The sequence below is a fragment of the Martes martes genome (genome assembly GCF_963455335.1).
Source record: "Martes martes genome assembly, contig: SUPER_18_unloc_1, whole genome shotgun sequence".
NCBI lineage: Eukaryota > Metazoa > Chordata > Mammalia > Carnivora > Mustelidae > Martes > Martes martes.
In genome coordinates, this window is record NW_027666704.1 from 2,462,984 (window position 1) to 2,667,647 (window position 204,664).

The 204,664-nt window shown below is 44.6% G+C and overlaps 5 protein-coding genes, 1 long non-coding RNA gene and 1 pseudogene across 9 annotated transcripts; 3 read left to right on the forward strand and 4 right to left on the reverse strand.

Annotated features, from left to right (window-relative positions):
- Positions 1-5,272: 5,272 nt before the first annotated feature.
- On the reverse strand, positions 5,273-63,279 carry VWA3A (von Willebrand factor A domain containing 3A; the record flags this gene model as incomplete). Its single annotated transcript, XM_080831697.1, is given in 34 exon segments — positions 5,273-5,324; positions 5,514-5,611; positions 7,345-7,468; positions 8,261-8,412; positions 8,842-8,986; positions 9,696-9,840; positions 13,237-13,345; positions 14,297-14,434; positions 15,284-15,381; positions 15,907-16,017; positions 16,735-16,825; positions 18,368-18,520; positions 21,298-21,368; positions 25,343-25,538; positions 26,200-26,344; positions 26,538-26,612; positions 32,455-32,574; positions 34,089-34,183; positions 34,608-34,688; positions 35,797-35,900; positions 36,011-36,146; positions 36,408-36,439; positions 36,442-36,460; positions 38,404-38,529; positions 40,187-40,252; positions 40,487-40,595; positions 40,902-41,027; positions 43,714-43,820; positions 45,187-45,285; positions 49,458-49,512; positions 51,529-51,606; positions 51,700-51,824; positions 56,493-56,613; positions 63,272-63,279. Coding segments are annotated over 34 exon segments (3,510 nt in total).
- A 3,711-nt stretch (positions 63,280-66,990) lies between these two features.
- MOSMO (modulator of smoothened) lies at positions 66,991-129,626 on the reverse strand. 2 transcript variants are annotated; one of them, XM_080831708.1, is made up of 3 exons: positions 129,324-129,510; positions 79,400-79,612; positions 66,991-67,048 (listed from the first exon to the last, which is right to left on the reverse strand). In XM_080831708.1, exons 1-3 carry the CDS (start codon positions 129,427-129,429, stop codon positions 67,035-67,037), a joined length of 333 nt encoding a protein of 110 aa, XP_080687834.1. In that variant the 5' UTR covers positions 129,430-129,510; the 3' UTR covers positions 66,991-67,034. The 2 variants fall into 2 exon arrangements, with proteins under 2 accessions (XP_080687834.1, XP_080687833.1); XM_080831707.1 differs by lacking the exon at positions 66,991-67,048 and adding an exon at positions 73,064-73,878 and having other exon boundaries at positions 129,324-129,626.
- Positions 129,627-132,702: 3,076 nt separating this feature from the next.
- On the forward strand, positions 132,703-148,412 carry PDZD9 (PDZ domain containing 9; the record flags this gene model as incomplete). The annotated part of the gene is made up of 4 exons (XM_080831698.1): positions 132,703-132,733; positions 137,683-137,898; positions 142,709-142,898; positions 147,791-148,412. The coding sequence occupies 4 exons, from the start codon at positions 132,703-132,705 to the stop codon at positions 148,410-148,412; spliced, it is 1,059 nt and encodes a 352-aa protein (XP_080687824.1).
- Positions 148,413-149,251: 839 nt separating this feature from the next.
- UQCRC2 (ubiquinol-cytochrome c reductase core protein 2) lies at positions 149,252-175,248 on the reverse strand. 2 transcript variants are annotated; one of them, XR_013968471.1, is made up of 14 exons: positions 174,639-174,777; positions 171,452-171,535; positions 171,204-171,353; positions 170,907-170,971; positions 169,269-169,325; positions 168,904-169,028; positions 166,731-166,828; positions 163,787-163,844; positions 161,169-161,264; positions 160,657-160,856; positions 157,098-157,178; positions 154,681-154,757; positions 150,861-151,036; positions 149,252-149,527 (listed from the first exon to the last, which is right to left on the reverse strand). XR_013968471.1 is itself a non-coding variant. In XM_080831717.1 (14 exons), the coding sequence occupies exons 1-14, from the start codon at positions 174,669-174,671 to the stop codon at positions 149,444-149,446; spliced, it is 1,362 nt and encodes a 453-aa protein (XP_080687843.1). In that variant the 5' UTR covers positions 174,672-175,248; the 3' UTR covers positions 149,252-149,443. The 2 variants fall into 2 exon arrangements, 1 of the variants encoding a protein (XP_080687843.1); XM_080831717.1 differs by having other exon boundaries at positions 150,861-151,014; positions 174,639-175,248.
- A 12,928-nt stretch (positions 175,249-188,176) lies between these two features.
- On the forward strand, positions 188,177-192,529 carry LOC308359845 (thyroid receptor-interacting protein 11-like; the record flags this gene model as incomplete). Its single annotated transcript, XM_080831699.1, has 1 exon — positions 188,177-192,529. One exon carries the CDS (start codon positions 188,177-188,179, stop codon positions 192,527-192,529), a length of 4,353 nt encoding a protein of 1,450 aa, XP_080687825.1.
- A 2,160-nt stretch (positions 192,530-194,689) lies between these two features.
- LOC308359866 lies at positions 194,690-201,399 on the forward strand. The gene is made up of 9 exons (XR_013968472.1): positions 194,690-194,806; positions 195,137-195,316; positions 197,107-197,453; positions 197,995-198,174; positions 198,415-198,537; positions 199,097-199,211; positions 199,571-199,628; positions 199,729-199,896; positions 201,104-201,399. It is a non-coding gene; the product is annotated as an uncharacterized lncRNA (long non-coding RNA).
- Positions 201,400-201,463: 64 nt separating this feature from the next.
- Positions 201,464-202,697, reverse strand: LOC308359846 (nuclear receptor subfamily 2 group F member 6-like; annotated as a pseudogene). Its single transcript has one exon. The product of its transcript is annotated as a nuclear receptor subfamily 2 group F member 6-like (transcript).
- Between the last annotated feature and the right edge of the window lie 1,967 nt (positions 202,698-204,664).

Sequence of the window (204,664 nt, forward strand, 5' to 3'; positions counted from 1 at the left end):
GTGACTGGGAAGATGGGGAGGGAGGGCCTCCTGGAGAAAGAGAGGGAAGGTAGAGGAGGGAGAGGAGGATGAGGAGGAGAGAAGGAGAAATCGAGGGAGGAGAGGAGGATGAGGAATCCACATGGGATCCCAAAGGGCTCTGTGCTCAGAAACCGGCACTCGATTCCAAGTGTCGTATGGCCTCTACCCCGAAAGCTGCTGCCTCCGGTTCTCCCGGGCCCACCCGCTCTGCAGGGTGCTGGCACTACAGGTCTGTCCAAGCCCTCTGCTGGCTTCAGGGTCAGATGTGTGAACCCTGAGGTCCCTCACCGAGGGTCCTGCTGTCCTCACTCCAGACTCTAAATGAGCCAGGCTGTCAGTCACTGTCACCACCATCGTCTCACCCCCACTCCATGCCCACCCCCATTCCACCTGAGGACAAGGTGGGCACCAGGGGCCAGATCATCATCATCGCCAGTAATCATGGCAGCAACGGTGTCTGGGGGGCCAGCCATTGGCCAGGCCCTGTGGATAGAGACAGGTGTCTCTGCCCTGCATCATGCCTACTGGGTATAGAAAAGAACGGGCACCGAGTGACTGAGTGATGAGCTCCGTGGTTGTTGCTGGTGGTGTCATGAGGCAGGGACCCTGACAGCTATAGGGACTCTTACCTTTTAGTCTCCGTTGTCACTGCCCTGTTCTTCAAAGTTGCAGGTGAGGGACCCGGCCCCATCCTGCACGAACACTGGCACTCATGGGTTTAACAGTGGGGAGACACACCAAATCTGAGTCTAATTCCCCGGTAGAGAGGGGAGAGGAGGCAGCCCCACAGCAGAGCCCTCCTCTACTCAGGACTCTGTTCTGGGGACAGGTCTCTGGGACCAGAGCCATCTTCCTAGCCTGTGCGGATGCTTTTTTTGTGTGACCAACACTGGGTGTGCCCTTAGGCAAAATCCTTAAAACCTCACTGCACCTCGGTGTCCACAGCTGTAAAATGGACCCAAACAATCCTGGCTGCTCCCTCCGCCTCACGGGGTGGTCATCAAAGACCACATGCCAGAGCCCTTGGCAAACCACCGGAAAGTCTGCTCCACGAGGGCCTCGTTCACTGCAGCACCTGGAACAGTGCTGGTGCCCTGCAGGTGGGAAGCCGCTGCTGATTGCTAAGAGCTCTTGTGCACCTGGGACCACCGGGCTGACCCCAGCCGCGACGGCACGGTATTCTCCTGGCAGTTCTGTGCACTAGAGGCTACTGTTCCCATCACCCAGAGCTGGAAACTGGGGCTCAGAGAACATTCACGAACTTTGATGGGATCTCAATAAATGGGTCGGCCTGGATCCAGGTCACTGGGGATCCAAAGTGGGGTTTGGTGAAAGGAACTGGGAAAGGGGCGTCAGGGATCTACCCTGTCCATATTGCCTCGCGGGGACGGGCAGGAGAGGGTGCTCTACACTCAGAGAGCAACCCGGCCCCGCAGCTCCCGCTGTGTCCTCTGGGGACCCCCAGCCCGCCTCGCCCCCTGCCTCCGCGGCTCCCGCAGCCCCCGCGGCGCTCACCCGGCCAGGCTCCAGCGGCGCTGCGTGCTCGCGGCGCTACGCCCACCGTCTCCGTGCGGAGCCCGCGCGCAGGTGGCGGCCGCCTCCCGGGGCGGAGCCGGGCGGGGCGGGGCGGGGCTCCGGGACCGCCCCGCGCCCGCCCCGCCCCGCCCTTTCCCCGCCTCCAGCTCCCGGCTAGAGAACGGGCGCGTTGTCTGGGACAGCGGCAGCAGGATCTCACGGAGAGGAAACTGAGGCTGGCAAACAGGGAGGGGGCACAGGGGACCTAGCTGCTGGTGGGGAAAGGACGCAAAGCCCCTGCGGGCCAGGCCTATCCTGCCGCACAGTGGTCCTAGAACCCCAAGAAACAATGTTTCTTTACCCCTTCCCCTTCCGTCTGTTTACAACACAGTAGTTATGTTGCATTGCGTACCTGCCCCACCCCCACCAAATTAACGTGTTGAAATCCTACCCCCCAATCTGTACCTCAGAGTGTGACCTTGGAAACAGGCATTGCAGATGTGATTAAAAATAAGGTCATAGAGAGCAGGGCCTAGTCCAATAGGACATGTCCTCATGGAAGTTGGAAATGCGGGCACAGACGTGCACGCAGGGAGAGCATCCCACGGAGATCGGAGTTATGCAGCCACAAGGCAAGGAAGTCCAAGAAGCCCGGAGGGAGGCCTGTCACAGACTCAACCGAGCGCCTGCGGAGGGACCGGAGGGACCGGGGGCCTGGCGGGACCTTGACTTCAGCCTCTCCAACTGGAGACGGCCCGTTCCTGGTGTTTCACGCCGGTTGGTGTGTGGTACTTTGCCATGACAACACCAGCAAAGCAAGACAAACCCCAGAGGCCATTTTCTCTGTGTCTGTAGAGGTGACACAGAAGGGCGGCTACCCGAGGCAGTGACCAGACCGAGATTCACTGAGGCAGGGGCTGCGGTCACTGCTGCCTCCCTGGGCCCAGCAAGGAGACCGGCCAAAGCTGCCACTTGTCAAGCCTCAGTGAACCGTGGTTTGCTTGTTTGTTTGTTTTAAATAACTGATGAATTTTTACTTTCTTCTTGAAGATCTAGAACATTCCCTGCACCCCAGATGTCCCCCCTATGCCCCTCACGGCAGGCTAACCACTATTCTGACTTCTATTGACAAGAGTTTTGCCTGTTCTTGAACGCGATGTAAATGGAATTGCACACTGTGTACTCCTCTTTTGCCAGCCTGACATTGTTCATAAGATTGAGGCATCTTGTTGAATGAAAAAGATAAATATCCTAAATATTTCACATTTTTTAAATTGTGGTATGGAAATGTACATGGTACAAAAGTCTCACAAATGTATCAGACTGTACAGATATATCACAATGTATTTGTCCACTCTACCAGTGGTGGACATCTAGGTTTCCAATTTTTCGTTCTTATGAAAAAATAATATGAAAAATGTTTGGTTCTTATGAATAGTCTCCTATAAATCTTTTTTATTTTTATTTATTTATTTATTTTTAAAGATTTTATTTATTTATTTGACAGAGACAGAGAGATCCCAAGTAGGCAGAGAGGCAGGCGGGGGGTGGTGATGGAGGAAGCAGACTCCCCGCCAAGCAGAGAGGCCGATACGGGGCTCGATCTCAGGACCCCAAGATCATGACCCAAGCCGAAGGCAGAGGCTTTAACCCACTGAGCCACCCAGGTACCCCTATTAAAAAAAGATTTTATTTATTTGACGGAGAGAGCTCACGTAAGCAGGGGGAGGGGCAGAGGGAGAAGCAGACTCCCCACTGAGCAGGGAGCCTGATACCCTGGGATCATTACCTGAGCCCAAGGCAGACACTGAACCCACTGAGCGACCCAGCCACACCTCCTGTATGTCTTCTACGGAATACAGGCATCTGTTTCTCTTGGAGTGGAATTTCTGGACCATTAGAGTAGGTATACAGTTTTCCTTCAGTAAAAACTGTCTCACAGGTTTACAAAGCGGTTGAAACAATTCACACCTCTCCCCCACAGCAATGCATGAGAGTTCTAGTTGCTCCGTATCTTGATAGTGTCAGTCTTTTTACTTTTTGCCATTCTGGTGGGTGTACAGTGGTATCTCATGGTGGTTTTAATCAGCATTTCACTGATGGGTAAGGCTGCTGAGCACCTTTTCATATACCTATTGTCCATTTGTACCTGTTTGTTTTGTCCATTTAAAAGAATTAGGATATTTATCTTTTTCTTATTATCTATTTTTATGTTTTTATTATATAAATATAAAACATATTCTTATATATAAGAATATACTTATATTCTTATATAAACATACTTATTTCTTATATAAAGAACTTTTGGAGTTCTTCATATATTCCGCATATGAATCTTTTTCATCTTTTTTTACAAGATTTTATTTATTTATTTGAGCGAGAGAAAGAGAGATAGTGAGAGAGAGGCCAAGCAGGGAGGAGAGGGAGAAGCAGGCTCCTCGCTGAGCAGGGAACCCGATATGGGGCTCAATCTCAGGACTCTGGTATTATGACCTGAGCCAAAAGCAGATGCTTAACCGACTGAGCCACCTGGGCGCCCCTGCATAGGAATCTTTTTTTTTTTCTCATAGGAATCTTTTAATAAAATTCTATATCACCAAAAATGTACACACACACATAGATGAACCAATCATCACTTCAGCTTAAAACTCATTTGGATTATAATTTAATTAAATTCAAGCCATTTTTTTTGTCTCAGGAGTGACCCCAGACCACATAATACATGACATATTCGTTTCAAATGTACACAGCAGGGCTGGGCCCAGCAGACCCAGCCTGGTTTCACCTGCTGGAGCAGAGCACTCTCTCTCTGCCCTTGGCTCCAGAGCAGACCTACAATCTAGTTCGGTTGAACAGGTAAGGGGGCAGGTGGGAAGCTCCACTTGTTTCTTCTCCCAAGATGGGCTGAGGCTGAATCTGCACCCACCCCCTCACCATGGACCAGGGTGGTTGGAAGCACAGAGTGAGGGCTCAGAGTAAAAGAACACGCTCTGGCTGGTTTCTAGAGCTGGGCTTCCACAACCAAGCAGGATGCTCACATTTACTCCATTGGCCCCATGGTAGGTCCTGGGGACCTAGAGATGGTTATAGGACACCAGCCTCATCCTGGGAGCACACAGTCAAGAAAAGTGGGCAGGGAAGCAAGGATGCATGACATGGAGTGCTGGGTGTAATCAGTGGTCAGTGTCATGGCTACGAAAAGGGATGTTTGGCCAGGACACAATGGAAGGAAGGCGGGAGGGTCCCAGCTCTTGGTGGGTCTCAGGGGCATCTTCACAGTGGGGCTGATGCCATTTGAGCTGTGTCTTCCTTGATGAGCTGGAGTCACCGGGCAGAGGGTGGTGAGAGGGCGTTCCAGGCAGGGCGTGATGCAGAGCTTCCCGGGGAGTGACAGTTCTGTGGCTGGAGTTTAGGGGGTGTTGGAGAGAGGGCAGGAAAATCAGGGTGGACCCAGGATGACAGAGCTTTCCTTCCCTCAGCTTCCCGGGAGCCCTAGCACCTGGGATCATGTTTCCTGGGCACGAATGCTGGGTTACAGCTTTCCCAGGGCCGATGTATGCTCATTGAGTGAGTGAGTATTTGTGAGTATTTGTAGGCTGGTCTTTCTGTATAGAGGAATCATTTCTGGTCCCCCTCCCCCATAGCCATTACTATGAAACAGGACATGCTGTCTGGCCCTTGGAGGATACGTACAAGACAGAGAGGCTATCATCTCCTCTTACCTGAGAACACTTGTCTAAAGAGGAGTAACATTTGGTTCTATGTTGTTTTTCTTCTGGATTTGGGACCTAGTGGACAAGAGATGAAGAAAGATGGCCCCCTTGATGCCCAGATTTCTGGGCCTGGTGAGCAGAAGCAGGATAGGAGCTCTTGGAGGAAGGCTCCCATAACCAGGGGGCACCTGGTCTCGAGGAGGCCTGGGGTCTGGGTGGGCTGGAGCCACGAGGCAGGTGGGAGGGGTTGCTCAAAGGGCATACCTGAAGGACTGGGCCTTCCAGAGGAATCTTCTGGCCTTGGTGATCTCCTGGGCCAATCTCCTTAAATCATCTCCTTCAAACGGTGGCAACACAGGATCCTTGGAAAGGGGAAATGAACGTGAAGTTAGATCCATTAAATGACTGGATGCAACCTGAAAATCCAAAATCTCAGCAGAAAAATTTTAGAGTTAATCAAATGTGGCCTTCTACCCAAGGCAGGAAATCCATAGGCTTTGGGTTACATACCTCCAGGGACAAAGAGCTCACCACCTGCCAAGGCAGTCATTCTGCAAATGGGACACTTTGAGATAAGGTGTGTGAGGGTCCGTGCCGGGAATGGGTGGGCAGTGGCAACCCGAGATGCTCCCTGAACTTCACTGAAGTCAGCCCCTCTCTTCCCAGCAGAACGGAAGTGGTACCCGCTCCTTACGGCACTGTTACCTGGTGAAATCTGTTCTTCCCTTTCCCTAGTCCTCCTAGTAAAACCAAGCTTCGCAGACATGCTTTTGTCATTATGTCAACCAATGGAATTCTAGAGGCTAGGGTTAAAGACACAAATTCTCACGATCAGCAAGAGAACGTAAGGAAGAGATGAAACCATGTCTGCCCTCGGCGGCAAGAGCAGAACGATCCCCTTCCGCATCCCGAAACTATTCAAAGACTCTGATTTGTGGAGGCATTAATCTGAAGACCCTCGCAATATTGTCAATTTGTTTTCCTGTGTTGTAAGGACATGGGTGAATATTTACTACTTTGACTTGTTCTATTCTCTGAACTATTTGTAATGTTTGTCCCTAGAAGAGGTACTTGAACAAAGGAGTCACGCAAAGCACTGACTCCAAAAATTATGTCATGTCCTGGGAGATGTACTTTAGCCACCAAAAAGAAATTTGAGGTTCTGGTTGTCTTACTTGATCATTTGTTGCCCTGAAAATGTTATAACTGACAGCACCATGTTCCTAAAAGGTAGAAACATGTGCATAACTTTTCAGTCTGGTCAGGAGAGAATGGTGGGTCGTCTCCCCTTATCGCACATGCGTGATGGAAACCGTGACTGTACTAGATTTACTACTTCAATCATTTGAGTATCTGTTTCAGTGACCTGAACACTGGAAGACAGAAATAGGCAGGATTCAAAGCACAGATATTAACAGTGTGGGCGTCCGGGCTCTGGCTTCACCATTTGCCACATCCTTAGGTGTGTTCCTCCTCCTTGCTGAGCCTATTTATTCATCTGTTTAATGGGTATAGTATTGGTTGAGAGGATTGAAAAGGGTAGCCTCTATAAAGCAATGACTATGCACAAAATAAGTGCTCAGTGAACGTGAACTTTTCTGTTATTTTTTTTAAAGATTGAATTAATTAATTAAATTTTATTTTATTTTTTTTTAAGATCTTATTTATTTGACAGAGAGAGACACAGCAAGGGAGGAACACAAGCAATGGGAGAGGGAGAGAGAGAAGCAGGCTCCCTGCCGAGCAGGGAGCCCGATGTAGGGCTCGATCCGGGGATCCCGGGATCATGACCTGAGCCAGAATCGAGACTCAGCCCAACTGACTGAGCCACTCAGGCACCCCAGAACCGCTCTATTATTAAACAAACCTCCGTGCCCTGCTTCTTCCCACCCTGAGGAGAGCCAGCCTAGAGGAAGAGCAGCAGGGAGGCAGAAGCCCTTCTAGCCGGTACTTCCTGGTCTCACAAGAGAAGCAGAGATCTTTCCAGTTAAGGGGCAGCGGCGGGGGGGGGGGTGGCGGGGGGGAGAAACCCACCTCTGTGGACATTATATTGAGACATTTGAACAGACTCAGCTCCGTGGCTCCGCAAACCTACCCTTTCGTCCACGAAGCCCTTGGTCAATAGGCCGTGGATTCTGAGGAGTGTGTCCTCGTCAACGGGGCAGTGGTAGCGGCCCCCCGTGAGGGCAGCCAGGTTTCTCAGGAAGTCAGCCGCTGTCCTAGTCGGGAGAACAGAGGGGCTGGGACCAAGCCCGCTGACAGCCAGGCAAACTCTCTGCAGCGTCCCCGGCCTATGGGGAGCTCAAGTCTGTGGGGCAGCCTCGGGCCTGGAGGCTCTGTGCCCTTGAGAACAGTCAGCATCACAGGTCCAGCCCCTGTCAGTTTATGGGCAGCGGCGGTGGCCGCAGGAAGTGGACTGACTGCTGTCACCGGTGAGCAGGGAAACACACGGCCAGCACACGGTCCTTACTCTAGCTGGTGCCTGCTCCCCCGGGTTAGGCCTGGTGGGGACACGGGTGTGACCTTCATGGAGCACGTGGTCTAGACAGAGCTCGAACACGTACCCAAGTCACCACAGTTTTGCCAGTAACATTAAAGTCTTTTTCCAAAGAAGCAGAATCTCTCTGGTCTGACCCATGTTCCTCTACAGTGATGGTTTACAAAAACAACCATCACAACGCTACTTTAAGCTCTTTGCCCCTCAACATTCACCAGGGGGCTCCTGAGAAAGATCAGGATGGAGAAGACCGCGCGCGCCCGTGGGAATCGGCACGCGACCGCTTCCAGACTGGAGAGAGTCAGGAGTTGGGTTCTCGGATGTGGACAGAGGGCTTTACTCTGGCATAGCACCCGCCGGGGCCCTTCTCTTTTCTCACTTACAGCTTGGGGCCCAGGAGAGAGATCAGGGTCTAAGGGGGGGCCCTGGATGGGGCGAGTCGCTCAGACCTTGGCCCTCACACACACAACCCTGGGAGAGGAACACCCCTCGGACCCGGCTCCTTCCTGCCTACCTGCCTGAGCGGTTCAGGGAAATGGTGTGGATTTTCACATCTCTTTTCTCCTTGAGTCTCTGGACTTCACTCAGAATAAGGCTGCAGCTTGTATCTGGCTTCCCGTCAGTCAGGAGGTACAATCCTTCCACATCATGAAAACTGAAAGCTTTCTGAAAGAGGGCGCACAAACAGATGGTCTGGCTCAGGGACAGGTGCTCACCGGGAAAGGCCAAAACCAGCTGCCTGCTGTGTGTCTGACTGGATCCCACTGGCTCGTCCATGAAGAGCGAGAGGACATCCCCCCCACCCCTCACATGTCCACAGACCAAGGAGGCTGCCAAGGTTTAGGAGAAAGGGCACAGCCCACTTCCTGGCTGGTTAACCCCAGCGAGTCCCTTAACCTCTCTGAGCCTCTGTGTCTTCATCTAGCGTGAGAACAAGAATCCCTTTCTTCCTCAGCTGTTCCGAAGTTGAAATAAGGTAGCACTTATTGGATCTAAAAGTGCTCTTTGTAATTTGAAAGCCTCAGGCTGTATCCGTATAGGGGGTGAGGGTATTTCTGTTTGGCTGCTGGGGTTGGGCTCCGTGGGAGGACTTGCCAGTAATGCTTGCAGGATGGAGGTGCCCCCCTGAGCGCCCAGGTGGGTCACCCACTGCATGGCCTCGTGGCATGCCGCATCGGTGGTCTCCACCAGAGTGTCCCGCCACAGTCGCAGGTCCTCCGCAAAGCTGAGCAGGTTGAAGCTGGGGAGGTGGGGGGCAGAGAGGTGGTGAAAGGGAGTAGCTAGAAGATGGCTGGCTGAAGTAACCCCGAGGACAGCGTCAGGCCCCTTCAGCGGGCTCCGGGGCCCCTCAGGGAGAAGGAGGAGACCACACACACCGAAGATTCCCGATGCAGACCGAAATAGACTAACTTCCCACCTCAGCCCTTTGCAGCATAGGCGATCTCTGGCGCATTACTTAGCCTCTCTAAATCCTCATCTCCTTTTCTGAAAAATGGGGATAATACCGACAGTACCTCGTCGGGGCGCGTGGGGGCGCTGTGAGGATTGAAGGAAACCATGCCTGGAAAGTGCTTGGCGTGTGGGAAGTGCTCAGTTAAGTGTTCAGTCTTATTAATAAGAAGGCAAGAATGAGTCCCAGCCTAGGAGAGTCTCCTGCAGTCTCCTAGCGCCCACCTCTCTGCTTAGAGAAAACAAACAACCCCAAACGCCCCCTCTCTTAAAAAAATCAAGTTCAGCTGAAATCCACAATTCAAGGCCACCTGGTGGTTCGTTGGCGCTGCTTGCAATGGTCCCCTGGCTCGAGATGGATTTCTAAAGGCTGCTTTACCTCTGCAACAGGGTGTGGTGGTCTTTACTGCTCAAACAAGCTGGGCCTCCAGGCCTCGTGAAGGGTGAAGAGGGAAGCCCCACGAACTGGCCCCCCACCCACTCACGCCCCTGCCTCTCACCTGTCGCAGCGCTTCCGCAGCTGCTCCCAAATCAGCAGGATCAGCTCCGTCTTCACCTGCTGCAGGGCGGGGCCCACAGACCCCGACGTGTCCACTAGGATGCACACTCGGCTCTCCAAAACGGCGCCAAACAGTCGGCGGCTCCCTGCTCCGAGGTGGGGCAGAGGCAGGGAAGGAGTGAGGGGACGCTCCCTCTCTGCCTTCCCAGGGTGATTTTTCTCACAGCAGCCGTCAAATACCAGGTCTGCCAAATATGCTTGTTGCCTGACTGATCACCGATCAGATGTCAGCCCCCTGGGAGATGGCCTTGGTGGTGGTGCTGGTGGGCCGTCAGTTGTCCAGGGCAGAGCCGGTCAGTGGTGTGGGCTTTGGGAGGTCAAGGTTTTAGCTCTGGCTTTGCCCGTGAGCTGTGATCACTTGCACAAGTGGTTATAATTGCTCTGGTCTTGGGGTGCCTGGGAGGCTCAGTCGGTTGAGCGTCTGCCTTCAGCTCGGGTCATGATCTCAGGGTCCTGGGATCAAGCCCCACATTGGGCTCCCTGCTCAGCAGGAGTCTGCTTCTGCCTCTCCCTCTGCTCCTCCTTCCTGCGCGTGCTCTCTCTCTCTCAAATAAATAAAAAATCTTTAAAAAAAATTGCTCTGGCCTTGAGTTTCCTCATCGCTACAGTTAAGCCATGGGACAAAGTAGTGTCACAGTATCGTTTGGAGCTGGAAAAGATGTTACAGAGTGTGGAGTCCCTTAGCAGGTCAACAGAAATCAGTAGAGCCTGGCACTGTGCCCTCATGGAGCTGAGAGTGGGGCAAGGAAGACACATGTTAGATCAACAGTTATGGCTTCGGACAGTGTCTGGAGCACATCCTGGGGAGAATCTGAACTCTGTGGGTGAGCTACCCCTGTAGGAGGAGCGGTAGCGAGCGGAGGAAAGAGGTGGAGGTGTGGAGGGAACAGCCTGGGAAAGCCTGAGCCGGAGAGGGGGAGGAGAGCATGGCGTGCTCCAGGACCCAGAGAAAGCCCATGTGGGCAATCAGGACCATTGGGATGGAGAGACCCGCAGGGAGAGGGACAAGAGGTGAAGCTGGTGACGTGGTGAAAGGACTTGGGATTCATCCCAAGGGGAAAGAGAGGGCCATTGGCTGGCCAGGGTCACACAGACCGGTGGTGAGGGCTGACACTCATACCCACATCCTCTGACCCGCACTTCGGTCAGGCAGCTGCTAGCCCTACCCTCCTGGCCCCAGGGCTAAATATGGAAGGTCACCCAGGGGAAAGCCGGAGGGACAGCTGACAATGCATGCAGCCTCCTCCAGTCACACCTCAGGGACTTCATTGGAGGCAGCAGTGGAAACAATGGAAAAACTGCCACAGAAAAGACAGGCTGCTCTCCAGGAAAAGGTGGACAGAGCTGGCTGGACCCCAGCCCAGGAATCCGCCTCGACTCCTCTGGGCTGTTCTCTGGCAACCCTCATGTCAGCATGAGGACAAAAGGGAGCCATCCTGAGGCATGGGAGACGTTCCATGAGGATGGCTGGCCATCCATCCATCCGAGGGACCTCCAACCACATCCCCCGTAGGAGCTGGATGGTGGAAACACAGGGCCAGTCCCCAAGCCCTGTGGTTTTTGCCTCCGCAATCTCTCTGATTCTGCCTCCGTCATCCATCTCCGTCATCCCCACTTCTTCCAGCGGGCTCTAGTCCCTCACCTTCCCTTAGCTGTCCTACTACGAGGTTACCTGATTCCACTCCATCCCCTCAACAGTTGCACATGGCAACCAGCGGGATCACTGCCCACGTTAACTTGATCACTTTCCCCTGATTCACAACATTTAGTGGCTTCCAACTGCTCTTAGGACAAAAGACTAATTCCGGGCATGGCCTCGTCTCTCTGGGATGGTCTCACCCTAACTCTCACTCTCAGCTACACCAACTTCCTTTTTTTTTTTTTTTTTAATTTATGTAGAAAGAGAGAGCGTATGTGTAAGCAGGGAGAGGGGCAAAGAGGAGAAGAGAGGGCAAAGAGGGAGAGATTCTCAAGCAGACTCCTCACTGAGCATGGAGCCCAGTGTGAGGCTCGATCTCACCACCCTGAGATCATGACCTGAGCCGAAATCAAGAGTCTGATGCTTAACCAATGGAGCCACCAGGCGCCCCTCACATTAGCTTCCTTTTAGTCTTTGTGTTCAACATCCCTTCACTAACTGCCTCCCTAGCACCTCAGACATGCCTATCTTTCCTCTCTTTGCCCAGCTAACATCTACTCATTCTTCAGATCTTGGCTGAAATATCACCTCCTCAGGAAAGCCCTCCATGATTTTCCTGTCCAGGCCCGTTGCCCCCTTAGAGGCTCACCCTGCACCATGCCCATCTCCTCTCTATGCATCACTCTTGTGACATTAGACTTATTTGTGAGACTCTTTGGTTAACATCTACCTCCTAAACCATATGCTCCATGAGTTCAGGGGCTGTGTTGGGTGTCGCCTTCCACCATCTCCCCAGGGCCTGACAGGAGAGCAGCCATACTGGTTGAATAATGAATGAATGAGTGAATAAGTGAAATAGCCCTGGGTTTTGAAGTGTTGGTGGAGTTTGAAGTATTAGGTGGCATTGGGGTGCGCACCTGTGTGTGCGGTGGGGACTCCGTTCACGGCACGGAAGGCGGAAGGAGCAGCAGCCTCACTAGTCTTCACACCCTTTCCAGCAGTGAACATGCATTGGGATTGGAGAGAGGCACGCGACCTCTTTGTCCCATGTCAGCCTCTGACCCGACAACTACACCTGGAGCTGGCAGCCCCCTCCAGGGGCTTTGGGAAGCACAGTCATCGCTCTACTCCACTGCACATGGTCTGTTTTACCAAGTTCTATTGCAGAGGACTGGACCTAATGAATTCGCACAGGATCCTGAGGGCCTCCCCCTAGCGACCTCTATAAAAGGTTTCCTGTTTGCTTTGCCTGTTGTCCCAGGAACCGTCCAGGCCCCAAAGCTTCAACGCCCCCCTGTCCAGCTCGAGCTATCTACCTGGCCTCTCGGACTTGCTGCTTCTGGCCATCTCTCGATCCCCAGCCCACCCTTCTCTAGGGTGTGAGCCTGGCTCTTCTGGGCCAGCCCTCCTGTTTGCCTGCCCTGAAGGGGCCTTGGTGCTCTTTGTAAAGAGCAAGGGGACTCTTCTCTCTCAGGACCCCCTCCCATAACTACCTTCGTTGACCCCTGTGGGGTCCAGTCAATACTGAATTGAGCCTCTTGAGGGTGAGCACCTCGGTCACATCCAGGAAGGCAAGAGGGTGGGGCACGTGGCCTTGCAGGATGGGCCTGGACAGGCCTGCATTCTCTCTGGTGCCCTTTGACCCACGCTCCTCCCTGACATCCGGCAGCTTGCCTGACCTCGGAACCCAGAAATCATGTTGTACCTGGATGACCCTCCTGGCCTCACCCCTGACCTGACAGTTTGTGCACCTGGCCTGGGAAGGACTTGCCCTGGTCCCTGGGGTTGAACGTGCGCTTCCCCTCATGCCCCTCCCACCCTCCAGGACAGCAGGCAGGCTCACCCGACAGCAGCCACTGCAGCCTCTGGACATAGCGCCTCATCACCTTCTCTAGGCACGTGATGTACGCTTCCATTTCCCTGGGCGTCCAGTGGATGTGTCTCACTATCCCCTGGATCAAGGCAAGCCAAGGCAGATGGCCCTCCGTCAGCTACGTCTTCATAACCCCATCATCCCCGTGAATGGTTCAGTCAGGTGTGGTTAATAATTTCTAAAACATCTATTAGGCATTATATATTTACTTATAGGCTTTTTTCTTTGATCAAACTACCAGATTTATCATTCTAAAAGGAGAAGGGGAGTTGGGATGATGGTTTTGTGCCAAATATGGTCACTGTGATAATAAAAAACATAGCATCTCTAAATTTTAAATTAGAAAACCCTTAATGGTAGGACAAGAAGTCCATAAATGTCAAACTAAAAGATGACCACAGACAGAGAAGGGGACAGACAGTATGATGAAACTCCCATAAAATCTTTCTGGTGAATAATTTTGAACTCGGTGGCTACTTCTGGCTTTCTAGTTTCCCCTACTGTTGATAATGTCATATCAAATGGCAAGGGTAGAAATAGAAAACGCAGTCTTCTAAAGAAAGAACATATGATTTGTTTTTCATTTGTACCAAACTTCCTTGTTCCAGTGTCAAAACAAAGAAAAAAAAAAAAACAACAACAAACTACAAACTAGAGAATACCGTCACCTCACCCCTGGGGTGGAGAGGGGAAGGAAGCCCCCAGCCCCTGCCATCCTGATAGAACCATCAGCAGAATTGCGGTACAGACTTCTAGTGAGCTCTTCTCAGCTACTGTTTCCAATTCCTATGCTGTGGAGCGTCTAGCTCTAGGGGGGCGGGGGCGGGCCCTCCCCTGGTTGACTTTTCCTCCAATGGGATCTGCATTTTCCATTTGCGGAGAGCCATCCCACTTTGTGGATAGAAGCAGGAAGAGAGGCTGTGGCCCAGACATGCACATGGAGTTCCCCCCAACACACTGGCCCGTTTGTGGCTGGTCACAGGGAGAGGGTGGGAGAAAGGAAATGAGAGCAACAAAACCCACAACTCACGTTGATTTCTATGCTGGGCAGGATGCTGCAGTATTTGGCTGACACCAGCCCCTGGACTGACTTCTGATGAGTACAGCTGGGACCCATGTATCTGGAGATTTCCATATTCAGTTTTTTTAGCCCATAATTTGCTACCCACTTGAGAATAAAGGAAAGAACTATTATCTTGGGTAATAGAGGCTTAAATGAATGATGGTCTGATTCATCTATTAAAACCCTGTGTTTGAAATCTGTCTCGTGCTTAAAATGTGGGGTTCTCAGGTCCTCACCGAGCATCCGTGGCATGTGGATTCCTTCCCCTGCACTGGGGAGAGATGCACAAGAAATACAGGACTGGGGAACACAATTTACTGAGCATCCGCTACTTCTAAGTCTGGTGGATGTTCCTGGTTCCCCAGGATCTATTTCAAGCTTCTCCCACAAAATTCCAGTGGAAAGTCATGATCGGTTTGAAGTTCAGGCTCTAAACCAATGAGGATAACCTCAGTCTCTTTGTCTCCGTAAGAGATACAACGATGGGCAGGCTCACCGCCATCAAGCATGGCTCCGGCATTGGCCCCACCAGAACCAAGCTCAGATGTTTAAAGAATGGCTGTGGGGAGAAAGATGTTCTACCTCCAGGTTAGGGACAAGAAGGGGGATTTCTGCTGCTTGCAACCAAAAGACGGATGCCACTAAGTGATCTACACAACATATACTTCAACAGTCGTCAATTCTATCGGAGAGGAACAACTGTCTTCATTTTTACAAGTGAGGACACAGAGATTGAGTGTAGCTAAATGACTTGCCCAAGGTCACCCAGCTAGGAAGTGGCAGGCCCAGGTTTCAAACGCAGGTCTACTTAACTCTTTCCCCACCTGCCACATTAAGCAGTCATTGTAAGCAGGGTTGTCCCCACTTCCAAGTACGTCCATCTTCCTAGAAGTGGAAGGTTGGTGGAAGGAATTATTGCCTGAGGGACATGTGCTGGTGCTGAGGGCCTCGTACCTCTTGGCTTGAGCAAACTGTATCCTTCCTGGGCAACTGGATGGACGTGCTAACCCTTCGTATGCCCCTTCCTTGAGGGTACTTCTTGTACACGGAGCCTAGGAGAAACGCGGAGGTTACCCTGTCTGCCTCCCCTCCCTCCACTCTTCTTCTTCTCCTCTCCCCACTTTGGCTTGTTAATTTCTCTGTCAATCAAGTCAGCTGGAAAATTCCTTAGGGGCAATTTGCTGAAGGGTAGAAGGGAGACTGTCAGGGGTATCAGGGGAAGCAGACTGTAACCTCCCCTCTCCACACCTCAGTGAATCATTACTAGGATTTGTACCATTTCACAGTAATCAAGGGCGGAGCCGTAGGGACCTGAGGACACTCATCTCCACTCCCTTCCCAATTTCCCCATCAGCCTGAGAGTGGAGGACACGTCCTCTGATGGATGGGGGGTGAGTAGTGTCAAGAATTTGCATGCCCCCTTCCCCAGGCTGGGCGACCTGAGTGGCTTGAGGGTAGGCACTGCTGCCCACATCCTGGGACAGCTGGAGGGGGTCTCCCTCCCACGGGGCCTGCTGACCCTACAGTTCCTACAGGGCGACAGAGCTGTTCAGACATTGGTGTAGTCTCCAACTCACCCACGTTATTCCCTGATTCTGTATAAAAAAGGGAGAGCGAGGTCTCTGCTTCCCTCCATGTGGTCTTTCTCCTCCGTTTTGCAGTCCCTTCTCTCACGGGCCGGGCTGCCGCTAGGGGACAAGAGGCCGGTCGGCTGGAGCAGTCCCGTGGGGTCACCCGGCGATGCTGTCCAGCTTTGTCTTGGAGACCTGTCGATTCCAGCTGTGCTGTGCCCTCAAACCTGGGCACCAAGATGGCTTGGAGGTCCTTTGGGATGACCCCAAGCCTTCTGGTCTCCCCTGGAGCAGCAGTAGCTGCAGTGGCTGTTTACCCAGCACCGATGTATCCCAGGCGGGGTGCTAAGAGCTTTCTGGACCCCTGTCTCATTTTGGCCTCCCAGTGCCCCAGGTTACAGATGAGGTAAGGGGGACTCAGAGTCCGTCAGGGCAGAGCCAAGATTCTACCCAGGTCTTACTGACTCCACTGCTCTGCTCGGGACCATTCTGCCAGGTCTCTGACCTTGGAAATAAGATACATGGCCTTGGTGCTATGAGCTGAATACTTTAGGAAACATACGGATGCCTGTCACGACCAGCTGGCCCTGGTCATTGTCCGTAGCCCCTCTGGGCCTACATGTCTTTATCAGTAAAACGGGGAACGGAGAGATGAGCTGTCCCACGGGAGGAATTGTTGTAAGCTTTCGATGGGACAGTCTTAGCGGAAGGGCTGGCCCGTGGTCAAGACTCAGGATCATCCATCACGTCAGTGACTCCTAACTAATTCCTCCTCCGCCGGGCCCGCCACCCCTCCCCCCACCGGCCGGGAGCTCAGTGGCCGCCAGGCCTCACCTGGTGGGATACCTGCTCTGCTGCCAGGGGGCCGCCAAGTCAGAGTGTGCAGAGGGGAGCTCTTCTCTCTGTCAGGGTCATCTTTAAGGCTCTAGAAAACAGGTAGTCTTTCCCATCAGTGGCCTGATCTCCGTGACAGGCCCAGACTGTGTGCGGCTCACTCCCATCCCAGGGGCTGCATGTCCAGGAGGCTCTGTCCACACAGGCACTTTCCTCATTCAAAGAACTCACCAGGTTCCAGGAGCCAGCCCGGAGACCTCGCCTTCCCCGGACTTCCCAAATTCTGGGATGAAACCCCAGTCTCAACCTGACCATTAGGAACCTGTGAAGGGAGGGGCCGCTGGGAGCAGAATCTCAAACATGTTGGTCCCATCTCCTGCTGCAGATGTAGACGAGGACTGAGGGTTTTGAGGTTTAAAAAAAAAAAGTGTATGCATGTGTGTGGGGTGTGTGTATACATGCGTGTGTGTGTGTGTGTGTGTGCACGTGTGTGTGTTTACTAACAGCGAGGGAGACATGCTAGGATGGCCATGGGATTTGCCAGAATTTTCTTTAGTTACCTGCCCTTCTTCCTGCTGGACCGGGATTTCGGGGCCTCCAGCATAATAAACAACCACTCAGGTAAGTTCCATGGCCTATTGGGCACGTCTGTTCTAAGGGAGGAGTTCTTCCTCCCTGGGACAAGGGGAAAGTGACGATGGTTGAACAAAATCACCTGGGGCCCTGGACCAGCTCACATGGCTGGGCGAGCTGTTGTGGAAAAGGCCTGGTTGCTGGCCCCCTGAGGGAGCCCCCAGCCCTGTTTCCAGGAGGCTTTTTGGAGGCCCTGGTACGGCCTGAGCCTCTTCCCGCTGAACCAGCTCAGGCGGTAGCCCCCAAGACTCTCGGGTTTCATCCCAGAATTTGCCTCAGGGCTGGCCCCTGGGACCTGGTAGAGTTCTTTGAATGAGATGGCAGTAAGCTACACGGGATCCAAATGGATTCCCTCATCCTGCAAATGCGCTGTGTTCACAAGGACCTGTGGGTCAGGGATGTGCTGAAGGGCTCCGGATATCTGCCTGTCGGCTTCCAAGCATTGGAGTCGGGGTCCTCGGAGGTCCCTCTGGTTTCTGTAGTGCGGTGGACATTTTACAAGACAGATGTGACAGGCTGTGATGGGGATAAGGCCCGAGCAGGCACGGGCCCACCCTCAGGGCCCTCGGGGTCCCTGCCAAGCCTCAGGCAGCAGGAGCCCATTATGTACCCTAATACCCTAGTTCCTTTGCCCCTGAGACCCCCTTCTGGATGAGTCCTCCTGCCTTACAGCCGTCAGATGTCTCAGTGGGTGCCAATTCCATGGAGTCCTGACTACCGGCTAGGGAACAAGCTGAGGTAGCCAGGGAGAGTCACAGGTGGATGGCGAGGAGGCCGGTGATACCCCCAGGGCTGAGAAGCAGGTCCCCCAGAGGAGCTCCTCTCCCATAAAGTAAGGGCCGGAGGTACTCTGGGGACGCTCACCCCTGAACACCCTGCCTCCACCCCTGCTGGGCCTGGGGCTTGGGGGCCTGGCCCAGGCCATGTCAAGATCTAGGAAAGACCAGGAGACAAGGTGGCAACAAAGTCCTCTGTGTGTAATTAGGGAGGGGAGTCAAACCATTCTGGCCACTGAGGCAGCTGCAGGTTTGGAAGAAAAGACTTTCTTGGGCTGACTTCTTTGCTTGACTATCTTCGGCTTTTCCTTCAGGAGAACTGCACTTTCCAGTTCTTTTCCAGACTGTTTCTTCAGGGAAGACACCAGTAAGGCACACTGCAAGGGGAGATTGGGAGGGTGAGCAGCACGCCCGCCATGGTGTGCCTCCAAGCAGGTGACACCCCTACACACACACACACACACACACACACACACACACAGCAGGACAGACTGGGTCCACTGGGGCCTCTGGACTCCTCTTTCTATCCCTAGAATGGCTCCTGGGGCTGAGAGCACAAGGGATCAATCCTATTAATAATAAGCCCCATGTATTATTGGGACGTCTCAGGCACTGAGCTAGTCAATGCCTGGGGGTCTCAAACCCTCTTGCCAACAAGGCATGCCAACTATGCTTTTAGGGCAAGGGCTATCTTAGCCCCATTTTAGAGATGAGGAACCCAAAGCTCCATGAGTTTAAGGGACATGCCCAAGGCCACACTACTCATATGTAGAGGACCTTCAATTCAAACCCAGGTGTGTCTGGTTCCAAGACAGAGCTTTCCATACTCAGACCCAGCGCCACATACGCCCATTAGCTCCCCACATCCCTGGGGCCGATATTGGCAGAATAACGTTTAACACCTGGTGCCTTTTGCCAACACATTTCTCTACTGCCTGAAAGCTGCCCCAGGGATTCTCCAAGCAAATGAAGACACCATTTGAATGTAAATCACATCCTAGGAAGGGTGGGTTGAACCGTTACTGCCCATGAACACTTTATGAATGTTTGTCAGATGAGGGAACAGACTAAGGTGCACTTGAGAAGGAGTAAAAAAAAAAAGCACCAAAGAAGCGTCCCTCCAGGGAGGGCAGCTGTGGCATGGCTGGGGAGCCACAGATAAGCCATGGAGGCCGTGGAGGGAGTGAACCCGAAGCTATGGCCCTGCCCTCCCAGGAGCTCACGCTGTGGTCAGGGGGATGTCGCCCTGCAGTTGGCCGCAATGAAAATGCCGAGTCAGGCTGAGTCTCCTTCATGGGCTCTTCCTCCCTCTCGACCTTGACCGTGACCCCCTTCATGCTATGTGTCTACCCCCATGGCTGCTCCACATCTACCTCCAGCCCCTAACTTTCCCCCCTGTCTTAAGGACCCCCACTGGTCAGCTCCCAAGCCCCACAAACTCACCTCTGTCCCAGGCCCACCCTGCCGCATCCCGACAGGATCCTCTCCTGTTATCTCTCTCTCGGTCAATGGCAGCTCTGTCTACCAGGTCTCCCAGCAAGGAACTTGGGAGTTACTCTGGAATTCTTCCTCCTTCCTCTTCCTCTTCCTTCCCATGCTTTCCATCGCCATAAATTTGGCCAATTCTTCCATTAAGTTCTCATGTCCATTTCCTCATCCCTGTCCTCGTGGCTCCTGACACAACCTGGCCCCTTTCTACCCCTCTCATCTCGACAGCATTCTCTGAGGAAGTAACATTTTAGTGAGTCTTGAATGATAAAGAGCAACCTGGGAGGGGACGGCAGGCACAGACGCCCCAAGCAGAGGAATGAGTTTGGGAATGAGCTCCCACATTCAAGGACCTCCAAGGAGGCAAGGATACTAGCACACAGACCTTAACCATGACTTGTAGGAAACTCCCATCTTTCATCCAAAGCCTTGGGTGACAGCGGATCAAGACATGGGGAGGGAAGCAGATAGGGGATGAGTCGTGTCCCCCAGAAAAATGTGTGGTAGTCCAAAACCCCTCTACATGTGAACGTGACCTTCCTTGGAAATGGGGTCTTTGTAAATGTAATTAAGATGTAAGTTAATGAGGTTATATTGGAGAAGGGTGTGCCCTTAATCCAAAAGGATTGGAGTCCCTGCAAGAGAACAGATGCAGACACACACCGGGGAGGGGAGCCTGTTGAAGGTGGAGGCAGAGGGGCGCCTGGGTGGCTCAGTGGGTTAAGCCTCTGCCTTCAGCTCAGGTCATGATCTCAGGGTCCTGGAAGCAAGTACCCCCCACCACCCGCCTACTTGTGATCTCTCTCTCTCTGTCAAATAAGAAATAAAATTAAAAAAAAAAAGGTGGAGGCAGAACTGGGGGCTGTGTTGCCACCGCCAAGGTATGCCAAGGATTGCTGGTGACAAGCACTCTGTCCTTGCCTAGACTGTAGTTGGTCTCTGAGAGCTCTTCTTGACTCAGCCTTGACTCTGGCCTATTAAACCAAGTTTTAGCAAAGAATCCCGTTAAGCCTGTTTGGCAAGAATCCCCCTACCCTTAATATCTAATTAAGTTCCTCTTAGTAAATTTCTGTCCACTGACCCTTTTGCTATATTGGCTATAAGTTGGCTATAAACCCTTAGCTATCTTGGCTGTATTCAGAGCTGAATTCCATCTCTCTCCTCTACTGTAGTGGTCTCAGATAAAGTCTCCCTTCCTATTTTTAACAAGCACCCCGTGCAATTTTTTATTTTTTTTTTTAAAGATTTTATTTATTTATTTGTCAGAGAGAGTGAGCACAGGCAGACAGAGAGGCAGGCAGAGGCAGAGGGAGAAGCAGGCTCCCTGCTGAGCAAGGAGCCCGATGTGGGACTCGATCCCAGGACGCTGGGATCATGACCTGAGCCGAAGGCAGCCGCTTAACCAACTGAGCCACCCAGGCGTCCCGCGTGCAATTTTTTAAAACACCAGCCAGCACCTGAAGCTCGAAAGGGGTAGGGAGGGATTCTTCCTGGAGCCCTCAGAGGGAGCATGGCCTCTCTGACACCTTGAGTTTAGACTTCTGGCCTCTGAAATTGAGAGGACAGATCTCTCTTGCTTTAAGCCGCCTAGTTTGTGGTCCTTTATACGGCAGCCCCAAGACAATACTAGAGAAGGACAGTCATTTGCTCCCCATCTAAGGCCTACCTTTTGGGAGTAGTTGAGAGCCTTTTCCATCTCAGACATGATGGCGTTGATGTCATCGCTTTCGTAAATACCTAGACACAAAGCACACCGTGAGCATGGAGAAGGCGTGTAGATCCCGGCAAGCGTCCACATCTGTACACAGCAGGGTTGTGTGGAGGTGACCTGAGCTGACCAGCCCCACCCCCATGCCATCCGGTGGTGAAGGCGATGGGCAGGTACAGCACGGCTCCCAGCAGGGGCACTGGCCCAGCCAACCTCTCACCCAGAGGAAGGATGAATTCAGAGCGACGGTCCTGCTATTCCAGTGAATAAAAGTGAATAAAAAGACCCATCTTTGTATTATTTGAAGTATCTAGTGTCTGCAGGGAATATTGCCGACTTATTTGAGAGGGACTGGACTATAACGACTAAGAAGACAGCTTCTGAAGTTGGCCTGCGTTCAACTCCTGGTTCCACCTCTTACTACCTGTATGTTTTGGGCTCTTTGTCTCAGCTTTCTCATCTGTAAAATGGGGATAATAGTAACCCACTTCATAGGGTTATCGTGAGGAACGAATAACAATATATGTAACATGCTTGGAACCATGTCTCGCTTGTAATAACTGTTCTAGACAGTGTGCTATTATTAGTACTAGTCACCAACGATAACTTGAATGTGTATGTCTAGCACTTTCCATGGGAAGAGCTGGGTAACAGGGGCTGCAGAGTTCCAGCCCTGGCTATGCCACTAATTTTTTTTTTTTTTAAGATTTTATTTATTTATTTGTCAGAGAGAGAGAGAGTGAGTGAGCACAGGCAGACAGAGTGGCAGAGGGAGAAACAGGCTCCCTGCAGAGCAAGGAGCCCGATGTGGGACTCGATCCCCGGACGCTGGGATCATGACCTGAGCCGCTTAACCCACTGAGCCACCCAGGCGTCCCGGCTATGCCACTAATTTTATAAGCACAGGTAACTCATGTCCCTGGGAGTCATTTCTTCGTTTGTAAACCAGAGAAGGTGGAATGTACTAGTGCGTCCTGAACCTCAGTCTCTGCTGTATCCTAACAACGTGGGGGAACTTCACCATTTCCCCTTACCTGCATACCACCTAAACCATTATCTCCTTTATATATATTTTATCAAGTTACTTAAAAGCATATGTATTATTGATGTATGTTAGTTTCATGTGTACAACATAACGACTGGACTTTTGCATATACTGTGAAATGATCACTATAATGTCTATCTAACACTTTTTTTTAAGACTTTTTTTTTGTTAAGATTATTTATTTATTTATTTGACAGACGGAGATCACAAGTAGGCAGAGAGGCAGGCAGAGAGAGAGAGGAGGAAGCAGGCTCCCCGCCAAGCAGAGAGCCCCACTCGGGGCTTGATCCCAGGATCCTGGGATAATGACCTGAGCTGACGGCAGAAGCTTAACCCACTGAGCCACCCAGGTGCCCCTCTATCTAACATATTTAAAAGTATATTTTAAAAAAGAAAACTTAAAAAAAATAAATAAAATAAATAAAAAAGAAAACTTAAGGGGGACTGGGTGGCTCAGTGGACTAAGCATCTGATTCTTTTTTTTTTTTTTTAAGATTTTATTTATTTATTTGACACAGAGAGAGAGAGAGATCACAAGCAGGCAGAGAGGCAGGCGGGGGTGGGGGGAGCAGGCTCCCCGCCAAGCAGTGAGCCCGATGTGGGGCTCAATCCCAGGACCCTGAGATCATGACCCAAGCCGAAGGTAGAGGCTTAACCCACTGAGCCACCCAGGCATCCCTAAGCATCTGATGCTTGATTTAAGCTCAGGTCTTGACCTCAGGGTCATGAGTTCAAGCCTTGCATTGGGCTCTACTCTGGGCATGAGCCTACTTAAAAAAAAAAAAAAAAAGTAAATAAATAAAAATTTGTAAAAATAATAAATACATTTTAAAAAGAAAAAAGTAAATTCATGTCACTTCTGACAGTAGAGAGTTAATGCCTTTTTTTTTAAAACTTTTATTTATTTTTAAGTAGGCTCTAGGTCCAATGTGGGGCTTGAACTCATGACCCTAAAATCAAGGGTCACATGCTCTACTGAGTCAGGCAGGCCCCCCCATAAAGTTAACCCCCCTTTTTTTAAAAGATATATTTATTATTTGAGAGGAAAGAGAGAGAGAGTGCGAGGGGAGGTGGAGGAGGGGCGGAGAGAGAGAGAGAACCTCTTTGCACGGCTCAGTCTCACAACCCTGAGATCATGCCCTGAGCTGAAACCAAGAGTCAGTTGCATAACTGACTGAGACACCCAGGTGTCCCAAAGTTAGCACTTTTTAATGAAATGTTAAAATAAGCAAATAACTCTTTAGGGGAGAAAAAAATAACCCAAACTTCTTCTCTATTCTCTTAGATTTCTCCAGCTGGGCGAATAAAACTGACAAAGACAGATTAACAAGGGAAAAACAGAATATCTTAACATGGGCAGCAGGCACACAGGCAGGAGAAACTCAGTAATTCAGAGGGTATGATTGGAAGATGGGGCCTATATGGTGTCTTAGCCAAGGAAAGCTTGGGGCACCAGGGTGGCTCAGTTGGTTAGGCATCTGCTTTCAGCTCAGGGTCCTAGGATTGAGTCTTGCATCGGGCTCCCTGCTTAGTGGGGAGTCTGCTTCTCCCTCTACCCTTCCCCCCTTATCGTGATCTCTCTCACTCTCAAATAAATAAAATCTTAAAAAAAAAAAAAAAAAACAACCAGGGGCACCTGGGTGGCTCAGTGGGTTAAAGCCTCTGCCTTCGGCTCAGGTCATGAAACCAGGGTCCTGGGATTGAGCCCCACATCGGGCTCTCCACTCAGCGGGGAGCCTGCTTCCCCCGCTCTCTTTGCCTGCCTCTCTGCCTGCTTGTGATCTCTGTCTGTCAAATAAATAAATAAATAATCTAAAAAAAAAAAAAAAACAAACCCCAAAAACAAAAACCAAGGACAGCTCCTTTGCAGGGAAGTGACAGGACAAAGGGAAGGGGGTTAGGCTCTTAGGGGCAGCCGACTATGGGAAGGCAAATATAGGGAGGGAACTGAGGGATGATGGACCTTGTTTTAGTAAGGTTTGTGGTCTCCCGTGTTTCTCCTCCTCCTCCTGACACGAGAGGGAGACACCTAAGATGGAAATTTATGTTCTGCTTTTAGGCAGATGCGGGTGGAAGGAGGGAGGAGAACTGCTTCACTCTTTTCTCAGTTTTGAGCTCAACCTAATCCTTCTGGCACAGTGGCGTGTTTTGGGGTGTTATGTTCTGATTCCCTACAACTATTGCAATAAAAGAAATCATTGCTTTGTGTTCCATGTTCACCTGTCTTGCCAACCTCCTGCTGTTAACATATCACCTTCTGGGAAGTGCTAAATTAAGGCACACTCAAGGCCCCTCCAGCTGTGACATTCTAAAATATTTTTAAGTCAGGACACCTGGTCCATAAGGCGAGCTACCCTTGATCTTGGGGTTGTGAGTTCAATCCCCACATTGGGCATAGAGCTTACTTAAAAAATAAATAAATAAAATCATTTAAAGTAGGTTTCCTTTTTTTTTTTTCTTTTTTACTTTAAAAAATTGTGGTAAACTATTCTTAACCTAAAATGTACCGTTTGAACCCCCCTTTTTTATTTTTTGAAGATTTATTTATTTATTTTAGAGAGAGAGAGAGAGAGAGAGAGCATGAGCAGGAGGAGCAGACGGGGAGGGAGAGAGAATCTCATGCCGACTCTGTGCTAAGCGTGGAGCCCAAGGCGGGGCTCGATCTCACAACTCTGAGATCAGGACTTGAGCAGGAACCTAGAGTGAGATGTTTAACCGACGGTGCCACCCAGGCGGCCCCCATTTGGACCACATTTGAAGTGTGCAATTCAGTGCCATTAAGTACGTTCACATCATTGTGTGGCCCTCATCACCACCCGTCTCCAGAATAGGGGCTCTGGAGATTTCCGAGTGGGGTGTTTCCCATGCCCCTCGTCTGGAACACATCCACAGCCCAGGGAGCTATGTTGGTACCTTCTGGAAGGATGGAGGTGGGGGGGCCTCCCTACCCTCACGCACCTGTGTCTCCGAACCAGTGGAAGCGCCCAGCAGTAGCCCGGGTGACCTCCCGGTAGGCGGCGGCTGTGTCAGTGCGGCTGGCATAGTGGGGCGGGGGCGTGAGGTCCATCTGAGGCTCGCCCACGTAGAAGAGACACACGTTCAGCTGGAGGTCGCAGCCCCCACAGGCCTCAGCCATGTAGGCGCTGAGCAGGGGCTGTAGGGAGAGAGAGGGCCGGAGGGCCCCCGTGGCTGAGGGCTCCTGGAGGGGCTGCTCTCAGGTCCGAGGAGCCTAATCCTTCCTCTTTCCTCGGGGCCTGTGGGCTGCCTCGTCTAATATGTGGCACCAAGGAAAGAAAGGTAACTGGGGTTGGGCCACCGTTTCTCTGTCTTTATAGGGCACGGCTGGGGAGCGGACCCGAGAGCCTGCCAGAAGCATGGACATCTCCCAGGAGCTTGCGAGGAAGGCAGACTCTCAGGTCCCAGGCCAGGCCTTCCAGAACAGGATCTGCATCTTTTTTTTTTTTTTTTTTAAGATTTTATTTATTTATTTATTTATTTGACAGACAGAAATCACAAGTAGGCAGAGAGGCAGAGAGAGGGAGAGAGAGAAGGAAGCAGGCCCCCCGCTGAGCAGAAAGCCCAATATGGGGCTCGATCCCAGGACCCTGGGACCACGACCCGAGCCGAAGGCAGAGGCTTTAACCCACTGAGCCACCCAGGCGCCCCCAGGATCTGCATCTTAATAACACCCCCAGGTAGCTCTTCTGCACATTGACGTCTAGTTTGGAGAATCAGGCTGGAGAAATCTATTGCTAGGCATCCATCGAGGGGAAGATGCAGAGTTGCAAAGGATGCCCGGGACAAGGCCTACTCACCATGTCCTGGTCAGGGATGCCCCCCGTGAAGAGGTAGATGCCCTGGGACTGGTACTTGTTTTTGTCCTTGAAGTCCACTTCCACGGCCTTCCGAAGGGCGCTGAGGACATTCCGGCTTCCCTGACACCGGAGGCTCAGTGCCCACCTGGGAGGCAAGGCGGGCCAGCTGAGGGGGGTGGGCAGCTGAGGGAGGCCAGCTGAGAGGGCCCAGCTGAGGGAGGCCGGCCCGAGACCCCAGAGGGGGAGGGTGGGGATTCTGCCAGAGAGAGGGACAGAGCAAACGGCACCACAGAGGCTGCCCTCAGACACAGCAGGAGCAGTCTCGGACGGTCACCTACCGCCAGGCACTTTGTAGGTTTTCATGGCTCACGGCAACCATCTCAGGCCTCCAGCTTTCAATTGTACTTCCAAATCTTGGGAGGGAAGGAAAGAGGACGTGTTCTTAAGGGAGAGATGTATCCATGCTACACCCCAGGTCTTTGGGATCCCCAGGCTTTTAGGGGGACAAAATTCTGATGACACCTCAAAATGTTAGGATGTCACTGGCCTGGGCCAGCCACAAGATTTCCTTGCTAGTCATGATGTGTCACAGTACATTTGCAGTGCGAGCGGAGCTGGGGGTCTCAAGACTCAGAGCCAGGAACAGCTCTGGCCAGATTTCTGACTTCCCCACCCCTCAAAGGAGGGAGTCACTGGCCCATTTTAAATTCCCCTAGAACTGATTCAGCTGCACAACTCAGTTTTTTCACTCTGTCTGTACTATAGTTTTTTGTTTGTTTGTTTTTTATGATTTTACAGATTTATTTGAGAGAGAGCACGCACACGAGCCAGGGAAGGCAAAGAGAACAGGGAGAGGGAGAAGCAGACCCCCTGCTGAGCAGGGAGCCCGCCATGGGGCTCGATCCCAGGACCCTGAGATCACGACCGAGCTAAAGTCAGATGCCTAACTGATAGCCACCTAGGTGCCCTTATAGTTTTTAATTAATAAAAAAAACAAAAACAAAAACAAAAACAAAAAAAAAACAAAAAAAGCCCGCATTATCTCATTTCCCTATGAGATAGAATTTAAATCCTTGAAAAGAGGACTGTTCCTCTTTATCAAAGAAAGGGTGTCCCCTCTCTGGCTCAAGATGAATTCGTCCACCTGGCCTTCTAAGACTCTGCCCACAGATACCTCCTCCCCCCCCCACATCCCCTACTGCTCTCTACTCCCCTCTGCCCCACTGTCTCTGCACATGTTTAAGTCTGTCCATTCTTAAAAATAACTTCCTCTTTCTTCCAGGGTCCACTCCATTAGCCACTTCTCTTTCCCGTGTCCGGACCAGCTCACTGGAAACAATGTCCCACCACCTCCTCAGCTTCTCCTTCCTCCGAAACCCACAGCAGTCAAGCGTCTGGTAGCTTCTCTGGCAAATATTAACAATGACCTCCTTCCCCTTCTCAGGAAAATATCTACCGTAGTTGGATAATAAGTCTTCTATGACAGTTTGATAAAAATTCTAACAACATCCAGAGGGTAAACATTCCTCCAATTTTATTCCCCAGAAAAAGTTCTGTTAACTTTATATTCTTTTGGATTAAAAAAAAAAAAAGAAAGTATAGGGGCGCCTGGGCAGTTGGTAGAGCATCATGTCATCACCAACACCGGGCAGTGTTGTTATTTTGAAACTTTTTTTTTTTTGAAGATTTTATTTATTTATTTGACAGACAGAGGTTACAAGTAGGCAAGAGAGGCAGGCAGAGAGAGAGAGGAGGAAGCAGGCTCTCTGCAGAGCAGAGAGCCCGATGTGGGGCTCGATTTCAGGACCCTGGGATCATGACCTGAGCTGAAAACAGAGGCTTTAACCCACTGGGCCACCCAGGCGCCCCTTATTTTGAAACTTTTAAATATTCGGTTGCCAAATTGAATTGCAAAAAAAAATTATATTTCTGTTTTGTTATCTGTGAACTCTACTGCTAAATTTAGTGGATTCCTTTGTTCTTCCCCTTTTGTTTTGCTTCTGCAGCATCAGACTCTGTTCCTCTCTGAGCTGTGGCTTCTTGAACCATCCACTCCTCATTTTTCTCCCCCCTCTCTGGCTGCCCCTCTCTCCTGTTCCTGCGGTGTCTCCCTTCCTCTGCCCCCTCCAGACATCAGAGCCTTGCCAGTTCTGCCTGCAGTTGTCTTCTCCTCCCTTCCCGTCTCCACAGGTACGCTTCACGCCCTTCTCAACCACACAACCAGAATGCCGGTGGCTCTGAAACTTGTATTTCCTGACAAGAATTCCTCACTGGGCTCCCTACAGCTCTAGAAACTCCTCTTGGAAATCTCCAGTTCTACAGGATTAAAATCAACTTCTTCCAAGATCTGTTCCCTTTGAGACATCTTCTCTTCACTGTTCTCACATCCTACAGCCAAATGCTAACCCGTGTTGTGGATTCTAGCTCTCCAACACCTCTCACGCATCCCTTCTTCCATTGCCATGGCCGCTCAAGCCTAGTCCCCGCTAGTGCAGACCGCTGAGCGGTCCCAATGGCCTCCATCCCTCCAGGGTCACCTCCCTTCAATACGTCCTTCACGCCATGACTGAGCGTTCAAGATCTGATCATGTTATTGCCTTGCTTCAAATCCTCTGATGCCTATATGTCCTATAGCATAAAAGCTCACATCCTATACATATAAACCCTCCATCATCTGTTTTATTTTGATATGTACCATCTCTCTTTCTCACCTATTGAACTCCCTGATAGTCCCCCAAAGTTCCAGAGTCTGTGTCCCATAGCTCCAACACCTCTGTGCCCCACTGCCTCTATCATTCCCCTGTGCTAGGTAAACACCTACTCATTTGGCAAGAGTCAGTGAAAGGATCACCTCCTTTGTGGAGATTTTTTCTTTTCTTTCTTTCTTTCTTTCTTTCTTTCTTTCTTTCTTTCTTTCTTTTTTTTTTAGATTTTATTTACTTATTTGAGAAAGAGAGAGTGAGCAAGCATGGGTCAGTGGGGGAGGGACAGAGGGGAACAACAGAGGGAGAGAGAGAATCTTAAGCAAGTTCCGCACCCAGCGTGGAGCCCGAGGCAGGGCTCTATCTCACGACCTTGAGATCATAACCTGAGCCAAAACCAAGAGTCAGATGCCTAACCAGCTGAGCCACCTGGGTGCCCCTGTGAAGACTTTCTGACCTCCCTGTGCTCAGGCAGGATAGTCTGATCCCGCCTTCTGCCTACTTCTGCAGAAAGCAGTTAAAAACCCTTATTTCTTAACAGGCCTGTCTCCCTCTAGTAGGCCCTACACTCACTGAGGACAGGTACTGTGTGTACTCACTTCCGTATCCCCCGTGCAGTGATTGGTACGTGGCAGGCTTCAATAAAAGTTCATTGAATGAATTAATGGATGGGTAAATGAATGAAAACATTGCCGAAAATATTTCTCTAAGCATTGTTTTTTTCTGTAGAATATGTCCGAAAAAGATGAGACTCTGGTACAGAATAATATTTGATATTAACTGCTAACTTAATAGTTTTAAAATACTCCCTATTTGATATGAAGTAGTCTAAAAATGTATAGTCTGGGGTGCGCGGGTGGCACAGTTGGTGGAGTGTTTGACTCGCGGCTTCAGCTCAGGTCATGATCCTGGGGTCATGAGATCAAGCCCCGTGTCGGGTTCTGTGCTCAGTGGGGAGTCTGCTTGAGATTCTCTCTCCCTCTCCCTCCATCCCTCCCCACACTCATACTCTCTCTAAAATAAATAAATAATTTTAAAAAATGTTTTTATTTATTTATTTAAGAGAGAGAGTGAGAGAGAGCACAGCACAGTCTGGGAAGAGAGGCAGAGGGAGAGGGAGAGGAAGAAGCAAGCCCCCCACTGAGCAGGGAGCCCAACGTGGAGCTTGATCCCAGGACCCTGGGATCATGACCTGAGCTGAAGGCAGACACTCAACCGACTGAGCTACAAATAAATAAATAAATCTTTATTGTTTATTTATTTTTATAGATGCCCCAAATAAATAAATCTTATAAGTGGGTTCCTTTTCTTTCTTCCCTAGTTTGTGGAAAAGGCATGCCATTAGAATATAAAACTGGGGTGCCTGGGTGGCTCAGTGGGTTAAAGCCTCTGCCTTCGACTTGGGTCATGATCTCAGGGTCCTGGGATCGAGCCCTGCATCGGGCTTTCTGCTCCGTGGGGAGCCTGCTTCCTCCTCTCTCTCTGCCTGCCTTTCTGCCTACTTGTGATCTCTGTCAAATAAATAAATGAAATCTTTAAAAAAAAATGAATATATAAAGCTATATATATTTAAATTATAGGTAACTATATACAAGTTATATATAACTATATATAGTACATGATTTAAATACATGATATATAATTATATATAATTTAAATAAATATATAGTTATATAATTTTTTAATTTTTCCATGAAATTTATTTAAAATCTGGTAAAAAAGAGGAACTAAGAAAACCATAGGCGTGTTGCACAGGTATCAGTAATACATTTTATATAAAATTCTAGCAAATAAAATTCAGCAATCATAATTCCATGACTGACAGATTATTACTGGCTAAATATCACCAAGACCTGAGGTGATGATGCAAGAGGGTTGTGATCACCAATGCCTCACAGAAATCATGAAGATATGGATTAGATACATTATGATACATTCTTTATATATTCTTATTATAGATATGTGTGGGTATATATACATACACATACACATACATTATATACATTATTTAATTAAGATTTTATTTTTAAGTAATCTCTACATCCAACGTGGGGCTTGAACTCATAACCCCAAGATCCAGAGTCGCATGTTCCCCTGACTGAGCCACCCAGATGCCCCTGTTAGATATGATTTTTAATATATATATTCTAGTGGGGCGCCTGGGTGGCTCAGTGGGTTAAGCCTCTGCCTCCAGCTCAGGTCATGATCTCAGGGTCCTGGGATCAGCCCTGCATCGGGCTCTCTGCTCTGCAGGGAGCCTGCTTCCCACCACCACCCCCGCCTGCCTCTCTGCCTACTTGTGATCTCTCTCTCTGTCAAATGAATAAATAAAATCTTTAAAAAAAAAATATATATATATATATATATTCTAGGGGCGCCTGGGTAGCTCAGTTGGTTAAGCGACTGCCTTCGGCTCAGGTCATGACACTGGAGTCCCAGGATCGAGTCCCGCATCAGGATCCCTGCTCAGCAGGGAGTCTTCTTCTCCTGCTGACCTCTCTCCTCTCATGCTCTCTCTCTCTCATTCTCTCTCTCAAATAAATAAACAATCTTAAAAAAAAATAAAATATATATTCTATATGCAACACTTTATTTTAAACATATGTACCAAGTTATTTAATATATATCCTTTAAATATATATAATTTATATATATTTTATAGTAAAACATAACTTATATATATATAAATCCATATAATTGCATTTGGAATTGGAATCTTTTTTTTTTTGTAAGATTTTATTTACTGGGGTGCCTGGGTGGCTCAGTGGGTTAAAGCCTCTAATTTCGGCTCAGGTCGTGATCTCGGAGTCCTGGGATCGAGCCCCACATCGGGCTCTCTGCTCCGCAGGGAGCCTGCTTCCTCCCGTCTCTATGCCTGCCTCTCTGCCTACTTGTGATCTCTGTCTGTCAAATAAATAAATAAAATCTTTAAAAAAATATAAAAAATTAAAAAAAAGATTTTATTTACTTATTTGACAGACAGAGATCACAAGTAGGCAGAGAGGCAGGCAGAGAGAGAGGAGGAAGCAGGCTCCCCGCTGAGCTGAGAACCCGATGAGAACCCGAGGCTCGATCCCAGGACCCTGAGATCATGACCCAAGTTGAAGGCAGAGGCTTTAACCCACTGAGCCACCCAGGTGGTCCTGGAATTGGAATCTTAAATGTTCGACATACTGCGGCTTGCTAGTCCTGAACTGGGACCTAACACTGGGGCATACCCAGGGGCCCTTCCTTCACTCTTTTGTGTTCATCAGCTCAGAATCCAAGTGGGGCAATGGGCTGAGTTACTTTATCTTGGCTGATCGAGCAGCGTGTTTGGGGGCCACTTATCACCTTCGCCCCAGTGGGACTGTCCTGCAGCCATTTAATTATTCAATACCCCAAACAAGATGACTCGAGTCAGATAAACTGATGGCCATCCTGGGACGCTGGGTGCTGGTGAGATGTCATCTAGCTACCTGCCAGGAACCTCCGCCCTGCGATGGCATGATGGCACGGAGCACACGCGACCCCTGCCCCCAGCACCCCCTCCCCCTGGGAGCTGGGAGCTTACGCGATGATGTTGAAGCAGTCTTTGTTGGACAACTGCTCCTCCAGCAGAAGCCGCAGGGAGTGCTGGATATGAATAATGTACATGGAATTGGTCACAGAGATATCCAGCAGTATAACCACCCTAAAAAGAAACACAAGCTTTACAAGGAGAACTGAATCTCTCAGATAATGTTTGTTTTGTTCCATTTTACTATTTAAAGTTTTTTCCAGGGGAGTTTTCGCATGCCAGACTCAACAGCTGGCCAAAATCTTCTCTGTGGTGTGAGGTCAACGGGAGTGGGTTTACAATGGTAGACGAAGGGGGTCGTGGAAGCTTCTCTCCCCAGGGGCTTCTGGTGTGGAGTGAAGTCACATGGCAGAGATAGTTTAAGGGCCAGGGGGCTGCCTAGAATGATTTTCACACACCCCCCCTGTTTTAAAGCACCAGCATTCACTATTATCATAGCCTGGGGGCTCAGGGAGGGAAACAGAAACAAGGTAAGGAAATGAGGGGGAACTGGGTGTATCTGGGCCTCTGGGGAAAGAAATGTATCTTTTCGTTTCTTCTCTCTCTTTTAAGATCCCTAGTCCCATTTGGCCTTCTGTCTATGTCAAATCAATTCCCAGCTCCACCCTCCACTCTCATTTTGAGACAGCAAGTATGGTTCCATTTATTTAAAATTTTTTTAAGCATATGTGCTACCAAAGGGAGCACGAGACAGCAATGATCAATGGCAGAAGAAAATCCACTGGATTTAGAGTCAGAAGATCTTGGTTCAGGTCCCACTTCCTGTGTGACTTAGGCAAGTCACAAAACCTCTCTGATCCTTGGCCTGTTCAACTATGAACTATTCATAATGAGGCTCCTCACAGGGTTGCTTTGAGAATTAAATGGTAGAATAGTATGGTGCTTTGTACGTGGAAATGCATCCAATAAGGTATGGAATTGTCAGGATGCTATGAACGGCTCCAGTTCTTTCTCCCTGCTCAGGATCCAGCACGTCCCCTCACAACAGCGCCCTGATTTCTGTTTGGAAAACTCCTCTGCCTCCGTCAGTCCTTTTGATTTGGGTGGAACAGACCCACCCCAAGCTTGAAGGGTGGGCATTTGACATCAGGCAGTTAGAACATCCTACCTCCCAGACCAAAAAGAATAGCTCCTAGACAGGTCCTGCCCCAAGCCCTGGGAGCGCTAACTTGGTAGAAGGTAAGTGCGGAGCTCAGGTGGCTACCCTGCTATGAGGAAGGGAAAGCCTGCCTGACAACAGAGCCAACAGCGAAGGAGGCGGAGCTGAGAGATGGAGATACATTCTTGACATGCACGAACTCCTGGATGGAGCCGTGCCTGAAGACGGCTATCAAATCTATTTGAGAATTTTCAGTTACCTTCAGCCAGACCTCCCTGTTTTATTTAAGCCAATTGGCATTTAGTTTCGGTTGCTTTTTAACTGAAAGAATCACGAGTAACACAATGATGACAGCATTGATATTGATGATGGTAGTTGTGACTTTTTCCTCAAGGGTTCTGTTGAGTGATTGTTGATCCTTAATCTAAGGGATGGTTTCTGATGCTACTAAGAGGGAATTCATGAGTTGGATAAGTGCTTATGTCACACACGGGACTCACAAAGGACAAGAACACTTGAGAGAAGGTACCTTTTTTCGCAGACCGTGCCCCAGATTCTTCGGCTGGCCAGGGAGAGCCACTCGATCCGTCTCTCATATGTCCGAAGAGCTCTGCTGAGCTGTTTCTGCAACAGAAACATGGGCCACACAGAGTGAGCAACAGACCAAAGAGGATGGCCGGTTAAGGGGTCTGTGGGGGAAGGTTGGCTTCTGAGGATGGGGCCATGGGTATCCAGGCAGTATAAACATTCCACTGAATCCTGGGTGAATCTGTCACAAGACCAGGAAGACAACAGTCCACATATGTCATTGCCTGGAATGGGAGAGGAAGTAGATCTTGCCCCCCAAAGATTACAGACTTCTGTTTGTTTGACAGGTCCCTGCCTGGGGGGCAGGTGCAGAAAGCTCCAGAGGCACCTGGAGGCAGAGCACAGTCTGTTTATAAGAGGGAGTTTGGTCAATGGCTTGCTGTCTCCACATTCCATGGCACCTTCCACCTGTCCCCTCTTCCCAAACCCCATACACTGACCAACTGGACCCATTACTAACCTGGTACTCATAGAGGAAGGGCGGGTCCACGTGAACATTCTTCACTGTCCCGTCATGCCATTCAAATTGTACCATTGCCTTCTGCACTCAGGTGTGGCCAGGATGGGCAGCAGGTGAACAGAGCACATACGGGGAAGGATTATAATTTTAATTGGGGCACTGGGCTCTCCAAATCAGATGCGTGGGAGGGAAATGGGCTTCGAGCACATCTGGGGTCAGGTTATGCCTCCCTGGTCATGGCAGCAGGAGGCCTTGAGGACCGTGGTCGCCTGACGGCAAGCCAGGCTGCCTTCTGGGGAGGGTCTTCCAAACATCAGAGTCTTGATATAAGATACAGTTGGTTTTGGAGTAGCAGAGTCAGGAGACCTTCAAACATACTGGCCATGGATTCTTAGGGTTTGAGAACCCGGATAAACCTTCATGGACACTTGGATAATCTAGTTTCTCATCTTCCACTAAGTTGTCATAGCCACCCACCACGTCACTCATCAGTCTGCTGCTACGATTACCCGTCCCTGTTCTCTTTGGTTCTTCCATCTTTCCGTTGAGCTCTCTCTTCACCTATTAATGCCCACCTTCCATTTCTCCATCTTTCCGTCCTTTTCTATTCTATTCTGTCATTGATCCTTCCATTTTTTTCCCTCTCCATAGTTCCATATGTTTATGTTTCCATCCTTCCTTCCGCCCAGTCAGCTGTCTGGGAGACATTCATTGGCTGCTTGCTTGTACTAGATACTAGGGATACAAGTTTGGAGAAGAGAGTTTGTCCTTTTAAAGGCTCCTACTCTGGTGGGGGTTTAGACATGCAATAAGTACACACGTTAACACATTATAGGAGCTAGGACAGGTACCAGGTACAGTGAGGACACAAGGGGAGTGAGTGTGTTCAGAGTGCATGGAGGAAAACCTTCAAGGAGGAGGTGACTTGCTCCCTTATCCCTGATTGCTCCCTCTTGCCCCATCTTCCAGAGTTCAGTTTCAATCTTTGCAAAACAGCCGTTAGACTAGATGTGATGAGAGTTCTAGAAAGTTCGAGAAGGTTCTGGAAAGCTTGCATCCCACTCCAAACCCTCAGACCCAGGCTCCTTGTGTTCTGACTTATGACTCTCCTTTCCTGAATTTTTAAGAAGGGAAAGGTCACAGAGGAGCCCCCTGCAGAAGACCAGAAAGAACTCTGAATTTGAGTTACCTCATGGATAGTTGAAGAGACGGTTTTCTGGAGAATGGGCACAAATTCCTCCACAGGAGAGAATGCATTGGGTGCCAGAACCTGATAAAGGCTTAGCTTTTTGGCTGTAAAAATAAACAGTGGGGGTTTGAGATACAGCTCTGAAAGGCCCAGAGGGGTTATGCCTTTTCATCAGTCACCTGAGTCCTGGGTTCTGCCCTCTTTGGGGACTTACCTTTTAGGCCATTGCTCTTTAGCCATTCTGCAGAAGTCTTGTCCAAGTTTGGGAACTCAATTGTGAGGGGACCCTCATGCTTTGGGGGTTTAGGCAAGAGACCTGTGAGTGGCCCTTTTGCAATCTCTGTGGAAATCTAAATTAAATTTAAAAGCCCTTATTACAAAATCATATTTTAGAGTTGAGAAGTCCTTAGTCTCCCCAGCCCACCCAGTTCCCCTAAATGGAGCATCCGAAAACATGACCTGGTAAATTAAAGGCAATTCTGCCGTCCCCTCCCACCACCCCCATCCCCTTCTCTGGAGGTCGCTGAAATTTCCAGGGTAAGAAGGAGATGTCCCCAGCAACCTGCTTCCTCTTTGATTTGTCCGTCCTCCTGCCCCTTCCCCACCCTTACCATCAAGATCAGCACTTTGGGCTCCGAGATGGTGGTGGCCTCTCCATGAACTCCTTACTTTTGAAGTAAAAAGTAACTCCTACACCAGATCATTTCAGGAGCCCTGGTCTAGCCCAGCCTTCCCTCACCCACACGTACAAACTGAAAGCCTGAGGTTCTGAGATGTTAAATCGTACCTCACATTTAAATAAGACAGAGAACAGCAATACCCAAATTTTAGACATTTGAGTACCTCTTTCATGAATTTTTCTGTATCTGAGTACCACTGTACTATTATTTAGAATTTTAAAAAATATTTTATTTTTGTTTTTAAAGATTTTTTGTATTTGAGAGAGAGAGAGAGAGAGAGAGAGAGAGAGAAAGAATGGGGGGAGAAGCAGAGGGAGAGGGAGAAGCAGACTCTGTGCTGAGTAGAGAACCCAATACAGGGCCCGATCCCATGACCCTGAGATCATGATATGAACTGAAATCCAGAGCCAGATGCTCAACTGACTGAGCTACCCAACTGCCCCTGAAGATTTTACATTTTTTCTAAAGATTTTATTTATTTATTTGACACACACAGAGAGATCACAAGTAAGCAGAGAGGCAGGCAGAGAGAGAGGGGGAAGCAGGCTCCCCACCGAGCAGGGAGCCTGATGCGGGGCTTGATCCCAGGACTCTGAGACCATGACCTGAGCTGAAGGCAGAGGCTTAACCCACTGAGCCACACAGGTGCCCCAAAGATTTTACTTTTAAGTAGTCTCTACACCTAACATGGAGCTTGAACTCAAAAATCCAAGATCAAGAGTTGCATGCTTCACTGACTGAGCCAGCCAGGCACACCTAGAATTTTTTAAAAAAATAAATCAAATATGGGGTTGTCTGGCTGGCTCAGGTGGTAGAGCATGTGACTCTTGATCTTGGAGTTGAGAGTTCAAGGCCCACGTTGGATATAGAGAATACTTAAAAAAAAAAACCAAAATCTTTAGGCATGCTTAGGTGGGCCAGTTGGTTAAGCAACCAACTCTTGATTTTGGCTCAGGTCATGATCTCAGGGTCATGAGATTAAGTCCCACGTTGAGCTTTGTGCAGGGTGTGGAGCCTGCTTAAGATTCTTTCCCTTTCCTTCTGCCCCTCCCCCCTCACAGACACACTCTCTCTCAAATAAATAAATAAATCTTTTAAAATAAATAAATAAATAAAATCTTTAAAAAAATAGCCCAAATGTGCAACAGTAAAGCTTAATTGTTAATTTAATTTTAAAAACTGACTTCCTTTTTTGTACTCAAATAATTTTAGAAAGATGTATTACTACCATAATGAGCTAGTTTTAAATACACAACATTAAAAAAATTAATCCATGCACCACTTTGTAACTGGCAAGCAAACCATGACTGATACATGCATTGCATTGTGGGAAACTCCTGGCTGAGGTTTTGACATCAGAATGACCCCAGGTTCAATTCAAACTATCTGTCTCTGTCTCTGGGATCTGAAGCAAATTATTTAGTCCTCTGACTTCAGATTACTCATCAGTAAAATAGGGGTAATAATATATCTACAGCAGACTGTTGCTGTTATGCTAAAATAAGGCATTTAAAGAATTAAGCATTGTGCCTCTTAGAATGAGCACTCAGTCAATTCATCGTCTTGTTTTAATATAAACAAATGAAGCCCTGGGTGGCAAAGACCATCTTCAAGATGGCCCACGCCGTGGGGCTGAGGCGTTCATCCTTCTCCGAACTGGGGGGCAGGGAGGGGACAGTGGGAGGTGGGCGGGGTGGGAGGAGCCTGCCGGCCTGTCTCTGAAATACATTTTTCAGTCAGAAAATCCATCAGGATCCTTTGGCAGAGTGGAAGGCTCACCCAGCTCTGCGCTGTGGGGACAGCGGAGGGCACGGCCTTGCCTTCTCTGTCAGCGCACGGGGGCCTCGGTAGCTGCGCTCTCAGAGAGACGGGTGAGAAAGGAGGATCCAGTGAGGCCAGTTCCAGAATCTTCACCTACACCACCTACCTCCTTCATCATGCTGGTTAGTTCCTCACAGGGGGTCCTGTGGCGCAAGGCTTGGATGTGGCCCAGGAGGCTCTGGGCTTTCTGGATTTCTGCCAGCAGCCGGTCGGTGTCCCAGCTAGTGTAGACCTGGGGGTAGGAGGAGCAATCAGCCACTAGAGGTCACTTGGCTTCTAGCAGGAAACGGCAAGCAGCCATGTCATTTCCTAAAGCTGAGTGGTGGGTTGGTTACAACCAACTTTATAAACTAGGGTCCCTGTGCTGGATAGAGCTGCAAACTTGGTGTGTTCTATTTCTACAGTATTGCCCTGCAGTGTTATTAAATAACTGAAGGGTTTTCTAACCTTAAAGATACAGAGGGGCAGCTGGGTGGCTCAGTGGGTTAAGGCTCTGCCTTCGGCTCAGGTCATGATCCCAGGGTCCTAGGATCAAGCCCCGCATCGGGCTCTTCGCTCAGTGGGGAGCCTGCTTCCTCCTCTCTCTCTGCCTGCTTCTCTGCCTACTTGTAATCTCTGTCTGTCAAATAAATAAATAAAATCTTAAAAAAAAAAGATTTCTCTTTTTTATGGTTTTTTTATTTTAGAGAGGGAGAAGGAGAGCATGCGTGAGCAGGGGGAGGGGCAAAGGGAAAGGGAGAGGGTAAGCAGACTGCTTACCAGCAGGGAGCCCAATGCCAGGCTGGATCCCATGACCCTGAGGTCATGACTTGAGCCGACACCAAGAGTCAGACTCTTAACCGACTGAGCCACCCAGGCACCCCTACAATAAAAGATTTCTTAAATCAGCCAGTTTCATTCATTTACCGTACCTTCCTAGCCCCTGTGATCTGTGGCCTCAGCAGAGTCTGGGAAATGGTGTTACCAGAAGGGAAGTAACCGAGGAGAAAGTTGTCTGACCTTGGCTCCTGGTGCGAAATGCTAGACTTTGTGACACTTGAACCCTGTGAGATGCAGACATTCATTGGCTTAAGGCTATTCATGGTTACAGGCAAGACACATCCTGCGAGCTTTGGAATCTCAGTCTGCCAATGGCTCCACACAAACATTTGCTGATCGTTACCTCCATCGTGGACACAGGGTGTCCCAGGTATGCTATGATTACCTGGGACAAGGACACTAATGGGTGGATTGGTACAGAATCGATGGTTCATTCAGAATTGACTACAGCGGGTCCTCTGCAGTAGCAGGGATGTCTTGGTGGAAGACCAGAGGCAACTGTTTCAGACTCAGCTTTGGTGGGAGCAGAGGTGGGGGCAGAGCCCATGTTGGTGACGACAGCTGGATAGAGATTCAGGATTCTACCACCGAGGTTTTAAAAGGACTCTAGGCTTGGGGCACCTGGGTGGCTCAGTGGGTTAAAGCCTCTGCCTTTGGCTCAGGTCACGATCCCAGGGTCCTGGGATCGAGCCCCGCATCTGGCTCTCAGCTCAGCAGGGAGCCTGGTTCCCTCTCTCTCTCTGCCTGCCTCTCTGCCTACTTGTGATCTCTGTCTGTCAAATAAATAAATAAAATCTTTAAAAATAAATAAATAAAAGGACTCTAGGCTCACTGGTGTGCAATCCACTCATCGTGCACGCTCAGCAAAGGATCTCCTGTGACTTCATGCTGTCCCCGTTCTTCCCATATTCATCTTCGCCTGATTATACTTGTGCAAATCCATTGAATATGGCAGTGAGGAGGGGAAGCAAGTACATAGTGTGGTCTGTCCTGGCCCAGGTCCTCCAGGCACAGCCTTGGAGGCAGGCAGGGAGGGAGGAGAGGGGACGCGTGTTGGCAGAAGGGCTTACCTCTGTTTCTGGGCTGTAGCAGTGGTAGTAGCCTCCAAGAGCTTCTGCAAGGTTCTTTAGGACAGCCTGTGGGGATAGTGACAGGGTCAGCATCCTCACTGGGGCAATGCCAGTACTCCCATAAGCTACTCCTTGACTGAACCTCCCAACTGCCCAAAGGAAGAAGCAGGTACAAGGGGAGTCATATTCTGGTCCACAGCTTGGTGGTGGTGGGCTATCCATGCATGGAGCCTCCAAGATGGCCCAGCTAGATCCCTACGGCCAATCCAAGGGAAATGTTGGGGAATCCCTGGTACTTACAAGGGGGACTTGATTGTTGCATTTGTAGGTGATGATGTGGGTGATGAGGTCCCTTCCCATGGTGGACTGTTGGATGTAGTTAGACAGAATTTCAGAAGGCTGATCTGGGCTGGGGAGAAGACAGAAGACGAAAAGGGGGTACCCCAGGTCAGATCACTTTGAGGACATTCCAGAGAAAATGGAAATATCTACCAAATCTAACTGACCACATGTGCGTCCCAGGTCACTTGTGGAAGATGCAAGGTGGAGTGGACTGCAGGCCTGGTCTGACCTGGGTGCCCTGCCCAACACCTGTGGACGGTGACCTGTGAACAAACTCTTTCTCTCAAGCCTGTGTGTAGAGCTCTGCTTGATGGTCTTTGGTTCTCCAGCCCCCTTCATGTGGTCTGTTACCCACATAGGTAATGAGACCTACCAGCTTCTCATGATGGTCACCAGAGAATTCAGCTCCTTCAGGGTGAAGATCTTCCTCAGGGCCTGTAGCAAATTGCTGCCTCCCTCAGGCTGCAGCTTCTTCACCCAGAGCTTGAGTTCCTGGAGGCTGAGGAGACAAATACCCAATCACAGTGCTCTTCCGAGGTGCCAGGCCCAGGGCAAACATGAGCTCATTTTAGACTAACAATAATTCTTTTTTTTTTTTTCAAGATTTAATTTGTTTATTTGAGAAAGAGAGAGAGAGCAGGAGCAGGGGCAGAGGGAGAGGGAGAAGCAGACTCCCACTGAGCAGGGAGCCTGATGTGGGGCTCCATCCCAGGACCCTGAGATCATGACCTGAGCCAAAGGCAGATGCTCAACCGACTGAGCCACCCAGGCTCCCCAGACTAACAGTAATTCTTGAGGGGAATACCTTTCTTCCAATTTTATAGATAAGCAAACGGAGTTCGGACTTGCCCAAGGTGATACTGTAAGCAACTGGCCAATTCCAGGATTTCAAACCAGGCCGGACTCTAGCGACCCTGCTATCAGAGGTTCTTGGCTAAGCTCCTTCTCTGCACCCTAAGCCACCATACACTCCCCCAAATGCTGAGTTAACCCCCCGACCTCAAGAGGGCTCCTGGAGGAGGCACCTTGGCTGTGTGTCTGCCTCTCGAGTGGGCTGGGATACACCCTAAGCTAAGAGGCAAAGCGACTTCATGCAGCGCTTCCTTGATGAAATACCTCCCACACTACCAGCGAAAGAGTTCTCTTTCCACTTGTCTTTCCTTCTGACAGAGAAAATAAAAATAAAGATTAAAAAAAAAAAATCTCAGCTTGTTGCCAGTAAGTCTGTTTTTCGTTACGACAACCTTTCGGGCTCCCTTCCACACAAAGGGAGAGCAGATCCCAGGCCGACTGTCGTCTCCAGGCTGATAGGTTTCAAGTTGGAATTTGATATCATTGTTTTATTTGCTTTCATTGTATTTATTGTGATGGCTGCATTCTCACTACGGCAAGTGATACGAGCTTCTTGTTATGGTTCTGATCGTTTCCTTCAATTATACATGTAGAGTTGATGTTTTCTTTTTTTTTTTTTTTTTAAGATTTTATTTATTTGTTTGTCAGAGAGAGAGAGAGAGCGTGCACAAGCAGGCAGAAGCAGAGAGAGAAGCAGGCTCCCTACTGAGCAAGGAGCCTGATGCGGGACTCTATCCCAGGACCCTAGGATCATGACCTGAGCTGAAGGCAGTGGCTTAACCCACTGAGCCACTCAGGTGTCCCTAGAGTTGATGTTTTAAAACAGTACAGGTGGGGGTGCCTGGGTGGCTCAGTTGGTTGAGCGGCTGACTCTTGTTTTCAGCTCAGGTCATGGTCTCGGAGTCCTGGAATCGAGCCCCAGTTCAGGCTCCATGCTCAGCAGGGAGTCTGTCTGCTTGAGGACTCTCTCTCTCCCTCTACTTCCCCCCACCACTCATGCTCACTCTCTCTATCTCTAAAATAAATAAATAAATCTGGAAAAAACAAAAACAAAAACAAAACAAAACCACAACAAAATAGTACATGTGGCAGAGATATGACCCAAATGACAAATGGCCTCTAGGAATGACTGAAGTGAGAAGCTCTTGCCTGTAACCTCATGGTGACTCCTAGGTCTGACATCCTGGAGATTGGGGTCTAACAGGAGCAGAAACCACAGCAAAAAAACCACTTTCCTCACCGAGGACCTGCCACCTGCCAGATCCTTATACTTCACCTCCTGTCCACAGGAGCTGAGTGATGGTTAGGTATCCCTGGCCTCACTCGGGTAAGGAGAGTTCAAGGATGGGTCAAGGCCACCCAGTAACTGTCAGAGCAGGACGCAGAGCCAGCGCTGTTGGAGCTGGGCCCTTCTCTAGCCAGAAGGGCTCCTCTTTACAGCCAGTGCTGAACCAAGGGACCTCCATCCCAGAAATGCATACAGGGTTTTTTCCTAAGAATCTACTCTGGGCTTTGGTAGCCAATCTGGGCTCTGCCACTCTGGGCAAGCGCCCTAACCTGAGTCCCAGTTTTTTCATAAGCAAAATGGGGAAAAGAATCCTATTACATGTGCTGGCATAAGAATTAAATAAGATAGCACATGAAAAATGCTTAGCGTGGCACCAAACACCTGGTGGGCGGTTAAGGATATTTTCTTCATGGAAAAGAAATTTTTAGTTACTGGAATATGTAGAAATTGTTACACATCTTCTCTCTGCCCCCCATAACTCCCCCCCAAAACCCCACAAACTAGAGACTTCCAAATAAAGGACTAGTTAAATCACAGAACATGTACATAGTGGAATACTATACAGCCATTAACAAGGAATGAGGCGGATCTGTGTGGACTGAGGGGGAAGACATTCAAATCAAGGGCAAAGGGCAAGAGAGTGTAATGCATTTCTGTTTCTGTCTCAGTAAAAGAGGATAAACATACCGATGAACGTACATGACACACTGTGGAAATAGGGAGAAGAAACAGATATTGGGAGGTGAGAGAGAGACTCTGCTTACTTGCACGTTCATACCGTGTGGATTTTTAAAGATGCATTATTTTCAAAATAACATAACTCTCTTCGCTAGCTGACTAGAGAAAAATGGGGCCTTGCGGTTTTCTTGTGTTTTCATTTTGTGGGTGGCTCGCAAGGGCGGCCACTTTGCTGAAGGTTACGGATCCCCATGTCTCCACTTTGTGAGCTGTCTCTTTGTATTCACACACCTGTTGGGGTCTCAGATCTGTACTGTACTCATTCAAGAAACACACCATCGTGGGCCGAGGCCGGGAGGTCACTCACGTGGAGGAGCTGACTTCCACCGGGTCTGGCCAGAGGGCGCTGGCGGTGGAGCCGAAGGACAGGACATACAGCTTCTCCTTGTGGCTCAGCTGCTCCTCAACAAGGCTCTGGCAGACAAAGGGACATATTGGTTCCCGGAGCCGCGGGCCACGTGGAGCCTGGCTTCACTCCTCACATTGGGGCTGGCTCCTGGGGACTGGGGTGTCAGTCATGCTGGGACAGGGTAGCTTAGTGGCCCCAAGCCAACATTTGCTTCCTGCCCACTGAGTGTACCCTGGTGACCCACGGTGGCCTGTGTTGTGGGGGTGGGCAGGGAGCCTGCAGCCTGGCAGACCGCCCTCGGAGATCGTGCCCTCACTCCATCCCAGTGACCGGGGACTGATGTCTTCTGGACCAGCTCCTCAGGGCTGCCACACACTTGGGTCATTGACTAGGAGTGGGGATGAGCCTCTTGGCTACTCTCTCAGGCTGTGCTACAGTTGGACCCTTCACAGTGGCATCCAGGGAGGAGGTTGGGGGCCGGGGTTTCTCTCCACAGCACAGGAGATGGGGATGCCACAGTGGGCACAACGCCAGCCTATGTGATGCTTTTGAGCTGCAGCCGATGACTATCCAACGTGACATAGCTCCTTGTCTTCTTCCTGGCTAGGTAGAACTTCAGCTGTCCATCACCAACACGGACCTTGCCCTGGCTAATATGAGACCAAGCCCACCTGGGGGATCTTTAGAAACTCAGCCCTGAGGACTTGTCACGAAGCACCGTTACCTGACATCTGCTGAGACCAGGAATGGGGGGACAAGTCTGGATGACTCGCCCATGTTGAGCCCTGTGAAGGGTCTGAATGACTGTATCCAGAGCTCTAGGGGTTCCCATAAGAAAAGAGCCATCCCTACATCAGTGCACAGAGGTTACAGAGGTTTTCTTTTCTGAGCACTTAATTTGTGCGAACTCATCCCATCCTATGGCAGCCCTGGCAGGTGGCCACTGTTGTCACCTGCATTTTACAAATGAGTTAACTGAGGCACCAAGAGATTAGGCAGCAGGGTCACAGCCCAGAAGTGGTAAAGGTGGCTGGGACTTGAGGCTAGTCATCTGCCTCCAGTGTTCTTGGCTTCTTTGTTGTGGACATGCCAAGGAAAACAAAACAGGCCCTGGGTCCAGAAAAGGCCAGGAGGCCAGTGCCAGGCTGTGCTGGAAACAGTCCTCTTTCCGGGAGCTGGGGGCTCTTGCGGCAAAGTCTAGTTAGTAGGGACTATTGTGGTGAGAATACTAGAAGCTCACACAGGAACTGAAAATGAACTTGACATATTTCCTTAACGGTAGGTGCTAATTAAGTGTGAACCATTCTTTGCAAAACACCCCATTTTGCAGTTGCTAGAAACAAAGCCGGTCCACAAAGCTCGCAAAGGGGAGGGTGTGTGTATGTGAGGGGGTGGTGGTGTTTCAGGTACTTCGCTGCCTGAGAAACTTACCAGGAAGTCATTTTGGAACTCCTCTTTCTGAGAGCCACTGCTGACGGCTGACACATCAATGACAATGCCAACTCTGGCTCCCTTGATGAGGCCAAATACCTAAAACCAAAGAGGGCAGTGGGAGCAACCAGCACAGCCCTGCGCTTCCCTTAAAGCGTGATGTGGAATGTGATGTGGAAGTTGGGACACACCCCTGACCTCAAAAATCAGCAGAAGGCAGGCCCATTTTACAGAGGGAAAAGCAAAACCCGATGTCCTGACTTCAGTTCTGGGCATTACCTGCTCCTAAAACCTATTCTTTTTTTTTTTTTTTTAAAGATTTTATTTATTTATTAGACAGAGATCACAAGTAGGCAGAGAGGCAGGCAGAGAGAGAGTGCGAAGCAGGCTCCCTGCTGAGCAGAGAGCCCGATGTGGGGCTTGATCCCAGGACCCTGGGATCACAACCTGAGCCAAAGGCAGAGGCTTTAACCCACTGAGCCACCCAGGGACCCCACTAAAACCTATTATTTACAAGGTTTTTTTTCCCCTTAATATTTACCATCCACCCTTATAAAGTAAGCCATGTCCATTAAAGAAAATTCAGAGACCACAGGAAAGCATCCTTCATAAGACATAAAGTTCACTGTCTAATTACATCAGCTGATTTTATTCCATTTCCTCTATCTCCTTATTTGTTTTCCACCCACTCTACCAATCAAAGGCAGATGTGTCAAGCTTGCCGGCTGCCACGGTATTTCTGTGAGTTTCTAATTCTGTGTCTAACAGCGAGCATGTTCTCCATGCCGACGCGGTCTCCCTCTGCCGAGGACTGTTCATCCTCCTACAGCTGCATCGTGAACTGGGATTTGCAGCGACGGATGGTTCTCTAGGGGCTGTGGGTGCCATCTGATGCTTTTTGCCTTAAATCCCCCTTTACTGTATGCCCAATTTTCCTGCTCAATTCATTTCTTTATGCTCACAGAGGGGTATTTTATCTCTCTCACACCTCAACATTCCCTATCTAGGCTCCCCCAACAGGTGATCTTGCCTCCAATTTCACTAAGAGAAACAAGGCAGAGTTTTGTTTTTTAAATCTTTTCAGGCAGAATCTATTAACCTGCCCGCCTCTTTGCCCACACACTTGGCCTTTCCCCTCTGTTAACAATGTATCTATAGCAACTACCTAAGCTCTAAGGCCAACCCTTTGACTCCCATTAAGGGCTCTTCTCTTGCCAAACAGGGACTTTGCTACTGTAATCATCTCTTCTCCTGGACCACCAGATCCTCCTTATCTACTGTGCTGTTTCCATCACCACACAAATTACAAGATACTATTGCCCATCTGAAAAAGGAAATAAACCTATCAGGACCCCACCCCTCCTTCCTGCTCCCCAACCTCATTTCTCTGCTTCCCGTTTTAGCTTACCCCTCATTTCTCTGTGAGAGAAATGAGAGCAAGGTTCTCACCTCCCCACTCCCCCGAAGCTACATTTGTCAAGGGGATCAATGACCTCTTGCCAAACCCAATGGTCAGATGTAAGTTCTCCACGTGTACTAATTCTGAGTAGTATAGGACACCCTTTGGCTGTGTCGAGGATGTAACAAGTTGAAGCTCTTAATAAGGACACATGTCTTTCAGAACATCACGTTTTCCTGGTTTCTCACCTACTTGCTGGCCAGTCCTTCTCACCCTCCCCCACCTCCTCCCCAAGTCTGCATTGTGGAACGTGCTGGGAACTTGTTAGATGCAAAAATCTCGAGTCCCACCCCAGATCTGCCCAATAAGAGTCTGCATTTTAACAAAATTCCTCTCCCTACCGCCCCTACCACCAAAAGGGATTTGGCTGCCATAAAAGTTTGAGAAGTACAGGGCTAGAGCTCCCTCTTCCTTTTCCTTCCTTATCTACACCAGGATTTGTCAACCCCTCATCTACTGACATATGGAGCTGGGTGATCCTCTGTTGTGGGGAGCTGACCAGTGCACGGTGTCCCTGGCAATCTTCCCTCTCAGTCTTGACAACTGAACATTTCTGCAGACATTGCCAAATGTCCCCTGGTGGGCAAAATCGCAACCCCCGCCCCAGTTAAGAAGCCCTGTTCTGCATTCATTCCCTAAATGATCTCATGTGTCTCGAGGATTTGAATACTATTTGCACACTGATGTGCAGTGTCCATGTGCAGGCAGGGCTCTCTGGCAGCTCCAAACATACGAATTCAATTGCTGGCTCCTTGTCTCTGCCCAGATGGCTGTAAACCTCTCAGACTTCATATGGTGAAACCCAGACATCCTATTTTCCTCTTCCCACCTGGCCCTCTTGTGCATGGCATTCAACAGACCCCGGCACTTTGGCCGCAAACCCGTGCAATCCATCAGCTGTCCTGCAGGCTGCACCTTCAAGCCACACCCTGAATCCACCATCTCTCATCCCATTCACCCTAGCTTTTGAGCCTAAGTCACCACTGTCCGTACCTGGCCTTTGTTCCCTATAGTCAATTTATGAAGCAGCCACAGTGATCTTTTTGGAAAAGCCTCACCTGTGGAATGAGATCTGAACTCTGCAAGGCCATTCCTGATTCTAGCCTCATCTCCACCCCCTTCGCCATATGGCTCACTCTATGCTCACTACACTGGCCTGCTTGCGGCTTCTAGAACATGCCAAGCTTGTTCCTGTCTTAGAGCCTTGGCATTTGCTGTGTCTTCTGCCTGGAATGTTCTCTCCTAGATCTCTACATGGGAGTGCCCTCACTTCCTTCAGGTGTCTTCACAAATGTCTTCTTCTTGACCATTCTAAATAGCCCTCCTTCTGGTGGGCCTGGTGGGGGGTGGGACTCAGTCAGTTACATGTCTGCCCTTGGCCAGGGTCATGATCTCCAGGTCCCGGGATCGAGTTCCTCGGAGACTGCTTCTCCCTCTCTCTCTCTCCCCGGCTCATGCTCCTTCTCACTCTCACTCTCTCAAATAAATAAATAAAATCATAAAAATTAAAAAAAAAAAAACAGCCCGCCATCTATCCTACTCTCTATTCTCTTACCCTGCTTTATTTTTCTTTACAGCTATCACTAACTTGACCTGACATATGATTTGCTAATTACTCCTTGTCTGTCCTCCCGCACTGGACTATAATCTCCACGAAGGTGGGACCTTCCCATTGGTTGTGTTTCTAGTCCTCGATCTGGGACTGGGGCCTGATGTGTAGTAGTCGTCCAATCAATATTTGTTGAATTCATGACCCAAACGAACGCTGAGGACTCCCAGGACATTTCCAATCCTCAGGGGCCAAAAGGAGTTCAAATCTGGGGCCAGTTCTATTCCTTTTAAAAATGTACAGAAACTGCCTTTAGAGCTTTTATAATTGAAAACATTCATTCTCTTAAGCTTAGTCATTGGAATTCTAGACATTTATCCTGTAACCGGTAAGTAACCGGGTAAGTTCATAAGAGGGAATTGGAGCCTGGCAATGCCAGATATTCTCATTTTTCAAGAGAGAGCTAAAAACAGACATAAACATGAAACACCAGAATTTTAAATCTTGGCAACTAACTCGAGAAATATTTTAAACTATGAGGGCCAAGAAAAACATGGCCATGGGCCAGATTTGCCAGCACGCCCCTCGTTTATAAGCCCTGCTTTTCTCCTCCATAAATATGGAAACAGACACCCAGAGAAGTGAGGCCACTTGCTGACGGGGCCTTGCTGACAGTAGTTGGGAAGTGGGCCCAGGGATGGCCTGTCCATCACCCCAGACTGCATAAGCACCCAGAGGACCCATGAGTTGGTTTAAGAGTGATTTCTTCTTTGGGATCTAGTCTGGGCTGGTTTCATGTCTCCTCTGTGGCTTCATCAGGAAAGGGTACAGTGGGGCATGTGGGTGGCTCAATCAGTTTGGCATCTGACTCTTGGTTTCAGCTCAGGCCATGATCTCAGGGTCATGAGATCCACCCCCACCCTCTTTCCGGCTCCACACTCATGGCGGAGTCTGCTCGAGATTCTCTCTCCCTCGCCCTCTGCTCCTCCCGTTCATGTGCCCTCTCTCTCTCTAAAATAAATAAATAAATCTTTAAAAAAAGAAAGAAAGAAAAGGAATAAAACCAATCCAGAGGAAAGCAGAGCCCAGAGACAAAGAGATGACATCATCTGAGCCCATGGATACAGCTGTGTTTGGGTTTTAGGTCTAGAAATTCCTTTTTTAGCTTAAGCCAGCTGAAGTTGGAGGTCCGTCGTTTGCAACTGAAAGAACTGTGACAGGCATGAGTAAAAGGGGTTGGAGAATGAAATCCCTGTGTCTTACCTTCCTGCTGTTTTCTGTGAGCCACTGGATTCTCTGCTGATAGAGTTCCACAGCCCTGTCAAAACACCAGAACCGCTCATCAGCCAGGGTCAGTTTCATCACTGAGCGACAGTCACTGACATGCATGGGAGGAAGGTGTGGATGGGACCTGGGGGTAATGTCTTTCTCTTCTCAAATCCGTGTCTCCTTAGGTGAGCCTTCCGAGTCACCTGGAGATGATCAAAAATGTCCGTGGAGGAAGTTCAGCACCAGGTTCTCAGGGGACTGAGTAACCAAAAAAAAAAAAAACCAAAACCCTCAGTTTCCAAAATGTGGTTGCGGGAACGTGTTTAACTTGCCTTATTGCAAACCATCCCAAAAACTGGATGGAGACAGCATGTAACAGGTGCTCAAGTTCAGGACTCATCACTTAAATTCAACTGACTTGCCCTCGTTGAGGGTGGGTGGGATTTGGGAACCTATACAAAAGGGCAAGCAAGACCTTTGGATGTGAAACCAGGGGGCAGTGGGTGGTGGGTAGAGTTTTAAGGTATACGTGAGTATGAATAGAGCTGAGAGTATGAGCTTCATAATGGGGTGTGCTGGTCTTTGCGATCCAGCTCTCCCATTTACTAGCTGCGTGACTTCTGACAGGTGTGGTAACCTCTCTGAACTTCTAACATAAAGATAATACCAGGGAGGGAACCTGGGTGGCTCAGTGGGTTAAAGCCTCTGCTTTCGGCTCAGGTCATGATCCCAGGGTCCTGGGATCGAGTCCCACATCGGGCTCTCTGCTCGACAGGGAGCCTGCTTCCTCTTCTCTCTCTGCCTGCCTCTCTGCCTACTTGTGATCTCTGTCTGTCAAATAAATAAATAAAAAAATCTTTAAAAAAAAAAAAAAAGATAATACCAGGGATCTACCCAAGTCAATTTGCAAAAAGGCAGTTTGCTGAAACCCAGTTCCCTGAAAATCAATTTGAATTAATGGAATGGACTTGAACATTCCTTAACGTGCTTGATTCATAATTAAAACCAATCAACCAAAATATTGCACAATTCTTTAAGAACCTGTTTAAACCTTCACACCTGATAAAAATTGCTATAAAAGTTACAGTTAAGGGGTGCCTGGGTAGCTCAGTTGGTTAAGCACCTGCCTTTGGCTCAGGTCATGATCCCAGGGTCCTGGGACTGAGGCTCAAAGGCTCCCTGCTCAGCAGGGAGTCTGCTCCCTCTCACTCTCCCTCTGTGCTCTCTCTCTCTCAAATAAATAAATAAAATCCTTAAAAAGAAGTTAGAGTTAAAATGTTTGATAAATCTGGCAAATCGGTCAGTTATCCATTGAACTTTGGATATTCAGCTTGAGAGTGATATTATATTTCCAGTTGCTGTGAGGATTAAACAAGATAATGCATTCAGGCCTTAGTAGAATTTCTGACACATTAATAAATGACAGGTATTATTATTAGAGCCTTTTAAGAAACCTCAGGCAAACAGTGATCCTGGGTCAGAGATGGCTACATCGGGGATGGAATGTGTATATATGCTCAGAAAATCTGGTTTGGGAGTAGGCAGCCTGCATATTTTTCATATACATTTGCAAAATCTGTCATTGAAAGTGGTCACTGAACTATTACATCTCAGATGAAGGTATGAGGTTTTATGTGCTCACCCAAAGGGCCCACGGATTTTAAAAGGCTGAGAAAAACCGGTATGGTCCAATCTCTTCATTTGAGGAAAGAGGCCATTAGGACCAGAGGTGGGAGGGACCTGCCCAAGAACCCAGAGATTGTTGTCGGAAAAAAGTTATTTTTTTAAAGATTTTATTATTTATTTATTTGAGAGAGAGAGAGAGAGAGAGTTGGGGGAGGGGCACAGAGGGAGAAGGAGAGAGAGAGAATCTCAAGCAGACTCCATGGATGCGGGGCTTGATCTCATGACCATGAGATGTGACCTTGATCTCATGTGGCCTTGAGATCACAACCAGAGCCGAAATCAAGAGCTGGATGCTTACGGCCTGAGCCCCCCATGGGCCCCTGAACAAAGTTACTTTCAGGCTGCTGAAATGAGGAAATTCTTGAGCTCTCATACTTACTCAGAAAGCTTGGATTCGAACTCGCGGACGATCTGGGTAGAGAAGTGCACTTTCCTCGTGATATTGCTGCCCTCCTCCCTGAAGAAGCAAAGTCTTAAGAAGGGGGTCTCTGGGGCCTGGGAGCAGGGTGTGGCCAGGCTTGGGGGGTGAAGGGAATGGCGTCAGACTCACAGCACGGCGGTGCCCCGGCTAAGCAGGTCAGCCAAGGTGAGTCTCTCAAACTGTAAACTGCGCGTTGAAAGCCAGTCTTCCGAGTCCTCCCAAGCCGAGGGTTGGGTCTCGTCTCCCTGCAGCCTCTATGAGACAGAGCCAGAGTCAAACACAAAAGTGGGGAAAGGGAGGGCAAGGCTGAGGACGCCCTCGGTCCCCTCCACACAGATGCCCGTGGGCTGCCAACTCCAACAGGTCCTTCCTGAACACAGTCCGTTCAAGAACTCACCTGGCTGAGGGAACTGAGGAATGGGGAGGCCTGCGTCCTGGGCCAGTTGCTCTGGAAATACCCATTCTCATCCCTCACCTCATCCCCGGTGTGCGGCTAGACAGTTCAAGGGTCACTCACATCCTGCCTTGGGCGAGACTGAATATATGGTGGCCAGACCATAGAGGACAACAGGACTCCAACCCATGGCCTCGATAGCAACCAGTCCATGAAATCAAACCACAACTGTAGCAACTGGCCCAGAATGGTCCAGACTTGGACAAGGATTGCCAGTTTTCCTATTTTTTTTTTATCCCACATCCAGCTCAGGACCCACCAGAGAAGGCTAAATATGCCCTCAAAACCAATCTAGGAGACGCCTGGCTTCCAGTTAGCCCACCTCCAGCCTCCTCCTGCCAACACTGCCCTTCTGGGCACACCTAAAGCTTCCCCCCACCTTTTTTTTAAAAAAGATTTTATTTATTTATTTATTTATTTATTTGTCAGAGAGAGAGAGAGAGAGAGAGAGCATGCACAAGCAGGCAGAGGTGGAGAGAGAAGCAGGCTCCTTGCCGAGCAAGGAGCCCAATGTGGGACTCGATCCCAGAACCCTGGGATCATGACCTGAGCTGAAGACAGTGGCTTAACTGACTGAGCCACCCAGGCGTCCCATTCCCCCTTCTCACTATAAAGCTTTCCTGATCCCTGCCTTTGAGTCTCTGCCAAACACAAGTGAAGGTGGCTGACTCCCTTGCTGGTGCAAATGCTCAGTAAATTGCCTCTGTTCTCATTTGGGGGCTCTTTATTTCCACACTTCCATTTTCTGTATCTTGCTATGAGTTCTGCCTTGCTATCAGTCTGGTGGGTCCTCGACAAACATTTGTTGGCTGACGGAGGCGGGAATGGGTTCATCCTGTCTAGTCCAGAGACCAGAAACAGGAGCAGCAGGTAAAATATTTTAAATATAGAATTTCCTCGCCATCACAGGAATCTGGCCAGGAAAAGGACTGTGCCCCCCTTGCTTATACCGGGTGACACCTGTGTCACTTACACAGTACCAAGTTCCAAATCTGGGTGGTGGATTTGGCGGTGAAGCCGAAGTCATTCGTGGCAAGCATTCAACATTGGGGTTGCTTTCAGGGAGCCAGAAGGTAAAGAAAGCTGACTGGAGGCTCTGAGCCCACTTGGTCTTGATCAACTCTCCTGGAGGCTGGCATTTCTTCCTCCCCACAGGGGGTGTTTCTGAGCCCTTCTATGAAGCAGCTGCTGTCACTGGTGCTAGGTCTACACTGTGAACAAGATAGAAATGTTCTTGGGCGCCTGGGTGGCTCCGTCGGTTAAGCGACTGCCTTCAGCTCGGGTCATGATCCCGGAGTCCTGGGATCAAGTCCCGCATCGGGCTCCCAACTCCACGGGGAGTCTGCTTCTCCCTCTCACCTTCTCCTCGCTCATGCTCTCTCTCACTGTCTCTCTCTCAAATAAATAAATAAAATCTTTAAAAAAAAAAAGATAGAAATGTTCTTGCCTTCTTGGACCTTATGTTCTGGCGTGGGTAGGTAGAGAATAGAGATGAAACCAGGGTGTATAATTTCAGAAAGGAACTGTTCCAGGAAGAGCATGGAGCGGGGAAATGTGACAGAGAGAGAGTAGGTTGGAGATGGGGTGGTCACTTCCTCAGGGTGGAGGGGAGGGGGTTTGGTCAGAGAAGGCCGCTGTGAGCCGAAATCTAGAGGTGAAGAAGCCGGCCCCATGCATAGCTGGGGAATGCTCATTCCAGGTAGAGGCGTGGAGCAGGGAAGGGGTCACAGTGTTTGTAGAGCGGAAAGGTGGCCACGGAGGTTGGAGTGTGGGATGTGACACGAGAAGGGGCTGGGAAGGTGTGCGAGGCGTGGTTTGGGTTGGGCTTCCAGCACAATCCCTGTGCGATATACCTAGGATGTATATGTTGCCAGAATTGGCCGTGACTCCCTCTGGGTGTGGTAGGGCATCACGAGGGAGGCCAGCTGATGGGAAGTGCCCCTACAGCACCATCTGATGGCTGGGGAATGGGCCTGTCCACCGTTTAACCTACCAGGACCCCCATCTCTATTAGAGATGGCTGCGCCATTCCCGGGTGCCTGCTTGAACCCACGTGGGGACTCCTTGGGCTTGTATCTATCAGGGCTTTCATGGTAGTGGAGCGGTGGACAAGGAGTTGAACACTCTGCAGGTAGCTGATTGTGCTCCACTAGGCAGGGTAGAGGACACGGGAAGAAGAAAATTCCAGAGAAGAGCAGGAGAGAAGAAAGGAGCACTGTAGGTGGGGTTCTCCACTTGCTTTGTGATGCTGGGCAGGTCAGTGGGGCTCTTTTTTCATCTGTAGAATGGGCATGTGAAGCTATAGCAAAACAGAGCCTTGAGTGTAGCTGCGCTAACAGATCCCAGCACTGATCTGCATCTCCCCCTCAATGAACATGAAATGCTGCTATAGTCCAGCTAGATACTATTGTATGCCCTCGGTTCTGTGTCTAAGGCCCGCTCACTGCCCTGTTCCAAAAGGAGATAGCAAGCCCTAAAGAAGTGTGAACAACACTGAGAGCAACACTTAAACGGAATCTATTATGTGTCAAGCACTGTCCGTATATTAACTCATTTAGTTCTACAAAGTCAGTTCCGTCATTACCCCATTTTACTGACAAGGAAACTGAGGCACAGAGACTTTAAGTCATTTCTCCAAAGTCACGCAGCTGGTAAGTGGTATGGCTGGGATTCAAACCCAAGCTACATAGCTCACGTGAGCACCAAATTATGACTATCTTCACGAAGGACTGAGGGGGAACTGACTAAAAAGATAACTTTCTCATAGGATCTTATGCTAATTAATTCCTGCCCTTAAACAGCACCGCCTAAAAATTCATCGTCCCCATCTCGCACTGAGGGAAACGGTGCTTTATATCATATGAACACTAGAGGTCACTCTCTTCATCTTTCAGGTCTTAACAGACTCCCTGGTTGATAATTCCGTGCACTGTAGACTGATAATTCACCTTTCTTCCATTTTACTTGTATTTGCAATGATCCATCGTGTTTCAGTATGACGGATAGACAGGGTACATTTTGACCATAGGGCACACTGGTTACATACTAAGGTATGTGCTCTACAGAGAGAGGAGGAAGATCTCCGTGTTAGAACAATCCTTTCTCTCTTTCCCACTGCTATTCATTTCTGACATAAAGGAGGTCCCAGCTGTGGCTGGTAAGGGGATGAGTGGTCCTTGTCCACCTGGGAACTCACCCACTTGATATGAAATTACATGAAGTGAAGAATCGCATTATCAACAACCGAAGTCATTGGAACAATCCCCCAGACTCTCAAGACTATTGACATTTCCTCATTTTCTTTTAATTAATTTAAGTAATTTAATTAAAATTACTTTCCTAAAGTATTTCCCAAAATACTTTCCAAGTATTAGCGCGAATACTTGAGGAAAGTCCAACAGGACCATTTTCCTGAGTTTTTGATTGCCGGCATTAAAACTGTATTGTTTTTGGGGCGCCTGGGTGGCTCAGTGGGTTAAAGCCACGGCCTTTGGCTCAGGTCATGATCCCAGCATCCTGGGATCGAGCCCCGCATCGCTCCGCGGAGAGCCTACTTCCTCCCTTCTCTCTCTGCCTGCCTCTCTGCCTACTTGTGATCTGTCAGGTGAATAGATAAAATCTTAAAAAAAAAAAAAAACAAAAAACTGTATTGTTTTTGACCGATTGTCATCTCAAAGACATCATCTTTAAACTCTCAGGTAGATTAGGTAGGTGATTTTAGACCAGGCCTGCACCTAACTACTCCTGATGACAGTAGTTTCTATGGTGCAGTGAATTCTGTGGTCTAGACCACTCACCCACTGTCCGGTTCACGGACACATGGAAAGGAAGCCTAAAGCCACCGTTCTGGTTATTCTTCGAAGTTAATTCTCTTGCCGCAATGCTCTTGCTCTGATAGCACTCCCTGAAACTGATTTTTGGATCTAGGTTTTAGGGAATCCTAAAAGAAAGACAAATCTCAGAAAGGGGAATTTTAGAATTACATTCCCTAGTCTTCAGGCTTTGATAACACAGTCTTCATATACTCCTGAATGTTTCCTGATATGGCCAAGAAGGCAATAAGATTTCTATAAACAGCATAGAGATTCCTATCATTTCGAAAGGCAAAGGATTAGAGATGAATGCTTAACTAATAGTTTTCTATCCCGAGATCCTACGTGAAGAAAGAAACACCCAGAGTGGGGTGCCTGGGTGGCTCAGTCCCTTAAGTGTCTGACTTTGGCTCGGGTCATGATTTCAGGGTCCTGGGACAGAGCCTTGTGCCTGGATCCCTGTTCAATGGGAAGTCTGCTTCTCGCTCTGCTCTTCCCTGCTGTCCCCCCTCTCTCTCTCACACACACACACACTCTCACATAAATAAATTTTTAAAAAAGAAAGAAAAAGAAACACCCCAAGTTTAAACATTCCACATTCCCTGACTATGATTTGTAAGCACTGTGACTCAGTTAAAGCACTATGTCGTATTTACCAGTAAGTCCTGTGTCTGGTTAACATGTGTCACCAGTAGTCCATTGTCTGGATTTTGGCCACGTCCACAAAGGTCCTTCTGGTCCAGTCGGTTCTTTGGATCTTTGTCATTGTTTCTCTTCCTACAAAACACACAGTGAGTGACTGATCAGTGTCCCAGCACTAGACATTGCCTCCACATTTCTAGGGTCTCCAGAGCGATTTATTTATTTATTTGACAGAGAGAGGGACACAGTGAGAAAGGGAACACAAGCAGGGGGAGTAGGAGAGGAGGAAGCAGGCTCCCTGCTGAGCAGGAAGTTGGATGCGGGGGTGGGGGGGGCGGGGCTTGATCCCAGGACCCCGGGATTATGACCTGAGACCAAGGCAACCGCTTAAGGACTGGCCCACCCAGGCACCCCTCCAGAGCCATTTTTATCTCTGTGTGGTAGCTGGGAAGGGTTCCTGTAGAGTCCTGATAATAGGTGGACTCCAGGTTCTTAAGACATTTTATTCTATCATTCTTGTAGTGAGAAAACGGAAGTCCTCGGGCATGAGCTGATGCCACGACCATTTATCCAGTCTTGCTTCGAGGCAGCTATTTCCCCCCTCAACGACCTGCAACAAAATGTTGGCATTGTCTTCATTTGAAAAATCGGAGAGGATGCTTACCAGTGATCTTCCAGAAACGTATTATCTTGGAAGACAGGACTAGTATGTGTAGCCATTATTAAAACACCCAAAGCTTATTTCCTAGGGAGAAAAGGAACACCAGAGAAGAGAAAGATAAATGCAGCACAGAGACAACAGCTTTGGGGGCTATCTACAGTCAACTCAACTCTTCTGTCATTCATTCATTCATTCATTCATTCATTCATTCATTCAGTAATGCTTATCAATTATGCCAGGTGGTGAGGATATGATGGTGAACAAGGGAACAGAGGCTTCTCAACTTTAGCATTTTTGACATTTTGGACAGGGTCAGTCTTGGTTGGGAGGCTGTCCTGTGCATTGTGGGATCCCTGGCCTCCACCCGCTAGATGCCAGTGGCATTCCTGCCTCCCAGGTCGTGACAACCAAAAATGTCTCTAGACATGGCCTAACGTCTCCTGGGGGCCACAGTCGTCCCCAGTTGAGAATCACTGAGGTAGAGCTCACAGTCTAGAAGGGGAAGACGGATGTTGAAAAATTAAATTTAGTATCTATAGAAATTGTGGCAAGTGCTAAGAAGGACGTGAACAGGATGCTCTGCTGGAGAGTAATCAGGAAAGGGATCTGTTTTGCATAGCTGAGGTGGTCAGCTGCAGGCTTGACCTTGAGCTTTGACCTACGCGAAGGACAGAAAGGAGGTGGCTGTGTTAAGAGTATGGTGAAGGTTGGGCTGCTCGGAGATGGCAAGGAGTGATCATAAGGATTTTAAGAAGGGGGAGAGGAGGGAAAAGTACTGAAAGGAGGTTGAATTCTTTTCTTTGTGAATGACATCTGCCCTCAACAGGGACCTTCTTCTTGCCTCTCTGCTGGCTCCTTCCTGGTCTCCCTTCCAGGCTCATTCTCCTCTACCCGAGCACTTTAAGTTGGTACTCCTCAAGGCTAATTTATGCCATCTCTACCCTTCTCTCTCTATCTTCTCTTCCTAGGCAGTCTTATCCTTCCCTTGTCCCTGGCCTCAGCTGTCATGTACACACATTGATGACTCCCAGTGGCATATCAAAAATCCAGACCTCCCACTCTGATCGCAGACCGTGTTCATCAACACTGGATATTTCCATCCAGAGTACCTCAAACTCAGTATGTCCAAGACTTGAATTCATATTCTCTACAAATCTATCCTCTTTTCAGGGTTTTCTAGCTTAGAGAAAACAGGCAGTTTCCATCTACTTGTATGAGTCAGAAACCTAGGAATTATTCCCGATAGGTTATTCCCATATCTAATCCATCACCTAATCTTGTTAATTTTCTCACTCTCCAACCTGTCCACATATCTGTCTCCAGTGACATTCTCTGTCCAGGCCACTGTCATCTCTGCCATAGACAATTGCAGCAGACCCTAACTCCCTGGATTCCCCAAATTCCCTCAGACCCTTCAGATCCAGTCTGTTCTCACTGAAGCCAGAGTGATCTTTCAAAAATACAAACCCAACGTCACACCTCCTCTTCTCCCTCCTGCTTCAAACTATTCAAAGGCTTCCTTTCATTTCTAGGATGAAGACTAAAATTCCTATGATGGCATTTGAGGTCTTGCACGATTTGGGTGCTGCCGACCCACTTCTTCAGCTTTCCCTCTTTTCCCCTGCTCCCCCATTCTGTGTTCCATGAGCCCTCCCTTCAATTCCTGGAATGGTAAACATTTCCTTTAACCACAGGGCCTTTTCACATGCTGTCTTTGCTCTGGAACATCCCCTCCCCCTCTCCCAACTTATTCTTGATAATTCAGCCTAAATGTCACTTTCGCTGGGGGCTCTTCTTCACCCTCTCACCGTATTTCAGGTTCCTTTAGTGTTATGTAAACTCTCAGAGAACTTGAGGATACTTCAGGATACTTTTAACTCAGAATGATACATTCTTTAGTGTGATTTTTAAAAATTGTTGTCTCTCTCCCATTAGACCATAAGTTACAAGAGAGAAGGAACTGGCAGGCGATACACACTTGGGGGATGGGAGGTTGAGAAACTGTCTTGGTTCTTGAATATCTAAATGCTGACCCCAGGCACTTGTAAGAACTGCCTTTACTTTCGGCTCTTGGGTGCCATGAAAAACCCTGTTCCTTATAACTCCCCATCTTTCTGCTTAAGCTAGCTCATTTAGGTTTCTGTTACTTGCAACCACAAAAATATTGGCTAAGACACAGCAAGTGAGAAACTTAGGAGTTGCAGCTTAAAAAATAAGTGTGTGCGTTCTTATGAAATCATTAAATAAAATAGCCTAATGATGGTACAGCAACTAGCTTTTCTCTCTGGGGTCTTTAATCTTTTACTCAGAGGATGCTTTGTTTTTTGGGCAGCACTAAGATAATGTAGCAATGTTGTTAATGTTAAAAAAAATGTTTAAAAAACAACTGGCTTTCCTTCAGGAAACTTGGCTGAGAGACCAGTGGCAGAGACTGTTGAAATAGAAATGCCTCGTGAGCACTGGACGCCCCACAGTGTCCCAGTTCTCTTTTTTCGGTGAGTGATTAACAATCTAATGAATTCAGACGCCTGCACGACTGGATTCTAGGGTGACTGGTGTGGCTGATGGAGGAGGAGGGTGCGTGCGGTCAGCATAAAACTCACGACACAGCATGGTATTCTAGAAAGCAACAGACCTTGGGTTTCTTCTTCTGCAGAATGGAATGGGGTTCCTGGTAACTGCCCTGCCTGCTTCAACACAGTGGTCAAGAGACCGAAAGCGCACACTGAGAACGTCAAAGAGCTTTGTAAATACAGAGTACTATAGAAATGCAGAATAGTGTTAGAACAACGTGCTGCTTCCTCAAGGGCTTCAGCATAGGACATGTAAACCATCACTTATCCCGTGGACATTTTTAGGGTGTTTGCTGGGTCCCAGAAAGAGCTGGTACTGGGGAGGCAGAGAGAAACTGGACACAGCCCTTACCCTCTGGTCTTTACTCAAATGAAACCTCACTAGAGAGGGCTTCATTGATTATCCCATCTCAAACAGTATCCACCCTACTGTTTTCTCCAGAACTTGTTTTGTTTTAACATCTGAAGTCCTACGTTGTTTACTTATTACCTTTCTCTCCCACCTGTCAACCCACTAAGAGTAAAAGATCCATGACAGCAGGGACTTAGTTATGATCCCTGCTAGAAGCCTTTTGTATACTCAGTGCCCAGAACATAGTAACTGCTCAAAAAAGTTTGTTGAATAAGTGCACTCAGGGCAGGTCTAGGGTTTAGACAAAGGTGGGCCACGCTGCCCTGGGGGATGGGGCTTGGGTGGGAAAGAGAACATGTAGGCTGGCCCCTAAGAGATGGCATCACGGGCAAAGGGAGAGAGGTAGTAGCTCTGGTTAGTGGACTAGAGAAAACCTCCAGCTAACTTCCTGGTTTGTTACTATCTGGATTCTCCTAAACATCTGGGACAAAGCCCCCCCACCCCCCCAGGGTTTGTATTTTGAATGGTCAGACAATCTAAGTCTTGCCCCATTCGGTCCATTTTACGTTCTGATGCCAGGATGATTTTTCCGAGAAGCAGAGTTGTCCACCTGTTTAGAACCTACTGGGGCTCCTCACTGCCAGCAATCATCAAGCTGAACCTTCCTTGCAATGTTTACTGTTCTTTTCAGGACCTGTTCCTTGCTGACTCCTCCCCATTACCGCCTACCCTTCTATGGGCCCTGGCAACCTCTACTTCCATGCACCTTACCATGTCATACCCTTCTTTGTTGAAGTTGGACCCACCTCTACAAACACCCTTAGCCCTACAAAAACCCAGCAAGTCCTTCCTGAGCCCCATTTTTCTGCCCTCCAACCCCCAGGAAGGAAATAATTTCCTCCTATTGCTGCCCTGGGGTGCCTCATACCAAGATGTCGTGGTCCTTCTCCCCAGCAGTCCCACTACTTCCTTGTCTGTGTTTGCACCCCCAACACACAGCCCAGCTCCTGGCATGTAGGGAGCAGAGGCCCATGGGCCCAGGCTCCCTAAACCTCTTTCCAGGGCTCAGCGTCTGGGTGTGCCCCACCCCGTCTTACCCTCCTGCCACCCCTGTGAAACTCACCCTCACCTGCATTTCTCCATTTATTTCTCCATCTTTGGGAGAGGGGCCCCTGGTCATCCCAGGACCCTGCTTTTCCTGGTTCCCACCTCCTCTATGCTCCTCCAAGCAACTCAGCGGTGGAGCTCACCCTGCCAGGAAGTGTTAGCTGGTCTCCAAGGTAACAGACTGCACCACTGCAGCCTGAGGCAGGGACAGGGGAAAACTCCCTCACCCCAGGGAAGACATTGCCACTTCCTTGTTAACAGCCTTTCCCCAGGCACTTTGCTTTTCTCCACCCCTACAGAAGCTTGGAAGCAGGATTTGGACTTCTATTTCTAGACTCTCTGGGTCAGCAGAAAATGATGGTTTAGACCAGTAGAGTCCTGCTAAGGGCTGCCTTCCCATGGTGGGAACTGAAGACAGGTAGCAGAGAACCTGTGCCGTGCCATTTGGGAAAACTGGTAACTGTCTCCTTTTTCTCAGATTCCCTGGGGCCCTCTCAAACACACACCCTGAGAGAGGTTTGGCATTCCCTCACCTCCACCAGGTCCAGGCCCACCCAAACCTGGCTAATACAGCAGCGGCCTCAGTGACCTCTTAGCCTCAGAAGAGATCATCAAGTGGTGTGGTTCCCAAACCCAGGTGCCCATCAGAATCATCTGGGTTGTTTGCTAGGGAAACATCCATAACATTCCCATTTGGGAGACAGATACAGAACTGTGGTGGAGTGTGGGAACATGAATCTTTAACAATGGTCCCAGGTGATTATGATGTAACCAGCCCCTTGCCCATAGCTGGGGAACCGTCTTCAATGCCTTCTTTTATGGAAGTCAAGAGATGAAGTGATGTACCCCCATGTCAACCAGCTTGCGAGAGGCTAAGGGATCTCCGCTTAGTTTATCTAGGTGATTTCTCAAATGACTGTCTTCCCTGTCCAAAACTATAATTTGATCATCTATAACATGTGCTCCTTGCAGTACTCATCACATGGTGGAGAACCTCTTCCAATGTTGACACTAGCAGCGGCTCCTGAAGGCTAGATCAGACGTAACAAAACCCCTCCCAAAAGAAACTGCTTACCTACCACCCGTCACTGTGGGCAGTAGTCATGGGTTGAGGGTAGTGTGGCGTGTGGGAGGGCATTTTGTCAAAACCAACAAGGCAGGAGAGGAGGCAGATCAGAGAGAGGTAAGGAAGTCAGGAAAGGGGAGAGTTACAAGAGGCTGAGAGCAACCAACCAATAGCTACTCTGTGAACAAGGGGTAAGGATCCTTGTGCCCACCCTACTGGAAATCCTCTGTGGAAGTGGCTGACTAGCTTTGAGACACCATTTTGGAAGACATGAGGGCCCAAGACGGGTAGTTTTGTACTTGTACAGTTTCCTTGGCTCCTGGATACATAGGTCTCAACATTTTACAAGAAGTAAAACCCAACATTGAAAAGTCATTGTGATTGCTTTTTTCTACTTGAGCTTACATGATACACGTATTCTGGATGTAGTTGTGTCGGAGGGATAAAGTAGAGTGAGATTTCAGCCTGTATGACCAAGCAAGAGGAAAGCTGTGTGTGGGTACCTTCTTTCTGAGCTCTCCTTAGATAGTTTGTAGTTCATTTGGGCCCTATGTAAGGAATTAGAGCACAATAGGAATTTGGGTTTCTTACCTTAGTTTCTTGGAAACTGATGAGGGTGAATCCACCTCTGGTCTTCATTTAGGAGCTGTAGCCTGGTCCCATTGCCCAAGATATACTGAGTGTTGATTTCCTAATTCTCCCATTAATTCTATTTTTGCTTTACACACTTTGAAGTTCCAAATTATGGAATACACACTTAGATTTGTTGTATCTTTCTCCTTAAACGACCATTTGCTATGGTCTGAATGTTTGTGTGTCCCCACCCCCTACCCCTCACCCCCTGAAAATTTGTATGTTGGAAACTTAGCCACTAGAGTGATGGTATTAGAAGGTGGGGCCTACAGGAGGCACTTAGGTCATGAGGGAGAGCCCTCAAGAATGGGAATAGTGCTCTCATAAAAGAGGGCAGAGCCCCTAGCTCCTTCTGCCCTCTGAGAATACAAGAAGTCTGCAGCTCAGAAGAGGACCCTTACCGGACCATGCTGGCACCCTGATCTTGGATTTCCAGCCTCCAGAACTGTGAGAAATAAATTTTTTTAAAGCGATGTTGCAATGAACACTGTTTTACATCTTTGTGCACTGTGAGATTTTTATTTCTGTAAGATAAAGACACAAAAAGTAAAATGTATGAATCTAGGGGCTTTATTTTCAAAAGTATAGACCCTAAAAACAAAGTTTCAAAATTATAGACCCTAAAAACAAAGTTTTTTCTTCAGTTCACATCAAGTTCCCAAGTACCTTGTTGATTTTTCTCAAATCTGGGGAGAAAACGAATTCCAAAGCTCTTTTAACTTGTTGATAGATACTGTAGTGTCGTGCCATATTTAGTTTATAATCCTCCTTTGCTGAAATAAGCAGATAGGGATGACTTTGATGATTTTTGTCTCCAGCATTTAAAACTCCAATGGTTTTGGTTTCTTTTTTTTTTTTTTTTTTTCTTTTTCTTTTTTTTTTTTTTTTTAACTGAGATACGACACATAACATTAGATTAGTTTCATGTGTATACTGTAATTCAATAGACGTATATATTGCAAAAATGATACCACAGTAAGTCTAGTTAACACCTAATTAGCATTGTGTTTCAGAAGCCACCTTATACTGCGGTATTTTGTGATAGCAGCTCAAGCAGACTAAGACAGTATTGTTGTGCAACATTTTTTTTTTTTTTTTTTTTTTTTTTTAGATATTCACTTGTATTTTGCTTTCTTTATTTTTCCCATTTCAAGCCAGTAGCAGGTGCTTTTTGTTGGGTTGAGAAGTAGCCTGAAGTCTACATTTCTTTCTTTTTCATAAAATCCCACGCTGAGAGATTAAAGTGACGTGCTAAAGCACGGGAGGTGAAGGATGTGTTTAATGTCAAGAGAAGCGTGAGTGTATCAAGATTCTTTCAGGTTAAAGAGACAAACTGAACTCAAACTGGCTTAAGGAAAAGAGGGAATTTATCTGCTCAAACCACAGAAAAATCAAAGGATTTTCTGGTTTCGTACATGGCTTGATCCAAAGGCTAATACGATGTTAATAGAAATCTGTCTCCATTTTTCAGCTCCTTTCTTCTGTGATGGCTTTATTCTTAAGGAGGCTCTTCATGAGTGCTTGGCAAACTTGGACACCAGCAGCACTCAGCGCTCCCGCCCTCCAACTTAGCAACCCTAAAAGAAGAGCACCTCTTTCCCAAGGAGCTCCAGGAAAGGCCCAGGCTTGGCTTGGTCATGTGACCCACTCATTTCTGAAACAGTCACTGTGGCTGATTGGCCAGACCTGGCTTCTGTGTCCAGTCTTGCAGCCGGAGGATACAATCAGCCCCTTGAAAAAAGATGGATTGTTTTGGTGTGAACCAAAGAAGGGGACATGGGTACTAGGCAAATATGCATCTGAGGAAAGCCAAAAGGGAAGAAGAAAGAGATAGAGGTCAAGAAATCAGGTATCTGGAAATCAGAAGGGGTAGGGGCTGGCTCAGTGTTTGGTAGCAGCACTTTGAGATGGTAAGACCTAAGAGGAAATGTGTCCTTAGTCCAGGGAGAAAGTCTTCCCAGCCCACCAAACTTCACCATGCCCTGAAGGTGGGATGGACACAGAACTACTGCACCATTCAGCCTCGAATATTAGAACTCTCAGCAGTAGTAAGTGTGGACAGATGACAAATGACTGGAGGGGGCTTTCTAATATTTGAACCATGGTCCTCTGCACAATCCTAGGGTAACCCAATAACCAGTAGATTTCCTATTAACAGGGTAGAAGGGATCTAGTTAATTGGTTTTTTAAGTGCTACAGAGGGGACAAGATCTAGCCTGTTTGGGGAAATTTCCCTGGGTGCTCAATTCCCAAAAGTGTCCCAGTAAAATCAAAGGGTGACATCATCTAGTTCACCAATCAGTGAAGTTACCAATTAGCAGGATTGCAGAAAGCTTGACAGTGAGAGGGAAATGATGGAAGACTGAACACAAACAGCTTAATAACTTACATACTTTTCTCCCCAACAAATTATATAGTATTTATAGGTTGTTTCTAAGCAGGACTACCTTTTATGGTTGCTTGCATTCCACATGCAGAAGAAGCAAACCATAGATTCAGCTGCTCATGTCTGAGCCAAGAAATCATGCAACTGGGACAAGCTATTTTTATTTCCTTCACACTAGCCAGGACAGAAGTGATTCTCGATTTTGAAGTCAGAGAACCTAGGTTTGAAACCCAGATTCAACATTATTAGTTACTGAGCCTTGGGTAAATTATTCCCCTTTTGATGCATGGTTTTCTGGTCTATAAAATACCACTTCCACTTCACCTCAGGAGGAAGGTTAAGATGACATATGGAAAAACACATAACCTAAATTTAATATTAGTTTCCTTCTCCAAACTCGTATTGAGTGCCACTATTTCTTAACCCCAATATTTAAAAATATATGTACTGACTTTCATGGGGTAGTTGATATATTCAGTTAGAATGTCATGTTATCATGGTATGTGGAAAGTTCCTGTTATCTAAGGCCCAAGTTCAAGCAGCATTATTTGTAATAGCAAAGAACATGGAGACTACCTAAATGAACATCGACAAGGGAGGAGGACAGACGCATACACACACACATACTATACAGCCACTAAAAATGCAGATTTATATTTAGTGACACAGAAAGATACCCATCATAAGTAAAAAAGAAAGTGGTGGGAGGCATGTATAATATGATCTTGCTTTTGTTAAAACTGAACAGGACATAGCCATCACACACACACACACACACCATGCATCTATATATATATATAGGACAGAGAGAGTATATGCATCTATATATATAGTAAATACAGCAAAATACCTGCAAGAAACCTAATAAACTGTTAATAGTGGTAATTTCTGAAAGGTAGATGCGGGGGAGACTTTTAATTTCCTATACTCATTATTTTTTAACTTTACACACATGTTACTGTAAAAAAAACAAAACAAAACAAAACAAAAAATCCCCTTGCCCCAGTTTAGGGTTATGGTAACTTCCTTCTCCACAACAGCACTTGGGACAAGAAAAAGTTACTGATGGCCCCAAAACAGCAAAAATGAGGTAAAGTGGGGGCGACACCGCAGTAGGAGTCCACTACTCACTAACGACATCAGTAAGATATGAGGTACTTAAAAGCTTTCTTAGATATGTGGATTATCTTTCCTCTAGAGCAATTTAATATGCATAATGGAAAGGATTTTCTGTGATTGGTTCTTCAACTGCATTTGCATTTTGCCACAGAGAACAAAGCAATATAAAAGAATGAGTTGTTTTTTAAATTTATTTAAGAAAATATGTCAATTGTCTAAGACAACCAAATTAAATATTTAAACAAGAAAAGAGTGCCAGAGTGAGGACCCAGCATTTATTTTACCAACTGGCTCTGACAGATAATAGGGATTGATTTAATAAGTGACCAAATACAATGGCAGGATTTACTAAAGGGCCATAACATGGCCGGTTGGGGATAACTGCATCTAAAATGAGATCAAATCCTTGAGTCCATTCCTTTTAGCAGAAATAATTAAAACCACCTTGGCAGAACCGAGTCTTTGCAAAACATACCAAATACATGGCTTCAAGAGAGCTGAGAACCCGAAAGCTTGAAGAAGCCTCCAGAGAGTTCTCTCAGGATCAACAGGGTGCTTGCATCATCCTGGTCCTCTTTGGGTTGGTATCGACAGTGGAGCACTATGAACTCGGTAGGAAAGGGTCTTCAGTCCACAAAGGGTCTTGAGTAGTAAAGGTCCTAGGTCTTGAATCCTAAGGAGGTCAATGACACTGGCATATTATACAGTCAAATACCTACCAATAAAATAGCCACATTGTCTTGTAAGGGCTGATCTAGGAAAGCCTCTGCTTTCAGAAAGATTTTCACTGAAACAGTCCTGGCAGATACATGGCTAGGTCTCTCAAATACAGTTTCACAGTTTTCCTTTATAACCTAGGCCAAATTTAATTATGATAATTCAATTCACATGTAAAGCAATGTGCCAGGTCTCTAAGGGAAATGAGAAAGCCACATTCCTCACATTCAAGAGTTTATAATCTAGTGATAGGGAGATGTTTATTAGTAAGAACAGCAGCAACTAACGTTGAATGCTTACTATGAGCCAGGCACTTTCCATGCTTTCTCATTTAAACCAACAATAACCCTAAGACATAGGTACTGTTAACCCTATTCTACAGGTAAAAAAACCAAGGCTCACAGAGGCTAAGTGATTTATCAAGGGTCACACAGCTAGTATTTTGGAACAGAGATTTGAATCCAGGCAGTCTACTCACCTCAAATAAGTTCTATTAGAGGTATAAGCCAAAGAGAAAGCACAAAAAAATTAGCTATGTTTCAAATATGAGCAGGATTAGGGAGAACTGTGAGGAAGAGGTAGTGCAGTCACAGCCAAGACGAAGAGCAGGTGTAGTGAAAGACTGGAGACTAGCTAGTTTGGCTGTGTAAGGTGAAGAGATACAATGGTGGGTAAAAAGACGGAAGAGACGCACTGAAGCCAGATCAGGAAGCCATGCTAAAGAAGTTTGCACTTCATTCTGTAGAGTGGGAATGACAGGAACTCTAAGAAATGATATGCTTTCTTTTGGGTTAAGGTAATTTTGGTAGAAATTAGTGGGGTGGGATAGATGGAGAATAGTGGAAGGAAGACTGGTTCAGACATTATAGAACACGAACAGCTGGCTGTCCTAGGTCAACTGTCCAAGGACTTTTTGTCACAGACATTTCTTCCTGTGTGGGGTGCCTGCTCTGCTATTGTGTGACTTCGGGGAAGACAGTCTGCTCTCCTGAGGCCTTGATTTCTTCATCTGGAAAATGGAAACACTGGATGCGCTCTTTTGTATTTCATCCAGCTCTAAAATTTTCTGAGTCTCATGAAAAATCTCTCTTGAAATTTAATCTTGGGTTGCCCGTCTGCACGTGGAACTGAGGCTGAATTGTAGAAAACTTGAATATGCTTGAAAATATCATCCCATTGTCTTCTCCTCCTGGGAAAAGAACCAAATCTCTAAAAAAATAATACAGCATTATGCTTTCTATCTTTGATACCATTTATAAATACCTACTTTTATTTTGTTGCTGGGTAACTGTGACCCAGAAGAGTTGACTTTGCATGAGAGGAACCCAGTCTTCCAGTCTTGGTGTTTTTCCTATAATCTCCTCATACAATAGTTAGAACAGAGTTAGTGGAAGACTAAGTCAAATGAGGTGTCTATGGACTCACATTATTGTGGTTTTCTTGGCCCCAATGTGGGGCTTGAACTCATGACCTCGAGATCAAGAATTGTATGCTCCACCAACTGAGCCAGCCAGGCACCCTCACATTATTGTTTTTAAAGCTAGTCTGTAGGTATTTACTGTAGTAAGTAAGGTACAGTAATACCTTACCTATAGTAAGGTATTACCAAAGAGAAGGAAAAGTGTTTTCTCCCACTCTCTTACAAGTTGTGTAAGTCTACCATTAAAATTTCCAACTGACCTCCTTAGTAATGTTTATAGAATTCTTCAAATACCTCTCATCTGTGTTATACACCAGGTTAGATTTGGATAGCGTGAAGATAGGGTGATCAGCTCATCCCTTTTGCCTGGAATTTTCCCAGTTAGAACACCAAAAGTCTCATTTCCCAGGAAACCCCTCAGTCTCAGGCAAATGGGGATGACTGGTCACTCTAAAAAGATAAGATGCCTTTATGAACCAGAACTCAAGAACATCCAAATCCTACTTTGTCTTTATCTTCCAACTCCCCGAGGGGTTCCTGTAAGGGCCGTTATAAAGAAGAAACAGCAGCAAAGGGTAAATGCAGTGCTTTATTAGTTATTATTCGGCTGGGCTAACCCTGAGACCGCTCGAGAAAGCTACAGTAAAGCTGAGACGGAGCACACGTATGAGTCTAAAGACTTGAGCCCTCTGTCTTCTCCTTCAATCCATATTTTAAAATTTTGGAAGCCAAATCCTTTGGCCTGAAGTAGAAACAGGAGACTGAAGCAAAGACGAATGGTCCTAGGTCTATGTGCGAGGGAGAAAGGCAAGACGGCTGGCTTTGAGGGCCTTGGCTCACTGGGTCTCAGTTCATAAAAACATGATGTAGAAGAGAGAGCCACATATGTATGGGCTCTTATTGCTGACTGACTCTTCTTACTGGTAAACATGCCCTAATCCATATTCTGGAATATTACCGGCATCTCTTCCCAAGGAGGGAGCTGGGAGCGGGAGTGGAAGAAGAGGGAGATCTTCTCCCTGCCCAACGCTAACGAAACAAAACCAAGGGGCAGAGCAGTATCACTGTGTGAATATGTAAAACCTCTGTAAGAAATCAACTTCTGAAATGAATTTTTATTTTTATTTTTTTTATTTTTTTATTTTTTTAAAGATTTTATTTATTTATTTGTCAGAGAGAGAGAGAGCGAGCACAGGCAGACAGAGTGACAGAGGGAGAAGCAGGCTCCCTGCGGAGCAAGGAGCCCGATGCGGGACTCGATCCCAGGACGCCGGGACCATGACCTGAGCCGAAGGCAGCTGCTTAACCAACTGAGCCACCCAGGCGTCCCTGAAATGAATTTTTAAAATCAAAGCTTATTTCAAAGCAATAGGAGCCTTTTTAGTTTCTTTAGTAGACAATTTATTTTGATAAACTTGCTCAATAACAAAAATACAAGTGAAGAAAATTATGTTCATTTTATACAGTTTGTATTAACAATTTGTTTTGAAACTATTAAGTGAAAAATGTTATAACCAATTAGAAAACAATTCTTAATAAAATTTGGGGTAATATACAGACCTTGATCACAAACTCTAAAATCTCTTGAGGTGATACAACTAGTAAGTCCTGTGTAGGGAATCCAACCTACACAGGCCATGTTTTTCCTTCATATATTTTTATCCTTCAAAAATTAGTTCTGAAAGACAGCTTACTGTTTTGAACTGTGAATGTAAATTTAATTTTTAAAAGAAGATCAAAGTGGGTTGATAAAACAGTTACTACAATCGGAGTAACTTGTGGCTAGTAGTCTTTTAATAAAGACAAAATAAATGCAACATGTTCTTCCCATGAAGCCCACGATGCGAAATAATAGCTAAAAGTATATCTAAAATTAGTTTCCAATACTTTTTCAGGGCCTTTTCTCTAAATCAATAGACTGTATGTCACCAGGACTATTATTTTACTTAAGATATTAAACAGTGAATTCACAGAACATCAAGCAGGGATATCAAAGCTTTAGGTAAAAGGGTAAAAATCAATGAAGTGTTTTGGTCATTTAGAACATTAAAAAAAAAAAAAGAGCCATCCTTCAAAAACAAAACAAATGGAAGAGAAAATAGGATAAGAAGACGAGTCAGAAAAATTACATACACACATTAACAACATAGAACATGGATTACCTTTGGAAAGAATCATACTGAAATGTTTGCTTTTAATGAATTGAAGATTTTTCATGTTTACAGATGTTTAGGCATGTTCAATAGGAGCTTCCAAAAATTCCAAACTAATTTAAGTCTTGTGCAAATAAAACCTATAAATAGTTTTCAGCAGATTTTACAGTGATGTTCTTAGGTATGAGAAGAATGCACACACTCTAAAAACAATGTAACAGACAAAAGTTTGACAAATGATTGCACCATAAAACAGTGTTTTATATACAGTTTACAAGATATGATTTCCTGCTATAAATTAATACTGTACTATATAGTACTTATTATAGTGACCTTTTTAAAAGCAACTGCTGACAGTTGTCTATCTTTCCACTTACAGGATTTATAGAATTTTATATGAATGAATCCATTTCATTGTTTGGTCTGGAAGAGTACAAAGATTTGACTTCACATACTACTTGATGGGATGGTCTCAATCCTGGGTAGCGTGCTGACTGGTTAGAGGGAGTGTTCCTCTATCAGCCTTTATGCACTGGACCTCCAAGACATGATTAAATTAAAGACAACTTGATGGTTTGGGTAATAGATACAAATAAAACCTTAAATTTTGTCATCTTATATGCAATACCACTGTAAGTGAAAGAAGTAAACAGTGGGGAAATTCTTAGCAGCTGAGAAACTTTCTCTCCCCATGCTCATGATCCAGTTAAAAATATTTTGAGAAACTATTTACAATAAAATTCATCTTTTGGAAGAGAAAAGCTCTTGGTCATATCATAAATTAAGCTGAACCATACTTTGCTAACACTTTATCTCAGTGGTATAATGGTGACAACCAAAACCTTCCTTCAAAGTGATCCATTCGACGGAGAACCAATCAAATCACAATGGGAACTGCAATCCCAAATGTCCATGGAACACATCCAGTGGTATTCTCAGAATTAACTACACATCATAATACTTGGGGAAAAATAGTCTCCTTCAGTCATTTCCCAAAGGTTTCTTTGACCCTGGGAAGGAAAAGTGTGACCTTCCCCCAGAACACTCAAGGAATGCACCACAGTGGTGGTTCACCTCTTACCCTGACTCCTGAGTGAGCTCAAACACTGGGGTTTTCTTTCACAATAAAATACTGTTGAATTAACAGTAAAATATATGAACGTCAAACAAGCCAGTGTGAAACACATCAGGCTCCTCCATTTTATACTCTGAATATCTGAGGAGGCAGCCCCATTTATGAAGTAACCCTTTTATAATTTATAATTGAGCTTTCAAAAAAACAGTGCATTCATTTCTGTTTGTGTGAAGCATGGACTACACGGGACTCTAACTCTACTAATAGGGACATTTGGGTTGCCGTTTCACTAGAAAGGAGAAAAACTTAGCTCCATTGCCAAGAAAGAGCCTCCTGCCCCACATTTCAAACAGGAGATTATCTATAGTGTTCATCTGGAAAAAGAACTAAGCACTGATATGAAAGCATGGAAATGTGGAGAAGAGAAATACTGTATTTTAAAACTATTTGTGGATTCGGGGGTTAGCTGCAATGCTGCTTCTAGGAAAAAACGTAAAGCTGTGGGTTTAGTACAGCCCTTTAAAGTAAATGCAAAAATGTTAGCTTTTAGCAAACAAAGGCATATAGCATATAAAGAAAATATTGTATTGCTCAGGTTTTTGGTAAAGGAGATATATTAATAATGCTTACATGAAAAGAACATACATTTAGTTTTTATAGCAGAGTGCAGTTAGTGTTGTAGACAGCCGAAGTATTATAAATTGATCTTACTAGTGAACTTTGTATTTATGTAAAGTTGTGTGCTTGAACATAGAAAATGCATTACTGATGTAACAGACTGAGCCGGTAGAAAAAGAGAACCCCTGTACAACAGACGACAGTTGCCAATAATTTAAATAGTGTCAGATTCCCCAAATTATAAGGTTTTACATGATCTTACCTTCTACTATCATATACAAATAAATTAATCCTACAAAGAATTTTAGCTTAACTTAAAATTGGACCTAGAAAGGTATGGGATTATTTGTACCTATTACAAAACCTGTTAAAATCAAGGGCTGCTACAAAGAATGAGGTAAACTGAAGACTCTCTCCACTATGCAGCCTTCAGATAAATGGCTTTTTTTTTCTATTGAGTTCTAGGTTTGCACACCACAGTGTTTTGCTAGCAAAGCATTCAGAGTTCTCTTCCAGGAACTGTTTGCATGTGTGTGTATATAAATTTACACACACATACACACACACACACACATATATACACACTGTATACTGCATCAGCAAAATATATATATTATATATATATTTATATAAATATAAGGAATATTTCCCCCACCCACCCACCCCCAACATGTCTCTTAGTGTTTGATTTTTTTGTTTTGTTTTGTACACAGAGAATAGGGAATTTCAGGATTTTTACATACATTTTAGCAAACAAGTTTTGATCTATTGGCTTCTTGGTGTAGTAATGCAACAGCAAATCATTCTGGTGCCAAAGGCTCATACCATTACAAGGAAGCTGTGAACACTAATTTCTTAGGAGGTGAGGCCAGCCCCACATGAACTTCTCTTGTAACCCTCTGGTCCACCATGATTCATAAATACTTAGACTTTTTTTTCATCAATCATTAGACGTTAAAAACGGAACAACAGAGTCACAAAGGGCCACATGCTTTTTAGTATAAAGCATTCTCCTTCACTAGGTTGCTATCACAGTGCAGACCTGACTGCCTGAATATGCTCAGGAGATTTAGTCAATATTGTCTGTATTTGGTTATGGAAAAGGCTCTCCTTATTGTTTTTTTTGTTTTTTGTTTGTTTGTTTTGTTTTTAAATCCAAAGTGCATAGTGAGAACAAATCAAAGCATTTTTTTTTCCTTTTCAGCATCAGTTTCATCTAAGCATCTTCCTATGAGAGGACTACTCAGATGCCTTGCCTTTGTCCTCCCCCCTCCAAAAATAAAAAAATAAAATAAAATAAAAAATAATAGAAGAGTTGAGCAGTTTAGACATTCATCAGCCTGGTAAACAAACTTTGCCAGCAAATAGAAGTCCTACTATTGTAAAGAAAATTGATAAGACAAAAAGTACATATGATGACCCAACTACTGTGTTGTTGGGTAATTTATAAGGTTGACCTCCGACTTCATTGATGTAAAATCCTATCGGAAATATTAGGGCAGCCATACAGAAAAGGATCACTGTAAAACAAACCAAAACACAACATTAGTAACATGGTTTGGTGATTAAGAAAACAATGAAAATCTGGCACAAAGGAAGTTTATAAGAAGGGTTGTGGATTGATAACATGGCCAAACCTGTTAAAACACTGACCACTTGTCAAAAGACTTGACTCTTCTACAGATCACGTAATATCCCCAAAGCCTAACAATTATATATAGGAAAAGCTGTGCTAGCCTTTAATATGTGTTAGGATGATTTTGAGTATCAGCATTAAGAAAGGGCTCCAAACCTACTATGTAAGTGCTTATATAAGCTATTCTTTTTTAAAATTTTAATTAAAAAATTGAATTCCTGTATATTTAGCAGACATGTATTAATTTCAGGTTGTGCATAAACTATACTTGACCACTTAAAGTAGTGACTAAGGGCTCGAGCTAGAATTAGAGAGGGAATGTGTTCTGGTTCCACTACTTATTAGCGGTGCAATCTTAGGCTTCTGGTTCCCTTCTAAAAATGGGGTAAATACCAGAAGGATAAACAAAACAATGTCAAGTCCCTGGCACTGTGCCAAGTTGATAGTAAGTTCTGAATAAATGTTGCACATTATCAGTTATTACTCTGCCAATTCTCTGTTCCTCTCAGTTGGTATTAGAAGGAATTGGAGAAAAGATGCAAATATAGTACTATTCATCTTACTCTTATTTATCACTTAGTGGAAAGAACCTCAGACTTCTGAGATGATTAGTAAACTGTTTTTTTTTTTTTTTTAAAGATTTTATTTATTTATTTCACAGAGAGAGAGATCACAAGTAGGCAGAGAAGCAGGCAGAGAGAAGGGGAAGCAGGCTCCCCGCTGAGCAGAGAGCCAGACTCGGGGCTCAATCCCAGGACCCTGAGATCATGACCTGAGCTGAAGGCAGAGGCTTAAACCACTGAGCCACCCAGGAGCCCCAATTAGTAAACTGTTAAGAGTGGTTCTTTCTCATTATGGACAATGTTAAAATAAAATCTCTCTCAGGTTTTCTGAGTACACAGGTTAAAATGGGGTGGGGAGGGCTTCTTTGCATTTTGTATGCAAACACAATGAAATATATTATTTGCTAAAATGTTTCTAGAAAGGTATCAGAAAACCCAGCATCTGGGCAGAATTCCACAGCCCTCTGTTTAAGCAAACAGCTTGTGGCCCAGGGCTACCAAAGAAACACTCTTCCTACTGTACACAAATTACCTGTTGATAGGCTAGCTTTCCCAAGAGCATGTTTCATGCTTTTTGAAAGTACATTGGTCAAATGTTCATAGTCCTTCAAATTTCTTTGGAGGCAGAAACATTTCTTCAGCGTAATATGAAGACAGGTTACTATACTCACTGCATGTGAAGGGGTGAAGCTTTCCATTATTAACCGAATGAGAAACTTCCTCCAAGTTAAACATATCCCCAGGAATACAGACAAAGTCCTGGATAAATATAGCAGCTGACAGTTGTCCTAAATTATTTTTGTGTTAATCAATCAACAAATTTAATAGGAGAGACCTTAAAAAGCCAATTAGGAATCTTTTCCTGGAAGAAATACCTCTAGGGTAATATCCAAGGTATTAAAAAGTAACATTTTCTTAATTAATACACTGGTTTATAGAACACATCAGCATTCTTGTTAGCTTTGCACCACCTAGATGGATTATCTTACATTATACAGACAGTTTACTTCATTTTGGGTCAACAACTGCAACAAACAATATTAGATAAGTGAATTTGTACTCTTTCAGGTGCCTACATAGGAACAAATGAAAAATTCACATATTAAGTATTAGATCTTTTGGCCTTTCTGTTGTACCGTCAGCAGTAAGACTATTAGTGCTGTCAATGCCCACTTATCAGTGTTATATATCACCAATTTCTAACTGTTCTTATACTTTAATATGGTTTGGTAAATAAAATGAAACTGTAATCCAAGTAGCTATACACAATCTAACCGAAAAACAGTAAGATAAAGTTACTGCTTTAAAAATAATTTGTTAATGTTGACTCATATAATCTCAAGAAACACATATAATTTAGAAGTGCTTAGAGATATGCAGATATTACAATTGTTTATCCTGTTAATGTGCCAACTTCACTCCTATCTTTTTCTACTTTCTGCTCTAAAATAAAAATCTATCCTTCATAATGGAGTAATCATTTAATGATTATATTTAAAGTAGAGTTTAATATTTTACAAGAGTTAAATACTTTCCCAATTAGTTAGGAAAAGCTTAATCAAATACTAAGGAAGCAGTAAACTTCTATTTGATCTAATCTTAGTTTTTAAACCAAAGAGTTAGGTTCTCTATAGTTCTGGGAAGATTTAGTATAAGTGGATGAGTTTTCTTTTAAGCTCTTGGGACCTGTGAGGTTACTTTAGATCTTAAAATATTATTATTTTTTAGAAGATTTATTTATTTATTTATTTATTTAACACAGAGAGAGAAATCACAAGTAGGGAGAGGCAGACAGAGAGGGAGAGGGAGAAGCAGGCTCCCCGCTGAGCAAGGAGCCCAACATGGGGCTCGATCCCAGGACCCCGAGATCATGACCTGAGCCGAAGGCAGAGGCTTTAACCCACTGAGCCACCCAGGTGCCCCACAAATTTATTTATTTTTAAGATTTTATTTATTTATTTGACAGAGAGAGAGATCACAAGTAGGCAGAGAGGCAGACAGAGGGACGGGGGAAGCAGGCTCCCTGCTGAGCAGAGAGTCCAATGTGGGGCTCGATCCCAGGAGTCTGAGATCATAACCCGAGCCAAAGGCAGAGGCTTAACCCACTGAGCCACCCAGGCTCCCTAGATCTTAAAATATTATTAATGCCGATAATATCTATCAACTTTTGACAATTAAATTTTGAGTCCTAAATAAGACTATAAAGACATCACTTCTTATCTTCCATGGCAGACATTTCTTGATGGTGAGACTCAGATACTGAGTTTACTGGGAGATGGGAATGTAAATTACAGTGGCAGAGTTAAGGATAAGGGTCAGACTTGAAGAAAAAGACACATCTTTGTTACCCTTGCCCCCACAAGCAGGCTGCATCACATGTGGCTCTCCTCTGAGAGAGTTCCCCACTGTGTAAACCTGTTAGAAAATGTTACCCTGACATTTTTATCAAAACTGCAGTTTAAGAGGAATAGAAATATATACAATAGAAATAAAGTACATTTTCAAAGGCTGATTGGAAATATCAGGGGGAGCTAGATGCCTCTCAGAACTGCCACCCTAGTGGACTAGCTCGGGTAACAAAAACAATGTATTTAAGGAAGCTGAGAAGAGTAATGCAGCCCTATGCTTACTTAGATGACATTAACTATGAGTATATTGCTCAGCTAAAAAACCAAGGTACAGAACAGTATAAATAGAATATATATTCATAGAACATTCAAACATATACATATATGTTTCTGTGCATAGGACACCTCTGGTAGGAAATCCCAGAAACTGGTAACAATGGTTGCTTCCAGCAAAGAGGTACTAAATGGCAAGGTGATGAAGCCACACACGAGACTTACTTATCCCCTGGCAATCCTTTCTTAGGCTTTGAATTATGTATCATATACACATATTATTTTTAGAAGTTATTATATTATTTAACTAAAAAATAAAGGGTAAACACGTTACATTTGGAGGTAGCTACAAATACTTACATATCTGTTGAAAGGAATTGAAAAACAAGATAACCACAGTTCTTTGTTTATTGGGTTCCAAGAACCAAAGGCTCACATAAGCATTTTAATGCTTTCTTTGACTCATACTAGAGTAGTGTTATTATTAAATTACATTTTATATTTTTGGTATTCAGAGCATATGCCTTCCCAAATGTTAACTAAATCCAGAAACTAAATCCTGCCACTTTGACTTTATTTTATTCCTTAAAGAATGAATTCTATCTGTATAAGTAATTGTTATCTGTGAGTAAAGAGTCCCTTAAAATTCTTCATCAATTAATTTAGCAGCACTGTCTCTACAACTGCCTGCGGACCCTACTATTCAGAAAAGAATGGTCTCAGGAGGTCTGTTTGACCTCAAACAAGGTCATCAACTTGTTATACATTTCTTTTTTTTTAAAAAGATTTTATTTATTTATTTGACAGAGAGAGCGAGATCACAAGTAGGCAGGGAGGCAGGCAGAGAGGAGGAAGCAGGCTCTCTGCGGAGCAGCAAGCCTGATGCGTGGCTCGATCCCAGGACTCAGGGATCATGACCTGAGCCGAAGGCAGAGGCTTTAACCCACTGAGCCACCCAGACGCCCTTGTTATACATTTCTTAATAAGAACGGAGAAGACTTTTTTAGTCAAAGTCAACTTGATGTAAATTTTAAAATTAAGGGAGATGTACAGATAGAAATAAAACAACAGAGCCAGAAACATATACATTAAAGAGTTTCACAGAGATATAGGGAGAAACTGAGATTCATGAACTAATATCTCTGTCTTAAGGTCTTTAAGGATAAACTGAGCTTTAACATTAATAAGGATCCAAGGGATTATGGCTTACCCCTACCATACAAGTTCTAAATGAAAATATCAAGTGAAAGTAAGCCATGTTATAATATTCACTTTTTAAAACTTACGCAAACCTGATATAATTATAAGGCATTGAATTAGAAGATAAATCCCGTGGTATTTGGCATAAGGACTGTCACCCTGTTTTTTAGAACAGAGTTTCTCAACAGGACCTATTGCCACTTTGGGCCTCATAAGTCTTTGTTGTGGGGAGCCGTCCTTTGCATTTGTGGGAGGTTTTGTCATTATCCCTGGCCTCTACTCAAGATGCCAGTAAGACCCCCTTAGCTGTGACCATCAAAAATGTTTCCAGACATTGACAAATATCCCCTGGGTGCGGGGGGACAAAACTGCTTTAGAAAGAAGCAAGAAAGCAAAATTACAGAAATATCTTTCCTTTGTGCATTTTTTGTTGCTTTTAACTTGGGAAAAGCCTCTGATGTGCTGGGAAATTAAACCAATTTTGTAGAGTACAAGAGAATGTATAATATATATCATACCCTGGGGCAGAGCTTAATGGAGTATGAAATGTTGATAAATAACTATTAACCAAATGTGTTGGTTTTTTCAATGGTCGCACAACTCACAGTAGAAGCTCGAAATTAATATTAAAAAACAAATCACCACCTTAATCTAATTTATATTTCTGTACATTTTGTTCTAGATTTACCTTTATTTGGTAGAGGATACCAATACCTTCAAGAAGAGTAAAAGACTCAGGCTAGTGATAGCTCTGAGCCCAGACCTGGAACGCTTATGTCACAATGTGAGCAAAACCAAAATTCATTAATATAGCATTTCATACAAAGCAATTAATGTTTTGGATGTCTTGATCTTGTGGTGAGAATTCTGAAGAACTGATGGGACTGTGTAGAGTCTATATGACGGCCACAGCAAGTGGTGCTCTTTGATGATTATGGAGTCCTTATGACTGATTCTTGATATCTTCATTAAATACCAGTGTGCATGCCTTCTAGTAATTTAGTAAGCACAGATTACTTACTTCCAGTGAATGCTATCCATCGAGCATATTTTGTAGCTTCTCTCCGCCAGTGGGAAGCCACCAGCAAACCACATGTGACAGTCAATGAAATGATTCCCATGATGATAAAAAACAGTGTGGTGACCCACTCTGGGGGAAGCCGAGGTGGGATGCACGTCCGGTCTCGTCCATGGATTGTCTGACACTGTCGCACGAGGCCCACAGTGAGTGCTCCTGGGGAGATGCAAAAGGTGGGAGTATTTTAATGGGTTTGGCATTCCTGAGAAGTATCCCCCACCAACACTCCTTTAGTTCTTAAATCTTATTTCTGTGTCGGTCACACAGGCATTTAATTCCACTGAGTCTCACTATTCAGCATTCCATTGTAGTTACACTTAACATACAAAGTGAACTTAAAAAAAAAAAAAAAACCTCACAAAACCCACAAAACGCAGTTCTTTCAGTCATTCATTAAGCAAATACTTTTCAGAGTACTTTGTATGAGGCAGTGAGTGTTCTGGGCTCCAGGGAAACAACAGAGAACAAGACAGATGGGGCTCCTGGTCTTGCTGAGCTTACACACCAGCCAAAAGAACTGGAACTCTTCTATTCGCAGATCCAAGACTCACTGTATATTATCTGATTTTGGATGAGGAGAAAAACACCTTTCAGGAAACTGTAGACAAACTTGAAATACATCTACTCATAATATATATATAAAATTAAATAATGGATTAAATATTAGAACCAATATATTTTATTAAAGTTAAAAGGCCTAAGAACGGGGTGCCTGGGGGGGTTGGTTGGTTAAGCATCCAACTCTTGGTTTTGGCTCAGGTCATGATCTCAGGGTCCTGGGACTGAGCCCCACACTGGGCTCTGTACTCAGCACAGAGTCTGCTTGAGATTCTCTCTCCCTCTCCCTCTGGACCTCCCCTGGCTTGCACGCTCTTGTTCTAAAATAAATAAATAAATAAATATATAAATAAAATCTAAAAAAAGAAAAAGAAAGGTCTAAGAATATTACAATAGAAAAAAAAAAGAATATCACAATAGAAATTCTTTTCAATTAAATTCAAGAAAATGTTGGGAAAACTAGTAGGTTCCTCCCTGTGGTAAGTTCAACAATTCCTGTGCAATGCACAAGTGTTCAGAATCCTAAACCATTGAAAGCGTAACAGATTTCTGCATCTTTTTTTTTTTAAGTCTTAATTATTTTCTCAATTTGAACAAAAATAATGACAATACCAACAACAAAAGACATTCACCCCTGTGATCATGACCTGAGCCGAAGGCAGAGTCTTAACCCACTGAGTCACCCAGGTGCCCCATCTTAGGTTACTTCTTACTTTCTGTTCATGGACATGACAAAGAGTGTCAGGGCTCAAATTTAACATAACCTCCTGTGCCTGTAGATCTGAGTGGGATTGTTCCTGCTTCCCCTCCTGACTGGCATACCACACCAGGTGAATACAAACAGAACAAGTAAGAAAATGAAAATTAGGCAAATGGAAATAAGCTGACAGATGTTCGGTTTTAAAAGAATCACGTTCCTGTATTTACAAAAGTCCTTATTATCACAAATTGAGACCAAACACTCTGCAGCTACGTTCTGGAAGAAAAGAAAGCTTAAGCTAGCTGACAGTCATAAGATATGCTGTATATAAGAAAAGCAATTCACAAAATTGTGAATTATTGAATGTCTTTGTCTCCAGCACTATTATAGTGGTTAGAGATTCCAAAAACTAATACTCTGTCACACTTACAGTGAAAATAGACTTTCCCTAAATTATACAGGCTAGTAAAAGACTCAACATTGTTGCTGAAGTTCTTTTTTATGAGTAAGACTCTAAGTCAACATCGTTTCTATCATAGTCACATATTTTCCATAAGCTGTCTGGGGAAAGAGATCTGCAAATGTACCTGTGCTGCTACTATTACATCTTGTAAATTCTGGTACTGTTAGTACCCAAACTCACACCAGGTCTTTAAATCTCATCTTTTACCTCAAAGAATTATGTCCCGCTTGTAGATTCAAATCCATCGCTTATGTTGACTAGCCAAGATCTTTTACAACCTCCAAATTCTCTGGACACATCACACAATCGTGTACTTGACTTTCAGGTAACTTCTTTTTACCTCAAACAGAAAATGGGCTTTGAAGGAAGGAACTGACCCCTCTACTTGACTGGTAAACCCCAGAATGGCCTGCAGCAGTGGGCACGAAGCAGGAATTAATAAGTAATTGGTGAACTTAAAAGAATTAAAAACGAGCTATATTTAAAATCACAAAGCATTAAATAGTTTCTTCTAAAGACCTTGTCTTGGGGTGATTTCCTAAAGCACACTAATTAATAGTTTAGGCACAAGCTCATTCACTGATTTTTGTTTTGTTTTATCCAACAGGTCTTTTGCTTCTGTAAGGGTCTGTAATTCCATTTCTCAAACAGCCAATCCATCTTTACCCTGCAGCTGTTTCCTAGGTAACCAAGCCAGCCAAATAAAAGACTTGCACACAATAGGAAAAAGGAAACCAAACTAGGAACTACAGCATCCCACATGCCTCTCAGTAGCTCACCTGTATATCATTACACACAAAAGGAAGTCATAATGAGTCTTAGCCTGTTGAGTGGGTATCTTAACTAAAGAGGCTTCTGACTCTCATCATCTATAGATCCAGACACTGCTGAAAAGATTTAACTGAACCAGTCTGAGCATGTCTGTTGCCACAATGAGGATGGTTATAAAGCACGTCATCATTACAAGTAAAAGCTGTGCCACAGAAAATCGGAAACACAAGGGTTATAAAGCAGGCACACAAACCCAAGAGAGTCTGTCAGAGCTAATCGCATCTAGTAAGTGCTTGCCTAGCTGGCCACAGACAGCAGTGGGATGACAGGGTTTCTGATGAGAGGTCAGGTGTCAGCAGTATTGAGGATCTTGTGGATAGGGAAATACACTTTTTTCCTGCTGTTTTTCATGATTTTAAGTCTTTGGTTTTTGACTATGATTTGTCTATATGTGGCTTACTTAAAATCTATCCTACTTGGAATTTGCTGAGATTCTTCAATGTGCAAATTTAAACTTTTCATCAAATTTGGAGAGATTTCAGTCCTTATTTCTTCAGTTAGTCTTTCAACTCCTTTCTTTCTCTTTTCTCCTCCTAGGACTCCCATGATCTATTTGCTGGAAGACCTGGTAATGTCCCATTGGTCTCTCAGCCGAAGGCAGACACTTAACAACTGAGCCACCCTGGTCCCCTCCATTGGTCTCTCAATTTATCTATTCATTTATTATTATTTTTCTGCTTCTCAGATTAAATCATTTCAATTGACTTGTCTTCGAATTTGCTGAGTCTTCTGCCAATTTTTCATTTCAGTTATTTCATTCAGTTCATTTCAGGAATTTTTTTTTCTTTATATAATTTCCATCTTTTTATTAGATATTCTCTATGTGATGAGACATTGTTTTCTTGCATTAAGTCTTTATACATGATTTCCTTTATTTTTTGGAATGTACTTACAAGAGCTAAACTTGTACATGTACATTTAAACTCTTTGTCTAGTAACCCCAGTGTCTGGGCTTCCTCAGGGGCTGTGTCTACTGACTGCTTTTATTTTTCTGGTGTATAGGCCATACTTCCCTGTTTGTGTGTTTTGTAATTTTTAGTTGAAGACTTAAAATGTAAAATATTACAATGTGACAACTATGGAAATCAAATCCTCCCAACCCCAGGGTTTATTGTTGTTACTGTTTACTGACTTTCCTGGAATAATTCTATAGAGTTTGGATCATTGTTGTGTCTCTGTTCCATTAGCTTAGTAGTCAGCTAATGGCTAGAATGAGATTTCTTTTTTTTAAGATTTTTAAAAATCATGTGTTTGACAGACAGAGAGAGCACAAGGTGGCGGGGGCAGAGGGAAAGGGAGAAACAGACTCCCCACTGAGCAGGGAGCCCAATGCTGGGCTCAATCCCAGGACTCCAGAATCATCACCTGAGCTGAAGGCAAGATGCTTAACTGATTGAGTCACTCAGGCGCCCCTGGAATAAGATTTCTTTAAGTCCCTTGAATTGGTGTGTCTTTCAGGATTTTCTCTCTGTGTCTGTTGTGGTACATTTTCACTGGTCCAATAAGCAATTAACAACTCTGCCTTAGTATGCTCCTCCTGCTTGCATAGAGCCTCAAGGTTAGCTAGAGGCAAGAGATTAATTAAGACCTTCATAGGTCTTTCCTGGATATGTGAAAAGCCCTAAATATGTGTAGAGCCTTACAGATTCCGAGGGATATGTTGGAGTTTTTCAAAGACTCCTTTGGCCATCCTTTTCCTTTATGTTTTTTAGTTAGCCTTTTGTTAATGTCAAATAATACCACCTCAGCTAAGTACCTGTAATCTTTAAAAATTTTTATTTATTTGAGAGAGAGAGAGTGAGCGCATGAAAGGGGGGGGGATGGACAAAGGAGAGGGACAAGCAGACTCCCCACTGAGCAGGGAGCCTGACAAGAGGCAGGATTCCAGGCTCCTGAGATCATGACCCAGGCCAAAGGCAGATGCTCAACCAACTGAGCCACCTAGGTACCTGCAATGTTAAACAACTACTGCTGATTGTTTTGAACAAATATTCTGGGGGTGAGATTGAGCAAGCTCTGAATCTGGTCAAATAAAGGTAAGGTCTGAGGAGATTCTCAGTGAGCTGACATATCAAATGATAGCAATTCTCTGAGGATGGGGCTTTAAGGAATACCAGACCCTTTCACCATTCAAGTGGTTGCTGAGCTGCTGGTTTACACCACTACCAAAGTTGCAAGGCTACTGGCTTTCAAGGCTACTGTGTAGCTGAGGAGAGGGGATGTGTGATTAGCATAATTTAAACTGCCACAAAGCTTGCTGTTCTTGTGAAGATTCAGGTGATTTTCTTAAACAAATGCTTCTTGGATTGCTGTGAACCTTAGTTAATTTCTGAAGTTTTGAAAAAGTTGATCTGACAATTTTGCCAGTATTCTCATTGCACTTATGGAGGAGCGGATTTTCAGAAGTCCCTGGTCCATCATCACAGGGGTTAAACCCAACAAGTCACAATCTGAATCTTAGCTTTGACACACCTGGGCAGGTCCCATAATTCTCCTAAACTTCCAGCAGAAGTTTCTGTGAGCATTAAATAAATGATGAGATAATACTTGTAAGCTACTGCAACTAAATAACTATAACATGTCTTCAGGGAAGTTAAAATATTTGTGTTTTAGTTCAAAAATACACAGGGCAGTAGTAGACACAATAATTTAACACAACAGTACACTCATGCAACTCATATTCCAAAATAAAAGGTTGACATCTGATGGTTGCCTTGGCTGCTAGTCATAAAAAGTACTCAGGACATCACTCTCCTACCCAACTGCTTTAGTGTCTATGGTTCACGCTGAAGATGAGTACATAAGGCAAGTTCAGACTTGCTGAAATAAAAGCTCTGGGGACAGTCTGTATTTTATAGGAACAGCAAGCTGGGAACATTGAGATTGAGAATGCTTTGCTAATAGAGTGAAATTACAAAATGTTTTGTTAGATAGCAAGTAAACAGAGAACAATCATTAATCTTTTTAGTTTGATTTTCTTTTCCCTTAAACCCCACTGGCTGTTCTATCTCTTCTTAAAATACAACTGTTACCAGCTGTTTTCAAGTAGGACTGTAGTTTGGAGGTCATATCTCATTTTAAAACTGACGAAATCATACCAACACTGTCCTCTCATTGTAGCTTATTCTATCAGCCCTTACTCCATAAATGTGGTCTTGGGTCCAAGGCTATAAATACATTAAACACAAGATAGCAATGAATTTCTATTTTAAAATCTGCCTTATCAGGGGCACCTGGGTGGCTCAGTTGGTTAAGTGACTGCTTTTGGCTCAGGTCACGGTCTTGGAGCCCTAGGATCGAGTCCCGCATGGGGCTCCCTGCTCGGCAGGGAGCCTGCTTCTCCCTCTGACCCTCCCCCTTCTCATGCTGGCTCTCTCTCTCTCTCTCTCACAAATAAATAAATAAATAAAATCTTTAAAAAATAAAAATAAAATAAAATCTGCCTTATCAACAAGTACAATAAGGTACCAGAATCCATCCTATTACAATCCTAATCACTGAAGCCCTTAGTATATAATGCATGAAGTCATTAAAGATAAGCTCACCACAATGCTTAAGCTGTCCATACAATGTATGAAAAATACGTGGAAGAGTATTTATCACATGACTAACAGTGGACTACTTTGGTTGAACAGGACTGGAGGGTGGAATGGGGCTGAGAACCATTGTACTTTTCATTGTCTTATCGGAGCATAGATAAATTCATACAATTCTGTCCTTTAAAGAAATGTGCAGGGGGGCAACTGGGTGGCTCAGTGCTTTGTGCCTCTGCCTTCAGCTCAGGTCATGGTCTCGGGGTCCTGGGATTGAGCCCCCACATTGGGTTCTCTGCTCAGTGGGGAGCCTGCTTCCCCGACTCTCTCTGCCCACCTCTCTGCCTGCTTGTGATCTGTCAAATAAATACATAAAATCTTTAAAAAAAAAAGATGTGCAGGGAGGGTACAAGCTATGGTGAATGCTGTGAATTGTGGAAGACTGATGAATCACAGACCTGTATCCCTGAAACAAATAACACATTATATGTTAATTAAAAATATATGCATTCACTTTATTTATTTAAGAGAGGGAGGGGGAAAGGGTGAGGGAGAAAATCTTAAGCAGTCTCCATGCCCAGCGCAGAGCCTGATGTGGGGCTTAATCTCACAACCCTAAAATCATGACCTGAGCTGCAATCAAGAGTAGGATGCTTAACTGACTGAGACACCCAGGTGCCCCTGTGCATTCACTCTGTATTTTAAAATTCTAAAGTGTTTATAGAGTGTTACATATTAGATTTAAATAAAATGTACTAACTGCACTTACACACTGTGAAATCTTTCAATCATGTATGAATTTAAGCACATGCTCTGGATCTAAAATAAATTAGAGGATGCCAAAGAAATTAGAATAAGGTAAATCAGGTAGAGAACTAAAATGGAATTTAAATTACTGTGTCTACAATTTCTATTCCATTTCAACTAAAGTATCATGAGAAAGCACCATGGAAGAATCCAGCAGATCATATTGGAATATTCATTGTTTCTTCCCAGAGTGATGTGGCAGAACAAACCCAAAACAATTTTAACATTCGTTTCACTAAATGGTTTCCATGTTTTACATGTAGAAGTGAGCTGGTTTAAGAGAGAGGAAACTGGTAAAGGGAACAAAATCAAACAAATTTGGTAGGCCAACTATTTTTGTGGGCAGAAAAATTCACAAAAGTATTTTAATAAAAGGGCTGAACATTAATAACTCTACAGCCTTTAATCACTAAAAAGGTTCATCTGTGGACAATGATCAAGAAATAAACAAGCAATGCAGCAGACAAAAGTGGCTCACAATCATGCAAGATTCCTGGCCAAAAAGAGCCTTAAAATTAGGAATTTCAGAGCTAGAAGGGATCTCAGAGATCATCAATTCTAATCTCTCCAACCTAGGGATTGAAAAACACGGAGGACCAGACAGGTTAAGTGATAAGTCCAAGGATACAAAGTAACTAGTAGTGCCAGGACTAAAACTCGGGTTTTCAATTAACCACCCCTAAACTATTTCTACGGCATGATGCTCACTTCTTGAACACCATTCATTTTAATAAAGAATAGTATTCCTAAAAATATCATCAGAAGCATTTAGATTTATATCAGAGCAGACTTAATTACAACTTTGTAAGCACAGAGAGAGTGAGTCTAAGAGGATCCTTCACAGGAGGTCAATACAAAGTGGGAGAAGATATTTTTGTCAGTTCATAGGAGTGACTCCTCTGAGTTTTATTCACTCTAAAATAGAGCTTCCTCCCACACCCACACTTCTCGTAAATGTTCAAGGAATACGCCACTCCCAGCTCATCCTCCTTAAAGTAATAACCCAATTTCTTAGTCTCAAGAAAATAAGATTCCCTGTTTCCTATCTTGAACTTTTTGGTTATTTAAAGACTACTCTCAAACATTACAATAAACACTCATAGTTGTCTTATTTATTTGCATTGTACAGAAAATGTGCACCCCATCACCTTCTTACAAAGGACTTTACAGGGTCAGTCACAATAAATAAATAACTTTCCTGAGGGTATAGCAAAGGTTCCATTGTATGACTTCCAGGTCTGTCAAAATAACTTCTTTTGCCAACTACTTGGTATCTCAACACTAAATAATTCAAAATCTTTTCTTCAATAAATTGTACTCCCTTAATCTATGTACGTAAAATAATTCTGATTAAAAAAATCACATTTTTGGGGGCGCCTGGGTGGCTCAGTGGGTTTAAAAAGTCTCTGCCTTCGGCTCGGGTGTGATCCCGAGGTCCTGGGATCAAGCCCCGCATCGGGCTCTCTGCTTGGCGGGGAACCTGCTTACCCCTCGTCTCCCTGCCTGCCTCTCTGCCTACTTGTGATCGCTGTCAGATGAATAAATAAAATCTTAAAAAATAAAAATTACATTTTAAACTATTTAGTCACATATCCATTGACCTAACTGGGAGCTATCATACCACAGCGGTAGGGATTCAGGCTCTGGATTCAGATTCCAGGTGCACCACTTGCTGGTAGTGAGATTTCAGGCAAGTTATTTAAGCTCGGTGTGCCTCAGTTTCCTCAACTGTAAATAAGGATAAAAACAAAATGATCTCATAGTGTTGTACAGATTGTGAGGGGGAATATGTGTAAAGCACTTAGAACAAATGCCTGGTACTGAGTAATAAGTTGGTAAATGTTAATTATTATTAATGAGGGGTGCCTGGGTAGCTCAGTCGTTTGGGCATCTGCCTCCGGCTCAGGTCATGATCCCAAGGTTCTGGGATCGAGCCCCGCATCGGACTCCCTGCTCAATGGGAAGCCTGCTTCTCCTTCTCCCTACCCCACTGCTTGTGTTCCCTCTTTCACTGTGTCTCTCTCTCTCAAATAAATAAAATCTTTAAAAAATAAATAAGTAAATAAATATTACTAATGATATATTGCTTTCACCAAAAGTATGTATTTTTACTTTAAGAAAGGAAACAATCTGTGGGATTCCACCTTCTTTTTAAATTTATCGTTCTCTCTTGGGTTTAGATGAAAAATATTATAAATAAGTGTTTAATTTGTGTAGATCTACTGAATTATTTAAAAATGAATCAGAGTTGTAAAAGCTTAGAGTCTAGAAAATGCAAGGAAAGCAAGTTTAACACTGAAATGAGTGTTATTCTGTGTTGTTAGCAGAGTCCTTTAATTATAAAAGAGGATGGATTTAAGAATGGAGAGTTTTCGAGAAAGGCAAAAGTTCTGATTTTGACAGCTGCTCTTGTATTTAATCTTTTAAGAGAAGTTTGTATTCTCACCGTAGTTATATTTGGCTTCAGACTGAAAATGTAAACTGATACCTCCCTCAATTTCCAATATCAGAAAACACTACCTAAGCTTTCACAGAAATACAGAAAACATTACATTTGTGGTAAGCTGTGAACTCCTAAGCAAAGACATGGTGGTCTAAGGAAACCATACATTAGAGAAGGTCTCTGCTGCATTTGAAAAGCCCGGCACTATGCCATGAGATATTCCTGACTTTTCTGTCCAGGTCTAGGAGACACAGTGCACTATGCCAAGCTTTCCTTCATTCAGCAGATACTGAGCACATGCTCTGTGCAATACAATGTGGGAAGTATGAAGAGAAACACAGACGTTATCCTTGTATTTCCAGAGGTTATAATATATACAGAGAGCTAAGATGAACACTCAGAGAAAATTACAAAGCATAACTGTGAGGTAATAGAAAAAATATACATTGGTCTCTACCTCTGAGCCCCTAAAATCCTTGTAATTTCCAAAGTGGTAAGAACACTAGGACCATCTATGTTCTTATATTGGTCTTTGACATTTGTTCCTGACACAGGGCTCCTGAAACCTTTGTAAATTCCTGGGTGATAACAGTGTCGTTTGTTCTAATGAGGCAACTCATTAGACTCCTGGATGAGGGCTAGTCACCTGCCACCCCACCCGTTCTCTTGAGAAAAGGCATGAAAATGAGTTAATGATCAATCGTGCCTAAGTGATGAAGCATCCCTAAAATCTCAAAAGTACAGGGTTTGGAAAGCTTCCAGGTTGAAGTGGAAGAGGAGCGTGCGCACAGAGATCATGGAAGCTCCATGGCCCTTCCCACATCCCTTGCCCAATGCATTTCTTCCATCTGGATGTTCACGTATATCCTTTATATATCCTGTGCTCTTTTATAATAAACTGGTAAGCCAAAGTAAGCATTTCCCTGAGTTCTGTGAGCCACTCTAGTAAATGAATTGAACCCAAGGAGGGAGTCACTGGAACCTCCAATTTTTAGCCATTAATCATAGGTGACAGCCTGGGCTTGCAACTGGCATCTGAAGTGTCCGTGTGGGAGGTGGAGTGGAAGGGGCAGTCTTGTGAGACTGAGTCCCCCACTTTTTAAAAGATTTTATTTATTTATTCATGAGAGACAGAGAGAGAGAGGCAAAGGCAGAGGGAGAAGCAGGCTTCCTGCTCCTGCTTCCGATGTGGGACTCGATCCCATAGGACTTCGGGATCATGACCTGTGCCCAAGGCAGAGGCTTAACCATCTGAGCCAACCAGGTACCTGAGAGTGAGTCCTTCACCTGTGGGATCTAACATTGTCTTTGGGTAGTGTCAGAACTGATTAAAATTGTAGGACACCCGGTTGGTGTCACAGAGAATTGCCTGTTGTGAGGGGAGAAGCCTTTACACATTTGGTGACCATATGTGTCAGAAATGAAGTGTGCTGTGCATAGTAAAGGAAACTCACAGGAAAGACAGACATGGTAGGGAAGAACTGGGTTTTTGCCTACACAGGAAGGAAAAATCTGAGTTTTACCTTTGTAACAATAGATAGCAGGATGTGATCTAATGCCAAGAGAATTGTGCTGCCTAGTGAGACTAGGAAGCTGGAGATATGCACTCTATCCACAGGCACATTATTCATGGAATTCTGAGCAAGAAACTTCACTTCTTTAGGTCTATGCCCCATTTTACAAATGAATTATTTCCTAAAGGGCTCCTAATAGCTCTTCACATTGTTTAAATTAGCTTTATTGAGGTATACTTTAGATACAATTAAATTTGCCATTTTATGTGTATAATTCAATGAATTTTGACAACTGTACAGTCATTTCAGTCATGACACAGAATATCACCACAAAAAATTCCCTCATAATCCTTTGCAGTCAATCCCTTTCCCGCAAGCTCCCAAGATAGACTTACTTTCTATTACTATAGTTTTGTTTCTTACAGAGTTTCACATAAATAGAATCATACATTGTTTGCTTTTATGAATAAAGCAGCTACAAACTACAAACCTTTGCATACCGGTCTTTGCACAGACATGTGTGGTGGTGTGGGTAGACATCAGCCAATCCACTGAGGCCCTGAATAAAAGAAAAGGCTAAGGAAAGAGGAATTCACCCTTTTCCTTTCCTTTACAGATAATTTCCCCTAGTCTTGCTTTTAATTTTTTTTTTAAAGTAAACTCTATGTCCAATATGGGGCTCAAACTCACGACCCCAAATCAAGAATCACAAACTCTACTGACTGTACCAGCCAGGCACACGTTGCCTTTAAATTTTCTTAACGGTGGTTTTTGAAGGATAAATGTTTTAAGTTTGACAGAGTCCAACTTACCAATTTCTTATCCTGCCTTCTATGACTACTTAGCAGTGGAGGGAGAATATCCTACCGTTCTAATCCCAAACTGAGACCTAAGTAATCAGAGACTGTATCAGGTAGGGCACGAGAAAACTTTCATTGTTTTTAAAGCCATCTATAAGGAGATTACCAGTGGCTCACAGAGAAAAGACTGCTTAGGAGTACTCAATTTTCCTTATTACATCTGGAAAGATAGCTAAAAATGATATTTCTTCAACCACTTAAAGAACAAATACACTGGGGCGCCTGGGTGGCTCAGTTGGTTGAGCAACTGTCTTCGGCTCGAGTCATGATCCCAGAGTGCCGGGATCGAGTCCCGCATTGGGCTCGCAGCTCCACAGGGAGTCTCCTTCTCCCTCTGACCTTCTCCCCTCTCATGCTCTCTCTCAAATAAATATAATCTTAAAAAAAATAAAATAAAAAAGAATACATTTTAAGAATAGCTCTTTATTCCTTATTTAAACAAAACTAACTGTCTAATCCAGATGCTTAGAAAATATCAACTGCATTACTTTTGGAAGATTAACTCACTGCAAAACCTAGTCACTGAGTAAATAAGAGATAATATATGAAGAATAATAATGACAGATAACAAAAAAATTAAAAAAATAATGACATAACATCTGGCAAGAGGGAGAGGGTTATTATATCACAGTAACCCTCAGTTGAAACAACCAAGGATATTACAAAGTACATTATTATAAAACCAAACCTTGTCAATAATAAAATTATAAAGACTATCATCAATGATCTTCAAGTTCACTCCCAAGATACCTTTTATATCTTCACATTCTTTCTAGGGAATCTCAATTAGATTCACAGATTCAATTATCACCTATAAGCCAATGACTCACAAATTTTTTTCCTGGTTGAGAATGCTTAAGATCTACTCTCTTAGCCAATTTCAAGTACACAATAGAGTATTAGAAACTACATCATCATGCTGAATATTAGATCCTAAGAACTTACTCATCCGATAACTGAAAGTTTGTAACTTTTAATCAACATCGCCCTCTTTCCCTCCCTGCCCTCCCGCCCCTGGCAACTACCATTCCACTCTCTGTTTCTAGAAGTGGATTTGAGCTACAGGTATTTTATCTTAGATATTTTGAGAACTCCTGCTCTAGAGATAGGTTTTCTTTCAATACTTGCTTCTAATCAAAGATATGATCGGACCTAAAGAGGAACATCCAATTGCATTTGGCAAGAAAGATGTTTCTTAAACACTCTTATTTCCTTTTGAGGTTTAATAGTTTAAATAACCAAGTATCTGGTGCTGATACTTCTTGGACAATTCTATCTCTGGCTTTGTAGCCCCTTAAAAGCAACCATTATCTCAGGTCCTTGAGAACTAATGAAGTATGTTGTTTACAGACCACAAAAGGCAGAAAGTTGACAGAACGCACCCAAGCACAACTTAATGCAATTAATTTCACTTGCACTAGTTTAAGAGGGATTTCCCTTTTAACTTCCAAAACTAAGGTCAGTGTTTGAAAAAATACTTCCATAGAGTGCTTTCCAAGGTGAATTCTCTAGCCACAAAATAGATAAATCAATCAATAGAACAGACTCAAACACACCTCAGCAGACCAATTACATACAAGATGTCTCTAGAAATCAATGGAAAGAATGGATAATTAAGTAAATTTGGATTATCAACTTGCTATTTAGAAAAGAAGAAAGGAATTAATGTACCGAAATAAAATGGGAGATGAATATAAAAATTAAAATCACTGAAGTTAAAAAAAAAGGGAAAATACTTGAGTTGTCTGTGTGGTCTTAAAAACAGAGAAGACCTTTCTGTCTATATATGTAAAGTCAGACTCTATTAATAAAAAAACCATGATTGTAATTTAAAGGTAAACAATAGATTCCCCCTTTTCCTCTGGCCCCCTCCCCTGCTCATGCTTGCTCTCTCTCTCAAAGAAATAAATAAAATCTTAAAGAAACATACATAAAACAAGGTAATGTAGTGACTGGTTGACAAAATGTGACCAGAGACTCTTAGGAACCTAACCCTGTATTTCCTCTAGGGACAACGATCCAATATTTACTAAATCAGCATTCACAGTGGCTTTACAGAACATAACTACCAAAAGAGAATATGTCTTAAGAGTTATGTTAGCCAGGGTTCTTTAAAAATAGAGCAATAAAATCATCGCACAGCTCTCCTGTGTATTCTAATCCCGTATCCCTCAGCTTCCTGCTTCTCATGGTGATGATACAGCTGTTTCAACTTTGCTTAACTCGAATTTTTCTTCACAGGGCCCTCCAAAGGAATTAAATCAGAATGAGTTACTATTGACACTCAAAAGACTTAAAATTTTATTCCACGAATGATCCTTTGGACAGCCTGAACCTGCACTAATATGATACCCACTAGTATTGAGTACTTGAGATGTATCTGCTACAAAAAAAATTTTTTTAACACTAAGTAATACGTTTAAATTTACTGTCACCCTTTTAGCATAGGAAATCTTTTTAAGAAATGCAAAGAGCAGACACATTTGGGGGGGATCCAATAACTAATCATTTTTATCAGTTTCCAAATATCTTTACTACCCATCAACACCCACAGCCAGTCAATTTATAAAAATTATGAAGATCTAGCACCAAAACTGCCTTTCTTACACCTTTCCCACTCTGGTAAGGTTGACACCAGAAGACATGTTCATTTTTCTAAAATACCCAAACTTGGCACTATGAATTAACTACAAACATGTTAGAATCATGACTACACATAAAGACTACAGAGAAGAGCTGATTCTTTCACTTAGTTATATTATTGCTATTAAACATAAGCTCATCAAGATAATGCACTGTAAGTTGCCAAAATGTGTGAAAAGTTATCCTTAACATGAGGGCCATGAAAAATGGAACAGACCAGTGGTCGGGAGTATTGCAAGGTACAGAACATGTCTGCTGGGGCTGTGCCGCTAACTAGATCTGTAACCTCACGCATGTTACTGATCTCTGTGACCACTTTCTCCATCTGTAAACTGGGGATAATAAACAGTACCCACTTCACAGGACTGGGGGAAATTACTAAATAAGTTTATTCTTGCAGGAAGCTTAGAACAATGCCTGGCACACAGATGCGCTTAATAAAGTAGGTGTTGTTCCAGCAAACCATAGAAGTATCTTTCAAGTTGTAGGCAAGGTAAATTTTAGATACTTTATACCTTGTACAGTAAATTTATGAAGTTCATGATTCCATGAAGTAGGTCAAGCTAAAAACATAAAAAAAAAAGGTGTAAATCTGCAAGTGATGGAATAATGATGAATAACCAAGAGGAACTGTTTTCAGGTCTATCCCTCACTTTGAAAAATGTCAGGTAACTGCTGAGTGGTTCTACCAGCCCTGCCACCTAACTGAACAGTAGCCAGATGCTGCTCAGTACTGCTTAAGTTCCTCCTTCGTCCACTGTTGCATCCCCCACAGCAGCTGTTTCAGACCTTTCCACACTCCTCAAATTCTCTAATGCCTGCCCAGAGCAGATAACCTTTCTTCCCACTTGCAGGAAAAAATCAAGGTCATGCAAATGAAGCAAACTTATTCTGCCCTCTTCTCCACCTCAAACCCTCTTCTCAAGCTCAGGGCATCATCCCCAAACTTCTCTGTACCATCTCTTCCTGTTTATTTTAAAATCTTTTTTTTCCTTTTTTCAGTTTTATTGAGATATAATTAACATATACAATTTTTTTTTTTTAAAGTAAATTCTATGCTCGATGTGGGGCTTGAATTCACAACCCAAAGATAAAGTGTTGCATGCTCTTCTGACTGAGCCAGCCAGGTGCCCCTCTTCACAGTTTATGTATTTATTTATTTATTTTTAAAAGATTATTTATTTATTTATTTGACAGAGAGAGAGAGAGAGAGATCACAAGTAGGCAGAGTGACAGGCAGAGAGAGGGGGAAGCAGGCTCCCTGATGAGCAGAGAGCCTGATGCGGGGCTCGATCCCAGGACCTAAGATCATGACCTGAGCCAAAGGCAGAGTCTTAACCCACTGAGCCACCCATGCGCTCCTTCACAGTTTATTTTAAGGAAGATGAATTCCTTCTCCTTCCCAAACTCCCTTACGCTTCATTTTTCAGAAACCTCATTCCCTTCCTTCCCTTTCTTCTGACTTCAATCGTCACTCCTTGGACCAGTGTTAGAGTGTGCTTCTAGTAAATTTAACTACATCAGAATCTTCTGGGGGTAGGGTGGGGTGGAGTGGGGTGGGGTGGTGTGGGGTAGGGTGGGTGTGTGTGTGTTTCGGGAGGTGGGGACACTGGTTTAAAATGCTGACACAGGTAACCCTTATTTTTTGAAATTTTGCATTACACCACTTCACTTTAATAAAAATAACCTACATTAGTACTTGTTTTCACTAATGAGAAGAAATCCAAAAAGGATTTTTGCTTTTACAACAGAAGGTGAAAAGTGAAAAAAGTGTTCGGCGCTGGTTTTGTAGCAAGCCATTAAAGAAGCAGCACTCACCCCAGACTATACTCAGCATCTCAGCATCAAGCCACCACAGGTTTGAACTGTGTCTGGGAGCATCTGTGCTTTACCTCAACTTTGTGCATCTGTTAGCAAGATGGGACTTAAGATATCAGAAAAGCCTGTCATTTATTTTAACTTATTTTTAAAGATTTTTTTAATTTATTTGACAGAGAGAGAGCACAAGCATGGGGAATGGCAGGGAGAGGAAGAAGCAGACTTCCCATGGAGCAGGGAGCCTGAGGGGGGCTGATCCCAGGATCTGGGATCAATACCTGAGCTGAAGACAGACGCTTAACCGACTGAGCCACCCAGGTGCCCTAAGCCTATAATTTTTTTTAGGTCTAGGAAGACTCAAATTTTTTTCCAGTTAAATCAGTGGTCAGGGCTTCTTCACTTTATACCATTTCAGCTTACAAAAGGTTTCTTAACAATGTTCTACCTTCAGATAGCAGGGGAAACCTTATCTGGTCTCCACACCCACTGAATCAGATACCCTATACGTGGTGCCAGCAACTTGCATTGTGAACAAAATCCTCTTCCTATTCTTGTAAACACTAAAAATTGACAACTGTCTTGGACTATGGATCTTTCTTCTCTCTCCCTAAAAATATGTCTTTATATAAAAAAACCAAACAAAGCAAACTACATTTCCTTTAAAAATTTATTTTTAAGATTTTATTTATTTATTTATTTGTCAGAGAGAGAGAGAGAGAGAGAGAGGGAGAGTGAGAGCGAGCCCGTGCAAGTGCATAAGCAGGCAGAGTGGCAGGCAAAGGCGGAGAGAGAAGCAGGCTCCCTGCCGAGCAAGGAGCCCGATGCGGGGCTCGATCCCAGGACCCTGGAATCGTGACCTGAGCCGAAGGCAGCGGCTTAATGGACTGAGCCACCCAGGCATCCCTACATTTCCTTTAAATGACTATCTCAGATAACTACATTGCATTGCCTCTATTACTTTGGCTCTCACGGGGAAATTTATCTCATCTACTCATTCCTCACACCCTTTGTATTAGAACCTAGACTTCACGGCTCTGTGTAAGTTGTCTTTTCCAAGATCATTTCTGGCCTCTCAGTCTCTAAATTCAAAGATCTGCTCCAGTCTTCACTTTCTTCAGCTCTTCTATAGCATGTAACATTGGTAGCTATCTCCTTCGTGGGACAAGCTCTGTCTTTGCTTTCCTGAAACCACACTCTTGTTCTCCTGTCTCTGAGGCTGCCCCTTCTGTTTAGTTGGTTCTTTCCTCTTAAGTGTTAAATCTCAATGCCCTTTATTCTTTCCAGAATTTCATCTTCCACCTGCTTGGGTGTCCTACTGTCACCTTAAAAACACAATGCATCTAAGATGTAACCTTCTGGTTTCCCCTATTTTCTCTCATTCATTCAAATATTTACTGCTCATCACTCTATGCTAGGCACTGTTCTGAGTATCGGGCATAAAAAGTTACAAAAGGAGATGAAGGCAGATACTTTCAAAGATACTGTCACTGCTTCAGTCACCCAGTTGGAAATCTTGGAATCATCTTGTTGCTTGCCTCCTTTTGTCCCTTCTTCTATGTAAAAAAAATATTCTTTCTATGTAGCTTTTCTTATTTGTTCCTTCCTTCTTTTCACTGCTATTATCCCTGTCCAGGTCTTCATATTCTAATACCAAAATTATTGTTAAAATTTCTTCAGTATTCTCTCTCCTTCTATTTTACTCATCCAATTATCATCTACTTACTGAATGTATGCCTTCTATGTCCTAGGCACTGTTCTGGGCACTGGGATACAATAGTAAGACAGAAACATCCCTTTTTATATGAAGCATATATTAATAGAGGGAGACAGAGAAAAAAAAGTAAAGTAATAAACAAGGTAATTAGCAGATAGTCACAAATGTCACGAGGAAAATAATATGGGATAAGGTGTTGGGGAAGCACTATCCTAGATTCTCAGGTGGTTACGGAAAGCCTCACTCTGAAGAGGTGTACCTAGCTGAGACCATACATCCTATCACACTACGGATAAATTAATATTCCCCAAACACCACTTTTATACTATCTCTTGGATCATGAACTTTTATTTTTTTATTTTTAAAAGATTTTATTTATTTGATAGACAAGAGACCACAAGTAGGCAGAGAGGCAGGCAGAGAGAGAGGAGGAAGCAGACTCCCTGCTGAGCAGAGAGCCCGATGCGGGGCTCGATCCCAGGACCCCGAGATCATGACCCGAGCTGAAGGCAGAGGCTCAACCCACTGAGCCACCCAGGTGCCCCGGTTCATGAACTGTCTACTAAGGCTATCTACTAATTATAAGGCTAAGGTCAAAATTCCCACCTAACTTTCAAATTTTCCAAAACTCCCCTACAGATTCTCCTTCAATTCACTCTAAGCAACAAAAAAGACATGCCAGGCATAGTGCTTAGTATTTTTTCCTCCAAAAGATACCCACCTGATAGTCCCAACAAGTATTACAATTTCATTTTCTGTAAAAAAAGAAAGAAAAAAAAAGAAAAAAATTCTTTTTTTTACATTTTTTTGTTAAAAAAAAAGAAAAGAAACTTGCCCAAAGGTACTCAGCTAATAAGTGACAACACTGGGCCACAGATAATAATATAAGGTGTTATTTATTAACATTTATTATGTGCCAAATTATGTGTTAAGGGACTTATTTGTCTCATTTAGTCCTCATAATTGAAAGAGATAGGTATTACTATGATTAGGCCACTGATGTGATTATGTGTGATTATTATTAGAACCTGAAGCTCACAGAAGGTTAAATATCTGCCTAAATCACTAAGTGGTCAAGGTAGGATTAAACTAAGACCTGTCTGACTTCAAAGTCCATGGAGGAGACCACTCTGCTCAGTTCATTTAATGGCTCTTTCTCCTATGTCACCTGGGACAAACTCTAACCCTAGATCAACAAAATGGTTTCCTTTTCCCACACCTCCACCCAGGCTGCTGAACTCTGCTAGAAAAAGATATACAACCATAATGCAAGGATTGTTGAAAAAAAAGGGCCTTATCGGCCCAAGTAGGCCCTCATTATGACCTAGTAATCTTTGTTTTTCTAGTCAGCTGTCTACCATTCTCTATAGCAGCTACCTCAACCCTTTCCCCTCTCCTCAAATCCTATCTTAGCATGCCCTTCACTCCTAACAGATAACCCCCTCAGTTCTCTTACTGAGATAATATAAGTCATCAGAAGTAAATGCCTTCAACTTTCTACCACCATATCTATAAACCAACTTTACTTGCTTCAACCTTACTTCCTTTCCTCTTGTCACAAAGGAAAAGGTACCCTTGCTTCATGAAGCCTATCCCTCTGCTATGCTCTACCACTCTGCATGGTATCATCAGGACCTTTGCTCAATCAAAAATTCCTTCTCTTTGGTGCATTATCACTCCATGCCCCTCCACTGACTCCTTATCATCATCAACCTAAGCCCAACCCTATATAAAAATGACCCACCCTGGACCCCACATTCTTTTCTAGTTAATTAACTTTTCTCTCCTTTCTACAGGTAAAACTCGATCTCCATTGCTATCTTACTTCACCTACTAGTCATTTCTTAACCCACTGTGAATAAGGCTCCTATACACTACTCCACTAAAACTTCTCTCACCAGGGTTATTAACAAACTCTTTAAAACCAATGTACTTTTCAATTTCATATTACTTGCTCTTTGGTAATGCTGCTGACCACATCTTTCTTCTTCTCCCCATGGCTTCCAGATGATCAAGTTTTCATTTGGTTTCCCTCTCAAGTCTAGCTCTTTCTCAGTCTCCTGAAAATACTGGTGATCTCAGTGTTCTGTCCCAGGTTCTGTTCTCTTTTCCTCCGTCATTCCTTGTACTTTTGCTGGAAAATATCACCGCCCGCCATAGCTTCGACAATCAGTCATACACTGATAACTACTCCGCATCTTCCATCCAAGTCTGATTTATGAGTTTCAGATTCATACATTTACCTGCTCAGCAGGTGTATTCTCTGGTTCGACAACCTCTTCAAAATTTTAATACTGGGATTAGCATGAAAATGAACTCTTAATGTCCTCACAATCAAGTCCAAATTCTTACCATCCCTTAAAAGGTTAAAAAACATTTTGGCAATTTCTTTAAAAATGAAGCATGCAACTACTATATGACCTAGCAATTACACCCTGGGCATTTATCCCAGAGAAATGAAAATTTGGGTTCATACAAAAACCTGCACATGGATTTTCAGAGCAGCTTATTTGTAATAGCCAAAAACTGAAATCTGGGATTCCTGGGTGGCTCAGTCAGTTACATGTCTGCCTTAGGGTCAGGTCATGATCCCAGGGTCACGTTCCACACTGGTCTCCTTGCTCAGCAGGGAGCCTACTTCTTCCTCTGCCTGCTACTCCCCTGCTTATACTCTCTCTCATGCACAAATAAATAAAATCTTAAAAAACAAACAAACAGGGGCGCCTGGGTGGCTCAGTGGGTTAAAGCCTCTGCCTTTGGCTCGGGTCATGGTCTCGGGGTCCTGGGATCGAGCCCCGTGTCGGGCTCTTTGCTCAGTAGGGAGCCTGCTTCTGCCTCTCTGCCTACTTGTGATCTCTCTCTCTGTCAGGTGAATAGATGAAATCTTTAAAACAAACAAACAAACAAACAAACAAACAAACAAACTGGAATCAGCCCAGACATACATCAGCAGGTGAATGGTTAAACAAATTCTGGTATATTTATACCACAGAATACTACTCAGCAATAAAAAGAAATAAAGTACCAACAAGCACAAGTTGGATATCTGAACCTAACTGTGACAGTGAACAAACAAAACTGCACAGGTGACAAAAATTCACAGAACTTATTAATACATAAATGCAAGTCAGTATAGATACAAATAAGGAAATCCGACTAAGCTCTATGGAATTCTTCAATGTCAATACCCTTCAGCTCAGGTCATGATCCCAAGGTCCTGGGATTGAGCCCCACATCGGGCTCTCTGCTCAGCAGGGAGCCTGCTTCTCCCTCTCCCTCTGCCTGCTGCTCCCTCTGCTTGTGTTCTGTGTCAAATATTATTCATTAATAAAAAAAAGTTGCAGGGGGCTCCTGGGTGGCTCAGTGGGTTAAAGCCTCTGCCTTCGGCCCAGGTCGTGATCCCAGGGTCCTGGGATCAAGCCCTGCATCGGGCTCTCTGCTCAGCGGGGAGCCTGCTTCCCCACACCGTGCCCCCCCCCCACCGCCTGTCTCTCTGCCTACTTGTGATCTCTGTCAAATAATAAATAAAATCTTAAGAAAAAAAAGTTGCAGGATATCATCAATATGCAAGAATTGAATTTCCATACACTAATGATGAGCAATCTGAAAATTAAGACAGTAATGCTTTTACAATAATAGCAAAAAGAATAAAACACCCAAAAATAAATTTAACAAAGTAGTGGGAACTTCTGGTTTCTGGTCCAGCAATGTAAGGAGCTAAGAAGTTGTTATTCTTGCCCACAAAACAAGAAAGATGCTGGACAAACTCAGTATCAAGAACTCTTCTTAGAGCCATCGAAGAGCTGAGGACACAGGGCAAACCACTGCCTCTAAAGGTGGACAGAAAAACAGCCAAATACAGAGAATCATAACTTACTGTAGCAGAAACCTAGAAATTTCCATGGGAACAATACCAAGGTAGGAACACCTAAACTGTAAATGGATAAATTCTTGCAGGTTCAGTGTGGTCAAGTCTGAGTTTAAAATTCTGGGGTAGTCCCAGGGAAATGTCTCACTTTTGTGAGTTTTACCTACAGAAGCCCTACAGCTCTCACAGTGAACAAAGGAGAAAAATACCCTTGTGCATCTGGCAGGAAAAATGGGAAAACAGCTACTCTGAAATACGCCTAGAGCATCCTGTTCTCAATGAGGCTTGGTCTCAAAAGAAACCATTTCACTAGAGCTTCACTGGCTGGAGTTTTACCAGGGCCTAATAGAGCTGGAGAAAGAGAAACAGCCAGCTCCAGCAATTTTTTAGCCTTCACGTCTCATCCAAGGAGGGTAGGAGGGTACTGAGAAACACTTGTGAAGGTCACAGCCCAGGGGCACATGTTCACTAAAAGACAGAGATCTAATCACAGAACTGTAGAATGCTCTCCTTTCCACAGACATATAGATCAATGGAACAGAATTTAGAGTCCAAAAATAAACCTCATATTTATGGTCAATTGATTTTCAACAAAGGGGTCAAAATTATTTCATGGGGAAAGAATAGTCTTTTCAACAAGTGGTGGAGGGACAACTGGATATTTACATGTAAAAGAATGAATTTGGACCTTTACTTCCTACCATATACAAAAATTACCTCAAAATAGGGAAGAGATCTAAATGAAGAGCTAAAACTCCTAGAAGAAAATTTAGGAAATAATCTTCAGCCCATCGGATTAGGTAACCAATTCCTAGATATGATACCAAAAGCACAAACAACAGAAACAATAAACTGGACTTCAGATTTAAAAATTTTGTACATCATGGGGCACCTGGGTGGCTCAGTGGGTTAAGCTTCTGCCTTCGGCTCAGGTCGTGATCCCAGGGTCCTGGGATCAAGCCCCGCATCGGGCTCTCTGCTCAGCAGGGAGCCTGCTTCCTCCTCTCTCTCTGCCTACTTGTGATCTCTCCCTCTGTCAAATAAATAAATAAAAATTTAAAAAAAATAATAAAATAAAAATTTTGTACATCAAATGATACCATAAAGAAAGTGAGAAGACTGGATGGGAGAAAATACTTGCAAATCATGTCTGAAAATGACTTAGCTCTTACAACTTAACAACTGAAAGACAATTCAATTTAAAAATGGGCAGAGGATTAGACAGGCATTTCTCCAAAGAAGATATCGAATGACCCAAAGCATATAAAAGATGCTCAACATTATTAGTCATCAGAAAAATGCAAATCAAAGCTACAATGAGAAACTACTTCACATCCGCTAGGATGGCTACAATGAAAAACACAGGTATAATAAGTGCTGGTGAGGATTAGAGAAACTGGAATCTTCCTACATTGCTGGTGGGAATGTAAAATAGTACAACCACTTTGGAAGCATGTCAATTCCACAAAAAATTAAGGATATGATGCAGCAATTTCACTCCCAGAAATGCAAGAGAAATGGAAACATATGTCCACACAAAAATGTGTAAATGAATGTTCATACTATTATTCATAGGTTACAAAAGGCAGAGACAACCCAAATGTCCATCAATTGATGAACAAAATGAAGTTTATTCATGTAATGATTATCAATAAAAAGAAATGAAGTACTGATACATGGTACAGCATGAACTTTGAAAACATTAAATGGAAGAAGCTAGTCACAAAAGACTACATATTATATGATTCCATTTATATGAAACCTGCAGAATAGGGAAGTATACAGAGACAAAGTAAATTAGCAGTTGCTTAGTGCTGGGACAGTTGGGGATGATAACTACAGGATACACAGGGCTACTTTCTGAAGTGATGAAAATATTCTAAAATTGACCAGGGTGATGGTTATTGCATAACTTTGAGAATACACTAAAAGCCAGTGAATTGTACACTTTCGGGATAAACTGTATGGCATGTGAATTATATAACAATAAAAAACAGAGGGTGGTGGGAGGACAGGGGAGATGAAAAAATAAGCTCGTCATGATCTAGTCCCTGTTTCCCCATCCAGAGGCATCTAATGTCACTCCTCCCTTCACACTACTGTTATCAGGCACACTAAGCTTTCCAGTTCCTTACATAAAACTTGCTTTTCCTTCTACCTAGACCATTTTTATATCCTTCCCTTCTTTGACCGATTCCTATTTGTTGTTCAGATCTCAGGTGAGAGGTCATTCTTCCTGTGGTCCTTTCTAACCTTCCAAGCCTAAATTAAAGGCACTCTGATGTGCTCCCACACCAACATGTGCTTACTACTACCGTAGTGCTCTTCTTACTGAATTGCAACTAACTGTTTAATTATCTGTAGCTTTCACTAAAACTGGGCAATTTTTTAAAATAAAGATTTTATTTATTTATTTTAAAGAGACAGAGCATATGAGAGTAGTCAGATCTCAGGAAGGGCAGAGGGGGAGAGAATCTCAGGCTTCAGGATGAGCATGGAGCCCCAGTGTGGCCCTCTGTCTCACGACTGACATCATAACCTGAGCTGAAATCAAGAGTCAGATGCTTGGGGCGCCTGGGTGGCTCAGTGGGTTAAAGCCTCTGCTTTCGGCTCAGGTCATGATCTCAGGTTCCTGGGATCGAGCCCCGCGTCGGGCTCTCTGCTCAGCAGGGAGCCTGCTTCCTCCTCTCTCTGCCTGCCTCGCTGCCTACTTGTGATCTCTGTCTGTCAAATAAATAAATAAAATCTTTAAAAAAAAAAAAAAAAGAGTCAGATGCTTAATCACTGAGCCACCCAGGCACCTCTAAAACTGGGTTTTATTTATGGCATCTTGTCTTAGAGTAGGCAAAAAAAAAAAAAAAAAATTTTTTTAAAAAGATTTTATTTACTTGACAGAGAGAGAGAGAGAGAGCACAAGCAAGGGGAGCAGTAAGCAGAGGGAGAGGGAGAAGCAAGCTCCTCACTGAGCAGGGAGCCTGATGCGGAGGGCTGAGTCCCAGGACCCTGGAATCATGACTTGAGCAGAAGGCAGATGCTTAACCAACTGAACCACCCAGGTGCCCCAAAATAAATACTTTTCAAGGGGTGGGCTAAACTAACTTTCAGTCAGGATCACTTTTGTGATCATCTACCAACTCAAAGAATACTTAAAAAAAAACTTAAGTAGAAATATTTAACTGTAAAGAGAAAAGCAATGACGCATAATTTGCCTAGAAATAAGCATTAAGCACTTCATGTTCAGACGCTCGAAGCAAATTTTCAAAGAGAAAAACAGTGACCTGCCTTATCTGGTTAAGCTTTGTGCAGACACGTTTAAATGGACCAGAAAATACAGTTTTGATTTTCAAATACTTTGTATTTGAATTTTCCTGCAGTGATGCATTTAAGTTCTGAATCCCAGGGAATATCTATTTAGAGGCAAGTCTGCAAAATAAAAGACCCAAGAGAGTACTAAGGCTCAGTGCATTTTCCCTTATCGATTCTGAATCAGAGTGAAGGTAGAATACACACTATAGATTCTATCTAGAGTAGGAAATAACAACAAATAATAACTTCATATTTTGCTAGGAAACTTTCAGAATCTGGGGAGGGTAGGAATCTGAAAAAAGTATTTTAGAAATTTTTCTTTCGGGGCGCCCAGGTGGCTCACTTGTTAAGCGTCTGCCTTCAGCTTGGGTCATGATCTCGGGGTCCCGGGATGGAGCCACATGGGGCTCCCTGCTCAGATGGAAGCCTGCTTCTCCCTCTCCCACTCCCCCACTTGTGTTCCCTCTCTCGTGGTGTCTCTCTCTGTTAAATGAATAGATAAATCTTTAAAAAAAAGAGAGAGAGAGACATTTTTCTTTCTCTCTGTCTCAGAAATTTCTACAAGAGGTCCGAACAACTGCTGAAACGCTGGTGAGAACGCAGCAGCATTTTCTATCTGAATGATTTAACTGTCCTCAGCTCCAAGTCAACTGACAGCCAAACCACATGTTAGTGATACACTGGAAGGAGAGGTAAAAAGCTTTAAAAAGGAAAGGAGAATGAAGAAAAGAGAATTTTCTCAAACCATAAGATTTATGATAACATGTGACATTACAGTATGTTAGATTTTCTCCCTAGATAGATAAGGCCACAAGACTGTGAATGTCAACTCAATTAAGAAAGAACAATAGGCTACCTGTTTCATGTTATGAATCATACATACATCTAACAGCTTAGAGAAAGGGTAGTTTCGAACTGGAAGGGATTTAAAATGCTAGGAATGTACAGTAAACAATCTGCCTTTTATGACTTAAAATACGAACACTGCAAAAATCATAAAGGAAACAATGCTCTGATCATATCTACTCATTCACATATACAGTAGCTAGGGAATGCTAAGTGGAATGTAAAAGTAGAGCATGAAATACATAATTTGTATCACCTTTAGGAAAATAAAGTTTTAGAAAGAGAAAATTAAAGGAAATATGACTGAGTATATTACACACAATTCCTACAGACGGTAAATACAGTAAAAGGTAAATGAAGAAAGGAAGCAGGTATTTTAGAAATAAGTTCAAAACACCCTTTGGATATTCAGAGTATGAATTAATGTGCTTCTGATGATACGATTTTCTTTCTTTAAATTCCAGGGTCCAGCAGCCTATCCATGATATGGCTGAAATGATTATAATCAAATATCTTTACTACTGCTTAGTGCAACTAAGTAGTCAGATAAAGGATAATTACATTTGTATGTATGTGTATTATGTATATGCATGGATATGTTTGGTGTAATAATTATATTCTGAAAACTGAAAATAAGAAAACTCCAATAGTTTAACTGATAATGATGATTAAAAGACATACAATACAGTTCTTTTTTTTTTTAATTTCATTTATTTTTTTGACAGAAAGAGATCACAAGTAGGCAGAGAGTCAGGCAGAGAGAGAGGGGAAGGCAGACTCCCTGCTGAGCAGAGAGCCTGACGCGGGGCTCAATCCCACGACCCTGAGACCATGACCTGAGCTGAAGGCAGAGGCTTAATCCACTGAGCCACCCAGTGGCTCCCATAATACAGTTCTTAAAATGGATGGGCACAACCGAGGAAAAGAACTGAAACCAGTAATTTAGAACTATGGGAATTTAATGACCTAAAAAAATTATAGACTTTTAAGATCGAAACTGCATCCAGATGTTCTTCCAAAAGGTTACAGTTAGCTAGCTATAATAAAACTCCTGGAGATTATTCTCTGCTTGCTATCAGGCAAGGATCTCCAAAGGAATAGAGAAATGTTCATACTGAGGCAGAGGAAGTGAAGGCAAGGGCTAAAGGCAGGAAGAAAATTAGAAATTCAATCTTCTTGCCACTGCAGAGTAGGTATTTGGCAGCTTTCTTTCTCACTTCCCAAACAGAATCTCAAGTGTCTGGATTCAGAAAAATCAGTTTTATCTTAAATTCTACTTCAAAACCTTGACACTAAAATAAGGGACACTCATAATAAATTGTCTTTCTTCATCACTCATAATCTGGAGGCGGTAAGGTAAATAATGGCTGCCACTCTATTTTGGGTGCCTACTTAGTGCCAGTCATGGTGTTAGGTGCTTTACATATGCTCATTTAATTCTTGAAACAATCCAGTGAGGAAACTTGAGTAACAGGCTAAGTGACTAGGTGCCAGCTAGGAAAAGCGGGAGTTAGAATATGAACCAGTTCTGACTTGGAAGCAGTGCTCAAAGTTTACTACTTAGGAATATTTTTGTAGAACAGTTTGATTTTTCTTGAATGTTTGTCCAGAGTTAAAACCTTAGAAACAGGGGTGCCTGGGTGGCTCAGTTGTTAAGCATCTGCCTTTGGCTCAGGTCATGATCTCAGGGTCCTGGGATCGAGCCCGGTATCGTGCCCCCTGCTTGGCGGGAAGCCTGCTTCTCCCTCTCCAGCTCCCCTGTGCTTGTGTTCCCTCTCTCGCCATCTCTCTCTGTCATAAATAAATAAAATCTTAAAAAAAAAACAACAAACCTTAGAAACATCAACAGATGATTTCCACAAACAAGTGGCACATTCCCCATAAAATAGCTATTTTGGAAAGGAAATATTAGAATAATGTTCTCCAGGTATTAAGAAATTCAGGAGATCTACTAAAAGACTGTAACACTATTTTACATTCTGAATTCTGATTAAAAGCAGTTTTTTTTTTTCATATTAATCTGATTGCCACCTTACTTAAAAAAAAACATTTATTAAAATTCTGGTCCTCAATCTTCTGGACAATTTCTCTGGTATATTATATGAAATCACATTTTTAAAATCACACACTTTAAAGATAGTTCAGGAGTGATTTAAAAAAGACAATTCCATTTTGATGCTGCTAATTTAAGAAGAGGTTCTTCAGATGCTGTAATTTTAAAAATAAGTTTGGAGATTTACTACACAAAGTACTTTAAAGGAGAGATTCAACTAAATCTTTGTACAGTTTGATTCCTCTCATCACTTTTACTCAGCAAAATCTCAAATAGCAGCTTGTGTACTCAAGATACCTACATATTTTCCCCCTTCATCATGCCCTTTTCAAAGGACGAGGAGTTCATTTAACAACCAGTTACTATGTCTTTGTTTCACTGCTATTTTTACTTGCCTTCTCTAATGAATGGATCACTTCAAAACCACAATTTAAAAAGTAATACTTGTTCTAGTATCTCTCATGTAAACAACGTAGGTCTGGTGATGGCATTCTTTACCATTCTACTGCTATGTGTCTCACAAATCACCGTGGGATATCCTGAATTACAAATAGATTAATGTCTTTAAGAGTGCAGCTCTCGGGGCACCTGGGTGGCTCAGTGGGTTGAAGCCTCTGCCTTTGGCTCGGGTCATGATCCCAGGGTCCTGGTATCGAGCCCCACATCGGGCTCTCTGCTCAGCGGGGAGCCTGCTTCTCCCTCTCTCTCTGCCTACTTGTGATCTCTGTCAAATAAATAAATAAAATTAAAAAAAAAAAAAGAGTGCAGCTCTCTCATGTACAAGTTCCAGGCTTGGTTATGAATACAGACAATATCTGTAAATAATCATGATTTTGACACTAGCTATAATTCAGGAAACTAGTTATTGATCAAGTCGGAGGAATGAGAATCAAAATGAAAAGCTATCAGGTCATCTTAGAATTCATAAAGAAAAAGGCAGGAATAGTTATATACCCTTTAATTTAGGAAGGCAGATTCCAAAAAGGTAGGCATGATTGCATGCAATGAAATTCTTGAAGCAAAAGAGACCCAGGAGGTTAGGGAGCTCTTGAAAATGTGGTTCTGGCTAATAATTACAGATGATGTCAATAAAAGAAAGGAAGGTAGGTACTAATGAAATCAGGATGGTAGCACAGAAATTCATCTGAACAGCACACTACAAACATTAAAAAGGCGGTGTAGTATAACGAACAGAACACAGACTTTTGAACCCAGCTCTACCACCTCATTAAATGATGCCAGGCAAATCATTTCCCTCTTTGACTATGCTTCTTTATCAACAACAGGGGAATAACATTTCTTGGGAAGAGCTATTATAGGGCTTGCTACCTACTAAATTCAGTTATTTCTTTGCTGTTCTTTTTGTCTTTAGGCTATATCCCATTAACGTAGCAGAGTCGGAATTCTATGTTCAAAAGTTACTTCTTTTTCCCTTGGTAGTTACATTATCAGTTTAATACAGTTAGGCTCATTGGTTTCAATTTGTATTCAGTATTGGGATTTGCTTTCTTTCCATCATTCTTGATTTTCTGAATATGTAAAACATACGCACGGTTCAAGCAAAGAGTACTCTTCCTACTGCATTATAGTAGTGGTTCTATTTATAAGGTAGAAATTCTGGCCATTTGTCCATGGGCTAGAATGTATATTCCAGTGTGGTAACATTTACATGTACATCTTAAAACTACATAGCATTTATAATCAATTTAAAGATAGCTGCCTATGGCTATTCAAAAGAGTATAGCTAAGAGTCTTCAAAAGTTAGTCCCATTAATTTTAGTTGATGCTTACACTGCTATGTGCCATGCACTTTGTTTTATGTACGTGAATACTTCAATCTTCAAAGAGACCTCTGAAGTATTTTGGCAAAGATCATGCTGCTAGTGAGTGGCATAAATAGAACGTGAACCCAGACTCCAGAGTCTGTGATGTTAGCCACTTAACTATAATGTCTCCTGCATTTAAACTAATCACACCTATGTTCCTGCCATATGGGAACTACAGAATTTAAACCTTTTCTGGCTTTCATAAAAAAATGTGGCCTGGGCACCTGGTGGCTCAGTTGGTTATGCGTCTGGCTTCTGTTCAAGTCATGATTCCAGGGTCCTCCCTGATGAACAGGGAGGCTGCTTCTCCCTCTCCTTCTCCTCCCTCCCCCTCCTTGTGCTCTCTCTTAAGTAAATAAAATCTTTTAAAAATACATGTGACCTTAGGAAAATTATTGTCATAATATTCCCCTTACTAGTAAAAATTTAAAAGATAGTAAGCCAAAATGGACTAAATCTCATAAATATCTGTAAATATTTAGACCAACTCCTTTGCACTAGCCATTCACTGATTTCTCTCATTCGATGAATATTTATTAAATGCCACTGGGAGGTAAAGTGAATTAATTTATTTCCTTTCCTTCTACAAATCCCACTGGAAAGACAAGGTAATGTATATATTTAAAAAAATTGTCTAACAGCATGGGAAAATGATAAGGAGATCAACAACAAACAGAATTACTAAAGAACTTCTGGAATTTATAAAAGAACAGGGTCACACAAAAGGAGTAAATGCCACTATAGCCTGTAACGGTATAGTCAAAAGATAACCCTCTTCCTCATTAAAGAAGTGGATGAATTCTCCTAAAACGACGACAACAACAACAACAACTCAGTAAAACTCCAAGCTTGGAGACATAGGAGCTGAGCACAATAGGAGGGATGTGTGGGATATCTCAATGGGATAAAAAGAAAAGTCAGTGGGAACTGCATCAGTTCCCTGATCATCCTGAAGAGCTGATGACATCTGCATCCCAAACTTTTTTTTAATCTGGGTATGAACTGACTGAATGGTCAAACTGGGGATTTGCTACAAGCTCCTAAAGAGGGAGGGGAGGGTAATAGGAGGGAACGTATAAGGGATACAACACTTTAGTTAACTCTAGGCCAATAGAGAGAACAAAACGCTAGCCAAGAACTTATAAAAGCAAAAAAGTAGAAAAAAAAAAAAACTACAACACAGAAGGAAAACCTATAATGCACCCAACCTCCTTGTTAACTGTGAAGATGCTCACAATAAAGGACCATCACATCTTAAATAGAGGGGGGTCTATTTAAAGCAGACATCTTACTAGCTACTGTGGGATTCTAAATGGTTACTGAATGATAGTTACTTACTGGGTGGTAAGAAGGTAGACAATAACCCTCTAAAGCTCCTGGGCTATTCCTGTATCAGTGACATTTCAAAATATAAGAGTTGTTTTCTTCTTACTATTATTTTTTAAAAAGATTTATTTATTTAATTTACTTGAGAGAGAGAGAGAGAGAGAATGCAAGTGGGGGGGGCAAAGGGGGAGGGAGAGAATCTCAAGCTGACCTCTGCTGAGTGTAGAGCCCAACATAGGGCTCAATCTCTGAGATCATGACCTGAGCCAAATTATGAGCTGGATGCTTAACTGACTGAGCCACCCAGACATCCCAAGTGTTGTCTTCTGATCCTAATCCACCAAATCTTAGCTAGAGTGTGAGTCTCTAAAGTGATTTAACATGCTGATATATGACTGTATACATCTGTTTAAAGTAAGATTTATTGGGGCGCCTGGGTGGCTCAGTGGGTTAAAGCCTCTGTCTTCGGCTCAGGTCATGATCCCAGGGTCCTGGGATCGAGCCCCACGTCAGGCTCTCTGCTCAGCAGGGAGCCTGCTTCCCCCTCTCTCTTTGCCTGCCTCTCTGCCTCCTTGTGATCTCTGTCAAATAAATAAATAAAATCTTTAAAAATAAATAAATAAGATTTATTAAATAAATAAGATTTATTGCTATTTTAAGAGACTTATTTAATGATTTTTTAAAATTTATATTAAACTCTGAAATTATTTTATCTTTAGGATAACGAAATATAGTCATTCACCTTATGTTTCATAATAAGCAAATGAATAGGATTTTAACAAATGTAGGCTACCTGTGATCATCAATCATGCTTTACTTTTAGAACTTTCTATCTAACTTAGTTACTGACTTCAACTAATGAGGTCAAGGTCCTGCTAAAGCCTACTCTAGGGGGGAGATCTACTCTAGGGTCACAGACCACAATCCATTACCCACTTAGCAGATGTTAGCTAGAGTAAGAAGGTTGCCAGAATGTTAATGGCTTAATATAAGCTGTCATCATTACTGAGAAATCCCCCAAAACATATTACCTTTGACATGTAGAAGAGCACTTTCATATAAACATTTGGATAGGCTGCCTAGTACTCTTTTCTCCCAGCAGAAGAAGACAGCAATCCAAGTATCAGGAGCACAGTAAGTGTGTGTGTTAAAAATGAAATGGGAGGGGCGCCTGGGTGGCTCAGTGGGTTAAGCCTCTGCCTTCAGCTCAGGTCATGGTCTCGGGGTCCTGGGATCCAGCCCCACACCCGCATCTGGTTCTCTGCTCAGCAGGGGCCTGCTTCCCTTCCTCTCACTCTGCCTGCCTCTCCGCCTACTTGAGATCTCCCTATCTCTGTCAAATAAATAAATAAAATCTTTAAAAAAAAAAATGAAATGGGAAACCAGGTCTAGCACAGTGATATATCCTAGTTTGAAAAAAAAATCAGACTGCTCTTGATGACTGTATGATAGGTAAAGAATCAATTCCATTAAACTTTATGCATCCAGTGTAATAAGAGATTAATCCATTTAGTTGCTTAACAAAACAATTGCTACTATAAATGCCTGTACTGCGGTAGATGTTTCAGATAATCTACTTTAGTTCTTAGAGCCATCTTGTAAGGTAAGAGGTATTATCCCCACTCATAGATGAGGAAACTAAATCTTACAGAGGCCAAGTAACATGCTCAAAGTCACATAGTTGGTAAATAGCAGAACCAGACCTCGAAGGGAGTTCTCATGTCAATCCCCATTCTATTTTCACTACGATTTTCTTAACAAAATAGCTGTCTAAGAATTTATCATATATACCTACTTTTATTTTAAATCAAGAGATGAGCTTCATGAGGATGAAGGGGGAACACAAACTATTTTTCCATTGGGCCAAATAAAGAATAAGCATTTTGGTAATTTTTAAGCACAAGCAAAACATCCACAGCAAAGTCTGAATCAAAAGCCAAGTTTCAATGGAAGTACTCTTCAAGGGGGCACCTGGCTGGCTCAGCTGGAGGAGCATGTGGCTCTCAACCTCGGGGTCTTGAGTCTGAGCCCCACCTTGGTTGTAGCGATTACTTAAAAATAAAATCTCAAAAAAAAAAAAAAAGAGGCACTCTTCAAGTTAAAAATATTTTGCACCAACTTATACCCTAACTGGCATATAAAATATTGTTTTTCTCCTTACTCTGCCCATTATGCCCCACCCCAACAAACAGTAACCATACCAGCTCAGACTAATGGGGCTTTCCATTGAGTAAGAAACACTGGGTCCAACCTCTTCTGTATCACCTTGTTTCTCCATGGAAGAGATCATTTACCCTTCACAAATTCCTCATCTCCCTCGTGTCCATTCCCCACCGTAACGCACCACACATAGCACATGCACTTTCATGCACCCATGCACACCTTGGTCTCCATGATATAACTCTATCTCAGACTATTCCACCTGAGGAAATCCCTTAAACATATATTTTCTGCAAATTCTCTCATCTTTTTTTATTTTATTTATTTATTTGAGAGAGAGAATGAGAGAAGGAGAGAGAGAGCCTGGGGGGGGGAGGGTCAGAGGGAGAAGCAGACTTCCTACTGAGCAGGGAGGCCATTGCGGGACTCGATCCCAGGACTCCGGGATCATGACCTGAGCCAAAGGCAGTCACTTAACCAACTGAGCCACCCAGGAGCCCTCTCTTGTCTTCTTCTGATAGGCAAAGTAAAAAATGACACAAAATATTATTGACAAACAGAATCTCAGTGAAGCACCTATAATCACAGAGAAGGAATGTCATAAGCCTTTTTTAACCTAAGTACAGCTGACACAATGTTACAGTAGTGTCAGTTGTACAACTGTGATTCAGCAAGTCTACGCATTATGCTGTGCTCACCACAAGTGTAGCTGCCATCTGCCCCCACACACCACTATTACAATACCACTGACTATAGGAATGTCATAAGTTTTAAGTCAAGTTGGCAAATTAAAGTATCAGAGAAGTAAGCTTCCTTTTCTTAGTCCTTTTTATCTTTTTAAAAATTCTATTAGCAATGCAACTGTATTGCTCTATACTTTTGTTGTTGTTATAGAAGCAAATATTTCAGTTGCAACATAGTCTTACTAGGGCTAACCTAGTAATCTAACACCTGTATTGATCCAGAGAACCAACCATTCAACCTACAGATTAACTTTCATATTATAATATATATATATTATTTATTTATTTGAGAGAGAGAGAGAGAGGGCACGCGCGTGCGTGCATGGGCTCAAGAGGTGAGGGGCACCTGGATGGCTCAGATGGTTGAGCATCTGCCTTTGGCTCAGATCATGATCCCAGCGTCCTAGGATCGAGCCCCACAACAGGCTCCTGCCTCAGCAGGGAGTCTGCTTCTCGCTCTCCCTCTTCCCCTGCTCATGTTCTCTCTGTGTGTGTGTCTCAAAGGAATAAATAAAATCCTTTAAAAATTGTTTAAAAAAGAGAGAGAGGGAGAGTGGAGACAGGGAGAGGGACAGAGAATCCTAAGCAGGCTCCACGCCCACACGCCCAGCACAGAGCCTGTTGCGGGGCTTGATCTCATGACCCTATCATGACCTGAGCAAAAATCAAGAGTCGGACTGACTCAGGTGCCCCTCATCTTAGAATTTTTTTTTTTTAATCAAAATTGGGAACGACTATATGGTAGTTGGGCCTTACTGTCAAAATGAAAACCAACAGATAAATTTTTTTAAAAGGCTACATTCTATGGATATTTAGCTACTAAACAATAATTTGATCTATTTATATAAGTATCATATTTGTAAAGACAAGGTAAGATTCAGAATGCCAAATATTACCCTGTCTTGATTCTAGTTTGTTTCTACTTGGATATTATATTCTGACTTCAAATATAACATGTCTAACCCAAACTTATCACTTTTGCCAATAAATCAGCTCACTCTCACAAGTTCCCAATTCTGTTCTCTACTCTAGGTTCAAAATCCTTTTTTTTTTTTAAGATTTTTAAAAATTTATTTGATAGAGAGAGAGTAAGCAGGCAGAATGGCAGGCAGAGGAAGAGGGAGAAGCAGCTTCCCTCTCCACCAAGCAGAGAGCCTGACACGCAGCTCAATCCTAGGACCCCATGATCATGACCTGATCCTGAATGAAGGCAGACACTTAATCAATAATCAATAATCAACTGAGCCACCTAGGCACCCCACAGACCACTTGTTAAGGGACATGGGCATAATGCCTTCAAAATTGAGAAAATTATTTGCTACTTTGTATTTTATACTAGTCAGACTATTAACCAAATATAAGGTTAGAATAAAGGAATAAAAGGAATCTGTTAAAAAGAACTCAACTGAGGAAATTTGAAGATCTAATGGGCTTTCTTCAACAATTCAAGAATCAGGCAGCATCCCCTTTAGTAAGTGGAAAAGAGCTTTCTTGGTTCAAAATCTTAATGCTTGGGTGGCTCAGAGGGTTAAAGCCTCTGCCTTCAGCTCAGGTCATGATCTCGGGGTCCTGGGATTGAGCCCCGCATTGGGCTCTCTGCTCAGCAGGGAGCCTGCTTCCTCCTCCCTCTCTGCCTGCTTGTGATCTCTGTCAAATAAATAAATAAAAATCGGGGCGCCTGGATGGCTCAGTGGGTTAAGCCTCTGCCTTCGGCTCGGGTCATGATCTCAGGGTCCTGGGATCGAGCCCCGCGTCGGGCTCTCTGCTCAGCAGGGAGCCTACTTCCCTTCCTCTCTCTCTGCCTGCCTCTCTGCCTACTTGTGATCTCTGTCAAAGAAATAAAATATTTAAAAAATAAATAAATAAATAAAAATCTTAAAAAAAAAATCTTAATGTCAAACATAACACCTCCCACTTCTTGCCACATGCAAGGTTGGACTGAGTACTACCTAAGGTACAGAGATCAATAAATCATATACTCTGTTCTTTTTTTTTTTTTTTTTTAAAGATTTTATTTATTTGACAGACAGAGATCACAAGCAGGCAGAGAGTCAGGCAGAGAGAGAGGAAGGGAAGCAGGCTCCCTGCAGAGCAGAGAGCCCGATGCGGGGCTCGATCCCAGGACCCTGGGACCATGACCTGAGCCGAAGGCAGAGGCTTTAACCCACTGAGCCACCCAGGTGCCCCCATATACTCTGTTCTTAGGGAACTTAAAAAAAATAACCTAACAGATTTCTACTAGAAAACAGGCATGACACACAAATACCATGATACACGCACGCGACCATGAAAAAAAATGTGCAAGGTATTACCAAGGGGTTGGGAAGGGGAATCACTTTGGTAGGGTCTCAAAAAGGGTTTTTTTGTTTTTGTTTTTTAAAGATTTTATTTATTTATTTGACAGACAGAGATTACAAGTAGGCAGAGAGAGAGGAAGGGAAGCAGGCTCCCCGCTGAGCAGAGTGCTCAATGCTGCGGGGCTCGATCCCAGGACCCTGGGATCATGACCTGAGCTGGAGGCAGAGGCTTTAATTCACTGAGCCACCCAGGCGCCCCTCAAAAAGGGTTTTTACAAAGATGGCAGTTGAAGATAATCAAGTCAAAAAATAGGCAGAAGACATGAGCAGATATCTCTCCAAAGATACACAAATAGCTAATAGACACATGAAAAAGTGTGCATCATCATTAGCCATCAGGGAACTTCAAATCAAAGTCACATTGAGATACCACCTTATACTAGTTAGGATGGCAAAAATTGACAAGGCAAGAAACAACAAATGTTGGAGAGGATGTGGAGAAAGGGGAACCCTCTTACACTGTTGGTGGGAATCCAAGTTGGTGCAGCCACTTTGGAAAACAGTGCAGCTACCCTATGACCCAGTGACTACGCTATTGGGTATTTACCCCAAAGATACAGATGTAGTGAAAAGAAGGGCCATATGCACCCCAATGTTCATAGCAGCGATGTCCACAATAGCCAAGCTGTGGAAAGAGCCGAGATGCCCTTCAACAGATGAATGGATAAAGAAGATGTGGTCTATGTACACAATGGAGTATTACACAGCCATCAGGAAGGACGAATACCCAACTTTTGCATCAACATGGATGGGATTGGAGGAGATTATGCTGAGTGAAATAAGTCAAGCAGAGAAAGTCAATTATCATATGGTTTCACTTACTTGTGGAGCATAAGGAATAGCATGGAGGACACTGGGATAAGGAAGGGAAAAATGGAAAATCGGAGTGCGAGACTAATCATGAGAGACTATGGGCTCTGGGAAACAGAGGGTTTTAGAAGGGAGGTGGTGGGGGAATGGGTAAGCCTGGTGATGGGTATCAAGGAAGGCACAGATTGCATGGAGCACTGGGTGTTATATGCAAACAATGAATCATGGAAAACTACGTCAAAAACTAATGATGTCCTGTATGGTGACTATGGTAACACACACACAAAGATGATAGTTGAAATATGCTTGGAAGATGGGAAGGTGTGATAAGGCAGGGACTGGGCAGAGTGAGAGGATACTGCAAATAGGTAACATAAGCAAAGTCTAGAGATAAGAATAGGGATTGTATTTAGGAAATAGAAAATAATACAGAAGAGCTAGAATGTAGATCCATGCAGGGAAAAAAGTAGGATCTCTGGTTGGAAAGGTAAGCTAAAGCCATATTGTGAAGATACTCGAATGCCCTTATGCCGTGGAAGATGAAAAGTCACTGAAGGTTTCTGGTACAAAAACATGAAGTGCTTCATAGCCAGGACTCAGGAGCTAGACTTCCTGGGTTCAAATCTCAGCTCTTCCAGTTATCAGCTGTGTGACCCTAGGCAAGTTATATAACTTCTCTGTATCTCTGTGGAGGCCAATAACAGCATCTATTATAAGGATATTGCAAAGGCTAAATTAGTAAATACATGTAAAGTACCTAGAAATTATCTGTCATAAAGTAAATGCTATATAAGCATTTGTGATGATAATAATATTATAATAATATCTATCCTTTAGAAAGAAGAATTTAGCAGCAATGTTTGGAAATGGACTGGAATGGAAATTTCAGTATGCCATTTTACCTTCAAGGACAAGCAATGCCCAAACCTTCATAATTATTTAAATATTCATTTTACATATATATATATGAATATATATATTCATTATTAAGTGTATCATCTGTTAAGCTCAAACGTCATCTCCTCCTTGAACACCTGGGCAGAAAGTAGTTTCATCACATATTTGATACATTTCTTTCTTTTTTTTTTTTTTAAAGACTTTATTTATTTACTTGACAGACAGAGATCACAAGTAGGCAGAGAGGCAGGCAGAGAGAGGAGGAAGCAGACTCCCTGCTGAGCAGAGAGCCCAATGCAGGGCTCGATTCCAGGACCCTGGGATCATGACCTGAGCCGAAGGCAGAGGCTTTAACCCACTGAGCCACCCAGGTGCCCCTTGACACATTTCTTATGTATATAAGTTTATCTTCCCAAATAGAGTGTAGGTTTCTTGAGGGTAAAATACTTTTTCATTTGCATAAATGCAAACTCTCAGAATGTTTAATACAGTTCTTTACAGACCACACATACTTCAATAAGCACTGATTGTGACGCTGTCTGGAATAAAATCCAGTGGTACTCATAGAATATTAAAGATTTTATTTAAATGAATGGTACTTTTAAAATGAAATGGTTATAGATGAAATGGTCTTAGAGATCTTTGTCTTTAAGTTAGTGGTCTGGTCATCAGAACTAACTTGAACATGGTCTTTTTTTTTTAATCTTCTATTATTATAGCTGAAAGTAGATCCAGTGATGTTCCAGGTGAGTAACTCACTGTGCATACACCAGAAACGGGGAGACCTGGTGTGATTTTGCTCTCCTACTTCTTTACTTGACCCAACCGACTACATTTATCTTTACTCCTGTTTAATCTCTAATGATAGCAGTATACAGTCCCTGGTTGAACAGATCTATATTAAAAGTCAACAGCTGCTTTTTGCTCAATATATACAACAGCCAAGTGTCAAAATGCCAAATGTGAACTTTTATTTATAGCAAAGCTAGTGTAAACAGACATATAAAAAAGTGCAGTCTTTTCCTCCTAATTAAAAAAAAAAATAGAGCAGTAGTTCAAAGAAATGTCACTTTGCTTTGAAACGGGAATCATACATTGAAACATCATGTAAGTAAGTTACACATTTTTGGTATATACTCATAAATACATGTATCATTGACAGCAACACCTCAAATCCACACGCTTCTCTATTTTGTCAACTCTAAAGCAATAAATCCCAAACGAACATCACATTCTACTTGCTCATGGAATATTTGGTAAGGATTCTCCTCCCTGTAATTTACAGCTAATGAGAGAATACTTGGCAAAGTTTGCATAGGCATATTAATTGAAGGGTGACTTTGATCCAGATACTTATTTTTAGGAACCATGATATTCAAAGATTCTTAGGTTCTTTCATGGCTATTGTTTAACCTCTCTAGGACTTCAATAATAGCTTTGCTAAATATTACTTTTTCATCAGTCTGCAACAAAGAATGAAATAATATAGCCACGGTATCTAATCTGTTGTGATCAACTGGATCAGGTGTTGCAAGTATTGAACTTTTTAGCAGCCAGCTGCTAGCTGGGCAGAGAATTAGAGAAAGCACTTGGGAAAAATTGTGTAGCTCCAAAGCTTGAAAATAAAACATTCTGACTACCAAAAAGATATGATGTCATGTTTACAAAAATCATCATAGACACGTAAAGCTATAAATATGAAATTTTTACCTAGACACTGTCATTGTTATCACTGTACAGCCTAGTCTCCTGGGTTATTTAGGGGATATAAAAGAAGGTCACCATGTAAATAATTATTCATTCAAGTTGTATGATTAAGCTCTTATTTGCAATCCAACAATAACAATTTCTTAAACAGCAATACTTCATTATGTGACCAAATTTCCCCTATAAGATTATGTAATATGGCCCAACTGCTTAAATATGCATTAAAATGAAGTACAGAAAAAAACCCCAAAATTCACAGTTGCATTACAGAAGCTAAAGACAACTAGAAGAAATTTTATTCCACAGACAAAAGCTAAATTTTCAGTTATACTATTTGCCAGGTCTCTATAAAGAAACGACGATCTCATATATTCCAAATGTATTTTTAGCCTTTGATGTGAGACTAACTGACTCTTGATACTCAACTATCAAGTTCACAGATCACTAGCTCTTAGGTAAATTCCTTTAAAAATAACTTCTGGGGGTACCTGTGTGGCTCAGTCAGTTAAGCGTATGACTCTTGGTTTCAGCTCAGGTGACGATCAAGCCCCACGTCAGGCTCCGTGCTCAGCACAGAGTCCACCTGAGATTCTTTCCCTCTCCCTCTCCCAGCCTGCACCCATGCACTCTCTCTCTCTCTCAAATAAATAAATAAACAAAAACTTTAAAACAAAACAAAACAACTTCTGAACTAAAGGATTTTCACAATGCACTGCAGTTCTTACTCTTTAACCTATAGGAGAACACAAAGTTGAGAGTCTGAACCTGCAAACAGTTGGAAGGGCTGAAAAAAGTATTAACCAAGTCTGAATGATGCAATTTTTACCAATTAAAAAAACTCAACTACAACATGTCTAAAATTAATTAGACAGCTAGTAAATAGCAGGACTGGCATCTGACTACATGCTGGTTTTGGTATGATTCCAAAACCCGTGTGCCCTTTCTTTGACGCTAGGCTGTCTTTCATTTAGAAAACCTCTTCAATCTGTTCTAGAGACACATAAACCCAATGCAGGCCTTGGCTTTGGTACTTATATGTGTCCCATCAAGTTGATATTACCACTACAAAGGACTTTGCAGTCTTTCCTGGATTGGACTCTGCTGGGTTTTAGTTATACTCAAATAGACACACCATGTTGCCTTAAGTCTCTTTTTAGAACAAAGCAAGCTGTAAGTAAGCAAGACAGGCAATAAAAAGGGAAATATTTAAAAATTAAAATGTTTTGACCTTTTACATAATAATGATGACCAACACTGGAGCATTTGGTATGTACCAGACCATGTGCTAATTCCTTATATGCCACGGTTTATTTCCTCACAACCATCCTTTGAAATAAATACATTGTCTCCATTATATAGCTGAGAAATCAAATTACATGCCCCAAAATAAGTAAAATCTTTAAAAAAAAAATTACATGCCCCAAATCATAACATTTATAAAATGGGAATCCAAGAATCATATCTAGATATGGCTGCCTCTAAATCCTGGGGGACCATTTTAATTTTACTCTGTTGCAACTCCAGTACAAACCTAATATTTATCAGAAAAGGGGTTAAACAACACTGCTGTAGGTCATACCCCGCTGAACAGCAGAGGGCTGACGTACGAGACTACATTATGCCAGTTTTGAAAGCTTTGTCTTGAACAGCCAAGTGACAGAATTTAAGAAGTCTGGTCTGTCTAATAAATGCAATGGCATCATCACTCTGTCATTTCTTTTTCGAAATTTCCTGCCTTTTGGTGATTTCCATTTACTCATGGCTTCTGTCCATATTCTTGGTCCCAAATTCCCCTTCTTCAAAACTTTTAGGCCTATTAGCTTATATTCTTCCTCCTGAAGTGCCAACATCCCTATTGGTAATAGTAAAAAGAGAGGACTTCTGAAACCAAGGTTGTAAAGGAAATAAATGCTTTGTTCAGGAAATCTAATCTCATATTGGAAAATCTGGCCTACACTGTGAAATTTACAGCATCATAAATGATTTCAAGCTTCAAGTATGTCCTGTGAACACTATAAAAAAGACTGGTCTTTGAATTTTTACTCAAAGTTCTTATTATTTGCCAAGTATTATTTACAGTGGTAATGCCACTTTTTAAAAAAACAAATAAAAGAAAGTACCACTTGGCCGATTTTAAGCAAGTTTTATTCTTTGAAATATAAGAAATGTACTGGCCCAAATGTTCAACTGATGAATGGATAAATTAATTTGGCCATAAAAAGAAATGAAGTACTAATGTTTACTATAATATGGAATTGAGCCTTGAAAACATGCTAAGTGAAAAACCAATCATAAAAGACCACATATTGTATGATTCCATTTATATATAATGTCCAGAATAGGCAAATCCTTAGAGACAGAAAGACTGGCGGTTGCCTAAGAACAGAAAGTTGAAGGGTGATGGTTAAGGGATGGGGGTTTCTTTCGAGGGTACTAAAAATGTTCTAAAATTGATTGTAGTGATGGCATCAGGGAAATACAAATCAAAACCACAATGAGATACCACCTCACACCAGTCAGAATTGGCTAAAATTAACAAGTCAGGAAACGACAGATGTCGGTGAGAATGCGGAGAAAGGGGAACCCTCCTACACTGTTGGTGGGAATGCAAGCTGGTGCAGCCACTCTGGAAAACAGCATGGAGGTTCCTCAAAAAGTTGAAAATAGAGCTACCCTACGACCCAGCAATCGCACTACTGGGTATTTACCCCAAAGATACAAATGTAGTGATCCGAAAGGGCATGTGCACCCGAATGTTTATAGCAGCAATGTTCACAACAGCCAAGCTATGGAAAGAACCTAGATGTACACCGATGGATGAATGGATAAAGAAGATGTGATACACACACACACACACACACACACACACACACACACACACACACAATGGAATACTATGCAGCCATCAAAAGAAATGAAATCTTGCCGTTTGCAACAACGTGAATGGAACTAGAAGGTATTATGCTGAGCGAAATAAGTCAATAGAGAAAGACAATTATCATAAGATCTCTCTGATATGAGGAATTTGAAAGGCAGGGGAAGGAAAAAATGAAACAAGATGGGATCAGGAGGGAGACAAACCATAAGAGCCTCTTAATCTCACAAAACAAACTGAGGGTTGCTGGGGAATGGGAGTGTAGGGAGAGGGTGGCTGGGTGATGGACACTGGAGAGGGTATGTATTATGGTGAGTGCTGTGAAATGTGTAAGCCTGATGACTCACAGACCTGTACCCCTGGGGCAAATAATACATATGTTAATAAAAATAATTTTAAAAAATTGATTATACTGATGGTGGCACAACTTTATGAATATGCTAAAAGCCACTACATGCACACTTGAAATGGGTGAATTTTATGGTTGGTGGACTTATATTTCAATAAAGCTGTTTTTTAAAAAGCCATTTACTGGAAAAAGACTCAAAAGACCATTGGAGAAATTCTGTGAATGCTTCTTAAATTAAAGGCGAATACAATCGCAAGATTTTTGCCCTCTTAGTTAGAATCAAATTCTGTCCTTCACTAAAAGTCATGTCCAAAGTGATTAACAAAATGAAGTTCTGGACAGACCGCTGTTTGTTTAAACTGATGTTACAGAGCTCCTTCATGGTAAAACACTTCTGTGATCACTGAAGTTGTTACCACTCAGGGGAAAGCACTATTTAATAATTTTCTAGTATTTAATAAACAGGTCTGTTTGAATGGCTTGTAATTTTAATGTTCTAAACCAAGGACCCCAATTTGTAGGCCAGATCCACTTGTAGATCTTAAATGACAGATATCAAGCACCCAGTCCCCTATCTGAGGTTTACCAGGATTTCCTGTGGAGAAGATAGTGGGCAGCACAACAGGAAAATGACTCCCTCTTCAAGTCTTTCACTGGCACCTGCCAGTTTTTATACTTGGGCAGAAAGAAATTTCTTCACCCCACCCCCAAAAAAGGTCAGCCATCTCCTAGATTTCAAATGGCCTTCTCCCCCATGGGGGATGGGGTGAGGCAGGGGCTGTAGCATAATGCCCTTAGCTTATTTGTGTCCCCTCACTTAAACCTTCCCATGTCAAAGGAATGACTTCATTGACTAGCAGTTTAGTAGGAGAAAAAACTGGGCATATGTGTGGTCCAACTTTTTGCTTTTGGGAGCAATTTGCCCATAGATAGTACTCATTTTCTCTCTTCTTTCATGCTGGAAGCCTTATAGGGCAGGTGTCTCCATTCTGCCTGGGAATGGATGATTAATCTGTTCAATTTTGATACCCACTAAGAGGACCATGCCTGTCCACAGATAACAGCCACATTCTCCAATATCCTTTTAATCAGAAATAAAATAAAATTTTGGATTCTATTCTTTTTCCCCCTCAGTTCAGAATATAAGCAGGAAAGACTGTGTCTGTTATTGTGACTCCTTAAACACTCTAACATCCAATCTAAACAATTTAAAAAAGTAAGAATGAAAATCTTTTCAGGAATAAATATACTAACTACCACACAATACAAAGTGAATGTGATAACCAACTGTATAGAGGGAAATATGATCAGACTCAAAAGAGGAGTTCCTTAATGTACTGGAAGAGACTTTTGGAAAACATCTGGAACTCTCTGTTAAGAACACGAAACTATGAAAGATGATAGTTGGGCATGGGATGGCATAACTCTAAATGGTCACTAAAATCCTTGGTGTAGAGGAATGATGGCTCAATAAAGGGATCTCTAGATCATTTTTATTTATCAGAAGCAGCATTGCTGAGTTGCTGACTTTCTTAGAATTAACTCGATGAAACTAAAAAACTTTTTCCCCCAACAAAAATATGTCTCTTTAGGGATGAGAAAACAGTTGACAGTGAGGTTAAGGAACTTGTACAAAGCCAAGGACACCACTTTAAGACTAAAACCCAAATCTCCTTCTTCCCCTCTTCTGAAAATCTGGCAAGAACTTCAGCCACTTGAATTTTGACCTCAGGCCTCAACTCAGTAAATAGTATCACCAAACACCTGGTCACTCCGGCCAAAACCTTAGGAGTCAGTCATTCCTGAGGCCTCTCTTTGTTTCACCCCCACCATCATTGTCAGTTAGCCATTTTCCTTGCCTACAAAATAGCCAAACCTGTACAATTTTCTCCATTTTAACTATTCTCATCCTAGCCAAAGCTACATTTCTCTCTTCTAGAGTACTCTGCCTGTTAACTGGTATCCCTGCTTTCAATCTTGCCCCTCCATTAAGTAAATAAAAGGTGTGCATAAGCAAGATATCGGCAATATTTCAATGAAGAGTTTACCTGAAGGGAGTCTGCAACACTGAAACTCAAATCTCATGTGCAAAGCACTGACATGTGGGAAAAGATGTGGAAATGACTGTTCTACATCGGCAAAATATAAAAAGCCTAAGAAATCAAGTCAAGTCATGGATGTTAGGTTGCTCCAAAAACTATAATGCACTATATAAAATGAAAGATATTGTTACTGATGTTGAATTCCAGTAACCAGAAGAAATTTGACCCAACACAGCAGAATTATGCAATTTTTGCCCTTATATTCACCTGACATTCAGTATTTTTTTTTTTACTATAGGAACCACTAAGGGTCCTTCTAAAGTGCTTCCCTGTGTACTCTCCTCATACATACAATATCTACTTCTGTTTCATTACATCTTCAAAAGTTTGTGCATAACCTACAAGCTACCAGAGCAAGCCCAGGAAATGTTACCACAGAGATGAAAATAAAATGAATGTACTTTCTCTGTATTTGCACCAATGCAATAAAATCTAACTAAAAATTCTGCCAGTATGAAGCATGGTCCACAACCTTATGATAATACAGTTTATTAGCCAGGATATTAGGAAGTTAACCTATTTCGTTTTTTGTTTGTGGAGATTTTATTTCGTTCTTTTATAGTTTGCATAGAAACTGAAGAGTAGAGAAACTAGAATATGGTGATGAAAGACTAAATGAAGAACAGTGATAGAAGTGATACAGAAGGTCCAATGCCAAGAGGAAGATTAATCTGACTTTTGCTAAGCCTGGCCATATTATTCTTGATGTTTCCTCATTACCAAGAACATCTATTAAAGAAAATATGTCAGTTCTCACAGTAAAAAAACTGGAAGCTTTAATTTCAAAACTGGGATATGTTATCATACCACAACAGCAATACAACAATATCTAACATTTAATGAGCACTTACTATATGTCAGGTACCGTTCTAAATGTTTTACGTGGATGAACTCAATCATAACAATTCAATCAGGTGGGTACTATTAATATTCCTATTTTATAGAGGAAGAACTGTAAAGAGAGAGTCTAAGTAACTTGCTCCAAATCAAAGAGCTAATAAGTGATGAAGTTTGGATTTGAATCCTGAAACTTTCCATACTAGTTCACTGCAGTGGTTTTCAAATTACATCTGCAGAACCTTTCAGCTCTGGTATTCAATTTTCAAAATATATTTTGCCCACTTTAAGAACTGCACTAAAGGGGCACCTGGGTGGCTCAGTGGGTTAAAGCCTCTGCCTTCAGCTCAGGTCAAGATCTCAGGGTCCTGGAATCGAGTCCCACATTGGGCTCTCTGCTCAGCGGGGAGCCTGCTTCCCTCTCTCTCTCTGCCTGCCTCTCTGCCTACTTGTGATCTCTCTGTGTCAAATAAATAAATAAAATCTTTAAAAAAGAATAAATAAAAACTGCACTAAAAACATCACCATCAAAATATGCTGTATTTCATGCACTGAAGGGAACCAACACTTGACTTTTTGCTGCTAGGCTGTCACTTCTGTGGCGATCTTGGAATAAAGCGAGTCCTGTCACCTCTGCCATCTTATCTGAACTTCCTGTAAATGTTTCATTGATTTGGAAGGTGTAATTCTGTCCAGGTTTTTGTTTTTTTTTTTTTTAAACTCAAGACTAGATCTTTCTACTCAGATAAAAGTGTACATTGAGCATACAAATGCTGTACCAGGCAAAGTTCAGGTGCATCTTATCACAGCACAAGTCAATAAAGGAACATCCCATTTAATTTTGGGGGCTGACTGACATATTTAAGGTAAGAAATATAGGTTAGATATGATTTTGAAAAATTTCCTACTACCTCCTATTATTCCTCTTCCATGTTACAGAATATTTAACTGAAGGGTTTCCTAAGACAGTGAAGGAAACTGTTAAGGAAAAAAACCTACCTCCTCCACCCATTTTAGCCACACATCCCCTCTGTCACTCTGGACCTTGTGTCCAAAATCCCCTGTCCTTCCATTTTATCAATCACTCCCAGTCAGGTCTTCAATTCTATTGGGTCCACTATTCCACTGACCATGTACCATCTGCTATTCACTGACTAATACATCAGCTTTTTTCCTTTATTCACTTTTACTTTTTATCCAGCTGAGAATCCATGAGCCATCATTATGACATTTTGACCAATGCGTTAAACATCTTTGCTCCTCTGTCATTCTGTTGCATTTTGTTAGCAAACCCCAAACACAAATGAAACCTTCTACTAGCCTTCACCATGCGCTGGTATCAAAGCAGCTGAGCACTACCAGAGAAGGTCAATAAGGCAGATGGCTTATCACATTATATGTTCTTGACCACTGACTTCAATGAGGTTTCCATGCTGCTAGACAACCCTCCTGTATCACCGGTTGGCATGCCTTCTCTCCAACTATTTACTTATTTCAAACACATTCTACTTCTTTCAAGCCATGAACTTCTGTCCCTCCCATCTCTGCAGCAATTCACAGCTGAAGACTTTGTCTACTGATATGAAGGAGTTATTCCTGTCCTGCACAGTTGAAAACCCATGCATAATTTGTGACTCCCCCCAAAACTTAACTACTAATAGCCTGTTGACTAGAAGCCTTGCCAATAACATAAATAGCTGATTAACACATGTTTTGTAGGCTATATGTATTATACATTGTATTCTTAGACTAAAGCAACTAGAGTAAAGAAAATGTTAAGATAATCATAAGAGAAAATACATTTCCAGTACTGTATTTATTTTTTCTTATCAAATAAGATTTGATTTCTTCTTACAGTGATTTCTTCTTATCAAAGAAAATCCATGTGTAAGTGGACTAGCGGAGTTCAAACCCATGTTCAAGGATCAACTATGTATCTTTCCCATGGACATTTACTTTGGGATTCACCTACAAGCACTTCACAAAAAGCATCTTCTCTGTTAGAACAGTGAAACCTCTTCACCCCTAAGTATATAAGGTCCCAAAGTAAGTCTCATGAAAGAAGTCATTGCACATATAATTAAGATAAAAACAACAGGCCATGAAGTGGATGTCACACATATAATTGCAGAAACTAGTAGTTGACATTGTCAACATTTTCAGAAACAGCCCATAGTTTCTTCAAATTCCAAACCATCCTGAACATTTTCTTATTCACCTTACAAATTTTAAAAAACAGACAGAATTGACATATAGCATTGTGTAATTAGGCATACAAAGTATATGCTTAAATGTATTTGATACATTTATATATTGCAATATATAACAGTAGCATTAGCTAACAGCTCAATCACATCAAAATAATCATACATGTTTTACAATTAAAAGCTCTGCTAAAACTTGTAAAGGCAAGACAAGGAGAATTTTTTAGTGTTATTTTAATAAGCCGTAAATGTGACAGCATGATTTTGTGTTACTAGATCTAGATGGAGGAGAGAAGGGAGGGAGGAGGGAGCAACAAATGTCCCAGCTACAGCTTTTTTTAAGAGCTAAATATACTGCAGGATAAATACAGAACCATAAGTAATACTTAAGAAGTAACTTTGACAGCACAGTGATACATTTTTATAACAAATTATTCACGGAGGGAGTCTGACATTCCCAACCCCCAATATTCCCTTCACCTGCACTGAACAAGCAGTTAAAAAACAAGCTCATTCCTTCATTCTGATCAGCTCTCCTGACAGCTGTGACATTAATTAGAGGTTTGGTCTCACAGGTCTGAGTGAGTGTGTGTGTGTGTGTGTGAGACAGAGAGAGAGAGAGAGAGAGAGAGAGAGAGAGAGAAAGTGAGCGTGTGTGCGCGCAGATGAGGTGGTCCAAGATGAGAAAAATCCTGCAAGGGCATTCACCTGGGATACCCTTCAGAAGGATGCCTACTTCTCTCCTGAGGGCACCACCTCTTCTCTGCTGCCTACGGCTCCGTGGTGTTACAGCAGCCACTGCTACTGCTGCTGGGCTGCCTGAAACTCTAATGTGTTATTTAATTTTGTAACTACTATTAAGATCTCTAAAGCATTTTGTGATGCGCTGGAATGAAAGATGCTCCATAAAACGAAGTTTATTATTAGTATTATTATAGCTCCCGGGCCTAAAATAAAGCAAAATTATAATCACACAGACTTCAAAGGGAAAATCGGAAGCCACATGCGTCTTAAACACTGCCAAGCGGGCAGGGGGCAGACTAGGGCGCGGGGAGGGAGACCCCCCGCCCTCGCCGAGCACGCCAGCTCCCCCAGCACCATTAACCCTGTCTGGTCGGGCCACCAGGAGCCCGGCCGCAGCTCCCTCCCGGGCCGGGGTCGGGACCTGACTCCTCACGCAGCTCTCTGGGGGTACTCGCTCTGCCCCACAGGCTGCCTCCTTCCCGGCCCCAGCTCCGGCTCTCCGCCTAGTTTCTAATTCCTTCACAGGCACCTCCGTTTTCTCCAAATCGGTTTCTTCCCGTCTCCCACCCGGACTTTCGCCCCCCACCCCACTCCCCCAAACCAGGACAAAGCTCGTTCCCCCGCGGTCCCTCAGGTCCGGTGACTGTCTCCCCACCACCCCCCTTCCCTGTCCGGGACCCGCCAGCCCAGCCTAGGTCTCGTCGCCCCTCCGCCACTTTTCGCTCAGCCTGGGGCGCCGCTCCCCTCAGCCCGAGGGTCCCGCTCGCGACCGCGCGTCGTCTTCCCCATCCGCTCTCCCCCCTCGGCCCCCGGGGCTCCCGGTCCCGCAGCCCCAGACGCCTCTCGCCCCCGCCCTCCTCAGGCCAGCCCCCGCCTCCACCCTCCAGCCCCGTTTTCCTCTCAGCCGGGTCTCCCCTCCGCTCCCCGCCCTCAGCCAATCCCCCGCCCGGCCCCCCGCGCGCCCGCCGCTCACCCGCGGACTCCCCGGTGTTGATCCAGTCCGGGTTGGCGATGCTGGCGATGGCGAAGATATCGGCGGCCAGAAAGAGACATCCTGAGATGATGGTCAGTTTATCCATCTCCCCGCCCCGCTCCCCCCACCCCCCGAGCCCCGGGCAGGCCGCGGCCTCACGCCTCCCGCCCCATGAGCCGCCGCCGGGGCCCGGAGTCCCCGCGCCGCCGCCTCGCGCCCCCTCGGCCCCCGCGCGCCACTCGCGCCCTCCGCGCGCCCGGGACCAGTAGCCGCGGTGCGGCCCGCACAGCCGGAACCGCCGCCCGCCCCGGAACTGCTCTACTCGCCCGCCCCTCACCCGGAAGCGAAAGCGCGGCGCCGGCGAGGCCGAGCCAGCTGCCGGGCCGCGGCGACCCTGCCCGGTCTTCCAGGCTCTGCCGCCCGCCTCGCAGCCCAGGCCCGCAGCCCCGGCCCTCCCGACAGCCCCAGGCCCCGCTGCGCTCCGCCGGCCTGTCTTCGGCCACCCTCCTCGCTGCCTTGGAGCGGAACCGGCACCCGGCCGGGGCCCTAACCCCGCACCTCTTCCGGCAGGCCACGCCGCCTTTTGGCTTTCTTGCCAATAATAATCTCGTTGTCGTTGTTGAATGACTGTTTCGTGACAAAATGCCCCTCAGCCTTTAGGCTTTCATAAGGGAGACCGGATTGGTAGGTGGGGGACTCTGCCAAGTGACTCGGGCCCCCCTACAGCCCTTGTCACCTTGTGTTAGCATTGCCCCCTCCGCGTCGGTCAGCTCCAGGGCTGCCCCTTTAGGAGATAACTGTCGACACCTAGTGGGGGTATTGGACTGGACATACGAGACAAAGTTCCCACTCTCCGGAAGCTTACTTCCTGGTGGGGAAGAGACAAACACGTTAAAATTTTATCTTTAAAGTAAAGATCATTTCAGGTGTCGCTTTATGTATTAAATGGGGGAATCGGTCTGATGGCGGGGTTGGGGGGGGGGGGAGGCGGCGGAGGCCTGTGGTGATACTCGGGATGGTCAGGGAAGGTTCACTGACATCAAGATCATAAAGACCTGACCTGTGAGGATTTGGGCAAGGCTCCTCCAGACCGAGGGAAAAGCGAGTGCGAAGAGGGTTAGGGGAAGGGACAGGGAAGAGGTTGGCTTGTTCAAGGAACTGTGGCATAGCCTGTTTGGCTGCAGGGTAGTATGAAAAGAGAGAGATAGGCGGGGGCCAGAGGTAGAGCTTCGGGAACCATGGTAAAAAGTCTGGATTTGGTTCTAAGTGGAAGGGAAAGGCACAGGAGGTTTTCAGCAGGAGACTGACATGGTCTTATTTAATCTGTAAAGATAGCATAGTGGGGGGCGGTGGGGGGGGAAGGGGCAAGATTGAAAGCAAGGATACCAGTTAACAGGCAGAGTACTCTAGGAGAGAGAAATGTAGCTTTGGCTAGGATGAGAATAGTGAAAATGGAGAAAATTGTACAGGTTTGGCTATTTTGTAGTCAAGGAAAATGGCTAACTGACAATGGTGGAGGGGTTGAAACAAAGAGAGACCTCAGGAATGACTGACTCCTAAGGTTTTGGCCTGAGTGACCAGGTGTTTGGTGATATTATTTACTGAGTTGAGGCCTGAGGAGACACTTTGTTTGGATGGATAAAAGCAAGAAAAAAACAAGACTTTGGCATAATTTGTTATGATCAAATACAGATGATCTCTCCATCTACAATTTTGCTGTCTAGTGGAGGTTTCTTTTTCTTTCATGACTCATGGACCAGATCACCATTAACCCTAACTTTGGATCCAGCTTGCTCTTTCCTGGATAGTCCCCCATGCAGCAAACAGGATATGGGACACTCATTTTCTCCTTAAATGCCACATAGGTCATCTCTAGAAAAACCTGGAAGAGTGACATCTGTCTCTATTTTTGGAATGCCTACATGTTCACAAAACTCAGCAAGTTTCAAATTCCACTAAATCCAACAGCCTTGCAGAAACTCACCGAGAGTTATCAGTGTCACCACATAGACTGGGTAAGGAGGGATTTGATTGCTAGTCTATAGACTTTCCTGTCCAAACATTGGTCTCCTGGGGCAGGGGGCGGGAGGAGGATTTAAAAAATATATATTATAGCATTTAGTTTTCTCCTGCTGCAGAAATTGGTGGAGGCTGACTGATACATTCCAGGGATTCAGATATGCACGTCACATTACTGTAGGAGGGCTTCACTTTTTATTTTAAGTACTAGAGTTTGATGCAGTCATATTCTTGGCTTCTTATCCAGAGTCTTTGTTGCCCAGTAATCGTACGTGGGGCACCTGGGTGGCTGAGTCGGTTAAACGTCTGACTCTTGGTTTTGGCTAAGATCATGATCACAGGGTCCAGAGATTGAGCCCCGCATGGGGCCCGTGTTGGGTGTGGAATCTGCTTAAGATTCTCTCTCTCCTTTTCCCTCTGCCCCTCCACCCCCTCTAAAATAAAATAAATACATAAATAATACATGTATAAATTTCTCCTTCTACCAGGGCAGTACTTCCCAGTCCCCCCTATCTCTGCCCCTCCACAAAAGTTTCTGAAGCTAAGATTAAAGGATAAAAACAAGCAGTATGATGGTAACTAGACTTACCATGGTGATCATTTCATCATGTATACGAATGTCGAATCACTACTCTACACCCAAAACTAATATATGTCAACTATGCTTAAATTTATAGAAAAAAAATAGTGTGAAGTTAAAAAAAAATTGAGAATTTTTTTTTTTTTTACCAGTTTAATGGTGATACGTCACTTTAGACAACAGTCATCTATCCCATTCATTCTTACCAACCAGCATGGTGGGGGCAGGGAGGAGCGGACAAGGACCAAATACTCTGTTTACATATTTCCTGTTAATCCTGTTTTTAGCCCCACATCTCATTCTTGACTTCCAGTGTATCTGGTGTTTCACAGTCCCAAGCCTCTCTGAGATCTACGGGATAGATCAGTTCCTTTCTCCTCCATATCCCAGTTTAGATTTTAGTAGACGCAAACCCTAAGGGTTAGGAGAGGTGGTGTGATGGAACAGAAAGGATGCAAAACTGTTTTCCAGTCCCACCCCTTCTACTGTCTTGAACTTGATAAAGTCCTGTCACCTCCTTGGGCCTCTTTCCCTCCTCTTACTTAATAGACTCCCAGAGTCATGCACTCTGCTTCAGTGATAGAACTTCCCCAAACCTTCACCCACCCATAAGCAAAGCAGCTGGGACTCTTCTCTTTGGAGAGAGATGAGCCACAAAGATCCTTAAGGCCAAAAATTCTTGCGAACCCAGAAAGCCCACAGGAGGGATCTGTGTCCAGATCTGCCTGAGTCCAGGCAGCCTGGACTCATAAATAGGCATCCTATGCTTGTTAAGGGGCCATGGACATGGTGTGCTTTATCATGATGGATGGTAGGCCTTGGCCCAGCAGAGGCTGAATCCAGATGGGAGCTTGCTGAAAGCTGTGGAGGGGACTGTGTAATCACTCTTCTCTTTAAGGAGTATCTTTGGCCTGACAGGATAGAGAACACACTGCCTCCCTGGGGTGGGGGTGGGGGCGGGGAGATCAAGTCCACCACACAGGCCAGGAGTGCGGTAGATGCACCATATATATATACATGGGGTTTCTGGGATTAGATAAAACAAAAGAACTAAATCTACAGTTTAACAGTTTGTGCCTTGGGCTCAAATCTTTCACAGACTGGGTTCCATTGGAGCGGACTCAGAGACAAGAGATTATCAATTAGCATGCAGGGAGTTTATTAGGGAGTGCACTCATGAGCAGGAGAGGGGAGGGAAGGCAGCAGGGGAGGCCAAGAGAGCAGTTTGGTGGTGGTGCAGTCATGGGAGGCTTTGGCAGACCCCATGGGGAGCTCTGAAGCTGGGATGGCTGCTCGGAGTGGGGGGAAAGGAGCCAAGGCTTTGTGTCCCTGCATGGACTAGTCATCGGATGCTAGCTACCCCAGGAGCGGGGCACGAGCTTGGGTGAGGCTGCTCTTCAGCCAAGAACAATTCCTTGGGAGGGCTGACAGCAGTGATCTGTCAACCTCCCACCATCCTAGTAGCTGGGGACTGGGTCCTTCAGTCTTCATGGGGACCAGGTAGCAGAGGGCAACATTTGCACAGTGCACTCCCTCTGCTATGCAGAACCACCTGCTTCTTTTCGGTTCCGAGAGCAGGATCCTGGTGGAGATGTTTTCCTGTGGGAATCTTGTAAGAGGAAGGTTAGCGGGACAAACTACAGCTCCCACCGCTGCTGCAGTTCATCTCAAGGTGTAACTGACACACTCATCACTTCCCTCCTCTCCTGGCACCCTAGATTCCTCTCACCTTCTGCTAGCCCCTCTGTGGTCTTACACAGTGAGGTGGCTCAGACCTCCATCCCTAAGGAGACTGAGCCACTGGTTGCCATGTATTTCTCAAGCTCTGGCTGCTTTGTCCATTTACTGTCAAAATAGGGCAAAGGATAGTACTAAGAGATACTCAGGCAGATCATGTGGGTGCCAAACCATTTCATTTTACTGTGGTGAAAAATTAAACAGTCTTAGTGTCCCCCTGGGCCTCAGGCCATGTACATGCCTCTTCTACTAGGGATGGGACCCTCATTATCACCTGGACAGCAGGGGCATCCAGCTCTAAAATCCCATCTGAGCATCTACGTTCTCAGACCATCTCTGGCACTGGCAGCTGCGGGGTGGGTCTAGGAAACACTCGTGAGTTGCAGGGAGTTTCTTAGGGAGTGCTCTTGGGACCCACACCTATGGGGGCAAGGAGGGGAAGCAGAACCTGGCAAAGGGAGAACTCAGGTGACAGCAAAGCCACAGAGGGACCTCAGTGGACCCCACAGGAATTCTAGAGCTGGGACTGCCCTCCAGAGTTGCTTGAGTTGGACTGAGGGAGCCAGGTTTTTACCCTACAGTGTCGGGCCACTGGATACTAGCTGTCCTGGGAAGGTGTGATCTTGGGCAAGGAGCTCAACTAGAAGCAGGAGTGGGGTGGAGGGGCAGGAATAAATCCTTCAGTCCTGAAGGGGGATCAGGGCAGCACAGGACAGCAGCCATGACCATTCGTATCCTGCAATCCCACCCATCAGTGTGATCTTGACATCTGCCCTAAGGAGAGTTTTTCACCTGGGATGGAGGGAAGGCAGACCCCCTGTGTGCCGGGTGCTAATATGCTTCCCTCACCAAACAAACTCTCACCATCCTCCCTACTCAAAGGAAGATGGAGGAAAGGATGCATTTTATGGAGGAATTAATTTGATGTCAGGACAGACACCTTGGACTTGGACTTGGAGGAAGAAACTGGTGATTGAGCATGGGAAGCCACCTGCTGGAGACTCCTTGAGGTTGAGAGCACCGAAACGGACGGCTCTGTTCATTCCCCTTTGTCTCAGCTTCTGCTGGACAGGATTTATCCAAAGAAAATCTGCCTTGATTTATTGTCTGGGTAGAGCCACAGAAACGGCCAACTAAACAGGAACCTGCCCAGGTTGACCACGGAAATCTCTGCACAGTGCCCGAAACCTTATAAATGCTTGGTAACTATTTGTTGAAAGCACAGATGTAAAGTGCTCACCCTCTCAGCATCGTCAGAGTGGGGATGACAACAGGACCCATCTTATCACGTTGTTTCCCATTTCTTCTAGAATATATTTTTGATAACATATAGTTTCCTAAAATTGTCCATTTCATCTGCTTTTTAAATCCGAGTTCCAAAAAGAGAGGACCCTTGTTTGTCTTGCCTACTGTTGTGTTCCCAGCCTCAGTACAAACCACAAAGCCGGCTTCCCGTAAATATTTGTCCTATGAGTGAATGTGTGTGTGGGGGAGGAAAGATTATTTTGGAAAAAAGAAGGAAGAATTAATTCCTCTCCTAATCGTGACTCATTTTTTTTCGAGCCACCCTTGGCCTTTCCTCATTCAAAACATCCATGAAAACAGTGCACTTCCAAAACAGTTGGCGCTGTTGGTGCAACAATATTTAAAAATACCATTACTGGGAGAGCAGCAAGGGGCTTCTGCGCTCTCCTGCCGCCTTGAGTTATGATCTTCCTGGGCAGACCATTTCACATCTCTGCCACACCCTCCTCGGGGCTTCTTCCATCCTCCCCAGTTGTTTTCCAAGAATGGATGATGAACCCACTGTGAGCAGGCACTGTGCTACAACAACTCCCCCTTCCCCCGCACAAGTTTTGTGTTTCTCCCCCCAAATTTCCACTCACTCCACTTTCCGGGGTCCACGGAGGCCTTGTAACCGCTCAGTTGTCCAACTTCTGCCCCCTGGCGGCCATCCCGAGGAGCAGCGCCCGGGGTCTCCTCGCCGCCGGGTGGTCAGCCCCGCCGCCCGCGGTCGGGCCGCAGTGCGCCGGCTCCTCGCGAGTTCGAAACAGTTGGGAGTTGGACCCACTCCAGCTTCGGCTCTGGGAGGCCCTCTGAGGGGCCTGCCCTCCTGGGGCCATGAAGAAGGCCGTCCAAAAAAACAAAGAAGGTAACTGGGGAGTGGGGAGAGGGCGACGCCTGGGGGACAAAGCCTTCATCACTTTGACTCGCCTGTGAAATGGGACCGAACCTCAGACTCTTAGCCTGGGAGGTAGCCTCTCCCCATTGTTTGTTTACTAAACTATGCTTTACATACAGTAAGAGTCCCTCATTGTTAGTGTATAGCTTCGAGTTTTGACAAACGATGACCCACCATCAAGATGCGGAGTTCAACTCCAGCCCTCCCCACCCTCACCCCTGGCCCCGCCCCCACCCCCACCATGGCTTTGCGCGGCCCCTTTGCCACCAGCCTGTACTTCCGTGCCTGGCGCTCCCGATCTGTCTCCTGTAGTGGTCTGTCTCCTGCAGTTTTGCCCTTTCTACGGAGAAGGTGGAATCATCAGGTATGGAGTCTTTTGAGGCTGCCTTCTTTCCCTTAACCCTGCTGGCTTTTGAGACTGGGCTTCATAGATTATCTTACCCGAAGCTCATTTAATTTGCAAGCTGAGGTTGGTGCTCAGAGCCTGCTAAGATGCCGCTTCTCTGTCTGTTCAGGAACTGGAGGCTGAAGGAGGGGTACGACCTCCTGCAAATCTCTCCTATAATCCTGAACAGTCTCCCAGTGTGGAACCTTCTTTACACTGGGTTCCTTTATTTCTTTTCTAGAGAGCATCTGTGGTTTGGGGGAAGGTGAGGTTGGAGATAAGCTCCAAGGCTTGCTCAGGAGGGAAGGGCCAGGAACCTGGCTGCGGGCCCACACCTGGGGGTGGAGGGACTGGGAGAGCCCCTCCCTGAGCAGTGGAGACCACTTCTGGGCCCTCAAAACACCACAGTCCTATGGATTTGCCAAAGGCTCGGCAAGGAGTGGTTTGTCACTTGTCCTTGAGGAAAAGTGTGCTGAAAAGGAATGTCCCCAGGAGCTTCCTGGGGACTGAAAATAAGTCTGAGAAGCTTCCTCTTGAGAGAACTTGTTTTAAATCACTCCACAGTCTGAAACTCCTCTTTTGAGAGTTAGTTCTGTAGAAAACATATTTCGACACCCCTCCACCACCACCCATTGTCCCAGATTTTCCTGCCAAACGATCTTTTCCTGCTATTTCCACTATCATTGCCATGGCGTGCTTGGGTGATGACAATAACACTTCGATTTCCCACTTCCACTCTGGACCCCACAAACCATGGTTTGGTTTTGTCTTAAAAAAAAACATGCCAATCTTACTGTGTCCTGCTTAAATCTCTCCTCAGCCCTTGCAGCGATGATGTAAGCCTGTGAAACAGCCCCGGTGGTCTCTGCCTTTGTTCCTCCCGCCTGCCCCATGCATCTTTCGCTCTTGCTCTCGGTTCTTTCCTGTCTCCGAGATTTCCTTCCACTTTCCTTGGTCTAAATATTTCCTGTTGGTCCTTTTGACCTCCATTCAAACATTACCTCCTGCATGAAGCCTGAACTGCCTTCTCCACAGGATACCTTGGCCTCCTGTCAGTCCCCCTCAGAGCTCTCTACACTTTTCCTTCATAGCGTGTGTTACCGTTTGTTATTTGACATACATTTACATGACTGATGGCTATCTGTCTCTTCCGCTAAGCTGGAAGATCCATAAGGGCAAGAAACTGTTATTTCCTAGCGCACAGCCTGCCTCAGAAAAATTTGTCAAGTGGAGAGATGATAACTGACGTTAATGAAGCACTCAGCAGGTGCCGGGCGCTGTGCAAAGCCCTTCAACTGTCTCATTTATACTCATAACAAGCCTCTAAGCTAGACATTTATCGTCCTCACTTTACTGATGGGGAAACTGAGGAACAGAGAGGTTACAAAACTGCTCCGGGACCCCAGTCCTAAAACTGGCCCTAGGACCCCAGTGATACTGTCATGTTGCTGTCTAGGTGACGGACTGAAAAAAGTCTCCCTCTTTTCATTAGAAAAACAAACTGACTTCAACGTCAAGTCATCTGTGCACAACTTGAGCAAAACTCAGCAGACCAAACTCACTGTGGGGAACCTAGGCTTGGGCCTGATCGTCATCCAGAATGGGCCCTACCTCCAGATCACCCACCTCATCAGGAAGGGGGCTGCGGCCAGGGATGGAAAACTCAAACCAGGTGACTGTGGCCTTCCCCCTGCCTCCCTCCTGTCTGCCTCTGGGGAGACTCGGTTAGCAGGTGTTAGTGTAACCGTAATAATGATAACATTGCTTGAGAGCAGATTTCTGCATGCCAGCCCCTTGCTATCACTTTATCAGCCCTCGCTGTGTTGTGTTTTTTTTTTTTTTTTTAGATTTTATTCATTTATTTGACAGACAGAGATCACAAGGAGGCAGAGAGGCAGGCAGAGAGAGAGGAGGAAGCAGGCTCCCTGCCTAGCAGAGAGCCCGATGCAGGGCTCGATCCCAGGACCCTGAGATCATGACTTGAGCCAAAGGCAGAGGCTTTAACTCACTGAGCCACCCAGGTGCCCTGTGTTGTGTTTTTATTCACCAAATTCTGACCATAAGTCCGTAGGTAGGAGCCTTTGTTATCCCCCTTTCACAGGTGATGAAATTGAGGCTCGGTGAGCTTGAGTTCCTTGCCCGGGCTCACCCCCACCTGGCACGTGGGATACACACACAGGTACGGTGTCACTCCAGAGTTTATGGCTCTTGGTGGATAAACCTTCCTTCTTGCGTGGGCAGTATGAATCATGGTTAGCGTTCACATGCATGATCTCACTTCACCCTCCTGACAATCCCTGAGGTCGATTGTGCATTAAACCACCTTACAGATAAGGAATCAGATATTTAGTAACTTGCCCACCAGGGATCAGTGGCTTGAACCCTCTCTGTTACACTTCTGAGCCCAAGAAGCACCACCCTGCTTCTCTTGTCTTGGGGTGAATGATTTTTTCTTCCAGTTAGAGACGTGTTTTCTGGTGTCTGCTCCGGTTCTAGGGCTGTGCTTGGGAGCCAAGGAGACACGATGGGGTGCAAGGGTGGTGAGAGGGAAGAGCCACCTGGTTTTAGCTGCTCTGCCACTTTGTAGTTCTGTGACCTTGGGCAAAGTCATCTAACCTTCCAGGTGTAGATCACCTCATGCTCTGATTTGGGATAATACCACCTTTGTCAGAGGCAGCTAGGATTTGGAGAGAGAAGGTTTATGAAAGTGCTTTAAAAATGACAGTTCAGTGGGAATACTGGCAGTCATTTCTCTTAGGCTGTTCTTAGTTTCCAGACTTGGGTTTTGTTGTTGTTTTTAATAAAGAAGGATGGTACAGTGGACTAAGCCACTGATTTGTAACTCTTACCTATTAGAATCACCTGGGGAGCTTATAAATCTGAGATGCCTACGTTCCCGTCTCCCCAGAGGCTCTGATTCAATTGATCTGGGGTTGGGGATCGGTTAGTTCCTGGTTTCAAAGCTCCTCAGGTGATTGGGTCTAAGTGCAGCTCCGGTTAGAAGCAGTGGATTAAAGAAAAGAGATAAATGATGCCATTGTGAACATTGACCTCACCTTAAAATCCAAAACATCTTCTCCAAGTGTCACTACTTGGTGCTGGGGCACAGAGTGCCAGAAAGAGAGATCTGGACTTTCCAGACCAGAGGAAGTCCAGGACAGGTCGTGTGAACTTTTCTGCGTGTTCTCCTTAGCTTCTCTGGGGTGAGGTGACAGACGCTGGTCGGTAACCAGAGTGCATACTCGCTGGAGTGCGATAGGAGTGTGCTTTTATGCGTGGGAAGCAGGACCTATGATCATTGGGCTCCTTGAGGTCAGAGGCAGTCTGGAATTCATCTTTTTTTTTTAATTAAAGATTTTTATTTATTTATTTGACAGAGAGAGATCCCAAGTAGGCAGAGAGGGAGGCAGAGAGAGAGGAGGAAGAAGGCTCCCTGCTGAGCAGAGAGTCCCAGGCAGGGCTCGATCTCAGGACCCTGAGATCATGACCTGAGCAGAGGCTTAACCCACTGAGCCACCCAGGCATCCCGATAAAGGTCTCCATTTTTTAAAGTTTTTTCTATTTGGTAATTTCTACACCCAATGTGGGGCTCGAACTCATGACCCCAACATCGAGAGTCGCATGCTCTTCTGACTGAGCCAGCCAAGTGCACCTGGAATTCATCTTTTAAATCCAGGACTTACCTACAGTGCTGGCACATTTGGTATGTCTCTGCTTGATAAATGAATAAGACATATTTGTCACAGCCATTGTGCAAGGAGTTTCCGCATCCATGCTCTCATTTAATCTTTGCACCACTCCTGAAAGGTGGGTAACAAGACAAGAGGGTTGGTGAGATGAAGGAAGTGGGTCAATGCACAGAGCTAAGTGGATGCACAGGGCTGGGGCTCCAGCCCATGGGCCCCATGAAATCCTGGAAATAGGATTTCAGTATCAGAGAGAGTCCGGAGTCCCAAATCTCTTCATGACAGGTCAGTCACTTCCCTTCAGTGTCTTGGTTTCAGAGACTGGAATTCAGTGCTTTTGACAATGATTGAGAATTTCAGAGGTGACAGTCCCCCAAGCCTGCTATTTCTTTGACCACATTATCTCCCAGCTCCATTGTTTCTTATCCATGTGCATCAAATTTTTTTCTTCTGGTGCTTTAAAATAGGGTTTCTTTTTGATTTCCAAGCTTAGTTTAGTGTTAGTTTATTCTGGCTAAACTTTACATTCCTTTTGGACAGTATGGTCTTAAATATAGTTTGATATCTAGAGTCTTAAGAAATTAGTATAACTTTGAAGGCAAAATACAAGCCACATACCAGCCACATTCATTCAGTAAACATTTCCTGAATGCCTACTGTGTGCAGGTGTCCTGCTAGGCACGGGGGTATAAAGGTGAGCCAAACAGATGTGGTCTGTAACCACATGGAGCTTATGGAGCTCACAGCCTCATCGGGAGAGATGGAGAAAAATAGGCAAATCTATTTTTCAGTAGTGACTTGGCTGCCACAAAGTTGATTTAATGTAGGTAATCGAGACAAAGTTTATATAATAATGTGGCTCCTACAGCCCATTAAAACAGAAAAAAACTGTAATGAGGTTGGTATTCATAAATACCACATTGGTATTTCTTAATGAAGGGCAACGTTAATATTATCTGTTGGCAGAGTAATCACATTCATACGACGACATGTTTGGTTCACAGCCAGGATGGTCATGGTATTACGCTGTTTGTTTTCTGTCCTCTTGATAAAAAAAAAAAAAAAAAAAAACACGCTTTAACAACATAATTGAGCAGAATGCCAAGCCATAGCTTTCAGCTATAAATGCTTCTTTTAACGTTAGGCATATAAGCTCGTCCAGTGAGGGGTGTTTGTTGTTGGTGTTTTTTGTTTTTTGTTTTTTTGCGGGGGCGGGGTGCTGTTGTAATTAACCTCCATGGGATGAACAGCTGTTCCAGACTGCACACTCTGCAGGCAGCTGGGGAAAGCTTGTTTCATTTAGCAGTTAGCTGCAGATCCTTGGCTGGTTTTACCCTCAGCTACTTCTTAAGACCAAAGTAGGTTTTCTCCCCCCTTCTAAGTCTGCATTTTCTTTACTACTTTCAAACTTCAGTTTCTGATAGGACACGCGGACCTAGCACTATGAAAGTTTGTCTTTGGCATTCCCCAGAGGCTTCCTTTGAGATCAGCAGAATTCTCAACTATCGCACAGTGGGGTGTAGTCTCAGAGAAGTAGCTTCATCCTCTTTTCGGAGGTTGGGCTTTGGCTGTCTTGCAAAGAGGGTAATTGAGGGCCCCTAGCTTCCCATGCACAACGAGATGAGCCCCCTGTTTGGGACTTAACTGGAGTCCCTTCATCTAGTGTTAGCTATAAAGTCTCCATTAACCATTCAGCAGGCTGTTCTAGTAAGATTTGCTACGATTATACTCACTGTGAGCCCTTCAAAAGTAATTTCTTTGTATCCCTTCCTCTCTTGCTGGGTGTCCTTGTGGTAGTCAGGATTCTTCACTGCAACCAATAGAAAACCATTCTATTAAGGCACTGAACTTAGAACACTGAGTCTGACAAAATTGCCGGAAAGGCTGGAGAACCAGGCTTGGAAAACGATGAGAGAACACAGGGCCATCTATAACGACCCCTGGCAGCAGGGTGCTCCTCTCACCCTTCTGCATCTCCTGCTTCGGGTTCAGTGACCCAGGTGGGCTTGCCCCTTGGCTGGATCTCCTTTACACGTCCATGCACAAATGAGTAATTAGTCTTTTTAACACCCACTTTGGGGGGCCAGGAGCTTGTGATCAAGATGTGGTTTTCCTCCCACATGGTGGGGGATCAAAAGCTCCATGGTTGACCGTCATGCTTCCCTCCCTGTCCAGCAATGCCCTAAAGTAGACAAACTAGCTGTCAAATCCCTTTAACCAATATACTCCCTGTATAGACATTGTAAGCTTAATTAAATCATGCTACATGTCCAGTGTTTTTCATGCAGAATTATTTGCTCAACTAATACTGTGCAAGGCAGGAAATTAAAATCAAAGTCTTGATGTTAATACCAGTGGAGGGCACTGGAAATTGCCAGGCAGGTACAAGAGAAACTAGGTCATTTATTCACTTAGTGTAAGTGGTTTTTTAATAGTAATAGCTATTTATTTTACTTGAAACACACATATTTTTAGAATCTTAAGTGATGGCTCAGATTATAGATGGTTTTTAGCTTCTGACACACCAAGGACTAAAGAAATGCAGTAAAAACATGAAATAATACCTACCATTACACCACTATTAAGAAACATCTTGCATGCATTCTCCATTATGCAAAGGACACTCATGTCACCAAGATGACCACTTTTATTAAATAAAGGCTGAAGCCTGGTTTGGGTTCAGAATGAACCAACAATATGAACCCTTAAAATGAAACACCTCACAGTCGAGCCAGAAGTGCTATGAAACCACTGACCCATTATCTTAATTTTACTGATCATTTTTTCCCTCTTCAGGTGATGTTCTGATTAGTGTTGGCCATGCCAATGTGTTAGGATATACTCTTCGAGAATTTTTAAAACTTTTGCAACACATCACCATAGGAACAGTACTACAGATCAAGATTTACCGAGATTTTATTGACATACCCCAAGAGTGGCAAGAAATCTATGATTTAATCCCTGAGACCAAATTCCCAGTAACGCGGTAAGTAGATCAATTTTTAGGAAATCTTTTGTTATGCTAGCACCCCCAGGGCCGTGTGAAGCACTGGGTCTTGGTTTCATGGGAGAAGGACCCGCTGGACCAGGGTGGGAGGGATTGGTGAAACCACCACAATCATTTAGTGGGTTCTGAATCCTTCTGGAAAAGTACAATCTACAGGACCTAATGTGAGGCAGATTGATGAAGGCGAGAGCCCTGAACCTGGAGCTCTAAAGAGAACCATCCAATGGGAGCTCTGCCACTTGTCCCCTTGTCCAGAGCTGGCCTTAAACACATGCTATGAATCCCATTCCTTCATTTGTCTCCTGCACATTCAGCTTCTCTCTGGATCCTTTTCAACAACATGGAAGCCTTATTTTAGGCCTCTGCCATCTTCACAAACCCCACCTTGAGGCCGCTGTCCTCTCCCTGCCCCCCTAGCCACAGTCCTGTCCCTTTGACTCCAATCGGGTAGAGAGATGCCGTAGCAGATGTGGGCCATTTCCTCTGGAGATGATTTCTCAGGCGCTCTGCCCCCCTGCACCTTAGCGCAGGCCTTGCTTTCTTCACCTGGCCAAGAGACCTCTTGGCAGGGCCACCCACAGCCCTCATGTTCCTGACTCCAGTGGACTCTTCTCAAGTCTACATTACTCTTGGCTTCCGAGCAGCATTCACCACTGTACAACCCCACCCCGACTCCTGTTGAAATACCATCTTCCCCAGGCTTCTGCCCTGCCCTTCCCTGGGGCTGAATCTGTGGCCTCCTTGTCTCAGTCTCCTGGGCAATCTCTCACTGACACCTGCGGTTTTTATCACTCTCCGAATATGAGTGATTTTCAAATCCTATGACCTTCAAACTTGTACATTTAAATCCTCCTCTCCCACTTGGTAGCTCCATTTGGTTGTATCACGGACCCCTCACACTCCTTGTGCCAAAAAATCAAAAGCCAGCTCACCACTGATCTCCAGTGGCCCTATCTTACTGGGCAAACATTTGCCTAGCTGAACAAGTCAGAAATTTAGGGGTTGTGCTAGATTTCTCCATTCCCTTCTTTCCACTCACAATAATCACGTGGGCTTGTCATTTTACCTTCCAGCTATCTCTCATATTCGTCCATTTCTCTCTGGCCACCACCACCACCCCAGTAAGAGTCACCATTTGGTCTCTACCGTCTACTCCTGTCCCTTATTGATTCTCTACACAGAACAGTCCTTTTATGATGCAGGTCTGATTTTGACATGTTCCTGCTTAAAATCTTTTAAGACCTCTGTTCTCGAGAAAAACGCCCAAATCCTTGGACTGGTCTATGCTACTCCATGTGGCTAGTGTCTGTTGTATCCCACTGCAGCCTCACCTCATACTGCTCTCCTCTGCCTTCTCTAGTCCACTTTGGCTCTCAGCTTTTTTGCCTTCTCCTTGCCTCGGGGCCTTTGCACTTGCTCTTCTGTCTGCAACATACTTAGGACCCCGTCATTATTCATCCTTGAAGGCTTACAATGCAAACTTTTTCCAAGAGACCTCGCTAAATTAGGAAGCTTTAAAACACTGTCTGGTCCACCCATCTTATGCTTTCAGGGCAACCTGTGTATCTCCTTCACAGCATTCCTCGTAATTTCAAGGACGTAATCTCTATCATCCATTGTTTACTCTGTTGCCCTGGGAGAATGCAAATCTCTACCATTATGCTAAATCTACCACAGGACTTTCCCATGGTTTCCTTTATTCAGAGGGAATGAAAATTAAAACCCAGCTTTCGAGGCTCAGGCAAATCACTTAATCTCTGTAATCCAGGAGTACAAGAGACCCTTCTGCGGGTCAGACGAGTGAGGAAGGTCTGCAGAGCATAACATGTATAACATGAGATTCTTTTCCTTCAACAATTCAGTGCTCTGATGCAAGAGTGGTCCTTATTAATTTGACAGGATTTCTGAGCTAGAGTTGCTACAGCTGTGTATTTTGGTTATTGGGATGGGCTCAAGGAAATCTGGCTGGGGACTTTACTAAGAACTAAAGGATGGCCCACATTGCATTGACATTACTTCATATATTCCCACTTGTGGTCCAAGGGACTGGTATGGTCAACAGATGTGCTTTGTTGGTCTCCCACAACATTTTGAAAAGCCAGAATAGCGGTGACTTAGAGAGAAAGGAAGATACAAGGGGGCTTTTCCAGGTGCCAGTACTCTTTCTTGACCCCCCCGGGGGTGTGTGTGGCTACCCAAGTGTTTATAATTTTTTTCCCACTAAACTGTCTGATCTTTTTTGCATTTTTCTGTACATTTCAAAAATGTTTAAATGAAAAATATTTGAACTTACACATCTAAGATTTCACGGAAAGAATCTGCACCTGTGGTTTCTCCTGAAAAATCAGAAGATGGGCTTGTGTCCCCACATGGTGACAGCGGGACCACAGCTGGGTAGAGTTGTCTGTCCCCTTAGATCAGGCACAGATTGGGGACAGGTTTTTCCCCCCAAACCAAACCAGTCATAATGTAGTTAAAAATCATTCATGATAACACTGCTTACTATGCAGTGGACGTTGCTTGACGAGCATTATTCCTCTTCATCCTCAGGCCAAGTCTTTTTTTATTATCCTGATTACAGGCAAGGAAGCGGAAGCCAAGAGAGGTGTATGTAAACTTGCCAGAGGTCACAGGGTCTAACTGTCACTAGGCCTGTCTCCAGAGCAGTGATGTTTGAGAACTTACTGCCATGGTGTAAATGTTCTCAATTTGTGCTATCTCATGTGGTAGCCACGATTAAGCATGTGGAATGTGAGGAACTGCAACTGAGGAATTTTAAATTTTATTCAGATTTAATTAGTTTAAATTCAGCAGCCACACACAGCTGGGGGGCCCCGTACTGGGGAGTGCAGCACTCAAGCCTGGGTTCTTAATCATTTGTTTATAGAATGATTATGTTTCTAAGCATTTTAAGTGTTCAGAGTTTGAGATACAGAATAGCACAACTCAAGTATGAGGCTAAAACCCGTGGATTCAGAAACAAGAGCAGACACTTTCTGAATCCCTTCCTTAACAAAGTGCTTACATCTAAGGCACTTTGGTAATTACATGGAAGGGGACAGGGAAGGAGCACAAAAGGAAAGAAAAGGCTTCTTACACAGAGCTTGTAAGATCTTTTTCAGGAGCAAATGGCACTTCAGGCACACTGGAGAATATTCCACGTAATACTTTGGGCAGACCTAGTGGTATAAAAACTGTTTCCAACTAACTCTGACCTCTGCTGGCTTATGGTTTTATAATCATACTTCAGTTAGTAAGAACCTGGCTCTACTACTTATTCTTTATAGTTACCTAATACTGAGTTACCAAGGATATTCTTTGCAATCTGGAAAAAAAAAAAAAGTAACATGGATTTTTTTTTTTCCCCCCATTCACGAGCTGCTCAGGAAGTCCTGGGCATGTCTGAAGGCCAAGTGTTCTGATCCTAAGATCTTTTGAATCTCTTTGCACCCACTAAATCGAGGATGAAGGAAAATCCACAGTTTAATGACTAGTGGTTCTCAGGGAGAATGACTCAATTACTTATTATTACCAGAAGAGAGAAACTTTAGGAAAACCTGTTCAAATTCTTGGAAGCAAACAGAACAGTCAGGACTGCAAGAATAGTAGTGATAATGCAAGCAAGTCTGAAAGGTTGGCGGCGGGGAGGGGCGTTGGGGAAGAAAGGAATTCCTATTTCCTGTAGCAGGACAGATGTGCCAGAGGTCCATAATCACAGAGACCAGGATGAGGGGGGAGCAGGGAACAGCATCTGTTCGGGGGAGTAGTAAGTGGGCACAGGAATTGCAGGTTTTAGAAAAGCTGAAGAGGCCTGCAGTTGCTAGCCGGCCAGCGCTGTCCAAGTTTCAACAGTCAAGAAAGCCAGGAGTTGGGGATGTGAGGGTGATTGGGTTGGCCAGGCAGGTGTCCCCCCTCCTCCCTCATCTCTCACGCGTGTCCCTCCGGAAGCCGCGCGCTCGGTTGAAGAGGACGTCTGTCCTTCAGTCAAAGAGGTATGAGGAGCTGTGCTCCTCTGCTGGAACCTCCAAACAAGCTCTCAAGAAAGCCAATAGTTGAGGCAAGTTACAAAAACATCTTTAAAAAGCATCTGGTCAGAGGGGCGCCTGGGTGGCTCAGTTGGTTAAACGACCACCTTCAGCTCAGGTCACGATCTCAGGGTCCTGGTATTGAGCCTCCCATCAGGCTCCCTGCTCTGGGGAAGCCAGCTTCTCCCTCTGCCTGCCGCTTCCCCTGCTTGTGCTCTATCAAAAAAAAAAAAAAAAAAAAAACACACACAAAAAAAACCCCAAAAAGCATTTGGCCAGCAAGAGATAAGTAGAATACCGAACAAGACACATCTGGACATAGAGGGCATTATGTAAGTCCACGCTTTTAAACCCCAAAGAGAGGCAAATGATGATGCTCAGGAGAAAAAAAGAAGACTCCAAGATTTCCCTGTCACTAGTGTGTTGAAGATCTTGGAGGCCCACTAATTTCTGAATACGCTGGAAATTGGTAATCCCCTGTTATTGTGGTTATTGCTGACCCCATGTGACCCATTAGAACAGAGCTCTGTGGAGGAGATAGCCAGGTTGACTATCATTCTGGAGGCAAATTAACCTACACTTTAAGGCCGGCTAATATTCTGGTCAGTACTCTGGCTTAAGTTAGTACAAAGCAATGTGAAATGATCCAAGGCAGAATTCGATTTACACTTAGGAATGGAAACAAACGTAAAGGTACTTTTAAAGAGAAAACTGTCAACAACACAAAGCGCTAAAGCTAAATCATATCCTTTCTTTTACGAACCAAAGCGGCTTTTAAGACATCTTGTTAGGGGACAATGAATGTTCGGACAATTAACAGTCCATTTCTTCTTTTTTTCATTTCAGCCCAACAAAGAAAACTGAGGAGTCGAAAGATGACCTTTTGGCAAGCAGCGATGACAATGAAGATGTAGTTTCAGATAAAAAACTTACGTATTATATAGACCCAGGGTCCACTGGGCCTCCGTCTGCAACAAGACCGATGTCTATCTCCAGAGAGTGGCATGGATATAAAAAGAAGAACCATACCATTAGTGTAGGGAAAGACATTCAGTGTGACGTGATGATTCACAGAGATCACAAGAAAGAAGTGAGAGCCCCTTCTCCATACTGGACAATGGTGAAGCACGACAAGGAAAGCTCCTCCTCCTCCAGCGCCTCCTCCACCTCAGATGCATTTTGGATGGAAGACTACGCCCAGGCTGAAAAGTGCAAGGTTCCACCTGTATCCACAGTTGCCACCCAGGCTGAAAAGAGCAAGGTTCCACCTGTATCCACAGTTGCCACCCAGGCTGAAAAGAGCAAGGTTCCACCTGTATCGAAAGTTCCCACCCAGGCTGAAAAGAGCAAGGTTCCACCTGTATCGAAAGTTCCCACCCAGGCTGAAAAGAGCAAGGTTCCACCTGTATCGAAAGTGCCCACCCAGGCTGCAAAGAGCAAGGTTCCATCTGTATCGAAAGTTGCTTAGGAGGCAGTCTGCAAGTTGGTGATCACATAAGCATCTATCTTGAACACACCCAACTTTTGTGCATTGCTCTGTACAGGTTTGCTATACTTACAGTAATATGTGCAGACTTCACAATTCTTTCACAAGTGCATTGTAATGCCTTCAGAGACCTTCTTCCATGTGATAGCCAAACACTGCCCTGGGGCCGGACAGGCCTCACCACCTTATTCTCAAAATAGCAATGTCATTCACATTATTCACACACTCCCTTCTGAGAAGAACGTCTCATCTTTTACAAAATGCAGCAGAGGAACCCAGGATCAGAATGCATGAACATAGAGAGAATTTCACTTTTTAAGGTAAGTATCACATTTTTATTTATTTAGTTTCTCTTGTTTTGCAAACTTCAGATGCCCTACTTAAAATAAGAGATATATTTTTCTGGCTGGTTGTTCACATAACAATTTTTCCCCCTTTTCAGCCCTAAGAAACAGAAACAGATGAGCGAGAGGGAGAAGATGAGAAAAAAGACAAAACTCTGTGACACAGTGAAGATAAATCTGACATAAAATGAGGCAGTGGGAACACAGGATATGACCATAGGGAATTTATATTTTTAGGAAATAACTCTATTCAAAAAAAGACAGAAAGGGGGTAAAACCCAGCTAATTATTCTGACCCAAGAGGACAGATTTTTAAACTGGTTTTATCTCTAAAAGCCATCAATAATTATCTTAATTTTAATAGTTTCCGATGCTTCTGGACTCTATTATTATGTTCCTGTTCTCCTTTACAGCATCTAAAACAAAGATCTCAACATATAATAAATACTTGATTACCAATAGCAAAGATGCAAGAAAAACATTTAAACAGAATGTTTTATTGACTTTAAGTCAGCTGGGGATAATTACCTGTATTTATATGTTAAGACATTTCACCTCATTGAAAAAAAAAAAAAGATAAATGTTGTATTAGAGATCTTTGACTTTCATGTGTTTGCTGCTCTGGGTTGAGAACATGTTCAGCTCTTCCCTGCAAGATGTGTTTCAGTATTACAACTCATCAACAAAAGGTGTATGGCCCAGATTTCCACTTGCCGCCATTGACTTCCGGCCAGAAACAAACTTCTTTGCAGCCTTTAAACAAACAAAAAAAAGAAAAAAATTAACAGAGATAAGAGAATGCATTAACCAGTAGACAAACTTATTTACCCCATTATTTCAAGAGCATGTAGGACCAGGCATCCTGAGCCAGCAGCTCTGTACTAACCTCTTGTGAAGTTAACTATAGGAGAGGGCTGATGCATTATTTCAGTTTGGGACACTATAAGAAAATAAGCTTGGGTGTTCTGATGAATGTTCCCGCCTATTTGTGACTGAGCAAGTGTGGTGCTCCAGATCTGAGGGTAGCTGTTAAAAGGGCGGGGGGCGGGTGTAGGGACAACCTCACTGACATTGCAAAATAGGGCAGAGGCGGCCTCAGGCCGGGCAGTACTCTGCTGCTTCTGTATTATAAGAGCAAATAGTCCGAGCCAGTAAAAATATACTGTTAACATAAAAGTCAAACTTTCTCCCACTGAGTTCCTTATGCCACTATTTCAAGACCAGAGGCTGGTCATTTAGGTGTGCTACCACGAGCAGCAGCCCCCATGTTCTTTAAAGCCAGCTTTTTCATGGAGACGAAGTGCTAGAGGCAGCAGAGGCTGGGACTCACATGACGACCGTATACAAGAGGAGAGCCATTTGGAAGAGTGTGAAAATGACGAAGTTAGGGGCCAACTGAAATCGGGCCAAGACTACTACCTTAAAATAACCTGTTTCTTTTTTCTATCCCCACTGTCCCTACATAAGGTAGAGCTGTTGGTGAGAAGATGGCTGAGACCTCTGCAGTGCAAGAGAAGTTGACATTTTTAATATAGAAAGAACTGGGGAAAACCCACTGATTTTGGATTTATTCTGTAGTTCATATATTTGTTAGGTACAATAGAGAATACAAAAAGGTATAAGACGTAGTCCTTGCCCTCCAAACAACTGAATCTCACAATAATATATGTTTAAAAAAAAATACACCAATAGCAGGAGGAATGTCTTCGGCTGAGAAGATGAACAGAAATCCCAAGATGCTGGGGCGTGCGGGACTGGCACGACAGAGTTTATTTCTTGGGAGGAGAATCACATGAAAATCACATGAAATTGCCACTATTCAACTATTCTTGACCTTTTGGAATTTGAAATGGTTTAATCTATTGGTACTTTAGCTAAATGAGGAAGCTACACACACAGAGCTGACAAGGAAGCCATCTGCAGATGTGATGGGAATGAGCCCCTCCCACCACCGCACCAGCCAGGGAGGCACCAAACTTCAGGACAGGGACATAACACAGCCCAGGGGAGTTTATGCATTCCTTCTGAGATTGGATCACTAAGGTCAAATTATTTGATGTAGAATCAGAAGTTTTTATTCGCTCACGTTTACGACATCGGCGTCAGCTACGGAGTCTATCTGCTGAAGGACTGTGGCTGGCGGCGTATACGATCCCGCACCCAGCGCCTGGGACCCGACTTCATCCAGGAACCCCTCAGAAGACTCCACTGACATTAGGTAGCCAGCTTTCAGCTTGTTCCTGTCCAGTAAAAGGTATGTAACTAAGGCAGAAGCAGTTTTATAAGAGCAAGGCAATTTGAAAGTATGTTCTCAAACTCAAACCAAATAAAGTATGTTTTCAAACTCAAACATGTTTTGGTAAATACACAAATTAACAGCCCTGAAACCTTACAGGGCTAAAGGCCTCCATTCTGCCTTCAGTTCATCAGTTATGTGATTATTTATTTAGAAACCTGTCAATATGAGCTTATACTGGAATCCCAACAGACTGCCTTCTGATTTTAGACTAGAACTTAAGACTACCTTAATGTGAAGTTTTGATTAGTGAAGTAATAACTCTTGCCTCCGGTACTTTTCTGGTGATGATTTTAGGTATTTCTATTAAAGCAGAACACCTATGTGGGGTCTTAAACACTGTCCACTTAGCAGAATACTGTGTGCTGATTCTCTTTTCTACCTGCATCCCCCAGGCCCATTTCTACACTGAGATTTGTCTCAGTGAGAGTGGGGCGTGACTGAGAAGATGAGAAGGACAGTAGAGGTCTTACAGTCTTTGCAGCTTAAATACTGCACAAAGCATGAATCTGAAATAAAAATCCAATTCATAATTCTCTCAGAAAGAAAATGGGTGTTCAGTAAGGCTCTCGAGTAATTTAACTCTAAAATAAACTATCCTCGTTTGGCACTCTGTAGCAAGACTCGCATTTACACATAATCATAATTTAATGCAGCAATTTTACCACACTGTCTGCTTAATTTAAAAAAGATTTTACCTCTCTTTTTTTTTTTCCCCCAAGGGAGAGAGGGTGGGGCAGAAGGAGAAGGAAAGAGAGAATCTCAAGCAGGTCTTACATTCAGCACAGAGCCCAGTGTGGGGCTTGATCTCAGGACTCTGAGATCATGACCTGAGCTGAACCCAAGAGTTGGACGCTTGACCAACTGAGTCACCCTGGTTCCCCAAAGATTTTACCTCTTCACTCTAGGCACCAAACTGATGACTACCAGAGGGGAGGTCCGGGGGTGTGTGTGGGGGGGGGATGGCTGAGTAAGTGATGGGGATTAAGGAGGGCACTTGCTATGATGAGCACTGGGTGATGTATGGAAGTGCTGAATCACTGTACTGTACTCCTGAAACTAATATACTTCATGTTAAATAACTGGAATTTAAATAAAAATGTAAATTTTTTTTTACCTACAGTAAACTTTACCAAGAGATTATTAGTTTGTCCCTTCACAAATGACACCTTACTTTCTTTCTTTCAGTACAGGAAGACTAGTAAGAACCTTACAAGAAAAAGTATCAACTCCATCAAAATGGCAGAAAACAAACATTTCTCAATATTAATAACTGAAATTCTATTTTCTACATGTTGCCATACCTTATAAAAACTGTGCTACACTTAAGGAAATATATTTTCTTAAATAAATTAGATTTGAAACAGATTTTTCTTAAGTAAATCCAGTGTTTCAATTTATTCTCATCATGTTTTGTTTGTGGTGCAATCATGCAGAACTGCATCCTATTAACCAATCCTTTGTTCCATGTATCTATTACTTAATAAACTGTACTGTACTGTTTAAGAGATGCAATTTCTAGTGTGTTCAGTATAACAGAAGTAATAATGTTAATGGAACAATCTGAAATGACCGGGAAGTTGTTCCTTCCTGGGTCGTAATTTGCCTGTCATACTTCCTTTGTGGGCAACACTAAACGATCATGAAGAAAGTGTGAGTTTCACGATTCACATTTTGAACTGTCCTAAATGGATGGAGTCAAATTTAAGGGTTTTAAAGTGCTGTATGAAAATGCAAGCTGATTTCCAGCTTGGTCCAAATTATGTCTCTCTTGTTAGAGAGACTCGGCAAACTACTGAATGAGAGATGTTGCTGGCACTCCCAGCGAAATCAGTGGGCATTACAAACCACCGGGTAGCGGACAGGTATTTCAATCTTTTAATCAGATACAGTGATCTGCAGGGGATACCTTCCAAGAAGCCCAGAGGATGCCTGAAGCCATGGTTAGTACTGAACCCTATACATACTATGTTTTTCCTAACATACATACTTATAATTAATTTATAAGTTAGGCACAGTAAGAGATGAACAACTAGTAATAAAATAGAACAATTGTCCTGCATCGGGCTCCCTGCTCGGCGGGAAGCCTGCTTCTCCCTCTCCCACGCCCCCTGCTTGTGTTCCCTCTCACTGTCTCTCTCTCTCTGTCAAATAAATAAATAAAACCTTAAAAAAAAATAGAACAATTGCAACAATATGCTATAATAGAAGTTATGTGTATATGGTCTAATTTAAAAGTAACTTATTGTCCCATACTCACCTTTCTGGTGATGATGTGAGATGATCAAATGCCTACGTGATGAGATGAAGTGAGGTGAGTGACATAGTCGTGTTGTGACATAGTGTTTGGCTACTAATGACCTTCTGACAGTTAAGTCACAGGGAGGATCATCTGCTTTCAGACCATAGCTGACCCCAGGTAACCATGGAAAGCAAAACCACAGATGGTGGTGGTGGAGGCGGGTGGGGGGACAAGTGGTATTTTTTTTCGTCTATCATATCAGTAAAGAGGTTAAAAAAAATAAATTGCCAATGGTTATGGCAGAATAGGCACTCTCATATATTGGTGGTGTGATTATAAACTGGTACAACCTTTCTACACTGGGACTTTGAAATAAAAAACATATAAACACCCATATTTGAATAGACTTTTGTGATAATATTTATTATAGTTCTTGACTCAGCCGGGAATCTATACCAAGAAGATAATATGAAATACAAAAACGATTTAAGACCAAAGATACCTTTTATAGTTTATATTTCCAACTATAGGAAATGTCCAACAAGTATATTTGGATACACCAGTTAATACTGTTTATAACGTATTTTTAGTAATCTGAATAAATGGAAACATCATTATAGTGTTAAAAAAAGAGGAATCATTGGTATGGAGTAACAGGTCATTTTTGACTTTTTTATGTGTTTCTTATTTTCAAATTTCTACAATAAACATGGTATTAAAGAGGATATAAGGGGGCGCCTGGATGGCTCAGTGGGTTAAGCCTCTGCCTTCGGCTCGGGTCGTGATCTCAGGGTCCTGGGATCGACCCCTGAGTCCAGCTCTCTGCTCAGCAGGGAGCCTGCTTTCCCCTCTCTCTCTGCCTGCCTCTCTGCCTACTTGTGCTCTCTCTCTCAAATAAATAAATAAAAAATCATTAAAAAAAAAGAGGATATAATAATAGTTAACAATTATGTTTAAAATGCATAAAATGGTCAAGAAAATAAGCAAAAAATTAACTGTATCTCTAGGTGGCAGGATGTGGGTGTTTCCCTTCTATTTATTTATTAGTTTTTTTTTGTTTGTTTTTAAATATTTTATTTATTTATTTGACAGAGATCACAAGTAGGCAGAGAGGCAGGCAGAGAGAGGAGGAAGCAGACTCCCTGCTGAGCAGAGAGCCCGATGCGGGGCTCGATCCCAGGACCCTGGGATCATGACCTAAGCTGAAGGCAGAGGCTTTAACCCACCGAGCCACCCAGGTGCCCCTTCCCTTTTCTTAAAAATACTTTTCTGTACCTTTCAATCCTTTTGGGTATATGTCACAACAACAACAACAAAAACAACTTGCAAATAGTTGAAACACAAAACACAGTTAATACTGCAACTTACTTGGCAGCTTGGACATCTGCATTGGAAAGGTTTCCTTGAGCAATCGTTTTCACTTGGTTATAGGCAGCCTTGATAACCTAGGATAGACAACATTTCTGATCAGTGCCAGAGACTCCTGAAGTAATCAAATGCTCCTTTACAGAGGTAAAAACACAAGACGTAATAAGATTGGTTCCAGAGAAAGAGAACAGTGTCCAATTTGGGATTCTTGCCACTATGTGTTCCTTATTCTTCCAGAGTTCCATGAAGCAGCTGTTTGTACCTCGGTAATAGCCCAAGTAGCAAGCTCTGTCATCTATTTATTTATTTATGGTGGGCAGCAAAGCAAGGTTTGTTGAGCGGTAGCAAACTTTATTATTGAGTGATAGTACAAAGCTCCCGAAGAGGGAGGGAACCCCAGAGGGTTGCCTGGAGCCAACCTTTTAGAAAGATAGTGGCAGAGCACAGAGAATGACAGGATGGTTTAGGAAAAGCCATTTCTAATGCCCTGTAAAGAATAAATACCTCGAAAATCGCCCCAGACTCTCAAAGCATCATGGAATTAATACTGCTATCCCTTACTACTCACTAAGAAGAAAGCAGTAATTCACACACAGCTGATTTATAAAGCTTATCCCTGCCTGGGATGTCAGAGTCAAGAAGGAATCAAGTTCCAGTGATGTGGGTGGGTGTTTGGCAAGTATCTGTTGGATATATAAGTTCATAAAACCAGTCCACGATTTTCTCCATCCCAACCTTGGTACCATCCTGGGTCACTGACCTATCCCTATTCACCTACATTCTGGGACCTTCTTTCCCTGCACAGCCACACCTGCCTTGGATGTAACCCGAATTTGCCCTCTCTGTGAAACCCTTCATTCTACAACCCCTGGCCTGAGTCTTTAATCACACAATCCTTGTTCCACTTTATCAAGATCTTTAGTTCCTTGATTGGTCTCCTTTCAATCAAGTCCCCTGGCTTCAGTTCTCTGGCCGAGATCCACGAATCACTCCTTCAGTCACTCTCGTCAGTGTGCCTGACTCCCTTGCCATCTGCCCACATTTCTGACCTGCCCACTTTGCAGGCTTCCAACCCTGGATCAACCCTACAACCTGCCCCCTCCATTTTTCCATCAGAAATACTACCGAAGAAAAACTATGAAATGACTAATACGTGACGATATGTGTAGTAAGTGTTGTACGTGACTATGGTAGGAATTTGTGGTCCCTCACCTCCAGAAGATAACCTGCTGATGCCCGTTCTGTGTGTATCTAGCCATTCATTTCTCCCAAATCTCGTTATTTCAACTCTCCTCCCTTCTCTTACTCTCAAGACATGACAGCCTCCTCCCTCACTGCGATGTACTTCCCCATCTTGCCCGCAGCAGCCTTTGTGTGCAAGGCTAAAATGTCCATTTGTACTCTGCACCCCACCCGCTCACGATTTTTCAGACCTGATCCATTTATCATTTCCTGTGTTCTGTATCTGCTCCAATCTTTCCCTTCAGTATGAATTCTCTCCCAGCTTAGTCTCTCAGTGTAAACTCTCCTAAAACCACTACCCACCTCCCCTGCAAATATGAGTTCCACCTGCCAATGCCAACCTCACGTTTCTTCTCATTCATTCCTTAACACTATAAATTTTAGCTCACTTCTAACACTCTGGTGAAAACTGGTATCAGTGATGTCCTGGTTTGCTATAACCACCAGGGTTCTCTGGTAACTAACTGGATGTTAATCCAGAGTGGATCAAAAGGGTGTTAACCATTCTCTCTTTCCCGGCCTCTTAAAAATACCAGTTTCTCTTCTTCCTTTCTGGGCCATTTTCCTTAGTCACTTGGTGGGACTCCCCAGGAATTCAAGCTTCAGTTTTCTCCCACAGTCTTTCACACACAACCCTGACTTCAACACAATCTCTACGTTGAGGACACATGTTGGCCTTGGTGTCACCTGAGTTCTCAACGGACATGTCCCAGAGAGACAACTCAATGCCACCTGCCCAAACAGAACCAAAATACCTAGGAGACACTTCTTCCCTCTTTCCTGGAAGCATGAATAAACATGTTTTTTTAATTTTAATTTTTTTTAAAGATTTTATTTATTTTTTTGATAGAGATCACAAGTAGGCAGAGAGGCAGGCAGTGGGGTGGAAGCAGGCAGGGAAGCAGACTCCCCACTGAGCAGAAAGCCCGATGCAGGGCTCGATCCAAGGACCCTGGGCCCATGACCCGAGCAGAAGACAGAGGCTTTCACCCACTGAGCCACCGAGGCGCCCCATGAATAAACATTTTTAAGCTGGTTATAGGCAGACACGTGGTAATGATATTACACTATACAGAGCTCTGATCAGTCATGGCTTTCAAACACTCTCTATTTTTTACTAAAAACATGTTGATGGAGGAAAAACACTTGTGAGAGTTGGTGGGTTTGCAACTTACATCTCCAGCTGCGGCAGCCTGTGAGATGGTGTAAATCCCAAAGAGTCCAGAATCTGAGTAACTGGCGTTAAAAGCGGAAACCTGAAATATAACGAAATTTTACTGTATGTCATTTTACCAGGGAAAACAGGGCCCAATTTCCCAAATAGACAAAAGCCTGGGACCTTCGCGGTACAAATGAAAGAGATGAATTACAGTTTCGTGTGACCAGTTCTGGCAAGGACTGCAGTGTTTTGGATTCAGGTTACTTCTTTCAAAACCATAATGGTTTTAACATTTTTCACTTAAATCTTTCTAAAACAGACTGCTCGCTTTACTTTTTTGCTGGGTATTTTCTAACGTTCTTTGATGATTAAAGGTTAACATAAACATTTATTTGTGAACAGTATTATCACAGCTGCAGGATGGCTGAATGGTACAGACTGTGGGCTTTGGTATCAGACAAGCCTGCTGTGTTCCCTCTGTGAGTGCTGGTGACCTCTTTTTTGCCAATTCCCTTACACTTCTCCGACAGACTAAAGTCAAAGGGTTGGGGGAAAATGCTCAGTAGACGTTATCAGATATCCAAGGTAGCCGCAAGTTCAGCCTCAGGACTGGGTATTGCTGTCTGCAGTGTGAGCAGAGTGTTAAGCTCCCTAAGGTGAACACGAATGCTCAGTGTCGTGTTTCCCAGTGTTTATGTGGACGCTTTACATAAAGATCACCTAGGCTGTTTTTAAAAATACAGACTTTCAAGTTCCTATAACAGATTTACTCAATCAGATCCCTGTAGATGCAATCTGGAAAGTCGCATTTCAAAAATAATTCAAGGTGATTCTTATGCATGTGAAAGTTTGAGAACCACTGGCTTAGCCCATATAAAGCATAAGAAGAAATGTTCTTTAATGATTTGAAGTTTAATTACAATTTTGAGACTATCCTATTCATACCTCAAATTTCTGGCCAAATGCTGAAGTAGGAATTTCCATTAAATTACATCACTGGGTTAGAACTGAACTCCAGCCACCCAAAAGCATTATTAACATTCAGTGGTAAAGAGCAGCATGAAGAAAAGAGAGCAGACCATGAACGAAGAAAGAGGAAACACAGAGGGAGTTTAAAAAGCAGCAGCTAAATTTAATTTAGGACTAATTTAAGATAACGGTTTTCTATGCTCCAGAGAACTATGCTCCAGAGAACCCCAAGGTTCTACAGAGACGATTCCAAGGCTTTCAGTGTTAAGTAAACATTAAAAAATTTCTTTAAAAGTGAAAATTTTTGCGTTCAGCATTGCAGCTGGGAAACCGTATGGGATGAAAAAGTTTCCTTTGCTTAAAAAAAAAAAAAAGTTTGGGGGCGCCTGGGTGGCTCAGTGGGTTAAAGCCTCTGCGTTCATCTCAGGTCATGATCCCAGGGTGCTGGGATCGAGCCCCATGTCGGGCTCTCTGCTCAGTGGAGAACCTGCTTCCCCCTCTCTCTCTCTGCCTTCCTCTCTGCCTACTTGTGATCTCTGTCAAATAAATAAATAAAATCTTTAAAAAAAAAGTTTGAAAACCATCATTTAAGAGAGAAAAACCCTCTAAAAGCCTGAGATACAGGAGAACCATTTTAGATTTCTAAATCAACATGACCATATATAACTAACTTTGCTCAAACCAAAAGCCTGATTTCTGGCCTGAAACACACACGTTTTGTGAATGAGCAGCCTGCAGGAAAATCATGTTGTCCTTAAAATACTGATCAGTGCCCCTACTCCCTGTGTTCCTTTACAATAAAACTTGTGACTCCTGCCTGTGTGCTAATCTATAAATCTTTTGAGCTTTTACAAAATGTAAAAAGTAAATAACCCTGTAAAAACTGTTCATCCTCCAGAGCACTTTCTTCCCTGTGAAGAGCATGTTCCCAGGAGCGCCTGGGTGGCTCAGTGGGTTAAAGCCTCTGCCTTCGGCTTGGGTCATGATCCAGGGTCCTGGGATCAAGCCCCACATCAGGCTCTCTGCTCAGCAAGGAGCCTGCTTCCACCTCTCTCTGTGTCTGCCTCTCTGCCTACTTGTGATCTCTCCCTCTGTCAAATAAATAAATAAAATCCTTAAAAAACAACAACAAACAAAGGGCATGTTTCCTGGGCAGCTGTCCTGACTTGGGCTGTAATAAAACTCTTTCCTACTTTTAGAGATTCTGTAAGTTTTGTTCATTTTGGATTGACAGTATTAAACAGAGGAATGAAAAGAGGGGTTGACTTTATTTCTACTCTTCACGGCCAAATGGCCAGAGACTACCTACTTGTGTCATGTACTGTTATAAAATCATGAACAATATTTAATCCTATAATGTGGTATATTTGTTGACTTTTAAAGGCTTACCATTGAAGGTCATGTGGGGTATCACATTGGGCAAACAACAGCCACTCATTAAAGCAATTTCCTTGCCGACATTTTTTTTTTTTAAAGATTTAATTTATTTATTTGACAGAGAGAGATCACAAGTAGGCAGAGAGGCAGGCAGAGAGAGAGGGGGAAGCAGGCTCCCTACCGAGCAGAGAGCCCGACGCGGGGCTCGACCCCAGGACCCTGGGATCATGACCTGAGCCGAAAGTAGAGGCTTTAACCCACTGAGCCACCCAGGCACCCCTTGCCGACATTTTTTATTCTTTTAAGTATCATTATTTTGAAAGCTTTAGCATTTTACTCACTGTCATAAAAAGTGTGTTCTAGAGTAACACAGCTTTTTGTTACATCATTTTTCTTTTTCTTTTAAAAGATTTTATCTGAGAGCGAGCGAGCACACACTTGCACAAGCAGAGGGAGCGGCAGGCAGAGGGAGGCGCAGGCTCCCCAGTGAGCAGGGAGCCCGATGCAGGGCTTGATCTCAGGACTCTGGTTATCCTGACCTGAGCTGAAGGTAGACACTTAACTGACTGAACCACCCAGGCGCCCCTCATTTTTTTTTTTTTACTTAATCTCAAACCGGAGGGATGGGTGTGTAAACAGTTTCTCAGTGTACAGGCTGTACATTGGGTTGGAAAACATGAAGAGCAATGAAATTCATGAAATAGTCACAAGAACACAAGAGGAAAAAAGAAAACCCAGAAAAAACGACTAATTAGAATCTAGGAAAATGTTTAATATCTAAAACTTTATTCTAAAGGGCACTGAAGGATGATTTTTTTTTTTTAAAGATTTTATTTATTTGACAGACAGAGATCACAGAAGGCAGAGAGGCAGGCAGAGAGAGGAGGAAGCAGACTCCCTGCTGAGCAGAGAGCCCGATGCGGGGCTCAATCCCAGGACCCTGGGATCATGACCTGAGCCGAAGTCAGAGGCTTTAACCCACTGAACCACCCAGGAGCCCCTGAAGGATGATTTTTTAAGCATTCCCCTCTTTCTATATTAGAATAACTGAAAAGACAGGAAGTTTTTTATTAGACCCTAGGGAACTAAACTCAAGCCTGGCTATCTCTTCAATTTTACGAAGATTTTCTTTCTGTTCACCTTAAATTTTAAAAGCAGATCAACAGGACTACATCATACATACTGAGCCTTTACAAACAAAAGGACAGATGCTGACTATTCAGACTCACATCAAATGGCTGGTGAACTCCCTTGGCAACAGCCTGGTACAGAGAGCTGGTGGGATTGCTGCCCCTCTTGACATGTGGTCCGGCACCAAGAACATACTGGAGAACACTAAATGCATTTGCTTCCGCACTTCCTGTGGCAGCACTTTCAGCTACAAGAGCAGCATGAACAAGACTGTCTCCATTCTGCTCTCGGATTTCACCTGGTCCCACGTAAGGAGAGAGTGAGGAACAAAGAGGTTTGGTCACCATTGGCTTTACTCTTCCGTATCCTATACGACATAGTATTAACCCAGTAAGATTAAGGTTTTCTGTGGCCTGGTGTTCCCAGCATACCATCTTGCTCTCCCCACAACACACACACAAAACATGTTTAATATACAACACCCAAGCAATCTAATCCCTTCCTTCTACACGGAGTCTGGTGGTAAGTAATCAGGCCTATCCTACTCCAATACACTACTCTGTTGGGACATGTCTTTCTGATAAATCGGCCCTAACAACAAAATGCTTACCTCCACGGTATTTGGCCTTCGTACCAGGTAAACCAAGCCCACCCCTCATGTTGAGAAACTGTTCTGCAACTTGCTTTAGAACAGGGTGACTCACACCTATTTCAATAGAAACAAAACAGAGCTAGAATCATAATTTTTAAAATACAAATTGTAAAACATGTTTTAAAAATAATGTGATTATACAATTCAAGTCGTTACAGAACCAGTAAAGAAAACAAGAGCACCCCTCGCCATGCTACTCTCCCAGAGATTCCATTTATAGTTTACTAATACATACTCATCTAGAACTTTTTTCTATACTTGTATTAATATCATCCTCATTTTCTTTTATTTTTAAAATGGTGTTATTCTATTTATATTGTTTCTAACTTGTCTTTCGTAATTTATACCTGAGTGTTCTAGAGCAAACATTTAACGGCTATAAAGAATTCCATTATATGGATGTACTATCATTTATTTAATCAGTCCCTTCTTGATGGACATTAGCATGTTTCCAATCATTGGCTATTAAAATAATACTGCACCGTGCATCAAAGAACACTTTTTTGGGGGCTAAATTTAAAATCAATTAACATAGTGTATTATTACTTTCAGGAGTAGTTTAGTGACTCATGAGTTACACCTAACACCCAGTGCTCATTACATCATGTGCCCTCCTTAATGCCACCACCCAGTTACCCCATCCTCCTCCCCACTACCCCTCCAGCAACCCTCAGTTTGTTTCCTACAGTTAGAGTCTCTTGTGGTTTGTCTCCCTCTCTGATTTGTCTTTTAGTTTTCCTTCCCTTCCCCTATGTTCATTTGTTTTGTTTCTTAAATTCCACCTGTGAGTGAAATCATTTGATAATTGCCTTTTTCTGATGGACTTATTTCACTTAGCATAATACCCTCTAGTTTCACCCACACTGTTACAAATGGCAAGATTTCATTCTTTTTTGATGACTGAGTAGTATCCACTATATGTATATACACCACATCAAAGAACACTTTCAAAAGTGAAATGGACATACAGACTGGGAAAAAAATGTTTGCAAATGATATATCTGATGAGGATTTAGTATCCAATGTACATAAAAAACTCTTACAACTCAAAAATAATAATAAAAAACCAACCCAAGTGAAAAATGTGCAAAGGACTTGAACAGACATTTCTCCAAAGAAGATATACAAATGCCCAAAAAGCACAAAAAGATATTCAATGTTATTAGTTGTTCAGGAGACACAAAAGGAATGAGATACCACTTCACAGACGCTAGGATGGCCATCACCAAGAAGACAGATAATAGAAAGGGCTGGTGCTGAAGTGGAGATACTAGAACCCTTGTGCGTCGGGGGGGATGTCAAATGCTTCAACTGCATCAGACAACAGTCTGCCAGTTCCACAAATGGTTCAACAGTTACCACAGGTCCTGGCAGTTTTACTTATGATATAGCCTGAAGAAGGAACAGGTTAAAACAGGTGCTTCTAACTAAAACTTATACGTGAATGTTTTTATTTACAACAGCGAAAAGTTGAAAACAACTCAAATGCCCAAATGATGAACAGATGAACAAAAAGTGATAATTGAGTATTTTAGCCAGAAAAGGGAATGGAACATTGGCACGTGCCTACAGTATGGATGGACTCCGAAAAGATGCCAAGTGGAAGAAGTCAGTTATAAAAGGCCATATACTGTAGGATTCCATTTATATGAAACGTTGGGAGAGTCAAGAGACAGGAAGGAGATTGGCTGCCAGGGGCAAGGAGGAGGTGCAATAAGGAGTGACTATAACGAATACAGGGTTTTGGGGGGTTTGATGAAAATGTTCTGAAATTAGATAGTGGTAATAGTTATAACACCCGCTGAATAGAATAAAACTCATGGAACCCTATACTTTAAAAAGGTGGATTTTATGGTATTTGAATTGTACCTCAATTATGTCATTATTTACAAAACAAATGAACCAAAAAACAATACCACTAATAATATCTTGGTGCAATTATTTTGTAAACCTGACCAACTGTTTCTGTAAGATAAATCCCTAAAAACCAAAATCGCTGGGTCTAAATGTATCAATATTTAAAATTTTAATATATTTAGAGAGACCTCCGAAAATATATGCATTTATATTCCCACCATCCATCTTTGGGAATGCTCAATTTCTCCATACCCTGGTTAATACTGGGCAGTGTCAATCTTTTAATTTTTGCCAATCTCATGGGTTAAAATTTTAACTATTAGGCAAGGCTATCTTTTTATAATAACTGGCTACACACATATACACACACATTTTCCCCATGAATTGTTTGCTCGTGCCTTTCACCTATTTTCAATTACATTATACTTCTTTAAAACAAAAAACTTGTAAAAGCACTTTGCTTAGAGAAATTTGCCCTTTATCATAGATTTTTCAAATACTGTAATAAACTCTAAACCAGTAGTTTACATGGTTAAATGTTGGATTCTGCTTACTAAAACAAAACAACCTACCGATTAAAATCCTATCACACAGTGCCCGTCTGACATCAACAGAGGACTGAGTTATCAAATACGGTTCAATCCTGTGCTCACATAATTACAGCTTAAAAAGACTACTCTTAAAGAAACAGACTGACATGCAAGCAATTCCCAACTTACCAAGTCCAATCAAAGCCATTCTCGCACTTGTGAAATGGTTCTGAACAAAGTAATGCAACTGAGAAAATTAAGAACATTTTGTGAGGTTATATTGGTATAGATACAAAAAGCTGTAAAAAATTAAAACTGCAGGGCAAGAGAAAATACTCAGGCTTAAATGCTTCTATAGTGAGCTACAGACTATCTAGTGCTGAATTATACTGCTTTTATTTTTTAAAGTATTGATTAAAAGAACTAGAACTTAATGTGGTAATGGTTACATGATGGTGAATATAGTGAAAACTACTGAATTGTGTGTTTTACTTTTTTTTTTTAAGATTTTCTTTATTTTACAGAAAGAGAGAGAGCAAGCACACGAGCGAGCATGCCCATGAGTTGGGGGAGGGAGAGAGAGAATCTCAAGAAGGGTCCATGTCCAGTGTGGAGCCTGACATGGGGCTCGATCTTATGACCCTGAGATCATGACTTGAGCTGAAACCAAGAGTCGGACACTTAACCGACTGAGCCACCCAGATGCCCCTGAATTGTACACGTTATGTAGGCGAACTGTATGACATGTGAATTGTATCTCAGTAAAGCTGTACTGAAAAAAAAAAAGGATTAAAAAACGACCTGAAGAGGCACCTGGGTTAAGCCTCTGCCTTTGGTTCAGGTCATGATCTCAGGGTCCTGGGATTGGGCCCTGCATTGGGCTCTCTGCTCAGCAGGGAGCCTGCTTCCCCCTCTTTCTCTGCCTGCCTCTCTGCCCTCTTGTGATCTCTATCTTTGTCAAATAAATAAGTAAAATCTTAAAACAAACAAACAAACAAAAAAAGGCCTTAAAAAAATTAGAGCACATACTGGCCTGAATTTTAAAAAAATGAGACTCAGTTTATGACTTTTATTATGTGATTTTAGCAGATGTATAGCAGATTTCTTTCGTTTTTATATAGTTTTTTAAAAAAGTACTATTAACATTTTTTTTTAAATTATTAACATTTTATAGTAGCCCTAAAACCTACCCTCAAGAGAAGGACTGTTGCTCCCAAGGAGTGAAAATTGGCCCCTCGGGGGCAAGAAAAAACATTTTACTCCTTTTATTTATAAAACAAATATATATACATGTACATATGTAAACAGACAGACAGTGTACCTGACATTAAAAATTCACTCTGGGGGCACCTGGGTGGCTCAGTGGGTTAAGGCCTCTGCCTTCGGCTCGGGTCATGATCCCGGGGTCCTGGGATCGAGCCCCACATCGGGCTCTCTGCTCAGCGGGGAGCCTGCTTCCCTTCCTCTCTCTCCACCTGCCTATTTGCCTGCTTGTGATCTTTGTCTGTCAAATAAACAAATAAAATCTTAAAAAAAAAAAAAAATTCACTCTGAGCCAGAGCAGGAAAAATCGGCTGAAAAGGTTCCTAGGGAATGGGTCATAATGCTGAGAATCGTCAGGCTAGGGTAATGTGACTGAATCAAGTTACCAGAATTTGTGCCCTAAAGTGAATGGTGCCTACATCTCTTGAGTCAGTGTAGAATCACATTTTTTTCCCCTACTGAATGCTGCCATCACTCAAAGAATTCTAGAACCAATTTCTTTAGAATTTCCTTTAGACCAAGGACATGTTTAAAAATGCTAATAACTTTGAGGTAACCATGGTTAATATCTTAGAATCTTTCCAGGATGGATACACACACACCTTATTTTCTAAAAATTGAGACCCTGTGGTATATCCTATTCATAAATTATGTTTTCTACCCTGAAAATATGCTACGGAATTTTTCCGTCAGTATTTTTGAATGGCTGTATAGTATTCCATTCCACAGATACTTAATAAGTTACTTAGTTAGACCCCTAAAGTTGGATATTTAATTTGTGTCTAATTTTTCACAATTAAAAGCAATGCCACAAGACATCCTTGTGTCCACATCCTTGTGGACAAATATTTTGCTATGTATGCTCTTTAGCTACTTCAATAATGTATCTTCACCTGAGTGATTTTGATTTCTGAAAAATTTTAGAACTCACGAGAGACCAGTCTTATAAAAAATGTTCACTGCTTAGGTTAAATGATATCAGTTATAATTTTTTAGAAGCGCCATATGAATGGTAGGCATTAAACTGTTGACTGATAAAGTGAAGAGTTTTCTAACCAGGAAATACAAGAGTAAAGGGATAGGATATATAGTTCAGTTTTCTCTAGTGGGTAACCAGAAATGAAATGAGAATAAAACCTTAACTTCTGAATCATAGACACACTTTGCAAGTATTGATAATTTCCAATTTTTCTTTTAATGTTTTTCGATAAAACATTTTTTTTGCAGGATGGTAGGAGTAGGAAAATAGGATTATATACACGCACCTATACTTGTAGGACATACACCTTGACTTTGGATGTGAAGTTTTATGTTACATATATGGCTATGACATATACGTAAAAATGTAAGCAAAGCAAAGTAAGGCCAGGTGCTGAAGGAGGCCAGTAAGCTAGTGAGCAGCCTGACGACGGATGGGGAGGTGACGTGGGTTCATTCCTACCTGCATACTGAGATGCTAAAGGAAGACTTTTGGTCAAAAGATGATGAAATTTAAAACTTAAATACTGTTTAAAAAAGACAAATATACACAGAAAAAGGTTCAGAAGAAAACATACCCAGGCATTAACATTCAGTGCCTTTAGGTATGTGAGATTCTTTTTTTTTTTTTGGCTTGCCCTCGTTTTCTGAAATGAACATGTCCCTTTTGTGAGAAAAACTTCTTTTAGTTAAAAGCTATAAAAGTTGTTCAGATAGATTTCAGTTAAAAAGGAAAGCTGATGGAAAAATTAAAAAAATAAAGTCACCAGGTGAATTTTTAAAATTTGAAGATAAAAAGAAAAATTAACAAACAAACCTAAAATGGCAGATAAATATTCAACGTAATGTGAAAACAAGCATATTTTAAAATGTAATATGCTTTTATCTGTACCTCATCTGGTGTCACTTTTCCAATCCTATAATCAGGACAATACAGGGAATTGGCCAGGGCATTTCGGTAAGCTGCAGCATGCAGATTTTCAAGGACATCTGTAAAATAAGAAAAGAATTTTTTGTGGAAATGTAATTCAAATAAGACAATGTTTTTTGAACCTAGAAAGCACCTAGACTATACAATTTTGGTCACTTTATGGCATTCAAGTGTCATGAGAGCTTGAAATTTAAAAGTTGGCCCGCTGAATATGCTGAGAAAAGTAAGAACTTATATATAACAGCACCTTCTCCATACCAGGGCTCGACTGACCACTTCTCTAACTTGAATCCACCTGATATCATTGGAAAGTATAATGGCCTGGGTTTCAAGTCTAAATCCAGTTACAGTTCTGCCACCAATGTACCATGTGACCTTGGGAAAGTCATTTACCTCGAAGTTCCTCCCGCGGTCTCTAAGTAATGAGGAGGTGTCAGGTTAAGAAGATATATGGAAGTGCCAGTGTTAAGTCCTATCGCTAGCTTGCGGGGGTCACAGTGTACTCCTCGCTGGAGCACGGACACTGTCCCTGCTTCCCGCTTCAGTCAGTGCCTCTGCTCATTACTTGGGCAACCTCCCTACGCCAGAACTGTTAGGTGCTGGAAATACAGAGACGAGTAAGACAAAATAAATGCCTGCCCTCAATATGTTGAGAGGGAAAATGGTGAAATGAGGCACGAAGGGTGTGATGTCAGCACTAGATCAAAAGAGCAGCAGGGGTGCAAGGGAAGGGCCGTGGGAACTGGAAAGAAGTAACCGAAGTAAGATCTGGAATGAGTTTTACAGAATGGGTACAAGTTTACTAGGGGAGCGATTAGGGAGTGGCATTTCAGGCAGAGAAAACAGACAAAGGCATAAAGGATGACAATGGATTCTGAGGGAAACTGCAGCTGGGAAGGGAAGAAGGTAGAGCAAGAGGCAAGAGAGGTGGGCAGGGGCCAGACTGTGGAAGTTAACATCTATGCTAAGTTGAAAAGTTTGAACTTTATCCCACAGAGAGTAAGAAACCTTTTAAGGATTTTCACATCAGAAGGATTGCTGTAAGGGCAATGTGGTAGATGGACAGAAGATGCGGACTTGGGGGCAGCCAGGAGATGGCAGTAACTATCCAGGCAGAAAGGCTGAGGGCTGGAGCCTCATTGCTAACTCAGGGAAGAAGCCACTATTGACACATAAGTCATCTTTTCTATAATTCGGTATTTCTTTGGTGGAGGTCCAGAGTAAGGAAGATCATACTCCTTTGTAAAACAAAGTAGCACCGTGAAATAATATTAGCTAGCATCAACCAAGCTCTCACGTTGCTCCGGACACTTGACAGGCTTGCATTCTGAGGGAAGCCCATCCCATGCAGGGTCCCTGCAGCTGGTCACCTGTTTATACCTGAGTGGCCCACCTGCAAACTTCGGCTCCTACGGAAGTTGTAGGACTTCTAAGAGTCAGTGGTGCTTATTTATTAATTTGTTTTGTTAGGCATACTTGTCAAGATTATCTATTTAACATTATATAAACACAAAATATGAACACCAAGAAAGGTCTTATTTTTTAAAAAATTAGAGTGTTTGCTTTGGAAAGATCCAGTAAAGGTAAGTGGCTAAACAGTAATACCAGCAGCAACCATGAACTGTTGCTGGGTTTGGTATCAACAAACTGTTGAAAAAACACCCTATTCTAAATTCTGAAACAGGGATTCTATAATTAACTTACATCCTATCAAAGATGAAAAGCAATCAAGAATATGAATGTTTAGAAACACTAGAATAATATAGTTAAGAAACTAGACCGGTTTTGGAAAAGGCAGTTTTAAACGCAAGCAGAGAAAAATTTCAATGGCAATTTCTTCCCTCTACAAATTGATCTTCTCAAAAACCCAATTATCTTTTTTTTTTTTAAACAAGATTTCATTTATTTATTTGGCAGAGAGAGAGACAGTGAGAGCACAAGCAGGGGAAGCAGCAGAAGGAGAGGGAGAAGCACGCTCCCTGCTGAGCAGGAAGCTCCATGTGGGGCTCGACCCCAGGACCCCAGGATCATGACCCAAGCCGAAGGCAGACATGCAACAGACTGAGCCACCCAGGTGCCCCTCAAAAACCCAGTATCTTAGAAGCGACTGAACAGGATCTGAAAATGTACTTACGAGCCTGTGGATTCTGAAAAGCTACAGCTTTGTCAATCCTTAGCTGAGGCTGAAGGGCAGCCACTTCCCAACGACGAAATTCTGGTGATGTGGTGACATTGAGCAGGAACTCCATTAGAATATCACTACAGAAGACATGGAGATGAGAGCTTCGAGTCAAAAATTTAAAACCAATGTCCATGCTATGTAAATGTAATGTTCTCGGTATTAAGTTTTAGGCCCTGTGGTAAGCACAATGTTCTTCGTTTCCGAGCAAGAACCCAAAACCAAAATCAGAGGTCATAAGGCAACATTAAAAAGGACAACACCTGAGCAGCTACGTGTTTCTTTAAAAGCAGGTGTCCTCAAGTCATGCAGGTACTTACACATGGTCCCGCAGGCATTCCACAGTGTAGGCCATGCTTTCCCTGGTTGAAGTCACACTGCATCAGAAACAAATTACAGTGAATTAACTAAATCAGAATAAGCTTTCCTTACATCTTTGTTAACTCAACCAATTCCTTTGGAAAAATTATTTTGAAGTATAAACATACACATATGCATTGACTAAAATACACAATATTTAAGAACTATTTTAAGGAAGGCAATCTTGACATGTTACACATGGATGCACCTTGAAGACATTATGCTAACTGAAGTCAGTCAGTCTTGGAAGAACAAATAACATGATTCCACTTTCAGGACGAACCTACAGAAGTCAAAATCGTAAAACGTAGAATGGTCACTGTAGGGGGTTGCAGGAAGAGAGTGGGGAGATTCTGTTTAATAGCAAGAGTTTCAGTTGGGGAACATAAGAAACACTGTGGAGATGGATGGTAGTGACGGTTTCTTTTTAAAAATTTTTTAAAGATTTTATTTATTTATTTGACAAGACAGAGATCACAGGTGGGCAGAGAGGCAGGCAGAGAGAGAGGAAGGGAAGCAGGCTCCCTGCTGAGCAGAGAGCCTGATGTGGGGCTTGATCCCAGGACCCTAGGATCAAGACCTGAGCCAAAAGCAGTCACTTAATGGACTGAGCCTCCCAGGCACTCCCCCACTTTTTTTTTAAGTTAACACTACATATTTTTTTTTTTTAAAACTCATACCTTAAAAAACATCTTGTTCTTCCACAAAACATTTAACTGGAATAATCTAGTTCATCGCTTAACTGCTATGTACTAGTCTCATCACATCACTAGATCACACTTTACTTATCCCATTTCCCTGAAGATGGCATTTAAATTACTTCCAGGATTTACAAAAATAAACAGTATCTTTGCCCAGGTGGATTAAAAACTTAATTTGCAAGATATGCTCCTTTTCAATATTACCAGATTTTCCTTGATTCTCTTCTACATAGTTGTCTCAGTTTATTCCACTAATCGTAGAAAAGATTCTCCCTCTTAACACCACCAACACGATATATAAGTCTGACAGGTAATAGCATCACATTGCGATTATAAGTAAAGATCAGTGTTTCTGGCTTCTGCCTCTGAGAATAGACTGTTCCTATCATTTGTCCATCCATTTGCTATTTGCTTGTCTTCTAATTTGTAGTTCTTTATTTTTTCCAAATAACCTTTTCTATGTTATGCATGTTGCAAAACTTATTGCCAGTTACTTGAATTTTCACTTTAAGGCATAAAGATGTTTCACATTTTGATGTAGTTAAATTCAGTAGCCTTCTTCTTCTTCTTCTTTTTTTTTTTAAAGATTTTATTTATTTATTGGACAGACAGAGATCACAAAGAGGCAGAGAGGCAGGCAGAGAGAGAGGAAGGGAACCAGGCTCCCTGCTTCGCAGAGAGCCCAATGCGGGGCTCGATCCCAGGACCCTGGGATCATGACCTGAGCCCAAGGCAGAGGCTTTAACCCACTGAGCCACCCAGGCGCCCCCAGTACCCTTCTTCTTGTGTCTTTTTGACAAATCCTTAATTGCCTTGATAAGACAGAAAAGCTCCCTTACAATCAAATATTTTCTGGTGTTTTCACTATTCATTTACTGTTACTTATTTTTAACAAACCTTAATTTACCACCAACTGCTTCGATTCCACGAGTTATCTTGAAAGATGAAGCTCCTTTAGTAGTCTGGAAAAAGAAGGAACAATTGTATTTTTAGGAATTTCTTAATGTCAAGTTGGCGAACATCACAGTACATCACAATCTAATGTCTGTCATTAGATTCAAAAAGAACTTTACCTACACAGCAGATCTTTTTTAGTTTAAGTATTATAAAACGAAACACACCACAGCTTTTCTTTTCTGTAGGATCAAGATACCATAGCATTCCTGAACAGAGTGACATGGTAAAGATGCTTACCAAACTGGATGCAAGACGAAGCAGATGAGAGGTTCCTAAGTTGTTGGAGTCCTCATATCTACTGCCGGCTTTAATGAACAAACCGATTCTTGATGCAGGAGCATAGTTTTCCAGAGAAGCAATCACTAAGCCATTTGGTAATTTGGTAAACTGTATTTAAAATAAAATGAGATGTGATCAACACTTTTATATTACCAAAGACAGAAAGGCCATGTGCGGGTTCCAGTGAGCAACTCCATGGGACTGACCTCAAGGTCCTGAGGCTGTGAAGGCACTCCTGCAGGGGCGGCCGTGGCTTTCACTTTGGGAGCAACTTTCAGGGAGTAAAATCTCTAAACACAAAAAAGACAGGTTACACACATTACTCTCAAGAAAAGTGTCTTGTATTCCAGGGTGCCCAAGTAACAGAAGGTGTTCAGTGATAAAATAACTTCATGGGAGTGGGAGGATTTAGCTAACTTATTACTTCCCAGCCACTCTTAAATCTCGATTTATTTGGGATTTGTAGAGCCTGAAGAAATACCTAACCCTCCATGTTCATTTTCTTAGAATGGAAAAAACCACTGCATTTTCTTTTCCCTGTTAACTATCTTATTAAAGCTTCATGTGGTTCTTTCTAGCTCTAATGCTTTGGAATTGTTTGAAAAATTGGAGGACTGCCACATCCATACCCTTTCATAGATTTTAGCATTACTATTTTCCGTATCTGCCCAGAGTCTCATTTTAGTTTCCTTCCCAAGTGAAATGACTTCATCTCTATAATCATTTTAGTAACCTTTAAAAAAGACAAAGTATACCGAGGAGAATTCCTCTAAGACCCCAATATTTTGTACAGTTATCTTCACTCTCTTGGGTGCTAGAATAAGACCACAGAACCAAGGGTTTTATTTCTCTAACACACATGTATATCACCCTGAGATTAACAGCTTCAGCTACAGCAGAGTCTCAGTTCATTACATGCAGCCACTGAAAACGTAAAAGTGTCCTCTTAAATGCTGGATAACAGACCCAAAATGCCCAACTTTATTGTTTTTTGGGGAAATGATATACAAGGCTATAGAATTCATTCTAAGGTTCATGAGGTTATTAGAAGAGATGTTATCCCCGAATCAAATGAACACACTGCTGGAGTTTCTGGAGGACTCCCATCAGAGGCTGCAATGCCCCTGCTCTGTGATGTCCTAAAGAGCTGTTTGTAATATATTCAACATCAGCGCTGTACTGAGTTGGTTCCCAGTTTTCACTTGCTATTAGTACTTTTTAATTACAATCAGCTTTGTTTTACCATCAGTTTCATTTGCTGGGTGTGGTATAGTTAACCCTAGTTATGATTTTACCTTTTGAATTTCTAAAAAGTAAAATTTAAGACATGTGAGCATAGCTGTTCAAATATGAATCATCTACGGTTCCATTGCCAAGGCTGAGGTGCTTTCACGTCAAGAAGCAGTGAAACTTTGGGGCGCCTGGGTGGCTCAGTGGGTTAAAGCCTCTGCCTTCGGCTCGGGTCATGATCCCAGGGTCCTGGGATTGAGCCCCGCATCGGGCTCTCTGCTCAGCAGGGAGCCTGCTTCCTCCTCTCTCTGCTTGTCTCTCTGCCTACTTTTGATCTCCGTCTGTCAAATAAATAAATAAAAATCTTAAAAAAAAAAAAGTAGTGAAACTTTATGCACTGCCTATAATTTGTCCCGTTCAAATCAGCTGCAAAGATTTATCTTTGTAATTGTCAATTACTGGGTAACCTTTTTTTTTTTTTTATAGATTTTATTTATTTATTTGACAGAGTGAGAGAGCACAAGCAGGGGGAGCAGCAGGCGAGGGAGTGGGAGAAGCAGGCTCCCCGCTGAGCAGAGAGCCTGATGTGGAGCTCAATCCCAGGACCCCAGGATCATGACCTGAGCTGAAGGCAGACACTTAACTGCCTGAGCCACCCGGGTGCCCCTACTGGGTAACTTTAATAACAAAATATGTATAATAAATTTATCTGTTTGTAAAATAAGTGATATAATTAGAAACATTCGGTGCTTTCAAGTTTACTGCAATCTGTTTACATTGGTCCTCTCCAACTGCTACCTTTGAGTTCTTTTATCTACTGGGAAGTTGGGATGGATGGAATGGAGGACATCTGGGGTTCTTTGGCCACTCGCGGCTGCTCTCAACATTATTAATCACTGGTTTGTCTAGGTGTGCCAATAAGGGTAATTTACGCTAAAATTTAAATTACCACCATTTGCAAAAATCCACAGTTTATCTATTTCAACATTATGCACAGGGTAACTCCATCCCCTGCACCTCTGTCTAGCAGGTTACTGGTTACCCAGTAACCCAGATTATATTAGCATTTTGGGCTAGGTGATTTCTTTTTTTAAAAGATTTTATTTGTTTATTTGACAGACAGAGATCACAAGTAGGAAGAGAAGCAGGCAGAGAGAGAGGGGGAAGCAGGCTCCCTGCTTAGCCGAGAACCGGATGTGGGGCTCCATCCCAGAACCCTGGGATCATGACCTGAGCTGAAGGCAGAGGCTTAACCCACGGAGCCACACTGGCGCCCCAGGCTAGGCAATTTTCTGTTGTGGGCAGAGATATGCTTGTGCACTGCAAGATATTTAGCAGCATTTCTGGACTCTAGAGGCCAGCTGCACTCCCTTACAGGTTGTTCCAACCAAACATGTATTCAGATATTGCCAACTACCCCCTGGGGGCAAACCGGCCCAGCTGAGATTCTTAAAAGTGCTCCTCACCTCCCCTCTTGATAACCATCACTCACTGTGGTGGTACTGTGGTAGCACACTGACATCTGAGGAGTTTGCCCCAAGTGACAACTATGTTTCGCTTAGGCTTGGAGCAGTCGTCATAAGCAGCTCCCGAGGGCCGACCAAGAAGCCGTCCTAGACTTCTCTAACAAGACATCAAGAAAACCACGTTACCCTGGCAGGACACCAAAGTAGTTCTAGAATAGTGATAAGCACGATACAGGCATTAGCTCATTTCTTCCTTAAGATTTTACTTATAAGACCCCTTAACCGTCAGGGAAACTGACGCGCCAGAGGCCAGAGCTGACAGGGTGAGGGCGGAGGGCCAGGTCTACGCCGGCCCCCTGGTCCCCAGAGCTCGCGGTTTCCACCTCCGGCCACGCAAGTGCAGCAGTGACCTTCAGAGGTTTCGCCACCGACTCGCTTCAACGCCGCTCTCAAGCCCTTTCCGCCGCTCAAGCCCTTTCTTCAGGTTTTCCGGCGTTGGGCCTCTCTTGCTCGTAGCACGACCCGGGCCTCCAATGCCCGACCCACCCGGCTTGCAGACCGCTTGGCCCACAGAGTCCGTCTGAAGGACAGACGAAAGCCCAAGGCCCCGGAGCTCCAAACCAAGCACCTCCGGTCCGTATCACCTTGCTGACAAACTGCTCCCCAACCTTGCCCCATGCCCGCCGGCTGTGCTCACCGAGAGGGACCCGGCTCTGCTTAGTAGCTTCATGGCTCAAGCTGGCTGCAATCCACGGTCACTGCCGGCTGGAAGGAAAGCAAGATGGTGGCCGACGAGAGGCGTTTCCCAGCTCCCCCCGCGCGCGCTTTCCCACGCCGGCTACGTGAAGAGGACTCTCTAGGCGGACCGCGCTCTACTGCTCCCAGGACGAGGTTGGGCCAGTCCAATTCCTCCAGGACGCAGTATAGGCCGACGCAACGTTTTGTACGGAAATACTCAGACGATTACTTATTTTGACACTTTTTGAATTCTCGTACGGGCCCGAATATCCTGTATCCTGCACTCTGTAATCCTGCTCTATGTCTGGGACAGCCCATTACACCCCCCACCCCGCCACTTTGGAGTCTCCCGATCCGGATAGTCCAGTGAGACGGCGCCTATGCCCCAGATTCCGCCTCAAACCGGCTCCGGAGCCCCGGCACCTGCCGCTCCCCGCGAGTCTGTAGAGGAGACTGGGCACTGTAGAGAAGAGTCTCCGTATCCGTTTGCCTTTCTGAAGAGACCTGGACTTCGAAGCCGGGCATGACAGCTTCTTGCTTGCTGAAGTCCTCGCTAGATCCTTAGCCTTATGAGGGTAGAGACCTTGACCAATGAACTGGCTGCTCTGACTCCCGGCACCGGCGGGAGACACAAATGGATGAATCCTGAAACCCAGGGAGTCCTACCCACTAGGGTCTCTGCTCTCGTGAAATTTATATTCTAGGCTGGGGCTACGTAGGAAACAAAAACCTAACTATAATTGTCATATGAGAAAAAATGTTTTGAAGAGTAGGGGTGTGTGGCGGGGGTAACTTCTGAGCTGAAACCCGCCTATGGGGAGTCATGTCACTATGCGGAGAAAGAAAGTTCATTTTTCCATGAGTATTAACTGTGAATTCGCCTTGTGTCAGACACAAGATGAAGGCGTGGTCTTTGTCCTTCAGGCACTTATAGTCTCTGCTACTGCAGCAAGGTTGGGAAACCAACAGCAATAATACCATTTGGAGTTAGAAATGCAGAATTTCCATACTGACTCGAAATCTGCATTGTACAAGATTCATGTGCACATTAAAATTTCAGGAGGGCTGGTGGTGCTGCAGACATTTACAAGGCATAGACAAACTTACGTCTAGTTCCTTGGCCTGTGGCTGATTTACTTCACTCCTACAACTGTCTAACAGGATTTCGGGTGACATCTAAGATCCGACCTGGCCATTGAGAATCTGGTGCAAATCCAATTTCTGTGCCTTCGGGGGCACCCGTCTCAGTCCATACCGCACAGGAGAGTGACCCAAAGTGTGGCAGACTTCAGACTAATGGTGTTGAGAAGCTTTTAGGTTGTTCATAAATGAACACTATTCCATTTCAATAATTGTACACTGAATTTGAATAGTATGGCAAGCAATGCTGGTAATGAGTTTCCTCTTTAAATACACTGGCAAAAAGAGTAAAAGTAGGTTTAAACAACATTGAGTAAACTATAGGTGATAGATATGGCAAAAATCATGAAGGTGTTATACCAATGAGTGAGGCTGGGGAAGCATTGCTCTGATCAAATCGCCCACCTGCTTAAAATTTTTCAATGATTCCCCATGTTTTTCAGGATAAAGTTCAAATTCATTATTATGGGACATAAACCTCTGTTTCCAGTACTTTTTAAGCATTACCCCAAATTAGTTGTACCCGAGAGTCCAGTCATTGGAACTACATCCAACAGTTCAGTGTAGATGGGATACACACACACACACACACACCCCTATTTAGAATATTCCCTAATTCTTCAATTATACCACCACTCACACCTCAAAACATAACTGTGACCCAAACGAAAAATTCTGTTCAAATGTGGCAGGAACTGAAATATAATTCACAACATCAGCTACATAAATAAAATTCTAAGTTTATTTGTATTTTGCACCTCTGCAACATTTACTATTAAGCTGTGCACGCCAAAGTAGGACTGCCATCTTGTGAACAGACCTGACACTTTTTATCAGTGTCCTACTTACCTTGGTGACTGCTGCCTAAATGAGGAGGAAGCTGTGCATGTAGTTGAGACGGGATGCCATTCTTAACATGTGTGGCGTTGGTAGGTGTTGTACATTTCCACCTTGTGCTTTTCTTCAGCTCCCAAGCAGTCTTACAGCTAATTACGTAATTATGGTGATAGAGGAGGCTGGATCCATGAGCTCCAATTTTCATCTTGTGTTGTCACTCCCTTTACCTTTTGAATAATTAATGCTTAGTAATAAGACCCCATAATGGAGGGAAGTAGTCAAAGATATGAGAATGGAAGACATGGAAGGAGAAAATGGGTGACCAAGAGGATATAAAACAAAGGAGGAAACAGGGCGGGAAGAAGAACATTCTCTAGGTGAGGCTCCAAATTGCTTATATCTCCTTACTCATTACTGTTGCTTATTAAGTGTATTTTTAAAATCTCTTCCTCCTTTAGAATGCCCATGACCCAGACTAGCATAAAAACAAGAGGGTAGATGACAGAAAACCTTGAAGTTTCTCTAGGTTGCCTTACCAGCTCATGTCATATTTCTGCCACAATGCTAGATGAGGTCCTTGAAACTGTTTCTGCATAGAAGACACTGCAAGCCCTGGGAGAGAAAATGAACAGTCAGGAAGACACTAGACACAGAAGACTAGAGGAATACATTGCTGGAAAGCTATGTATTTTCATACTGTAGAGTCAAATTTCTCTCCATGGAGCCTAATTTCCTGCCTTGAGCTGCAGTTGGGTGGGTGCGGGGTTGTGGACTTGGGTGGGGAGGAAAGTCAGAAGGAAGGAGACTTTAGTGGGGGCAAAACAGACTCCAGAAAGCGTTTGTTTTTTTTTTTTAAATTGTATTCATTTATTTGAGAGAGGGAGGCAGAGAGCGCGCAGGCAGGGTGAGTGGCAGGCAGAAGGAGAGGGAGATGCGGACTCCCCACGGAGCAAGGAGCCTGGGATCATGACCTGAGCCAAAGGCAGACACTTAACGACTGAGCCACCAAGTTGCCCCAGGAAAGTGGTTTGAACTTGGGAATATCACCTTGCCATGTTGGTGCCAGAGGCATTAATCATGGCTCCTCCTAATCCATTATTCCGATAGTCAGCATTTCCGTCCCTGTTCCTCTCAGAATCCCTTTCAGGCAAATACCCCTATTGTCTGGAGCTTTTTCTCCCTTCTTGGAACTTTACTGTCTTTTACTGGTAATTCATTTTTTAACTCATGTTTTAGCTTCCTTAACATCCGTAAGTAGATGAAAGAAAAAGCATTATTGGCATTTTCAGACAAGCAGAAGTTAAAGGGATAGTATAATGGACTCCCATGTACCCAATGCCCAGTTTCAACCAGAATCAGTATTTTACCTTTCTTTGATTTTAAGCTCCCTAGTGGAGAGAGGTATGATTTATAAATGTTTAAGGCGGCTAGAATCATAATTGGGGGCGGCATGTTTATTTAAATTTTTTTAAAAATAAACACTTTACATTTTAAATCACTAATTTTTAAATGAGTGCACTAAATAGTGCGCAGCCAGGCGCATGGTTATTTTTGATACCTCACTTAAATGGTCAAAAATCTATAGTCAAAGCTGCTCTAGTTGATGTTTACTCTCCCATTATCTCTTGGATCTGTGCATTTTATTTTATTTTTTAAAGATTATTTGTCAGAGAGAGAGCACGTGAACATAAGTGGGGGGAGTGGCAGACAGAGGGAGAAGCAGGCTCCGTGCTGAGGAAGGAGCCTGATGTGGGACCCTGGGATCATGACCTGAGCCGAAGGCAGACGCTTAACCAACTGAGCCCCTAGGTGTCCCATGGATTTGTGCATTTTGTTAAACAGAAACCCACATCCCTTTTGTCTTAAAAACTGCCTTTCACTTTTCTCTTAGTTGTATGTGAGTTCTGAGTTTGCTATGCACCTTTATTGGTTGATATCTGATGAAAAGAGGGAGAACCCAGGTGACATCAGTTGGGTCATAGGATTGCAAAGACAAGAAAGGAAGAGACGTCGGGGATTAACACCTTCCTGAGAAAGTCTAGATGCCAGTGCTCTGCTTCTGAGGATGTTCAGTTTAGACCTCATGATATCAACAAAAATCTGAAATTTGTAGAAGCAAGTCAGGCTGATGTAGCTTCCTTTAAATTATTTTATGACACAAGTAGCCAAAGCTACTTTGGCAAGGAGGTCTTGGTAAGTTTGGGAAAGAAAGGAAGAGAAAAATGTTTATCATGTTTTTGTTACAGCTTTAGTAGAAGTCTTATTTGAATGCTGACGTGACTGAGAATAGGCTGTCCCTGGTAGTATATTGTACTAATGTCAGGAAAAGTTCCAAAGAGTAAAAAAGACTTCTTAGGGGTTAAAATGGCAAGCCTTCATCTGAGAACCCCCCGGGAGGCCTAGCCCATTTTTTGTTACAAAGCCAAATGCATCAGAATCATGTGGAGAACTTGTTAATGCAGAGTCCTGGGTTCACCACTCCTCTGACTGAATCAGAATCTACTGGGTCTGGACTCCAGGAATCTTCATTTTATTTTATTTAAGATTTTTATTTATTTAATTGACAGAGAGAGAGAGACACAGTGAGAGAGGGAACACAAGCAGGGGGAGTGGGAGAGGGTGAAGCAGGCTTCCCACTGAGCAGGGAGCCCGATACAGGGCTCGATCCCAGGACCCTGGGATCATGACCTGAGGTGAAGGAAGCCGCCTAACGACTGAGCCACCCAGGCGCCCTGGAATCTTCATTTCAAAAAAATGTCCCACAGGTGAATCTAGTGCTTAGTCATAACGTCTGGGAACACCAGCCTAGCCTCTCCCCTATTAATAATTAGGATATAGCAGGAGTATATACCTTTACAGTTTTGTTGCTCAAACAGAAAGCACAAAGGACAGAAAGCTTATATTCATTTTTATACACAGAGGGCTGGTGGGGAGGTGTCAGATGCTAGTCAGAACCACCGTTCAATTAGCTTTATACTTTGGGGGGTTTTTGTTTGTTTCTTTCTGATTGGGTAAGGCCAGGAATACTTGCTCCAGTGTGATCTAATGAAATAAAATTTTTTTTTAAGATTTTATTTGTTTGGGGCACCTGGGTGGCTCAGTCATTAAGCATCTGCCTTCATCTCAGGTCCTGATCCCAGAGTCCCGGGGCTGAGCCCCGCATCGGGCTCCCTGCTCTGCGGGAGGCCTGCTTCTCCCTCTCCCACCGCCTGTGCTTGTGTTTTTTCTGCTATGGGTGCAACGTTGGTATCTTTGGTATCTATTTGTGCTTTTTCTCAGTTATGGGAAGTAGACTATAAACTTTAGGCAGGGAAGATCTATTTTTTAAATCTCAGTAACTCTAACATCAAGAAAAGTGTCCGAAGAGGGTCCGTACTCAATAAAACTTTGTTGGATTGACTAAGGTAAAGATGTGAATATACCCACCATGCATTCTGGTTCTGGTGGTGGTGGTGGTGGTGGAAGGGTAGACCCTTTCATGGCTGCAGTGACCATTGCATCCTGGATTCCTCAGAATAGCCCTGGTCTTTGTAGCTCTTGCTTTGACATTTTACAACATGGTTGGACTGACATTTAGAGGATTACTAACAAAGCCATGGGCCCTGAAAAAGCTGTAAAGGCACAAGATTTTGCTGATAAAATCTTTGAAATTCACTTCCCCAAATTCCTTAACTCTGTTAACGGTTCCTCAAGTTCAGATCCATGTGGCTGTTCTTCAATCATTTATTCCCCACAGACTGCCACTAGGTTTTGCCACTTGTTTCTTTAAAAATGGTTTCTTGGGGCGCCTGGGTGGCTCAGTGGGTTAAAGCCTCTGCCTTCAGCTCAGGTCATGATCCCAGGGTCCTGAGATCGAGCCCTGCATCGGGCTCTCTGCTTAGCGGGGAGCCTGCTTCCTCCTCTTGCTCTCGCTGCCTGCCTCTCTGTCTACTTGTGATCTCTGTCTGTCAAATAAATAAATAAAATCTTAAAAAAAAAAATAGAGAGAAGAAGAATCACCAACGTGGAATAGCAAATACAGCACCTGGTAAATGGTCTGTTCTCAGTAAAGTTTATCTACCATTATTATTATTAAAAAATAATAATAAAAAATAAAAAATAAAATAAAAATGGTTTCTTGTATTTATGCTACCTTCTCCATAACTACTATTTCACCTTTGTATATAATGATATCTTGTAAACATTATACGTGGGGCGCTGGGGTGGCTCAGTGGGTTAAAGCCTCTGCCTTCAGCTCAGGTCATGATCTCAGGGTCCTGGGATCGAGCCCCACATCGGGCTCTCTGCTCAGCAGGGAGCCTGCTTCCTCCTCTCTGTCTCTGCCTCTCTGCATACTTGTGTTCTGTATCTGTCAAATAAATAAATAAAATCTTAAAAATAAAAGAAAAGGAAAACATACGTGCAATTATAGCAATAGTTACATAATAGGCTGTGCTAGATATAGTCTTCCAAAATATATTTTATTCTTAACAATCATCATTTTTTGCTGATAAAGTTTTACAAATATGTGGGGTTTTTGTTTGTTTTTTGTTTTGCTTTGTTTTGATACCACACACCACCATTGTGTACCTTTTTCCTAATTTTTTAGTGAAAGGCTCTGAGTACTGCATGCAGGCTGTGTAAAACCCTATTCTTTCATTCCCCTTCTTGGCTCTTCATCCAGACAGATTTTACCCTCTCCCCACTTTTTCATGTTTCAGCACGACCTATCTACAAAAACAGATATAAAGCCCCAGCTTTATATCTTCTCTCCTGGCACGGGAGTTAAATTTCATGGAAGGGTTGGGATAACAGTGACCCGACTGAATAACTTAGGAATGGCTAACCTTTCCAAATTTGTGTTTCTAAAAAAAGGTGCTTAAAATCTAATGAATCTCTAATAAAGTAAAAACACCAAAAGATTACCTTAGAAACTAATAAAAAGCTACCCAATTATGTTGCTGGAGAACCATAATTTGGGAAGTCTCGGTGGCATCTTTGGTGCCAGGTTTTACACAGTTTCCTTCTGTCTTCACAGGTGCTGGGGGTCTCTAAAGGAAGGAGTAAGTAGATAGAGGATCAAACTGGTTTGTACAAAAGACTGGTTGTTATTGTTTTTTTATTTTTATTTTTTTAAAAGATTTTATTTATTTGTTTGACAAAGAGAGATTACAAGTAGGCAGAGAGGCAGGCAGAGAGAGAGAGGAGAAAGCAGACTCCCTGCCGAGCAGAGAGCCTGATGTGGGGCTTGATTCCATGACCCTGAGATCATGACCTGAGCCAAAGGCAGAGGCTTAACACACTGAGCCGCCCAGGTGCCCCAGGCACCCCAAAAGAGTGGTTGTAAGTTACCTATGCTTATTTAACTAATTTGGGAGGAAGGCAGAAAGAAGTCAGAAAACTAATGGACAAACTGTTTCATCAGAATACTGTTTTTTTTTTTTTAATAAACATATAATGTATTATTAGCCCCAGGGGTACAGGTCTGTGAATCGCCAGGTTTACACACTTCACAGCACTCACCATAGCACATACCCTCCCCAATGTCCATAACCGCACCACCCTCTCCCTACCTCCCTACCCCCCTCCCCGCCCCACTCCCAGAATACTGGTTTTAAGTAGGAGGAACGTTGGAAGAATCAATTATATTTGTTTTAATTTCAAATTCTCCTACAGATGAAAATGTATTTTAATATGCCACATCATTCCCATCTTGCTCATTATCTGGCCCTCCTGAGAAGCACTTCAGTAGTGAGATGGGGAAAAAAGGGTAAAATTTTCCATGAAAGCTTGGGTTACCTTTAGAACACACTCCCGGAAATTCAAATTCACACCAGGATAATGAAGATCAACATCTGGAATGTTAAAGAACAAAACAAAATGTACCCAGTCAGCTCAAAGCCCTTTTCCCCTTATGACTGTTTTTCTCAATCTGGATACTACTGACATTTGGGCCAGATCATTCTTCGCTGTGGTGGGCTATACGTATATTGCACAATGTTCAACAACAACCCTGGCATCTATCCTTTAGATGCCGGTGGCACCCACGTTCCCAGCTGTGACAACCAAAATTGTCTCTAGATGTTGCCAAATATCTTCGCAGGACAGAATTGGACCTGGTTGAGAACTACAGCCTCATTGAAACAGAAATTCCCTTCTTTTGAGAAGCAGTATGTTCTTAATCCCTGCAAGAGTTTAAGAGACTAGCTCTGAAGCCAGATTAATTGAGTTTAAATCCCAGTATACCACTTTTTTAATCTGAGGAATTGTGGTTAAGCTACATAGCTTTGTCTCTGTTTTCTCATCTGTAAGATGGGTATACGACAGTACCTATTTAACTCGTTATTAGCTGAGCTTATATTTATATAGTGCTTAACACAGTGCTTACATCATAAGTGCTCAATATTAATGAGTATTATTAGGGAATTATGGTTCTGCAATTATATGACACATGCCAATTAGAAAAAAGGCACTCTATGCTGCATTTATTTCTGTACTGGCCCTTGAAGAACTGATCTTCTCTCACTCTAAACATGAGATCTATATGGAAGTTGAGATCTTTTTTAAAAATTTTATTTTCCAAAGGTTGATATTTTATTTCATTTTTAATTTTTTAAATCTAAATATATAACGTATTATTAGCCCCAGGGGTACAGGTGTGTGTATCACCAGGTTTACATACTTCACAGCACCCACCATAGCACATACATACCTTCCCCAATGTCCATAACCCAACCACCCTCTCCCTCCCCCACCCCCAGCAACCCTCAGTTTGTTTTGTGAGATTCAGAGTCTCTTATGGTTTTTCTCCCTCCAGATCCCATCTTGTTTCATTTTTTCCTTTCCTACCCCGCCAACCCCCCACGTTGCCTCTCAACTTCCTCCTATCAGGGAGATCCTATGATAATTGTCTTTCTCTGTTTGACTTAGTTCAATAAGCATAATACCCTCTAATTCCATCCATGCCATTGCTAATGGCAAGATTTCATTTCTTTTGATGACTGCATAGTATTCCATTGTATATATATATATACTACCTCTTCCTTATCCATTCATCTGTTGATGGACATCTAGGTTCTTTCCATAGTTTGGCTATTGTGGACATTGCTGCTATAAACATTCGGGTGCACGTGCCCCTTCGTATCACTACATTTGTACCTTTAGGGTAAATACCCAGTAGTGCGATTGCTGGGTCGTAGGGCAGCTCTATTTTCAACTTTTTGAGGAACCTCCATGCTGTTTTCCAGAGTGGCTGCACCAGCTTGCATTCCCACCAACAGTGTAGGAGGGTTCCCCTTTCTCCGCATCCTCACCGACATCTGTCATTTCCTGACTTGTTAATTTTAGCCACTCTGACTGGTGTGAGATCTTCTTTTTTGTACATCAAAATGATTGGCATATACAATCTCAGTAAGATCAATCTGAATCCTTCTAGTCATTTTCGAATTTGAGCGGGACAAAATCTTCTCTGATGGTAAAATGTAATGAGGTGAGTCTGTAAACCAGCAGCAGCAGCATCCGACTCTGGGAGTAAAGACTAATATAGTAGAGGAAATTAACTTGACATGCAGAGAGAAAGAAAGGCCATTCTTTAGTGCACAAAATCCTCACAGCCACCCTAGTTCTTGAAACCTGGTTGTACAATTCTGGTGGCACAGCCTTGAGATCCCAGCCTCTTTGAGATGGATCCTTTATTTGGCTGTGCATAAAAATCACCTGGCTGGTTAAAAGACAGATTCTGGGATCCCACTGCAGATCTCCTGAAAGAGAAGCTCCTCCGGTGGGATTTGGTCAGGTGTATTCAAAGGTAACTGTCTAGGCAAGCTTGTCTACTAAAGGTTCCAAAGATGTGTGAGGATCATATAATGGGCATGATGGGTTTAAATGGCTTCTTAAAACAAGTCTGTCCACTTAAAAAGAGAATTCCCCCATTCTGCAATCATTTGTTAAATGTCCACAGTAGAGAGATGTTTTATTCTCTATTTCACACTTAACAGGTTTTGTTCAGAACCGTTACAACTTTATGTCCCCAAACAAAAAATTATGTCCTTTGTCAAAACTGTTGGTTTTCAAAAACCGTCTAAAAAAAACCTAGAAAAAACTAAAGGCAGCCAGATTCCTTAAAATCTTAAAGCATTTTAAAATTCCATTTTAGGAAAAAAAAAATTCCATTTTAGGGCACCAGGGTGGCTCAGTCATTAAGCGTCTACCTTCTGTCCAGGGTTCTAAAATGGATTCCAGGCATTGGGCGTCCTGCTGGGGCGGGAGTTGCCTGCTTCTCCCTTTCCCACTCCGCTGCTTGTCTTCCCTCTCTTGCTCTCTCTGTCAAATAAATAAATAAAAATCTTAAAAAAAAATAAAATTCCGTTTTAAATACAAGTTTTTGAAAATAAACTTACTTATTTTGTAGTTACTGCACGCACACACTATATATATTTTTAAAGATTGTATTTATTTATCTGACAGAGAGAGAGATCACAAGTAGGCAGAGAGGCAGGCAGAGGGCGGGCGGGGGGGGAGCAGGCTCCCCGCCTAGCAGAGAGCCCGATGCGGGGCTCCATTCCAGGACCCTGGGATCATGACCTGAGCCGAAGGCAGAGGCTTAACCCACTAAGCCACCCAGGCGCCCCCACACACTATATTTTAACACTACATACACAGGACAATTTCAAGTAGAAATCAAATTAGATGACACGGAGTGACTTCAGTCCTGTACCCTGTAAAGGGGGAAAAAATGTCATTTCCAATTTTCCTCAGCATTTCAGTAACCCACCTAAATTGTCCAGAACTTTTACAAAGCTAGGGCGCACTTTTGCACACCACTCTGGATCTCGGGGTTTCAGCAAGGTGGGGTGTGCCCCGAGGAGAAAAGGACGGGCTGGGCGGGTGGGAAGGAGCTACAGGCAGGGAGCCCGCGGGCGCTCACCTAACAGCTCCGAGTCTCCCCGGCGGCGACCACCAGGGCGGCCTCACTCCAAGAACCGCAGGAGGCGCTCGCTCCCCTCTTGGTCCCACAACCGTCACCACCCCCATGTCCGAGCGGTGTGCTACGCTCCCCGCCCGCAGAGCCCCAGCCCCCGGCAAAACCCACCCGAGACAGCGGGCTGCCTCCGCTCCCGCGGCTGTCAAAACTCCGCGCGCCGCGTCCTTTCCCCAAAGGGCCGTGCTTGGCGGGAGGGGCCCAGACGCCCCTGCGCTGCGCCGCGCTCTCGCAGCCCCAGCGCGGGGATCCCGCTCCTCCGCCCCTCTGCGGTGCAGGCCACCTTCTGAACCCCCGGCGCCTGCGGCGCGCCTCTCAGGTCGGAGTGCTGGCGTCCGATCCTCTCCAGCTTCCCGCAGTGCTCCCCGTCCCCCTCAACCCCTGCCGGTGCGCCAGGACCATTCGGCCTTTACCCTACATACCCACACGTCCTTCCGCTTTTCTGTAGCAAGTTCGACCCTGCCCGTGCGCCCTACACCCTTGGTCTCCCACCGTTCTAGTCCGCCTTTCTACTGACTTGTTCTCTGTTTCCTACAACAGGTCCTCTTCTGGTGAGGCCCGCCTGCGCCATGCCCTCTTTATCCACTTACACGGGTTAGCACTACCCATCCTTGATTAATGTATGCCCTTAAGGGTTTTACCTACAAATGCTTCAGAGATGGAATGCGTGTGTGTGTGTGTGTGTGTGTGTGTGTGTGTGTGTGTTCTTCTTTAGTTTAAACTTTTAGTCTTTGGATTCTGGAAGACCTGGTGTTTCTCTTCCCTAAAATGGATGGAATGAAAATAAACCTCTAACGAAAGAGAAAAAGGCAAGGGTCATGAGTGGATTAGGGATATCAAAGATTTGAAGAGGCAAGCACAACGGAAGTGTGTTTTCAAATAAAAAGAGAAACTGGATACACTAGATCTGGGTACAGATTTTCTCAGTGCAGTCCTGGGGAGACCCAGTGTTTGGAGATGCCATGTGATTGGAGATCTGAAAAATATGGGGGAGGGGAATATATATATAGTACCTATACATTATATTACATTTGTATATGTGCAATATATAATATGTATAAAAATATATATTACATCACGTATGCATATGCCGACATATATATATGACACCAGCATAAATATATACAATATTTATATTATATGTAAATTACCTATACAGGGGAAGGAGGGGGAAGGCTCAGGTGCAGTCCCCCCAGGGCGATGCGGGGCGGGGCCAGGACAGAGGGCGGCAGGGACCCGCCCAGGGGGCGTCTCCGAGGGCAGACCCACCAAGCGGCTCCTCTGGGACTCTGGCGGCGCCCCGGAGCTGGGCTCCAGTCTGTGGCGCGGCGCAGTCCCGGGCCAGGACCCCCTGTGCCTGGTGCGTGGTGGCGGCAGGGGACCGGAGCAGGCCACCAAGAGAGCAGCCAGCCCTCCTGTTCCCAGCCCGGACCCCACCCCGAGCAAACGCAGCGGCGGGAATGGGCGCATTCCCCTGCAGGGGTCTGGTTGGCCAGCTGCGGCTTCACCATGGCGACGGCGGCGGGCAGCCGGGCTCCGGCGCTGCAGCTGCGGGAGCGGTTCCTGACCATAACCGGTGGACTAGAGCCAGACTGGGACCCCGCGGGGCGGACTCGGGCCTCTGCCGCCCCACACCTGGGCCACTCTGTGCAGAGCGGAGGACCCGCGGACCAGGCACCTCCACGGTCCTGCGCAACCGCCTCCCTGGTCTAGGCGCACAGCCTCCGGAGGCGACAGACGCGCGGGGCAAGCGGCGGCCAGAGAACCACCAAACCAAGGCACTGTCCGAGCTGTCCGCGCAGGGCTGACGGGGCAAGGAGGGGCAGGACACTTTGGAGTCTCTGGAGGCTGGAAATACGCAAAGTCTCCGTGAGGTCCGTTGTCTGCGCTGGTGTAGACATCCGTGAACTGCACCGAGGATCCTCTCTCCTAGCTGGATGGATGCGTGTGACTGTACTTTTCACCTCAATGAAAAAGATACTATTGCGTGGAAAGCTCATGCAGCTGGACTTTGTGTACTGTGATCCCACTTAGGGGGAAGTCGAGGGCCAGGTGCATTTTTGGCGGCAGGCACCTGGGGGCAGTCAGGCAGAGGCATGCACTAGGGGCCCCCCAGGACAGCCAGCAAAGCAGGGGAAGGAGGGCAAAGGCCCAGGCCTGGTGTGGGAAGTTGCAAGCATGAGCGGCTGGGACCCAGACCAGTGGCCAGAGGGCCTTGGCTGTTTGGAACTACCTGCCCAGCAGTGGCGTGCGGGAGCGCGGGAGCGGGGGAGCGCGGGAGCGGGGGAGCGCGGGAGCGGGGGAGCGCGGGAGCGGGGGAGCGCGGGAGGGGGGAGCGCGGGAGCCCGGGAGCGGGGGAGCGGGAGAGCGCGGGAGCGCGGGAGCGCGGGAGCGCACGCGAGGTGGGGGTAAGGGAGGGCCACGCAGGCGCTGCCTGGCAACGGCAGTTGGCTTTTGATTCTTAGCCTCGCGCAGGCAGGGGTTCTGTGACACTTGGCGGGGTAGTCCGACTGGACTGGACGCTTTCTCACCGCGGACCAGGGCAGTTGTTTGACCGCCAGATGTTCTCCTGGGCTGGTGGCCTGGGCTGTGGCCTAGGCCATTCCCTAGGGGCCTTGGACAGCAGCCAGACCTCTTTGACCAGGGACATCTCTGATACTCACACACATGTGCTGGGGAAAGGGACTTTCCCTGGGGATGCCACGGATTTGGCTGATGTCATCTCATCCCAGGCACAGATCAATAGACGCCTCCGTGAGATTGAAACCCCGGAGGCTGAAGTGACTCATTGGAAGACTTTGTGCCCGTTTTCCACCCAGGGACTAAATACCATCGACCCAGAAACAGTGTGGCGACTGAAGAGCCACATCAGGGACCTAGAGCAGCAGCGGATGCGGGAGATGGACGAACATCAGCTGGCAGTGGCGGTGTTGCGAAACGTCCACCAGCAGAAGCTTGCAGACCTCACTGACCAGCACCGCAAACAACTGATGGACTATGAACGACTGATGGAAGACCTACAAAACCAAGACGCTGCCGGGAACGTGAACGATGACCTTCTTGAGGAAAGGGAAATGGAGCTCAGAAGGTTGAAGCAACAACTTACCCAAATGCAGCAGCTGGACGACAGTTTGAACAACCTTGCTTCAGATCTCCGAGCAGAAAAGCAAAAGTTGGTTCACGAGCTCCAAGATGCAAGACATCAGCTGGAGGAATCAGTTCTGCGCAACAACGAGGATTCTCTGAAGAACAACATTGCCGTGAGGGCTTTAAAAATAGAGAAAGGACAGTTAGTGGCAAAACTGTGTCGGGCCGAAAAGAAGCTGTTCGAAGAGAAGTCTGAGCGAAGTCTCAGAGACGGGTCCCCAGTAGATAATGCACGATTCATCCAGCTCGGCCAACAGAAAGACCTGGAGATACTACACCTCCGAAAGAGGATCGAGCAGATGGACGCCGACCACCAGGAAACGAAAGAACTGCTGTCCTTTGCTTTGGAGGAGCAGAAGCAGTTGACAGAGTGCATCGGAGAGCAAGATCAGTACATCAAAGAACTTAGAGAAAGGCCAGAGCTTCGGGAGGAATTCGGTAAGTCGACCGAAACCTTAAGAAGCCATGACATGTTACCCCCATCCGTGGAGGACAAAGACACGCGTCTCCCATCCATGACAGACGAACATCCTCACGTGGACGAAGACCTGGAGCGCCTCACACAACAGAGTCCTGCTGTCCCTGTGGTTGACCCTCAAGTCCTAGAGGAGATCGTAGAGCTAGAGTGTGAGGTCTTTCAGCTCCACGAGGTAAAAGATGATCTCGAGGAGGAAATCAAAGAACAACAGAAGATCATTCACAACCAGCAGCAGGGGAAGAGAGCACTGCTTCAGTCCTTACAGGAGCAGAAGGAGAAAGTGGACCGTCTTCAACACCGGCAGGAGGAGATGAACACTGAACACGCTCAGCTCCTCGCAGCGAAAGACGAGATGCTTCGGAATCTGCAAGTGGCGCTAGAAGAGCTGAAAGCCCAGTTGCCCGACAAAAGCCGGCAAATTCCAAGAGAAGCCTGTGAGGATGAGGAAGTGCGAGCAAGCCAGCCTCTCCCCAGAGAGAACGGAAGTGAAGAGCGTGATCCATCTAAAGCCGAAATTCAAAGATTAGTCCAAGGAATCCAAGAACAGGAACTGGAGCTGCAGCTTCTCACTGAACAGAACATCCGACTGACCGAGCAGGTGGATCGGCTCTCCAAAGAGGAGATCGGGAAACTCACTCGGATTATCCAGCAAAAGGATGTGGAGATTCAGGGTCTTTCCAGCAGCATCTCTGCGGCTTCTGACAGCCAGAACAGGCACGTGGAACACCTTCAGCGGCAATTGCAAGAGTGTGCTTTGGAAAGCGAACGGGTCTTGGCCGTCCTAAATGAGAAGACGAGGGAGAATAGCAATCTGAAAAGGGACTATCACGAAATGACCGATCGACTTGCTGCCAGGGAAGCAGACCTCCAGAGGATGCAAGAGGAAAATCAAAAACTGGCCACGAGAATGGAAAGCAGCATCCAGGAGGTGTTGAGAGAAATGATTCGGAACTTGTCACACATCATTCAAGAAAAAGACCTGGAAGTGGATGCCTTAAGTCAGAAATGCCAGACTTTATTGACGATCCTACAAACACCCAGCACCGGTCCTGAGGTTCGAGGAGTTCGTATCGATCAGTTCCAGCAACTTCTACAGGAACGGGACAGGTTAACACAGCGAGTGAAGATCATGGAGGAGTGGAAAGAGCAGGTGCTGACCACGGTCCAAAATCTGAAGCGTGAGTCACCCCAGCTTCAGAGAGATCTGCGACAGCTCCGGGCGTGGGCTTGCACCAACAGCGAGAACGTCTTGAAACCGCAGACAGCCTCTCTTGACCAGATCCAAACTTGCCAAGGCCATGAAATAAACTTCCAAGAGCTAGAGAAGGAACTGGCCCAACTTCAGCTCCGCATCGGGGAGCTCTGCAATGCCAAGGACCTCCTTTTAGGGAACCTTGACGCGATTTTCCTCCAGCCCTCCAGCGACTCTGCAGAGGCAGCCGACACCCTGAAGGCCGAGAAATCTGACCTAGTCAGTGAGACTTGTCGGGTGCTCCGAGAGGAGGTAGAGGAGCTCAGAAAATCAGGGCAAGGAAAAGATCCAATGATTCGAACCCTCCGGGAGGATCAGCAGAGATGGATTGCTTCAGGGGCTGCCACGGGGGAAGGAGAAGGCAAACCCCGGGAACACAGCGATTGCGATTCCCACATGGAGCAGCGGAAGGAGAAACCGGCCGTTCTACAAAACTCCCTTCAGGCTCAGGAGCTCCGAATCCAAGCAAAAAGTGAGGAGCTGCTTTCTTTACAGGAGAAGCTCAGGGGCCAGCTGAGTGAGAATGAGCTGCTGAGGCAGGCAGTCACCAATCTGAAGGAGAGGAGAGCGGATTTCGAAATGGATGTGTGTCGGCTGAAAGAGGAAAATGCAAAGATTGTGGAAAGATCTAGAGAAGAGGAAATGGAAAATCAGGCGATGCAAGAGACAAATCGGCTGCTTTCAGTGATGCGGCGAGAGGAGGCATCCCAGCATGCTGGGACGAAAGAGAAGGTACTCACGTTGGAGCAACTGTTGCCAGAGAAAGAAGAGGCTGAGGCCAGAGAATTGAACCGGCTCGTCGACGCCGTTCGGTCAATGCAGGAAAAGGCAGCTGTGTGTCAACAGGAGAGAGATGACATCGAGTTGGCACTGACAGAGAAAGAGAGGGAAGCCTGTGCCCTCCAGAAGGAGGTTCACCAGTTACGTGAGAGAGAATTGCTCCTAACCCAGGAGCTGGAGAGAGAGCGGCCCCTCGCTGCAGACGCCCAAGATTCTCGTCACTGGGAAGCTTTGGCCTCGGAAGACCAAGTGGCTCAGCTAAGAGAGGAAGTGACGGTCTTGCAGGGGAAACTCGTTTTGTCTTCCGCGGCCATGGAAAAGGCCAGCCACGGAGCCAGTCTGCAGGTAGAGTCGCTGCGGGAGCAGTTGCACGTGGTCACCCAGCAGGAGGAAGCTGTGCTCCGGCTCGCCGCCTCCCAGGAAGAGGGAAGGCACTGTGATCGAAGACTAGCGAACCTCAAGCTGGAACTGGCCGAGTGGAGGGAAAAGGCAGACGCCCTGGAAGGAAAAGTGATGTCGTTACAGGGACGATTGCATCAAACAAATGCCGACCTGGAGGTGAAGGAAGACCAACTCCAAGAGTTCAAGAAACAGAATGAGGTCCAGCAGGAGATATTGGAGGACACACAGAAGAAACTGATGACCTTAGTAAGTCAGTTGGAAGGAATGGTGGACAAAAGCCTCCTAAGGAGACTCTTCGTGGGATCTTTGCAGGCAGCTGATGCGGAACGGCAGGAAGCGTTGAGGTTGATGGCAAGCACGCTGGGGATCCGAGAAGACCAGCTGCGGCAGCTGCGCAGCCAAGAGCCCGCGGGTGTGCCCGGCGGGGTGACTGGGGGGCCTGGATCCAAAAGCGCCCCCAACACACCTGCGAAGCCAGATCACCAAGCTGTGGCCAAGCATTCTTTTTCAGGACTTTTCCTCCAGTTTCTAGAAGCGGAATCTCAATCAGCTTTTCCACCGCCAAAACCCTCTGCTCATGACATGAAGCCTCCAGATTCAGGAGGGAGGGGAAAAGTGCCTAAGCAACAAGGCCCACCACGACTGAACGCTACCCTGGGATCCACACCCCCAAAAAAAGATGTCAAGCCCCACACCACAACTGTGGCTCTTATTAACCCACCTGGACCGGAAATGGATCGATCAGAGCACCTTCTTCTAAGTGCTGTCACTGATGCTTTACCCACGTACATGCCGCATATACTGTCACCTGCCGAGAAGGTTGGAATGGCGGCCAAAGACCTCTCAAAGAAATAGACGATTGTCAAGCCAGAGTGAGACCACGCTTTGAAGATCCCAGGTCACTCTCTGTGTCTACCTTATCTCCTAAGGTTCTTTTTCAAAATGTCAAACATTCGCGGTTTTGCTTTCAGCTTAAGAAACGTATTCTTTTATGACTTAACCAAAAAGGGGTCTCTTAATGACCGCAGAAGTATTCGCCAAAGTGAAAACACTGGTGACTTCTTTTTTTTTTTTTAAGATTTTTATTTTTTTTTTGGACAGAAATTGAGGGCACACACACAGGGGGAGCATCAGAGGGAGAGAGAGAAGCGGGCTCCCCACGGAGCAGGGATCCTGACCTGTGACCTGATCCTAGGACCCCGGGATCATGACACCAGCCAAAGGCCACCCAGATGCCACAGCAGTGCTGACTTTTGTAGGAGAGTCGACACTGCTGGGCTTGGAGGCTGTGGTCAAAGGATTCTTCCAACAATGTTTGTAATGCTTGAAGGTTTTCACAAGGGCCAGGTGTCTATGTATACCTTATGTAGAGAACACATCAACTTGTTTTAGTGTTCCAAATGTATCAGGTATACGAGCACACACTGCTTATACGGGAAACGAGGTGAATAGCACAAAAGTACAGGATGAATATAAGGTAAAAAAAATTGCAAGTTCGCTTTTCCCAGGTAAGTCTCATTTCTCTTCGTTTATTTTTTATTTTCTAGTTTTTAAAAATCATTTCCTTTTCTGTTGTCTGGAAAAGCACACTATGGGTAAGCTGATTTCTCTCAGGCCTTATGTATGTTTGCCTGTTTAGGAGTATAGTATTCTCTGACTTGCTTTTTCTTTTTTTTTCCCAAATCACTCTGCCTTAGAGACCATTTGAAATGGGAGTGAATTCCATCTTATTCTTTAATTGAAAACCCAGTAGCTTATGGTTCCACCCTAAATTATAGAAGCAGCTCCTCTTGATCAGCCTTTAAGCGGTTTTTCCCTGGAATGTCCATGGTCAGCTCCCTTGTTCATTTGCTCAAAAGCCCCTTCAAATCTTCCTTTGCCCTTCCAGGCGAATTGTTCCATTGTACCTTGGAAAGGATCCATTCAGATCTCTTTAAGGACCTCATTCGATTAGTTTTCCATTCTGCTGTCTCTTCGGCCTGCAAATACGGTCATTCCTTCCCTGCCTTCCTGTTGTCAGTGCTCTGATTCACCCACTCCTGTCTCAGACTGGTGCAGTGGACTCCCGACCGATCTTGCTGGTTCCACTCTCGGCCTCCCTTGAATCCATTCTGCACACGGCTGTCAGGGTGGACTGAGATGACAATGTGATGTTCCTTCCCTGCTGTAATTACTGGAGGGTTCCCCCACCGCCTGGAGTTGGACCTTTAAGAGACCATCCAAGCCCTTGCCTTCGCGGCCTTCCTTCCTCTTCATCGTTCACATAAAGGCCGCCCTGTAGGTCCAGGTGAATTCTTGCAAGCCCCAAATAGATTACTATCCAAATCACTTCAAGCCCATGTGCCTCCTCATTGTGCCTTGACAAAGGTACAAATGAGAAAGAATTTCATTCTTCTCTTCTTCACCCATTGGTAAAGGGAGGGATTCCCACCCTAACGTTATGGGATGTCCAGAGGCTGCACAGCTGAGCTCCACCGTAATTAATTCGGGGCCTATAATAGGGTTGTAGGAAAGGAGGGACACACACAGCATGCAGGGCCACGGGGGATGTTGCACCTGGGAACGTAATGGACAAAGGCTGCGCGTGCAGACTATGTAGTAAGAGGAGAGTGAAGGTGAGCCCTACTTCCTGCAGGAGGGACTGATTGGCTTGCTGGATCATTGCACAGGCTGTCAGGGCACTGGAGCTCACTCGGGAAGAAACCGTGCCTGGTCCCTGTGCTAAGGAGGGCTTGTTGGCCAGGGGATCTGATCTGTGGGAGCAGAGTGGGAAGGGAACATGGAGTGAGGCCATTTGAGGCCCTCCAAAGTTACCGGGTGCCAAGACAACACTTCCTATTGAATCTTAATCTCGGGCTTTCCATCACAGTGGACTCTGATATATGGACATCCATTTCATGCTGAGACTCTTAAGGCATGGGACAGGTGCTTCTCTAGGATGTGTAGCTGTCACGTGAGCAGGAGGGAGATGTGGTCATCAAACCCAAAATGTACTAACTTCCATTGATGTTCACGCAGTTGATCCCCAGGGAATCCCTGGGTGGCCAAGGGGTCGAAGGAAGAGCTGACGTCCTCCAGCACCATGGAATCCGGCAGCGCACTGTGGACAGAAGCCGCCACCTTCACCTGCAGGTAGGATATGCAGACTTTGGCTTCAGCCTGTAGCAAGTAGGCCTTGGTGACTCTATGAAGCTGGTGGGGGTGCCATGACCCAGAGAATAATAGACAGCTGGATAGGAAGGCTCAGAGTCTGTGAGAGACTCTGTTTCCAGGAGAGCCCAGTGCATGGCCAGCAATTGCTGCTCTGATGGTCTCTAACCAGGGCCAAGGAGGGCCGTTTCTTGCTTTGGGAGCCCATGGACAATGGACGGATAGCATGGGTGGTCCAGGGACTCCAGGAAGCGGGAGAGGAGGCTGCTACAGCCTTTTGACCCGGGCACGAACAGGTGGTTTTTTCTAAAGCTTTTATTTATGTAGTTAAGAGAGAGCTCTGGCTGGAAGAGGGGCTGAAAGGGAGAGGGAGAATCAGGCTCCCCACCGAGCAGGGAACCCCCTGCCAGGCTCGATGTCAGGATCCCGAGATCAGGACCTGAGACAAAGGCAGACGCTTCACCAACGGAGCCACCCAGTCACCCCCAACAGGTAATTTTTACTTGCACAGATCCTAGAGCCTTTTGTTGAGGGGAGACCCTCCCCCCTTAGCATGGGCTCATTGACAAGTAACAGCTGAAATGGGCTTCCATGAAATTTATAAACAAGGAATATGTTGCCTCCACAACCCAGGAAGTACTGAAAGATGTTGGACTTCTATGTCCTTTTTTTCTTTTTAAGGATTTATTTAGTGACTTGATAGAACACGAGAGAGAGAGTCCAAGGGGCTGGTAGGGGCAGAGGGAGAGGGAGAAGCAGGCTTCCCGCTGATTAGGGAGCCTGATGCAGGGCTTGTTGCCAGCACCCTGAGATCAGGACCTGCGCCCAAGGCAGACACTTAACTGACAGGAAGCCCCGCATCCTTAAGAAGTTTGTCAAACAAATATCCTCACAGTAGGATGTCCTAAATGTGATGTGCCATCTATGTTCCTGGAGAAAGCTGGGTGCAGTACGATCCTGCCCACAGTTTGCCTATGATAGCAGAGTGGTTTGGGTGCCCTGTGCATAACGAAGTAAATCGTTTCTCTTTCAAGGTCAAGGGACGTGTGACTGAGAGGATGTTGAAATTGGCACTGAACAGAACATATTGGCCAAATCTATAATAGCAAAATATTCCCCATCTTTAAATTTGTTGGGCTCCGTCATGGTTTTTTATAATGACTCTGTTTCTTTATTTTAAGGAGAGAGCAGGAGAGAGAGAGAGAGAGCTAGCAAGGAGCAGGGGCAGGGGGCGGTGGCGGGGAAGGAAGGGCAGAGGAAGAGAAAATTGCAAGCGGACTCCACCCTGAGCACATAGCCGGACATGGGACCCGATCCTATGACCCTGAGATCCTGACCTGAGCCAAAAGCTCAACCCACTGAGCCCCCCATGTGTCTCTGGTGTTTTAAGGGTACAGGGGTTTATTTAATCAGGTACAGTAAGGTAAGCAGATATATAAGTAACTCTCACAACGCAAGAAGCGTTTGCAGACTCCCTGATCCCGAGAAAGGAGGTCCTGAGAGCCATGGAGGGCCGCCCAGGGAAGCACCAGGGTCGGTCAGGAGAAAGAGGGGGTGAAGGGACAGACAATACGGGCAAGACCCTTTATTGTGGTTTCCATGGCAAGGGGCAGGTGAGTCCCGGGTAAGCACGTTTAAGACTGCTTAGTTTGTGTCCTGTCAGTGGGTTCCGGGACACAGTGGTGTCTGTCTGGAGTAGTCTGTCCCTGCCCCTGGGGTGATCAGGGCAGGGGATAGTGGCCCAGAGTAAGAGTTTCTTACAAGAGGTGGTTGGGGGTAAAGGCTCCGAATTGGTTGCTTAACATGTGAAAGCTTTGCCGGTAGGCAAGCTGTTGAGCATCTCTAGGAACTAAGTAAGCCTGCCAGGGACAGTCCCTCCAAAGTCAGCAAGGCCTGAGATGTCAAAGCATTAAATACAGAAGGTAGAATCTATGGTGATTATACTTGCTATAAACAGAATTTGAATTAAGTCCGTGAAGGTTAGCCAACCGGTGCATCTTAGCAACATTAGAGATCATTCAGAACCTATGTTGTAGAGGCACAGATGGCAGTTGGCCTCCTTTTAATTTTGCCAGTGAAATTGTTTTAGTAAATTTTGGATTTCCTTTTTATTTTTTATTTTTTAGAGATTTTATGTATTCCTTTGAGAGAGAGAGAGAGAGAGAGAGCGCGAGCGAGCAAGTGTGACAGAGCAGGACCCAGGGGGAGCGCAGGGAGAGGTAGAGGGAGAAGCAGACTGACTCCTTGCCCAGCAGGGAGCTTGACATGGGGCTCTCTTCCAGGATCCCGGGATCAAGACCCGAGCTGAAGTCAGACGACTAACCATGTGAGCCACCCAGGTGCCCTTGTAAATGTTGGATTTACAGTTGGATCAAATTTTGAACCTATGTTGAATTAGTCGTTGGGGGGGGGGGGTCCCTACCTACTGTATTCAGTTTTCTCTCTTCCAGTCCTCCTTTGCTTGGGTTTGTGTCTTCCTGGATATACGTGTGGGGTGGGGGAGTGTCTTTTTGCCCTGCTCCTCTTTCTCGGTTTTTTCTTGCAGAGTGTCTCAAATCAGCATCATCAGCCTTGGAGCTTCTGTCGTGGCGATGGTTGTATGGTTTCAAGTCTCCTGGCATAAGTCAAGGTGGGAATCGATCCCCTCAGTGTGCCATTCTTACATTTCCCTGGGGTCCGGGCCTCCCTCCTTTCCACTCACAACACAGAGAGTCACCCCCAGGACTGTGCTTGGGGTGCGCTTTCCCCCATAGGATCTGGACGTCAGCATCAAGCACTGGCCCAACACCCAGTCCCTGGAACTCAAGCCCACCAGTCAGCATGTCCTGCGGTTGCCAACCTCAGGGGGGAGCCTTGGAGACCATACAGGCCACATGCAGGTCACAGAGGTGACACCTCCCCCCAGGATACAGTCAATTCTCATTCATTCTCACCTTGTTGGCAAGGATGGGACATTAGTTTGGAAATGGATGGCGACCTCCATTTGAGATAACAGAACGCGAGCCGACTCACAAGCTGGCCAGCGATGGCCAGTTCCCTCCCAGATCGTGACTGTCAGGTCTGAAGCTGGCTAATTAGCGAAGGAGCAGGTCAAGCTGACCCCCGTGTCCTCATTTAACACAGGGACACCCTGTTTGTGATGCCACTTGTTTTAATCACCTTCTCCTCAGGTCCCCGATGAGAGAGAGAGATACCTGCTCCAGACTTGTGGGGATGCCCTGACACGTGTGAGTGACAACAGTTTACCAGTCACATATACTCACACTTCAGGGGAGGAGGATACCACACACCGTGCAGGACTGCACAGAGATCGCGCTTGAGAACAGAGAGAACCAGCAGGGCCTTGGAAGGCAAGACTTGCTTGAAACAAGAGGGTGTGGCAGGTCCTGGTTCCCATGGGAGGGTGTGAGTGGCTTCCTTGAAGAATTGAGTGGGCTTCTAGGGAACTGAACGCTGCTCCCCAAAAACCCAAAAGCTCTATGGCTCGTCCCTATGATGAGAAGGGTGTTTGGTTACGAGATCGCCCCTGTGAGGGAAGAGGGAGAGGAGAACGTGCATGATGCCATTTGAGTCCCTCCTTGACCTTCCAGGTGTCAAGACAGCGCTTAATACGGAATCTTATTTCAGGCCTTATGCCGCAAGAGGGTATGACAGAGTCATTCTTCTTAGAGCTAATCATGGAATTTCACAGTGAAACAGTATACAGGATAAAGGTAAGTGGTATTGCTCTTTGCTAGCAATGAATATGTAGGCTCCACCATCAAACACATTCACAGTTACTCGTACAAAGAAACTACTTTTGGATAAATCTAACAGTGCCTGTCCAGACATCACATGCTGGAAGCTATTTAGCACTGATATAGGGAATCAAAGATATAAATAAATGGAGAGATACAGCATGTTCGTGATTTGGAAGACTAAGCATCGTAAAGATGTCAGTTGTTCCCAGATTGATAGAGAGATTTAATGCCATTGCTATCAAAATCCTGTCAGCTTCGTTCATTTTTGTAGAGATAGACAAAAATATTCTAAAATGTATGTGGAAGGAGAAAGGAATTAGAGTAGTTTCAAAAACAATTTTGAAAATAATACTAATGTGGGAACACAGTCTCTGGAGTTTCAGAACTTAGTAGTAGTTATAATAAGGAAGCCTGTGTGGTATTTGCAGAAGGCCAGACACATAGAACAGAGCAGAGCAAAGAACCCAGAAATCGTCCCCACAAATATGCCCATCTGCGTTTTGAAAAGGGTGCTAAAGCAATTCTGTTCCAGAGAGCTGGATTTTGTACCGACTACAGCCATCTAAAGCTTGTGATGAACTCAGAGAGGCCAAACTCAGAAAACAGCAGCAGCAGAGGAGGACGGTGGTGTGACCGAGGCCTCCCAGGTGGGAGTGGGAGAGAGTGTGTGCGCCCAGGGTTGTGTGGGCGGGGCCCAGAGAGCTATCCAGTGATGCTTTCCGAAGGCCCAGGGAGCGGGGAAATTGTGCAGTCAGCGTGTGGGCACAGGCGCCAATGAGCGGGAAGGGTGTTAGGACGGCTGACGTGGGCAGGTCCCTGAGACGCCTCAGTCACTGAGCCTGGGGAGAAGCACCCCCCTTTTGCAGCCTTCTGTGAGGCTTGCTTCTGGCCTGGCGTCTCAGGATCCCGCAACCTTGCCCGGGTGGGCGCAGCACCTCAGAACCTCCAGACCCGTGGCCACTGGTCTGAGGACGCCCCTTTTCACCTCCTGTACTTCCTCCTCAAGGTCGACGCAGAGGACGAAGGAGCGAGCAGCCCTTGGGAAGATGCTTCTCTGCAAGGAGGTACCTGTAGGGCATGGTGTCAGGGCCCTGTGTACCCGGGGGGCTGGGGCCTCGCTGGGAGGCGGGCCTGTGTCTCAGGAATATACTGGTTTGCCAAAAGGTCGCTGTCAGCTCGTGCGCCCCTCGTTTCGCACCTGTGAAGAGCCCAGAACGGGGCTTCCTTTATGGAGCTGCTAATTATGCGAGAGTGCGAATGCGGCCGAACCAGGCAGATGAGGTTTCAGCCTCGTTGGGGCTCAAGTCCTGCTCGAAGACCGACTTGAAGCCAGTAAGTGTAGTGTTGACGGGGGAGAAGTTCCGTTCTCCCTCTTGAGTAGGTTACATTCCACTATGGGTTGTCAGGATCCCCACCGTGCACCTGCGATCAGGCCAGTCGGGGTGTGTGTGTGTGTGTGTGTGTGTAGGGGGAATGGCCTTCCTTTTGGGTGGGTTGTGGGTATCAGTGATTGGAATACATGATAAATAGGACTGACAGGATGTGTGAGGGACTCCCCACCTGGTTGGAAAAGACAGGAAGGAAATAATGACCTGTGAAATTCATCATTACTGTTTTGCATTGAGTGCTGAGAAATACAGGGTGCCTTAGAGTTTGTAATTTCCTGAGTAATGTTTAAGCTGAGACCAGGAGGCTAAGAAATCAAGGCGGATGTGGGAAGGTGTTCAGTTAGAGCAGGGAAGGAGTGTGAACTGTTCAAGGAATTGAGAGAATGTCCTTGAAGCTCGGGGCACGTGGGGACTGTAGGGTGGGCAAAGCCAAGGTTTGGGGTGAAGACTTGTACTTTTTGTAGATTCTTGGAAACTAATCATAGTGATTTAAAACATGGGGTCCAGACCCAAGCAGATCCTAGCTCTGCCTCTTAGGAGCTGTGTTGCTAAAGCATTGTACGTGTCAGTTTCCTGATGGGAGAAATGGGGATGATGATAATCCCACTTCATAGATGATTGTAAAGATGAAATGATATTTACCATTAATAAAACACTTAGCGCTATGTCTGACATGTAGTAGGTGTCAGTGGTGGTTGGTTCAAGAAATCAATAAATACGTAGATAAGTTTTGAAGACGTGGAGGCAGTCTGTGGTGCCATTTGTGAACATAAATGGACTCCACGCAACTTCATTTCTTCTCCAGCTTTCAGATGCTGTTGACCACATGTGTCACACTGTTGAATTAGAAATAATTTTTCTCAAATGGACAGTTATTTGTCCAGAGAATCTGCAGTGCCATTGAAATGATGAGAGGGAAATAAAATGCTTTTCAGTACCATGTCCCAATTAGGTGTATTTAAAATTTCCTGACACATTGATTTATTTAGTATTTGTTGGTAACCGTTTGTGCGAACTTACTTACTTAAAGTAAATTGACTGTAGAGTAATTGAGACCCAGAATAAGGACAGAGAAGTAGTATAAGTAGAGCGTGGCTTTTCTTGACTCTGGATGGGATAGGTTTTTTGTTCTGTTTTGTTTTTGTTTTCAGGTAGGAAACATCTTTATTATTGGCCTCGATTCATTCATCATATAGTGTCCAGTGTGGATTCCGTATCCAGACAATCTGCCTGGTGCATTACTACGCTGGCCCCTCTAGTCCAGAGGCCAGGCCGTCCCCCGAGGGAAGCCAACCCCACCGGCCCCAAAAGTTCATGCTTGGGGTGCTGAGCGCCAGGCTGTCCCAGGAATGGGCCCCTCGGTCTGTCACCCTCTATTCTGGCCAGGACTTCTGGGGAGGCCGAGGCTGGAGCCTGGACCAGCACTCTTTTTGGTTTTGTGATGTTTAAAAACAAAAACAAAAACAAAAAACAGAGGAGACAAACATTTCACTGTCTTAAAAAATAGGAGTCTGAGGAGAGAAGCCAAGGTCCTCCGCCTGGGAGCCCCGCATGAGGCCGAAGCATCCGTGTCCCTTGAGGTGTGCTGACCCAGCCATGGCGCGGCCGGCCCGGCGAAGTCACTGGCCAGAGCCGTAGGGCCAGTTGAAGGTACTTGCTGACAGCAGCATGTCTCGGATCAGCGTCTGGGTGGGCGTCTTGCCCACCAGGCGCATGAAGAACAGCTGGGAGGTGAGGGAGGCTGGGAGGGCGAGCAGGGCCGGGAGCCGCAGCCGCGGACGCCCGAAGCGCTGGGGCTGGGACGGGTACTGGGCCCGCACATACTCCTTGAGGGCCACCTCCGAGTTCTCCTGCAGGCTTTCCATGTGCTCTGGGTTCGAGAGGCCACAGGCGTCAGGCGTGAAGAGCGCGATGGCCTTGAGGCAGCCAAGTGGACCTGCAGGCAGCCCAGCTTGTGCACCTGCTCCTGGAAGGCGCGCACCTGGTCCGTGAGGGGCGCGGCGTGCAGGCCGGCGGCAGCCAGGAGCTGCGCCCTGTGCAGGGGCAGCGCCGCCTGCGCCAAGTTCACCTGGAAGATCTCGCTCCAGCTGAGGCCAGCAGCGCCACCTGGCCGGCCACAGGCAGCTCCGGGAAGAAGGGGGCGTGGCGCGCCCACTCCACGGTGCTGAAGAGCAGCCGCGCCGCCAGCTGGCACACATTGTCGGTGCCCAGCACCGCCAAACGCGCCCGCACCAAAGCACCTGGACCCCGCGCGGTAGGGCTCGGCTCGCAGCAGCTGCGTGATCACCTCCGACACCGGCTGCCTTGGGAAGTGGTCTCCGCTGGTGGCTGCCAGCGCCAAGCGCGGGGTGCTGCCCGAGGAGGCTGCCACGGCGCCAGGCAACAAGTCGGGGATGCGGCCGCGCTGCACCGCCTCCTTCCTCGTGCCCACCCGGAAGCACTTTTTCAGGAGTCAGTATTGGCACAGGTGAAGCGGGTCGATCTGGCAGTCAGGGTTGGACCCTCCGGTGCAGCTGCGGTTGCTGTGGATGCTCCGCTTGAAGCAGCTCTTGCAGCCCTCGCAGGGGAAGACGCTTTAGTGCTTGCCGCCGGACATGTCCCCACACACCGTGCGGTCCACCTGCAGCCCGGACTGCTCTTCACCAGGCTCAGAGTCGCGGGCAGTGCCTGGGGGTGAGGCCCAGAAAGCCTCGGGGCCAGCACTTCCCAAACTACCTATCCCTCTTGTGGCCGCACCTTCCCTGCCTGGGCCTCAGGCAGGGCCCCCAGCCTCACTCGCCCTCTCCACCGCCCACCCTGGGAGCCGGCCTCGTGCTGCAGCCGGTTTTCTCTGGGATAGTTTTTGTAATTTCTCTGTTCTTCTCTCTCTGTTTCCAATGCCTTCCTGTGTCTGCAGCCTAAACATTGTAGGGGAAGTTTGGGTTTGGAATTGCAGAGACTAAATAGGAGTACCCAACCCAGTGCAAACCAGAAAAGCATGAAGGACTTTTGTGTCGGGGTTTTTTTTTTTTTTGGTTTTTTTTTTTTTTTTTTTAAGATTTTATTCATTTGACAGTGAGAGATCACAAGTAGGCAGAGAGGCAGGCAGAGAGAGGGGGAAGCAGGCTCCCTGCTGAGCAGAGAGCCCGATGCAGAGCTCCATCCCAGGACCCTGACACCATGACCCGAGCCGAAAGTAGAGGCCTTAAGGCACTGAGCCACCCAGGCGCCCCCGTGGGGATTTTTTTTTTCTTTTAAAGATTTTATTTATTTACTTGACAGAGATCACAAGTAGGCAGAGAGGCAGGCAGAGACAGAGAGGAGGAAGCAGGCTCTCTCTGAGCAGAGAGCCCGATGCGGGGCTCGATCCCAGGATCCTGAGATCATGACCTGAGCCGAAGGCAGAGGCTTTAATCCACTGAGGCACCCAGGTGCCCCACCTGTGGGGATTTTTTAAAGAAAAGACAGATGCTTACGTCCTACCCTAGACTCTCCGGGTCAGAGCCGTCTGGGATAGGCCCCAGGGTACAAGGACCAAGCATGTTTACCATCTAGATGTGTTTCATGAAAGCTTTTTTGGCGCTGGGCTTTCCATCATCTGAGAAAACATTCAGCAAGATTGGGAGAACCCATAAGCTAACGATCGATGACATTTAGCAGGGCTCTGCCCTTCGGGTTCTGGGATTTCATGATCTGCATGTTTGGTGGAATGTGTTACACCCTTAGCTCTTGTCAGAAAGTTATGCATTGTGGTACCTGGGTGTCTCAGTGGGTTAAAGCCTCTGCCTTCGGCTCTGGTCATGATCCCAGGGTCCTGGGATGGAGCCCCGCATCGGGCTCTCTGCTCAGCAGGGAGCCTGCTTCCTCCTCTCTTTCTGCCTGCCTCTCTGTCTATTTGTGATCTCTCTCTGTCTGTCAAATAAATAAATTAAATCTTAAAAAAATAAAATAAATTTAAAAATTTAAAAAGTTATGGACTGTTTTTTCTTTTGTTTTCCGTTGTTTATAAATTTTATGTATTTAACAGAGAACGAGCCAGAGAGCATAAGCAGGGGGAACAGCAGAGGGAGAGGGAGAAGCAGGCTCCCTGCTGAGCAGGGAGCCCCACCAGAGGCTGGATCCCAGGACCCTGAGATCATGACCTGAGCTGATACCAAGAGTCAGATGCTTAGCCAAACGGAGCCACCCAGGCACGCTTACAGGACCTGATGTCTTAGGAAAATAAATGGCAAGGCTAAAGAAAGAGAAGGGAGAAAGTGAGGCCTGTAATTAAAAGAGGCTCGTGAGACCTGTTAACCAATGGCAAGCTATGGGTCTTATTCTCACTCAGGATTTAACGAATACAGAGAGTCAAAATATTTATGAGATAATCAGATCAATTTGAACTGTGACTTGACATGTCACGATATCGAGAAATTATTTTGAAATGTTTAAAGAGTGATGATCGTTTTGTGGGTATATCTATGTGTGTGTCCATCAAGGGCAGTTTTGTTCCCTGGGAGATGTTTGGCAACGTCTAGGACATATTCGGTGGTCAGAAGCAGGAGTGAGGAAGAGGCTCTCCGCATCTGGTGTGTGGAGACCAGGGGTGCTGCTAAGCATCGTAGTATGCTCAGGACAGGGCCCTCAGCAAAGAACGATGGGGCCCAAGATGTGGGGAATGTCAAGGTTGGGAAACCCTGTTCTGGAGACACATGTTGAAGTAGCTGTGGGTCAAATGATAGGATGAAGAT

Coding starts and splice junctions, on each gene's coding strand:
- UQCRC2 (XM_080831717.1), bottom strand. CDS start 174,671: ATGAAGCTACTAAGCAGAGCCGGGTCCCTCTCG. Junction 161,265..163,786: donor AATGGCTTTGATTGGACTTG/GTAAGTTGGGAA, acceptor CTATTGAAATAG/GTGTGAGTCACCCTGTTCTA. Junction 149,528..150,860: donor CTGACGCCGATGTCGTAAAC/GTGAGCGAATAA, acceptor GTTTGTTTAAAG/GCTGCAAAGAAGTTTGTTTC.
- MOSMO (XM_080831707.1), bottom strand. CDS start 129,429: ATGGATAAACTGACCATCATCTCAGGATGTCTCTTTCTGGCCGCCGAT. Junction 79,613..129,323: donor CAACACCGGGGAGTCCGCGG/GTGAGCGGCGGG, acceptor GCATCTCCCCAG/GAGCACTCACTGTGGGCCTC. Junction 73,879..79,399: donor ATGGATAGCATTCACTGGAA/GTAAGTAATCTG, acceptor TTTGTTTTACAG/TGATCCTTTTCTGTATGGCT.